This window comes from Amblyomma mixtum, chromosome 6 (assembly GCF_055824585.1).
Source record: "Amblyomma mixtum isolate Tamu chromosome 6, ASM5582458v1, whole genome shotgun sequence".
NCBI lineage: Eukaryota > Metazoa > Arthropoda > Arachnida > Ixodida > Ixodidae > Amblyomma > Amblyomma mixtum.
Genome location: NC_143017.1, coordinates 138297788 through 138529409, shown reverse-complemented (window position 1 = coordinate 138529409; position 231622 = coordinate 138297788). Strand labels below are relative to the sequence as shown.

Here is a 231622-nt window from a genome sequence, read left to right as displayed (position 1 = left end):
ACAATGACATGATTCTTTTAACCAAGGGAAAAGAAGGTTCCTCAGTGTTCGAGGTGCAGCGCGCCCGGCTCACAACCCAAGGGCTAGGGGTTCTAGTGCTGGTTCGACCATTTTTCTTTTTAGCGCATTTGATTTTATTTCTTCAGGGGCACTACATGATGGCGGTGAAATGTCGTCACGACGCTGTATAGACACCTGAGGAATTGTGTAGTGACGTCATATACTGTGCGATCGGTTATTTTGGTTTGGTTTATTGGGGTTTAACGTCCCGAAGCAACTCAGGCTACGAGGGACGCCGTATTGAAGGGCTCCGGAAATTTCGACCACCTGGGGTTCTTTAACGTGCACTGACATCGCACAGCACACGGGCCTCTAGAATTTCGCCTTCATCGAAATTCGGCCGCCGCGGCCGGGATCGAACCCGCGTCTTTAGGGTCAGCAGCCGAGCGCCGTAACCACTGAGCCACCGCGGCGGGGCTATACTCTGCGATCGATGAGGTTGTGATGTTATGACGCTCTCGACCAGTCGAGATTTTCGTCACAGGTCATTGGGGTTAGCTTCGAACGTCCACTCTATGCGTTAAGTACAGCCGTTCCACAACCGTAGTTTTGTAGAGCACCGCAGCGGCAAAATTTTGTGTATGAATCCTACTTTCTTGCCTGCATGTCTTTCATCTATGATCATAACGCACTGCCACCCACAATCCCTCGCGAGAAATGACTCATGAACGGCAACGAAGACGACACATGCCCATTTAGGACTTGTTGACATTTATTACGAAACTTATGAAACAGCAAAAAAAAAAGGCGTTTGTTAACATTTATTCTCACGCTCGTGTGTTCGTCGTAACAAGTGGCAATACAGAAGGCACACGGACGAAAACTTGCGTGACTGTCCGCTCAAGGTGGTGAGGTCACGTGACAGCCGGTGCGCACAACAGGGCAAGGAAACGGCGGACTTCTCGTCTGTATGCGTGTAGGCAGTGCACGCGCATTTCCGGCATATCGGAGCTGTCTACCCGAAAAAGTAACGAATGCGTAAATCTGCGATAAGTGTAGTAACTCTACGCATACAAGCTGATCAGTATAAAATGAACGGAACAGCGGAACAGAGTTCGACCTCAAGGCTAGATGTCAGCTATATAGCTCTTCCTGTTGTCCGGTCGACGCGAATGCCTTTGACGTCAAAAACGACTCTAAGAGCTCTGTACAAATACGCAATCACACGCACTATAGACTCTCTGCACATTTTTTTTTCTTTCAACACTCTCTTAAAATAAGAACAAAGGAACATGGTGTTAGAGAAGAAGGCACTTCTTTCTCGGCTAGGCTGAAATTTTCCGAGCTGCGTGTCTTGAGCTGCCTGGCAATCCTCGAGGCGGTGCCTAGCGCGACTCGACTAGTTCCCTCTCCTCCTTGTGCACGGCACTGCTGGGTCCGTTGTCGGGTTTCAGCTCCTTGCGGACCATGTAGCCCCGGAAGGCCGCCTGGATTTTGGTCGCCGCCGCTTCAGTGTCCGACGGGTCGCTGATGCTGCCAACCGCCGCCACTTGCTCCGCGTGGGTCGCGTTGCCCGTGGGTGCATCGCCTGCACCAGTCACAAGGGACAGAGAGAAGTCAGGTCATGCACGCAAAGTGACAACTCTACTAGCTGTACCAGGAGTCTTAAAGGTCCGAGTAAGAAGCGCGAGGCTTTCGCCTGCGCCCGCTTTGTTTTGGAAGCGTCTTGATTTATTTTCCGTCGGTATCGCAGCCCTTAATCGCTCATCACAGTTTAACACTGGCAGCTTGCTCACCGTGACTAGTATAGGACAGCGCCCAGAGAAAATCTGTACGGATATCGAACAATGTAGACAAAATAGTCATGTGCACCTGCACTATCCCCAGCTATGAGTCTACGTTTGAGTTTTGCTACTCGTCCAAGGTGGCACAGACGTTGTAAGAAGTTTGCGGCCCTCTTTCCTTGGCCTTAACATACCCCCCCCCCCCCCCCGCCAAAAAAAAAAAGAAAAGAAAGGATATAGCAACTGGCCCATAGAGACAAAAGTGACAATGTGGCACGCGTGTCGAGATAAGTTTGAGACACCGCAGCTATGTGACTTAGAAGGGTCAGGGTTCGGGCTAGCGCTTGTGTTGTGTCCCTTCAATTTTGTGCGCTATGTGAAAGATTGGTTTATGGTTTATTGGGGTTTAACGTCCCGAAGCGACTGAGGCTATGAGAGACGCCGCAGTGAAGGTCTCCGGAAATTTCGACCACCTGGGGTTCTTTAACGTGCACTGACATCGCACAGCACACGGGCCTCTAGAATTTCTCCTCAAAAGAAATTCAACCGCCGCGGCCGGGATCGCACCCGCGTCTTTCGGGTCAGCAGCCGAGCGCCGTAACCACTGAGCCACCGCGGCGGGCGCTATGTGAAAGAAGTCAGCCTCATTGAAACGTATGAAAGCAGAGATCATCTTTCTTTTTTTACCGTAGCGCTGATCAGAGGACGCAAGTAATTGCATACCGCGCTTTAGATGAGAAATAATTTCGGAGAAAGTAGAAGAAAGGAACAATAAGCAGCCGACGGGACCTCTGACGACATCTGCATGCCACATACAGTTAGTGCTCTACCGGTGTACAAGCTACTCTGTGCGACCACAGACTGATCGTACTACTTGTTGCCTTATTGCACGTCTCGGCTCGCCCTGATCACAGCTTCAAAAAATCGACCCATCCTGCTGGACTAAGCACGACAGTGATTCGTTCGTGTCGTGAAGGAGCGGTAACCTTCCAACAACAATGCGGTCATCTTGGTAAGTTGTCAGTATGACAAGCATATCTCTAACTTTCTTACCAGCCCGACTTTGTTTTTACCCACTCGTTGAAGTATAAAATTAAATAAACTACGAACTAGAGAACAGCGAAGAATGACAAGTAATGTCACCACCCGCAGTTTTCAGTTAAAGTACGCTACGCGGCGACTTCAGGAATTTTCTTTTCTTTTTCATAGACCGACAACGAGGAATTACGCGCCTGAATATTAGGGTAACTTTTGTATCGCTACAAGTTCAACTTTATCGCTGAAGATGAAAAGGAAAACTAAACGCAGAAAATGAAACGAACAAATCCGCGACATCCGACGTCATAGCCAACGTCGCAAGCCTGAACCGCAGTGACAGGAAACAAAAAAAAAAGACTCCAAATTCTTCATCAGTGACTGCGTACGTATGTCTCTGTCGTATAAATGTCACCGGAGGCACGAAAGGCCCAGCTATCGTATTTTGTTAAGAACAAAGCTATGATGAAGCATGATGCTCGAGTCCTAGTGCCGCAGTTTCGGTACGGCTACCAAAGCCTACGCACCGAACGCTACGTAACAAGCAGGCCGTCGCGCGTTATAGAGGAGAGCGGCACGCTATGCGTTCACGACCCATGCAGCGAAGCTATCGATGGCTATCGCACATAAGGCAGCGCAGCTGGGAGCCTCCAACAAGAAGTGGGCTGTGGAACTCATGCGTGAAGCGATGCTCGCACGCACAGTGGTAGTCGACAAGGGCGCCGAGCACGAGACTGTTATCGTCGCTTTGACACTCACGCTGGGGCCGCCGCGGTGGCTCAGCGGTTATGGTACTCGGCTGCTAACCCGAAAGACGCGGGTTCAATCCCGGTCACGGCGGCTGGAATTTCTTTGGAGGAGAAATTCTAGAGGCCCGTGTACTGTGCGATGTCAGTGCACGTTAAAGAACCCCAGGTGGTCGAAATTTCCGGAGCCCTCCACTACGGCGTCTCTCATAGCCTTAGTCGCTTTGGGACGTTAAACCCCATAAACCAAACCAAACCAAACACTCACGCTGGCGTTTCATTCCACCAACGATAGTACAACTAAGGCGCGAAGCACGTATTGTGCCTGCCCACACGAGCGGGCGCAATTAAGACTGGCTATGTCCTGGTCCCCTAGTTTCGTTACTTTTTAATTTGTCCAAGAAATAAATGCGGCTGTTTAAGCTTACGGCAAAGTGAATCACGAAATCCGGAAAGATGCCGTATCTACAGTCCCAGGACTAACGTTCGCGAACACCGCTGACTGCCAGGCAGCTGGTATCGATTCCACGCACTAAATAAAGCAAAGGCCAGTCGACAGGCTGGCTCTGAGCGCACATGGAGCACGACTGATGAAGCAATGACAAGGGATACGGGGTGATCAAAGTTCGAAGCACAGAAGGCAAAAAGTAAGACCAAGTACGGATACAACTTTTCAAGAAAGTGGGAGGAACGATAGGCGGCAAAAGTTCTGAGACCCCTGTAGTGTCGATACTACGTGGAGGAGGACCAGGCGGCTCGCGAGTAACTGCATATGGCAGGAAAACGGACGAGAAAGTAATGTAATGTTGAAACATAAATAATGGAACAAATATTGACTGGTGAGAGAAAATGCTAAATACCTATTGTAATAAAACTGATGAAGTTAAGGTGGAGTATTTCTTAATAGCTCCAACTGAATGGCTTTAGCCATAGCTTTAGAGGCTGTAGGCCTGAGTGCCACAGGACAAAATGCTGCCGGCAGGGTGTAGATAGGCCTTACAGTCCTCAGTAGATGAGGCAACAATAGAGATGGGAGTATAAGGGCAGACACGGTACATCGGACACGACTGCCTTTCGAGCACTGGATTGTGAATACGAAAATTGTCACTGTACAGCCGAACGCGCGGCATTTAAGACTCTAGGATGCGAACAAATAATTCTTCTGCGTTGCCAAAGATCACCAAATCGGCGCCGCAGGGCTCAACAACGATGCGGTAGTTTTCGTACTAATAGCGTATAAAGCACTGATGCTGACAGCTGCAAACGATAAAAGTTAAAAATTATAGGATTACACCTAAGTCTGCTTAAGAGTGGAAATGCGATAGCATTTCCCTGGTCATTATTTTTGTTTTCATTATTTCTATTTTTGTTTTTGTTTCATACTGTTTTTGTTTATTTTTTACATTTTGCTTTTTTTTTTCCTGCGGACGCCATTCATGAGCTAGGAATGGACTGTTTAGCCAGTTTAGCCATTGTATGGATTGTTATGTGGCTAGTGTTGGATTGACTATCGATCTGTCTTGTCGGACCACTGATGAACCAAGAAATGCTTTCGCATTAAAAGCAGCAGGCGCACGCGTATGGCACCCTTACCATCTTGATGCGTTCGGACGTGCAGGTTCTTCCTGGTGAGGTAACCCCGCACGCCAGCCTGGATTTTGACAACAGCTGATTCAATGTCCTCCGGTTTCGGACTCGGGCTTAACCTGTCGCCGTGCTTCTCTTGCTGGGTGTGGGCTTGAAGCAGGGACGCCTCCTTAGATTCTTCACACTGCTTGTCGGGAAACTCAGGGGAGCCGTCGCCCGGAGCCTCGCCAGTCGCCTTCGGCTTGGAAGTGTGCAAGAGCATGCCTGCCTGGTCGTGCAGAACGTGCATGCCGTGCTTCAGGGACTCGGTCGTCTCCGACGCCGCCGCTGACACCTGTTCCGAGACAACATGGGCTTTGCTCTTGGTGGCGTCGTAGATCTCCGCCGACTTGGCCGCCACCGTAGTGGCCGCACCGGAGACGGCGGATGAGACGTCACTGAACAGCTGGTGGGCCTTCTCCTGGCAAAGCGCAAACTCCTGCTGCGCTTTCTCCTTGAGCTTCTCGATTCTGTCCTTTTCACTGTGAACGGCGTCATCCTCGGAGTGCTTCAGCGACTCTGAAGCTCCGACGACAGAAGATATCACTCGTTCCACGAGCAGCTCGGCTTCGGACTTGGCCGAATCCAAGGCCTCTTGGGAGTTCGCCTTCGGCGACTCAGCAGTTTCGTGGGACGCCTCCTGGATTGTAACCGTTTTACTGGCCACAGGGCGTTCCCCACCAAGCGTCGCTTTGTCGTCAAGGGGGCTGTGGACGCTTTCTTTAGGCGCGTGAACGTCAAGCGGCTTCGTGTCTTCCGTTTTCTCTTCGGGTTGTTGTGGTTCGTCCGAAAGGAAGGATTTCACCTGGTGACCTAGAGATTCGAATTGAGCCATTCCCGCGGCCAGAACATTCGACGCCATTTCCTTCATGGGGCTCGGGGTCCTGGCTGGTTCTTCTTGCTTCTCATGCGCGAACAGAGATTCAATTTTCTCCTTGCCTTCATGGACGACCTCGCCGAGGAACTCGGGAACGGCTTTCACGGCGCTGGCAGCGCTCTCAAATGCGCTCTTTGGTACTTCGTGAGCGACGTCTGCCGCCTGCTGGGACTGTTCTTTCAAGGACTCGGCGCCGGATTTTCCCGCATCGGCAGTTTCGTGCACTGCCTCTTTGGCAGATTCAGATGCTTCGAGAACTGCAGGCTTGGCCTGCTGAAAGGCGAGCCCCACCTTCTCTGCCTCAGCCTCTAGCGTCTGCTTAGCCTTCTCTGTTGCTGAAGCAACATGAGCGACGCCAGAAGCGACGGTCTGTTCGGCTGCCTTCTTCGCAGCCTCCGCCTTTGCAGCCGTCGCTGCTGCGGCATCTTTCCCAGCACTGATTGTAGATTCCTTAAGCTCCTCGACCTTTGACTTAGCTGCCGAGGCGGCCTCTTGAGACTTTTGAGCAAGTACGTCAGCCTGAGCTTTTCCGTACTGCACAGCTTCATCGCCCTTCCTTTCCACGTAACCAGCGGCCGCGGCTGCTGACTGCTGAGCTTGTTGGGCGAGTGACGCTGCCTGTTCCTTGCCCGTATCCACCGCTTTTAAGGCAGCCTCTTTCAGCTCTCCCGCTTTTTGCACCGCTGCATCCGCTGCTTTGTTTGCTTGGTCTCCGACTGCTACAGCAGTTGATTTAACGGACTCGGCAGCCACTTGCGTCTTCTGCTTCACGTCTTCGACGCCTGCCTTTCCAACGTTTACGAGCTCCTGAGTTTTTTGTTTTCCTGCATCCACGGCCTCCGACGCCCTACCCTTCCCAGCTTCGACCGCTTCTTCGGATGCTTTCTTCAGAGCCTCAGCTTGGGCCGCGCCAGCAGCTATCCATTCCTGGGAACTTTGCTTGATGGCATCTGCCGTGGTAAGCACCGCGGGAGGAGTTTTCACACTGACCGTAGCTGCAGCACTCTTGGACGGCTCGGGTGGTCCCTCCGTAGACGTTTGTTTCTTGAATTCGAAATGGAAGATTCCGCTGCTTTTCTTTCCATCTCCTGGGGACTTGGGAACTGCCTCTTCCTTGACCTTCTGCTTGTCGTGCTGCTCCTCCGGCTTCGTAAAGCCCAATTTTGCGAAGAATCCTTCCTTCTTGGCTTCTGGCGTCTTGGCCGGTTCAGCCTGCTCCGTACGCTTGTCGTCCACAGAAGCCGCGGATTTCGTCGGACTCGACGGTGGCTTGGTGTGCTCGGTTTTGGAAGGTCTCTCGAAGAAGGCTTCTTTGGCGGCTTCGACATTCTTCTTCACGGACTCCAGTACGCCGAGGACGTCTTCCTTAGCTGTGCCAATGACGGAAGGCTTCTTCGACAGCGAGTGGCCAGACTGCTTGGCTGCATCGCCGGTCGGAGTCGTGGGCTCGGCTTGAGCCTTCGTTGGGGAGCCGGGCTCTTTAGGCTTGACGTCTTCGACAGCGCCTTTACCTTGAACCCCTGGGTCGGCGGCACCAGTGACAGGTGCGTCGGGCTTGGCCTGCTGCTTGGTTGCCACTGGATCCTGTGTGGCAGCCTGCGAGGAAAGAAACGGGGACAGCATTTGAGTTCGCGCTTGCATGAAAGCGCCTAATATCGTAACGTACAGGTGTGGTCATGAAGAGATTTTTTCATGGACCAATACCCAGGGCTCCTGGACATTTGCAGCACTACCACTCACCCCATGACAAAAGATATATACATGCAAAATGTTAAGCTTGTGAATGTAAATGTTCAACTGTTTTCTCCGAAGAACGGAGTATATGTTCTATTCTGTGTTTCTGTTTCGGTTCGTGCTCAGTGGCTTGTCTTCATAGTTGTCCATGTGCATGTATACTTTTATACTGGCTATTTGCTGTCCACGTTACCCGAACCTATAAATTCCCGTGTCTCCTCAACAAGCGCTCTCTTTCGTCGCTGCCAAACCTTCTCTCGGCTCTCTTCACTCGGCCACCCCGGCTATACACCACAATTTCTTTGCCAATCGCGGTCGATACCTCTCAGCTTCATTTCGCTCTCACGTATAGATAATGATAACATGTGTCCGGGCGCTATCTGCACGACTACGCACGAGTCACGCCATGAGTAAAGGAAGCACGAATCCGTGATAACAGTTTCGCTCGCGTGACGGGTTTTGGAAATTCAGATGCTTGTCATACATAAAAGGCACACAGTGTGGTACAGAAACGCTCCAACGTCAGCGTATTGAAGTCAAAAGCTCGCGTGTCCCAACACGGATTTTAAGACCGTGTTCCGTTAATGCTTCTGAGCTCACTTGTACAACCGAGGGCCCACAGCTCAGAAGGCGCGCGTACAATAATTGTAAGAAAAAATGTGATAAAGATAGATTCACTGTAAAACAGTTTAGTTAGCGGCTGATCATGATGAGCTTTATAAAGATAAACAACGACAGGTAATGGCTCAACAGTCGTTCAGTCTTTATCCTTGCTCTTTGCTCCTGTCCAAAGTGCACAGGCAACTGAGCGCGGGACTAAAGCTGCCACTTGAAACGGTCAGCCTACTTTTTACAAAGGCTGTACGGGTCTAATTTTTCTTATTCGGCTTTTGTTGCTCCGACAGTCTGTGACAAGATATCAGCTCGATCTTCCCTTGTATGAATACGAGTATTTATACGCTGCTTTTTTACATTCCGCATTCCAAGCTACTTCATATAGGGCCACCAAGATCGCCAACGTTACGTGTACCAGTGTAGCATGTTGAAAAAAAAAAAAATCTGAATTGACAACGTTTCATTGCACATCGACATCTGCCTGCATCCTACACACATAAAACCATTTCCAGCCTCACTTGCGGCAATGAATATCAGAATGCTTTTTCTTTTCTTATACACTGGCGATAAAAACGATTAGTCACCGAGCACCGGAGTATCGTCTCTCGCAGAAAAAAGTTGCGCGCGCAGCTGCGAATTTTTTCTTTACGGATTGCGCGATCACACAGCTATAAATTCGAGCTCTCACCGCAGGCGCTGGAGCTTCGGGCCGGGGTTGCGATTCCGGGGAAGCTCCGTCGGCGTCGGCGGGGACATTCGGCGAACCTGCGGAGGCAATCACGAAGGGCACGTCGTGAACGACGCGTAACACGCAAACAGTTGAGAGAGAGAGAGAGCTGAGAGTAAGCGAACTCACAGAACAAATCAAGAAACCAAAATATCGCCTGCTTCTTTCAAGAAAGTGCGTACGGCGCAAGTGCAAAGGCGCACACAGTCTCGTGCAGCCGGTTCATCGTTGCGATGGCGATATCGAATACGTTGATTGCAAATGATGTCACGATTACAATTGACCATTTACAATTCCCAATACCAATTTCCATTTACGTAACCATTTACAGTTACCGTATCCCGAATTGAAAGCAATACACTGGGGCTCCTTCGGGACAGCAATTAAGCAACAAAATTACGCGTTTACCTACGTTTCTCTACACTTGACACAATTACTAACTTAGAGCTTTTAAACAAACAGAAAAAGCAAATCTGTACGGGAAAACACGACGTGGTACACAAAAGAAAAGTGAACAGGACCATGCATGTAAACCAGGGATAAACACAAAAGCATGCCAACTTGAGATTAAGTCCCCCTGAATGACGTCACTGCCCACCAAAAGCCCAGAAGATCTGGACAAATGCATCTAGTCTGCGTGGCTCCCACCACGTACCGCATGGCGCTGAACATCGAAAATTCCCCGAAGAGTTTTGAACGTTTGTACACCTGCATTCATTTATGGCCGTCAGAACTAGTCGGCGCGAGCGCAGTAGGCTTTATTTAAGTCAGATGCCGCAGCACGTAGGAAGAACAGGCCATCGGCATTGTCAACACCTTCGCGCACCATCTCAACGCACTGTTTAGTTCTACTGCCGGCCGACAGATGGCGGTATAGTTTGTGAAGTCTACGAAGGCTGGGCATGAACATGGGTACCAAGACTGCCGGAACCGAGAAGGAGGGAATAACGCTTGCCACAACTCCAGCTCAGTCCCGCTTGGACAGCGATATACTGCTGGAGCCCAGAGTGAAGAAGTGAGAGCCATATGACTCCATCACACCCTGTCCCCCGTAAAACATCTCTACACCGTGCACGCCTAGCACAGCCCGGCCCTGGCATGCGTCACTGCAGAACATCAGTTTTTAAAATCCAACGATTTGTCCTTCAAATAAAAAAACAATGTGCAGTCTACTTCCGACCATTGATTGCAGTGGCGGTTACTGTTGTTCTTTTGATCATATACACCTTGCAACTTTTAAAAAATTGTCTCATGAATGCACGCGAGTAAAGCGCTCTCATCAGGCAACCTCTGTTAACATGCTGGCATGCCGTTTTCAGAAGCACGTAGTAAACTTATACACCTTATTATACGTCTACGCTAATACAGGACAGGGTTAATTGGAGATACATGGGAGTGGCCTTTGCCCCGCATTGGGTGTAGTCAGGTTGATGATGATGATGGTGACGATGATGATGATGACAGCGCTGATACGATCCCGCTATGCTGAAACTTTCTCTGCCCTGGAATTTCTTAAAATTTCAACACCCACTGGGCGATCAGAATTAGCGAGATTTAGAAAAGCCGGCCAGTGGAACGGCCAATACGCTAACGCGTTGCCGTTGCTACCGTTGCCGCCCTTGCCGTACGGTCGTAGTTGCCGTAGTTAGCGTATTAGCTATATGATCGTGCTAAGATATCCATTTGTAAAGCTGCATAGCGTTACCGTATACCGCTATACGTATATCGGTACACAGTTGCGCTATGCAGTAGCTCTATACGGACACGCTATGCTAAAACTCTCCGTTAGCTGCTCCCTGTTGAAGCAGACTGGCACAGCTTGTCGGTCCTGAAAACTCAGCGCTGCTGGCGATTCGATTCCCCCTCGGAGTAATACGGCAGCGCACGGCTGTATTATCGGTGACAGGCTATTTACGAGTAAAACTGCACGAAATAGGCTGGAAGATATATATTTAGTCGAATCCGTCTATGATAGGCGTTTCGTGGTTCTAAAGTAAGCACGGCGAGCGCTTTTCTGGGAAACGCGCCGGCTGCGCTCGATATGTGTACGCGTGCGACGCGCCGTTCATGCAGGAAACAGCACGTGCACGATAGCGTAGCGTGCGACGACTGGAACGCTCCCCTGTGCGCTCTTGTGCTCCCGTTTTGTCACAAATAATGTGGGGTTCCAGCCGCGCTATCTTTATCATCTGGAGGCGCCCGTAGCTTTTATGGGCCTGCAGGTTCACATGCCCCCCAGAAGGTTATGGTGAGAGATTGCAAGAGAGTCTGTTGTCTTCCGTCATATACAGCTACATCACCTGATTAGAAACGTACAGAAAGTAATCCCAAATTGAACGCTCTAACGGGACCTCTGACTAAGAATACAAACAGCAGTTTGCTTATCAGTTTTTTATCTGCCCCCTAGAAGGTAAAACAGTTACAGCAGTTGTTTCAGAAAGAGGAAACGCGTGTCCCACATTGCACTTCATTTTCAACAGCCTAGCACACTCCAGGTATAGGCCAGAGTTAGTCCCAGGAATAGCGTACTCTCTGCACGAGTCGCAAGTACTCCCCCAAAGTGACCCGCAGAAAATAAGAACAAATTTTCCGGTCTATTTCGTCGTCTAAATTAGCTGTAAGCATCAAACGGGCTGCAGGAGAGGCCTATAGGACATTATAGGATGGTGGTAGCCGTACTCGGGTCTTTAATAGCCTCTGCCATCGGCAAAGTTTTCTTCATCAGGTAAAGGCACAGCGCGAATGAGACAGGCCGAGCTAAACAGATATAGTGCTGACTCATATCACCCGCGCTGTGCCTTTTCCTGATGAACATGTACTGATTATCTCAAGAAAATACCTTTTTGCAAAGTTTCCTTCGCTCGAAAGCGCGCTTGCCGCTTTTGATGTGTAGCCCCTCAAGTGACCAGCGCCGGTAACGTGCCAAAAGTGGCGCCAACGCGCGCTACGCAAACGGCTGGGACCTTCGCCTCGGCTGGCCGGACGCCGCCGATCCGTCAACCCCGACTGCGGCGCCTGCTGGTGCCAGCGTCTCTACTTCGGTACGCGGTTGATGCTGGTCACGCGGGTCGGTACAGGCACGATGTGTACAGGCGCTTGAAGCGCCGCCGCGTCCAGCAGCTTCGCTTTTTCGTACTGGGCAGTACACTCAACGTCTCTCGCTGTGTTATAAGCACTCCGATGACAGAACCTTTGGGTGCGGGATTACATCCCGCCGCGGCGGCCGCATTTCGACGGAAGCGAAATGCAAAAGACGCCAGTGCGTTTGAAACTATATTGTAGTTATCAGTCACAAGAATACGTGACTGGAATTTTTTTTTTAGAGATCAAGGTCACAAGAGACCGCAGAAGCTCTGGTACGTTATACAAGTGGAGAGGGTAGAAACACCAACCAACTTCGTTTACCGTAGGATGAGTGCGCAGGTTGCTCTACTCCCAGCCGAAATGGGGTGAACCCGGCGTCTAAATTTTCTCGAAATTATGACGGAGTAAACAGTTGCTGAAGACAGTAAAGCAGGCGGTTTACTCCAGCCGTGCGCCCTCTAATCTTCAGAGTAAGCCTGCATACGGCGAGCACTTCTGACAGTTTATAGCTCTCACTTCTCGCCAACTCAACTTCATGCTCTTGCATTCTTCCTCTTTCTGTCCTCCTATTTTCTCTTCTAGCCTATGTGTGCGGTTACCTGCAAATCCCTCTTTTACTACACCACACCCTGTAAACCCTTTCTCTCGTTTTGTTCCTTCTGTTTGCCGTCAGTTCTCATCTTCTCTGTTACCAGTATCTCAAGAACAAGTCGCGGAACAAGGAAGATACCACTGCAGAGCACGACATCTGTTGACGTAACCTATCCCTGACTTTCCTGACTCGGTTACTTCTACTTTCTTAAGTTGCAACACGAAATGTAACTCCTGTCCACTTGCTTCCGTTGCCATTAACGCTTTCTTGGTTTGGTTGCACACCTTGAGCCTATTGGTAACAGATTTTATGCATACAAGTAGGTGTGCCTAGAAAGTATATGCCTGGTTGTATGCATGTAAATAGTATGGTGTATACTTGAGTACACACTTAGCAGGTGCACACCTTGAGCCTATTGGTAACAGATTTTATGCATACAAGTAGGTGTGCCTAGAACACAGCGCTGTTGTGTCCCCTTCTTGTTCTGTGCCGTCTTTGCGCTGTAATAATGAATGGAAGTGCCTAGAAAGTATATGTCTGGTTGTATGCATGTAAATAGTATGGTGTATACTTGCGTACACACTTAGCAGGTGCACACCTTGAGCCTATTGGTAACAGATTTTATGCATACAAGTAGGTATGCCTAGAAAGTATATGCCTGGTTGTATGCATGTAAATAGTATGGTGTATACGTGCGTACACACTTAGCAGGTGCACACCTTGAGCCTACTGGTAACAGATTTTATGCATACAAGTAGGCTTGCCTAGAAAGTATATGCCTGGTTGTATGCATGCAAATAGTCTGCTGACCCGAAAGAAGCGAGTTCGATCCAGGCCGCGGCGGTTGAATTTCTTTGGAGGAGAAATTCTAGAGGCCCGAGTACTGTGCGATGTCAGCGCACGTTAAAGAACCCCTGGTGGTCGAAATTTCCGGGGACCTCCACTACGGCGTCTCTCATAGCCTGAGTCGCTTTGGGACGTTAAACCCCGTAAACCAAAACAAACCAAACCACACCATGCAAATAGTATGGTGTACACCTGTGTACACACCTAGCCGGGGCACACATTACTATGTGCTAGGTACTGTGTACACTTGTTAGGTGTACGTGTACGCCCAACACACCACAGCCGAACTATCATCTCTGTTATCGGTGTTTGTGCGATCCCTCAAAGCCCGCCTGCCCCACAAAACACATTGTGTGCTTTTTTCACGCGTTCTAATTTTCTGTGCGCTTCATGCATACACAGGATAATCACAAAATGACGCGGTAGCTGTATTTGTATCCCGCAGTACATGTACTATCGGGGACAGAATTTGTCTCCATGATGCAGAAAAACCGATCTAGGCGCTTAGGTAGCGCGTGGGTCCGGCTGTCATTTCCGCAGGTTTTGCAAATGGATCAAACGCCTAATAACGGAGCTATTGGCTTTTGATTCCGGTCATGCGTCCTGGATATTTTTGTCCACGATAGTAAGTTAGCGTCATATTCAAGCGTCATCTCTTCGCGACAGATGTGCTACTGCATTTGAAGCCCCCTGCGGTTACGTGAGAAGAAACTTCCCCGAATTACTCAACGAGTTTCCTCTTTCTCCCCTGATCCAGGAGGAGGAGGAGGAAGAAGAGGAAAGGCAGGGAGGTTAACCCTGATCTAGCAATTGTGAAAGCTGCTCTAAAATTACACTTGAGTATAAAAAAAAATGGCCTGGCTTAGCTTATGGTTAAGCCTAGGATGCGAAGCATACCGCCGGCGGAGGCTGCGCGTCCGCAAGCGAGCGCACGAGTTGAGCCCCAGCTTTCACAGCTGTTTAGGGTGCCTCGATGCCCTACAGCTGTTGTGACGTCAGCGCCCCTAGCGGAAGGAGCGGGAGTTATGCCGCCGGCGGAGGCTGCGCGTCCGCAAGCGTGCGCACGAGTTGAGCCCCAGCTTTCACAGCTGTTGTGACGTCATATCACGTGGTGCGCCGATGTAGGTCAAGTGGTAGCTACGCGGCCGCGCGCGGCGCAGCAAGGAAGAGCTCGGTTGTGTGGCCAGTATGCTTCGCATAAAAGGCTGTCAAGCACAGCGGTTCTGGACTGCACCGTGACGACCACACGACATGGCCAGGAAGCTCGCTGACAGACCTGAAATTAGGATTCAATGCTCCTTTGATGCGGCAAGCGTAACAGTTATAGCTCTGTATCAATCAGGAGAACTCAGAAAAGCACATCACATCACAAAGAAAATCATATACAGCACACCTCTTTTAACACAAGGACAGTGCTGCCTGTTCACTGAAACGGAGATAGAACGTGTCTTGCGTTGGGTGTACGTGTTAGCATGGATTACAGATCAAATGACTTCAGGAGAAAGAAATAGAATCGGACGGAACATTAAATGGGGCGAATGCAGATAATCGACGTTCTGTTGGAGTGTAACACAGTGGGCACAATAAGGGAAGGGAAACCCAAACGGGAGCGGCAAGTAGCCAGGTGGTGTAAAGAGATAAGGAAAAATTTGCTTGGATGGTGTTAGGTATATGAATGGCGCTGTACAGAGCTCATGTTTACAGCGCTATCAAAGCAGAACAGTTTCACAGCACCCGCCACTTCCCCAGTTCTATCGTGCCGTGGCCCAGTTCTGAACGCGCTGACACGGAACCACCTCACTCACCAGTAACATCATGGTTAGGTGGGGCTAACAGAATGACTATATACAGGGTGTTTCAATTAAGATTTTACATAATTTTTAAAAATAGCCGTTTTGAATCAGAACAGCGCTTTTTTCGGCGTAGCATTGTCAGCGATGTATAGTACATCAGAATACAGCCAAGATGTGCCAACTAGCAGGTTGGATAACTAATATTGGATAATTAACTTTTTAAATATTAATGATGCGCTCCTTAACTACTTAGAGGCGCGTAGCCCACCTTAAGTAATATCCATATCAGTTTATAGAATTTCGAAAACGCGTTTACCGTCGACGCTGTGGCCCAACGAATCTGGCTGCATCGCGCCGAAAATAGATGCGCTTTCGAGGAACTTGCAGGCAAAGCAACCTCTCCAGTGCACACAACTCGTCGAAATTTAATAGCCAAAATATGTTGGTCTACAGCGCCGAAAATAACCGCGTTTTCGAAAATGTAAAAACTGATATGTGTATTAAATTATTTACGGTGTGCTACACTCCTCTCAATAATTAAGGAGCCTAATAGTAATAGTTAAAAAGTTGACTATTCGGTATTAGTTAACCACCTGCTAGTTAGCACATTTTAGCTGTATTCTGATGGACTACACTGCTAATAATGTTATGTCCAAAAAAGCGTTCTAACTCAAAAAACGTATTTTAAAAAATTGTGCAAAATCTTAGGTGAAACACCCTGTATATATCGACGGAGTTCGGAGCATTCTTGATGGTTCCCTGATAACTGTTTTTTTTTTTTTCACAACTTTTTCGGAAGTCCGTTTCGCAGTGGTCTATTACCTACATGATGATGACTACCCTACAGCTGTGCACCATTTTCTGGCACAATAGCAACTATGACAACAAACTGCAGGAATGTGATATTATATTACCGGCTACGGCGAGCGGCACGGCCAGCGCGGTAATAAAAACTGCGGCCAAAATGCGCGATGGCGCGCTGCCAGCGCAAGCAAATACGCCGCGCTCTATCTGCAGGAGCACTCGAAGCAACAATCGCTGACGCTAGCGTGCATGCCTGCATGGAGCGACGGCCCCCCCGCGTATAAACGGTTTCAACAAACAGTTTCACTCCGTGCGACGGTGAAAGAAGATTTCACAAGCTTTCCCTCTAGAAGAAATCTAGTAACACGTCCATCAAAAATAGGAATCAGCGTCTTTTCTTTTTTTTAACCCTTCATTAGGGGAGCGAGACAGCAAGAAATAATAACCGGGAACAAAAGTAGCCAGGCCTCAGCAGCGGCGAAAGATCTAAATTTGCTCGCCAGGAGCGCGTGGAATGGACAGGAGTGTCCGGTGCAAGCGCATATGAGCGCGGACTGCGTACTTGGGTGCATGTGTTGCGAGGATGACAGGGTTGTAACTGGAGGCATATGGGAGGGGCCATTGACCTTCAGTGGAAGTAGTTCGTCTGATGATGATGGTGGTGGTGGTGATGATGATGATGAGAGAGTATTCTTTTGGCGGCTCCAAATGGCTGCCGGCTTTTAAGCGCGGTTGTCACTCTTGTAGCACTTTTTGGGACAATTGAAAACTTTTCTTCCGCTAATCACGTTCATTCATGTAAGTGCACTCGTCTCGTGTGGCAGGAGCCACAGGAGAAGGCAGAAAGTGCTGCCACACATTATCATGTCATCATGATGACATCATGATCATCATGTGAATCGTGATGATGCTTCCTGCGCTCACACCAACTATTTCTGACGGCCATAAAAAATGGATGGGATGTACCAAAGATTCGAAATTCCCGCGGCGACTTTGAGTGTACAGCGCCACGCTGTATGTGGCGGCAGCCGTGAAAACTAGAAGGGCCTGTCCACATTTACTGGATTTGACACATTCAGTAAAGTCGAGAGGAAGAAGCGAAGGGAATGAAAGTATGACGATCGTTTTTCATTATTCTAAATTGAAGAGAGTACGCTACAGCAAAAGTAACTACGCAACTTTTACGGCTGCTGGTTTGAATAAAATTTCCAGAAGTGTAGGCGGTGGCGCGCTTTATATATGCTGTTGAGTCGAAGGATAAAGATGCAATGGACTCAAGTGGCAGCCTGCTATTAAATGCAAGACGATTCTTTTTAATTCTGACAAATTTTCATCTAAAAACCGTGAGAAATACGTCAACGAGTTATTGTACAAGGCGGACGTTATGTACTCTCGCATAGGAAAGAAACGCCAAAAACACGGCGCCTACGCGATACACTGTTCGCATTTCTTTTCATCGCACTTTTACCTGGCCGGTAAGAAGACGTTAGTCATCCTAGAATGCATCACGGACGATTCTAGCGTATTTTACTACCACTGAAGTAAAAGCGTGTTGAAAAGAAATGCGAACAACGGAGTCGCTAGACTCCGCTCTGTTGGCGTTTTTTTCCCATCGCCCCTGCACAAGACAGAGCTCAATACTACAAAACAATTAAAATAAATAAGAATGGGAAGGAGCACATTTGTCCGGTTCTTAGACCACGCATGACAGTTTACCAATATCTCTCATGAGAAAAGTTAATAACAGCCATGTCTTACCGCCACTGTCCTATCGGGCTGAAGCATGGAGATAACGAAAAAGGTTTAACTTAAATTGAGGACAACGCAGCGAGATATGAAGAGGAATATGAGAGATGTAACGTTAAGAGACAAGAAGAGTGCAGAGTGGGTGAGGGAACAAACGCGGGTTAATGACATCTTAGTTGAAATCAAAAGGAAGAAATTGGCTTGGGCAGTGCACATAACGGGAAGGCAAGATGGTCGTTCAGGGTAACTAACTGGATAACAAGAGAAGGTAAGCGTAGCAGGGGCTGTAAAAAATTTGGATGAAATTAAGAAGTTTGCGGGGATACGGTGGCCACAGCTGGCCACCTTATCTCCAGCACAGGACAGGGTTAATCGGATATATAGGATAGGGCTCTGTGCTGCAGTGGGCGCAGTTAGGCTGATGATGATGAACTAATAAATGTTTTATTGTTGGTTCTAGAATCCAGGATATATTGCGAAACTTAAGGCCCTCAACATCGAAAGCGAGCCCGGTTTATAAATTTGCATAATCGGCATTGTGGTACGAAATATCGAGCTAGAGATGCGTTTTTGAAAGCTCGTCGAGTTGGCTTTCCCACGTTGCACGTTTATAAAATGGCGTCGCTGCGCGCGGTATCGTCGCCGAAATCACGTCTACTTCTACTTCACTACATACACAACCTGCGTTTGTAGCTGCTGCATTAGAAATAAGAGCGACGCTGTCTTATAGCAACGCGGGAAAGCCAACTCAACGAGCTTTCAAACCATATTTTTGTCACTTATCACACTTCGAACCGCAATGCCTATTCTGCAAATTTAAAAATTAGGACCGCCTTCGATGATGACGGCCTACGATTTCGCAATATAGTCTTACGCCCTAAAATAAAAATAAAAAGCGGATTAATGAGTTCAAGTAGATTTTAATTGAGCTCTACCACGAAATATATCCGCACTGCTGCACAGTCCACCTGAACAAACCGCACTTTTATAGATGCCTAATGAATGTAAAAAAAGAAAGCGTTATAAAAGACACGCAAGTGAGCTGCGCTGATAAGTTTCTGGCGCCAGCGCGGAACGCGCTGTGAAGGCGAAAGCATTATCGTGTCATCCTGAGCGTACGACCTCGACGCAGGCTACGCACTGAGAAATGAAACGGAGACGCGCCTCCGAACACTGATTCCACAAACGATGAATCCACGAGGGTTCGAGTGAAACACTCGGACACTCTTTTCGAATACCTGTCGCGAGCTAGCCTCCAACGTGACGAAGAAACTTATGCTATATGGAACGAGAAATCGTATGCCACCGTCCGCAACGGTGTACCACGAATGGTTGCGTCACAATTTTAATACGAAAATTGTTTTTCGAGGGAAGGAAATGTTGAGGTGTCTACACCTCGGTGTACACCTCAACAGCAAGATGTAGATGTCGTGAGTTCGAATCCTTGTCGCAAGCTAGCCTCAAAATTGACTAGCACATGGAAGCTATATACAAATACGATGGCACCACCAAGAACGCTGTACGACAAGCGGTTGCTCACAATTTTGGTACGAATATAGTTAAGAAGTTTGCGGGGATACGATGGCCGCAGCTGGCGACGGGCAGGGTTAACTGAAGGGACATGGGAGAGGCCTTTGCCCTGCAGTGGGCGTGGTCAGGCCGCTGCTGATGATGACGATAGCCGGGAAAACTGGTGCCCCCTTGAGGTCGGCCAATGGGGGATATACTATAACACGAACGGAATGTATATGATTGCCTGAAATTGCGGCGTTCGGATTACTTACTGCGTGCGTCCTACTGCCGCTAAAAAAATATGCACACGCATCCAAGTGCATCTGCTGCACGGCAAACGACGGCACAGCCGACCATTGCATGCCGGCTGGATCTTAGGGCAGCATATTAGGGGTGGACAGTATGGCTCAAACGTAGAGAAACGTAGACAGCCGCAGTCAAGCTGTCAGATTTGAAATTTTTCTAAGCTATTTTTGAAAAGACGGAAACGAAGGACAGCTGCATAGTGTGAGCTGTGTCAAATGCCAACACGTTTCGTAACAAGTGTGGCATATGCACCTGTGCACAGCGCACTAGGGTTATTTAAGCCGAAGGTCTTGCTCGGATACGGGTCCGGCTTTCTTCAACTATAAATGATGTATAAAAAAATAATGAACTGGTTTTAACTTTACCTTTTAAATCTATAAAGAAAGGTGTGTTCCGCACACACACACACACACACGCGCACACACGCACACACGCACACACGCACACACACGCGCACGCACACGCACACACACACACACACACACACACACACACACACACACACACACAAGCAATTTTAGTACCCGTGCTTCCAACGAAAACATCTCAGGTTCCGAAATCGGAATTTTCGCTACTTCATTTTTATAACTGGGCGATACGAAAATCTATGCCCTGCAAAACGTCCAACATTTTCTCTGCTCCGAGCACCGTCATTCGATACGCAAGATCTTCCCAGAGTTCACGTAACACACACGCAAAAAAAAAATCACAAAGAAAATAATTTAAAGCATCAATACAGACAACTTTAAACGCAGCAATAGTGACGCGCTATATATAGTGCGCCATTATTGCAGAGTTTAAAGGAGATGGCTATGGCCATCTCTTGATTGCTACGCCAGAAAAAAAAAAAACTGCATCATAGTTTGAAAGCATTCGGATATTGATTTCCGCTGCAAGTACACCAAGTTTTGAAAATGAAGAGTCGGTGTTTGTTTTCTTCCTAATTCAGCGCCTCATGGCCGCTTTCCATAACGAACTTGATTTCAAAACGCTGCTTCCCTCAGTTTACCAGGTACTTGCTTTTGTTTTTTACTGTAAAGAAATTTCGACCCTACAGCAGTGTTTGATAATGTCAGTGTTTCTGCGTTAGAAATGTGGAACGCAGAACAAAAAAAAAAAAAAAAAGTCGCGCTATAATTAAATGTTCCTTTGAAGTCTCGCGGACATTAAAGGTCACGTTGACAAAAAAGAAAGCGAGAAAAAAAAAGGACGCGGACACGTAGTGGTGACAGCATGTTTCGACACCACAGTAACATATCAATACTTGATACCAAGTGCACAAAGACACGAGTCGCCAAGTACATGTGCAGTACACCTCCAGGTTGCCCGGGACACCACATCCGATAGTGTTTGACAGGATGCAATATCGTTGGCTTCAGCCTAGCACATACGCTTCGAAACGGTACATATGTACGCAAAGACCACCTCCTTGTTGCAAATGTATAGGTAATTGCTTGAACGTAGTAGGTTTTCGTGATAAAAACCCCGTTTGAAATGTTTAATTAGCAGCAGAAATTAACTGTTAATAAAAGAAAACAATCAGTACCGAAACCATGCAGTGCTCCAACCCTATGCATGCACCGCATTTAATTGCAACAGTATGTAGCGGGGAGGTATATATATACTCTGTTTCATGCATAGCAGGCAACGCAGTGGAGGCAGCGAAAGTAGTGCGCCCACGAAACCATATTACTCCACCACGTATCAATCGTTTCTCTCGAAGCCTCGGTAAATGTTTGGACGAAAACAAAGAGCGGTGTAAAACGAAAAGCTAGCATTGAGATTGGCGATAGAAGCTATGAGGCGCTCAGTTTTCAGCGCTCAGGCTCTCTGGCTTTAAGTATGCCCGAGTTTGGACTACATTTTAGGCGCGGATGAAGTCAGAGCGATTCGCCCTACCAGCCGCATATCATAGCGCCACATGTCATTACTCTCGAAGTTTCGATGAGTCGCAAAACGAAAATGTGCTAAGAGGTAAAATGAAGTGCAGGAGGTTCCCAGTTGTGGTACTTGATATTTGTCGAAACGGAATATGCCTGTGTTATAGCTGCGTTCACTGTGGTTGTGTGGCGAACTACTTTTCGGACGCGGTCTTAGCTTGCGCGAATAGGGGCGTTAGCTTAGGCGGCGTTGCCTGCTATTTATGAAACGAATTATAGATCTCAAAAACGCCAACCTTATACCTCTCTCCCAAGGTGAGGGAGGCAAAGCAATAGATGTAACGCGTTACGGCGCACCTGCTACACATTCCCGTGCCGTCGGCGTGGCTCAACACTATCATATGAAGACCGTCCTGTAAAACGTCAACTCCCATGTACGTTTACCGCCAGCTATGCAGTGCCAGCATTTAACGTTTGGCTGCCGGTATATAGTACATCTCTTCCGTAATTCCAGAAGAGTAAATGTTCACATAGCTTTATTACTGTATACGACAGCGTAAACATTATTGTGGCTCAGTGCTGACCATACTCGGTCGACGAAGGCCGAGCATAAGCTCGCTCATAGTATAAAGTCTTTGTCAAAAATATACAGCCCAAGGCGCTCGCTTCCAAGCCATGTAGCGGTGCTCTTAGACACATTTGACAGTCCTAAGCTTGGATGGGTTGAGGACTTACGTTGCTCCCGCCTTCGTGAGATTAGGGTCCCCGATTATGCAAGAGGAGCCGCGCTGCAGGCTCAGAGGCCGACCCCTTGGGCTGTATAATTTTGGCAAAGACTGTACGTGTTCATCGTGCCATGTGTTCGAGCTTACCGGCTGAAACGCAACTCCCAAGACGAGCCTGCATAGGCGCCGAAACCGGCAGCAAACGCCTCAAAAGGCATGTTTCCTGCCCTGGTGAGTCGCCCAGCGCTAAGTATAACCTACGAACCATATGGCTGCCAAAAAAAAAAAAATGTATAGAGAGCACTAAACCATTATTGCCCATCAGCGAGCAATAAACAAAATGAGGGAAAAAATTCCGGACGCGAGAGCACACAAAATGACAGAAGCCGAAAACGAAGCGCCAAACCTCGCTCGTCGCGCACAAACAGACGAAGAGAAAAACACCGCCACGCGCAAGAACTATCACCTAGCGGGATCAACCCGGTCAGAGCAGCCAGCAACTCACCGCCGCCCTCCCGGGTCAGATAGGAGCCAGAGTGGAAAGCCGAAGCGCAGCATCCCATGACACCCGCTACCGCGGCAATCAGCAGATGCCGGGCGCTTGGCTACGCCGTCACAAGTCCAGATACGCTCCTCACTCCACGACCACAGCGCACGCACACACAAGTACACGAGAATCAAAGAAGAGCCGGGACTTCCGAACGGTGCAAGACAGACAAGGACAAACAAGAGACGCAAGAACTAGCCCGGCGACGACGTCGGCACCACGTCGAAAACGTCAAGACACCCGGGCACGGAGCACGAGACAAATAAAAAAAAAATAGAGAGGGAACAATAAAACAAGCGAAAACAGCCCGCGGTCGGCAGCACGAGGTTTCAAGTCCTTTGGGCAACGGAACTGGAAGGGCGCAGAAGACTACTTGGGCGACGAGGAGTCGTAGAGGCTATCAGCTCGGGAGGGGTCTGGGGGGAGGGCAGAGGAGGGGCAACCGGAGAGGGCGACGAAACGACGTGAGCACGCTAGAGAGCTCGAGCGAAGAAAGAGAGAGACAGAAAGAAAGAAAAAGTCGAGCGCACACGCGCAACGTCACCCGCGGAGTCAATGTCAAGAGGCTCGCGAACGTCAAGAGGCGGCGGACAGCATTAATAAAGCCGAGGCCCCAATTTCAACTTGGACGCGCACGTGCCCCCGCCGCTGAAGCGGCAGCAGCGGAGGGCGGAGGCCCGAAAACAGTCTTTTCGGGGCCGCTCGCCTCCGGCGGCGCCATATTGGCCTTCCGCCGAGGCTAAGCGAACTCGAAGAACTCAAAGTCAGCAGAGCAGCGGCTGAGGCTGGCCGGGCCACAGCCTCGACGGGAGGTTCGCGCGCCACAAAACGCCGAGGGAAAGGACACTGGAAGGAGGAGGAGAGAATGGTGGCTGGCCGGGGGAAAAGGCGAGCAATAAACACTCACGAGGCAGACTAAAGTAATTAAAATAAAAGCAGAATCGAGCAAACGGAGGAGGGGGAGGAGCAGGAGAAGACTAAAAATAGGGCGCCCAGCGGGCCGCCAGGCTTCTCGGCGCATGGTCCCCAAACGCAGCACAGCCCCGCGGCCTCCTGGACAAGCTCAAAGCGGGGCGGCGGTCGGGACGGCTCGGAGTCGGCACAGCGTTCCGCCGACGTCGTTCGAAGACGAACAAACTGTGCGGATCCCGCCCGTTCTCCAGTGTGTACACTAGACCGGGGCCCGGCTTGCGCCGCACCATCCCGCCGGCGTCGTAGCACGGGCCAGCCGATGCATGAGCGCATCCCCTCCCGTCCGCCCCTCGTACGCTCTGCTGCTGCAGATACGCGGCAAGCGGGACAGCTCGATGACACGAGACGTCTCAAGGCACACGGCTGGTCTTTAGCTGACTGAAGAGGGGGTACCGAGGTCCTTATCGTGTTTTCCGCCTCGTGTACACACCCGTGTCTCTCGTCCCACGTCCCCGCTTGTGGTCTCGATGACTGCTCACCAGCAGCTTGAGTTCATGGCTTGTGGACCACATGGAGGCGTATTCCATCTTCCGTTCGGTTACTTCGGTAATGCAACGCGGTAGCTGTCGCCTACACGATATGACGAAAAGCCCTAGGATATGCTTTGCGCTGCTGCATATGCACCGCATTTTGTTCCGTTTTCTTCACGAGTCGTCTGCCGGTCTATAGTACTGACTGCCGGCAGGATATAAATAGGAGTGTGCTTAAAACTAAACATTTCGACAGAACTGTCTGTCTGGTTGGGTCTGATAACTTAAAGTAAACTGCGACGCATCTCAGACCGTGCCGCAGTTTATTGCAAGATAGGACTATGTACGCTTCTGATGAACTGGTCATCAGGCCCGAAACAAAGTCCTCGCACTAATCTGACTGCACAGACAAGACTCACCTAAAGGTCAAGGAACTTAGCAGGTTACGGATCGATATGTCCTCGGGACGTCACAGGACAGGACGTTGTCGAGCACGGCTGATGCCACTAGCTCCTCATTGCCTCCTTCGCTGCACTGAGATATCCATTGACCTAGAACGTGCACCTAACGCAGAGCTTGCGACGGAGTGTGTAGGCATTAAGAGTGTGAAGTCGATTTATATTTCGTGAAACCTCCCTGCCACAGCCATTCGCAGGACGAGGCATTGCTAACGCCAACGGGGCTTTCGCCACTAACACCGCACTTCCGTGCATCACGTCGCGTGTCAGAACGGGCTCGCTCTTCTAACCGCACCCGTTCGGTCACTGCTGCACGTAATTATAAAACTGTGACGGCGCGGGCGCGCGGCCTAATGATCGCACGACGCCGTCGCCGACAAACAAATCCGCTCGGAGCACACATCTGCAGCACGGAAGAGGAACCATCGGAGGAGATGACGCTCCGGCGGCTCCGTCACGCTCGGCGTGACCGACGGGACTCGGGCCAATTAGGGAGCCTGCGGTCGCGGCCAGCGGACCCGTTGGCACGCGCCCGCTCGAAGAGAGTGAATCGCATCGCGGAAGGGTTGGCCATTATGCCGGCTGCGATGCCGTATGTGACTCACGTGCACCGTATACCCCGCCAGAAGGAACAAAGCGAACCCCCTGTGTGAAGGAGTTCCACGGGCACTGCGCCAGCAAAAGGAGAATTACGTGGAAGTGATGAGCGACAGGATACGAACGACGAAACCTCTCCCCCAGTTATTGTGTAACCTTTAGGTGGCCGAAGCGTTTGAGACAGAGAAAAACAAGAAGAAATCTCTTCGCAGAGTCACCTTCGATTTCTTGGTCGGCACTTTCATACGCCGGCGGGTAGCTAAACGAGCTACAGTCAGGCGCTAACCTGTTTTCCTACGAAGACGAACAAACGTGAACCACAAAGCGGAGGAAGTCGAGGAAATTCGATGCGGATTGTGCAACTATGACAGTTAAACCGATGCATGTTCCTAAGACCGTCTATGCGCGTTGTGTAGAGTTGTGCAAAGCGGTAGCCGCACTTCTTTTTCCAGAACAGAGACGGACGTCCGAATGTGACTACAGCGTTCACATTTATTTCCTGAAACACTTGAAAGGAAAATAAGAAAGACTTCCGACCGTGCTTGGTAGATGTAAACTCTCCTTAAGTGGTTTTATCTCATTTTATGTCATCATCTGAATACCTGCGCTGCTCCATAAATACTGCAATATGTCCTCTGTCAAACGTTGATGGCAATCTAATGTTGTATCAAGACGTTCACAAGTGCACAACTCCTGCTGTATGACACGATGCGTTGCATACACGTCGTCAATCCTTTGCAATTACTTTCTTTTTTGCTTGCACTCCAGTCGCCTGGGACGTCCATGAAATCTGATATGTGACTCAGCGAGTCAAACTCTACAACGAGCAGAGATCTCGCAATACACTTGACCAAAACCAAGCCGAAAGGGGATTTCTCCGTCTGTCCGGAATGCGTTTACGTTCTAAACCGTCAGCACTCTCTTTCGCTGCAACTTCTACAGCTTGGATTCGATTTTCACGCAACAATTTCCTTCATCATCAAAAACAAATGAAAGTAGTCGCGTATTTAACAATGTGATTACAGGCATCACAGCACGCGTATAGCGCACGTCGTCAAATGGCAGCCATCATGCATTTAGCATCCTTCTGTCAAAAAATTCGAGTGAGCCGAAAATGAAAGATTGAACAAACGCAGTCACCCCATCGATCTGCCCTGATGTACAACAGCCACTGGGTCGGCGGGAGATTAAAAACAGAGTCCTTTAAACTATTCCTTCGGGCACACCCGATATATCCCGCCGCTAATTGCGAAATATCACTTTGGAACCTGACAGGTTGTTCCACAGAAACGGCCATTCTGCTCGTGCAAAAGGAACGAATGACGTTGCAGGCCTTCACATATACATGCCGCGTTGCTTAATTTCTCAGTCCAGCAACATATAAATAAAGCTCTTTTGCCGACTCACTACATCCTCAGCCTCACGAGAAAACGCGCAACAAGGAGACGCACAACAGCAGAGTTTTACAGCGTTAAGCGAAGAACAAACAAGAGTGGTATACTGCTTCGAAAAATAACACCTTTACGAAAGGAGTAAAATTCCACACCCATGCCGCACGAGCGCCTCATTGGATCCAGAGAGTTCTGTCCTTATAGGTTAACGCTTTGTGGCGCCTTCTGTCGGCCTTTTCTGCGATGCGCTCAAGGACGCGCGGATGCTGTCTCTCGCAGCAAGCGCGAGAGGCCGCAACCTCTCTCTCCCAATATGAGCGTTTCGAAGCTTGTGGCACGGCATCAAAAAAAAAAAAAGAAAGAAAAGGAAAATTGGCATCCTTCCAAAAACACGTCCCATACTTTGCTACGCAAAAAAAAAAAAATGATAACAAAGGGTCCACAAGTACGGAGAGATTGACCGTAACGAACTCGCGTGCTGTCATCACAAAACTAAATTGGTTTTTGGGAAAGGAAATGCCGCAGCATCTGTCTCGCATATCTCGGTGGACACCTGAACCGCGCCGCAAGGGAAGGGATAAAGGAGGAAGTAAAAGAAGAAGGGAAGGAAGAGGTGCCGCAGTGGAGGTCTCCGGAATAATTTCGACCACCTGGGGATCTTTAACGTGCACTGACATCGCACAGCACACGGGCGCCTTTTGCGTTTCGCGTCCATCGAAACGCGGCCGCCGCGGTCGGGTTCGAACCTGGGTACTCCGGCTCAGTCGACGAGCGCCTTAGCTACTGAGCCACCGCGGCGGGTATCACGGAACCCGCACCGACGTCTTCCGTGTCACTGATGCACTAAGAACCTAAACGTTTCAGTTCATGTTACCGTTCTACGGCTAAAATATCCAGCACCCAGGGGGGTAATTCAACAGCGCTGTTTCAGGGCGGTTTCATTCCACTTTGCATTTCTTGAACTTTATTTGCTGGAATAAAGGGGTCAGGGGACTACAGAGAGACCACAGGCTGCGTAGGATCACGTACGCCACTAATCTGCGTTTATTACTTCAGCGCAAAGAGCTTTTGAGCGAGTTGGTTGCATAACAGCGATACACGAAGTATCGCACAACATGATGAAGGTTCAGAGCAGGTTTGGGGTACAGCCCATTTTTCTGGCTCCCGTGGGCTTGTGAAACTATGCCTTCGTATCTACGGCAAGGAGACCAAAAGAAATGGATATCGGAAAACGCATACCAGGTCAAATATAGTGTGAATTAGGAATGCTATACAAAATACCACTGTCGAAATGTGCACTTAGTCGCTCATCGCATGTACGAGGTCTGTTAGAAAAGTATCCGACCTTTGGCCGAAGAAAAAAAGCTGGCATAACTGGAGCGTTGGAAACCTAATAACCTTCAAAGTAGTCTCCTTGGGGCTCCATATACATCTCCCATCGGTGCTGCCATTGTTGGAAGTATTCCGAAAAGGCCCTTTTCGGAATGGAATTTAGCTCTGCCGTCGTTGCAGCCACAATGTCCTTTCTTTTCTGAAATGGCGCTCCTTTCAATGGCCTCTTCATTTTAGGAAACAGCCAGAAGTCGTAGGGGGACATATCAGGAGAGTAAGGAGCCTGTTGAACTACAGGAGTCTGGTTTTTCGCCAGAAAAGTCTGAATCAAATGCGAGGAATGTGCAGGAGCAATGCCGCGAGGGATGCGCCAATTTCTTGTTGACCTCAATTCCGGTCCCTTGCGCCGCACAGCACCACGTAGGCGATGGAGGACATCCCTGTAGTACTGTTTAGTCATTCTTTGACCCTGTGGGGTGCGTACTCCTGGTGTGCCACACAGAGGGAGTCAAAAAAGCAGTCAGCATCACTTTGACATTGCTGCGCACTTGGCGGGCCTTCTTTGGTCTTGGTGACGTGGAATGCGTCCTCTGTGACGACTGGGATTTGGTTTCCGGGTCGTACCCGTACACCCAAGACTCGTCACTAGTGATTACGGCGTCGGTGAAGTCAGGGTAACTGTTTGTGGAATCCAGCATCTCCTGTGAGACTTCAACACGAAGCTGCTTTTTCTCCACCGTCAGCAGCTTCGGCTCGAATTTCGCTGCCACTCTCTCCATGGCCAAATCTTCGGTGATAATGGAATGTGCAGAAAAATTGCTGATGTCCACCTCTCCCGCAATTTCTCGGATAGTCACACAACAGTCCCGCATCACCACAGCGTTCACTTCGGCAATTACCTGGTCATTTCGGCATGTTGATGGCCGACCGGAGCGTGGCTCTCTCTCCACGGATGTGCGGCTGTCTTTAAACCAGTTGCACCACTGCTTAATCTGTGTGCTGCTCATAGCATCATCACCGAAAGCCGTCTGAACATTTCGAATGGTTTCCACTTGGCTATCGCCAAGTTTCTGGCAAAATTTGAGGTAGTAGCGCTGCTCCTCTCGCTCCGCCATTTTCCTTGCAACAAAAAACCGACGAGAGCACTGCGCACTGCCTCACTCAAACGCTGCTTCCCAGCGACTGACGCTATCGGCAGGCGGGAAAAAATTCGTGCATGCGCACGAGGGTTCAAGGTCGGCTGCTGCAAGCGCGCTTGCTTCACATCCGTCAGGTGTTCGCAAAAAAAAAAAAATAATAAAGTCGGATACTTTTCTAACAGACCTCGTATTGCAAGAAGTGTGCACCGCATTTCGACAGAGCGAAAATTCTAGCCCAAAAACTAAAATGAACTGCTGGAAGCCAATCATGTAAGGAAAAGCGACAATGACTGCATAAGCGATGCCTCACTTGCCTGGTAGAGATGGAATACGACCTCTTCTCTGCCAGAAGATGTTTTCTAAACGGCGTATCCCTTACTTTACCACGGGCGCCTTTTGTGTTTCGCCTCCATCGAAACACGGCCGCCGCGGTCGGGTTCAAACCCCGGTACTCCAGCTCGGTAGACGAGCGCCTTAACCACTGGGCCACCGCGGCGGATATCACGGAACCCGCACAGGTGGCGTAGAGCTGAGAGGGGAACGACGAGGAGGAGTACGCGGTAAAGCGCCGCCGCGCAAAGTAGTTTCTAAACGGCGTATCCCTTACCAAAATTTCTTTATACAGTCTGTAGACTGCCCATGGACTTCTGTCTACAAAGTCTATAGACTCTCTGTAGACAAATCCCAAAGGGTAGTTTATAGACAATATAAATCCTACAGACAGTCTACGACAGCCTATAGATTTATGGCCATACACTTTCAGTAGACTTTTGTCTGTAGAGAGTCTATACACCGTGAATAGAAACAACGTGAATAGAAATAGAAATATCTATAGGAAGGAAATAGAGTCTATAAGAAGTCGATGCTGTTTATAGACAACTTTTATAAGGGATGTCGGCTATAGGATTGCGTTTGGCACGTAGCTTTCTGAAGTTGGTTTTGTGTACTCCGTGTGCATGCACGACGCAGCACATATTCAGCGTGCCCTTGTTGTGAGTGCAGCGCTTCTACGTGCGTGTCTTCCTAATGTGAATACAATTCCACTGTAGTTGTCCCAAGAATGCGTCCATTACATCATGGAATCATGATGTGGTGCTCATGCTACGGGCATCACGAGTTCTATACTAATCCGTACGTTCTCATAATTGCGACTTTTCAGGCCACAGTTGTGCGCGGCCGATCTGGAAAACTTCACCTACGATGGTGACATGCGTAAAAGGTAAGTCACGCTTTTAAGCGCAGCTCGACTGAACTCTTTTAATGCGTTAGCATCAGAACCTCAGTGCTGGAAAAATCTGTCCGTCCGTCCGCGTGAAGCCTCGGTTTGCAGGTGAAACGGTGGAGAGAGAAATCCCAGGGGGACAGGGAAGAAGTACTTGAAGCTGGGCTTGTTGGTGCATATTCGTGAAAGACATGAGAGCGCAAAACGGGGACACGGACGAGGAAGGGAGCAGCGCTCGTCCTGTTCCCTTCCTCGTCCGTGTCCCCGTTTTGCGCTCTCATGTCTTTCAGGGACAGGGAAAGTAGGAGAGCGAAGTCAGAGAGGTTGGGAAGCGACGGGTGGCTGGTGGCAAAGTGGATAGAGGGAAATACCGCTCTCCGCTTTCAGGGAAATGAGGGAAAGAGATGCAGAGTGGGTGCGAGACGACAGGTGGCGGAGAGTGGAGACGGCGCGGAGTTGGAGGAGTAGGCGGTAAAGCGACGCCGCGCAAAGTAGTTCTCGGCGATTGCGGAAAAGCTCGAGGTCCCTGCTTCTGAAAGAGCGCAAGCGGCTCCACTACGGTGGCTAACTTCCACCGCAGCAGCTAGAATGTAGCTTTCGTAGGAGCCAAGAGGTGGCGGCACTGACGTTCCCCACGTGACTAATACCCCTGCCACACGGCAAATTTAATGTCATTCCCATCGAATGACGTTCGCTCAAAATGACATTATTTTGCGGCCACACAAGAAAATATAATGTCATTCGATGAAAACGACATTAGGTATCGAATGAGTTTACAAAACTCATTACCCAGCGATCTCCGAGCTAATGTGTTATCTCCAAACAAAGCCTTCGAATGCATTCATTACTGCCGTTAATAAAAGAGAGAAACGTTTCTTCGGCACACAGTTCAGGAGGTTTGACTTGCTGTCATCTAGATGGCGCCACAATATGTTATGCTTCTCGCGCGCTACGCTATATAGTCACTATATAGGCGCTATATAGGCGCGCTACGCTATATAGCAGCGATTATACAGCAGTTTTTTGCATGCCTCACGTAACCTGAACGCTCCTTGTACTTCACAGCTCTTTTGAAACCGAAACTACACGAGAAAAAAAATAAATAATGAATTATTCAGCTGTCGTAGTCGATTTCCGCGCCATGTCTCATGCGTACCATTGTCCAGAGCATCACTTCGAGGAAAAAATATGCATCCGAAAGTTTCGTGTCTCTATCTACTATTAGTGGACCGGATCAGCATAATCCCATACAGTAATTAAATGGAAGGAACTGGAACGTGCTAGCAGGCGATGACGCATGGATACCATGCAAGGACAATGTAACCGGCTCCAACCGGAGTTTTGGCAGAAAAATAGCAAGAACATTAGACATTATACACACTATAGCAGGCAACCTAACTGCTGTTGCATTTTGTTCTCTAAAAAACCGGGAACCAGGCCAGGGGACAACTTGTACCCATTGTATCACCGGTGGGTACCCGGCGGTCATTAACAACCATCTCATTCCTAGCTGAAAACGAAAATTTCGCCCAAAACAGTGTGTCGTACTACAAATTTTTCGGATTTCTTTTTTTTTTTTTGGAATATACTGAACAGAAAAAAAAATTCCGGGCATTTACCCTCCGGTAAAGCGAATTTCAGCGACAGCTGGGGCAGTGCAAAACGCCGATCCTAGTGTTCACTAACTCCGGGTAGGGGTCTGCTAATGGTGAATTCCAATCGCAGGTCAGGAGCGGTCTGATAAAGAACGCCCGAATCCGGCGAAGAGAACAAGCCTCGAATATGCGTTTAGAACACTCGTGCCGCGGCCTCTGCAAGTATGTGGAACTCGAAACCCGCAATCCCGACCTGCCATTACAGAATAAAAAAGCTGATCCGGAAGTGCTCCGAATCTGCGATGGGAATTCAACATAAGAGTGTTAGAGTAGCCGGTGTAGTAACTAGTCTTGGGATGTAGAGGTGGGGAGCGGGGTTTGGGGGTAGGGGCAGGGGGAGTCACGCACGATTAGTTATCCATTCACACATATCCACCCGTATATGACAGGCGACGATGGGTGGACGAGGCAGAGAGGGGACTCGTGACGTCCAGACTGTCGTCATTGTGTTCGGACCAATCGGTAATTGGAAGTCTGGCCAATCATCGTGGCGCATTATCATGTCGTCATGCGTGGCGTTACTTCATTCTGTCCAATAACTGTGACGCGTTGCACCTGGTGCTTTAAGACAACGGCACCGCTAAAGGGGAAACGCGGCTTTAACAGATGTCGCTGTAAAACCTAAAAACTTGTTCTCAATACATTTTGTGATTATGCAGCTCTTTGCTGTGCTGAGAAGCCTCTTTCTATAGGAGTAAAGTGTGGCTCCTGGTGCCTTGGATATGTGAGGAAAAGACAGGGAATTTGCTCAGTGGGGAAGACATCAGCTTAGCTAGAAAAACCCTGTGGAGGCCCAGCCCTTTAGCTATTGCAGTGTAATTTGTTCACTCACTTCAGCAGCTACGCAAGGCTTTTTTTTATATTCCTCAAATTCGACCTCTGGTTAATGCGTAAGCAGCGTGCAGGAGCGCGACAGAATAGCTTCATTTCTTCCAATTATCTTAATGTGTCCACCAGATGCAGTCAACAAGCTCGCGAAACCCGCCTTATACATGCATAAGCCAATGTCAGTTGAGCCACATAAAAGAGACATCTTCACGCAACTCGTGGCAGTGTCCCCAACAAAAATTTAAAAAATGCATAAGTACTAAAACCATCTCAAGCTTTTTCTTTCAGTCTTTGTTTTTGTTGATGCAATCCTGCACTCACAACAAAGTTTCTTACAGCGTCCTTCGTCAAAGTTACACTTAAAGGAAATCTCTTCGTACACGTGACATGCGCTAGTGAGGGGTATCAGCCGTCGAGCTTCACGTCACGCCGAACTTTTCGGCCAGCCGAGGCATTCTGGAAGGCACGAGTTATCTAAACCGGCGGTCCCTCGACCACCGTCTTTTCTCGGAAAGTTCACTGTATTATGCTTGTTTCCTACTCATTCCCGCACCATCTTGCGGCAGAAAGAAACTCGAAGCCTACGCGAAATGATAAAAAAGAAGCCCGAATTTGGCTTATCCTCCCAAGTTTTGATGCGTGAGATGGGTTGGAGCGGGAAGGTCGGGGGGAGTGTGCAGAAATGGTGCACGACCGTAAAGAGAAGCAACAGTCAGCAGCGCTCTAAGGGGCAGCACGCGTTAAGACCCTGCGCTAGCTGGCTCGCTCGTTCGCTGTTACGGCGTGGGCGAGACCGCCGGCAAATAAATACTAAAGCAGAAACGAAGACGAAATAAAGGAAAAGAAAAAAAAAATCTCGCCACACGAACGAGGTCGCGCACGCGGTGACGCAACGGATCGACCCTCCAGACTTGAGTCAGACGTCTGGAATCTCAGGGCCGAGGGCGGTCTGGTCGAGTTACCGCTTGGTGCCAGGCCGGCTGCGACTGACAATGGCCCGCGGCGGTTCTCCACCGCGGAAAGCGAAGAAACGCAGGCGCTCGACTCGAACGAACGGCTATGCAGAGGTGTAGCGAACGAGGTCTTGAAGAAGAACGAAGGAAAGCCTAATGCTGCAGGGTTGCGGCACACTATTCTTTCAGCGCGAAAGCAATCGCCAATGGCTGTCCATTGTTGCGCGTTCGCAACCTCCGGGGCGACGAGGAATTGTTCTTTCGCGAAGCAGGGTCACTTCCACTTCAGCAGACCACAGAGTCAATATCGAGCTTTACCGCTCTGAACTATACTGCGAGAAACAAAAAACAAACAAACAAACAAAAACCTGCTGGCCTTTCGCCGCCGTAGCAAGCAACATTGACCAAAGGTGTCGTAGCGCTGATTCGGATGGATAGCCGTAGTCAAAATAAACCGATGTATTTGCGGAAGCGAGGCACGGGAAGAACCGAGAGATTCGAGCGAAAACAACTTTCGGCATTTGGTATTTGCCTTTTGCTGTGTGCGAAAGCAGAACTAGAGAAGTCGTGAATTGGTTCATCATGAATATATACGCGATTTCGCTGGTAAAACGCGGACGTGAACGCGTCTAGATTGCAAAGGCTGCGCAGCGCAAGCATACGAATTTACGTATTTCGGAACAACCCCAATTATTCACTGCCGCGGGAAACAACATGCATCCGCCAAGCTTCAAAGACAGAATGACGTGAAGCGAATCCGACGATGTTTTCCGCGCTACACCTTGACTTCGCTCCCAGGTCAATATTTGTTCCCGTATACTTTGCTTCACGGCCGGGTTTCTTTGGAGCACAGCCCACGGGGCTGACGAAAGCCCTGCAATGCTATGGAACCCATAGCCAGCACAGCCAATCAGAGGTCGAACCTAGAGGAGCCCTTGGACGTCCGCCTCCCTTCGTCCCTCTCCAAATGGGGCTAGCGCAGCGGAGCCATGCCCGACTGCCGGACGCTGGGTGCGCATGCGCAGTGGCGCCACCTGGTCGGCCCTAGCCACAGCGCGTGCGCAGGGGGCGGCCGGCAACCGGTACACGCCTGCGCTCGTACGTCACCGCTACGCTAAATATATTAATTCCAACCCCTCGGTGTTCTTTAATCAGACTAACGCCGTCGAGAACAAGGGCGTTTTCGCACTGCAAGTGGTGATGACTCGATACAAAAGTGAGGAAGGCGGCCGCGGTCAGAGGAAAAACACGTACGTGAATTCAGCCGTTGTGCCGCAGGCGCCCCTTCTAGCCTCACCGATGCTGCACAATTTTTATTAAGACAGAATATGTACATTCTATGCCAAAGACAACCAGACAAAGGCGTTTGTTTCGTAGCCCTGTAGCGTAGCATACTATATGCCACCCCAAAGCTCTAATCTGTGTATAATGCAAGGAGAACCCTCGTCCTCGCCGATCGAGACCTTTCGGTTTTTGGGTCGCCGTCAGGGCTGCACTGTATACGGCTGAGAAGAAAATGCCGTCACCTGCTTCCTTTTGGCAACGGCGGTACACTTGCCGTGCCGCAGCAGGTCAGTACGACGAGCATAAACTAACACTGAGCGTAAACGCCACGTTTTGCTTTCACGCAATGAGGAATAAACGACAAAAAGCGCCGACGTTCTACCGACTCATCAGGGATGCCACGCACGAGAGTGAAAAATGGAGAAAACCAAGTCCGGCAGGTCTCAGCCCTTAAGATGACTGGGGCGCCCCAGTCATTCGTCAAGGGGCTGAAACCGAAGGCCGGCGCGGGACTCGTGACATTACTGCAGGGCCAAGCTGCGTGCCAAGGCCCAGACATTTCTCTTCTCGGCGGCGACGGCACTGCGCTGCTGCTCTTCGGCGAGGACTGCTAAGTTTAGCCGGCGCGCGGCTCGTGGCACCGGCGGCGGCAGAGGCATGCATGCACCGGACGCGCTCGCTGCAACCGGGCCGCGGGGAAGCGCGTCCGATCGGAAGTGCCGGTGCGACACCACCGGAGACCTCGAGGCCAATTTGTCAGCTCCGCGACATCCGCAGCTGTGTAGTACCGGCGGCGACGGGACGGGCGAAGACGTCCTGCTCCGCTGAGCGAGTCGCGTGTCCGCTGTGGAAACGTTGGCGCGGCTGCTTCGAAGTTTGTATACTCAACCTCGGGCCAGAGTAATGTAAAGAATCTACTCCGATTCTACTCCATGCCACCCTTCGTCAATGGCCGAGGCGCCGCCAAGCCCACGGAGTCAAAAGGATCAGCACACCGTGTCGCAAGGTAAAGAGGGCGCGACGAATGGTGACAACAGAACTGAATAAAAAGGACAGCTTTATGACAGCGATCATTGGCCAAGACAATGTCACCATTCTAAGATATCACTTTAGCCCATGGCGGCGCGGCAATCAACGTTTAAATGGCCTCTGAGCAGGCTTGGGCGTTTCAAATAAACAAAGCCATTGAGAACGTCTCTGCAAAAACTGAAAATTCAAACAAAGCCCGCTCGCCCCCTCTCCTTAAAAGGGAAAAATTTATTTGCACTCTGGATCTTACAGAAGGAAATGTGTTGATGATGATGGTTGTAGGATGCTTTACACCTCGACGATTCGATAGTGCTCGATTACGTTGCTCGAAGACACTTCCGGAAAGGTTGGTTTGGTTTATTGGGGTTTAACGTCCCAAAGGTTAACTCTTTATTAACAAATAGTAAAAACAGAAATATAGAAACAAGCAAGATGAAAACCTACGTTTGACTGACTCGTAGAGCGACCTTGCAAAACAAGCCCTCGGTTCCGCCAAAACGGCTTGCATTAAACCGTATGTCCCCGTCCTCGGTGGGGACAGTGACATAGCAGTGTTGCGACCCGGGTAGCATGGCCGGAGACCGGTGATGGGACGAGGAGGATGGGAGACTGGGTTCGGAGGAAGGTAACGAAAAACTTTATACACTTATTTACATTATTTACATAGAGCTGGACTGAGAATGGCTCTCAGTGGAAGAGCACGTCTTCGTCAACCGTAGTCGACTGGAGCTAGCAGGCTTCTCTCGGCCACACTCACGGCCGAGTTAAATATCGTTCGGATTCCCCAGATCCCTGGCTGGGGAATAATGTTCGACGAGCACTGTTCAATCGGATGGACCGAAGGGGATGTTCGTGTTACCACCCACGGCACGGCAGGTGCGGGCTGTTCCCCTCTCTCGCAGCTGGGTCGATGGAAAGGGGGAGATGCTGACTCATCCAGCCCGGCTGGAAAGGAATCTCCCGAAGTCTTCCAGCAGGTGAATGAACTTGCTTCCCCGCCGATTGTCCAGAACGCGAGTCGGGGACACAGAAGTCTTCAATTAACCGCCAGCGTGACCGGCGCCGCCACGTCGCCTCCGCATCCACGGTGGTTACTCGGACAATAGCTCCTGGGCATCGCCTGCCTTCGTCGCCGCTGCCAGTCACCTGCACTCCGCTTCCGCTGGGGTTGCTGCTGACATTCCTGCTGCTGACAATGGCCCTTGCCTTCTCTGCTACACTAATCCGCTGAGGCTCGTAGGGGTGGCATTCCAAGCACCCACTTCACCATCGCCGTCGCGAGGTTGTCGGCCTCGTCGATTGTTCACGGTAGCTGCTTGATCGGGCCCACGTGGTCAGAAGTACGGTCACAACAGTAGGTAAGATTTGTGGGGATTGAGCTTCTTGGGCTACCCGAGTGTGCGCCCGCTTCCGCCGTTTCGTTCGTTAGAGAGACCCCCCGTGGGGTGTCCGCGAGCGGAATGCGGCAGCCGTGCTGCTTGTCCTCCCTTGCAAGGGAAGCTCTTCCGAGAACCGCAGTAAATCACCCTCCCTTCCGTTCTTCCCGCTTCGACCTCGCGTCCCCATTGGGTCACTCCGAGTGACAGTTGGCGGCGTTGTTTCGGCGAGAGGTCCCGAGCGGGAAATGAGCGGGGAGATCGCCACCGACTCGGGCAGCAGAAAGGTGCGTAGAGTTTGGCTCCCGGGTGCCCCGGCCTTTGCCGGGGGTCCAAGAACGCGGGTGCTTTGACGTGCGCGCCTAGTATGTATGCTTGAGTCCAGGCCCGAACCTCCGGAGTCGTGTAGCCCGCCTGTGCGGCGCCGACGCGCTCCGGATTCGGGAGGGCCTGATCTGGCTGGTTCTCCGTCATCGCCGGCCATTGCCGGTGACGACGCGCGATGAGCCATCGATGTGCGAAATGCGTCGTCAAGATGTGCTCCGCGTATACCCCCATCCTTCCTAGTGTTGCGCTGCGCGTGACTTAACCCTTTGGTTGGCCGCGCGGCATGCGATCGCCCTTAGCTGTGCCGTCACACGCGTATGTAGTCTTTGCTTTGCGCGCGCGGCTTCGCGGGCCCGCTTTCGGGTGCTGCGGCGGGGCTATGGGTTGCACCGAGGTCTGGGGATTAGTGCAGTGTTATGTAATGCAGCTTTCTGTGTAATAAACACTTGTGCTTTCGAATAACTGCGCCTTCCTTCCTTCGGAGCGAGAGCGCAGGCGCGCACCAAACACTGGCAGTGCCCTGAGCTTGCTTCGGCCCGAACCCGCGATATGTGGGCGAAGTGCTACCTAATTAGCACACCGTCACACTCGGGTGATGACGATCCCACAGATTAGGTAAAACACAGCCAATCAAGGATTGGGGGAAGAAAATAAGTAATCTAGACCAATACTACAAGTATATGCTCTCTCCACCAGCGGTCATTTTTCATGTCTGCAGCTAGAGGGGGTTCTGTCTTGTTAACCGCGCTTTAGGCCGTCAAAGAGCACCGCCCGCGACACCCACCACGGTTTGAGCAGCGGACCCGCAGACACTGGACAAAAGCGACGCGTCGCGATTTATGATGACTCTTCGCCGCCCGCGGGCCCCTACCTCGCCGTATGGACGTGCACAATGGGATGCGGCACGACGGCCGCGCTCCATGACACTGAGTTGACCCTTCCCGTATTCTCGGAATCCTCTGCTCTCCGGCTCCCCCCACATCCCGCTCGGTAGCGACTGACTCACCCCCTTCCTCTTCTGTCATGCCAAGGGCAGGGGAAAAAAACTCAACGGGCATTTTTTTTTTTTTCGCGAACACAGGCATCCAAGCATTTCATTACTCCATCGTTCTGATTCATGGGCGAATGGCGGACGCCGTCTCGTCTGCTCGCTGCGTCAAATCACGAAACTGAAATCGAATAGCATATGCCATCTTCGAAGAACACTTGGAAAGCTGACAGCACCTACCCCCGGTTCCAGGCAAAGACCGTATCGCACATCGACGTCGCAGCAACGCGGTGGGCACGTATTACGCAGTCACTCGAACGCCACAGTCGTGAGCCCAACATACCGCTTTCTATCATTAACGTAACGCTTCACGACGAGTATTTAAGAAATAAGGTACGCAGCAAAGGTATAGACCAAGGAACTCAACATGCGGCGTGGCAAGCTGATTGAGACTGCTCTGGAAGAGCCCAACTCGTTTCCCCTATTTAACTCGCTTTGATGATCTGAACTACTAACCAGTTCATCAACGTCCGCTCATACCTGCCAGCGTCAGCGGTTACCTTTTTGCGAGAACAACCTATGAACTCTGGAAGCGCCAAAAAAAAAAAAAAGAGTACAATGGAAGAAACAAAAAAAAAACTATGGGGGCACTTTGGCAGCCTAGAGTTCGCGAGGCGAAAGCCTTTGTCGCGCTACTTCGACTGCCAGTGACTGCCTATGTTTGTTACGGCTGCACCGCTTGGGAGCCATCCTCCTCCACTAGCTGCCGCACACCGACTGCCGACGGAGCAGCGCTCGACGATGATGATGATGATGATATTGTAGCATTGCCCTTTGTAGCGGGCGGGCACAGAATTTGTGTCCTAGCCGAAGAAAAAAAAAGAAAGAAAATAACGAAGAGAAAAAAAAAGGAACGAAGCACACGCAACCAGAAGTCACAACGTATGTGCACCGCGACTACGTCTGTGTCGGTTCAGTTCGCGGAATAGTACAACGCCGCGTCATCTGCCACCATCGTTGTAGCCGGGCCTTCGTGGTGGACACGGCTTTCGTTGGTGTGCGCCTATTAGCACCGCGCTCTCCCTCCTGTTCCCCTTCGCCTGCTTCAAATCCCAGCGCCGCGCCGACAGCTCCACCTGTCGACGAAGGTGACGTCCGCTTTTGGCAGCTGCGCTCGTCGATGAGTCACCCCAGGCGCTGGATGTAACGCCGGACGGACGGACGGGAGAATGAGCCATTAAAGGCTTTCGCCTTAAAAAAAAAATCTGGTTGACGAGCGGCCCTCTTCAATGGAACTACTGGTTTAATATTGCTTTGATTTGTTTTGCTGGCTTTCTCTCCTCGTTTTATATGGAATCCCCTTCCTCCTCTTTCATTTCCGGCTTTTGACCCGTGAGAGGGCGTTTCCTCAATGGTGTCCGAGAGAAGCGATGAGCTTACACGAGACCCCAAGCCTGTATGGAGAGACATCCCTGCAGCTAGCAACCGGATCGCTACATTTTCTTCTTTCCCGCGTCTTTATCGGATCTATAAATTGTGCGCCCTCTATATAAGCCCGTTGGCAAGGTGCAAACGCGGGCCCCGTGCTGCAGCCGAGCGGTTGACGTCAAGCCGGGTGTCGACACCGCGGTTTCGAGAAGGCGCGGCAGCGTCCGCGGCTGGCACCATCGACGTGGCAGACGCCGACTGCATGGCGGAGGAGCGCCGTGTGGGAGCTGTCACGCCGGGACGGGAGGGAGATCCGTCCGCGCAAGCTGCGGGCAGGCTGCAGGAGCTCGTCTCGTGCCAGCCACGCTGCCCCCCCCCCCCCCCCCCTACTGCTCCGGCATATCTAATTAGACGCCGACAGCCTCAGCTGCGGACAGGTGGATTCTACGAAGACGCGCTTCGCTATATACTGGTTTGCACGACTTTGGCGCCGTTTCTAAAGCGATAAATAAAAGAGCAGCTGGCTGACGGTAAGATGCTGGCTTCGCCAGTGCGACAGCCTGAATGCGAAATTAATTTCGCCCTCGAGTGAATGGAACAAGGGGAACACTGGTATATCATGTCACGAAGATCACAGACAGGCGAGCCCGTATACGATTACACGTATCCGCTCTTTCAGGCGCGGTTACCTTGGCGGTTTTGTTTCGGAGCCGCTTACTCTATCCTCGATAAGACATGTTGCAAGAGAGATGACCCCTGTTTTTTGCCGAAAAAGAGAAAAATAAATATTCCAAATAACAGAAAAGCATTTGTGAAAGACAGATATCCGGTCCTTGGAAGGCTTTGTATAGCTTCAACCAACTTGGCAATACAGGGTGCTTCACCTAAGGCTTTCCACAATATTTAAAAATAGGCTTTTTGAGTTAGAAAAGCGTTTTTTCTGGCATGGCATTGTCAGCGGTGTAGTTCATTGGAATATAGCTAAGAAGCGCTAACTAGTACGCTGGTTAACTAATATTGAATAGTTAACTTTTTAACTATTACGTTAGGCTCCTTAACTATTTAGAGGCGTGCAGCCCGCCGCAAGTAATATCCACATCAGTTTTTAGAATTTATAAAACGCTGCTACAATCGGCACTGTGGCCCAACAAGTTTTGGCCACATCGCGCCAAAATACATGAGCTTTCGAGAAGCTTGCCGGCAAAGCAACCTCTCCAGTGCATGTAACTTGCCGAGAAAGAATTTGTTGGGCCACAACGCCGAAGGTAACTGCGATTTCTAAATTCTAAAAACTGATACGGATATTACCCCTCCATAATAATTAAGGAATTGAGTAATTAAGGAGCCTAACGGTAATAGTTAAAAAGTTAATTATTCAATATTAGTTAACCAGATCTTGGCTATATACAATAAACTACACCGCTGACAATGCTATGCGGAGAAAAGCGCTTTTCTAGCTCAAAAAGCCTATTTTTAAAAAGTGTGCAAAGACTTGGGTGAAACACCCTGCATATAGTTCTGGGATTAATTAACTGACAGAAAGTTTCTGCTCGGTTTTTTTCAAGGGATTAAGCAAATATGGTTACACTTTTCACGAAAATAATTGAGCGTTCCGAAGACGAAGTATACGGAGCTTATAAGCCTTTCTTCGACAAAAATTAAGATTTCTTTATTCTGGTCTCCAGGTTTTTTTCTATAAGTTAGTATGATTGAGCACAAGAAACATGTTGATGCTGTTTTGTTGCTGCAGTCGTTCTTGCTAACGAGATGGGCGGCCGCGTGAGCGATAAGTACGTGGCGAGGAATTTGGTGGAAAGTTCTTATTACCGCCACAAGAATCGCGCCCCGAGGAGGGAGATTAGTGTTACTCAAACAATGCATTAAGACGTTCTAGCCTGCCCACGAATGTATACGCTACCCTGCGTTTTGAGCGACAGAACTGTGAATGTCCGCAACGCAGTGTAATATACCTTTTGCGACAGAAAACTTTTTTATTGTCACAAACGACAGAAAAGTTTGTTGTGACTAAAAAAAGCAATATGCCATCCCAACAAAAAATTGTGTTGTACAACAACGTACAAGAGATATTTCTGTTGCGACGACACAATTCTTTGTCGTACGACAGAAAAATCATTATTTTGATAGGGATACATTAAATCGGTTTTCACTATAGATGGAGGCGAGATGCCCGAATATATGCTCTGTTGCGGATATAAACGAGAAAGGCGTCCCCTATAATGACAGCCACGTCTCAAAGAAAGCTTCGGAGAAACATGAAACCATTGCGCGAGCACTCGGTGCCGCTGCTCGAGTCACGATTTCTTTTCCCCGGGAAACCGTTTTTAGCAGCGTCGGCCGTTCCGTGCATTCTATTTTTTTTTTTACGGAAATACTTCGATATAGCCGCAGATTTAAACGAAAGAGGAAAAAAAAAAAGCCGTCATGCAACTATGAACACGCGTACGCGTGCTGCTGGCTTGAAGCCAGACAGGACTCTCCCGCAAATGACCTTATAGAAGCGGAAGACGCACGCGACTCACGAACAGTGTTCGCCTTACCGGCGCTTGATAAGGGCGTGCGAAATGGCGACGATAAAAGTATTAGATCAAGCTCGCCGCTTCCGCAGTCGCTGGCGCCGCCCTTGTGAAGATCGGGAAAGCACTAAAATCTGTCATGCGTTCACGTGCCAGTTGGGCAAATTCAGGGGGTGGTGAGCTTCTGTTGCAGGCAGGGTTCTGAATTCGCAATCCTCCGAATGAGTTCTGCTATTAAACAATGAAACACGAAAGGTCGTGAAACACAAATGGAAAAAAAAAAAAGTTTTACTATTGGAGGTTGGACAGTGGTATGGTTGTTTCTCACTTTCTGGTATCACACATCGAGGGTGAAAACTAACCACGACATTGTTTTATGAACAAATAATATCCTTAGCTTCTAGTGGTTTGGTTTGTTTGCCCGTTTTGCACTTAATTTCCCCCGGGTAGCCAGAAGGTAGGCTGGGCATGCGTGTCTGGAACTTCGTAATTTTTTACAGATATTTTTCTCGGTAAAATACATTGCCGCCGCGGTGCTCGGTGGTTACGGCGCTCGGCTGCTGTTCCGAAAGACGCGGGTTCGATCCCGGCCGCGGCTGTCGAATTTCGATGGAGGCGACATTCTAAAGGTCCGTGTACTGTGCGATGTAAGTGCACGTTTCGGGTTTTACCCAAAAACGAAGGACCCTATACGCATACACTCCCCTCTAAACAGGGTGATAGTGTAGAAAGGTTATTAATCAAAGCTTTCCAAAAAATAATGGGGATGTGCATATAATATATATGGCAGGCACAGTAAAGGGGTTTAGCTGCAGAGTACTGCAGTTGAAAAACATTTACTGTAAGAACAGTGAGAACATTTCTGGGACCCAGTGTTTGAAATAAATTTGTTATGATTCAAACATTATAACAGTTTTGAGGACTACATTAAAACAATGTTTATTCCTATGTACACGTATCGATGCTGACGCTTTCTTCTACGCTATAAACAGAGGCCCAAACCCGAACCTTGACGTTAAAAACATGATGGTTGCATGAGGGACATTCTCTGGAGTGTGTAGTAGGCGAGTATACTCCCAAATTCACCCTGCTGGCCGAATAGCATTGCCTAGGGGGGCAGAACGTTACGGACATATATGGGCCAGGGTTGTGAGCTCACTCCCCGAGTACAGGTATGTCATCTGCAGTTATGCCGTACACAGTGGGCCATGTAGGGCAATGGGGCACAATAAGGTACGGATTTAGTCGGCACTTCTTCGTTCAAGACAGAGAATGACAGTTATTTTTCTGCCGGAGATGGCCCGCGCGAATTGTCTGCAGGCGAGCTACCACGGAATCGACGTCGGCTCAAAAAGGGTGCACGCTGATAAGCAAATAATCAAGAACACGCATATCTCGCCGTTCTCGGCGTGCGAAGAGCAAACATCCGAGATGTTCACACGCGGTGGTGGCGCACGTGAACGCGAAGAGAGAGCGGACAAGGCGTGACAGATGTACTACTACTCGGCGCAGTTGGACGCGAGGAAGGGCATCGGCGTGATTATCAGCGGCGGGGCTCGGCACGCGGCATTGAACCCGACGAGTCGTCTCTCGCTTGGCCGCGCTCGTACACCGAGGAAGATGGCGCCCGCCACTTGGTTCCACGCGGGCGGCGCCGAAATGGGCCCTTGTTTACGCGCGCCACGGGTCGTGCCTCTTACACGGATCGCTGCATCCCGCTGTATACGAGCGATAGAAGCGGCATTTTTGCCGGCGGGAGGCCTACACGAACGCGCCGGATACAACTCAAAAACAAAGCGGCTTTTCCCCGTCAAAGGACCCCCCCCCCCCCCCTTCCAGCCAATGGCGTCGGTCGATTCTCATGAGCCTGTTATCGCGACAATGCAGGGAGTGGCAGATGAAAGGGGATAGACCCCCTCCCTGCACTGTGTCACGCCAGCAGGTTCGTGAGAATCGGCCGACGCCATTGGCTGGAAGGGGGGGTCCTTTGACGGGTAAAAGCCGCTGCGTTCTTGAGTTGTATCCGACTATAGCATGTTTGCGGGAGAAAGCGAAACCAACGTGATCATCATCATCACCGTCTTAGTACGGTTTAACCCACTGCCTAATCTCCAATCATCCCAAGCCACGTTCACCGTTACGTCTCCTGACCGCACCTCCCCTCCCCACTTGTCTAACTGCAGCCAAGTTTCACTTCCTTGGTTCTACTCTCTTTGCCAGAACGGGCAGTCTATTACGTTTTTCTATATTGCATGTCCCGCGCAAATTCGTTTTCTTCTATTGATTTCCGGTGAGATAACAGTAACCTGTATCTGTTCCCTAGCCCACTGTTCTCTTCCTGTCTACCCCTATCGTTTTGCTTTCGATTGGTGGCTTTCCTGTCAAACTAATTTCTAGCGCGTTTTTGTTAGCCCCAAGTTTCGGCACCACCGGTGAGCACTGGCGAGGTACACGGGTTTTAACTAGACAAAAAAATGCTCTTAGGGAAACGCAGTTAGGGCGGCTGTGGATGACGTGGAGTGACGACGTTACAGTTTGCTGGGTTATACAAGGAAGCCACGGTTGGTGCAGAACAGAGGTAAATTAAGGTCAGTGGGAGACGCCTTACCACCCCTGCTTTTAATGCTGATGATGATGATCGTCGGAAGTTTAACAGAAAGCCAACGTATTACTTATTTACAACGATAAGTTAGTCGGAATCATCCAGATTGACTGCGTGGTCACAGGCACGGTAAGAGCTCGGTTCATGATGCAGCTTTCTGAAGCACTGGCTCGGTATTGTTATCGGAAATGTTCGCTTTTCGTGCGCATCAAACTGAAGGATAGTCTGGCCGGCACCCGGGTATACAGACTGTATATATTCAAGAAGTGAAATCTGTTGGCACGCGGTGCCGCCCATCTGCTGCAGGCACTCGAAACAAAAAGGATGGTTTGGTTTGGTTTATGGGGTTTAACGTCCCAAAGTGACTCAGGCTATGAGAGACGCCGTAGTGAAGGGCTCCGGAAATTTCGACCACTTGGGGTTCTTTAACGTGCACTGACATCGCACTGTACACGGGCCTCGAATTTCTCCTCCAAAAAAAATTCAACCGCCGCGGCCGGGATCGAACCCGCGTCTTTCGGGCTAGCAGCCGAGCCCCATAACCACTGAGCCACCGCGGCGGCAGCGAAACAAAGAGGAGTTACAAGGGAGTCAACTGACCTCCAGTGCATTCCCTTTTATAAAAAGGGGTGCGCTGGAGGACAACTTACTCCCTTTTTTACTCCAATATACGTGTAATCGTGCAGAGTGTGTACTGGTCGAATTCTCCACTTGTGAACAAGCGCCACTCTAACAAAATCAGATTATCCTGAAAAATAAAATGGCACTCGATCATCTTAACAAATGTAGTATGCTATCCTCTTCTATAGCGGGATTATGGATTAGAAAGTATGGAGGCGGTGACAGGTTTTTCGGGCGCTTATAAGTATGGCTCACTGACGTAACCGGTGAGCGTAGGGCATGGGTATCATGCAGGATCGTTAATCAAATACGCAAAAAAAGGACAGTGAAATGAAACAGCCGACCAATCATTTTAGGTTGGCGATTGTAAAATTCAAATTGATCATCTGATCAACAGACGTGACCGCGACCTCCTCAGTGTGCAAATTAAGAAAATAAGCGACTACCTAATATTAAGGACCTGAGAGAATGAAAAGGTGGACTGCTGACACTGAGATACATTGTGTGACATCTGCAAGTTACTATAAGCTTTCGTTTCCCTCAGCGGCTAGGAAGCTGGCATAGACGTTCGGCGTTATGCATTCACGAATGAGCTGGAATACGAGACGAAAACCCTGACACCCTGCCCAAATCTATGTGCTCGAGCAAAGCACCTAGACAGAATTCAAGATGGCGCTGGCTCGAGACGGATGACCGTCCCAACGTTCATCTACGCGCACCTGCGACTCTGGTGCCTGTTGCCGGCAGCTTAGAGGTCATCGGCCCAAGCGTGAAAATCCGCACGTGGGGAAAGCGATGGTGCCTCTCATGTGCACCCGCTCGCCGAGAAACCGGAGAGTTTAGACCCCCCCCCACCCCCCTCTCTCAAGGTAAAGTACAACTGCTACAAGAGTCAGTTAAAAAAAAAAAGCAAGAGGGGTGGGGGACGAAAGAAAGCAATCAACTACTGCGGGCAAGGGTGAGGACCGGCCGACTGCCAGCGGTGGTGTACAGTAGAGCTGTGCACGGGCTCGGGCCGGCCCGAAAGCCCGTACCCGGCCCGGCCCGCGGGCCGGGCTCGGGCCTTGCGGAAGTCTATTCACCCGGGCCCGGGCCGGGCCATGGTATATTTGTCTCGGACGGGCCGGCCGGGCTTCGCGATCGCGATTGCTCCTGCGTGGCTCCAGCCTCCCTACTGTGGTAAGGTTCGGAACTAATCTCCACATGAGTGGTCTCACGAGCCCAAATGACACTGCACAAAGGAAGGTGAGGTGTGTCGAACCGAAGGCACTCGCAAAAGTACCCTCCGCCACGCGTTGACGGGGGCCGGGTGGGAGGGGTGGGGGGGTCATTATCACATGTACGGGACAACAGGATTCTCGCTCGTGCGGCAACAACGACGTGTTGTGACCATTATCTTCTTGCTCGCCATGGTTACCTGCGTAGGCGCATAGTTTAGTTGCCGTCACGTGAATGCACGGAGGTCGCGCGGCTCGATTCGTCACGGAGGACAGCGAAATCGGGCATCAATCATGTCGCTGGCGACTCATTGGGGTCGCCCCCTCCGTGACCATTCGAGGGCCTCCGAGAGTCACCAGAGTGAAATTATCTCTTTCTGTTTCATCGTCACTTCAATTTCAGTTTTGCAGGTCGGGCCGGGCCCGGGCCGGGCCTTAACTAACTCGGGCCGGGCCCGGGCGGGCTTAGGTTTCTTCAGTGTCGGGCCGGGCCGGGCCTCCGTCAGTAGTGTAGGGCTCGGGCCGGGCGCGGGCTGAAATTTTCGGCCCGTGCACAGCTCTAGTGTACAGTGCAGCTGACCCTCTGGTTTCTACCGGAATAGAGTGCTGGAAAACTTTCTTCAGAAAACTGTGACAGGCCGAGATACTGGCGCATGCTACCGAGAAACCACTAATACCCATTATCGATAATGCAGCACAATCGTCTACCAAGAGGAAGGAAAATCCGTAGACCTGTCACAGCTGGCCTCCAGTGTCTTGGGGAAGGCTGGGTAATCAGCCATAGCTACGCAACGGAAGCCAAGATTTCCTCTTCTTATCTCGAGAAGACTGCAGTAAATGCGAAGATTGCGCACTACTCTTATTCATTTCTCTTGCCTCAATTCGTCGTCCTCCCTTCTAGGCCGCTCCAACCGTACAAATGCGGCCCCAAATAGATTTGAGCCGCAACAGCATTAATTATGTTCCGCGTCACCTCTGCGCGGTCATGTTTTAAAAGTTTATCGTTGCTTTTTTTTTTGCTTGCAGAGGGCGCAAACTTTGCTTAATCTCTAATGGGACGCCATAAAAAGCCGGGTTACAACTCCAGCATGACATGCAATGCGCAGAACCGACAAGCTGTACTTCGTGTATCATAGCAGATAGCACGAGATAAATGTGTTCGTGGACGGCCGAAAGTCGTATGGAGTGTAGTGGAGGAAATTAGCAAAAAGAACAATATTGCCAAGGAAGACGCAAAAGCAAAGAAAAAACTGGAGGTCAGCAGAAGAGGTTTCTGCCCAGCAATGAACTCAACTCGCATGATGATGATGATGATGATGATGATGATGATGGTAATGAAACCATATTTGACAAACGGTTTGATTAAACCAGACAGAGCCATGTTCATGCGTCACAGTCCGTACCAGGTCACTAACACGACTACGAAACCTTCTTATCAATTTGCGGATACACTTATCTCGCTCTGACCTCCAATTTGTGTGTGTAGTGAACCGATCTGCAGACAGACACCGAGTCCCGGCCAAGGAAGCAGTCTTGCAAGCTCACGAAGGCCAATTTTAGACAACCGCTCTTTAAAACGACGGTGAGCGCCGAAAAAAATAAGAAGGAAGGAAGGCATACCAGGTAAAGGGGCCCTAGTATGGCACGTTGGTCGCCAAAGCTCTCGCATGCGCTCCGTATACACGCCGTCCATTCACGAACCATTAGCGGGCGAGCAGCAAGAGTCGCTGCAGCATTCCCGGAGAGCGACGACCCATGTGAACAGAGACGCGTCTGCCACGTGACGTCTGCCCTCCTTGCGCTCGGCGGGAGGGCGGCCGGCTTTTAACAATAGCGCGGCGCCAATGAAAGGCAACGAGCTCGCAAAGCTGCTACAAAACCATAGCGACGTCGACGAAAGCAAGAAAAAAAATCAAGGAAGGGGGGGGGGGGGGGGGGGATGAATGAACTGTAGCGAGGGTCATGCAGGCTTGCCAAGGTGGTACACCGCACTTCTGACCTCCCGGTTTCGATCAGAGGTCGCGGAGACCGCACAACCTGCTTCGGGAACAAAAGACAAAGAAACCGCTGCGCGTCTTGGTACCACCCGTGGTTAAGTTGATCGAGAGTGCAGCCCAACCGTTCGGTGCTTTGGTCTGGTTTCATACTGAGCAAATAACTGGGTGCCGTTGCTAAGAATAGCATCTATCACGACTACGTGTAACAACCGATTGAAGTTAAGCGCTGCCGCGAAGCGAGCAAGAACACGAAATAAAAACCTCAGAGAGAAACAAGACAGCCTAAGAAGACCGTGAAAAGAATCCGGGGCACAAATCGTGGACGAGAACAGTCGGGTCATTATCGAGCACACAATACCTCGCAGTGTATTCTAGTGACGGGTTATAGATCAATCGGTGGGCCGGCTACGAATGCACTCACCAGGAGTAGGGAAACCGGTCAAGATGTTACGGAAGTCGACATATCTTAAGTCTGCTTTCTCAAGACTTTGTAACAACCTGGTTTCTAGTTTAAGCACCGCGTGCAAGGACGAACTAGTACTTGGACCTGCTAGAATTTAACGGAGTTCGTGACATCAAAGGTAAAGCGTGGAGAAAAAGTGCGAGTTTCCACCCATGTTTATGAAAACTTGGTGACCCGCAAGTTTGAGGGTCAGAAATTTCGCGTAAAACTTTTGATGACGGTATGGAAATGGAGTCTGCGGAGATGACAAAGGGAATGACGATGCACGATAAGTAGGACTGCAGTCTTGCTGTAAAGGTTCAACGATGCTCTTATCCGAATACAGCGAGTGAACTGCACAGGCTTGCGAACACGACTTTCATCAAGATGAACCAACAGTGGAGCACGGAAGACCAAAATCCGAGGACTGACAGGCCCAGAACAGAAGAGGGTAGACTGTGCACAGATCGAGAGTTAAGACCATGAAATCCTGCCCGCAATTCCATGCAGGTGACATTGAATAACCGGGGCTAAAATGAAGGCTGAAAAAAAAAAAAAAAAACAAGCACATTTTTCAGCTAAGCCTTCCAGATTCGCACGTGGCGTCACCTTTCGCAAGGGCGGACCTAGCAGCACATAGGCTAATAAAACCAAGCTTGTGTAGCATCAAAGTTATCGAAAAACAATAAAACCTCTTCACTGTCGCATCGCCAGCACACGCCACGCAGCTGAAGCGCACATGGTACTTCTTAACCAACACACAGAGCCACAGATGTTCCCACAGGTTACGTCACAGCGACAGAGCTAGTCGAGCAAGGCAAATGCGCAGTTGGATGGCGATCAAGAGAGGCACGCGTCTCCGCGCATCCTAGAAAAGCCGCTAGTCATGCATACATACTAGGCGAAAAGGCGTCGTCGGGGAGCGCACGCCCGACCGCCTTTCACGCGAGCTCCGACAACGCTTCGGCGAAAAAAGCCAGAAAAAAAAAAAAGAGCGTGCGGGGTGCCTTTGCGCGTAGGCAGCAGCGGCACGTCCGCTGTCGTCCCGCGCCTACAAAAATACCTCGCAAAGCAAACGCGATGCCAGATGTGAGAGCATGGCCGGGCCCAAAAGGCCGCCACCGCTGTGCCTACGGCGGCGGCGGTGAGACGGCGCCGAAGCATTTTCGGATTCCCCGTTTTCATGCGTAGTGACAACGCTGGAAACAGATGCGTACGGTGCTGCAAACGGCGTTTATGACCGTAGGCGTCCGTGTCGAGGATCCGTGCGGTGACATCCGTAGCTGCCGCTACACGAACCGCTATCGGCGTGACATTCCCGGCAGACGACGTGCGTTGGCGAGTGTGTCACATCGTCGCAACAAGTGATCGAAAGATCGCGATGAGCGCGCTCACCTGGCTCGTTGGTCCGGTATCCTCGGCCGAACACCTTGGAGACAACTCCGCCCATGGTTGCGACTCGAAGCGCGCACCGAGCTTATTATGCGGGGCCTCCGGGGCTGGCGCGTTTGAACGGCGGCGGCGGCGTCGTCCTCACAGGCGGCGCTGGGCTCAGCGCGGCGGCAGGAGAGGCACTGCTGGCGGCGGCGCGGCAGCAGACACCATCAGCGGCTGCTGCGGCGGCGGCGCGCCAGGCCGAACCGGTGCCGGTGGGAGTCGCCTCACTCCATTCTCCATCGCGTCTCCTCAGCCGTGGAGAACGCCAACGCCCCCTGGCAAACAAAAACATGGCGCCCGCGTGTTCCAAAAATGTTGACCGCGGCCACACCGAACGTCGTTCTCCTCATCCTAAATGCGATGCAGACAACTCGCCTGACAACTGCCTGGGATGATTTTGTTTGGTGGGGTTTTCTTGCTGGTCGGAGCAACCTTCTGGGTTATGAGGCAGGTCCTAGTGGAATACTCCGAATTTATTTCGACCATATGGGACTTCTAAAGAAATCCAGACTGGCTGAAATTAGTCCGGCGCGGAAATGTCAGCGTAAGGGCTCTTTATTAAAATGACGCTTACCTGCTCCCCCGCATATGAAGGGACCTCCGAACTTAATCGTTCTCTGGAAATATTTTGGTCCACATTCAATTACTGATTCTCATGCAAAAAAAAAAAAGAGAAGAAAACAAACCAAGCACCGAAAAACCCATCAGTCGTGTTACCTTGGGCACTTTAATCGAGCCACATACGTGCCAGTATGCACACAGTTCACGAATGTAATTGAACACTTTTCTGAACTCACAGCTTAACCAAATTTTGCGCTTAGCCTCCCCACAGCGGCAGTCCATTCAACACAAATTTGCATCATACTGAGCATTTGTTTGACTCCTTGACGGCCTATTCCACAGGCTGCATTTTCTTCCTTACAAGGCATCTACCACGTGACCGCTTATGTTTTTTTTTTTTTTTATGGCATAAATTCCCTTCGCGAGACATTACTGAACTCGCGAGAGTAGAGTACTGATGCCACCGCACATCTATTTTATTTTCTAATTGGCTTTTGCTTTTAATCACCTCTCAAACTTTTTTGCCGCTGTTCCTTAATTTGAATTGGCTTAAATGGATGATAGCTACTGAGAGAAACATTCCTTCATTTATTTTCGTTTCTCTTTAGGTTTTTGCCTTATAAGAGGGGCACCGAAATCGCTGTCAAATTCTCCCATTTCGGCTTTGTTACGGAAGAAAAAGAAAGGCTGCACCACTAAAAAAAGTGTGAAAATGAAAAACCTATATAAACTTGCTTTATTTTTCTATCGTCTCTTATTTGCCTCAGACGAAGTATCGAGAACTAACAGCAGCAGCCGGTTATATCAACAAGACGCCAATGCAGCGGAACTGCGGGCTCTCAGTTTGACAGGTGCGAAGCGTTCAAACATAAAACCTCGAAAGGGCGGACGGACATTAAAGGTGCACTGAAGAGGAATCTGAACTTGTCTTTTTGCCGCGGGAACTCAATCTACACGTTCCTAGCATTCTTAGAAACTGCGACTTATTGCCCTGTATGGCCGATTTCCCAAATTAAATCGAATTAACGGCCGGCTCCCGCCCTTTTTTTTGAATTCTGCCTCCTACGGTGGGCGGAGTCGACCAACGCGTGGAGTGCCTTTCACCCAGTCCCGTGGCGGCTAGCCGCTCTGCCATCGGCGGAGTAATACGTAGTAGTCCGTAGCAGCAAATAGTCCGCGCGTATTTTTATTTCTGCGGGGTTATTTTGCGGCTATATTATCTGCGAATGAAACTATTTATTCACGGAAACCTAAAAAACAAAATAAAGCGAAAGCAAAGCCTCCACGGAGCTGGCTGAAAGGAACTTCACGCGTTGGTCGACTCCGCCCATCGTACGAGGCAGAATTCAAAAAAAAGGGCGGGAGCCGGACGTTAATTCGATTTAATTAGGGAAATCGGCCATACAGGGCAATAAGTTGCAGTTTCTAAGAATGCTAGGAACGTGTAGATCGAGTTCCCGCGGCAAAAAGACAAGTTCAGAATCCTCTTCAGTGCACCTTTAACTGGAGGTGCCGCTTGCCTTTCTACCTCCCCGCAAAAGGCGTTCGACTCAGATAGGAAATGCGAAAATAAAATAAAACTTCTCTCCCACTCCGTAAGCAGCGCTTTCTCTTCCTGGATGCGGGGGTCGAGGGGATTGCGCAATCATTCGCACAGCTGCCGGCTCGGCGCAGCGAAGAGCGTGGGAGACGCGTGTAATGCATTATTGATGAGGCATGCCGCCTGCAGCCTGCGGACACATGCACTATGATTCATTGGAAAGGAAGCGAATGAAATAAAAACCTTGCTCTGTACCGGTTGGTCTACCGCCGTTGGCGAAAAACGCTTCTTATTATCCTTTTCAAGCAATAAAACTACAGATCGGGCTACTGAACGAGAAAAGGCCGGGAAGCAAGCTTGTTAGCTGCGCATGCCGAATAAGTGTTGGTCAACGATATCCCAGCTTGTGCCATCTGTACTTCTTGCAAGCGTAGAAGAGAAAGCCTTGCGTTGAGCACTTCGGTTCATAGTGCACGCACGCATAGCATTTTTTTTATTCTAAAGCGACAAAAAAAAAAGATCTATAAAAGAGCAGACACGTTGCATTTGATCTGTTCACTCACTCTCGCCTGCAATTTTTCCCAGAAAAAAAAATGAAATGGCGGGGGAACTGGGGAATTAAACATGTGAAAAATCAACCGAACCGCTTAAGCAATTCTAAAATCATGAAACCTTATTTACTTAATTTATTCGCAAAAACTACTTCCTTGCTATGAAACGTGTAATACGACAGCGTATTCGCTGGCTCCAACCCCGTGGAGCGCTTGGCTTTCTTCCGTTCGGCTGGATGACCAGTTGGCCCTGGCGAGACATGTACAGGGTCATCATCGTCAGCGCCCGGCTGATGCTCTGTAAATGAAGTTGTTCTCTCTCTCTCTCTCTCTTTCAATTTTTCGAAAGGTGCCTGAAAACAAGGACCACGCAAAGACACATTAGGAGACGTTTGGAACCTTCGCAAAACGGCCGGTTTTTTGCAACAAATGGGGAGAGAAAGGGCATAGGAAAGGAGCCGCATAGAAAACACATACAAAAAGCAAACAAAGTACGTATGAGGGCGAAAGCACCTGAGAAAAAACAAAACTCCCACACCAACACGCACACAAGGGCACAATCAGGCTTTGCCGCAGCAAGCGGTCGCGCTGCAGTGAAAACCAAAAACCTCTTTTGGCCAGATTGAATTAGTCAAACCCTGCATATTTCCAGCTCAAAAATGATCTCGAAATAATTCGGTGTATCTACAATTTGATATAAAAAGTTACGATAGATAAGTTTATCTCTAATCTAGAAACATGAATGCACTGCACCCGCGCTTGTAACACGGTTCATGCCACGACGTGCCGTCCGTCTTTGTAACAAATGTGGATAGAAAGCACGTCGGAAATGATATCGCATAGAAAACACATAAAAAGCAAACAAAGCAGGTGCGAGGCTGAAAAAACCAAAGAATAATAATAAACTCCCGAGGGCACAATCTGGCTTTGCCTCACTAAGCGGTAGTGCTGCAGTGAAAACCCCTTCTGGACGCCACTCGGCAAGATCGACTAATCAATCTCTCGGGGCCAGCGTGAGCTTTGGGACGAAGCGAGACACACAGAACACGGAAAAAAGTTCACACTGGCTCCAACAGATTGAATCTCGCCAACTAGCCCGGAAGAATGTTATTTGGTTTATTCAAATAGCGCAGTGGGCTATGGAAAGAAAGACGGTGGGGGTGACGCTGAGAGATTGGGAGAGAACTGTGTGGATCAGTTAGCTCGAGTTAATGATTTCCTAGCAAAAATCAAAGGATGTAAAAAAAAAATGACTTAAGCGGTACACACAACGCGCCGAACAGGTAACAACCCTAATTATGAAGCCGTATGGGTTCGTAAACATGTATACCGGTATTTCAAGGAGCCATACAGTAGCGAAGTGTTCTTTCAGGTCCTTATAGGTATCGTCGGGTAAGCATACAAGTAAGTACCGGTTCATATCGACGCCTTCCTGCGCTAGACGTACACGTAAGGACGGCGAGAGTAAGGCGGGGAGGTGAGATTAAGGGTCAAGTTTTAGTAGGCTTCTTACGTCACGCAGTTTCGCTACCTCAATTAAGGTGCCGTCCATGTTTTCATGACCTAAGGAACTGTCAAGGAATGCATAGAATTTTAGAAGCGTTCTTGGACGCTCCTTGGGTAAAGAGGCCTTCAAAGCGATGAGAAGCCGCTTATGCGCGAGTAATGCAGTCAGTAAAGATGTACTACAACGACCTTTGTCCTGATAAAACAAATGAAGCAAATATTTAAAATTTTGCATTCATCAATTTGGAGCTCCGCGCCTACGTGCTGTCTTTTTTTGTTGCCGAAGCAACACTACGCTATGTGTAAGCGATTTCGCGGAGCTCCGGAGAGCCCCAACTGCGCACGCGCGAGGAGCGAGTGATGTCAGAGCAGCGCGGAGCCGCCGCCGACTCCTCCGCTGCGCGGGTAAGGCCTGATTACTCAGAGGTGGCAAAGCAGACATTTGGGCTAGTTGGTGTGAATTCATGGTGGAAAAAACAGCGCAAACTAAGACAGAAAACAACCTTTCCGCACACTGCCGGGTTTGCAAATGCGCACCCCTTTTCCCGAAAACTAACGTGCTTTTTTTCCACCAAGATAAGGTGACCCGGGAGCCGATAGAAGCGTTCTTTATCCGAAAAAAAAAACGGCAAACGGTGTGTGAGTGATCCTTCAGTGATCCTTGTCAGATTTGGAATTTAGGTACTTAAATAACCGGGTGCACACGCGCGATGCTCCTGTTTAGATCATCTTGCACGCATTGCACGTAATCTGTTATGACGTACGCAGTCGTGGGTGGTTTTTGTATATATTCTGTTCTGTTCTTTCTAATAAAATCTTAGTTGCGAGTCAGCGCTTGTAGTGTCTCCCCTCTTTTCTGTGTTTTCTGTCTTAGTTTGCGCTGTTTTTTCCACCATGTACTCAGAGGTGCCGTCGCCGCTGCGCCAGCAGTGCATTCTCCAGGAGGAGTGACGTCACATGGCGCACAGCTGTGGCGCTGGGGCCACTGCCGACTCCTCCGGTACGCGGATGACTCAGAGGTGCCGCCACCGCTGCGATTGCCTGCGCCGTTGCTTCCGCAATTCTACTCGGGATGGCCATTGGCCACACCACAGCCATTTTTTTTCATATACGTGCATGCATCGACATTCTAGAAAGCTTGGAAGAAAAAACAAACATGGTTGGGTGCATTTTCAATATCGCCCCATTCACATGCTTTCTATCAGTGCTAACCTGTCCGCTCTCTGTCCATCATATGTTGAAAGTTGCCTTCATTATTTTTCTTTTTTGCGAAAGAGGCAAAAGCCCTACCAGGCAAGCTCGTCCGCAAGCACCGAATCTTTCGCTGAAAATATGGAAACGGTTGCAGCGTCACTCACTCAGAAGACGGCAGGTAGAAGCGTATCACCGCAGGAGACGGGTACGCGCTCACATCACACAAACTCAGTAGCACGGAACAAATCTGGCGAAGTTGTCAGACCGCGGATACAACGTCTAGCGTGGACAAAGCGGCCATTTGAAACACGGTATTGCCGCATCTTCAGAAGTGATGCGTGAAGAGTGTGTGGTTTTGCAGTGAAACATGCGTTCAGAGAAGAAGCAAGGTCAGGATGCGCGCAGGTACAGCTTTGTGCCTACCTTAAAGGCGCACTGAGGAGAACGCTATCATTTTTTTTTGTTAGTAAAATCTGATAGTTCGGCATTTCGTGGCTTTTTTGCCGCTTGTTCTGCGGCGAAAGGTATTGCTAAGAGATTTGGATTGGAAGTTGCAAAACTTTCTCCCGCCGCTCTAATTCAAACTCGGAACTCTGATGACGAAATAGGAGAAAAATGACATAAACTGGCGGAAACGCGGAATCCGTGATTGCTGGTTGCGAGTTCTGCGCTGCATACTAGCAGCAGCCAAAATCAAAACTACCGCCGACCCTCTATTAGCCGTCGTCTCTTCGTTTACGTTTGCACAAAAGTTGCGATGGATCCCGTTCCCGACTTCGACAACGACGTACTGGCAAATAACTGTGGCCTGCACTTCAGCGACCTCAACCGCTGGCAGCGTGCGATGCTTTTGAGGGCTGAGGCGGCGGGTCTGGCAACATAGTCCGAGCGCCAAGGAGCATGGGTAGCGTCGCTGTCACATCCGAGCCACGTCAAGGCTGAAGTGTAGAGATCGGAACGTGGAATTCTGTAATAATCGACCTCGTAGGGCTGGTTATGCAGCCCAGTGTCTTGGTGCGTTGACGAAGCGAACACGCCGAGCGGTGCGTTTGCTAACGTGGAGGCGCGCGGAACATTAGATACCCACGGCTGTTTTCCTCGTCGAAGGTGCAGTGCTTTTGCACGAACTTCGTCTGTGGAGGATTTAAAGAGGCACTCGGAGGTCCTCTGCTGGTCCGCTACGAGGCAGGCACCGTAGTAGAAAGCTCCGGGCAATTTTCGACCACATCCATGGGTTCTTCAACACCACAGAGCCCACGGGCCTCTAGCATTTCGCCTCCATCGAAATGTGACCGACGCGGGCGGGATCGAACTCGCGTCTTTCGGGTCAGCAGTCGAACACCATAACTGTTAAGCCACCGCTGCGACTGTATTAAAAAAAAGAGCGACGTTTAGAAGCACGCAGTGAGGCATATTATACCGCCGTGGAGAAGCATCGCTGATATTTCTTGCTCTTGTTACGGTGCCATTAAATTTTTCCGTGGCGAAGGAAAACTCGCGCCTACTGAAAAACGAAGCCCATAGCAGTGCTAATAGGAAAAATGTACGGATAATATACGCGGCCTGTCTATAGAGGCGCTGAAGAAGAAAGCAGAAACGAACATGTCTCAGCTTGGACATACTGGTGCGATATGATTTCAAAATTATCGCGCAACCCAAGACACAGAAAGAAAGCAGAACACGAACTTCCGACACACCCAAACTGTCTATTAGTCATATATATTTCTAGTAGATCGGGCGCCGTTGTACGTTGAGTTGCAGCACTCGTGTATCATTCACGTCATCTCCTTGTCACTGTTTTGAATTGCACAAAGTTGCGTAATTTGTGAACACGACAACACGGTTCCTTTCTCGTGATGGCTTTTTATGATGCACTGCTGTCCATATTCAGCACCTTGGTGCTCGAAAACGTTTTTCATTGCGAAGGAGATGAAAAGATAGACTTCAGGAGTTCTTAAAACGACGGGATCTCAGAAAGTTGTTTTAATAAAGCTTCCACTTTTCTCGTTGCAAGTGCTGTAGACAGAAGCGAAAAACGGGACCGGGCTCAAGCCCGCGCATGCATGGCGAGAGACACTCGGGATGGCTCAACGCGCTTAACTCGTGTCTAGACCTGTTTGGAAAAGCATTTTGATATCGTTTTAACGAGTGCATTTCGCGCCGCTCCAGACAGTCACGCATCTAGGATCAAACAAAAAATTGGCAATGGCTTAGCTCTGTTATGCCAGGATATACGTAGCGTGAGGCATTGGTACATATTGGTTAAGCTTGTTATTATTAGCTTGCTTTCCCGCCTGTTAAACCTTGAAATTCTAGTACGTGCAACGATGATTAAATAAAAGACGAGATAATGTGCAGCATCAATTGTGAAGCGTTCATTTATTTCTTATGGTTTCTCTTCTTGTTCCCCTCGTTGGTGAAGCCATAGGCCGTGGGCGTCGCTGAAGACATAGGCCGTCGGCGTTCGTTGCCTTCAGTGGCGTTGGCGTTTTTAAGCGAAAAGCTTCACTAGGCTAGTCAACACCGCGCTTCGTGTGAGCCGAAGCCCAGATTAGCCACTTTTGCGCATGCGCGAAACCGAGTGACGTCACGCACGGCGCAGGCGACCGCAGCCGTCGCTGCCGACTCGTCACTAAAAAAAAGAAACTGCGTCGAGGCTGGAAATTGAACCAGGGCCTCCGGCATCTGAAGCGGAGACGCTACCACTCCGCCATGAAGGCTCAAGTTTTGAGCATGAATAAAGGCGCATCTAGTGAGTGCATGGGTTTCATAAATAAAATAAAAGCAATGAAAGAGTAAAAATAATGGAAAACTAAAAATAATAAAAGTAAGTAAAGGAAGATTAACAAAAACAAATAAAATGAAATATGAAAAATAAAAATAAGGAAACGAAAATGAAAATTAATTGAAAAAATAATAATAAATAATGAATAATAAAATAAAAAACAACATAAGAAAAGAAACAAAAATATGGGGAAAAATAAGATGAAAAAAAAACAGTGCGCCTGGAAACGCTTTCGCCTTGCAGCACTTTACAGAGCCAAAGATTCCCCTGAATTTTAACCGCGCTGATTACCGTCTCCTCCTCCGCACAGGCGGTGAGTGGACGGCCGAACGCCTCCACCGTTATCGTGGTGCTCCCAGTGCATTGTGCGCGAACTGCGACAGCCATGACGTCAACCCAAGCATAACTGCAACTTTTCGCTTGTATATACAGGCTTAACCAGAACTAAGCCACTGCCTAATTTTTCCTCCATGGAAAACGGCCCAGTAGCTGTTGTAGCGACTGAGAGAAGGATGAAAAGGAAAGTGCACGGGCCTGCCGACTGGCTCCAGCCGAGCCACCACCGCTGCCACGTGCAGATAGAGGAGAGTTAAAAGAGTGAAAGAAGATACGCGCGTCGCAACAACCGCCATTCAGCCTGAGGACATCATCATCAACCGCGTCCGCCTAAGCAAAGATGCGTTGTTGTGTTGTTGTTGCGACTGAGAGAAGGATGCCGCCGCGGTGGCTCAGTGGCTATGGTGCTCGGCTGCTGACCTGAAAGACGCGGGTTCGATCCCGGCCGCGGCGGCTGGAATTTCTTTGGAGGAGACATTCTAGAGGCCAGTGTACTGTGCGATGTCAGTGCACGTTAAAGAACCCCAGGTGGTCGAAATTTCCAGAGCCCTCCACTACGGCGTCTCTCATAGCCTTAGTCGCTTTGGGACGTTAAACCCCATAAACCAAACCAAACCAACCTGAGAGAAGGATGAAAAGGAAATTGCACAGGCCTGCCAACTGGCTCGAGCCGAGCCACCACTGCTGCCACGTGCAGATAGAAGAGAGTTAAAAGATAAGAGGAAAGAGTGAAAGAAAAGAAAAGACGCGCGTCGCAGCAACTGGCTGAAAAAAAGATAAGCGGCCGTAGCCGCGCTTACGCTACCCGCCTGGCAGCAGAAGCTGCGCGACTATACCGTTGCTAGTCTTCCAGCTGCAACGCTGCCCCTCCCCGGACGCCTGCGTGCGGACCCGGAGGGGCACGGGTCTTCTTCTGGCGGAAATAAAGTTTCTTCACTCACTCACTCGCCACCTACAGCCCAAGTAAAGACGCTGTTGTTGTTGTTGTGACTGAGAGAAGGATGAAAAGGAAATTGCACGGGGCTGCCTACTGGCTGGAGCCAAGCCACCACCGCTGCCACTTGCAGATAGAGGAGAGTTAAGAGATCAGAGGAAAGAGAAAAAGGAAAGAAAAGACGCGCGTCGCAGCAACAACTGCGTCCGCCGGAGCGGACGCTGCTGAAAAAACATAAGCGGCCGAAGCCGCGCTCGCCGAAGCGAGGACAGATCTCCTCGCGCATGCGCAGTAGGCCGCAGCGGCGAGCGCGCGCGCGGCGAGGAACGCCAGCCCTTGCTTCTCGCGCATGCGAAGTATGGTTGAGCAAGAGAGCACGCGAAACGCCGAGACTGTGGCCACTGTAGCTCACGCTACAAAAATGGTGCGGTTCAACTACTGCTGAACCTGGTTAGAGAGCGGAAGCTATGACGTATCGGGAAACTACAAGCGGCTTGGCGTCTGTAACGTTTAGTGAGTTCCGGAAACTGGATAAGCAGCGCACCCACCCTGCCATCCTGGCAGGTGGCAGTTAATGGTTGATCGCAAAAGTTTGCTCCTCCAATGAACGCTGCGGCCTCAGTGCCGCGTGTCTGCCACAACGTTGTCCGCGCTAACGCATGCAGCCCACATCTCTCCATCTCCCCACGTATACAGCCTTCGCCAAAAGTAACCTGCTGGCTACAGGGTTTGCTTCCAATTTGTATATTAGAGTCATCACGGCTTCCCTAAAGATCAAAAAGTTCTTTGAAGGTGAGGACAGGGGTTCTCCTTACCATACAGAGATTTAGAGCTTGAGGGCTGGCATAATAGTTTCAATATACGACTGAGAAGCAAGCCGCCTATAGTCGGATACAACTTAAAGGGGTAGAGACACCACATTGTTGTGTTGTACCTCTGGGTTGTAAATAATGCGTAGCAATTCAGTGAGCATGGAACACCATCTTAGAAGCATGAACTCGCATTATATAATTAATAATCGTATTATTTGTACCCAGCAGTTTCGGTTTCGGTTCGTAGTTGCCAGGTTTTGCCAGGCTTTTACATGACGTCAAAAACCAGACAATGCGCTGTCACGTGGGTCCGGAAAGCCGTGACGTCGTTGTAGGCATTTCGTCTGCTTGACACTATAGTGCCTAGAATATACTGGCACGCACGTGGTGCGCGTAAACACGGAGAGCCGGGCGGAGGGCAAGTCGCAATGCCGAACAGCACCGAGTCGGAAAAATGAGTTTTATTTCGGCGAAGACACCGATTAAGAGGAATCGCGGGATGACACAGACGAGGAATTACACTAAGCCGACGGGACACCGATGCTGACGCGACAGCGACGCCGACGGTCGCGTCGGCCAACCTGGTCGTTCCCCGACTAGCCAGTCACACTGCACCGACGACGACGACGATGCCCCAACGACCAAGCGTCGTCCTAGTGTGACAACGCCGCCAACCAAAGATGCCGACGAGACCCGTCGGCAGACGTGTCTTGGGCAGATCGGTGGCCGAGCGAGAACATTCGCCGACCAAAAGCAAGTAGCGAGCTCAGAGCGCGAAGTGCAATCATTATTTAGACAAACAATGCACGCGCAGCAACATTCATCAAGCCATATGGCCACTTGGCCGACGCGCCGCACCGATCGTCGCTTGCGAACTGCCGCCCCACTGCAAGCAGGGACACGGAGCGGTGAGCATCGCTGCGCCGCTCTACCCAAGCTCCGCCCATAACCGGTGTCGCACTTCGCCGCCGTGCAGCAGTGCCTGAGCGCTGCTTGGGATGGTGTACAAATCTCATAAGAAAAGACAAGATCGCCTTGTTATCAGAAAGACTGCTTGAGCAGCGACAAAGCATGCCGGCTTATGTTTCGAGCTTTCGGCAACGGCATCGCTCGCGGGCGCTTCGGGAAACGAGCTGTGCTGCTGCCTGGTTGCCGTGGTCGTCGCTAGGCCTATAGCCTCTTTCGCATTGAAACCGCAGCGGCCGGCGCTTCGGAAGTCGCCTGCGCTATCATAAAAGGACTACTCTACACATCGCTTTAATGTCAACAGCATCATCTCACAATAACATAATAGTATGGTAAATCTCCGCGACGCCTTCAGCAGCGAAGCGAGCGCAACCGGGCCAGCGGCAGCTGCGAGGCGGTTGTAGTAAGAAGTTTGCTCGTATCACAGTCGTTACCTTTGCCAGCAGCTCAGTATTGGTCAGCGATCCTCAAAAATGGCACATATTTCACATTTCTTATCCCAGGGTTTATTATTTACGTCAAGAACACACTTTAGCTCGTTTTTATGACGCCGGCAGACGGGATCCAGGCTGGCCGGCCGGCCGGCATGGTCGGCGTACTTCACGTTCGCACAAGAAAATACATAACATCCATGATACCAAAGAATGCTTCCTAGATTAGGGCACCGGCAATATGCCTGTGCAAAAGTGGATCTTTCGGCAACGACATCGCCTGCGGCAACGCCGGGCGTAAAGCACCGTCGCACTCGCGAGCGTGCAGAAAAAAAAGAGACTCGTGAGCACTCGTAACCAAGGTTGCTAGGCTGCGAAACCACAAAACTTGGTCCCGTACGTCAGAAAACTGTGCAATGACGTAGGCAATACTTGCTTGTGTTTTCTTCTCTGTTCCTACGTCACATTGATGCACTAGCGATGGCTCAGACTTCAAGAGTGAGCATTTTCACAAACTTTAAAATTAAATTAAAATATGTTCTAGACCTCCCTTAAACTTAATACTTCGCTTTTATGGTCCTCACATACAAAGGAAACGTATGGCAGTCTTTTGTACAACCTTGGAATTTGATGTCTCTACCCCTTTAAGAACGAAGCGGCTTTTCCCCGCCAAAGAACCCCCTTCCATCCAATGGCATCGGCCGATTCTCATGACCCTGCTAGGTGACAATGCAGGGAGCGGTGCCACAATGGAGAGACGGGTCCATCCCCGACTATGGACAGAGGGGACTATCCCCTTTCATCTGCCACTCCCTGCATTGTCACGCTACCAGGGTCATGAGAATCGGCCGACCCCATTGGATGGAAGGGGGTTCTTTGACGGGGAAAAGCCGCTTCGTTCTTAAGTTGTATCCGACTATAGGCGGCTTGCTTTTAAGGCGAAAGCCTTTAATGCCTCATACTGTCGTTAGCAGACGCGTCGGCAGCCGTGTCACTAGACGCGTCGTCAGGAGTGTCGACAAACGCGTCGGCAGATTCGTCCGCCTTTCGGCGTCACTGCTTAAAAGGCTCAAGGTTCCAGCATGAATAAAGGCTCATCTACTGAATGCATGGGCTTCATACATAAAATAAAAGAAGTAAAGTCAAGAAAAGGAAAATAAAATGAAAATATGAAAATAAACAAAAATAAAAACAAAATAAAAATAAGATGTGAAAATAAAAATAAAAAATAATAAATTTAAGAAAAGGAACCAAAATAAATAAAAACAAAATATGAAAAATAAAAAGTAAATAAAAACAAACAGTGGCCAGGAAATGCTTTCGCCTTGCAGCACTTTAGAGAGCCAAAGTGCCCCCTTAATTTTTGGCAAAGACTGTACCTATTAGCGCGATTCAGGCGTCCACTGAACCGGGACCCGGGGAGCCAGTTATGCGCGCTTGCTTTCCTTGAAATCATGAGTGTGTAAAACGTTGTAAACGCCAACGTCAATCAACACAATGAACGCCGACGGCCTACGGCCTATGGCCGTCGGCGTTCATTGTGTTGGCCGTCGGCGTCGCAGAAACGCAGCGCTGGACGTCGGCGTCGGCCAGCGCTGCCTTTCTGCCACAGCGTTTCTGCCACAAAATACGCAGTGCGTCCCTGGCGATAATAAATAGCGCATGCGCAAGTGGCTGTTTTGAGGAACTCAAAGCGGTGGCAATCGTTTTGCGTGTCTTGTGTTGCCGCCATTGGCTGCGGGTGGGATGCAGTTTTTGCGCCGTATTAGTAGTATTGCTTTGCTGACCAAGACCAGACTTAGTGCCTGTCGACAGTGGGTTGCCGTCGTCTTCATTATTACCGGGCGACGACTCGGGGTTCGTTACGCCGGGGGAATGCTTCGAAAATTTTCTCCCAGCCAGGCCTTCGGCGTCCAAGGTAGGAGCGGGGCTGCAGCCTTGCGGCGGGGGCGACTTGTGTCCATGAAACCGCTCGTAAAGTTGGCAGTAGTAGGAGTAAACATTCGCACACATTTTTAACAGCACAATTGGCTAACAGCTTGTAATTAATAACACGTGCCGTGGAGAGGTTTCATTGACCGTCGTCATCGGGTTTTTGGTTCCGTGACGGAAGCGAGACGGGCTAGCGTTCGCGGCTTGTATGCTCATTTAGGCCTAGCGAACATCACGCAGGTCAGCTTTTGAGCCAGCGAGGGAACGACGTATACAGGCTCCGCTTTGCTCGCTGTCTCAGGAGGTTTAGCTGAGTGAGCCTGCTGCCGTTTGCGTCACGGAACAATAACCTGTTCCGAATGCCACTACGGCCCGGCCACTATGTCGTGTCAAGGAACGCCCGGGTGTTCAGTGCTCTTGAGCGACATGTGGTTCGTGGACGCGTACACGGCACTCGGAAATTCTCGCCAGCCTCATCCAGCAACCCCGAAGAACGGACGCTGCCTGCGGTCTGCGGCACGTCATGTTTCCGCTGCAGCCAAGGTTGGCGGTCAGCTTTCGTTCCCTCTCTATATATAGCTCAGTAACTTTCGGTACCTTTCGCTGCTCCCCGGCTTCTGCGAAGAACCGCCGCGCTCGTCGTAGCTCGTACCGTGTTCCGCTCCGGTGCTGCGGTGAGTACAAATCCACGCTTCCTCATCACTACATTAATTTTTCTTTTTTCTTGAATATGCTTACTCCAGCTTTCTGCCGCGCCAGCCAAAGATTCTCATGTCAGGAAGGACAGCGGCGTTCGAGCTGATATCTGGGCATCTGTGACAGCTGTTCGTCGTGCAATACTATACTGTCGTGCACTTCGCCTCTGTCCTGCGCTGGCACTCCCGCTTGCCACCTCAAGAGCTGTGCCTACCGGTACTGGATGCTGGTGAAATGTTGCGTCAACGTGAGTGTACCATTTCCATGTTTGCGTGTTAGTTGTGCAGCATTTCTCGCATCTGCAGACTTGCGGATATCGTCTCTGAAGACTGCCAAGGAGATTGTCTTTAGGCCAGGCCTTCAGCATCCAGAGCTAGAGGGGCGAAGGCGACACGTATCCAGACTGAACACGGCTGTAAGTAAACGTTCACTCACGTTTCTGCGCAGCAGCATTGGCTACTGGCGTGTATAATTGATAACACACACCGTGACGTCTTTTCATGGAGCATCGACAGGGTTTTCATTAAGTAACCGAAGCGCAGTGGGCTAGGATTTGCGATGCGCTATAGATTTGCTAACCTAACGTGAGGCAGTTCAGCTGTAGATGATGAGCCAGTGAGGGAACGACCATTTATTCCGCATTTCTCGCACTTTCAAGGAGTTCAGTGAGCCCGATGTCATTTGCGTCACGGAACAATAACCAGTTCCGAACGCCAAGGGCCCTCCACGACAAGGAACGCCCGGGCGCACAAGTGCTCTTGTGGGGCAGTGTGGTTCATTCCGTACGCGGCACTCTGAAATTCTCGCCAGCCTCGTCCACCAACTACGACGAACCGACACTGCCTGCGGACTGCGGCATGGCGTGTTTCCGTTGCATACTAGTTTGTTACACCTCCTATTTCACCTTTGCAGACCTGCACACTTTGGCTCTCCCTTACGCCACCTGCGTGTGCTCCTTCGCGCGTACGACCGGCCCATGGTGCCCTTGGTGTGGCTTCTTCCGAGATGACGCCTGGCCCCTGCCTGACAGCCTCGCGTAGTTCAAGACGCTCGGCTACCCTGCGTCCTGCCACAAGCGCTGTGCCTACCGGGTGCAGGGTGCTGGCTGTACGTTGCCTCTATGTGAATGCACCATTTTCGTGCTGGCGACTTTTTGTTACACCTCCTATTTCACCTTTGCAGACCTGAACACTTTGGCTCTCCCTTACGCCACCTGCGTGTGTTCCTTCGTGTGTACGACCGGCCCACGGTGCCCTTGGTGTGGCTTCTTCTGAGATGACACCTGGCCCCTGCCTGATACCCTCGCGTAGTTCAAGACGCTCGGCTACTTTGCCGCCGCGGTGGCTCAGTGGCTATGGTGCTCGGCTGCTGGCCCGAAAGACGCGGGTTCGATCCCGGCCGCGGCGGCTGAATTTCTTTGGAGGAGAAATTCGAGGCCCGTGTACTGTGCGATGTCAGTGCACGTTAAAGAACCCCAGGTGGTCGAAATTTCCGGTGCCCTCCACTACGGCGTCTCTCATAGCCTTAGTCGCTTTGGGACGTTAAACCCCATAAACCAACCAACCAGACGCTCGGCTACCCTGCGTCCTGCCACAAGCGCTGTGCCTACCGGGTGCAGGGTGCTGGCCGTACGTTGCCTGTATGTGAATGCACCATTTCCGTGCTGGCGACTTTTTGTTACACCTCCTATTTCACCTTTGCAGACCTGCACACTTTGGCGCTCCCTTACGCCACCTGCATGTGCTCCTTCGTGTGTACGGCCGGCCCAGGGTGCCCTTGGTGTGGCTTCTTCCGAGATGACTCCTGGCCCCTGCCTGACAGCCTCGCGTAGTTCAAGACGCTCGGCTACCCTGCGTCCTGCCAATGTGCCTACCGGGTGCTGGCCTACGTTGCCTGTATGTGCGTGGCTCGACGCGACAGCAAGAATCGTGTAACTTATTCCCGATCCTCCGTACATCCCGACGAGCCTTGTGCTAACGTGGAAGCATGTGGTTTAGCTGCACCATTAGTGTAATGTGGGCGCCTGCTGTGGTCATCGGACTGTCACCATGAACAACATGCGGCGGGGCAGTACTATAGCAGACGGTCTGCAGCGGAATTCAGCTCATCGCCGAAAGTCTATGTTCGACCTGTCAGCATCTTCAGGCTGGGTCTCAAAAACATTCCATCCGTTGTTCCACGAGTTCACCCTTGTTTTATTGTGCTTATTAAACGTACCCTATAGCAGCTGTGTTTTTGCCAGTTTCCTGTTGTCACTTCTGTGCCCACTGGCACCAGCCGGTTTGAGCATTTTGTGGTTGCCGTAACTATCGCGCTTCTTATCGATTCATACTGACCACTGCAGCAGCTAGCAAAGCGCCTTCCTGTTTTGTCGTAAATCTGCTTACAGACGTGACGCCGAGCCTGCCTTGTAGACTCATGTTCTCGTCACATTTACGTTGTCACCTCCCAGCTAACTTTTCTACGGGAGTCACGCATTTCTATGCAGAAGACTTCCTAGCCAACCCCCTCTATTGCACCCGCCAACGTCATGCTTATCCTCCGCAACGCACATGTCCCGGTTTTAAGGCGGAAGCCTTTAATGCCTCGTCGTTGTAAGCAGGAGTTGTCGACAGAAAATGTCACGCTTTTCAATTGGTCGAAATGCTCGTGACGTCACAGTGCGCGAATTTCAAATGGGGCCAATTGTACTTTGGCTAGTAACCATGCAACCAATCAAAGGGATCGTACAGTGATACTCCAAGTAAGTGGGACTGAGTTTAGTTAATTGCTTAATTAATCAAGTAGCCTAATTAAGATAGAGGAGAACGAAGAGGTCAGAAGAAAGAGGAAAAGAAAAGAAGGACGCGCGTCGCAGCGACAACAGCGTCCGCGGAAGGAGACGCTGCTGAAAAAACAGATAAGTACGAAGCCGCGTTCGCTCCACCACCACGCACTTCCCCACTCAGTTCGACGTTGCTCGTTTCATATACGTTGTGTCGAACATCCTAGACAGTTCCAACATTTGACAGGTGAATGACAGAACAAGATGGATAGAAATACAATAACATAAATATGAAATAGCCTAATTAACCTTTCTAGTTAGACCGCATAAATCAATAAAACCGAGAACGAAATTGGTCGAGTTGGGGAATCGAACCAGGGTCTCCGGAGTGCGATACGAGCACGCTAGCCACTCCGTAATGCCAGCTGAATGGTTTTGGAATGAACAAAGGCGCGTCTAGCTAATACGGCGTCTTCGTTCACTCCCATCTTCCCTCTTTCCCTTACGGCGAGGTGCAGGTGTCCACCCAGATATGCGAGAGAGATACATTTCCTTTCCTCAAAAAATAAATTTACCGTCCAGCAAGGCGTACAGCCGAATTGGCGATGGCGTTCTGTGGACTCCCTGGCAGCGTTGCAAGACGCTGTCGCGTTCCACTCTTACAGGCGAAGCTTAACATGTTAACCACACATCAGTAACACACGCAGACAGCCAATGGACGCGTCATTCGCTGGCAGCACTTGAATCATCATTCACAACCACATTCGTGGCAGAATGCTGTACTCAGGCTTTCGCCTTGCACCACTTTAGTCGCCAAAGTGACTCCTAATTTTTGATTGCATCAGGGGTACCATCAATTTTGCTTTTTCTGCCCTCTTCATATCTCTCAACAACACCCTTAACTTATTTTCATGGATCACTGGCATGCATAGTTAAATTTCAAGCATTTTTTTTTCACCCTCCAGGTTTCAGCTCCGTGCATACATCTAACTGGAATTAACCTGGGGTATACGGATATATTGCAACCTATTGCAAAACTCGGTAGCGGCGAAAGCATGAAGTGCACTCGCCTGTTGTGATCAGAGTGACCACCGCTCTCTGCCATACTACCAATACAGATAATCGCGCACTCTCCGATAACGCTGCTAAAACATCGCAGACGGGCCAAATATAGGATCGAACTGACAAAGCAGTCGCGATCGCTCCACAGCGATTCGATCGAGTCTCGCGTTGCAAAGTGAAGCGCCGCGTGCCGGCGCCGATTAACAAAACAAACACAAACATAGCAATTGCTTCGCGGCAATGTGCCCTTTTTTTTCCCCAAAAAGTCCTTATGGCTATCAGTAAGTCCCTTTCAAATGATCTACAGATCAAGGTATTTTTTTCTCATGCAGGCTCCGGAAATTTCGATTACCTGGGGTTCTTTAACGTGCGGTGTCAGTGCACGTTAAAGAACCCCAGGTGGTCGAAATTTCCAGAGCCCTTCACTACGGCGCCCCTCATAGCCTGAGTTGCTTCGGGACGTTAAACCCCATTAAACCAAACCAAGCATTCTCTATGTCGCTTCATGTGGTATGACGGCCTGTATATGTTGAAGGGGGGGAAAAGGGGGGGGGGGGTAGTAGAAGGGCATGCGGTTGGGGGCTGGTGAAGATTGGTTTATTGCGGTTTAACGTCCCAAAGCAACTCAGGCTATGAGAGACACCATAGTGAAGGGCTCCGGAAATTTCGACCATCTGAGGTTCTTTAACGTGCACTGACATCGCACAGTACAGGCGCCTCTAGAATTTCGCCTCCATCGAAATTCGACCGCTGCGGCCGGGATCGAACCCGCGTCTTTCGGGCCTGCATGCCGAGTGCCATAACCACTTAGCCACCGCGGCGAGGCGAAGAGTACACCTGTTGCACTGCACTGAAGAGAGTAGCTCCTTGACGATTGGGGGGGGGGGGGGGGGGGTTCGTGTTACCAGAAGTGCATTGGTGTACGGGTGACCTGCATGGGAGGAGTCAGTGGAGGCATTCGTGTGTTTGGCGTCCGGAAGTGGCTGCTACTGCGAATCCTGGTTACTGGAGGACAGAAATACGTTTTCTGCTGCGGCTTGTAGCTGCATGCAGGACAGCACTCTTTTCTAGCACCCTTCTTCCTTCTTTGCTCCCCTATTCCTTCTCTTACGCAGAGTAGCATGTCAGCTAATATTCACGCTGGCTAAAATCTCCCTTTTTCATTAAAGAGCTCTCACTGTCTCACGCAGAGGGCAGGGGGATGAACGTTGTCACGGGATAAAGCGGGTCATGTGACTGCTGTCTCGGCAGGGAGCGTACCAGTGAATAGCGGTTCAAGAAGTTACCTTTGGGCTCTTCGTCTCTTTGAGGCGCTTAGGACAGGAGTGATCCGTCGCCGGGTGTTCTCCAGCTGAATCAGGGCAATGGCCTTCACAGCCATGGCGAACGCCGGAGGATGGGGAAAAGGGAGATGGGCGTCGCTGCTAGGTCACACGAGAGGTGGATTTTCGAGGTTGGAGCATTGTGAGCACTGCAGGCTCCTTGGACGAGACTGGCACAATCGGAATACGGAACAGCCGACAGCATTTTGAGGAAGGGTGGTGGGCCCTTCGATGGTCTGGCAGTTAAAGCCGTATAGGGTTCGGTATATAGAACATGGCGAGGATGAGATCTTCAGTGAGATCGGGAAACGCGTGTAGCATCGTTCGCATCTTTATGGTGTTCAGCGTCGTGAGTTTTAAATGGATGCAGTTTTGAACAGCCAGTAGCTTGGAAGCCATCGATCACGGTATGCGTCCACTGCCACTTTTTTTTCTTCTTTTGACGGGGTCGAGACTTCATGTAGGTGTCTTGACTTTCTGATCAATACTCTGCTAATTGGACACTTTGACCGAGATTGTGCAGGGGCACACGGCTAGAAGAATTGTGCTTTTCATGATTTTCAGGATTTTGGTTTGTGGCGCAAATGCATGCTAGTGTGCGGGTCGTCTTATGGTTGGTTGGTTTATGGGGTTTGACGTCAAAAAGCGACTCAGGATATATGAGAGACGCCGTAGTGAAGGTCTCCGGGAATTTCGACCACCTGGGGTTCTTTAACGTGCACTGACATCGCACAGTACACGGCCCTCTAGAATTTCCCCTCCAAAGAAATTCAACCGCCGCGGCCGGGATCGAACCCGCGTCTTTCGGGTGAGCAGCCGAGTTCCATAACCTCTAAGCCACCGCGACGGCCGGTTTGGTCGTCGGCATTGCTCGTGACGAGCCAAGGCGATGGCTGAAGATGAGCGGCTGGGCGTAGGTCGCATCTTGAGCACAGGAGCTGAGCCCCGTGCAGTCATGGAGAGTACGCCAGGCGAGGCCTAAAAAGGGCTCACCGTTTGAGAGGCACTGCGTAGACGCGAAGATGAGCAGGTTCCGAGGTCGAGCACTGGGTAAAATCACCGCTGGCGTGGGGAGCACGGTGTGGAGCACTTACGACGACACCAAGCACTATCAATATTGGCACACCACTGAAAATGATAATCCGAGATGATAGTGCCCCCTGCGCCCACCACGTGAACACAAGCGCGGCACCGCTCTTTCCTTCGTAGGTCACATATGCCACGATTTTCAGCGTGGAAAGAGTGTTTTTCAATCCTTGTGTTATCAAGCATTCTCGTTGAAAAGGTGGTGCATGCCGTTCATCACTGACATGACCACTGCTGTCCGGATTGCGCTGCGCATGCGCAGAACCTCACTGGTAAGGCTGACGCTTGCCAACGAGACAATGTTGCGCAGTCGAGCTCCTGTCATGCTGATCTTTACATTCATCGTAGCGAATAAACCTCGTTCGATCTGCGCGGCAATGTTTGTTTTTCTTTTTATTGTATCATGCGGAGAATCTTTTTTTTTTTTTTGCAAACATACAGCCTCTCTTTAGAGTTAGCTTCAGCAAAAACAGTAGTGCCGTTTGAGCGGAAATCTTACTAAACCATCGTTTACATGTCTTAATGCTATACCTAACGTAGATACGTAAATAACATAATACAACATTTTGGGCGCGTTGGTTACCTACATACATTATTACAGCGCAAAGACGGCACAGAACAAGAAGGGGACATAACTGCGCTGTTGTGTCCCCTTCTTGTTCTGTGCCGTCTTTGCGCTGTAATAATGAACGTAAATAAAGTATACGTAGATTGCACGGTTATGCAATATTAGCGGCCAAACATTCAATCTGTCTGCTGATATCTTGCGTAGAAATTATATATGATGCGTCATTTCCTGAAGGCATGCGCACACTCCTCCAGCTTGGTCAGCCTGCAGAAGGCCCATAGCCGTGCTACTTCTTTCAGCACTATTTGAGCCCGTTAGGCTAGAATAAATTGCAAACGTCTGACTGAAGAGGCACAAAAGTAAATTATAAATTGTGGAGTTACAACTTCCCGAAACGACAACTGGGCTGTGAGGGATGTCGTAGTAAAGGTATCGACATTAATTTAGACAAAGTGGGGTTCTTCAACACACGCTGACATTGTACAGTCGGGGACAAAAGTCTCCGGACCACGTGTTCCTCAAACGAAGCCGATAGCTCTGCTATTAGTCGGCGGCTGGAGACCACACTTGTGGAGGTAAAAGTTAAATTTTTGTTCTGTCATCTCCACAAGTGCAGTCTCCAGCTGCTGTCTGATAGTAGAGCTATAAGATTCGTTTGAGGAACACGTGATCCGGAGACTTTTGTCCCTGATTGTACGTCACAGAGCGCGAATTTCAAACAGGGCCAATTGTACTTTGGCTAGTAACATGCAACCAATTAAAAGGATGGTATAATGATGCTGCAAGTAAAATAAATAAAACCGAGTAGGAATGAACGAAGGCGCGTCTAGAGAATACGGTGTATTCGTTCCCTCCCATCTTCCTCCCTTCCCTGACGGAAAAATTAAAAAGAAAACAACAAAAAAAGAAAAAAAAAGAAAAGGAAATAAAAGAAGTTTTAAAAAAGAAAAAGAAATCAATGCAAACCAGTGCGCAAGGAGAGGCTTTCGCCTTGCAGCACTTTAGAGAGCCAAAGTGCCCCCTGAATTTTTCTGGAGACCTCCACTTGTCGTCCCTCGTAGCCTATGAGTCGCTCCGGGATGCCCCACAATTTATATTTTACTTGTGTGCTTCGGCGCCTCTTCAGTGTGACATTTGCCAAATTTATTCGGAGCTAAAGGACGTAAATAGGCTGTCCCAAAAGTACAGCGCCGACAAGCATCTTTAGGAAGAACACATGCAGCGGATGTGTTCCGCAGGAGTTTCAGTGCGCACAGGCGCTTCGCCGCCGCTTGCATTCTCTTCTGCTTGCAAAAGCTCGTTCATTGGACATCTCATATCAGCAAAATACTGACGCACATTTTGTAGCGATAATGGCCTGGCAGTTGCTGAAAAAGGCAAAAATATGAGTGGCAGATTATGCAATGGGCACATCATTTCAAGGCGTAGTTTGGACAGGGTGTTCCACATCGGACACCGAAGGTGCGGCGAACGAGAATGTTTTGAAGTCAGGTTTGCGCCGTTCGCTCAGAAACGGGAGTTTTCTAATTACCTTCAATATTATGCCGACTGGCCGTCTTTGAAAGTTCAGGGTAAGCCTTTCTAAATGCAGGAACACTCCAGGCCTGAGGGTGGCTCGTTTTGGAGAGCGTTTCACACCGCTCCAAGAACACGGTAACGGCAGCAGCGTGTTTACATTCGCCTGCCTTGCAACTGCAGCTCGCGGCTACAAGCTGTCTGCTGGAAGATAGCTACATAAAAAAAAAATTGAGTGAGAGTGCAGCGCTGACAGACATTGGATAGAAATATTTATCAGCGTTAATTTGATCGTTTTCGGTGGCGCAGTGATCCTAGTCTGTGCAATGCACCGGGCTGCTACTTCGCTCCCGTCGCACGACACCACCTCTTTCACAGTGTGTACATGGCCTGCTTCAAAAAGCTTCGTTCCTTTCCTGACGTTCGCTCCTCGAAAGAATTTTTCAGCCTCATGAATGAATAGGTCGAAATCCCGCCTCTACGAACAGCGGCAGCCGCTAGCAGACGCCATCCCTTCATAGTCGCGGGGCGAGCCTTCTGGCCGCGCGGGGGAGCTGAACGCAGCCTCGACGGTGGCGGTGCCTGGCGGGTGCAGGGTGCCTATACCGTGTGCACCGCAATCAAAGAGATCGCAGTACAAAAAGTTCTGATAAAGCAGCGCAACTTGGGTCGGGGCAGTTGTTTTGTTAACTGTATTTTTTTAATCTCCCGTGCCACGATCTCATTGCGGCTGAATCGAAGGCGGAAAATGCAAACAATTGATACGGGCGCGCGGTCCATCGCATGCCAAAGCAAGAGCGCTGGGAAACAACACTCTCAGGATATTCTAGGCTGCACCGTAGCCCGCAATCAAATCGATCGCAGTACAAAACTTTCGATAAAGGAGTGCACAGCTGCTCGGGTCAGTTATCGGAGTAACTAATTTGTTAATCTCCTATGTCATGATCTCATTTTGAGCGAATCCAAGGCAGAAAACGCACGCGCGGTCTACAGCGCGCCAAAGGGAGAGCGTTGGGAGCGTCTGCCAGCTTCCCCCCGCTTAGGTGCCGCCACCGTCGGCACCCGGGAGGAGCCGAGAGAAGGAGCACCGGCATAATAGGGAGGATATGTCGTTACTTTTATTTCATTGAGGGGCTTTACCACCCACTAGACCTTTGGTAGCATATACAGTAACTCTACCACCCACACATGTAGGCTTTTTATGCGAAGCATACTACTTTAGCTACCACTTCAGCCCTTCACCGTGGTTATGCGCCTCCAAATCACGTGATACATGACGTTACACCACGTGACACGATGACGTCACGACAGTAGAAAAACGGGGGCCCACCTCGCGCCGTTGCTATGGTTGTGCGCCTCCAAATCACCTGATACATGACGTCACACCACGTGACACGATGACGTCACGACAGTGGAGAAACGGGGGCCCACCTCGCGCCGTCGCTGTGGTTGTGCGCCTCCAAATTACGCGACACGATGATGCTTCGCATTCTCCAGGCTTAACAAAGTTAAGCCTCAGCCCTTTTTCTTTATTGCATGAAAATAGCCAAACCCGATCGCGCGCCTCGTGTTAAGGCCTGTTCACACTTGCCCAAAAATCCGGCGAGCGAAGCGGATTAGGCCGCTTTTGACGCCGACCGGTGCGGAAAGCGGTGTGGTGAGGTCGATCGGTCCAGACCATGGAGGAGAAAAAAAACGATTTCCGCCGCGCGGCTACACACATGGCGGCGCCCTTCGAAGCCGGACCCCTAACTTCGAACTGAATTCTCGTTGTAGCTGCCTTTTTCAGTGCATTCACTGGCCATAAATGGGGCACCGGTCTTTCGTTTCGTCTCACTTCGCCTAGAAAACGTATAAGTGATAAATATGCTGTATTTTTTTTTTGTTTAGAGTGACGATGCTGCCACTTCTAGGCTTAATAGGAGAGTCGGTTTGTTTACAGTAATGGTTCCCGTCCTGACAACCAGATAGCGCCACTATAGGATGAGTTTATTTTTGCACCCCTGCTAGCATATACGCTGAACTAAAAGTGGGAATGCGCCTGCGTTCAGCGTACATAAGCATGCATACGGTTATAGTACGTAGATAGCATAATTTTATGCTATTTTCTTACTGTATCTGTGTACGCCTTGGGCGGCGACATGGTGTGCAAAAGCGAGAAACAGCAGCGGCGCGGCGGTTCCGCCTCGCCCGGGCGTCAACAGATGAGAAAAAGGTCCTAGTTTTTGCGGCGAGCGGATCCGCTTCGCTCACCGGATTTTTGGACAAGTGTGAACGCGCCCTTAAACTGCCACACACTGTCCCAATGTGAATTGCATGTCATCGTCATCAACTTCCACCTGTGCGTCAGTCACAAAACGATGTGACGCGGTGTCCACCTGCAAACACCTGCAAAATAGCTGTGCCCACAGCTAAAAAAAAATGGTATCTCCGAGGTCTGTGGAAAGGTGAAATGAAACCACAGAGTGTGAAAGGAAACAGACAAATCTCGATTATTCCGATTCGATGGGATCGAGCTTGAATGTTTGGATTATGCGGAATTCAACTTAAAGGAAACCTAGATGGCAACAAGCCCAAAGCATAAGTTCTGATAAGTTTGGAAGTTCGGATTCAGCTAATTCGAATTAACGAGATTCCATTGAACAGCCTGCTGAAAAGAAAGCTGTGGATGCACCGGTGCGGGCGGCTGGCGTGGCACCGGTCCACTATTTGAAGTGTCACTTTTTCGCGCAGTGTATTGGCAAACGTAATTCAATACACTTTAATGCACTGTAATGTAACAAACACAAGGGGCCGATAACTGATGGTCAAAGAGTGCTCTCTGTGGAGAAGGAAAAAGTACACATCCCAATGCTATGAATACTGATGTTGCCAGGTTCCCTCACGCTTGTTGTATGGGGTGCTATATTCAAGATCCGATCAGTACCTTACTCTCGTTTTTCTGCACTTAGCTCGCTCCTCCTAACTTGCAGCAATATATGTTTTGCTGCGTTCCCATTATATCCACACTTCTCCAATAGCATCTGCACTAGCGGTGGACTAACTGCACTCATCGGTACTATCTATCTGCACTCTCCCGAGTAGCGTTGGCCAAGCCAAGTGCGGTCTGAGGGGAGGATGAAGACGAGGTTATAACATTTCACTTCTGTTTTAGTGTCTGTTGTTAAAGAGTGCAGTAATCTTCAAGTGAAGGTAGGCAAGCGATATCACAGCAAATACTTAGCTTCAGGTCTGAATTCTCTAAGTCTTGTACGGCACATATGAAGAAAAAAGAAAAAAAAAAACTGACAGCTTGTTGAGAATTACTGCACCATGCTGTGGATACCACTGGTAGAGCCAGACTCATGCAGAGTGGTCAAGGCTGAGCCAATGTTGATGATTCATGTTCTCAGGGCCTGAGATGTATGCACCCACACTCTCAGTGCAATTGTATGACACCAGCCATGTTGGGTTTCACAAAGCATGGCATGTTTATTTACAGTGAAAATACATAACGCTGAGGGAACATCACAACAGCTGCAAGGAACAAAGGCACTTTAATACCGACTGCGCTGGTTTGTGTCTTTCAACACAAGGCAAGATTTGCAGGTTAAAGGGCAACTCCAGTAGTTCATTCAGAGTGACATATTTAAATAAACTTTTTTCTGTCGGTATCATTCATTTCCACCAAGTATGGCAGTGTGTGGCACTTTATTCCCGTACAAATAATCAGAATTTGGAGTTTTTGTGACTGCAGTTAAAAGGTGATTTCTATGGGCAACATAGCATTTGTCGCATAATAAACATTACATGCACATTGATACTTGCTCCCGACTTTGTGAACAAAAATTTTTAGGCTGGTATTATTTGGTCACTTAGAACAATCCATGATCAGGGTAGCAGTCTGTAGATCCATTTCAGTCATTCACTGGTCCTGCAGCATTTTTCCAATGATGTTTTTCTGCACCCATTTTGTGCCTTGTACACATGTGAATATAAGAAGTGCACATCAAGTTTCAAAACTCTAGATATCCAACAAGTAAAATCAGCAACACACTCCCATGAGCTTGTCAAAGAACATAAATGAGTCCTTATATGTACAAAGGTAGAGGGGGGAAAAACAGTAATAAATGCACTAGCCAGGCTAGTGCTGTAATGGCGTACATCTGACAAGGATTTGAACATTACCAAGGAACCTAACAGCAGCAGAAGGAAGACCATCACAATGTTACAACAGCGCTAGAGTACAAAGCATAAGCATGCGCTTTGACTCTGTGTACTGAATTTCAGTGAGTACCACAACACCCAGCAGGCTACACTGGGAACACAAGACGCTTGAAGGTGAAGCCTTCTCCTGAGCATACTGTCAGTGCTGCCTTGGTGCTGCCCAAATTATGACCAGTAGTACCTAGGTGACTCAACATGATTACAAACCATTCAAAAGAAACAAAAATGGATGAACACAGTGTAGATTGCAATCTGAGTGAGGACAACATCCTTAATATAGCAAGAAGGACAGAGGATAACTCTGCTGTGCTTAGCCAGAACTTCCTGGTGTGTGCAAAGCTTCGGAGGCATAAAAAGTTTTCCATGAAATAGGGCAGTCATATTATGTATTAAGACTGTATGGGCTTTAGCAGGTTAGATCCTAAAGTGCTTGTAATTGAAGTTTAAGTAGTCTGCAATCCTATCATATATTTTCTACAAAAGTTCCAAGGGGCTGATAAATTATATGAAGGCAGCACGAAACAAAATGGTAAAGCACACTTTTATAATGGCAAGAGCTTCTGTATCTCAGAAGCCTTCGTGGCAACACTGACATCTCTACACAAAGAATATAATGCGACTCTCAGCAGGCAAGACTGGTAGCTCAAGGGAGTCCATTTAGAACCTTGTGCATTGACAAGAATGTGCACTTTGAGATCTTTCTGCTACAGTCTTGCCATAATTATCTGCAATAAATCTTTTCTTTACCTTTAACACATGAGAAGAAACTATGTGCAAATGCCCACAGAGGGTTCCAGAGCACGAAAGGCACGAAAAACTCAATTTCTTGGATGTCTATGTATACAGCCACAAAACGAAAGGGGAGTTCTGAATTCCTTGTGCAATATCTGCACACTGCACCCTTTAATGCCAGGCTGTGCCTCCAAGCAGAGGCAAAATGTACCTTTCTGTGCCTTTTGCATTCCAAAAACTTCTACGGGCATCTGTACATGCAAGGTTCTGCCGGAGCCATCAGCGCTCTCAAGTTTATTCAAAAGCTAGACCTAAGTGGCTGAAAAGGTCAGTAGAGTTAGTGCCGAAATTGGTAAAAAGAAAATACACCGCTGGATAAAACCAATCTGTAGTGGTTGGCAATTTTACTGTTTGCACCACCTGTTTTATCAACTGGGGAGCCTCTCTGCATAGAGAATGAATTACTTATGAGTATGACAACAAATGAAAGCCCATCCTGTACAATGCACCTCTACGATTTTGTTACTTGCAAAATGAATGTGCAGTCTAACATTATGTCACACCATGAAAAGCACGAGTATTAAAACGCAATGTTCAAGGCCAGTTAGCTTAATAATGATGATAAATCAAATAAACAAACCACAAGCTTTAACTACAGCTGCTTAGCAAACAAGGAAATGAACATGGTGAACACTAGTGTTCCAACTTCGGACAAAAGGTGAGCAGCAACTAATTAAAAGCTTAATGATAGCTCTAGCAATCCCTCAAATGGTGATTTTTTGAGCAAGCAAAACAAGGTAGCGGCCTTGACGAATATTTTTCTTCACAGCAAAAAAAATTAAAAACCTTCTGTTTCATCAATTCATGACCAAATAAACTGTAGAATGATGATGATCGCTGGAAGCAACGTGATGTCTCGTAAATTATGCCTTTGAGTGATTGCCTTGAACTTATTAAAAATCTCACAAGTCGAACTGCTCACAAGTTTTACACTCATGCCAATGGTGCATACATTGAGAGCCTTTCAGCCTTCAGCATTGGCCTTTGAATAGCAAAGAACACTGTGCACAAGCTGGCAAAAATGTAGAGCAATCAACGTTTGGCCCCCAAAAAAATGTGCACAAAAAGCACTGTCGCATATCTCCATTAACACGACGCCCTAAATGTAATCATAAAAAAAAAAGTTGCTCAGAAAGGAAAACAGAAGTAGCTGGAAAGCACAAATAACACACTCTTTGAGCGCAAACGCAAGGAGCACTGAAGGCGCAGGGAGGATTAACACCACTTTATTGCAGACAAGCCTGGCCTTGTATGCCTCCTGTGCTCCCGCCCTCAAAGAACACTTGAAACAGCACATGTAACACTCTAAATAAATGCAAATATAAAACACGACACTCACAATCAGGAAACTAGGAGAACAAAAGTCACTGGAAGGCACAAATAACATGCACTTTGAGTACAAACACAAGGAATACCAAAGGCACAGCAAGAATTAACACCAGGTTATTGCAGACAAGCTGGTCCTAGTGAGTCCTCTGTGCTCCTGTACTTGTGTGCCCAAAGCGCTTTTGAAGCGGGCACATACAGCACTCTAAATGCATTACAACACAAAGTGACTCCGAGTCAAGAAACTTAATAAAACAAAAGTTACCAAAGGAACAAATAACATCCGCTTTGAGCAAAAACACAAGCAGTGCAGAAGGCGCGGGGAGAATTCAAGCCAGTGTATTGCAGACAAGCTGTGCTTTGTGCGCCTCCTGTGCTCCTGCGCTCAAAAAACAGTTGCAACGGTGGAAAGACGGCACATCGTTCAAACTCAACAACTGCAAATCTAGTATTGGGAGTGGGTTGAGCACGCCACACACTACTGATTCCATTTGGGGGGATGGGGGGCTTTTGTGTCCTGTGCTGCTCTCTAAACTGCTCAGGCTTAATCATCCAAACTGGCTCCCCCTAAATCAAAATAAACCTAACTAGCCCAGCACATGGCAGAAACAGTGTGGAGACGAGACAAGAAAGAGATGAGACACACAGGGCACTTCGTCATGAACTGCTATCATAGCCCAAAACTTTGCAAGTCACACATCGCTGATAGCTCTTGCACTTGAGTCTCCTTGACGGCTGGTGACACACACATGGAAATGTTGAAGCACGAAGAACATCTTTCGCACTGCTTTCCAGATGTGCTGAGAGCATGAATGTCTCTTGACTGCCCTTTAGACACAGTTGGCTCTAGTCCTTGGCTCTTGAAGCAGTCTTGCTGCTGGACAGCAGTTTTTGCCACACAGCCACACACACACACGCACACACGCACACACAGACCGGGTAGTTTTCCAGGCACATCAAGTCCAGAGTCAGTCAGAGCATCAGCCACCACACTCCACTGATTCTGCATGCTTCCTGTGTCAGCACATGCTCAGCCGCAACGAGGCTGTCCTTTGCGCAGCGCAGACTCTCACACAATTATCTCCCTCACAATGCGTCGGTTCCTGGAGTTTGGAGTGGAGTAACCAGATTCGAGGCTTTCGTCGAAGGACAGGGAGATCTGTGGGTTTTTGTCTTCATCGCCCATGGTGGCGTAGGGGTCTGGAAGGCCGCTGACATCGTAGTATGGAGAGTCTGCAAAACAAAACCAAAAAACAGGTGATAATCTAGAAAAGGTGGTTGCAAATCTTGGTGCACAGCAATCAGCGCAAACTTTCCAGGGTATATTCAGTTTATCGTTTAAGCAGTGGCCTTTTTTAGAAACGGCTGACTAAAGGCAACACATATGCTTAATCTGCTGATTTCAGTGGTTCATTAGTGAAGAACGCTCCTTGCAGCAGAAAGTCATTTATAATTGCCCGTTCTTACAAAGCAAGAAATTTATGAGGATTTGTAAACTCACGCAGGTGTTCCCTGTTCTTGAGGTTCATGACATCCTCATTGAGGCCCTGGTAATCATCGGGGTAGTAGTACCCGGACGGCAGGCGAGCATCATAGGGCTGATATGAAGTCTCTGGTGGGGTGGACATCTCTCCTTGGCCTCCTTTTACCCAGAGGTCACCAGCACCATCGCTGCCACTGCCACTGTGCACCCCGTCCAACATGTCTGCAGACCCATAAAGCATGCCTGCAATAGAAAGAACGCTTCTGAGCATGATGGATGACTCTTCGAGAGCGACTTGTCTCAATTTGAAGCTGCCTGAGTTCCCTTTCCTTCTCATTCGGATCTCCAATGTACCCAGTGGCGAATAAAATACTACAGTTGGGTACAACTCAAGAACAAAGCACCAGACGCCCCTCAAGAGAGGCCCTTCAGCCAATGTCATGGACCGATTTTCATGACACTGTAAATAATACAATTAAGCCATGGTTATTCCCCTTTCATCTCCCACACCCCAGGATGTCACACTAGCAGATACAAGAGGATTATTCAAGACGTCATGAGAAGAGGTCAGTGCCATTGACTAGCGGGCCTCCTTTGAGGGACATCTGCTGCTCCTTTCTTGAGTTGTATCCTACTACAACAGCTAACACAAGTGGGTGTTAGCATGGGTGTTAACAGGGTGTTAGCAACACAAAAGGAAGCATTGTGTTGATAAGTCCTTGCAGGCAACACTTTCCTCACTGCCTCACCACCTCCAAGGCCTAGTTACATCTCAGCAAACACTGCTTTCCTCACACACAATAAAAATGCCTGGCTATGCCTATGGTGGAAATGTGATGCTCTCTTTCTTAAAACAGGTGAAATACAAGCTTTACTTTAGCACAGTATCAGCACAACAGAAACTGATGCGTGTGTAGTGCTTACGCTTCCAACCACAAGACACATAGTCAAGTCAGCATGCTTTGTGTCCTGTAACATCCCAGCATGCCTGACTTCCACAACTAGTAGGAACCAATAATATTCGGTATCAGACCAAATAAATAACAATGCTTTAGACTCGCACTTTTTTTTGGCACACAAAACGGCACTGCCATTGGAAAAGGCTAAGGTGATAATTAACTGATAAAGTGAGCGGTGCAACCGTTACCTAGGGAGATGGCAAAGAGATGAAGACTCGCATACTATACAAGGCATTTCATATGATAAAAGAAGTGTTCACAAAATACAGTGCAATAAGGTAGATAGATATAAAATCGAAAATGTGGAAATCAGAAACATTTCACTTTTTGTAAGAACAATGATGTGGGCGATCTGAATCACCCCGAGTGCTGAGAGAAAATGTCCATTACTTTGCATGCAAATGTGAGAATGCACTTTATGGCCAATTAAAGGACATATGAAAGGAAGCCTTCAGCAAATTTGCTCTCTCACCATTGGACGCCATCTGGCTTCCTGCATGCCCATTAGCCATGTGAGGGGAGCTGCCAATGCTGCCAGCATAGATGGTGTGCTTGCTCATGTCATCAACATTTGTGTCCAGTCCCTTGCTCACTTCTTCATGGTAATAAGGGCCGCTAATAACCTTTGGCCTGGCACTGCAACACACAAAAGCAACAACTTGTAAGAACGGCTTTCGATCAGAGAAGGATTCAACATAGCAGGCTGCAACCTTTCCAGAAAGACGCCAGGTGACTTGGCTAATAACTTCAACTGCGGTTTTGCTTGGGGCACTTTTTTAGTGACACGAAGTACCTACTCTTACGTCTTAGAGAATAAGCCAAGAACCCAATAGCTCAATCTGGGTCATGGCAGTTATGCATGAGGAAGGGCTCAGCAAGATGTCTTTAACTAGAATGGCACGTCCACAGCCCATATTGCATGCATTTGCAACAGCTAAGTTGCATAAAGTAGCCTCCTCAACCACACTGCATCACGCAAACCAAAAATCTGAGAAGTACAGATTAAAAAAAAAAAAAACAAGCGAATAATGCTGGGCATGTTACAAGTGCAGTAAAAGCCTTATGTGTCCAGTGGCACGAACATCAAAGAATTTATAGAAAACGGTATTGATGGTCAAATGCACGGACTATGTCAATATCACAATTCGGAGATTCTTTCTCCAACAATCCGGTGCCATGGGTAATACCGGAAGGTATCCACACCACATCACTGGGTCTGTGAGTGCCCCAGAAGGCTATGAAAAGTGATGTCTAGCAGAAAGGAGTACACGAACACTTCCTGAAAATATTTTTAAAATTTAGCTATACAAAAGCGCATATAAAGTGCCAAAGTCAACTTACTTTTGAACTTCAGACTCGTAATCCTTCTTGTTAACTGCAATGCAACAAAAATAACCACACAAATTAATCATGCTATATGCATTAAACAAAAAGCAATGTCACCAGAAGCAAAAAGAAAAGCAATCACATATGACACATGACATGAATGCTTCTCATAATCAAGAGAGCCTCACAGCCGGCTTACTGCTCATGCCATGTGTTCTAGCCAAAAATAACCAAACTAAAACCATGACAATGGCACTCTTTCATGAGTAGTATTACTAACAATTCCACCCTAATAAAATGAAATTCCGTGAATACTAGCTGTAAAACATTGCATCTTTGCTGATAAACATGACGACTGGAAGCCTTCCTCGCTGATACCTACCGCTTCTTGGTTTCAATTAAAACATAGGAGGCAGGTGGAGTGCCACATTGTTATTTGCGACAGAGAGTTTATATGAGCACCATTCACCAGCAGTGCAATTGCTTGCTTCCCAGATAGCAGAAAGTAATCACCCATTTAGCTCCATGGCACGGCTGCTAAAATGGAATTGAGGATAAATAGAACTGTCAAAATGTGTGGCCCATTTTAGTGTCTCACCTTTACTGGCTTTCCTCTTCCAGCAGCAGCAGACAAACACGACCACAAGGAGGAAGAACACTCCAGCAGCCGCAGCAACAATGATGACAACATTCACAGTCTGGATGGTTACAGGTGCGCCGACCGGGTGCAAACTGCCTTCTGTGGTCATGGAAAACTCTGAAAAAGGCAAAAACAGAAGAAAAAATAGTAATTAAAAATTAGGCACTTATGTTTGAACAAAAAAAGCCCAGTTATAGGATAATGGTGAGACTTTTTGGTTTGAACCGAAAAAAAAAAAAAAGTATGTCAACCCAAATTTTCGAAATTTGTTTTTTAACCATAAAATGTCAGTATTTTTAACAAACAAGCCACAGCTAGCTTGTTATTGAGTAGGAGTTACACTCAGTCAAGGGATAAATTTAACACAGTGGAAGCCAGGAGCGTGATGATATGGTGCATCGTTGGATTAAGTAGCTGAGTTCTGGGATTAAGTAACTGAGTTCTGAGTTCTGGGTTGGATTAAGTAGCTGCTACCTTACATGCCTCTGCTGACTGGGAAGCCTCATGTCATCACCAAACGTTATCTGCTCGCTTGCTGTTCACTGTCATCACCTGCTCAGAGCAGTCACTAGGTTGAAAAGGATTCTCCACTGAATATAAGGACACTCAAATGCTTACATAAGCATAGAGAAAAAAGTGCCATGTTCTGGCTACCGTGACATTTGGGTGGCAGTTACATCACTGGCGTCGACTTGCGCAGGCCATATGATGCCCCCTCCCTTTCGGTCAACCCTTTCGGCAACAATCCGGCACTAACAAGGTAACCCACATTTTTTTAATCCGACTTCCACTTGCGTTTATTTCTTGTTCCATCACTTACTTTCGTTACTTTTTATTGGCGATAGCGTTTACTTATGCAATAACAGCTATAAGTACTTTACCAGTAATTAATGACAATTTTTCCTTGTTACCAGTAAATCGAAAGCTCAGGCAGAAAAAATAGCCAAGATAAACTCTGCTACTTCTGACCACGCATGAATGCTGCATTATATCAGCGCAAAAAAAAAAGTAATTCATGGGTAGGAAATAATAATCATTGAAAAAAAAAAAAAATCTGAATATTGCATTTTGAAATAAACAGCGAAAAAAGTCAAATTTTCAAAACATAAAAACAGAAAAGTCCAACCCCTGGGAAATGAAAAGTTCATCAACAGCAAAGAACAGAAAACATTTTGGCTCAAATATTTAAGAACACAAAATGGGCCGCTTGAAGTACGAATTGAAAAGAAGAAAAGAAGCCAAATGTGTGGTAATGATACCTGTAAAGCTAGAAAAGCTAATCACTGCATTACTCCTGGTTTGAGACTGAAATAATACTGCACCTCTTTTTATTACCCAGTTTTATAACCAACTGAACAAAGTATCTCCATGAAAGCTGCTCGCAAGCATTGGTGAATCTTTACTACAGTTACCTGAAAGTGGAAAGTAAATTCTTAATTTCAGCTTTCAACTACCCATCGAGTGAGAAATCACCCTGCAAAATTGGCCCAAGGCAAACCTCTGTCTCTTCTTTATCCACCAACAGTTGCAGTCTGTAGCAGGTTTCTTTAGTGCCTCTTGTGGTACACACGCACTGCCCCCGCTCACCGTCAAAGGGTTCAGCCAGAAGCTCATCTCCGCACCACGAAGCGTTGCTCTGCAGGCAGAGCAGCACACGGATGTCCACAAGAGGAGCAGCGTTGGCAACCTCCAAAGAAATCTGGGGACGGTCCACCTCCTCCTCAGCCAGAGGGAGCCACTGCTCCTGGCCACGGGCACGACCTTCAACCTTTGCCAAGAGCCGTTCAGTGCTCGGCTCAACCGTGAAGTAGACCCGGCCCGTCTCATGGTCGTACTGGGCAGATAGAGGCCGTGGCATGTCTGAAAAAATACAGAGAGGCAGAGAGGCCCCACGTTGTTAAGACGTCAAATGCAGAACAAGACCCAGCAAAATACTGGGGCAAAGTATGTGGTACGTAACAAGCTCTAAAACAGCACTACTAATGCCATGCATGCTTTGTATCATTAAAAAAGAAAAGCTAATCCAACTGGATGCTGTTTTTAGTACCTGATCTTGAATAAACTAGCCTGGCAAAGAATTTAAGGGGCACTGAGGAGAAATTGAAGTTGGCTTGTATTGACAGAATACCAGCTCCTGATTACAAAAACGCCATTCATACTGACAACAAAGGTCTTGTAACGTAGAAACGAGCAAGAACCAAAATACAGGTAACGCCGCCACAGGCCAAACTCGCAAGTACAAGCGTGATGACGTCATAGGAAAAAACAGTGCTGCTAGAACCAATGGTTCTAGCAACACTAAGAGACAAGAAGCCACGAATCACTGAGGCGCAGCCGATGCCACGAACCCCGCCGCGCGCTCGATCCAGGTGGCCGTGCCAATGCATGCGCAAATCTCCTTGACGTCGCTAAATGGCGCCACGTACCCGGCAGCTACGCGCGCGCCTGCAGCGTCGGGACCAATCAGCGCGCGCTCATCGGCGGTAGGCGTGCTCCCGGTATTCCGCTAACGGTTACAAGGTACACGGTATGCTAGAGGCATCTACTTGCGAGAACTTCGTTGACGACTTCGAGAACGGGATCCATCGTAACGCTGGAAAAACGCCGGTGCAAATGTAAACGAAGCGACGGTAGAGACGGCCACAATGGCCGAGAAATGCCTTCAACGCGCGGCCGGCGGTAGCTTTCTTTTCGGCTGCTGCTAGGCCGCACTGCTGGCCGCCAGAAATCACGGAGTCTGCGTTACGTCATGCGCACGTCATGTTTCGCGTCACTTAGTCCTGTGTCTTCATAAGATTTGTTTGTTTGTTTGTTTATGGGGTTTAACGTCCCAAAGCGACTGAGGCTATGAGAGACGCCGTAGTGAAGGGCTCCGGAAATTTCGACCACCTGGGGTTCTTTAACATGCACTGACATCGCACAGTACACGGGCCTCTAGAATTTCTCCTCCAAAGAAATTCTAGCCGCCGCGGCCGGGATCGAACCCGCGTCTTTCAGGTCAGCAGCCGAGCACCCTATCCACTGAGCCACCGCGGCGGCTTCTTCATAAGAGAATCCCAAGTTTGAATCAGAGTGGCGGGAAAAACTTTTTCAACTTCGAATCCAAGTTTCTTGGAAATAAATGCATCTTTCGCTGCCGGCCAAGTGGCAACAAAGCCATGAAATGCCGAACTATTGGGTTTTGCTTTAAAAAAAATATTAATACAGCTCTCCTCACTGTCCCTTTAAAGCAAGTCAATGCAGCAGAAGACAGCCTAAAGAAAACTGAGCTGAGACCATGTTTTTAGGAACACTGTTCAGAGCTAAATAATGCAAACGTGACAGCATGCGTGACTGATACAATTGGCTGGAATACCAAGCAGTAATCCAAGGAAATAGTTTTGCGATAATGAAGTTTTATGCTCTAAAAAAAGACCAGTATAGACCAGTAACAATACCAATAACAATATTTTTGTTTCTTTACAGTGATCACTACCTGTAAGTTACGAGTAATCTCTAGCTCAGCCTTGTTATGGTTTGGAGGAAGCGTTTGGTAAATATTTGGTGTGGCCTGGCAAATTTTTGCAGCGATGGTCACCATCATTTACCTGCCCTGTGTGCACTGTCACTGCGTAATAGCACAATAGTATGATAATACTAGCTAATACTACATGTGACATTGGTAACATAGCAGACACTGAGGCTGTCTGAAGTGAAAGCATACAAGTACACCTCGCGGCTTCTCGAGCACCTACTGAAGTTAAGCGCCTTTGTGCTTAGCATGTACTATCTCCACTGGCAAGTTCCGGACAGTGTCGCTAAAGCTGTAATATATGATAAGGTATGAAGGTTGCCTTGATTGCATATTGGCCACTCAGACCTTGAGTTAGTCAACCAATAAAATATTCAAACATTTCTTCCCTCCCCAGTTCTCAAGAGGCAAACCTATACGATCTATGGACCAATATGCAAGTAAATATGGTAGTTTTCTCATTGCCTGCATTTCCAACTTCATAGTTTTAAAGCATAAAAGGATGGTACATGGTGGTACCTTACAAATTTCAAAAGGCACCTACCTTTTAGGTTGACCTTTGTTTGGACCGAGATCTCTTCCGAGTATGAGCTGAACCCTCTTGCATTGACAGCCACAACTTTCATGACGTACTCTGACTTTGGCTCCAATCCTTCAAGAAAAAAAAAAAATGAAACTTGCCTGCTCACAAAACAATGCACGTGAAGCAAGTCTAACAATAAAAAGAAAGCACAAAGTAGTGATCCAAGTAGCACAGTTGTGAGAAATAATTAAGTGAGTGAAGCTCAACCAGAGTTTTCTACACACATAAACGCAGCAGAGCGATTGTAGCAAATGTAGTAAAGCAGCACCAAAGCTTTTGGACAAATGATTCCATGATAATACAGTTTTGTTTAAGCTAATAAATGTTTTAAGGAATTTTCAATATGCAACTCTCGGCTTTGTGGAAACGGCCACCGAGGCATACAGTTAATCCCAGGCAAAGCATTTTTTTTTTCCACTGCACTTATGTTTAAAATTAAGCTTTTCACAGTAGCATAAACATGGACTCGTTCCCACAATATGCAATAAAAGGAAAGAAAAAAACCCTTACCAGTTATTGTGCATGGATTATGGGATCGGCAAGACTCATTCTTTGTCTGCCCATTGGCAACGTTGGAGTAAGTAACAACGAATTCTGTGTTGCTGAAGCCGCCATTGAATCCTTCTGTCCACTGTAATGTCACTTTGTCAGAGTCACTGCTCACAGCCATGAGACGGCTTGGTTGGTCAGGTGCACCTGCAATGGGCAAACCACAAGGATACTGTTATAACCACTGCTGTCTATACAAGCAAGATGATAAGAACAGCGCCACAACTAATGTGGACACTGATGAAAAAAATTACGAAATTTATAGAGGCAACTGCATTAAATAAAGGTCCTGTTCAGGCATCACAATCTTTGGGGTATACTAGGTCAGAGATATGTATACATAAGTATAAAGGTGTAACTTTTTAGAAATAAGCATTAATGGAACAAATGATGCACATACAAAACACAGATATTCACACGCTATGACATAAAAGCATTCAGTTTAGCAACAAATGCGTAGTGATAGTTACAAAATCCAGTGACGGTTTATTGCAGTGGTTGATGGGAAGAAGAAGCTGTACGTTAGTGTGCAAAAAAAAAAAAAGACCAAATCTTAAAAAGGCTGATATGAAGTGCATTTCAATAAAACACAACACATCTTAGGTTTTAAGCAAGAGAAACTACACTCTCTAAACTGGAAACACATTTTCCAAGAAAGGGAAGTTAAAAGATACTTTTCATCAAAGACACCTTAAGATTTGGACTATTGATTTCCCAGTTCTGTTGAAAACAGTTACAGCAACAAACATGAGCTTAGGTATGCAGTCATATATTATAGCTAGAATAGTACTTTTAGAAATTTTGCTCACTGCTTTGTAATCATTCACGCTGAAAGCATAGCTTGCCTGCTTACTGCACACACACAAAAAAAGAGAAGAAACGAATGCCCAAAGGACTATATAGCTTACAGGAAAGCATATCATTAATGTACAATTCCACTCTGGCCAAGCACAAACCTCTTCTTTTCCAGCAGCATCATACCCATGATGACATTGCAAGAAAGGTGGTTTGGTGCACTCACTCTTCTTGACAAGCTTGAGAATGGTTCTCTGGACATCCCCAACTTGGTTCCAGGCACGGCATGTGTAGTCACCATAGTCGCTCTCCTTGAGTTCTGCCACCGAGAGAGCCCCCGTGTAAAGGTCGTCACCGTCATCAGTCACGTTGGTGGCATAGTTGGCATAACGCTCCAGGATGCGTCCCTTGTAAACCCACTCGAACGTAGGCTCGGGATAGGCCTGCATCTGGCATCGCAGCACGGCCGTGTCTCCGGGGTCAAAGGCCACTCGGTTGTAGGTATGCCTGACTTGAGGAGGATCTGCAAGCAACGAATTCCATGAGCAGGTTGTGAAGGGTCAGCACTTACAGCAAGAACTAGTATTATAACTAAATTTAAGCTTAAGACTGAACCCATTCCAATATTTACCCTGTACTATATGCCCAAATGAGTTGGTCAGCTTTTCATCCCGGAGATAAAACCACAGCTGGTAAACGCATCTTTTTTTTTCTTGAAACCGCGGACACAATGTTAGTGATTTCTGCACTTATTGTATGGTGTTACTGTGCCACAATAAGAGCATATTGTCCAGTAATCAAAGATAGTCAATATAGTGCCAAGTGGTAGTGATAAATGACTAGCCTAGCGTCAGGATGAACATTAGTGAAGGGGACAACTTACGTTCAATCCTAAGCATCATTTCAGACTTGGCAGCACCACCGAAGCCATTGTCAAACAGGCAGGCATATTTTCCTCGGTCGTCAGGAGTGAGGGGTCGCTGGAAGGTCAGCGTACTTTGCACTGAGAACACCTCATTGTCTTCAAGATTCTCAACAGTCTTGATCTCAAAGCCCGAGCCAGTGCTCATCTGCAGCTCCTTGTCTCGATGAGTCCAGTGCACCTGCGGCTTGGGCTTTCCGCGCGCCCGGCAGCTCACCGACTGGCTCTGGTCACCGGCTTTACGGATGATCTGGGGCCTCAGGGGAACCACTATTGTGGCCGCTTCTGCAAGTTGAGAAGGAATATCAATTACTGCACTGTTCCATGAGGTGCGCTGAAAAGAAATTAAATTGCGAATACGAATAATAACTGATCACCCACACTGTTCTCAAATTACACTTCCACAAGAACTAGCAAGTTTCAGTGGTATTATATTTTCCTCTGCAGAATGACCAGGAGGCATTAATAACTCTAGGCATGCTTGCACAATGTCTGCCCTAGCCAGACGGTGAAAAGTGAAAGGAAGCAATGCATGATAGTGGCTGTCAGGTAAATAAGCAAAACAGCAATCTGTACGCAAGAAATACGTCACACTTACCATTGACTGCCAAGTAGACTGACGCAATCGATCCTTTTCCCAGGGCATTGTGTGGCTGGCAGAAGTATCGTCCTTCATGGCTGCTGTGCACTTGGAGGAAGCTGTGGTTGGCCCTGTGACCCAGGTCATTGTGTTCCTGGCCCTCACGCCACCAGCGGTACTCGGGACGAGGCCACCCAGGTGGGCGAGCGCCACATGTCAGCACAAAAGGACGGCCAGCCACTGCCGTGGGGCCCTGAGGGGTGATCTCTGCTTCCCCTGGTTTGTCTGCAAATATGAGGTAACGCAATGAACAGAGCGCCCAGGTTTGTTCCCCACATGAAAAAACATGCAATCATTTCACCCAGAACTCTGACGATGGCTTGCTATCTGTCCTCCCAAAGGGCTCTATAATTGACAAGCACATTATTAGACTCTTGCATGCCAATCCAATGCAGTGGACTACTAGGCACACTGTAGTGAAGGGTTCCAAATTGAATTTGACCACTTGGAGTTTTTTGTCACATGCTAAAACTTAGTGAACGGACATTCTTGAAATCTGCCATCATCAAAATATGGCCACTGTGGCCAGGTTCGAATTTCTAGTTTATTAGACTAACACCAAAATATAAAGTGACCCCTTTCCATGTTGTTAGCTAGTTATACCAGCACTTCGCAAATATCAGCATCCAACACTGTTCGACAACAAACATAACAAGGGTACCTGAAACACCCCTGAAAGACTGAGAATTGTAATGATATGTGCACCTTAGAAAAAGATGCATGGCTTAAGCAAACACTTTCTGCTAGTAAGCTTCATCGTGCTGCAAAAATTAATGTTGCTCTGCCACTCCCCCTTTAAGTTGTGGTCACACTAGTCCACATGCTGTTTACATGAGTAAGACTCAAAAGACTAAAAAAAAAGCACTTAAAATGATGTTATGACAACCACATGCCTTTTCACTGTAGTTTGCTTCTGAGACAAAATGCTTTTCTGTAGATTTTTCATACATTTTTAGGCATTTAAGATAAGCAGATGTTTTGAACAAATTGCAACACCAATGTTTGGCTCCTTTAACATGAGAAGCACACATATAACCTTGTATTTTCTGCCTCTTAGATGCAGCCGCGTATGAATTACAAAACCTAACAGAATGCAACACGCAACACTTACGCCGCACGTGCAACACAACAGAGTCGTTCCCAACAACCTCGGTGTGGATGGCAGTGGCAGAAGGTCGCATGATGACTGTGGCCTGACAAACATAGCTTCCGGCATCCTCAGCAGTGACGCGATCAAGGCGCAGCGTGTCTCCTTGAAGTGCAAACTGGGGGTCACCTTCCTTAGTCCACAATATGGAATGTGGCTCAGGGTTAGAAGCAACATTGCATTTGATGGCGATATTTTCTCCTTGAGAGGACTCCTGCTCTGGTAGCACGTTCACACGAGGCCCATCTGGAGGAATAAAAAGAGAGCGGATTGCATTACTTCATGCAGTCATGAAGTACAACATAAGAACAGTTCATTTACATCCAGACAACTTAAAATTGTGCACTCTAAGCTACAGAACCATTAAGTAATCGTGACACATTCCAGCTCCTCAGCATGGAAGTTTATGGCATGAAATCTTTGCACCCATGAAAATCAACACTAAGCATTAGGTTATACACACTGAATTAAAGCTAAATAAGTGTGTCTTAGCTCTACACGCTCTCCATGGTAAGAATGCCACTAAAAGAGCTAAGGAGCCTTTTTTTTTTTCACTTCACGACAAACAAAAGGTACAAGCACTTACAGAGCACACTAAGACGCAGGTCAGCTTGAGTGGGCTGCATAACTCCATTGTCAGCGACACAGGCGTAGTTTCCGCTGTCTTCAGGTGTCACAGATGGGATGGTGTGGTTGTACGTGTTGGACAACAGCTGGCCTCGCTTCACCCACCGGACAGAACGCACAGGAGGATTGGCCAGCACAGAGCATGTCAGCGTGGCATCGGACCCAACCATCACGTTCAGAGGGTTGTAGGGCCCGACAGTCACCTTGGGTGCATCTGCGTGTTATAAAACGGTTGGAAAAGGTTTAGGTTTACTGGTGAAGAGTCGTAAAGCGTTGAGGGTTAAATGCCTACATGTTCCCCCTCTTTTGATCGACCCATGTCCATACTCTAGGACCTGCATAAGCGCACTAGGTGTTGTTTAAACAAGGTTCAAAAATTCTCGGCTCCTGTTTCCATAAGTGTTAGTTCTCAATATTGTCAATTTGAGTTGGGCAAACTGTGCAGGGTTTTACATTATCATCTACAATAATTGTAAGGGATCGGTAGCGTTCGCGGGGGTCATTGGAACGCGGCTGGGGGCACTCAAAACGGAGCGTCTCCTTTCTTGGAACGCGGCCGCTCGTGAACGCGCCGGGAAGTACGGGTGTCCACCCGCCCCGCGGATTCGCGCACGTTCTGGCACGAATGTGTATTTGTGTTTGTTTTTATTTTGTGGTGGAGAGAACGTTCTACTCCGCACATGCTGGCACGACCGTGCGTTTGTTTTTCTGGAAAGGGTGTTACCCTACGGTAGTTGGAGGGCTGACCATGCTCTCGATTAGCCAATGATATGAAGAATGTAGAATGATTGGGTGCTACGGAATGTGGGCCGGGCCTTTAGGGCTTTAAGACTGGGCCCCGGAGCCGGAAGCGGGGTTCTGCGCTAAGGTGAGATGCTACGCATCTTCGGCTACGCCGAGTAGGGGCCTTCCCTAGTATTAGCCAGATCCACCTTTTTGATGTTTTGTCTTTTTGCCGTTGTATCTAACTTGTATATTCTGTAAATATTTGTATATAAATCTTCAGTGATTCCCTTTTTTATCCCTGCGTCTCAACTCATCGTGAGACCGTCTCTGACGGGGAACCCCTGGTGTGAAGAAATAAGCTTCAGTCTTCGAGTTAAACCAACCGTCTCTGGCGGGGCACCTCTGGTGCAAAGAAGAAGAAGAAGAACCTGAAATTTACTATAATGATGTTGTGAAGGCAGCTATGCATGGCATCACAAAGGAGATTATGGAATGCTAGGCAGCGGTAGTGGCTTTAGGTCGTCCACACAAGAACAGACTTATCCAGTGACTCTAGTGAGGTGGCGAGGTGGGCGCAGGCCTGCTATGTTGGGACCATGTCTAGACCAGCCAGGGCATGTGCACTGGTGGCGCGAAAATCTTTAATACCCTGTGCTTTGATATGGAACAATGTTTGTTTATGGCAACGAATGTGGTCAGCATGCATGCATTGCTGAAGTGGGGTAGCCTAAGAGTTGCACGGATAACAGCACACAATTTTTTGTTTCTCTTTTTTCAAGATGCATGAATAAACACTTTAAAACATTGAAGGAATTCGCCCCCAAGCAACTTCATCTACCCCACTGCTATCGCATTTTCTAAAAATCGCCATCATAGTGACCTCATTCACAGATGCATGAAAAATGAACTTGGTATTCCATAAAGGGGTGCATCATTTTTATCTCAAAGAAATGGCCTGGGCTGCCACATTTACTGGAGGAAAAAGAGATGTTGATATGCTTTACCACACCACAGTGGTATCAGATAACGCCAAACAGTGCATCTTGTCCTCTTGCCTAATACAGTCCATAACAGTTTCTCAGCCAGGGTCTTCTTAAATTCAACAGTCCACTCTCTGGACACAACTCTAAGCTGTACATTTTACCTTTATGCAGCTCTTAGACCAATTGCTTACACGACCCATAAAGGACAGTGGCAGTCAGCAAACTCGCTACACATTTATACTCCCCTTTGTAGGCTGCTTCACCACATCATAACATCATGCAAGGGAAAGGCAACCTCATCAAAGAAAGCACACGTAACACAAAACAATGAGACATATTGATCTCTGCACAGCCCAAAATCAAGCCCCAACGTTTAGGTGGCACAGTACTTCACACAATCCTACAGAGTGCTAGAATAATACACTCCAGAGTATGATACACTCCAGAGATCTGCCAATCACCAATATGGACTTTACATAGCTTTCAGGGGTATGTGAACCATGACTCATAAGAAAGAAAACACATACACGATAAAGTATTACTCCGAGCGCAGGTCGCTCGTAAATGAAGCTATAACGCACTCGCAGAGCCCCGCTTGCGAGTTCTAGACAAGTGTTTAAAGGGCTGTACGCGGCACATCGCTAGCAAGACAGTCAGCAGCCCAGCTGTGACACAGCCGCGCCAATAGGAGGTTGCGCACTCACAGTGGACACGTATGGTGGTGCGCGTCTCGTACGCGCTTCCCGGCGTCATGGCGCGATTGGTGACACGGCAGCGGAACTCGGCGCCGTCGTCCTCGCGTCCGGGCGTCAGCGTGAGCACGGCCGCCGTGGGTCGGTCCCGGCCACCACCGCGAGTCAGCGCCGAGGGCAGCCGCTCGTCGCCACGGAACCACTCGATGTCCGGGTCCGGGCTCCCTCCTTCGCTGGCGCACGTGAGCGCCAGGGGTTCGCCCTCGCGCGCCGTCGGGCTGGTGGGCGTGATGCGCGGCTCCCCGGGCGGGATGAGCACGGTCACCTCGTAGACGACGCTGTGCACGACAGCGCCGCTGCCCTGCTCCTTCAGTGTGCAGTCGAAAACGCCGTTGTCCTTGTCGTACTCGGCGCGTGCGATGAGCAGCTCGTAGCGGCCCTCTGCCGGCTGGTAGTCGACGCTGTAGTGTGGGTCCAGCGTGCCGCCACTGATGGCCGCGAAGTCCCTGGTTTGCCGTGCGTTGGTGTGGGCCCAGTAGTAGTGCAGGTTGCGGCTCACCAACGCCGGGTTGAAGTGGCAGCTGAGCCGCAAGCTCTCGCCTTCGACCACATCGCGTCTCTCGGGCTCCAAGGGTTCGCTCCGGCTCGACCGCACCGCCAGCAGCACGGCCAGGACTGCGAACGAGAAAAGGGGACAGTGCGGTTAGGGATCGACTTTCCGTTACCAGAGTCTCCGCGAGGTACTGCAAGACGGAACACGCACGGCTTCCAACAAAAGGGCTAAGCTCTGTTAAACTGCGCTTCACCCTTACATTAGTCTTAGAGGTTTCATGTTTTAGAGGCGTTCCCACAGCCGGGGAACATGCGCTTGAGTGCTGCCAACTCAGGTTGTTTCATTGGTTGGTTTGGTTTATTGGGGTTTAACGTCCCAAAGCAACTAAGGCTATGAGGAACGCCGTAGTGAAGGGCTCCGGAAATTTCGACCACCTGGGGTTCTTTAGCGTGCACTGACATCGCACAGTACACGGGCCTCTAGAATTTCGCCTCCATCGAAATTCAGCCGCCGCAGCCGGGATCGAACCCGCGGCTTTCGGGTTAGCAGCCGAGCGCCGTAACCACTGAGCCACCACGGCGGGGTAGGTTGTTTCATTCGCTTGTGGCCTTATCAGCCATCTGACACATCAGGCACCACAAAACGGCGTTTTGTGTTCAGAAACACTTCAGCCGCGCGCAAGGAGGGATCCACAACATGATCTCATGGCACTTTACATATTCAAATGCACCTTACGAAGGGGCATAAATGGGCGCACTGGCGGGCATAATTACGCCCTTAACTGCTATAGCGTCAGCTAAATTGCAGCGTGGCCATTAAAAGAAAAAAAAAAAGACCTCTGACTGCTGTAGCAGTTGCAGTCCCCGCTGGGTGGTCCTGCTCTCAAGGGTCACTGACGCCACGTGCGGTAATAGCGCGCCAGCGAGACAGGGCTGCTTTCGCAAGAGGCGCCTCGTCGACGCCGGGGCCAATGCCGCACCGACTTCGACATCTCGACACGTACAGGGCCCTTTCGATCAGGGGACGCGTCAAAACGCGATTCCCGGTAGTCGCTACATCGAGGCATGCAGGTGACGGCGCGCCGAGCTAATTTGGCGGGAACGGTGGATACGAGTAAAGCCGCGCGCCGCGACGAGGAATGCACCTGCCAGTGCCGACGTTCAACACCCTCGAGCTGAGCATTTAATTTCGCCTCAGGGGTATATGTGTGATGGAGGAGGGATGAGGGAGCAGCAGGGGTACGGGGGTTCGCGGCCAAGCTAGGAGCACGGCATTGTTTCAAGTAAGGCGGTGCGCCGCGGAGGGTGGGGTAGCCAACAGAGCGTGCTCGCCACCGGCGTGACACACAAAAACAAACAAACAAATAAAAAATAGGCAGCGGGGACGGGGCAACAACACGCTTCATCAAGGTCGCTCCTGGTGGATGGTGAGTCGAAAGCAGCCTGAGCGCTCGTGAGGTGGGGAAAAAGTAATCACAGGGATCCGCCCGTTCCACCACCGGAGGGAAGCGCGCTTCAGGGGCCGCGACGACGGCGGTGCTTCGGTTGTCTACCGGTGCCCCCCCCCCAGCTGCCGCCGCCCGGGAACAGCGGGGAGGGAGGAAGAAGGGGGCATGTACGCCTGCTGCAGCCCCCTCTCCCTCCCACCCCCTGTTCGCCAAGCTTTCGGTGGCGCAGGTTGCCTAATGACAAGCGCTCCGAGAAGGAGCGCGCGAGATTGAAGCCTCTGCGGCGGCGTCGGCGGGCGCACACATCGTGTGGTGGTGGGAGGGGGGGAGGGCAGAATCCATTTGGGGGCGAGGGGGGAAATGCAAGGGCAAGGACGGCCCGTCGTTAGAGCGAAGGCCCGAGAGCTGCCATCGTCCCGAATGAGACGTCTCTATCAATAAGCGCGCGTGGCCTTCCAACATCTGCCCCGGAGACGCCCGCCCCTCCCGACAAGCACCACAGGCGAGTGCCAATTTTGGGGGCACGCAGTGGCTCTTTTTGCCCCCCTTCTCCGTGTTTTCGATTGTCTTTTGTATTTCTCGTACTAGTCTCCCTCTTTTCTTTTTCCCTTTTTTGAAGGGCGAACAGGCAAGAGCCTCCTGAGAACAAGGCGCCGTGCCCGTTTCTTTGGCGCCCACTCCCCACCTGGCTCATTTCTGCTCTAGTCTCTAAATGATAAGTACTGCAATTGCTGCAGGGAGCGCACAGTTCGAATGTGAATGAACAATTATACGCAGCCTCGGGCCGAAGTGCCTCCAAGGCCGAAGAAAACAGCGCTCACCAGAGTTGCACACTACGCAAAGAGCGTTCTGCAAACAAACTAATAGCTTTTCTCCCGAAACTGTTCCAACGTTGTCAGGAGGTTAGTGAAATACTAGCCTTCGTAGTAAGGGGGTGCATCACCGTTTTGCACTAAGAGAGTATTCGCAGTTGAAACTCTTCCCGAAAGACAAACAGGCGGATTTTATTTTGGTTGTTGCAAACCGCATCGCGTACGCTGTTCTTCGGCGTAAGGTTTTACGAAACAGGAGTAGCTGCGGTGTCCGCAACATGGAGGAGCACACGCAGTGGTATATCTGGCAAGCTTATGCGTTCTCCGAGAAACATTCTCGTTAGGCGTCTTGATCAAGGGTGCACACCGACATCTAAGCGTCTTGTGACACGACTCAAGGACCCAATCGAGCCTAGGAGACAAAAATGCGCGCTGGAGCCAACATTGACTACTAACGCTTTGCAAAAAAATGTAATTAGAGCTGAAAACCGAACCTGCGAAGGGTGTGCAACTATATGAGCAAAAATGTGCGGCACACATTAGATTTCGAGGAGAAGATCAACCCAGCTCATTCTGAGCGAACGCACAACGCTTCATTTGATAATGAAATTCCCCTGAATCACTTTTTTTTTCAAAGCAACCCTACAGCCGGATGAAGCGCGAGTAAAATGCTCCCTTCTGCGAAAGCAGGAGAGGGGAAAAGATATTTCAACATAGTTGCCTCTAATCTCCGTTCCTCACCAAGCATTTTGACAAACAGAACAGCAGCATGAACACAGTGAGATATTCAGGTTCCGCGGCGCAGGAAGTCAGAGCCAGAGCTATCTACATTCCTGAGCGGAAGGCACGAATGGGGGTCTATTCTAGAGCTGAACATGCGCCCGGCCGAGACCCTACACTTGACGCTGAAAGGGCATTAGCCCGCCCGGCCCAGTCCTATGCTCTGAGTTAAGGCCCGGTACAGGCCCAGCCCGACCTCCTAAGAGCGCAGTTAAAGCGGCGACGACACAAAAACATAATTTGGGAAAAATAATTTTACTTAGACCACTTCAATGTAGACCTCTCACATTCCAAACATATTTTTTTAATGTCTAGACTTCAATATCTAATATCTTTTTAACATCTAGACTTTAATATCTCTTACTGATGAATTCAAGGCTGTGCCTCTTGTGTTGTCACTGTGGATAAGTAAGCAAAGATGCGACAGCGTAGCGCTTACTTCTGCCAGTGCCGAGGTGGCGCTGTCTTTACATCGTCGACGCGGGTGTGCGCAGCAACCGAACCTTCGCCGGAAGGAAACGAGCATAGAAGGCGACGCAGCATCCCTTTAATGCCATTCATGTGGAGGGGCTCCCGCTTGCATCCGTTCTGATGATGGACACTTTCTGCGGGAGGCCCCGACAATGGGCCCTTTTCCACTAACGTCCTGCGCATGCGCCAAGCCTCCTCGTCCGCCATTTTTGATCCACGAACCACGTTTCCTATCAACAGCGCGACGAATTGCGGGACAATAATTAGGTGCAGTGCTAGCATCTTTTAGGCCCCCGCAGAAGCACGCGTGGTCCCCACACCCACCGGCCCCAAGAAAGAAGAGGCGGTCAGGCTCGACAGCCTCTTTTAGTCACGGATTAAAGAGATCAAGCGCAGCGCGGAAGGTGGGTCCACGGACGACTCATGCGCCTATCTCCTCTGTCTGGGTGAAGCCAGCGCTGCTCCTAACTACTGGTCGCCAAATAAGCCCACCTCACCACTGCAAGGAATTTTCGCAGAAATGATGCGAGGGAACTTTGACAACCCGACGTACTTCGCCAAGCGGCCGCTAAAGGGGTGCGCTCCGGGCGGGGAGGCGGACAATAGGTGTGGTGCTTGTCTCCGGTGCGCTGCGGAGCGTCTTCCCGAGAACGTCCCCATCTTTTCCTTAGCTGGATGCAGGTAGCGGCGAGCGGGTGAAGTTAATCCGTTCCCGACGCGCTACGGCAAGAGAACGGCCTTTCTTGCGCTGGCAGTGACGAAGTGTCCTTCCTGTAAACCTCGGTCAACGACCAGCCTTCAAGCAATTCCACTGTTCACTGGAAAAGCTCCCCTAAACGTCGCCGCTTGGCTGACCTGCGTCGCAAAGGCGACCCCGCGCACGCCCTTCCAAACGCTTTCCTTTTCTTACACTGCTTACTGCATGGCGACGACAAACGGCGGCTTTTCCCCTTGCTTTGGTACTTGGTAGAATCGAAAAAGCGTTTCGAGCCCCCACTAGTCTATTGTTTGCTTTTTTGTTAGCGTTTGTACTTTCCTCCCGCCCTTGTACTTTCTTTACTTGATGGTTCCAGGCACGAAAAACTTTTTGCTGCGCATCCCAGGCGCCCCACGCACCATAGCTATTTTCACAGTTTCGCATAAGGTGCGTGTGCTGGGGATCGGGGAGCTTGGTCGGTACGGTCGTGGCAAATATGCCCGGGCCCGACCCGACACAGACTCAAGCGTAATTCGGGTTAATTGAGACTCGGACCCACATTCGAGTTTCCAGTGCGCACGAACAATAGTCAGTGAAATCGGGGTTCGCGCCACCAATCTAGGTTCCCGTTATAGTTGTATGTTCCAGCAAAAGCAGGGTCTACTCCATACCAGCCTGAAACAGAACGCAGACTGGGGCCGATAGGCGGAAGCCTCACTCACACCACTAAGCAGTTTACCACTGCTAGCAACAGCTCCACATTGCTTCTAGAGCGGAAAACAAATGCAGCGCCTTTCCCCCTCTCCAAACGTGATTCGCCGGCTTCACAGCAATGCAGCTTGCCCAAGTAACGGCGGAAGAGCCAAATTTAAATGCGGCACATGCAGACGCATATCGTTCGTTTTGTGAAGTTGATGTTGGCGTGGCTCCCATGACACTACTCACAGCAGCCATGTGATGGCTATCGACGCCATTTGTTCATCAGCGTGCAACGCGGGGAAGCGAACCTGGCAAATTTTTCAAAAAAAAAGGGTTCGATATAGTACTCGGTTTTAAAGATATGCCCACGCGAGTTGCCGGGCGCGGCCAACAGACGGCGCCACAGGGACCTTATTCCTCGCAGGATTCTCTACAGTCCGTGCAGTCAGCCTGAGCCGACCGCAGTGCATCGGCAGCAACAGAGTTCCTTCTCTCGATCGCCGCGCAAGGCCTCCTAGAGTGTGCTGCTGTGTCCCCATTGCGTATGCAGAGCACGAAGCCTGTTGCTTGCTTGCTTGCTTGCTTGCTTGCTCGCGCGCGCGCGCGCTGCGGTGACGCGCCGCAGGAGGAGGAGGAGGAGGGAGAACCGGAAAATGGAGCCCGGGGAAGGAACCCGTCGGACAGGTGCCCCGGCGAGGTCGGCCGCACGCCTCGGGGCTGACGGCGGCCTGCCCTCACCGCCGCCGAGACGCGGCTTGCCCCCCGAGCAGCTAGCTCCTACCGGGCTCACCACGTGGAGCTGCTGCTGCTACTCAGCACAGACACAAACTTCGTCATGTTTCTTTTCCGCCGTCGCCTTCTTCCTCACCTCCGGCGCTGTGTTTTTAAACTCCCTCGCTTGCTACGCGCACGACCACTACCACCACCGCTGCAACCTCCTCTCGCTCGCATCTTTTGCATAGCACTTCAGCCCGTTTCAGCGGCCACCCCTCACCTAAGGACGATGCACGGCGATTTGCACTGCGGAGGGAGAGGCCCGCCGCGTTACTATTCATCTTAGTCTTGGCCAATTACGACGCGCGCGCACCGATCTCGTTACGTTAGCGCTATGTTAATGCGGAGATCGTTTCAGCATGCAGGCACGTCTTTATGCGCTCTTTCCGGGGGCCGCTGCTCGACGGAAGCCGCCACCTATTGGTGTTCATTTATTTCCTTGCAGCTATAACTACGGTGCGCGTGCGAGAGCCGATTTACGTAAGGTGTGCTGCTACGTTAATGTCCAGGTCGTTCCGGCATGCAGACACGCGTCGGCTTTTTTTTTTTTCCTTTCATTTTTTTTATACTCTTTTTCTGTTCGTAAAGCAAAGTGCCGGCGACAAGCAGCAGGAGTGGACGTCTTGGCAGTTGCGTGCTTCTGCGCTGATTATAGTGTACACACCACGGGTTTCTCGCGCGAAGCCGCCACGTTCACTCTAAACACGAATACGCCTATATGGGAGTAAAAAGTGAGTAAACTGTCCTCTTGTGCACTTCCGTTTATAAAAGGGGGTGCGCTGGAGGATACCTTACTCTCTATTTACTCCGTTCTGTGTAGAGTGTTGTTGACGACTCCTGACGCAGTGCACGCTCAGTTTCTCCAGCGCAACGCGGCAGAAGTCTCCAGATAATCGGTGCACCGCTGTCGCCATCGGAGTCATTACAATCATTATCATTAACAGTCGCAGCAAGCCACCCCAATTCAGCTAAGCGTAAAACAAAATGTTTCTACCGGTTCTTTCCATCTGCTATTGTTCGATGCCTCAATGTCTTCTCCTCCTGGTTCGTCCAGCTAAGCGTAAAACAAAATGTTTCTACCGGTTCTTTCCATCTGCTATTGTTCGATGCCTCAATGTCTTCTCCTCCTGGTTCGTCATAGCGCCAAATGCTACCAAAGTACAGTGCTGAGAACTTGTAATTAGGCTTTTACGCCCACTCGTTAGAAGCAGCAGAACAAAGACGCAGTGTTCACGTGACCGGACCTCACCTTCACGTGCTCGACGGTCACTGTCGAGCCTACGTACGCAACACTACCGATTACATTTTCTGTTGCCTGCATATGAGTTGCCATAAATCCAAAACTTTTACTGCCGTTTACGTCAGTGGTACATGTCGCGCAGCGTATATTAACTGTAGCCGAAACACTCCAGCCAGAAGTTACGGTATACTTTCACAGCATCCTCGCCTTCTACTGCACTTTCGTCCAGCGACATCATGACGGCTTCCGTTGGGCAGCGTGCTAATGAATTATAAACTCAATGATAAAGTGCGGAGAACCCTCTGACCGGAAGCTATCGCGTGACGCGCCACACATGCTGGCTTCTCCAAACGCCTGAAGCGCGCTGACACGACGCAGCCGTCGCCCAGCGGCGTAGAGCTGACATCACCGCCGGGCTGACTTTCTGCTTAGACACTCTTCTCGATATCCAAACGGCAAGCCCTGTCAACGCGGTTTACACTAGTGAGTCACGACTGAAGTCACGCGCCAGATTACGCGTAAAAAAAAACGCTCTCCGATTTCCGCGGGCATCTTCGGTTGCACACGAAGCTGCAAACAGGGACGTGACTATGGCGCTGGTATACAGTAGTTAGAGAGTACAGGAGGCGTAGCTGCCGCCAGGCGAACCCGATTTCAAAGGAACTCTAAACCACCGCGACGCTGCATTTCGCCTGGCAGGAAACGGGATCGCAGCAGGGAACGAATGCAAATCGCGGCACGAGAAAGAAGGAAGGAAATCGAAAGAAAAAAAAGGAAAGAAGATAAACCGAAGAGTGAAACAGACAGTCAGGCGCTCTGTCCTTGAAGCGCCGGAAGCGTATCCAAACTCGTGGGCGCGCAAGGCATTTTTCTCGGCGGCTGCTATGTGGCTACGCGGAGCCTCGAACAGGCGTGCCAAGATCGCCATATGGCGGAGGCGCGCGCAGGAATGCCTCTTACATCGCAAGCCAAGAGCTGAATCAAACACGCGTAGTACGTGCGGCGTTTACTGAAGCGACATAAGCCTGCGGGTCGGCTTGTTTTAATTGCACCCCCCAATTCATACACATGGCCATAGGCATTTCTTCCTTGGCCAACAACTGTTGCGGATAGAAGGACGTAGTGAATTTGTGTCCCCCCCTCCATTTCTACCCGCCAACAAACACTTCAATGACTGGAACTTTGCCGCAACCTCCCATCCTCTTAGACGCTGTCGTCACGAAGCCATTGAGCTTCACGGAAATGTTTTCAGTGTACATCGCATGGTTTTGTCGACTTTGGCTTACTCAAGAGAGAATACCATCTCCTTCTTAAGGTTACCTCTCCCCCCCCCCACTCCCCCCCCCCCTCCCCCCCTCGATATCCTGTACACTTCTCTCTCTCTCTCATAGCCTCAGTCGCTTTGGGACGTTAAACCCCACAAACCAAACCAAACCACTTCTACATTAGGGAAAGTACACACATATCCTCAGTTCTGTCAACTCGTTTGTCCTTGTCTTTCGCGCTGTTTCTACAGATATGACCTAGCAATAACTTGCTCAACTTTCCGTTTTACTCCAGTTCTTATCCCAAGTCTTTCGCAGCGATTGGAATGTATCCAACGTAGAAGTTGTCAGCTCGATCTCGCTCTTGTATGAGCGAGCAAAATACGCGCGCCTTCCTGTGCTTCAAGAAACGCGGCAGGCCGACGGAAGATATATGTTACGCACACGATACGAATATTGGAAGAAAAAGAAAAAAGGAAGAAACAACGACGGTCCTCGCTTTCTTCCCAACACTCGGTCACTGTCAAACCCGGGCAAAAGCTGCAAGAATTCAGGGCCGCTACGTCCCCCGATTCCTCACTATATTGCCCAAGCCTCGCAGGTGCAATAAAGACGGAACAGAATGTCCGAAAGCACGCACGCGGACGGGAGGGGGGGGGGGGGGGGGACCAAATTGATGCCTTTTCGACGAGCCAAGAAGTTGTCGGCCGGGGTCGCAACTCGCCAGCCCCATCCAGAAAATCCCGCTGCTCTGAAGCCGGCGCGAGAGAAATCCCAAAGCTTGGGCGAAGAAACGCAGTGTGCACAGTGCGTCGCCGTACCCTCTCACACCTCCTCATCCTTCGCTCTGGCCTCCTTCGGCCCGACCGAGCGTTCTTGCAGGACGGCGCAGCGACCGATTCGCAGCCGTCCTTGGTTCGTTGGGCCGCGCCAAACGCCGCCAGCGGCTTGCCGAAGCTCGCAACCGCCTGCTTGGGACGCGGCATAAATATACCGCTGACACCGACGAAGCGCAGCTCTTTATATCCAGCGCGCGAGGCAGAGGAATAGGAAACACAGAGCCCGACCGGTGTATATCGAGGGCAGTCTTCTTCATCCTTTATGCGCCGGCTGTGTGCCCACCGAGGGCTGCAGGCTATCACAGCTCGTGCGATGCCGGTCCCGCCTTCGCGCCTCAGGCAACCGCGAGTGAAGGAGGTTTCGCTGGGACGCGTACAGGCGCTGCTGCATGTGGTACATACGTGTACGCGGGCGGTTTGAGGAACGGGGCGAAGCCGCAAATGGGGTCGGGGGAAAGCTGTAGAGCCGTCAGTGTTCATTGTCGACGACGTGAGTACCGCGTACCGTATCGGGGAGGCTCCGTTAGTAGATGACAACAACCGCGAAGAGACAAGGAGGAAGGGGGTGGATTAGAAGCAAGGGCACGACATCTAGCTGTTTGTTCTGTTCGGTGGATCAGAATCACATCACTGTATTCAGAAACAATGCACTAGATTCATGATGCATTCAAAGTCGCGCGGCCGACTGTGATTCTCGACCAAGAAGGAACTCGTCATTTAGCGATGCAACACTGGCATGCGCTGCTTGGGAGTCTCGCATCTCGCTTATAGGGTCTCGTTTGGAACGAGAATTGGCGGGATTGACGCTGTCCACAGATGGGAATAGAACGTACACCGCGTCACTTCTGAGGCTCCGATGACGGTCTGGCAGCTTAACGACTCCAGTTGCTCACTTTGATAGGACTGGAAAATGCAGCAGCGACTGAATGCCCCAAAACTGTCGCTTCTTGACCAAAGAAACTAGTTTTAAACTGACACCTTTTGGCCAAAATGATTCATGCGGATTCTGCGACTGAACATATGACTGTGCCCTCAGAAGGTTCGCATCCGTTGTTAACGTGGCATCGGTTACTGACTCGTCGGCGCTTTATAGATGCCGCCAAAACATGAATCAGTCTAACGAACGCGTGAACTGCCTCGCGAATCCGCGGCCCAAGGTTGTCAGACGTTGTAGCAAGTACTTTCGTATGGCCGATAATCAACCCGTAAATAAAGGAAAATGCAGGTGAAAAGCCACACGTGCAAGCGATTTAGTAAGTGCTGTAACTTCCTACAATAAGGTTTTATTCCCTGTTGCGATTTGTTAAAAAAAAAGAAAGAAAACAGTCGCCTCGTCAATAGACGTATGCAAACACAGAGGCTAATTAATGACGAAAAAGGTCAGCTTTCTCCCTGTTTACTTTCAAACGCGAAGAGAAGCGACACCCACGCGTATACATACGTAAGCTCCTTGCAAACCCGCTATTCATCGAACCGCGGGCGTTTCGCCGACGTACGGGCTTTTCGACAGGCATGCGTAATGCGGCCTTGGCCGATGTCCCGCACCGCATAAGACGAGGCGCTTTGTGCGTACCAAGAGCGCGGACCGCGCAGCGACCATGGGCATGCCAAAGCGCCTCGATGCCGACGAACGAAAAGGGGCGACGCATACAAAAGCAGCGGGAGGGAAAGAGTCGTAACGGTGCTTGCGGCAAACCACAGTTGCAGCCTAATACCGAAGTGCCCGCGACAATGGTGGTGCAACGCCCATCCACCGGGGCGAGGAGGGCCACTCAAACGGCGAACAGCACTGAGCGGCCGAGACCAAAAAGAACGGCCCCAAATCGCGGCTAGCCACACACACACGCGCGCGCGCGCGCACACACACACACACATTCTGTACTCCGCGTTAACTTCTCATCCGTGCCCCGTTGTTGCGATATAAAAGGAAGCGACGGACGTAGCAAGCATGCTTGCTCTGTCGATCGCTTGAGCGGTCTCTGTAATCGCGAGCCTATTTGAGGCCGACGCGGGTAAAACGGCAGTTTTTCTTTCTTTTCTCTCTCGTAGCTTTTTTCAGCGCGGATCTCGGAAGAAAAGCTGGTCACGCGTCCGCGTAGCCAACGCAGGAGGGGTGGGAGGCAGCTCTGACCAGCTCGGATGAAACGAGTCAAAAGCAACTCGACAAAAGAGCCCGGACAGCAGCCCACGCCAATGGAGTTCCGGACTGAGAGCTGCAACCGCCGCTACAACCTCCTAAACTATTTCATTAAAATATTTTCACCACCACCGCGTGGCTGAGTCATTTTTGCTTTTTTTTTTTGGCGCGTAATTGCTCGCTATAGGTCTGTTCGAACAAAGCTGAGACAACTGCGACGAAGAGAACCACGCGAACACGAAGTTTAGTGCTTGGTTTAGGTTTATGGGGTTTAACGTCCCAAAGCGACTAAGGCTATAGAAGTTTAGTGCATTAACTCGCTATCCCTAGATGCGGCTGACCGCATGTGGTACGCAGAAAAGAATCTCGACGTCGGGAGGAAAAAAAATGACGGTCGATTTCCGTATAGTTTGGCCAAATGCGAATTAGGTGCGCTAGCAGTTCGGTTTTCACTTCGATTCCAGAGTTCGGATCCATTGTTCACGGATGGAAGTTGTTCTGATAGCGATAGTGGATTAATGGCCATATGTGCAGAACTGGTCATTCTCTACTTCCCACTTATACATCCTTGGGAGTCCCCTGGCGCAGTGGTGCAGCGGTTAAGGGATATGCCACTGCCCCGCGATGGCAGGTGATGACGTCGGTGGGGCTCGGCTTCAGACATCGTGTTTTGAAAAGATGAAAAACCAACTAGCCACCACTGCAGCATTGCTTATCGTGTTTTTGTGAGAATGCGGGTGCCAGCGCTACTGCACAATGCGCACGCGCTCAGCTCTGTTTGACAAATTGCCCACACCACGACCCATGGGACCGGTCGACCCCTACGCTAGGCCAGCTATCGAGCCGTCCAAAGTCCGACAGCAAGACATCGTCGTTAATGAGACGCCCAAAAAGTGGCCCCCCACATAATCTCTAGAAAAGAAAACATGTAAAAAGAACGGCGCGCCCCTGACCCTGTATTTCGCCGATATTCGAACCATCCAAGGAGATATACGTGAGCTCGTCGAGACGGGCGCGTTGTAAAGGTTTCGCGCGGGATTACATACACTCTTGCATTACATCAAACACATAAAACTATGAAATAAATAAATGGAGCAGCCGCAGCAGCAGCGTGGCGCTTCAATTAAAAACCGGGCTACAGAAACGAGCGACGGTCGTTAAGGGGCTCACAGGGTGGTGGACAGACCGGCGAGAGAGGGCGCAACTGGGCCTGCCCCTGCCGACTCGGTCCACGCCCAGCCAAACTGCTCCCGGGCGATCCGCAGACGCGGTGGCACGGCGACCTCGCCGGCAATCGACCGCACAGGGAGGCCAGGCGAAAGAGGAAGGCTGGCTGCCCACACCTCCTCCTTACCTCTCTCTCTCCACCGTCGCGTTAATTTCTTGCCTCCTCTCTTCGTCATCAAAGAATCCCGCGTGAGCACAGCTAGTCCCCGCCTGCGTTCAGTTGAGCAGACACCCCTTTATCAAGATAAGACTCGCGTCTCTCTGGCCGGCAACGCCAAACCGTTAGAACGAGTTACTTTAGGGGTGCCGCTAATGATCGAGAATTCGACTCAGTCTACTAACTGGCTGCCGCTGGACACCGACTTCGGTTCAGACTTGCACCGAAAACAGCCCGAAAACAGCCAAACTTTCTTACACAGCTGACACTGCGTGCACCCGCAGTCAAAAGTTTGCGAACGTAATACTCGCGAAAAAAAAAATTAATTTCATTGCCGTCTGTGCATGCAGCTTGGATTACTATTTGGATTATATATATCTGCGAGGCGTGTACCAACTGCACAGTGCGTCATTAGGTCTTGTGGGTTTCTACGTGGACACAGGCCACCACCCACCGCGGGTTCGAGCTTCGCGCGAGCCAAGGGCCCCGATCAGCCGTCACCACACACACACTGGGACACCGCTGCAGCGCACTCAACCTCCGCTGGGAGGAGAGCGATTCGCCGCAAAGAAATAGGCCTCCAAGTTCACAAAGGAGACGTTTATTCACATCGTCCTCCAGCTGATACACACACACTCAATAGTCACCCCGTCCCGGGGGCGCGCGAGGAGCAAGGCTCCGCTGCGCGCACGAAGCGACTCGAGTAATGCGCACCGCTAGCACGCCGCTGCAGGAGAATGTCCCCGCGGCAGTGCTGTGATCTCTCTCGTGTCGACCGTTGGGCCGGTTGCGAGAGAGAGTGGGCATTCAACGCAAGGTACGCCTGTCAGAGGTCGCTGGACCCCGCTGGACAGGCTCGAGCCGCTGCAGGTCAGAGGACACGTGCGGGCGAGCTCGAGTAAGCACTGGTCCGAACGGCAAAGGCCGGCACGGACAAACAGTAACGTACGCACCTTACGCTGTCTCGGAGGGATCTCTCTCTGGGCCCCGCTCGGACGGTCGCGCAGCGCGCGGCCGCCCAAAGCGGGTCCCAAATTCCCGCCAAAAGGCGCCAATGGCAAAGGCCCTTGGGGAGCCGGGGCGGAGCTGTGGCTAAATGACAGTGATTAGTCACCCAGCCGCCTCTCCACCGCCTGAGGCGGGAGCAAGGGAAAGAGGAGAAACGACGCGGTAGGCCGGCACAGCCGCGCAAAGGCGACGGCGGAAAGCCAGATTCCCACATCCCCCTCTCCTTAAATGCCCTCCTACCCATCGGCAGAACACACGGCGAAAAATAAAGAAATCAATACACAAAAAAAATAAGCTACACTTCAGTTCCAAAATAAAGAAATGAATACAAAAAAAACTAGATACACTTCAGTTTCAAAATAAAGAAATGAATACACACACAAAAAAAAAACTAGCCACACTTCAGTTTCAGCCAGAACAACGTAAAAAAAACAACGCACAGACAAAGAAAAAACAAGGCAAACAACACTTGCATACGCTTCAGTAAATCAAAACAGCTTGCAGATTATATACACGGCACACAAGAAGATGTGAATAAAACTGTACAACTATGTTACAGGTGGATGCCAGCCTCAAAGTTCGGTGGCGCGGCCCAGTGGGCCTGTCGGCGACTCACCGCTCGCAGACTTCAAGTTGAACAGGTTGGGAGGGCCGACGACTGATGGCGGTCTTCTTTCCGTTGATGTAGGGTGCGTTGATGACGACGGGGCCGCGGCAGAGCACTGACCTCGCGCCCTTGGACACGACATCACGTTCGGGCACAAGACAGTTAGTGCACCCCTTTCACGCCGGCTGAAACGGGCGAGGACGTTCGGCGGCGTCCAGATGTGTAACCTTGTCCACCGCGAGGGGTCCTTCTCATCCTCGCGCTCACGCAGAAGGACACAACGGCACAACTCACAGGCGTCGCCTTGGCTCATGGTTATGCGCGCACACAGTCACAGCCACAACCACGAATACACCGGCAAGTGCGCGGACGCTGGTCGGCGACAACGATCCCCTCATCAGAAGCGTCCAGAGGCGCCGCGGCGAGGGTCAAAGGGTGCACTTTCCGCCCCCCCATCGCCCCAAACGCCCCGCCAACTTCCCCTCCATACGGGCCGCACAAAACTCGCACCGCGACACACGGCTCCTTAACGAGCCAACCACCCACAGTCGGGCCGGAAATGAGAAAAGGCGCGCTGTACAAACGACACCTAATCCAATCTATTCCTTCTAGAAGATAAGAGCAAGCACGAGCGGGCTGAAGTTTGCCTATGCACATGTCGGGTAAAAAAAACTGAAGGCTAACGCAAACGCATGCTGCCTATGTACATCTCGGTACGTTAGAACGAAAACAGACGTACAAGCAGGAAACGAAAGTGGCTAGAAACTGACTCAAGCAAACCAATAAATAAACTGATAAACACACAAGGCTGGAACTGAGCATGCTGCCAAAACAACAAAAAAAAAACACACCGTGCTTCGCCTGGGTAGGGCCCGACGAGAAAGCTCGCCAGCTAGCTGAGGCTGCGTGCCTTCGGTTGCGGAAAAGTCCGCCGTCCGGCATCAATCACACAGGTGACCGTCGCCTCAGATTGTACCGGTGCTCCGTACGCTTGCGTTCCGCAGCACCAGTTGTGCCTTTACACTTGCCTTTGATACCAATGGGTACCGGCGCAAGCTCATCAGACCGTGACGCGTAGGCCTTCAGGTCAATGAACCCCTGCTTGCTCCTGGGGAAAGGCCCCATCAAATCGCAGGTGGCCATCTGCCACGGACGCTCACTGTCAATCGGTTGCATCATTCCAGGCGGCTTGCCGCCCCGTGACTTCACCGCTTGACAGACATGGCAGGAACGGCAATAGCGGATAATGTCACGCTTCATGCCGGGCCACGTCACCGATTGACTCAGTTTTGCAAAAACTTTGGAGTCACTCAGATGACCGGCCAGTGGTTCGTCATGAGAGAATCGCAAAAGTGCGCCTCTTAGACTTTTGGGGATAACCACCTAGAACGGGTCGATGGACTCGTCATAGGTGGCTATGTACTTCAGCACGAGCCCGTCATGGTCCAGCAAATATGACTCCCCGGGGTTCGCCGCGACACACGCTGGCTTCTGCCCCCCTGCGCCCGCTACAGTACAAGTAGCGTCACGGCGCTCCGTCTCCCTGAGACCGTCGCTCATTACGCGACAAAAGGGGTCATTTTGCTGGGCTTTCAGTAGCTCTTACGGCTGAAAACGATTCCAGTCATCCCAGAGGGGAGCATGGTCTCGTCCCCACTCAGGTTTGCAGCCAAAATTTCCGTTCGCGTCGGCAACTCCGAGGCGCTCACGAAGAGCTTCGCCTCTCGTCCGCTTTGCGAAGCGCTGCTCGCCTGGTTAGCGGAATGGGTTAACCCGTTTGCGGGTTCCCCCTCCTTGCCGCCCGGCGGCTCGTCCGCTGTTTCGCCCCCCTCCGCCTACAGGCGTCAAGGCGCCGCTGGCGAGTGGGGCACGGGATAGCGCGTCAGCTACCACGTTTGTGCTCCCCTTTCGACACTGCACGGAAAAGTCGTAATGCTGTATCAGGAGAGCTCAGCGCGCCAGCCGACCCGCAGGCTCGCGGAGCCGCATCAGCCAACTGAGCGCACTGCGCCCCTGCCTCAGTGGAGGCTTGGGCGGGCTGCACGAACGAGGGAGGCAAGGCTCCTAGTTCGATGAGCGGCGTGGTTTCCACAGGGAACCGGGCCAGCGCCTCGCCGTTCCCAGAGCAGAATTGACTGCTCGCGGGGCACGGCTGCTGCTGTTCGAAACTGCCGGTTGCGGCAGCGTGACACGAACTGCTTTCGAACTGGGCGGAAAGCGTGCACAGCTGAGGCATGTGACCAGCGGATGCACCGCAGGGTGCTTCCGATACAGCTCCAATGGGAGCCACGTGGTCAACATTTTGGGTTGTGTCACCGTAAACCCCAATGGGGGCCGCGGCCAACCACGGTGTCTAGCTATTCGAAGGAACAGCAGCCAGCGGATCAAACGACGCTACAACTCCGTAGGGAGCCGACATGTAGCTGCCGAGTGCCGCGCTGGGGTGGTAGACACGGTGCGCAAGCGTGATCGTCAAGGCGACCTGCTCGGCTAATGTGCCATCAAAGGCGTAAGCGCCAATGACTTAGCACGTTGGGCGCCAGTTGTGGGTTTCTACGTGGACACAGGCCACCACCCACCGCGGGTTCGAGCTTCGCGCGAGCCAAGGGCCCCGATCAGCCGTCACCACACACACACTGGGACACCGCTGCAGCGCACTCAACCTCCGCTGGGAGGAGAGCGATTCGCCGCAAAGAAATAGGCCTCCAAGTTCACAAAGGAGACGTTTATTCACATCGTCCTCCAGCTGATACACACACACTCAATAGTCACCCCGTCCCGGGGGCGCGCGAGGAGCAAGGCTCCGCTGCGCGCACGAAGCGACTCGAGTAATGCGCACCGCTAGCACGCCGCTGCAGGAGAATGTCCCCGCGGCAGTGCTGTGATCTCTCTCGTGTCGACCGTTGGGCCGGTTGCGAGAGAGAGTGGGCATTCAACGCAAGGTACGCCTGTCAGAGGTCGCTGGACCCCGCTGGACAGGCTCGAGCCGCTGCAGGTCAGAGGACACGTGCGGGCGAGCTCGAGTAAGCACTGGTCCGAACGGCAAAGGCCGGCACGGACAAACAGTAACGTACGCACCTTACGCTGTCTCGGAGGGATCTCTCTCTGGGCCCCGCTCGGACGGTCGCGCAGCGCGCGGCCGCCCAAAGCGGGTCCCAAATTCCCGCCAAAAGGCGCCAATGGCAAAGGCCCTTGGGGAGCCGGGGCGGAGCTGTGGCTAAATGACAGTGATTAGTCACCCAGCCGCCTCTCCACCGCCTGAGGCGGGAGCAAGGGAAAGAGGAGAAACGACGCGGTAGGCCGGCACAGCCGCGCAAAGGCGACGGCGGAAAGCCAGATTCCCACAGTCTGAAGCAATTAATCCGCATAGTATATAAGTGAATGCGCAACAACTTAGACAGGACACAGAAAGAAACACATACAACAGTTCACGAGCGCATCGTGCGCTCGTGAACTGTTGTATGTGTTTCTTTCTGTGTCCTGTGTAAGTTGTTGCGCATTCACTTATATACTATGCAGAACCAACTAGCCCGACAACACGCTCTTCTGAATTAATCCGCACTCCAGGCAAAGAAACGGAAAAAAGTTATTCGGCAAAGCCGCTCAGTAATGTTCTTGTCGCGCTTCTATAGCGCTCTCGGCGTGTTTCGGACACGAAGCTCCCCAAGAGTACAGTCGAGTTGCTGTCAATGGTCTCGTGAGCCCCCGGCGCCGAAAACGCAGCACGAGCTTCGCCGCAGGGCACGGAGGCTCTCCGGTACGTTTTTGACAATCGCCGTGCAGGCTAAATTTCGCTCTGTGTTCCGCCACTTCAAGCCCGAGCGAACACCAGCTTCTTTCGTGCCCACCTCTCGGAAAGCACGCCAGGACGGCGCCGGACATGACTGGAACCTTAATCGGATCCACACCACGTACGCACACGACCCACAACCGCGAGCTCGGAAGGGAGGGAGGGGGTCAACGGGGGCGAACGGCAGGCGTGCGAAGGAGGGGACGTGCATGCAGCCGCCATCATCGGCCGCCAAATGATCTGCGCGCCAGTCGTTCGCCCTGAGCGCGCGCTCGTGCACACAAAGGCACAGTGACACACGCGTCCGTCCGTGATCCGCAGGCCCCGGGCGCTGGAAGCACGACCGTCGTTGTGCCTCGCAATGGCTTCTTACGTCTAGCAACACTCGAGTCTGGGGGGCGTGGGAGGTCAGCCCGTATGTGTGTATATGGGAGAAGATATGTGCGGACGCAATAGTTCCGAGGGCGACCGCAATGGAGTCCTGTTCCCGTGCTCTTGAAAACAGCCGGTGTTTTTGTTACCCGCGGCGCGATGTTGACGGAACTGAGGCGTTCAGGGTCAGTTGTGAATGGAATGTGTGCGAGTGTGAGGGGGAGGGGGGGTACCTGCGAACCGCCAACCGGAAGGGGGAGCACAGTGTTGGGCAGAGGTATTTCAGGAGTATGGCATTAAAACGGAAAAAAAAGAAGGAGGTGCGAAGAAAGGCAGCATTCATACGAGTTTATATGTCGAACGGTGGTGACGACTAAAACTGCGAGTTAAAGAGACATACGAGCGGTGTGAAATAAATTACAAGGAAATAACACCATGAAAACTTGGGAAGTAAACTAGCCAGATAATTCAAACGGTAGCAAAAAAGACATCGAAGCGAACTTGAGAAGAAGCATGCATGCGACTGTTCAACACCGTGCAAGGCCACTGCTACAATTTCGAAGCGCAGTGATGCGGTGTCAAGTATAGCCTGCTTCGCAAACGCATAATACGCTTACTTCGAATCTACCCGTTGGTAGAGTTACCGATGAACGGGAACCTAAACAAGTCCCGCGTAGTCATCTCAGCGTTTAGCGCTGCCTTCACGTACATACTACTTGTGCTCCAGCATAATGAGATAGAACAGTTTCAGGTGAATGGTCACTGTGGCTACCCTTACACAAAAACCTGCCTAAGCCTGCATTATTTGATTCCAGATTTTTTTCCTTTTCACAATATAAAATACCCAAGAGACCTAGCCGCTGTATGCTGAGTTCCAAATGTGCATCACTTTCTGCGCGCACTGTTTTACCCTCCCCACTAGTGGTCGAAATTTTTAACATGTGGGCTAGCAACTACCCCCGCATTATGATGATGGTGATGCTCAGTATTATCATCGTGACTTATGCGCAGAGGGCAGAGGCGAATGCTGCTAGACACTCCATCATAAAGCGAGCCCACAGCCGACGGTCGGACTTCGCCAGTGCCTCCGAATAATCGTTTGGCCTCAGACCAACTAAAAGAAGGCGCTTCGCTTGTTCCAGAGACAAAAACCAGAGCTTCATCGGAAACTGAGAGCCGCAGACTCCCCCTCTCCGCTCCTCCTCCTCCGTCCCCTGCAGGCGCGACCCTGGAAGCCGCAGACACCCTGCATGCCCGCTGCTAATATGAGCAGCTTGCTTAGGCCTGCAGATGCACCATACAGCGCTTCCGGCAACGAGTCAGTTACTACAACGCAGACGCTGTGGGTCCACCGTCAGATGGGGCCGGCTCAAGTGGCGTGTTCCGCAAGCCTACGGAAGATCCCCCGCGGGACGAGAGGGGGAAAGAAGCGTCTCTTCCGAACGGCGGTGGCGACCCGGTGCCCCGGCAGCCCATTGGGTCAGCAGAGCCAGCAGCCTCTCTCCGCATATGCCCGCGCGCGCACCCATGCAGGCGCGCACACATTTATGGGGCCGACCTCTCCGCGGCGAAGTGACTTGGTCGAAGGGCGCGAGCCGACGGAACGAGCCGGCCGCCCATATACACCTGCCGATATTTTTGACAGCTGCTGCACTCCCCTCCGTGCCGAGACGCGAGGCCAGCCTTATGACACGGCCGCCCCCTTTTTCCCGCGCAAGAAACTCGCGCTTTGTTTCGCGTTGCAACGACGCACGCGAGACTCGATGAGAAAACCTTGATGTCGGGACGAGGACTTCCCAGCCGCGCTAAGCGTGCACCGGTGGGCAGTCGGTAGTCGGTCGATTTTCGGAAGACGAAACAAAAATTGCGTGCTTTTTTTACTTGGTTTGTAGGAGGACTGCGCCACTCTGTGCGAACCCCGTGGCGTAAGCAAGAACAACAACAACAACAAAAAAAACACAGAAAGCGGCAGCGACAACGCATCATGCTTTCACGCTAGTCTACACTTAGTTTGGCAGCTCAGTCGTCTACTTTTACTGTCATGCTGAGATAAACACACGCAAGCGTGCGAATGCATCAGCTTATGTGCCAAGGAGGCAAAGCAAAAGCAGCAACACAAAACTAAATGCAGGGTAAAACGGCGCGCAGTACAGCTACAGAGAATACGAACTCGCCGGCGGTGCCCTGTCTCATCGCGACGACACAAAACGATCTCAAAGCGTTCGTAAAAGGATGTCCGAGAACAAGGGAAGGGGGGGGGGGGGGGGGCTGAAAACGAAAACGCAGCTCAGCAATCGACCGAAGGGCTTCGCACACACACACCTAACGTTCCCACAACTCATACGAACACTTTCAAACGTATACACTACACAGACAGAACACGGGGCCCACGAGACACACCATCAGGAGAACGACGAACCGAACAAAATGCGGACTGTATAGCCGGGCCGCCGAGACAATAGGTCGCCAAAAGAAGGGGGCGCGGGCTGCGTCGGCAACGGCGACGTCTTAGCGAGCGGTAATGGCTCTCGGCGGCCAATGCGGGGACAGGGGACTACAGCCGCACGACAAAAGAGCGTTCAGCGGGCGAGCTTATAATTGCGCCGTCATTCGCTACGCTTGGCCGACCGGACCTGCGCGCAGGTGGCGGCGGGAGCAGCGGCAAGGACGGTCCTCTCCGCTCTCGGGTCGTGTGCGCGACAGACAAAACGGCGGACACTGGGCCCCTCTCCCGGTCGGAGGACGAACCTTCGCCCTGGTCGTGGGAAACAAAGAAACTGTGGCAGGCTAAGCAAGGAGGAGCATCTGCGTCGCGAGCAGCGTGGCTCCAGAAATGCTGAATCGACGCTATATAAAGTGCAGCTGGAATAATTGGGGCAGATATTACGCTGTGACTAAAAAAAAGAAACTAAACAAGGGCCTCCAAAGCTTGCGTGCCCCTAATCCTTGCTTTCAGGGTATGCGGGTCAGCCCTCTTATATAACACTCACGCCATCTGTCCGCAGAGTCTCAGCGGTGACTAAGGCCCAGTTGGGGGTCGCGTACATACGCGCCTTATAGAACATGACCTTCAAGATGGGTCCTACTTGGAAGCCACTCAACAATTATGTTAATGAGCAATCACGATTCCGACTAAACCACGAGGGCTGTGAACCACATGTATACGATCTGCGTGTATACTATCCTTAAGCGCCGCTTCGCGCCTGCACTCGCGCGATATCTTTCTGCGACAAGGCTGCATGAGATTTGGCGAGCCTTTGTGTGTGTGTGTACCTAAGTAAAGGTGGTGCGAGGAGATGTTGCTGCTCTGGGAGTATCGTTAGCTAACCGTTACTGCTTTTCGTGAGCGGGAACTCCTACTAACACAAGGCATTTCTCAGATACCAGTGTAGCTGATGGAGAGCAAACAAACGGCATTCGCATAAGTTCTCGGACCATGTATTTTCCAATAAACTTCAGTTGTTAGTCCAGTCGTTGTGGTGTGTACACTCTTCTTGTCCGTCGTCTTGTGTGACTGGTTTTTTCTCCGTTTGCATAAGTTCTCTTGCAGAGGTCATTCGTCTCCAGCGGCTGTCCGGGTCGGTTATGTACGACTGAGACATGAGCTCAATCATCGAGGCCGTCGCAATAATAAAAGCAAAATAAAACGTTATTACTTGCCACGGACATTGTGAGAGACCCCATGTCCAGGGTTCTTGTCCTACAGTCTTAGTCACAGTGCAATTGGATAGCCGTTCTAAATCTCTGACAAAAACGAGCTGCTGAGCTAGAGTTGTGGCTAGAGCCAGCCGCATAGGCTGGAAGGCAGGGAGAGACTTCCTATTTCTAGTTTCGTCAATAACTTTTTTTTTTTTTTTCACTTGGGGCAATACTATAAAATACGGAGGAGGAGGGTAGCTCATTGCGAGATTTATCTCTTCATGGTTGCCTCTGCGGGAAGCCACACATTGCGTGGCATCTGAGTTGCGTGAAACTTCAGCGTTACGTGGTGGTGGCAGTAGACTGGAGGGCTTGTTAATACGGCAAAATAGCCGCTCAACGCCTTACTGAGGCTAAATGACCGTCCAGACTTGTTTTCGTCAGGCGCGCACGGACGACGTCCGGCAAGTGGTGACGTCGCCCGCCGCAGTCGTCATCCAGGGCACGGACAAACAGAGAGCCGGTGCGATATCGGACGCCCTTTCTTCTCCGCCGTCAAAAGCGAGCGCGACACTCCCGAGAGGCTGCGGCGCCGCCCTCCCCTGCGCGCTCCGGCCATTGTCGAAAGCGAGGCGGCAGCAGTGGCTTTTCAGGCGACGCCGGGCGGAATAAAGAAGCCCAAACGTCGCGTTAAAAGGGAAGTCGTCGCCTCAATCCACCCTTCTTCTGGCGCCCCCGCTATCGCCACTTCCTATTCCCCAGCCCTTTTAGCATTTTCTTTGCTTTTATCTCTGCAGCCATTCTTTCTTTCTTTTTTTGTTCGTTTGTCCGGACCTTTTAGAACTTTCACGAGACCCGGCTCGCAACGGCGCCACAATAGCCCCCAACAGAGAGGGGGATCCGGGCCACCCAAAAGGCAGGCTCGCCCAAAGATAAAGTGAATTTGAAAAGGGGGAAAGCGTGTGGGGGACTGACTAAAAAGGAAACAAAAACAAACAATAGACCTCCTTTCGCTGGAGACAGAAGGCAGTTTAGACAGGGCCGTAGGATCGGTCATGCCCGGAGCGGTGGGGAGAAGACGGCAGTATTAAGTCGGGTACGCACCTCCCATCCTCTCGTTCTCCCTCCGTGCCTCAGGTAAACGTAAAGCCAGCGAAAGCATTCACCACAAAACAAACAGAGTAATCGAGTAAAAAGAATGCAAACTCGCTGGTTTCCGCCAGGAAGCGCGCAGCAGCAGCCCTCGGGTAAATAACCACGACGCAACGCCCTTTTTAAAGCATTCCCTCTCTCTCTTTCTCTCTTATTCTTTGTACTACGTGGCCCCGGGCATATAGCAGCGGCACAATGACGTGACCCGTGCACTCTCCCTTTCGGATGCCTCCGTGGCACCGTCGGGACGCATGCACGGCGTCAAGACACGCATTTGTGCCGGCCATCTTCACGAGTCCGCCTCTGCCGCCACGTCTTCCTCCGTGGAGAGAGGGAGAGGTGTAGAAAACGTGTGCAAACAAAGCGAGGGACAGAGAGTGTGAGAGAGAAAGGCAGGGTAGTCGGTTCTCTTGCACCGCTGGAAAACACGACGTCTGTACAGCGGCTAGCAGGGAGGCTACGGAAGCATGCATTACACGTAACGGGTTCCAGTACTCAACTCTACAAGATTCTGGGAGACAAGAAAAGAATCGCACGGCTGCGCATGCATTCTCTGGGCAGCGGGCACGCCGCTCGGAACGCGAAAGGGAATCTTTTTTCTTTGTTGTTGTTTTCGCAGAGCGCTCAGCGCTTTCTCACACATTACGTGTAATCGCTCTTTTTCTGGCGGACATCACGGAGCAAGCAAAGGAAACAAGACAGACTAGCTTGGGAGGGGCGAAATTCCGCCGTTTTTTGCGTGCTTCACACACACACTCTCTCTCTCACTCTTGATTGGTCAAATTCCCGTTTCATGCGCTCTAAGAGGAGGTGGTGAGAGGCATAGAGATACCCATTAGGCAGTATTGCACACGAGTGAGACAGCGAGAAAAAAAAAAGCAAAGCGCGAAGCGATTCGCGAGCTATTTGTAGGCACCATTTTATATATAGAAAATAGTTAGATAGCTCGAACTTTCACCTCTTCTGCAGATTAGGAAAGATAAGAGAACAAGTGGAAGAGAGAGGCGAGCTTGCGCTGCTCGCCAACGACGCGGGGTAGCCCGACCGCTTCGTGGAACGCGCGGGAGGCGCGCGCGAAATGCAACTAGACACATACTAAACAGCTGCACGCTTTCCGCTCCCAGGCAACATCACCTAGACTAATTTAGGCGGCGCTGTTCCCAGGACGCGGAGAACGTCCCCGCCCCCGCTACACGCCAGCGCGCCTCCACCCGCGGATGCTCGGTCATCGCGGAATGCCGATTCCCGGTCGCGACCACCAATCGAGGCTAATCCACAGCGGCCCCCCGCTCCTTGCGCTGGTGTTCCTTGCCGCCGCAGCTCTTGCGAAGAGACGGCCGGGAACAACCCGGACATGTGGGACCGGAAGCAATGCTCACGCGTTCTTTCTTTCTTTCTTTCTTTCTTTCTTTCTTTCTTTCTTTCTTTCTTTCTTTCTTTCTTTCTTCTTTCTTTCTTTCTTTCTTTCTTAATTAATTTCTTTTCTTTCCTTCCTTCTTTCTTTCTTTCTTTCTTCTGCCCTGTTGTGAAGTCTCTGCAGGGGCATGACCGGACGGTTCCCTGCGTACCGTTACGTAACCGCCCTCATCCGTTTTGTGAAGCGCGACGTATAGCAGATCCTGTTGCTGCACGCCACAAGCGCTGTGCCTAAGTCTGCCCCCTATACCTGCCTTTGTTGCGCGCTGTATACACGCAAACGGGTGCTTTGGTTTAAAGCGGGTGTTTGTGAATTATTTTCTTTCCCTTTGCACGCCTATTCCGGTTCCGCAAGTTCCTTGATCTTCCGTGACGCAACGTGCCAAGGTACCGCATGCAATGGCTGCCACACATGCATCGGATCTATGCCCTGCTGGACTTTTCGATTCGCCAGACAAGCTTGATGGAGTCTTGATAAGATTAAGTTTTAGAGGCCCGTGTACTGTGCGATGTCAGTGCACGTTAAAGAACCCCAGGTGGTCGAAATTTCCGGAGCCCTCTACTACGGCGTCTCTCATAGCCTTAGTCGCTTTGGGACGTTAAACCCCATAAACCAAACCAAACCAAACCAAGATTAAGTTTTAGTCTGCGATGTCATCGGCGAACAGTTCAAGACTCAGCGTTCAGTTGCCACAGTGTCGGTTTCCCGGGACAAGGTATCATTCCCCCGCTCAAACAACGATTTCAAACCAAATCCACTCACGCAACAACATAACCAATTGGGAAAGGTAAATGTCAAAAGAACAAGACGAAGAAATCGGATCCGTCAGTCGGCGAGAATAGCAGACAGACACGCACGCGACAGCAGAGACAGACCTAACTGGCTCTGTCCATTCGCACCACAGCCCGTTGCATGCACGAAACGCTATTTCTGCTCGACTGCGCGCGCTAACTCTCGGCCTCTATACTGAGAGCAGTGTGTGTGTGTGTGTGTGTGTATATATATATATATATATATATATATATATATATATATATATATATATATATATATATATATATATATATATATATATTATACTGTCGTCGCAGGCACTACTACGCCGCCACCAACAGCCGCACAACGACTTCGCTCGTTTCCGCCGGAGACTGGCCATTTCGGCGTCACGGTCACGCCACAGAATTTTTCTTGTTTTACTTTTTTTTTCGATGTCAGAGGCGAATACTCCTTCGACCGAGAGCTGTAGCTTCGCGGTCGCCGCAAAAAAATAGGAAAAGAAAAAAAGACGCCGAGCGTGACGGCCCTGCGCGAAGAGTGTATGGCACGGAACTGTTTCGGTCACGGCTCGACTGTGCATACGCTGACAACATAACTACGGGCCACGACGTCCAATCTGGCAGAGGAAGACCCGCAATAAACCCGATCCGAGTATACATAGATACACGCGGCTCGTGGTGGACGGACGGGGAGGTATAGACTGGGCCAGAGATGTGCTCGAGGATTAAGTGTGGGTTTCCGTATCGGAGCAGAATGGACATATCTGGGGGTTTGGACTAAAGACGCCGCGGTAAAATGCCAAAATCAAAGAGGAACGAAAAGAAATCTCATCGCTCCCCAAGTTTCATTCATAAGAAAGAATCACGCCAGGACGGTTAGTGGGTCACGGGCTTCCGTCTTACGGTCGCGCCGTGCGCAGCGGATGGCAATTTCACCATCAAGACGGGGCTCCACGAAGTCGAGACGGGACGAACGGGTTTTCAAATTGCACAATACCTGCGCCACCCAGGGACGGTATAGGATGCGCGCGTTCGGTAAGCAAGCATACACAGGCGACTCCACATCGACAGCAGTAGGTGGACACACATCCTGACCGCGGGAGGTGATTAAAGGTGACATATGCGAGACGTATGTAGGATGTCGCGGTTCATTTCTGCCAATCGATTAATCTGTGAAGTGTCTATAGGCGCGGATGCGCACAAGCACGCAGTTCTTCACAATTCTATTTCAAATGTTATCAGCCACACAACAACAGTACGCCTCAGAGAACTCTCTCCAGCTTACTCGTTTAAAGACATTTCTTTACTTTATCAATCTGGCCATAGTCTTTATCCCCGCCCGTGTAAAGGTCTCTCAAAGGCGGAGGAGCGGCTTCTGCTTCGCCTATATACAAATACTTTGCTGTGCCCGGCAGCTCTAAAACACTTTGACCCTTCTTTCTCTGGCAGCTGTCCGCACTGTGCGGAGAAGTCTTCGGACATCTACCACATGGTGTGGGCCTGCCCCTCCAACCTTGCTATCCCCCCTCACCCCAACCCAACCCGGGAGGACTGGGAGGCGACCCTGCTCGGCTGCTCTGACCTGCAGGCCCAACGGGCCCTGGTCGCGCGAGCCCGGGCAGCGGCCGACGCCACTGGGGTCCCGAACTAGGGACCTCCACCTAGTACTTGTGAGGGCTGGCCCCCTTTGGGTCAGCTCATACCTCACCTCCCGAAGTTTATCTGTAAATAAATGTTTTCCACCACCATCAGAGAACTGGCGAAGGTGGACTTCTATACTATGCAAAGCCGCGAAACTGCACCCCCCCCCCCCCCAAAAAAAAAAAAAAAGTTTTAATGAAGTGCCTCAGATGGAGGGGGATATGTAGACCGGTATGGATAGCTGGACAGAGGGATTAAGTTTAGGGATTCCGAGTCCACTTCTGAGATCAGATTGTGAGCAGGCTGCGATTGTAGCAAAACCTGTGATGTCGCCGGTGCGTATCACACCCTTCGTTCTTTTTCCCTTTCCTTGGTTAAGCGAACCAAAACCAGAGAGTTGTTAATCTCTCTGCCTTTTCCTCGGTTTATATTACCTTCTTGTCCTCCATGCTTTCCTTCGCCATCGCAGCGTGCGCCGATCGATAGCGTCGGCATCGACTGCCACGGTTCACTGTTCTCGAGCATGCGCCCGAAGGCTAGTGCGTTGTCCGTGAACGAGACCCACCTGCATCTACCGAAGCGATCAAGCGTGCAGCATCGGCCACGGCGCGCAGTTCAAACCGAAGTCAGCGAAGAGGCGCGAAGAGAAAGTTGCAATGAATACAGCACAGAGGGGACGCCAGACGAACAAGAACCACCTACACAGGAAACGCTGAGGCAAACCCGTGATGGGTCTTCGTCTGCGGTGCTGTTTGCTCGCTACTCCGTTTCAATCACGTCTTGTACCAACAAGCCCAATCAGCTATACCTGCCAGAAAAGGCGTTCGAGAGGCTTAGATGTGCGGGCGATAGGAGTACACGAAGTCTCTGCTTTTTTGTTCGTTTCGCTACAACCAGATGGCACAACCGACGAGTTACGCTCTCCCTTCCCACCGCTTCCTTCCAGCTCCACCCCTTTACCAGGGACACGCAGGCTTCCTTGAGCTGCGTGTACATAAAGGCTCAACACAGTTCATCGACAGCGTAGAATGGTAAGCATGTTAACAAGTGGAGACGGAAAGCCTTCGCAACTACAGCGTGAATAACACGATACGCGTCAGTAGACGCGCTTACAACAAGTGCAATAGTTTCCGTAATAAAAAGCCGAAGATACGAGCCAAGTAAATAGTAGGCGCCAGGTGTTCAAAACGTTTCGCAGTCACGTATGGTGCGTTTTCTCATTCGCATGAATGCAGCACGATCACTGAAGTAAAGAAAAAAGAATACGAAACACAAAGCTGAATCCCTCAGCCCCTCCTCTCCTTCAGGCCTTCTCCACGAGCGCCATTTAAAAATAAGGAGTTATTTATTCCACGCCAGTGAAATGCGATTGAAAAATGGCATTCGGTAACGCGTTCACGACAGGAAGCACGCCAGAAAGAACGCGGCACATGATAAACAAAAACGCAGGGTTCAGCGCCCGGATACACGGAGCTCAAGGTTCAAAAAAAGAAAAAAAAAAAACGAAGACAGACAGAGCTCCTCCTTCTTCGCCACACGAGCTTCAAGCACCCCAAGAGCGAGGCTAAGATGCCAGGGGGTAAAGCTAAAGTCTCAACTTTTTTTCCGCTTTTTTTTGTTCAACGTCCGCATCAAAATAAACGCACAAATAATGCGCGCTCGCGTTTCCAACGGAAACAAGACGCTCTCTCTCTCTCTACTCCCCCTCTCCGATGAATGCATTAAACAGTGCTGTGCACAAAAAAAAAAAAGAAGAGGAGGAGGAGGGTAAGGGCAAGAGAGGAGTGGAAAGGAAGAAGATAGGAAACCCAGACAGGGGTAGCGTGCACGAACAGTAGCGGGCGCGCCAGGTGCCAGCAAAGGGGAGGTGCATATAAAAGCTTAAAGCAGCGAACGCGTTTTCTTGACTACATTTATGCTTTTTGTTCTTCTTTTCCAATCCCTGCGTTCCCGCTGCCGGCACACGCAAGTTGCGCAAGCCACGCAGGCAGAGGAGGAAGATGCAAAAGAAGCAGGGAACGACAGCGGGGGGCGCTCGGAGCGGATGTGCTCCTGCCTCCTCTCCCTTCCGGCCATGGGCCGATCCAAGCCACACGCGGCGACACGGTGGTTCCCAGGCGTGGCGTCGTCTGCACCTCTCTCCCCATGGCGCGGCGTACGGGCACAAACAGCAGCAGCAACAAGAAAAAGCGAAGGAAAACAGCGTAGACAGTCTTCCACGAGCCCGCCGTTCTTCGGCAGCCGCGCGGAGCTGGAGACTTACTGGCCCAGTGAGCACGAGCCGACGTCGGTTGGCTCGGCTTGGCTGGCCGACGAGCACGGCGACGTCGAAAGTGAACGCGCCGCGCGCCGCTGAACTTGGCCGGTGTGTGCCCTGGCCGACGCTTCAGAGCAGCGGAACACAACAGCCTGCCAGTCTACTGCACCCCCCCCCCCCCCTCCTTTCCTTCCCCAGCCTCTCAGCTTTTTCTTCTCCTTCAACACCACCGAGCGAGTCTTTTGCGGAGTCAGCGAAGCGGTCACGATGAGCCTCAAAATTGCGCGAAGAGATGGAAATGAAAAAGGGGGCGAAAGCTGCAGACGAGCCGTGAATAAAAAGAGGTTTGGAAAGCCAAAAAGAAAGTAGAAAAAAAAAGAAAGGAACGACAAGGGGAAGTAGAAGAAGAGTCCGTCTCGAAGAGAAAGTGTAATTGTTGCCGCGAAGGAAGCGCGACTGACGTTGATTGCCGACGAGCGGTTTCGAAAGGAAACGAGTAGGAGACGCGAGGCTGCCCACACGCGCTCCCCCTCGTTTTCTATTTAGCGGTGGGCAGCGAGGCGCCAAGCTCGGACACTGCTCGGAGGTCAAAGACACCGGCTTCCACGGTGAGGGCGGTGTTGTATGTACACACGGAACGGACGCGTGGCTGAATCCGTACCGAGAGACGACGGAGCACGACAGAGCGGCAGCGGCCGCTTCCTTCTATTCACGGCTGACAATGCGCCACTCAAGAGACGACAGAACGCGACGGTTAAGTGACGGCCTGGGCTTGTCACACGCGCTGACAACACGGATGCTTTATCTGTTGACGCACTCGACGGAAGAAAAACAAAAGATAAAAGAAACGAAAAGACCTTTCGGACGGAACGCGCGAAAAGTGCTGCTTACACGTCTGAATGAACGTTTCTCTCAGCAATTTTTACTCCGCCGCCTGCTGAATGGAAAGGAAGGAAGCGTATGTACATGCAAAGGTGCTGGCAACGATTGTTCTTCCTTAATTAGAGAGTGACGCGGCTCCTATTGCGGAGCTCGCCAAGGGAACACTGCTCGTGCCAACCGCGCAGCCGTGCAGATTACGGAGATAAAAGATGTACGCGCGTTTAAAGGACAAATGAGTAGGAGGGGGGGGGGGGGGGGACACTTCTATTAGTGGCTTAGTTTACTACAGCCCTATCGCCTTACCGCTACAGTCGCAACGGTGAATTGCCCCACCGAGACGGGCAGGCCGCAGAACAATGACCGCATTCGCGGGTTAAAAGCTCTCGCCAGTTTTATAGCCACAGCGTCCTAAACAAAGCAACGAGGAAGCCTGCCGGCCTCCACTGCCACTGCCTTCACCTGCTTTCTTTTACTTAATTTTCTTTTATCTCCCCACCCTCTCGCAAGTACGTATTCGGGCTATCGACGGCGCGGCCACAAGAAGCCGCGACGCTAACGATCGAAGTTCTGTTGAACTAGTCCTTTTTCTCCAAAGTCGTCGTCCTCCTACCCGGGGGATTCGCAGGCAGTAACCGTTGATTTCGCGGCGACCGAAACTGGAGAGGAAGAATAGAAATACAAAAAAAAAAAATGCGGAGAAAGAAAGCAGGAACGGGCGCGACCAACAAATCGAATGGGCCTGGCCCATCGGTCGGCCGAGAAACGCGTGCGCACAGTAGCCACCGAGGCCTGCTGGTGCTGCCGCGCGTGATGCAAAAGAGGAAAAGAGAGAAAGAAAAGGCGAATGAGTTAAAGAAAGAAAGCTGAAGAAGAAAGAAAAAGAGCGCGTGCGGGCACGCGCAAAGAGCGGAGCGGCAACGGCGGCGATCAACCCCATTGCCTAGAGACCCAGTTTGCAAACGCCGCGGCGGACTGGCTTTGACTGCGCTTGCGGAGAAAGCGTCAGGGCGGGACACGTCGCGACGGCGCGCGCTTGTGCTGCGCAGAGGCCGGTCCTGCTTCCAGCATGGGCCGGACCGCTCGTTCTCCTTCATTCGGCATCCTTATAAATACACGGCCATAACAGCGCCGACGACAAAGAGACGAAAGCCGAACTGGAACGGCGATTCCTCTCATCTCGCGCATGCGCGCACGCGTCTTTGTCGGCGGCGTGAACGGTGCATTGGCAGCAACTAGCTGCCGCTTTCGACAGCCGCTGACAGGACAGACACTGCCCTGAACGCTTCGAATAGGTGTGTTCGCACCGAAACTGGGTTGACCTAAACGCAGCGAGGTGTGGACGAGGTTGTTACAGGCAGACTCCGCCTTTAGGAGCCTGACAGATGAACAGCAAGCAACCACGTGACACGCACTGTCAAAGGAATAAGCTGGAATGAAGAAATAACGCAAAAAAAGGGGAGAATGAGAGTGAAGAGGTAAACTCGAAAGTGAAGCTCACGAAAATGCCTTCTTAGCAGGGTTGGACAGTAAGCGTTAAGCGGCATCGCCTGAACAGTGCTGAAAGAACATATTTGGGCGTTTTCGGCCATGTGTGGACTCCAAGGCAAGCCGCACCCATTATCGTCGATAAATGTGATATGACGCACGAACGATATTCTACGGCGTGCATTCATCCCACTCGGATGGTACTCTGAATTCAATAACGCCAGCTTCTCTTTTCCGAAAGGATGACTCGTCGCTCCAATCAGAAGGTGACTCATTCCGCCGAATCGGTCTCAAAGAAACAAGAAAACACATGGCTCCGACTCAAAGCTAAACAAGACGTGGTTACGACGTAGAGAGATGGCAATTCGTAGCCGCGCTCAGCTCCTTGTCTCCTCTAACCAGCGCACAACGAGCTCAAGTGGCATATAATGGGGCTAACGCCGCAATGATAATCCTGTACATTGAGCCGAACAAAAAGGAGCGCACGCGTTCACAATGCAGGGCGAATTGACGCGGGAGGAGAAGGAAGCCCTGTTTATGCGGCCCCGTGACAAGCAAGCAGGAGATCGGGCGACATCCTGCTCTGGGGCGCAAAATCAGGCCGACCACCATCGCAACAGCTCCCAGCCGAGGGGCGCCGTTGTGCAAGAAACAAACGGCAGCTTCAGTCGGCCGCCAATTGCACCTCCCCTCGACGGCGCTGCATGCCGCGTGCCTGGGTCCGTCCGCGTCTCTAGAGGGAGCGAGTTGGCGGAATCGCAATGAGCCGTGACTGGAGCAGGAGCCCGCGCAAAATCGCCGCCGACAGCTCAAGGCTCGCGTCGCCCTCGAGCCGGCCACGCGGCAGTTCTCTCTCCGCAAGAGCGAAGGACTGCATACTGCTGCGCGAGCGTCGAAGTCGTTTCTCCCGCGGGCGGGCCAAAAAGCGAGCGGGTCGAGGCGACAGAGTGGTTGACCCGGTGGCTCGCGCGTGTGCGACGGACGGCGACCTTGCACGCCCTGTTTCGAACACCACTGCTACGCACCTCTAATGAGCAGAGGCTGTCGCGGCATAGACCGCGCCCCGCCAAACGGCGCCTCCCAAGAAGGGAACCAGGTGGCTCAGCCCCTACCTGAGGGGGTTTAGTTCCACGGTACTACCGTTCATTCCATTTTAAATCCCCCGCGAGTATATTTTAGCCCGCAGCAAGGAACTTTTTCCTCCGTTCGTGGCGTGTTCTCTGCTCTTGTCTTTACGATTTACCCAGAGCAGTTTGAAAAAGAGCGCGAAAACGAATGCCAAGCACATATCAGGCTCACAACACACTCAGGAGTCGTACGCTTCACATCGGCCAGTGTAATGAAACGATTCATTTCCCTTTACTTTAATTCATTTTTATCCGCCGCGCCGAGTGGCGGGTCTCGCCGACAGCGTGCAAAAAAAGCGTAGCGGAGCTTGAGGCAGTGGCGAAAGTGGAAAACGACACTCGCAGGGGCTGCGGCCAATGATAGGTGCTTCGGAATGCCAGCCGACAAGCGATTGCATCGAGGAAGCGAGCTACCAGTAATTTAAAACGCAAATAGGGGAAGACTCAAAGGCAGCTTCCGGGCGACCGCGATGGGCGGAACGATTAAACGGCAGTCATTTCTCGGGGCGCACCACCCGTGCAAGCGCATATGAATTCCAGACCACTCGATCGCAAGTAGCCTCACGCTCTCTCTTTCTATACGCGCGGTGGCAGGCGAACAAACTTCTCCACTCTTCCGTCTCATGAAAGTTCATCGCGCACGTAACGGCGGCCGACCTAACTTTAGCCGAAGCCCGAATCGGCGAGGCGCGATCGCGAGGAAAGGCCCAACCCTTCGAGTGTGTGCTTGATAATGCGCAAAGCGCAGTAGTACACGCGGTATGCGCTCTATTTCCGGTTCGCTATACCGGTAGCTTTAATGACCGCGCTTCGCAGTGACCGGAAGAACGGGGAGGGGGGCAAGGCTGCAGAAGCAGCAGCAGCAGTTGTTGCTACGGCCGATGCAACAGGGCCCTGCGAAGATAGCTGGGACACAGCCTTTATTGAGAAAGCGCAGCGGCGAAGCCTCTCCCTCTTCCCTCCTCGTCCGCATATAATGGTTTGCTGCACAACTAATAGCAGCAGCAGCAGCTCGCTCTCTGAAGTCGGCCCGATGGCTACTGACCCTTTTCGAAACTATACTCGCGCAGCGTGCAAGGCAACGCACAGAAAAGAACAAGAGGAGAAGCTGCCTGCCGCAGCTGCCTCTCCAGCCTTCGCCGGGTAGGCGTATAATTACGTCGTGGCTTAAGCGATCGGGCCGTGGAGTAATTGGCCTCGCTCCCTGATTGGCGCGCGAAAGCGCCAAAATGTTAAAGAGGCCCCACTCGCGAAGGCGCAGCGGCAGCCGTCTATTCTTCTCTTTTATTTTTGCAACGTTCTTTCTGCTCTGCTCCTGCCCGGTTGCACAGGCACTACCTGAGCGCATATGTGTATGTGCAGAAACAGAGAACAGTGGGATTTACACGGCATCGGAGACACTGTACGGGCAGCGCAAGTCAATGGGAGTCTTTGAGACGCCTCGCAGAATGGCGCGGTCCATTATTGCGTAGCCGTAGTGCTGCACACACAGGCCGAAGAGAAGAAAGTGCGGGACGAGCACGTGAGCTCTACACGTAAGCAGTACTCACGAGTAGGCGTTCGCGGTGCGGAACGTACACTCAGCCTACCAGTTTCTCGAACGATCTGTGGATTATCGCTAAAGCACGACAGAAGTTTCCGATCGCGGTAACATCTTAATTTAAAACAACCGTTACAGCGCATCATTAAAGCCCCCATCACAATGCCCGACACAAATTTTAACTATAGAATTCTGCTGCCGTAGTGGCCAAGCACACACCCGTTCGGTTTCTGAGCCATCACGGCCGCATTTGCCTCCCCCGGTCCACAACCGCCTTCCCCCAATTCGCCGTCAGAGAGGTCACACTGTGACTGAGAAGTAATGAGACAGTGCATCTGAGGCAGTGGGAAGCGCGCGATAAACAACGCCAGATGGAATAAAGTATGCTGTATTATAGCTCACGTTATACTACTGCTATAGAAGCCAATACGGTTGCTGTGGAGAAAACCGAAACTGCACACACGTTCGCCACCGGAAGGCCAGAGGACATGGCTTCGCCCTAAAAGGACAGGAAACGGCGCCTGCAGCCTACGCGAAACGTTAACCCGCAGGAGATGTCGGAGATGGTACGGGGCCCTAGCCATCACCTCCTCGTCAGGGGGCCTCGGGGGAGCGATGGGCTATATCTGCGGGTCGTCTCCCCCACGACGCCAGCGCTTCGGACAGCGAGCATCGACTTGTACGAAGCCAGCGGCGAAGGTGGACGCCACATCGGGGGAGAGCACACGGCTCGATCCATCCGCACGCGCTGTCGCTGCCATCTTGAGGAGAGGAGGGCGTGACGGCCGATCCCACTTTGTCCGCAGCGGTACGCGGGTCGTATCCTCTCCTCCTCCTCGGTCCTGGTGCGGTGACAAGCTCGGGCAATTTTTCTTCGCCGCCATCCGTCACACGCCGGGCGGCTCCTTGTTTCCCTGGCCGCGGTTGGGGGCCACGAGCAGCGCCCGCCTTCTCTGTTACGCACGACGCTGCGTCGCTGGCCTCCAAGGGCTCTTGGGCGGTGACGCCTCGTGCAGAAGGGCTGCGACTGTCGTGCGCGGCCCGCGGTGTCATGGGCACTGTCTGAGGCGGCAGTTCTTCATTCCGTCGCCCAGACTCCGAAGGTTTGCACCGTCTTCGAAGTACATAGAACTGTCGCCACTAAGAGACGTGTGTGAGATGCCCTAAAGCGCTGTCATTCCTCGCGAACAGCAAGCAGCAAACAGGTAGTATAGTTGAACCTCGCTGTAACGAAGTTGAAGGGCCCCCGACGATTACTTCGTTATAACCCGTGCTGACAGAGCTGCCAAAGGGGATCGTCATTCCTTCGTTATATCCATTATTTCGTTATAAACTGTTTCGTTATAAGAGGTGCGATTGTAAATGCATGCGGAAACAGCGTAGGAACGGTTAAAGCGGAGCAGTGACTATTTTAATTTAATTTTGATATAAACACCGCCCAAAGCTCCACGTAACAGAGCAAGCTGTCCCAATAATGGGATGAACACTGAGCGAACTAAGTATGCCGCGTGTACCAGAATATGCAAATTATAGCTCCCAACGATCGCATGAGCTAAACCGCATCGGTCCGATTCAACGAAAGCCTGCTGCAGTCCAAAACCCACGACTGTGGCTGCCGTTGAACTGCAGTGGCTCAGTCTATCGAGAAGACAGAACTGCATACGCTTGAAGCTGAGAACCGACAGAAAAAAAAAAAAAAAATTAAGCGATACTCGCAAATACACTTATATTCCAGCAGAACACCACCCAGGCATTGCCCTTAATTCGACCTCTTTGTCAAGGTCACAGCCTGCTTCTGTCCCCGCCTTCCCGGAGCAGAGAGAGGTTGAGAGATTGAACGACCTCTGGCCAGCCCGCATACAGAGAGGGCCTTTTCTCCGCGCCAGCCGTTTGCTGTGGCTGAATGTCAACAACGCGAGCGCCACTGCAAGGACCCATGGGAGTCGTTGGCAAACACCGTACTCCGCGCAATCCTTTCAAGGCTTATTTGCACCCAGACTGAACCTCGTTAAGGGAGGGGTAAACAGACAGAAAATAATACATATATAACAGAGCCCAGACTCCATGCCGCAGCCAGACAAGGCGCACAACGGAGCTCTTTCTATACGCACACAAACGCACGAACGTTCCGAGCACCTGAATGCAGACGCAGCGCAAACAGACTGTCGCCGTGGATTGCGCCAGAGGCCCGACTCCATCGCCAAAGGGAACCCGTCATCATGAAGCAGCAGCAATGACCCCCCCCCCCCCCCTGTCCTGCCAAGCTACGGCTGCCGCCGCCAGCGTTCGCCCTAGACGTGGAACAATGACACCATCCACTTCGTAGCCGCAGAGTGTCCCATGCGGCGACCACAATGAGCTCTAGCCCCCCGCCGTGGTCAGTCCCACAGACACGACGGGCTCCACCGCCAAGGCTTCCGATAGCGGCATGCACAGCCGCAGGAAGGTGTGTATCGGGGGAGAAACGGCCGAGCCCCCCTTCTTTGTCACGTCTTACTCAACACCACCGCAAGTGCGTTTGCGGAATAGGGTGCGCAGAAAGGCGCGCGCTACAGGAACGAATATGTTCTGCTGCGGGCGCCGTCCGTGCACCCCGCGCAACGAGGCCAGTTCCAAGGGAAAGCTAGGGGGAATTGCTCGCGGCTGTGGAGCATCAGAGTCGGCTTGAAGATTACAGAGGGGACACACTGTCCTCCTGGGACACCCGGCGCCCGATCCACGTGAGAACAGGGCTACGTACGCGTCGGCAACGCAGCCGGGCGTTTCGGTACACTGACTGTGGGCCGAGCTGCAGCTGTGTGCTACACCGCTGCACACGTATGTTTCCGCGTGCCACTCATGCGCGTCGCGCCCAAATTTCTCACCAAGCGGGCGAATTCGACGTGAACGCCGCGAGGAGAGCATACGCGCCACAAGTTTGTCAACGCGGAGTCCCCGCGGAAATGACAGGACGCGACGGCAATTACGAGTACGTGACAGCGGGAGCAGCGAGCTACTATATGATCTATCCAAGTTCAAGGAAAAGGTTTCAACTTATTCTACAGCGTACATTCAACAAGCCATAGCAGGAGCAAAGCTTTCGAAGTGGCATACGCCGCCTCAGTAGACGCCGCACATACGCGTGCAGCGTCATCGAGGCCGGCCGGATGTCGTGGGAAACAACGGCGAAGACCAATTTCCAGTTCGAGCCTGTGGCAACGCGCACGCATATCCTTCCTTCGGTAAATAAGGGGGAAGCGGAAACAAGACGAGGCAAGAGCCGCCACAGCGTGTTCAGCGACAAGAAGGATATGGACGGCAAAATAGCGTCGGCAGAGAGAGAGAAAAAAAAGAGAAAGCAACCAAAAGTGCAAGACTTCGAGCGGGCCCTTTCGGGCGCTTCGTTTCCCGACCGCGTGACGCATGAGAGTTCGCCTCCGGCGACGCCTCAAGCCAGGAAGCCGATCACCGCACGCCTATTAACTCCCTCTTTGTATTATCCAAACGCACCGCACGTTCGCACGTATAGGATGAAGGAACTGCCGTCCGCGACTTCTCAGAGACTGGTCGCCGCTAATTGCCGCCCATGCAATGATTCCTCGAACGGCGTTCGTCCCCCGAAAGGCGTAACAACGGGTTTGCGTAGACGCGGCTGCCCTCCGTTTCGGCTCCACTGCTATACACACACGTAACGCGGTCGTTTATTTGCCTTAACCACTCGTCACGGCCATCATCATCTGTGCGCACATTGCCAGGTAGTTAAGAGACGAGACCCCGCTAACAAGAGAGCTAATTGCGAGCAATGCCGTCCCGTAACAGTCCCGTCTCTGCACATGCGGATAAAGCCCGGGATCACGCGTTTGCGATCGGCCGCAGTACGGCGCTCGACCGCAATCCGATTTGGGCGTGAGTGCGAGCGCCAGAAGGCAACGTGGGAAAACGGAGCACACACGCACGCTCTTCGGTGAGACTCCGTATGTAAGCCTGTGTGTGTGTGTGTCAAAGCCCCAGCAGTCCCGCCTCACACTGAGCGGGAAACGTAACTCGGCCACTTGATGTCCCACCACTAGGTGGTGCTGGTCTGTAGCGTGCATCACAACCAGCTCGATCAGCTTCGCGTGCCGCTTTTCCTTCTGGCGCCGACAAACAAATCACCCCCGCCGACCCACTTCGATCTATATTCTCAGCCCCCGAGGCAATGCGTGCTGCGCGCACAGCCCAAGGGTATGTACGCGGCTGCGTCAAAGGCGCGTATTATATGCGAAGGAAAAGACAAGACATCAATCAGAGGCGACCACGAATTATTAACTGAGTCGGAACGAGGCTGCTCGGACAAGAACACGAAACCCCAGCGGGCCATATATGGGCTGTGCAAGGTGCTTCACTGGCTATAACCATTATGACAACATGATATAAAGAAATTGGACATTATACCACAGTCAGTGAGCAACCACCAGTAAGTTGACGATCCGTACATATACACAAGCTTGAGCTATCGGCGACGGCTGTTAAAACTATACTGCTCTTTGCAGCGTCATCTGTAAAATCTCCGCTAGTAACGTTATGTTACGGTAGAGCCACAAAGAAGGTGCCCATTTCATTCGTTTACTTTTTTTTACGTGCAAATCGGACAAACAGGACTGGCTGCGCACATATTGACCGATTAGGTTATGAGCGCCCAGATAATGACGGTTATCCGTACAAAACTGACGTACACTTCTACAACAACAAGCTGACATGCAGCTTCCTGACGAGCTCTTAAGCGCGCCATTAAGGTTTCAATCACTGTCATCGTTTACGAGACGGAAATGCGTGCACCCACGACAAACAGTACCTGCGCCCTGCGCCCCCGCGCCCGACTCACGATCGAGCCAAGCTCACTAATCAAAGGGGAACAGAGCGAGTGCTTAACCAGCCTCGTTCAAAGCGGCTTTCATTCGATACAGCGGCAGGCTATCTGCTCGTATACGGCGCCGTGTTGCGCAACGCGTCGAAACTGATCCTCGACGTCTAAGAGACGTCCGCACAAAGACGCAAACGTTCTTGCAAAACGCGCACGCACGCGCAAGCGAGGCAGGTATTAATGGACGGGGCTAAGTAGTCCCGGCGTCGCCGGCAGAGACGCCCATACGGGACAAGTCTGCATGCATACACTCAAGGACACGCTTATACCGCGTCCTGCGGTTGGCTGTTAACTGCGCTGTGCAATGCAATATGCGCGGGCAAAGCCGGCAAGCAGGACGTTCTGCAGCGCGCTTTCTTTTTTGTCTTTTTTTTTTTTCTTTTTTCAAAGCCCGTCCCGCCGTCGGGAAGCGTGCTATGCAACAGCCGCTCTCGAAGACCCGCGCGCGCGCTTCCCTCGAGACCGGTCGTGGTTATGTACGCAATCCGGCGTGGGCGTTGATGCGACAGTCGCAAAAATTACCGCCGCCCTTCTTTCTTTCTACCATCCATTGCTTTCTTTTCTTCCTTTTTTTTTTGCCGCACAGCTACGAGGATTGCTATTAAAAATCTGCCTCCGTTCCAACTTACTTTTTTTTTATCAAGTGGTGTGATTGAGAGGTGACTGTCGGATGAAACTCTGGAATATCTTCATTCTGAGCAGCATGCCACTTTTTGATGCAGTTCCCACCAGCGACGGCGCACTTCCAGTAGACCGGAGCACTAGTCTGCACATCCTCGGAACACCACTTAAAAGCGGTGCAAAACCGCCGAGTACTTTACCAGCGAAGACGGTCCTAGCTCGATGCAAACGAAACGCAACGTATACTTTCAAGTTTCGTTTTTGCTGGCCCTGTAGCTACTAACCTCCGTTTGTGCACCAAACCACTACAGGTTACACGGCTGCTACCCGTACCGGTTCACTAGCACCTAAACCACACAGCATCATATTCTTTTTTCAAGGGGTACTGCCCGCACGCTCAATTTAACCAGCCCCCCCCCCCCCCCCCCCCCCCCCCCCTCTCCGAAGAACTTTACGACCACGGATACCCGTGATTACGCGCTCAAGGTGGCCAACCCTCGTCCCGCCACGCGACCAGTCGTCTAACCTGTTACATCACAACTCGCGGATCCGGTTGAACGGCGTTATCGCGGCGACGCGAAAAAGAAACAGAAACGACAGGGACGCAGAATCACCGCGCAAGCCGCAAGTGAAGTAAGACGCGTGCTGGGACAGAGTTACGCCCGCCGCCGCCGGAACCTACACCCCGTCCTGCAGGCTAGTGCACTCACGCAACACAGTGTGTATCAGTTCCAGCGCATAACTCCGTCCGAGCGGAACATAAAGTTAAGGCTTTGCTTCGCGCCCGAACGGTCGGTCGGAGAGCAGAAACCGAGAGAAGCCGAAACGTCCGTCGCCGTCCGATTTCCGCGTCGCCCGCCTTATCAACCCGTTTTTCAGGGGAGGGGGAATCTCGAAAGAAGCCGACGCAGAAAGCAGCGAGGGAGGAGCGGAGACAGACACCGCGATGGCGCGCTGCTTCCCAAATAAATGCGAGCTCTAGAATGAGCGAGCGAGTGTTCTGACCTCGGCCGAAGAGCCTCCGCGATACCGAAACGGCCACGGCGGTCCCTCCTCCTCGTGCAAGGAGCAACTTCTCCCGCTATTTAAAATTCGAATCAGAGCGCCGCGCACAAATAGGCGGGCTCCTTCGCCCTCCTCCTCCATCTCGATCTTGCGCGCTTGCTGCTGCTGTTATTGTTGCTGTGGTTGCCGCTCTCTTCTCGCGCTGGTTTCGGTGTTCCGTCGACAGGTGAAGAAGCGGCAGAGTGCAACAACAAGCGAACGACGCGCACAAACAAAGCAAGGAAACAGGGCAGAGCCTCCTTCCCCCTCCTCCGGCGACGGGGCATCTATCAGCCTGCCGCCGCGGCTGTCGAGAAGGCAGCGGGGGGGACTCGAAGGGATGGGGGCGTAGCCCGCAGGGGCAGCGCGCGGACCACACTGGGCTCACGGAGCGGACGCACGACGTTACCGGTGAACTGTCTGGGGCGCTCTTGCGCGAAGTAGTCAAAGCGACCAGAAGTTCAAGCGGCGGGTTGTTAGGTCTCGATTAGTGACAACACGCAACACATATTTTATAGCATCTACTTTTTGTCGTCCAGCTCGGGCGGTTTTCACACCACCCTGAGGTGAACCGTGGGGGCAGCCGGCCAGATTTTTTGGGATCTGGTTGCTTTAGCCGTCAGACACAACACAAAGCTGAAGGTCAGCTCTGCACGCATGCATTCGGTAATTCACCATGAATGCCTGCACTGGAGAGTAACACCCACCCGATATCCGGCAACGACTGCAACAAGAAACGGACGTGACTGGATAGGGCAACGCATGCTCGGCAAGTGAATCCCAAGCAGACCGCCATAATCCGTATCCTTGTTACGGCCAATATCGGCCCCAAGCTTCAGCGAGCGTTTCGAAAACATGATCACACAGCATCGAAAAAAACCGACGCAGCTCGCCAGCGCGCGATAACGGCGGGCGCCCGCGCCGAACATGTAGGGCTAACTCGCCTCCCCACCCCTCAAGCGGGGGTCCCGGAGTTTCTTGAACCGAAGTGGCCGCAAACAGGTTTCCGTAGCGCCGGAGGACGACCGGTACCCTCGCCGCCACCGTCCCGCCTAGAGCTCCAAGTGGGGAAGGAAACACGGGCTGGTCGCGGCGGCTAGAGGCGGTGACGACGGCCGCTCCACCAGGGGCCGCTACGCGTCAAAAGGCTACGCATTGGGTCTGAACCTGTACAACATCTATGGCGCTTAGTTGTGACGGCACAGGGGCTAGTACTGCACAGGTAGCCCTGCATAGGCACACCGCATCTTTGTCGTCCCTGCGCCACTTATGAATTAGCGGTACCTTTGCATGGCCCGTGCACCACCTATGTTGGCGTTACCGCTGGATGGGTACCGTTGAATGAGCACTGGACATGGGTACCATCGCATAGCTGCCACCTCTGCGTCACTCCGGAACTACCCTTATAAGGACGCATATACTACGCGGTCTAATTGCCGTTCAGCGACTAACGTCGTGGGGGAGCACAGACACGCACACTACCCGAGCACAGCTTGTACGGTCCCAGGCGTTCGAAAGAGAGTAATTTCCAATTCACAGAGCAACTAAAGGCCAAACAGGTACGATCGCTCCTTACGCGGGCCAAGGTTGGCCCGAGACGGGCTGGTGGACGTACAGGGTCTCCGTTACCCCGTCACAGGCACGCATCTCCACCACCCCCGCTCGAAACACAAAATTACTTTAGAAAAAAATTCCTAGCTACGTGCCTGCCCTGTCACCATCGGACAGCAAGAATACTATACGAGAAAGCTATCACACATCGGCGCGAGGACTGCACGCAGAATATTTACGGACAAGCAAGACAGCACATTTAATGACGAAAATCCCTCCAAAACAGTTGCCCTGGTTGTCTCACTATAGGGAAAGCTCAATTCAGCACCTTTATCTGTATTCGGTTGGAATTTCCAACGTCGAATTTACGGTTTGGTATTTAGTGCTCTCATTGTACAAACCTTCTATCTCTTGTTTCAAGTACACTAAACTGTTTTATCTGACAGCGGCGGGAATTCCCCGCACCAAGGACCGGACGTTCCTGTTCCAAGCCGGACCCCTTTGGGACCACGACGCAATGCAGGCACGTATACCACCGCAGAAGAGGAAACCACCGAGGTTACTCTAGCATTTCCCATCTTCTACCTCGCCAGAGGAGGCAAGGTGAGCGCGCCATTAAGCAATGCGAGGCACGACTGCGGACGGGAAAGATCGCGCACAGCACAAGATGGCGCCGACGATTCCGATACCGCGCATCCCCGCCATCCAGTCCACCCATGCGGTGCTGGCTGCAATGCAAGTTGTGTGGGTGGCCGTGAAGAGTGCTCTCCTAAATCAAAGGGTTCCTCGATGACTTCGAAGCCTAAATCGAATGGCTCACAGATGCATATCACGGGGTGGTCGCTGCTAAAGGCAAGTGAAATAGCTTGAAATGACCTTGGGCCTGCAGATGGCGCTTTATTGGGCAACAAAAAATGCACTTACAAAAATTCAGTACGAATGAAAGATGAGAAAGTAAACACATCTGCTTCCTTCTTCTACATTTTTTTTTTCTCTTCTCGCAGTTTCAGTCGATCTACATGGTTCATGAATGATCACAAACTGATGGAAGATAATGAGGTGCTGACAGGTCACGATCGCACGTAGCGCGTCATTACTAGATGATACAGTGCATGGAAGAGGAGGTGTAATTGGTGAATGATCGGCCGAACATGCACGCCCTAGTATAGGTCCCAACATCCAGTCGGTTTTCGCCGTCTTTCGTAACATACCCTACCCCTCAGAAAAAGAGAAAGAGAGAGAGAACATCTTCGACGAAGGATGTTGCGCAACACGGGTTCATGAGGCCAGCGACAGGGAGACAGAAAATAAAAATAAACAAAATGACGGAACAGAAATCGCAACAAGAGCAGAGAGCGAATCCTGATAGCCGGCCCGGACCTTTCATTCATCGCCCTGTGCGGGCCGATTTAAGCGAGAAAGTAAAAACGGAAGCAGAAGCGAGCGCTGCACAGGCCGCGATTTCCCAAAGCAGCTCTCCCGCGCTTCATAACACCTACCCGCGGATGATGCGCAGTTATCGAGAGTCCGCGGCCACCAACTGCGAGTTCGCCCGGGGGGCAGGGCGCGGAAGAGCCACCATTTTCGTTTCGCCGGGTTCCGAGAGCGCATCAACGGCATCTCCCGTCATCAGTGGTAGCAAAAAATATATATACAAAAAAGAAAAGCAACTCCACGCAGGTCGTCCTGCGCAATCGCTCGATGTTGAGCGCGCCGTCGGATGAGGCAAACGCGAGCACGGCGCGATTAGGGTCATCTGGAGAGGTGGAGCTGCCCAAGTCGAGCCGCAAATCTCTGGGTCCCTGCTTTCTACTGTACGTTTGCATATGGGGCGCGAGCTTTATGTCATGCTCGATCATAGTACTTCGTTCTCGTTGTAAGGCCAGAGCGCGAGTTTTACTGCAGTCACTGGCGCGAATCGGAAAAGGGAAAAAAGAGTAATGATAAACTGTTGGCGAGTCATCCTAACTATCACCCCAGCGCTCCGAGCAGCTGTCACCGCGTGACAACATACTCCCGACATAAAATACAGCGCAGCGACATCTCTCGTTGAGCAGTCATTAAATGAGCCACAAGTGAGCAGTTGTTTAAAGGCGTCCGCTGTCGTCTGAGGACAACGGCTCGCATATATTTACAGGCGACTAAATGAGGACACATACAAGCGCTTAAGTACTTATGCTCGCGCCCGGTTTCGTTCGCAGGCATGATTTCCAGTCATCAATAGCAAAATACTGCAGCCCCTAGAGGTCAGTGTGTGTCATGAGCTATGACGTGCTCAATGCGAGCGGTGGAAAAACTTCAAAAGAATGATTTTGCTACACATCGGAATAATGGACCATTACCTTCAATATTTCGATAACAGTACCTTACAATATTGTAAAATTCAAAATTTGCCTCTAAGAATGTTGGGCACCCCTCCAGCCTGGCCCGCTACGCTGAACAGCTTGAGCTGTTCACAGGTTGAGGTTGTTGCAAGCTACTGCTGAGGTTAGCCTTGCAGATCCTGCCGACAACTGCTCCACCGCAGCGACACCTAATTGTTCACAGGCTCGTGAGGCCAGAAGGGAGGACACGCAACATTCTTTTCGCCCAAACTGCACAGAACGAGGAGGACTGTGTTTTGAGCGCTAGATCCCACCGGCACATGACGGATAAAAAATAGTACTACATGCACGTAAACTGGAAGAGTAAGTATAATATATATTAAAAAAAAAAAGAAAGCTTTTGACCTCCCGCTATTCCCTGCTTTCTTTTTTTTTTTTCGATGATCGAGGCGAGGTGTGCAGGCGAGAAAAGTCGTGCGTCGTTCGGCCCAGTTGTCCGGTCTCCCCCGCCGCCGTCCCCTGCACTGCCTCGCAGATATTATTTGCTCTTCCATTGTGCGGCCGCGCTGTCCGCGGGCGCGTCGTTTCCCGGAACCGCATCTTCCTTTGTGCGCTCGTGCCGGCCGCGTTCTTCTTCTTGTTTCGCTCTCTTTGTTGCGCATGCGCGGCTCTTTCGGCGCGCGTGATTGGACGAGCAGTGAGCCGCGAGCGTCACGCACTGGCGGAACGGAACGGACCTGCCTCGATCGTGTCAATATTGCGGAGTCCCGCCGCCGACGCGCTGAGCGCACCGCCACGACTGCCGGCGAGGCCAATGCGATTGGTGTCGCGTCTGCGGCGCCGTGCACTGGCTAAAGGGGCATTAGAAGCTAGAGAGGGGCGAAAAAGAAAGACAGCAACAAAAAAAAAGTAGGCTAGCGGGGCTGTACTACGGTGGCAAATCGCGAGGGGAAAAATGCGCGATATCGCAGCGCCATGTCAAGCCGTCTAGTGGTTTTAACGTCCGAGTTGTGTATCCGCTGACGCCATCACTGTCGCCACGATTGGGAACAGTAAGCGCTGGCGAGTGCGTATGCCTAATCCGCTAGCCACAACTTCCAACACCAAGGTATCCGTCACATAACGCCCGCGTCTACTCCTCGACTTAGACCGTCCCTTCCCAAAACACTCGCTTCGTAATTATTTAGTAACTATACTCTCAAAAGATTTAAGACAGGCTAAATCATTTTAAATGTCAGTCGGCCGTCTTCCGAGAAAATCAGATTCAACTCAACGATGCCCACAGAAGGCGAAACGCCAGTACCGCTCAAAAAGAGAAACGAGCGTCATTTTTTTTTTTTTTCGGATTTAGCCTGTCCGCAACGCGCTGTAACGGAATCTGCATTCCAGCCGGAACCTTGTCCCACATCGTCCGCGAGTTGCAGGGCCACCATTTTCGGAAAGCACCAAACATCGTCGAGAATGCAGACGCAGCTGGGGGGAGGGGGCATAAGATGTGCTTGCAGCAGAAAAAGAAAGAAAGCCACTTTGTAAAAGTCCCGCCGAGGGAGATTAAGGTTACATATGTATATAGAGAAAATAATGAAGACGACTAAAAGCTGCTGGGGGAGAAAAAAAAAGTAAACAGGCAATGACCGGGTCTAAGCGCAAGCAGAAACAGACCGCCCAGGCATTCTTCTCGAAGTATCGAAAGCAAAACAAGGAAACCACAGCTACGTGTTAGGAGAGATGGAACAGAGAAGCAAAACGCTTCGGCCATCAAAGTGTATGCGGCCGCAAAAACGTTGCAACGGGCGGCGTCACGGAATTTCAGTAGCCGAGCTCGGGATGACCCCGTTGCGCAGCGACCATCTCACCACATACCTACAGCCGACAGCGTACGCTAAAAGAAAAACAGGAAAAGAGCGCGGAGCAAAAAGCGCGCGAGGCAAAAAGCGTGCAAAGCAAAAAACGCGCGAAGCAAAAAACGCGCGCGCTCCACAGCGACTGGCCGCGCGTGCGCCGCCCACATTTCACGCCGCGCGTGATCGTGATTGCCAATTCCACCGCGCTACGCACCGACAATGCAGTTTCGCCGCAGTAGGACGGCAAACAGTAAACTCTGGTCTTCTGTGCGCTCTCCTTGTCCTGTCCTCCTCCACTTCCACCATGCGCGCAAACGTTGTTATTTCACCCCGGATTCGTGAAACCGGCACGCCCGATCCTCACGTGTGGAATATGTATACGGGGGACATCCGCGCACCGTAACGGAGGATTTGGCTGTGGAGGGGGATCCAGTCCCCGACCCCGTTCTGTTCCTCGGTCGCTCGCTGACGTCGTCGCCGCTTTCTTTTCGGTCGGATGAACCGACGCGGAGGGCTTTCGAGCAGAACGAACGGCTCCGATGGCGACGACTCATAACGGTGTATGTACGGGCAGGTTGCGACTAGTTTGTTATTTGTTTCTACACTGAGCGTCTCGCAAATGGCGTACACAGCGGTGGTCCGCGCATGTTTTTGTTTGTTTTTTGTTTGTTTATTTTCCCTTCAAGATACACAGAGACAGAGCGGTCATTAGTCGTGTGTGTGTCCGGGGGGCGGAGCGAGGCCGGCTGCGAGCACACGCAGTGGGTAATGACTTCATCCTTGATGCAGTATATATACATTACGCGCTATTAGGAAGTCAGAATAATATGCCCTTTCCCACGTGCCAACGTCGGGGCCATCAGACCACAGTTACGGGTGGATAGGGTTGGTACTGCCAAGCGCATGCGAGGGGACAGCGTTGCAATGGCCAACGATGGGGCTTCTACGATCTGCAACGAGGAAACCTGGCACACTATGATACGGAGTTGTGGCTGATGACGGAAACAGTATACAAGGAGACTCCGGAGAATGGACGCACAGTGCGCAGTTCCAAAAGCGAGGCTTTCAGCCGATCTTCAGTTTCTTAAAGGTACTTTTTTTTTTGTAATAATAAGTAAATGGCCCACACGTTTGACCTAAGCCGCGCAACGGGGGATATCACCGCCAAAGGGGGGAAGGGAGCCGGGGAGACTTTAAACGGAAGTACAAAAGGAAACGAGAAAAAAGGAAACTCTTCCGGCCAGCGCGACTCCCGGTGGTTCGAGGAGACGGCTACACCGAGCACGTCGAGCGGTGTGAGGTCACGCGGGGCATGGCGGAAGTTGACACTCTTTGCAAGCCAGAGAGGTGAGCTAAACGCACTCACGTCTGCAAAAGGGCTTGCGGAGTAAAATGATGCGAACGATCGGATTAAAAAAAAAAGGCCGAAACAGCTCTTTTAAAAGCACACGGAAGCGAATGGGGCGAGATTAGAAAGGAAGGCAAAACAGAGAAAAAAGTTCCGGGGGGGGGGGGGGGGGGGGGGGGGCACTTGCTCGTGAGTCAGAAAAGGAGCAAAAACTTATAACTTAACTGTATTTCGTATCAGGACTCATATTTATTTGCAACTGTGAAGGTGCAAACTTCCAAACTTATGCGTCGGCATACCGATGACGCAGAAATGGAATCGGTACAGCTGAGCGCCTGCGCGCTCAGAAGGTCGAAAGCAAAAACTACGGCACAGTTAAGCCTTTCTAGGCCCCCGCCCCCGCTGTCTTCCTAGCATATACTGTATACGTCAGTAAGGTTCTCAGTTCAACTGTTTCCGTCGTCGTTGGCGTTTCCGTATGAAGCCGATATCCTAGCTGATATTAAAGCGACGATTAGCGCGAACAGTTGTTGACCTTAATCGATAGGTTACCGCGTTCTAATCACTAAGGGGCCACTCGTTCAGAAAATGGAGCTTTTGCAAGATAGAGAAGTGCACAGAACGAAACATAGGTGTCGCCACCACCATAGGTGTCGTATCTCGGAGGCTACGCTACACCGCCATTGACTTCAAAACGGTGGCAACCTCTACTTTTCTGTAAGGACGTCACGTGTATGAATCGACTGGCGGGAACATTTTAAAATCCCAATTTCTTGGCAATAATTTCTATTTGCGCTGCCCGACGAACGTCAACATAACCAGAAAGAACCCGAGAGTCAATTTTTACTGTGAACGTCAATTTTACGGAGTTGTCCTCAGTGTGCCAGATGTGGTCAGGGCTACGACATGTAACGCGAAAAAAAAAAAAAATCCGATGGTCCATGCGGTCGATTCTCGGAGAGAATTAATGTAGCAGCGAGAAGCAGTGGGTCGAGTGGGCGGATAAGACTAATAAATGCGCGAGGATACAGGACGACCGCAGCTAGCACCGGACAGGGTTAATTGGAAATCGGAGGGAGAGGCCTCCTCTGGCATGATCATGTTGATAGCGATGACGTGCTACCGCAGCAGCAGCAGTATACGTTCTCGACTGGCCACACACAGTGTCCCGGCAGCGATACATCATAAGCTGATGGCAGAATCACAGATGCTATAGCGAAACCATCCGTCCATGTTTCACTGCGCACGCACCAAACACGACGCGGAGTTCGGACGCTAAAACTAAGAAGGCAAGGCGCAGAAGCTATAAGGTACGCTTGCGGCCGCCGTCGCTGCTCCGACGGCTATAGCAAAACGCCTCTCTGCGAATACACGGAGGCCGAAGCTATAGAGCCAGGGCAGGCCGCACCGACGTGACTCGAGCCGTTTCATAAATATGCATCGGCCGGCGCGGCAGAACGCCCAGACCAGAAGAACGGGTGGAGGAGTCGCGTCCGCGCCAAGAGGGAAAGGGGGATGAAGCGGAGGAAAGAAAAACAAAAACAGAAAACAAAGCGCCAAACAGAGGCGGCAGCCGCGGCGCCGACGCACGGAAGTCAATGCGCGTAATGGCCGATGGTGACTGGCCGCGCGCTGCACGCGCTTGCGTAACGCGCCACTACACCGGCGAAGGCTTCTCTCTCTCTCCTCCCTTTGCTCACTCGCCTCCTCTCTCTCTTCCATTCCACCCCTCATTGGCCGCTTCTACGCGCCAGCCACGGAATAACACACGTAGCGATTTCCGAACCCCTTATGCATACACGCTTCGCCGTCGTCGCCGCTGTTGCTGTTTTCGTCAGTTGGCCGAGGCTACTGCTTTTTGTTTTTTTTTTCACAGTGTTACAGAACGTCACGTAGGATAAATAAAAAGAAGAAAAGAGAAAACAACAGGACAGAGTAAAGAAACGTGCGGAGAAAGAGCATTATAAGTACGGGGAGTTTAGATAAAGACGGTTTGCGAGAGTCGGTTTTACCGGCGATCGGAAAGAGCAGCACAGAAGCGAATCCGCATCACGCGAAGAAGAGATGGCCGTCGGCCGAGCGGGTGTATTTGCTGCGGCATTATTAAACCAGCCGGATGGGCTGCAGGCCAGACCGGGGAGAAAGAGGCGAGGTTTGAATAACCAGTTGCCGATTCAGACGGGACAACAGGCCAGAGCATGCGCCGCGTGGGATGCAGCTCAGACAGTGGGGAATGCAGATGGAGGCAGGAGGGTGAGGGGGGGGGGGATGTGTATATAAAGCGCAGCGCGCTTCGATCGACAATGGCGTCATTCAGGGATCCAGTTCCAACAGATCGATTCCAGCCCCAGCGGGACGATTACAGGGCCGGCTGTGTATCAGCGGGGAGTGAATCGGGCGAAAAAACGATGCGCGCAGGAAGCGAGAGCCAACTGCGCGTGAAGAGGCGCTGTCCGTCCATGGCTGCTACGCAAAGCGTTCGAAAGCCGTATATACCTACGCGTAACGACGGACATGGGGAGACGACCGCCTTTCTTTCGGCGAGGAAGCCGCTGGCCAGAAAAGGAGCTTGTGGCACGCCCCGCTCGTTGTCTGACGGAGGAACCACAAAGGCTCATCTTCAGGGTCATCGCCTTCGAGTTTATGCAAAACGCCCCGAACGATCCCGGGCGGGAAACGAGACGGCGATGAAGTCACGTCGTTCATTCTGCGCTGCCTTTTCGCGGTCGCCATTATACAGCGCTTGCCTGCGCAGTTACTTTGTGCAAACATTTGAAGCGGTTTTCGAAAATGACGACGTCATGGTGCCAACCAACTAAACGCTTGTTTAATATTTCAATATTTCAATATTTCAATTGTTCAATATTTCACAGCCTCTCTTGCTACATTGTCGCATGTTCCTCTGAGGCTGCCCGCACATAGAAACCACCCTTATCCAGTAGCGCATTGCTGCAATGACTGCTCGAAACCCCTAGCTTGCCAAGAAGCTCTCGCCAAGACGCCAAGGTTGCCGTGGTTTCAGAATATCAGACTACGTGCTTCATTAAATTCGCTTTGCCTCTTTCCTTCCTCACTGTACACCAAACACCGGCAACGAATTCTGTCTCATTCTTCTTTTTCTTGAGGCAAATTCTAATTTTAGCCAAGGTCCCACGTTTCGTTTCGTATACCTCGATTCACAGAATACGGTCGTGTTCCGTTTTGGACCGCAAGCAGTTGTCTGGCGTCGTTCAGTCGACGCTTTCACGCGCATGCAAAAAAAAAAAAAAAAAAAAAAAGCTCCGAAACAAAAGTGAGAAACCGCGAGTCACTACCGCTGGCGTCCTTGATTTCACTATTAAGACACCGCACACCCTGTAGCGCGTAACGGCTTGGCCAGTGTTCTCCGGGTGGCCGCGTACATGGCGGTGGTCGGCCGTGACCCGTGCAAGTGCGTACGCTAGAAGGATCCTCGAGTGGATTGGAGCGAGCGAAAAAGAAAGGAAGAAAGAAAGAAGGGACCACGGCGTCTATCCAGGGCCGGCTCCGCATCTAGCAGCCAGCGTGTCTCGTCCCTTCTTCCGGGCGCTCCCGATCGGCCCCGAGGCGTGTCGGTCTCAACGCCGCGGGCACAATGGGGGCCGACACGGGACGACGCCTCCCCCCCCCCCCCCCCCCCCCCCACTCCCCCTCAACACCGCGTGCCGCGACCTGCTCGCTAATAGGACGCCTAATTAATTCCGAAGATGTCGCCGCGTAACCAGCTCTCCCCACTCCCGAGCGTCCGTTCGGCCGCCAACCCCCTCATCTCACGGCAGCGCCGCGCTAGTGCTGGCCGCCGGTTCCAGAGAGCCGGACCGACCGTGACGGCCAAAAAGACAAAAAACAAAAACAAAATAGACCTCTAGAAGATTGACCCTCAAGGCGACTGGCGTGCAGCAAACGCTCGTCCTCGACACTTTGCCCGGCTCCTTCAATCTTCTACACGGCGCACCGCCGAAGATGAACACGTCCCCGAACACGCATGGTGGCCGCGCGTCGCTATCAATCACGCGCCTGGCCGCCAAATGATGTTGTGTAGAACATGGCCTCTACTATGTGGTCTTATGTAGCATGCGCACGTTCGACGCTTTCCGTTCCTTCTCCCTCAACACGTCTCTTTCCTCTCTTTTTTTCTTATTCAGTCGTTTCTGCTTGGAGAGCGGATCATCCTTCACGATGGGTTCACCGTCGTTTACGGATTTGATTCAGACTCAACAAACGGTCTCGTTAGTTATAGCACTGCACCGAACAGCGCAAGGGTTAGGTTCCAAAACTCGCAGCTGGTCGATGTCACTATAAACCACAGCACTCCATCACGATGCTCCTTCGCGGGCTCATATATAGTATACATATAGCCGTACAGGTCGCGGGCCAAGTAGGAATGGATACACGTACGATATGCACTTGGCGATACGCTTCACTGCACTGTAGCTATCGATAAAGCGGCCGTGAGAGACAATGATGAAGAATCCAAAACGAGTACGAAGGAAATTGCAAGCCGCTACTAATCTTTCGCTGAGTGTGTGCTACTCCGATACATAAGTCCCATGACTTAGCCAGACCTCGTCGACGAAGGAAAACTTGAGCCGGAACAAACAGCGACACATATTACTGCGCTAGGAACAGGTTTCGCCGACCGAAACAAGTGTTCGTTAATACATGTGCCTTTCTGCGCGTCTTGAGAGCGCCATTCAGTCTCGCGTGCGGAGGTCGTTGACGCCCTTACAATGACGAGGGTGTCGGAGCGCAGTGTTCGCGGAAGTCACTTTAGTTCTCAGACGTGGCGCCGAATATTCGAAGAACCAACGAATCAGCGAGTGCTCATCAAAACAGGCAAGCGGCACATACGCTTCTTGTTACGGGCGGCCATGTCTGTACAAGCATTCAAAACCACATAGCGCCGACTATAGAGTAAAAAAAAAAAATTAATACAAAGAATTTATATTGTTTGACTACAGTTCAGCGCTTTGGTATGTTTAGATCGTTTATCGAGCACAACGCGAATAGTCGCCTGTGAGGACTTTTAGGAGTGAAAGCCGCCGTAATTCTATGTGTTCCGCCATTGCTGCTAATGTTACAGACGAGTGGTGCAGGGGGGGGGGGGGGGGGGGGGGAATCCTACAAGCTCTTTTCGACAAAAATACGCGCTACGCACACGCTCCTCTTCGCGTTCCCTTCATCATCAGAGACACACTGTAAAGCCAATGGTCAGATTTTAAAGTCGCGTAGCTATTCAGCTGACGGAGCTCGACGTCCCCTCGGCCTCTGTGACCACAGCGGATATAAGTCACCCACGCACACACACTTCCCACTCGAACACCACTCTTTGTTTCGGAAACCACTCTCTTCCGCCCACGGCTGCAAGCCAGTGAGGCTGTCCGAAGTGGCGCAGTCACGACGAGCTGGGACGTTGACCGCACTCGAGTTGGCGGCTGGCTGTGCCACACACACAAAAAAAGAAATACCAAAGGGAGGAGATGAGAGAGGCGTACTGCCGTCGCGCCCCCTTCGCCGCATCATTGGACGCGGAGGATGGCGCCAACGGAGGCAGCAACCTCAGCCGCCACCATTGTGACACAAGGGGGGGGGGGGGGGGGGGGGGGGGGGGGGCCGCGCGCCACTGATTCGGAGACAATCGAACCTTCCCCTCTCCTTCCTACTCCTCGTGGTGCGGCGGCTCATCAACGCCGACTCTCCCATCGCTGGCGTCGGCGGAGCGCCGAGATTGCACTCTCTCGATGCGACGGCGACCCAGAGAGAAGTGGCGGGGGTTCGCGCTACCACTACAACACGCGGAAGTGCCCGAAAGAAAGTGGCTGTCGCGCCTCCCTCTTCTGTTTCTCTCTCCATCTACTCGATGTGATGGTTGATCCGCGCCGGATGCGCCAGACAACGGTCCCTTCTGTATGGAGCAGTTATATAACGCCGCGAGGGTCACAGCATCAGAGGGTCACCGCGGAAGGGTATAACGACCCGTCACACGCACACATTGCTTGGCGCCTTGGTCCGCGACAGGAAGGGACGGCCGACGACGGCGCGACGAAGTGTGTACATGTCGCGAGGGGTCCCCATTAGCGTGAGAGCGCTCCGTCTGAACCGTGCGACTGTCGGCACGCTAACCAGCAACGGCGAAGACAAGTGCGCCTACACGCACGCAGAAATTACTTCTAGTTGCAACCATGTTAGGCGAGAGAACCGACGAGTACGCCTACGTATGCTCCGTGGACCAGCCTTCCCAGGTCGTCTTCGGCGAAGTGTCCGCGGTTCACACGCAATCAGTCCTGCGGCTGGTCACTATGTCCGGCTACCTGCATCCGCCGCGCGTTGTGTAACAACGCACAACTTGCGCAAGATAAGCAGGGTGTCCGCAGGAGACATACAAATGAATGGGGATCCGGGCCACGGCGCTGTTACCGTTGTCTCTTCCAAAGAGAGCCATGCCTGCCCATTAGTGACGACAAGCGGTGCTCTACTGCGTGGCATCCACAAGCAACGGCAGGTAACAACACCTGCGCCCTCTCTCTCAATACAAGCCTCTGGAGCAATGCGGCGTCAGGCACCAGTGCGGACGAAGAAGCGCAAGCCACGGGACACGCGGCGCCGCGACAGCGCCATTCACACCAGTTAGCCGCTTGTGTCGCGTGCTAAGACAGCGTAAGCGGGCCTCCTGTACAATGCGAAGACACCGAGCGAAGAGACCGCGGCCAAGACAAAAGGCTTCGGCGGGCAAAGGCAAGCTCGCTAAGACCCACAACGCACGCGGCATAACTATACGGCGACACAGTTTCGCAACGGTCAGCTAGGCGTAGTGGTCGAGTAGTAAGTAGTACGACGGCGAATTCGTAATCAGTCGGGCATCCTCCGCATCCCCGTGCGTGCTTACGGCTTGGAAGGGGTGACCACGCGATGGCGATAGCAGTGGGCCGGCCGAAGAAAGGAAGGCGGCAGATAAATAAACAAGAAGCAAGCAGTACGAACGGTGCCAGGATGGAACAAAAAAGGGCGCCCCCGCGGTGGTGTGAGTGCGTAGGCGTGCCGCCGACGCCATGTCGGTCAGACTGGTCACGTTCGGTGCAGTAGGAAGAGGACAGCATAGGGGGAGAAGAGAATGAAGCCCCAGCTCTTCTCGTGACGGACGCCGTGGAACAAAGCGCATCCGGTGTGTATGTGTGTAACAGACGCACACCGCACCACTCACTGTCCCGCTTACTTCCTCGCCAGCCCCACCCCCCTCTTTCCAACTGGTCCCGCTATAGCGTAACGCAGAACGAACCTCCTCGCGGGGCTGGCGTTGTTGATGATCGCGACAACTCAGGCGAGACCGACCGACCGGCGGCGCTGGCTGCTGCATGAGGCGAGGCCATCAGCAAGACGCCGAGCGAGGTGGCGCGGCGCTTAAGGCTATAGTTCTCTGCGAGATACAACTTTTGCATGTCGTTGCATACTTTTCCTATACTCCCAGCCCTAGGAACAGTCGGCTGAAAAATGATCATCCGGACAAATATGAAAGGACGCGGCGGATAACGAATGGACACGAGCATAAGCTGCAGTGCGACGTTCCAAAACTACGCTCCTTCTTCGACGTTGCGTAATTGGTCTCTGCTCGCAATGAAAGGCAGCGCAAACGAGGCGGCGTGCCCCGTATACAAAACCGGAGGATCATTAAGGGAACGGAAGAGAGCACGAGGCGGGTCGTCGTTTGCACACCTCTTCGGGAAGCGATCACACTATCTGCGATCGCTTCGGCAGCCAATCAATACGCTCTTCGCCACTCCGTCAGCCAGCGGTTCAAATATGTTTTCCCTCGCAGGGCTGCAAGCTGTCAGCATCCCCCCCCCCCCCCCGCGCTGTGCGAAAGGAGTAGCCGGCGCCACAATGAGGCGCCAACATCTCGTTTTATGCGCATGTAAAAAAAAAAATAGCATCGACCTCGGCTGAACTCTAAACACGAATACGCCTGTATGGGAATAAAAAGGGAGTAAGCTGTCCTCTAGCGCACTCTCTTTTAAGAAAGGGAGTGAGTTTTTAAGGCGAAAGCCTTTAATGGCTCATACTGTCGTCCGTTAACAAAGCGTGTCACACGCGTTTAACTCGGAAACTAAATAAAGATAGAAGAAAACCAATGGTTACTTCAGATAGAGGAGGAAAAAATGAACCAAGAAGCCAGGTTTGATGACTGTAGATTAATTAGTTAATTAAAGGCAAAATGTCGGAATTGCGTCGAAATAGCGCGGACGTCGATATAGCCACGGGAACGGTGTGACGTCACATCCACCGGAAGTGGTCACAGCATAGTGTCCTCGGCTTTCGCCTCTCAACACTTTAGTTGCCAAGGTGTCCATGCAATTTTTTTACTCCTTTCCGTTGATAGCATACCCTTCGCTACTTTCTAACATGCACGCCTTCCCTGCCTGCCCGGCGTGCCACGTTCGTTGCGCGAAAAGCTCGTCCCTTTTCACTCCGTCACCAAGCGTGTACGCGGGGATGTCACGCCAGCTCCGTCGTTCACGGCACCGTAAACCACGGCAAAAAATTACTTCGCCGCACTTTTACTCTCACCTCCATCCCGCGTCGCCGCGCCATGCAAGGCCCGCACACCCGCTCTTTCGTGCAGGTGGAAGTCACACACGAAAACGAAAGAAATTAAATACATTTTTTTTTTTTTTCAGGAAAAGTACACAGAAGTGAAGAAATCTTTGTGTATACTCCGCGAGAAACACACGCACGCGCGCCTGCCCGAAAGCTGCGTCCTTTTGTTCCGAGCGGAAGGAGTCACTTTCGGGCGCGAGCCTCACGTGAAGGTCGCATTTGCGACAGCGGAAAGCCGGCGACCCGCCTTCCACGAAGCCACGAAGCGCGCGGTCGCCGCGGGAAACACGGTAATCGTGCACGCTTAGCGAACTTCCCCGCCCCCTCACACCTTCTCCGTTTCATAACGCAAATAGCGAGCGCTTGGCCGTGCGCCTCACAGGCAGCCTTTGCAAGAGATATTTGCCAACGATGTTTCACGATGTGTGCTATGCGAGCGAAAGTTTCAAAACTGAAGAAATTCTAAAACAAAAAATGAATTAAAAACATGCAAGAGACGATATTGGGTCGTACATCAAACACGATGTGCGCATCTCGCTCCCTCTCCCTTTGTGTTGGTTGTAGCGACGAAACAACCCAGGAACGCCAACGCACACCGATGTCTGGCCAAGCACTGTTGCCTCCCTTACTATGACTTTGTATCGTTGGATTCGTGCGAAGATAAAAACCAGGCAAGATTGTCCTCTGCAAGCTATAGGATTTTCCCAAACTACAGATAGCATGCCCCGTTTTTAGAGAACGTTTATAAATAACAACGCGAGTACCGCAGCTTCGACTGATCTTGACCTTTCGCATAGAGAAAAGCGTAAGCGAGTGTGAGAACCGTTGGTCGGTAGAAACGCAAGCAGAAAATAAACAAAAGAGGAATTTACAAAGAGAAGCGATTGCCTCAGAAGTCTATTCCCAGCGAGTCCCACTTATCCAGCGATGGTATATGTACTACTTACTATACACGCGCTGTGAGGCCTCTGACCACACGCACGGGCACCGCGATGACCCGGCGAGATAGGAACGCCGCTGCTTTTCGGTCGGCTGGGCGCATCCAGGTGGCGTTGGCGCATCGCGGTCACCCCTGGCGAGGAGCGGCGTTACGTCGGCGGCGCCACCTTTCGGCGCGAGTGAGCATTATGCAGATACATCGGGAAAGCCTCCCACGCAGGTCACGGCTTCGCCGCGCTAGACAATGAAGGCGCCGCGAGGCGAGATTCAGCACGCGTGGCAGAGATGGGAAAAAAGAGAAGAGGAGAAAGAAATGAGATCCGTCCGAGACAAAGCGGCTCCTTAGCGGCTCCGTGCTTAATGACTTCCTGCACATCCCCAATTGACAAGGGCTGTAATTAAGAACACGCTTATCACGCCGCTACACGGAGCCTATTTCTGCGGTGCACGTGTGCTCGCTGGCCTATTGACCGTCTTGATGTCTGATAGTAACAAGGCAGGTGGTGTCATCGCCGGCGTTTACGCCTGTACAACGGAATCATTTATTTTCTTTTTTCCGTTATAACAACAATGAAGCTTTACTCCGAAGAAGCCTTGGGCGCTACGAGGCACGGTATAACGAAGGGCACCTGATTAACGTAGACCACCTGGGGTTTTTAGTATGCACCAAAACGTCAGTGGACATGTTTCAATTTCGCCTCCATTGAAATTCATCCACCGCGGCCGGGAATCGGGTCCACGACCTCGAGCTCAGCAGCCGATCGCCACAGCCAGTGAGTCACCGCGGCGTGTGTGAACATCATTTTAATAGAAAAATCTAGTGTCATCGCGGAATCACGCAAACAAAAACCAGAGGCACTTTCCTGAATAAATGCACCGCGCAAACCAACCGTCACTATACGCTTGCCATCGCTGCGGAGAACGACAGATACCACAACTTCGCTAACATCGACCTGCTAGACCACAAACGTCTGCCAGACAGTTGTGTTTCAAGAGTCAGCCTTTACACATGCGCCTAGACTTTAACAAGGAATGATGAATTGAGGTCCCTAACCCTGTGCACAGGTTACGAAGGTTCAGCCCTCATAAAGTATAACTATTTCTTTTTTCCTTTTTAGTCGTAAGATTTCGGCGCGGACAAGCTAGCGCACTCACGTATACGCTTAGAAGCACTCAGCGACGCGGTCCGCGAGGCCGTTTCTATATGCAGCGAACTGGTTCTGTTTTCCAACCAGGCCGACTGTGGGGCCATCAACGGCAACGTCTGCTCGTATACAACGGCGTCGGTAACCGGCAAAGCGCGCATGCATTACGAGCTGTGTCCACATGAAGCGTGTAAAGTTTAAAGGCGAAGAAAGAGCCGAGGCAGCCGAGCCAACAATGGAGACACGCACGGAGCTCAGATCTTGATGCCCCACGAGAAAGAAGCAAGAAGGAAAATCCCTGCGGCTGGGAGAGCACCTCACGACCCCCCTCACATCGCACGCCTTGCCACGCGATAGCCTAAAGGCTGGCCCACGGGAAGGCAGCCAACCCAACGAACCCAGGCATCACGAAGGCGCGCGGTGGAGCCCAAAACGAGCTCTTCGCACGCAAACACTCGGCGGCGGCGCGCGGACGTTCATCTCGCGCATGCATCCGCCCGTGGCATCCATCCTCTCAGCACGCGACATCTTCTTCCTCACAACAACGAGGCCTCAATCGAATTACGCAACAAAAACAAGCCAGCTGTAAGGGGCCGAGATCACGCCCCTCGATAAGTGCAAGCCAAGCCGCCAGGGGCCCGAAGAGGCTTTCCCAAAAAGAATACAGGACAGAAGAAAGCGCCGGCTCTCTTGACCTCGGCCCCGGAGTCAGCGGAGTTCAGTCGCCGCGTCGCTGCCCTTTTCGCGCGCCTTTGTTTCTGGGTCTCATCCATCGCAAAGCTCGACCTGAGAAACTACGACGCAGTGGAGCAACAACGACTAAACACAAAACAACGTACACAAATATAGAAAACGAGCTGCGTGAGACAAGTTGTGTGCGCACATCACGTGGAGGGCCAGCAGTAAGGAACCATTCATGCACTTCGGAAAAAGGAACACGCAATTACCATATACCCGCAAACGTCACGTGGCAACGATAGTGAACGCGGAGAGAGCGTTTCCTTTGACTCCAAAACGCGAACCGAGCGAGCGGCCTGAGAAAATGGAGGTCCCGCTCTCTCCCGAGTTCTTTCTGCTCGCACGGGAGATGAAGAAATCACCGGAACGGACAGACGGGCGAGCAAGCGAGCATGCAAGCGACGCATGCCGCACGGGTTATCGAAGTTAGTCACGCCACATTCTGCCGGACACGGAGAAACACGCACTATAAGCTCGACGCATCACAAAGGGGAGGACCGCGGAGCGCCGACGTCGAAACGGGGAATGGAATTAAGTCATGAGATCAACAATTAGTGCCGATAGCATCTGCAGACTCGACGTTAGTACAGCTGTGAGGAAAACGCTTTGCGTCGTTTTATATACATACTTTCTTCTCACTCAGAAAGAAAGCGTCATCTTAAGAAGCGTCTTCTCTGCGAAGACGCTTGGAATACGCTTTCTTTTCGTTTTCTTCCACGAGATCCGAGTCCTGAGAATCCCTCAGAAAGAAAGCCAAGCGAAAGTCCCAAATCGGACCACGCATGCAAATGTCGACCTCTCCACCTTTTCCTCTCATTAAAATTCCTTTCTCTCTCACACCGCACAAAGAGACGAAAGGAAACTCCCATCACTCTAAACAGAAAGGAGTAAAAAGGGAGTAAGTTGTCCTCCAGCCCACTCCCTTTTACAAAAGTTAGCAAAAATTTACAGAGGTGTTTAGAGTGTACGCCGGGACGGACGAGTCGCCTTCCCACGCAAAGGACTCGGAGCGAGCCATCGGCGGCGTCGGTCATTCGTTCCTGAGGCGTCACAAACAAATGAAAGAAAATGGGGGAGGGGGGGGGGGGGTGTTTAGAAGATGTAAGAAGAAAAGAATGCCCCCCAGAGAAGCCATTGCCTTTTTCTGTCTTCTGCTAACGAAGAACGGCACGAGGTGAGGCGCGACACGACCGCGCTAACGTTTAAACGTACACTGCGCGGGCGCGAAACGCCAGAATGACGGTTCCCCTTCTTCTTCTTCGTCTCCTTCCTGCCTTTGTTTCCGCGCCACGTCGACCCGGCGAGGAGGAGGAGGAGGGGGGTCAGAAGACAAAGGTCTCGGCTGTGTCAGCGGCGGCGGGACAATCACCCCTCGCCTTGCCTTCCGCGGCCACTGCAGCAGCGACCGTGTTCTCGGGCAATTAGCAACGGCTCGGGCTGCCGGTTGTCGAATTACGAAGCCCGAAGCGACGAAGGCGACCATGGGAACTCGCGGCGCCGGGACAACACGCGGCCTGGTATACACACACACATATAGAACTGCGCACGCAGTAATCGGGGCGCTGCATGCGTCTAATTTGTTACTTGCCTGTGTCGCGCTGCGCGCTTTATACGGACCCCCCCCCCCCCCCCCCCCTCACTCGAAAGCGGGACAGCTTCGCGTAATTGCCGCCGGCGCATGCGCAGACTCTGATTACAGCTTTTCGCTGGCGGTTCAGCGCGGGTGAGCTGAGCTCGGCCCTGTTTCTCATTAAACGACGGCTGTATACCATGCCCCGCCCTGCCTTCTCCTCCGGCAGCCAGTGATCTATCGGAAAACGATATCCTTGGGAAATGAAACGCGTAATCGTGTGACGTATACCGCACGCCTGTACCAATAAGCCTATTGACATTCCTTCTCAGTCCTTGTACAAGACAGCATCCTTGTTGGTAAGATCAAGTAGAGAGGAACTGCGTAGTCTAGAGGTTGTGCGGCCCATTTAAACAGCCCGGAAAGTTTTCCGCAAGCTTGCCACGTCCTGCCCTCAGCGCCAAGTCGTTTTACCGGTAAACCTCGTCACGGAGGAATGCAGAGTCCGTTACATCTCATGAGGGAGTTAACTTCCAGTCGTCACAGCGTTGTTATACATCCTGAACGCAAGCGCAAGCAAGAGCTTGTCCCCGCGTTCCTTTGTGCTGTCCGCTATTGCGCACAGTATAGCATTTCATTGAATGCTCCAAGCACGTGCGGCTGACTCCCACCTTCTTGCGACGACGCATTGCTTCCTAGTCACGTTCTCGCTTTAATAAGCTCGCACCGTTTGCGAGGGACAGTAATCCAGTTTGCTCGCCAGCCCCACCAGTGTACGTACAGGCTGCGGTTTGTGCGGAGTACACCATGCTTCCTTCCTGGTCGCGCTACTTCCTCGGTCCGCGCCCGCCGCGAGTTCCGCGCGACGGGTGGGAAAAAGTTGCGCGTTTTCCAGCTCGTTAATTAGCGGCTGCCCGGCGCGCAATTACGCCCTCGACGACGATCCTCAGGGGCTTTTCTCTACCGCCGCGCCCCGCGCCTTTTGTTCGGGCGGCTTATAGTCACTTACCGACACCCCCCTACCCTCGAGTCACACTTGTAAAGCATGAACCTCTCGCAATCTCCGGCAGGACACGGCTGCCCTCTTTCTTATGGCTTCTGCGCTGCCACCGTGCGCGCCCTGCCCAGAGGCGAAGTGTCAGAGACCAGTCGAAACGCGGCCCACAAGGTAAGCCGCAATGTGCTCCGTTATGAGGTCACTCCAACGACCCGATATCGGGTTGCCCAACGCATCATGATCACGAGTCGCTTTCCGGGCGAGAGGCGCCGTTAGTTTGGAATCCAAAAGCACGTTGCCGTGTGTGGGGCCCGACAGACATCGACCACGCATGTGGTCGGCGGAAGTGCCGACAGAACCGGAAGTGCATTTCCTGGTACAGTTATCTAGAAGCGAACACATAAACGCGTGTCGGATTCAGGCAACTATATGTGAACGCAGCTCACTTGCTGTCACGATTGGGCCTTTTGCTTCTACGAATCGGATCACACCCCTCAAACCACACACAGAACATCCGTCCCGAGTTTCTTTTTCACTGCGACCTCATGCGCGATGCTATGCGCCCGCCAAAAAAATGCCCCATAAAGGAAGCCAACATAGGTGGCCGACGAGCTCTCGCCACTTCCGCTGAACTACACCTCACAGCAAGCTGGTCACCCACCTAGAGAGACTAGTGAGTTTGAAGTGAAGAAAAGCCGCTGCTTCTGTCTACACCGGTGGGCCTGCGTTGGGACCAAGTCCCGCCCGGAGGACGCTGCCAGGGGTCCCTACGGGTGGTCCGGCGAGAGCGCCGACGGCGCATGCGCAGAAGCTTGCGCCCGAGCACGAGCGATCGCTCGGGGGCTCGACGCCGAACCAGCAACCAACCTACCGCTGAGCCGCGCGCGCTGCCTAATCGCGTCGCCCTCCGAACGTGCGCACGCGCGCGCCGCCAGAGCCTCCGCGGCACTTTCGGCAACGGCGGGCCAGGACCCTCATTAAAGCGCCATCTCAAGCCTCCTCCTCTCCCGGCCAGGGGAAAACCGCGCCACACACAAGCACACGATGCCCGCCGCCCAGAGAGGAGGATGGCCGAACGGGAAGGGAGGGCGCGCCGGAGAAGCATCATAGTAATCACGGCGTTCCACAGACATCGCGGCAGCTCACCACCGCCGTCCGTCGCTGGGCCCCGGACCAGGCTCGCCCTCCTTCTACAAACATCAACGCCAAAAAATACTAGGAACGAGAAGGGGAAGCGGCGGAAGAGAGAGAGAGCAAGAAACAAGAGGCAACCAAAGATGCCTAAGCAATTTTCTCTTCCGTCTCTCTCTCTTTCTCTCTTTTTTTTACTCGCCAAGCGTCCTCTATACTTTTCTTTCTGCTTCCCGCTGCTTTCGCCTCTTCCCGGCAGAGGGGTGGGTTGGGCTCCGGCCAGCCAGCGATCGGCAGATGAGAATTTAGCCGCCAAGTACGAGAGAAACGAGGCGACGCTCGGAAACGAGAAAGAAAGAGAGAGAGAGAACAGATGAAAGAGGAGAGAAACAAAAGAGGGCAATCTGGAAGCGCGATCTCGGGCTGCCCCCATCCCACCTGAGGCACGCTTGCCGAGAGGGGGAAAGAGAAGACGCCCCGCAGCAATGGGATATTAAAAGACACAAAACGATTGCGGAGAAGAAGAGGCAGGTCGAAGGAGAGGAAGACAATGGTAGAACGAGAACAAAATCCACAAATGAAGAGGCCAGCGGAGGACAGAAGCGAAGCGGGCGAGGAAGGCAGGCCTTTATACGAAACGACCGATGAAGCCGTCCGATCGAAGCAATGAAGGCCCGCTGTATACATGCGAGGAGGACACACCGCCGCGCGTTTTTCAGAACCTTGACCACGGCACCCCACGTCTTTTCGCCCACCCTGCCTCCTTTCCGGTCCTCCGCTCGCCGCCACCTCTCCCCGTTCGCTTGCCTTTTTCAGAGCGAAAGCGCTTTGTCTCAGAACGTCCTCCTCATCCCTCCTACAGCTCCAATCTCAGCACAGGAAGAAATCGAGAGAGGGAGAGAGAAAGAGAGAGAGAGAGAAAAGCTAAGCCGTAGCCCCCGCTCTCGTCCTTGCGATTCGCATCCGACGCTCGAAAACACGCTGCGTTTATAAAATGCGTGATGCGCAAACCCGCCGTGGCTGCCAAGACGGCTAGAGGCAGCTCCCCGAGCGAGACAGCCGCGCCTAAGCGCTGGCCAGCCGTAGAGAACGTTAAAGGCAACGAAGCAACAACAACGAAACATCGTGACAAGCGTTGATGGCGATGCAAAAAGTAATACCGAGACAAGCAGCACAGAGGCATCACGCTAAGAAGGGACCGACGGTTCGCATTATATGCGGCACACTGGCTTTCAGTCTAGGGGATGTTGGCTGCCCGCGCGCGGCCCATGCCGCCCGGTGCTTGCGGCAAGCGTGCGCGGGAGCCGCATGTCTGCTCCTGATAAGGTCGGGAAGCACTTTCGTCAATGCATTATGATGCTCGCGGTACGCGATAGCATCTATTATCCCTTCAGAGCAAAAAGAAAAACGTGCCTCCTGCACGTTAGAAGGCGCAGAAACAGCAGTAGGCGCAAGAGTGCCGCAGGAGAGGTATGACTAGGTCGGTGATTTTTGTCATTAGGGTGTTTGCGCGAGTCCTGCATAGCGTCGCATCAAAGTGTCACGTAAGCTCGTGCTGAACACGCCTTTGAGCTTTCTCAAGCGATACAGTTGTTGCGTTTCTGCTGTTCGTAGCTTGAGAGCGCCTGGCAAAATGCACCCCAACCCATCCTTAATACTCTGGTAACTTCTGTCTCAAAGGCTTGGATTTGCGTGTTGCATGTAACGGACAGTAAGCAAGCAGCGCATAATTTTTTAAGGTCTTTGACGCCATATCCTTCTCCCAACCAGTACAATACTTAGGCCTTTCTAACAAGCGCTCCATGAGCGTGGCAGTTTACCTCACTGAGGAGCTGTCTGCACCTGGAGCAAGCACTTTGGACGCAATAGTCAATGCTGCTATCCATTGTGACGTAGTGCGGAACGTGACATGTAACCAGTGTGCTTCATGCGGACTACATCACGTACGAATGAGGCTGAGGCAGCCCGCCCTCGCCCAGACGAAAGGAAATGAACAACACTCACAGACATAGCTACACTAAACGAAGCCGCACAAGAACCGCGCCATCGACCTCTGACCAGCACAACGTAATCTTACTACAAGCAGCGTAACCACTGAGGCCGCCGGCACATGCACAGGATTAAACGAGCGCCGCGAAAGCGGCTTTCCTACTTTCCTTTTCGGGCCCGCTTGGCTACGTGCCTAGTATTTAATCCCGAAGCGCATGCGTGCGCCAGACGGTGGGAGTATGCGGGCATCGTCGTTAGGCTTTCCCAGCTAGCCGCCATGCTTCTTGCCTTCCTCGATGACAATTCGCCTCAGGCCGCTCAATGTCCCTCCCGGCCACGGCCGGCACCACCTGGATGTGCATTCTAGGTGGCGTTGCCGCGACTGGATGCATTAAAACGTCATCGCTAATTGAAGCCCGGCGCGTACAGCTAGCGCCCCCTTACGACCGGAGCGTGACGACAAATGCGCTGGCCAGCCGCTCGCAGTGCGTAGTCCTTCGCGCATACAACAGGCCCCAGGCGGCAGCACCGGTCATTGGGAAGTCGACGTGCTCGCCCCCACAGACAGGTCGGCAGTAACGCACGCACTGGGACGTGGGAGAGGAGAGAGTTGACTCGCGGTCGTGGTCATCGATATCACGAGCGCGCACGTATTCGGTCGTCACGCAGTCCTCGTTCGGCGCCGACAAAGGCGAGCGGTGGTTGTGCGTGCGCGATGGGGGCCAGCCGAGTTCGTTTGCCGCAGCGCTTGTCGCGACGATGAGGCCGGACAGCTAGCTCCTCGTGCCGACGCCGGCGTGAGAACGGTGCGGCCCCGCACCGGTTAATGGGAACGCCGCTTAATGCAGATTGTCTGTTAGCGTGCCCGGCAAGGCAACTGACGATATAGTTCGAACTCGGATAGAACCGATAATATGTTCGAACTGTGCGGAGTTCGAATTATGGGTAACTTTTTAGCACACATGACGTTGACGGCATCAAAGAGGCAGTTCGAATAATCCGGATGTTCGAATTAAGCTAGTTAGAATTAATGCGAGTCCACTAAACTACTGTCAACACACAAGTGTCCGTACTGCTGAGCGCATGTTTTAGAGCAATGGCTCAAGCTTTTCACCGCGACTTCAGGCTAAAGTTTACAAGGATGTGACGAAGCTAGAGCGACGCCAGGCATTGCGCGAACAAGATTTTTACAAGTCTAAAAGAAAGTTCACGCTGCGCTGCAGTGTAATGAAAAGGCGCAGACGGACTCCACTGTATTCTGCATGAATCCATGAATTAGTGGGCTCTGCCGGGGAAGGGGCGTACCAGGAACAAAGGCGCCATTCACATACACTCCGAGCCAGAAAGGTCTGAATGTGGAACACCACCGAGTCGTTAGGGAGTAACTGCCCAACCAATCACCACTACTCACCCAGGGAATAACTGTAAAGGCATCAGCAGCGCCGCTAGTCTCTGCCTGGACTAACCGTGCGTAGTTGGGATTAAACGCTGCAGTTAGTCCCATATCTACCCGGCTTTAGCTTGAGTTTACTCTACGTTCATGCATGTATGGCTTCGTTCTATACTCCGGCTCCGCGCCTGCCAAGTACAAATACCTTGACTCTTCAGACTATCGACTATTTCGTCCTGCGCTCCGAAAGCAGTCGCGGCGACCTATGTTTTTCGAACAATTTTTCCGAACATTTTTTTTTTCTTCACGTGGCGAAAACGCAGCAGTGCGAACGGACGGCCATCTTGCGACGCAAATGACGCTGGGAGGAGGACGGTTTACCTTGAGCTGCAAGGGAACACACCTCTCAGGAGTTGGGAGCCTTGACAGGGCTTACCTGCAAACAGAGAGGAGAGAAAGGAAAAAAAAAAGAGTCAGCGCAAAACAACGCCACCGACGCAAAGATATACGCGCGTGTACACGTAGCGTGCAATTACAGCCCACGACTTACAAACACTCCGCCGCCAGACACGTGTGTCGGGATATAACAACGCTGAACCCGCAATTAGAGACTTCCAATCTTCGCGCGTGTGTCAAAGCCACGAGAACAGCAGCCGTGTACCACCACGAGAGTCAAGCGTCTCGCTATAAGGCTGAAAAGAATGGTGTGTGTTTGAGGAAGCGAAGCCTGTTCGTGTACCATTTGCAAGAGGCCTGTCACTTTCAAAAGGTGGTTGCCATGTGAACGCTTCGCCGAAGTGCAACAACAAAGGAGGAACGGGAGACACCAATGAACTGCATTACTGCAAACAAACAGTGCCCTCTGTCAGTTTGAACCAAAGTAAGTGCTACTTAAACGGACACTGAGGACAAATGAAAGTTAGTCTGAATCGACAGGGTATCGCGCTCTAATCCTACCGAAAACGGAGCTTCGATAAGCTTCGACAAGCACAGCGTAGCTGCTTGAAATCGAGGCGAGCTCCAAAAGCAAGACTTCTCACTGCTCCCTGCCCAGTCTGGACTCCACACACACGCAAAGTTGTGCATAGCAAAGGAGGAGACTTCTCACGCGTGGCTTCTGCCCATTTTACACCCATTCAGCGCGGGCATGGGAGCGTAGCGGCGGTCAGTGATTCCTCGCGCTGCAGTGGCCGACCGCGTGAAGCCACCAACACCCGCCTGTCCGTGCTCGAAGCGCAGAGAACGCGTGAAATATAACATCATTCCGCTTACGCGGCGAAAGCGTAAATGCGCCACCGCTCCACGACTGCGCGCCCAGCGAGCTGCATGCGCGAAACGAAGTGAACTGACCGAAGCGTTGAAAGAGAGCCCGCGCATTGCGTGCCCGAAAACTTTTCCTCAACGGAGAGAGAGAGAGAGAAACTCGATGGGTTTCTCGAACTCGTCAAACGTTCCACTCGTACTACACACGCTAACGGTAGCGCGCAGCTGGTATGTGTGTCGCTGAAGATGCGCGCGCGTTCTTCTTAGCCCTCGAGCGTACACAGCGGGAGCGGCAGCACTGGCGTGCGTGCTGACCGCGTTCCGCAAGCGGAACGGCGAAGAGCGCGTCTGTGTCCATGCGCGAGACGGATCGTCATCAGCGAGATTGGCACCGCCAGCTCTTCTGCGCCTCGAGAACGCGAGAAGAAGGCCGCCGAGACTGTCGATGCGAAAAGACGCGACGGCCGAGCTCGCGTCGCACGAAAGCTTCGTCCCACATTGTACATGCGGGCTTTGGACCGAACTCGCACGAACACGAGGATGTGTACCACTGCACTGTATACACAAGTTGCACGAGTAACACGGCACAGCATCGAGCATTGATTGACCTGCAGGAAGCCGGACTCGGTCGTACACTCTAAAAATGAATACGCAAGAGTAAAAAGTTAGTTAGTTATATGGGGTTTTATGGCGCATAAGCAAGAGTAAAAAGGGAGTACGTTGACCTCTAGCGCACACTACTCCCCTTTTCACTCCATTCTGTTTAGAGTGAACGCCAGTTTTTAATGCACTGTTGCAGTGCTAACACGACCGCTCCGCTTACGACGCGGTATAGAAAGTAATGAATAAAACGTTCCCTTGCCTGTTCAGAATGGAATCTCTCTTCCCCCCCCCAAACGTCACCTGTATGTGGGCAAATCAGCGCGCTAATGGTTGTTCCTCCTCGTGCAACGAACCACCGCGACGCAGGGTTATTAAAACGTTAGCACAGTAGCTGCACTGTAATCGTGTACGTACTGCGTGACGCATGTGACCTGACTTATCCCACCGAACGGGCTCTCCAACGTCTGAACATCAACACGGAAATCCTTTCCTGTCCCTCGACGCATTCGACCACGATTTCTGCTTTTTACAACACTCGACTCTACCTACAGAATTCCACGCCGTATACCAGTATAGTATATATCGGCGTGACGCACTCAGTCCGCAACAATCGGAGCGGAAACCGTCCCGCCCTTCGTGCCAGGTAAGTGTATGCGCATTCGATAAGCACTGCCCGTTTTTCTTGTCCTTCCTCGGAAACCGCCCTTGTACTCGTTAACGGTCCTACCAGAAGCCGTTTAATCACTGACATTTCCTGGTATACCCTTTATCCGTGTCCTTAATCGAGCGCCCCTCCTATATCGCCCAAGCCTTTCGGCACGCTCAACGCCACCCGTTTCTTAACAAGGCGTCGCTCGTGCGCCAGCTATATAGCTCCATACGTGCCCCGGCGCGGGGCCGCGGCAAACCAAGAAACAGCAGCGTCCCAATCCGGTCGGGTTCGAGGCGATTCGATTTAGCCAGAACCGGAAATATCGCGGGGCACGTTAGGGGTTTGCCGCCGTTGTCGCACTGTCTCTGGTCTTATACAGTACGCGCTCTCTCATTCCAAGCGATGCGCTCTCTCTCTCTTGCCTCAAGTGCTCGCAAATCTCGCGCACAGCAGCAGTAGGAGCGCACTTCTTTCTCCTCTGAGCCCGCTCCTTCTTTTATTCATGATCTCCGCGCTCGCTTGGCTTGGTTTTAAAGCTTCGTCCACTTGGCGCCGGACGCGCTTCGCATTCTAATCGAGCCGCGCTTACTTTTCATTATTCTTTTTTTATTTGCCGAGGACGCACGCAAGCTCTACGCTCCGCAGAGCGGGGCACTCCTCCGCCTGCGCAAGTGGCCTTTTCTTTTTTGTGTTATTTTATTCCTTACTCTCCGCCCGTCTCTCCATCCTTCCTTCTGCCTCTCCGCGGTTGGCGGAGGAGAGACCCGGCAGAGCCGGTTGCCCGATTTCAGGATTAGCGGTTTCTGAACGGGCTGCGCTCCCGGAGGTCACGGCCCGAACGCCGTTGCCTCAGCCGCCGAGCACCCGACGCTCATCGGCTCGGCCGGTCGTGCTTTTTTTTTCCGTCGTCGATTTACTGTCATAAAAGCAATCCCAAGAAAGGAAGCTAGATGCTTACGGATAGTGACATCGAAAGAGAGTTGAGCAGCGCGAGCAAATTGGCTTGCAAGCTTCCCTTTAGGGAAACTAAACGGAGCTGCTTAAAACACAGCAAACTGTGTTCAAGAGCTGAGTATTGCTTATGGGCTTCCTTGATATTTTCGCAAGCTAAAAAGGAACAGCCTCGTTCGAAGGCAGCAGCATTGACGTCATATATACACACGAACAAACACGTCCTCTGTTGGAAATCGTATGATGCAGTCGTGGCTGAAAGACCGTACAGTGCAGATTGTTGTTCTCGAGAAGTCCCGGCTGTTACTGCTGACGATATTCTAGACAGGCAGGCTTATTGGTATTGTTCAAACATTTACAAAGCATTACTCGCGTTTTCATAATATGTCCGGCATTACCGGGCTATGCACTCACAGCGACGAGTATACGCAGCTCAAGATCTTTGAAAAATAAACACGTAGCACACATGCAAGCCAGACAAGGAGAGAGAGCTGACTTTTCCCGTGCCTTCAAACTCTTGTTTTTCCACATTTTCGCGGCACGCATCGTCACCTCAGACTTCACTAAAAATGAGCCGCCACGGTGGCTCAATGGTTATGGCACTCGGCTTCGATTCGATGGCAGCTGCATTTCGACGGAGGCGAAATGCTTGAGGGCCGTGTACTGTACGATGTCAGTGCACGTTAAAAGGGCCCCAGGTCGTCGCAATTATCCGGAGCCCTTCACTACGGCGTCGCTCCTAGCCTGAGTCGCTTTGGAACGTTAAACCCCATAAACCATAAACCAAACCTTCCCTTAAAATGTGCTACCTTATGGACGAGAGCTGCGTACTGGCTTTCCTCATCCTTGAAGCCACCAAACCGCCCATCCCAGCTAATAGAGCTTCGAGCTTAGCATCTACAAGCGCCCGCTTCTTATTTCTGCCCCAGCACACCACTGCTGAACTCGCTGTCCCAGATCCAATAACGCCCTTTTATCGAGAGAAGGAGCCTCCCTAACTGACTGAAGCCAGGGGCCTCGCCTATCGCCACCTGCCGAAGAGCGAGTAACGAACACTCGAAGAGCCCTATGGGAGGCCACGTTCGTGTGTATCCAGGTTGCCTAATGCGAATGCCCGCACGTAACATAGGCTCCCAATCCACACCCTCCGGCCTCTTCATCGCGCGGCCCAGACGGCGTTCCCCCTGAAACGGGTCCGTCCGCTCGGCGATCGGCCCGTTCCTAGCTTTCGGGAGGGGAGCGGGCGCGGGCTCGGCTGCTGCAGGGTCGAAGCGCGGCCTTGTGATCGGATCTCCGCCCCCGGCCCGCTTTCTTTCTTTTCCTTCTTTCTTTCCTGGGCATTCTTCTCCCCTCCGATGATCTCCCCTGCGTTTCTCCTTCGCTCGTCTGCGCGCTCGTGATGGGTGCAGACGCTCATCGTTTTTTGGGTTGGGCCTGTCTTACTTCTGGCCCCGCTTCTCGTTCTTCCACCTCTCTCCCCTCTTTTCCTTCGGTGTGGGATGCGATTATATACACGGCGCGTCTCATGCCGCGTGCGCACGAAATGTAGATTCCGCGCGGAGTCGTGGCGGGCGCCACGGGCCAAGGGGGCAAGCACACTGCGCGCGTCATGCGCAATTACGGAATAGAGGGTCTCTGCCAGGATACGTGCGCGCTCAACTGGGTGAGAGCGGTACTCGTGGTGGGCGCAGCATCTACAGGCGCGATGAGACGTATACCAGAGCGGGACGCGTCTGCAAACAAGATCGGCGAGATCGGCGGCAGCGGGAACGGCCTTGAAAGCAGTTTGCTGTGAGAGGCTGTAATTGCGGATAAAGGAAGGCGCTGACAGGGAGAAAGCTGCCGTCTGTGCAACTCCGGGTTATCGGCGTGAAGTTTTTGCTCGGGTCTCAGGAAGAAAAAAAAAACCTGAAATTTTGAACAATAGAGCCACGTTTGGTGACGAAAGCAATGCTTCTTTTATGTTCTGCTATGCTAAGCAGCAACGTCAGAGCTGGGCGGCAGAAATATGTAGAGAAAGAGACACTTGAAGGCAGCACTCCAGCCTCATGGAGAACAATGCAAAGTTGGCTGGCGAATTACTTTTCGAACGATAGGGAAACCTGGATGATTACCGAGTTCGGTGGTCTGGAATAGCACAGGGAAGTTCGATGGGCATATGAAAGCCCAAGAGTTCGTTGTACGCACACCCAAACATGCTGAGAAGACCAGCTTTGAAGGATCGTGTGAAACGCAAAAGCAAGTTTACTGCAACGAACAGACCGCTAACAAGTACATGGTAATGACCCCAGAAAGGAGAAAGAAAGAAAAAAAGAGCACAGACACCCGAGTAAGAGCCGCATCAAGCGTGAGAGATAAGCAATCTCGCACTGGTATAAAGACGTTAGCTTCCGTCAACGACTTGCTTCTGCCCAACCAAACAGATCTCAAGAACACCACCGATGCGTTTCCCACATGAACATCCCTACTCTCTCTTTGGCTCGCACGCCCCAGCAATCCTACCAAGCATCCAGCTCTACAGCTGACGGGGCAGTCGCACAAGGACTCCTCCGCCACATCTAAAATATACACGGCTGTAAACATTCCGAGTTTATGCGAATACCAGTCCGCCGTGCACGGCGCGAAGGTACACGAAGGCCAGACACTGCAAGCTCTAGCGCGATTACCACGCAGAATACGCGACATCGTTTTTTTCTTTCTTGTTCGCAACTGCGCTCATCCCCGGCAACACGCGTATTTACGAAACAGAAGCAGCGAGAAAGAGACTCTAAAGAAAAAGAAAAAAGCAGGCCCTCGTGTGGTGCAAGAGGGACACATTGCAAAAAACCCACGCGACAAGCCCTCTGTATGTATTCCTACGCGCCACTGCAACCCAGCTCTGTATGCGTGGATGTCTCGGCGGCTTCGTCGCGACGACAGCAATCGCGTACGCGTCGTTCTAGGCCTCGTCGCTACCGCGACCGACGCGGACACGTTGACAAAGTGCAGGGGGCGCTGGCGTAGCAGAGAGACCGGGACAGGGAGGCAGGGGGGAAGCGAGGTGGAAAGAGGTGTCATGTATGCACGCGCTATGTAACACGCCACAAGCGTTTTCGTTACGCGAGTTGATGTCTTTTTTTTTCCTTCCCTTTCTTTTTTTCCGGGCTAGGTGCGGCGACGCTGTTTAAATTACGAGCTCCCGAAAGAGCGCGGCAGGTTCACGCTCTCCGGGCAAAGTGCATGCACGCAGCACAGGCTCCGGGGAGTGAGACATCTGCTGTGGCGGAAGGTATTACACGGTGTATATGCATGGGGCCGCGTCTCGCCATATGCGTATGTGTATTTATATGTACGGGGACGCTGTTCGTGGGACGTGGTTGACAGGAAGGGGGTGCCTGGTCTCTATGGATGAGGAGGTGTGGGAGACAGTGGGCTAGGTTGACGAGGTCGCTGCAGGTTGACATGGCGGCGTCGCACTCATAACCAACCCTCCCGAACGACTCTTGCCCGACAGCGCCATCTCGGGGCGGCAAACTGCTCTCGGAGGGTATCCGCGTACAGCACATAGCCACGATCGCTGCCGCTCCTCTCTGCAGGCCTGTCATCGGCAGGAAGCCCTTGAAAAAGCACCATCATTTTCTCAGCGCCTTCTCCTCAGAATGTTTACGTAACTTTTTTCTTCCCCCGTTCGATCAGTGTAAGCGGTTTCGGAGACGCTGACATGCCCTCTCCTAGCTGTAGAAGCAAAAACATCCCGTGTATCATTCTCTCGGCATTCCTGAGTAAGCGCGGCGAAGCAAAAGCGCGGTATGTTTTCACAGCCCTCAGTGCCACCGACGACCCCGGGTGGACGACCGCCGTGCAACCATTGAGCAGATGGGCAATGCCCATCAATGATGGCGAGGCGCTAAGAGGGGCGCTGTTGCCGAGCGCAAGTGCAGCACTGGCACAAGCCAAACAGAACCTCGTCGTAAAGATAACGTCTATATCGAAGGAACACATATAACGAAGGATACACAACTTCATTTGAAGCGTAGAGTAACGTAATTCGCTACAGATGTAAACGAAACGGCGTTGCGGCATCTAGGCTTCGCTGAGGACGCAAGAAAAGTTCTAATGCACAGATGGCAGTTATCATTACAATTATCATCATCATTTACTTCGCCTTTAGGACCCCTGATGGGGCATTATATAAAAGAGGCTACAGCGTCTCAACTAAGGCTGTTATAAATGGACTCCGTTATTACAGCCATGGTTACCTGACGTCTACCAGCCGCTCAGCTACAAAAGAAGCTGGGTACCGGAACCATCCGAGAGCCCTGACCGCGGAGAAGCGAGAATATTGACACATACTGACGTAATTCTTGGAATGAGGGCGACGCTATCCGTCACAAGCGCCGCCGACATTTTTCGCGCTTAAGCACACACACCCTTCACGCCACCGTCGAAGCATCCGCTGATTTATACATTCGGAAGCGGTGCTTCGATAAGAGCGCATTAGCGAAGACGACCCGTCAAAGGTCGCGTGCGCCGACTCCGCCGGTGCAGAAACGATTCCCGGAATCCTCTCCCCACCTTGAGGATTTCGGGACACCAACGCATACATACACATGCGGCCACGAGAAGACACGCGAGTGGCGCACGGTGACATAACACCATTGGTAGGGGGGGGGGGGGGGGGGGGGGGATGCATGTATGCAAAGGATATTCGCGGCTCGGAAATGCGCGCATATAATCCGACCAAGAAAACAGCTTCTGGGCGCGGTTCCCGGCAAAAGGACGCTGCGCGAGCGGTGCAACGCCCCGTGGGCATGACGATGATGGCGCGGCTGGGCGCGCCTCTCCACTGTGCCCCTCTCGAGGAACGCGGGAGCGGCGGAAAGGAACCCGGAATCGCCACGGGCCGAAGGTGGCATTCCGCTCGCCGCCCATGTTTCCGCCAGCCCGCTGCAGTTCTCGCGGCAACAGAAATGCGCCCTCCCGAGGCCCTCGGTCTCCCCCTTCTTCCTGTAGATTCATGTGCGCGGTCTGCTTTTGTTTTCGCCTTACTTCGGCACTTCCCTGTGAACGCTGAACTGCGCACGAGAAGTCTCGCCCAGATCCTGCTTATGTTTGTCCTGGCTGATATCCTGCCACTGTCTGAGATGCTGCCTGAGATCTTGTCAGTGCGCAATTTACTTTATTTTTTATTTAGATTTCCATTAGTCCCCAAGCACATTTTACTAACCGAGGAGGTATTAGCATTGTAATGGGAGAGTGTTAGGCAAGGTATGGTAGCGCTGAATACTGACTTGGTTTCAATTATAGTGTTTTTGCTTGTTTCCAGCCTCCTGAAGCGACATCTCAGCTGGTAATACAAAACTTTGGAGCAATGCTAAAATCTTGAAGGGTGTTTAAGGACTGCATACTTACGATCGACTATTCGCGATCAGTTAATTAGAGAGGGAGCGGATCAGATATTTTGCTCAGTTCATTTTGCGCTTACCTCCACCATAGCTCGAGAAGTGACCATCCTTGAGCACAGCTCTCTGCCGGTAACAACACAAACTGTCTACATACGGAACGTCAAAGCGATTACTGCCATGCCAGGAAGCCCTAATCGTATCTCAGCAAACCCACGTGGTTTTATCTATAAAACTACATCTCTTTGCTACTATGTAGCATATGGAAGACGCATGTACGACGTGCAACCCCGGCAACCCACTCGTCAACACGTTTTCCATCTTACTCTCTCGGCCAGGCAGGGCACGGAAAGTTCTTTGGGGCCATTTTTTTTTTTTTTTTCAAATCCGATCCCCACCTTCCTAGCAGTGAGCATAGGTCCCTAAGCACAGGGAGCCGGGAAACTCCCTCAGCTTAAGCGGGTCGGGATTACATAACACGAACCACGTGCCTTGAACAAAAAAAAGGAGGGGGAGGACACCACCTAAACAATGACGAAAGAAAGGAAAAAAAAACTAAACCAAAATCGCCACGCCATAAGAAAGAAAAAGGAATATAAAGGGAGGACGAGAGAACAAGAACATTTAAAAAATTGAAGCGAAACGGACCAACAGATCACTGCGCAAAGGGGCCTGTGGGGAAGCCCCACAAAGGGTGCGCCGATCACAGGCCGGGTCCTCAAGACAGGAAAAAGAAAGCTGCTTCTTTCTCCCACACCGGCTCTATTCCTTCAAACGGCGACACAAAGCGATCCGCCAGGTAGCACGTATCTTCCGGGCCCACGGAGATGAAAGAAGGGGGGCGCCGGCAGTAAAACACGCAGCTTCGTTCTGCGTTTTCCTTTTCTCTTCTTTTTCTCCCTCTCCAAGTAAGCTCGAGGCTCCCTCTCCACCTTGGAACCGGGGCACAAACCAGCAGTGAAAAAGAAAGCAAAGAACAGCCCCGTGCGCATGCCAGTTACAAAAGGAAGAAAAAAAGAGGAGGGGGCGGGGGGGGGGATGCGAAGGGTAGTGAAGTCTTAGATAACGGATCGGCTCAGACATCGCAAGAAGGGACAGGAAAGAGGCCCACAGCGATAAGGCCGGCAGCAGTCACGGAACATATGCACGAGCACGCTCGGCAGGGGTTTGGCTGCGGGGTTGTAACCCGCATAAAGGATCCAGGGGAAGCCCAGGCTGCGCCCACGAAGGGAGACCGGTTCAGGTCGGGAGGGGGTGTTGCCGAGCACAAAGGAGACGACGACGCGGCCTTGAGCTTCACCTTCGTTCCCCCCGGTGAGTGCAACCACTTTCCTCCGCTCCTTTCTGCTGGTCCCCCTCCCCGACACATCCATTCCATCTAAGGTCGGCTTCCACATCGGTCGCGGCGCTGAGTTCGAAAGCCCCGAGGACATATGGAAGGGCGCAGCTCCCAGCTGGCGACAGTGAGTCTGCCCGTGGTCAATGCCCCATATACTGCCATCCCGTTTAGCAAATCGCCACTTCGCGTGCGGTCCTCGGTATGGCTGGTATGGCTATACGTCACGCTGCTCAGCTGGCTTCAAGCGACACGCCAAGAGTAGAAACTGAGCTGCGAACCGGCTTCTGTCGTCACGGCTGGAGCCGCTCTGGCGCAGGTTACGACAAACAGCGTCTCCGGGGGAAATCAAGGAGTCACTGTAACTCCTCCTCTACTAACAGTACGCGGCGCAGCAGCCAAGACAAACGAAGGAATGTCAACGCCTTTGCTTTGTCCCAGAGAAACCGTACCATTGGAAATCACGAAACGGCAATCTTGACCCCTCGCTCGTGGACGAGGAATAATACACAAAGTTGGCTACTAGTCTTCTCCATCCTTCTTTGGCTGGCTTTCTTTCAGAGCTTTGCGCGCACAAAAAAACTACGCAACCAAATGCGACCCACATAGTGTGATCAACGGTAATGGGGCCTCACTAACCCGATTGGCAAAAAAAGAAATCAGAAAAAATGCATGTTTTATTACCGTAATGTGATGTAGCTAAAGCCATCGGCCAATAAGAGGGTTCTCAACTGTGCAGGAAAAGCAACATAATCTAGTCATCAACATGGCATCAACATAACATCAACATAATGGCGTCAAGCTCCTTGTCACCATTGCCGGAAGAACCAACGTTGCGAGAGGGGTCGTGTGATATGAGCAAGTGTTTTTCACCTTCTTTGCACTGGACGGTGTGTGACACTCCAAACCACAGACGGAATGGAACAGCCTCACTAAATTCGCAATTTGCCTCCCTGGCTGCTGCAACCGAGCGGTACTTTGCTTGCGAAAAAAAAAGTTAAAAAGGAGTAAATGGGGAAAAGGACGACAGTCATCAAAAATAATAACTCTCCTCGACAAGTGTCATTTCTCGCCCCCGTTTCGCCGCACCACAATACGGCAGCTGCACTCTCTCTATTTCCGTGAGAACCTCCGTCGGGTTCTCTGACAGCGACTTTCCAGTGTTGCACGGCTCTTTCAGGGCCCTCGGGACAAGATTATACTGCCTGACCTGTGAGCGGCCCAAGGAAGAAACAGAAATAACCAAAGGTGCAGGGCATTAACTGCCGTCACTTCCCATTCCCCCGACAAGCCTTCTCCGCCGACCAGCCAAGCCATCCCGAGAGGGGAAAGTGGTCGCAAACGCGCACAGGAGGTCGCGCGCGTCAGCGAAGTGTGGGAACGTCGTAACGTATATTTAAGGCAACCACTTCCAAGTGTGTCTCTCTCTTGACGCCTCAGTTGTGGAGCACCACTTCCCCGAACCTCTTCCCTTCTCCTCCTCCTCTGGAGCCTCGCTTCTTCTTTCTCATCAAGACTCCACCTGCTCAAGCCAGAGGCCGAAGCCGGCAGGACGACGTCAAGTCGCGTTCCAATTGGTGCCTCGCGGACAAGCCAAGCGTGAAAGAGCTTGCCCTTCTTGCACCTTCTCGTTGTTATTATCCTCGTTGGTCCTCTTCGCACGCTCGCTCGCCCAGAAGAGGCAGCAACAGCGGGCCTATACACGGGGGCAGCAACGACGAAGACGACGTTTCGGATCTGGACCGCGGTGCTGGCAATGACGCTTTTATTTCGGGGAGGGCCGGAGCCAGCGGCGGCGGCGCGCACGGATTCCGCGCCGACTGAAACAAAGGAGCCGAATGCCCGCTGGACGCATTGTTTGCTATCGCCCCGCCATGCCAGCGAGGAGCGGGGAGACAATGCGCCTTCCTCGATTGCTCGGCAAACACGGGTGAAAGCGGCTCGCGGGTGATGATAAAAACAAACAAAGGAAGAGTGAAGGTGTAGTGGGAAGAGGGCTGATGGCTCGGCGAACGAACTCCTCCTCAGCAGCACCTTTTCGAGCACGCACGATGGAAAGGCGAAAGGTGCCGATGTCCGATTCTGTCCAAGACGGCGTGAACGACTCCAAACTGGGACACGCGTGCGTCCGACGCGGGACAGTGCGCGATTAAAGACAGGCGCGCGAAATCGGGGCGTACGGGATTTGCGCGGCCTTGAGAATTGAGGTGGTTGCGAAATTGGGTGCTAGAAGCGTGCGGTGACGTCAGCGCGTTTGCGCTCTCTCTGTCTGTCTCTCTGCCAGTGACAACGCGTGATTAAATACAGGCCAGCGCCACCAATTAACCGAGCGCTGACACAGGAACAGTGCGCACGAAGAAATTAGGGACAGCCAGCCAAATGTAGCGGCAGTTAGTTGTCGTAGGCACTGCAGGAAGTGAGCGGGGAGAAAGGGGGGGGGGGGGGGGGCAGAAAGAAAAAGAAACAGAAAAGAACCCACGTAAATAAAACTCGCAAAAGAATCAAAACCTTGTCGAGGGAAACACCATCGGCGGTCGTAAAAGAGATGAGCAGTTCTTTCGCGACCACGACCACCCCGGAGAAAAAAGTCAGGTCGGCATCCATTGAGCGAATTTCAAAAGAACGCCGAAACTAAGACACTTCGCCGAAGAGAAGAATACGACAGGAAGTAGAAAAAATACAATAAAAAGGTCGCACAATTGCATAGCACGGTCATAAGGGCAGAGCAATTGGAAAACGCGACACACAAACGCGCGCATGCACTTTGCGACCGCTTCTATGGCTTCTTTGTGGTCACCGCCAGCGCCGCAATAAGACGACGGACATATTCACGCACGCGGCGACCGGCGGGCGGTTCTTTTCCGTTTGTTTTCGGCCAGGTAAGTAGGCATGCGCACCTATACTATTGGCTCGCCGGGTTCGCCAGGTGGATTAGTAACGGCCGTCTCCCCATCAGTAACGATAAAACCGCGGACGCGCCGCTGGAAAAGTGCGCGGAGGCGTCGGAAAGAGGGCCATAAACCCGCTTTAAGCCGCCTGGATGGAGAGTAATAACGCCTATAGCTTCGGCACTAGATTCCCGGGATCTCGCAAAAACAAAAAAAAAAAAAACACGTTTGACCCTTGTAGGCCCCGGAATAAAATGATCAGCTTATCGCGCCCACACGGGACAACCGGCGGCACCGCAGTTTTTCAAGCTCTTCTCTGTATATTTCTTCTTCCGTTTGCGCCCAGTTTTCTTGTTTCTCTTGTTTGCCTCTTCCTTCCTCTTTCTATCCCTCAAAAAGTTAACGCCGAAAAGCACTCCGAGATGCATGCCCGCGATTGAAAGAGGCGGTACCTCCACCATTTTTTTTAACATTTCAATAAACAAGAAAATGGGGGGGGGGGGGGGGCGAGTCAGAGAGGGTGGAAACGAGTCCCGCCTCTCAAGTTGTGACGACGGAAGAGCGCGGAAGATACGACCCAGGTACCACAGGTCGCAAGAAAAACGGCACAGGGCTTTCGAGACCGGCGCCACAGCTCTAGCGTCGTAAAGAAGACGAGAGAGCCAAAGAAGCAACCCGCCCACGACCCTTCCTTTTTTGCCCCTACTAAGGGCCGACGTGTGTTCACGCGCGGGCGCGCTTTCAGCGCTCGAGTGCAGCAGAGGAGAGAGACGACGCCTTGGGCAAACCCCTGCTGCTCCTCGCGAGTGCTACATTCGCTCTCTGGCGTCTTATTTATCGCTGCCCAGCAGCTCTCGCGCACGAATGCGTCCGTGGGCCGGCTCGTGGTCGCGTGTTTGCCGACAGTGTTTCCGAAGTGCTCTTGAGAGGGAGGCCACACCGGGTGCTAGCTAGCTCTGCCTGGCGAACGTTGCGAGCAACTTTTAAGCCAGAAAAAAAAAAAACGAAAGTCAAGAACTAAAGGAGAAGGGAACGCGAACAGTGTTTGGGAACAATACAATGAGGCTCAAGTATGGCATGTCGGTCCTCTGGTCTCTATACTCTCCCTCTTTTCAAGAGAGACGATTAGTCATGACAAAATGGTCGGCGTCGAGCACCAATGAACGCTGGAGAGACAAAAAATAAAACGCGTCGCGATCAAATCAGAGCGCGGAAAGGGAGAGAGAGGTCACAGCCGACAAGGTTTGCAAAGAAGAGCGCTGCGCGACGGCTCCGCCGCCTTCCCCTTGGCAGCGCAGACAGAACCAAGTGAGGCAAAAGGCGGGCGAAAGGAAAGACACTGGGCGAGGTTGTTGTGGAGGAGCAACGAATGCCGTGCTGCGGAAGGGAGGATAAGAGGCAGGTGCGTTTCTGCTTGGGAGCAGGGCAGCGGCTTCACGTCCCTCTACGTCGCCGAGATACGCGGGTTATGAAAAGGCCGGCACCGAGAAGCAATAGCAATAAAAGACGATGCTCTTCAATAAGTGTTGCTCCTTCATGCGGACACGGGACACCTCGAAAGACGTTTCTTCGTTTTTAGAAAATGACGGGCAGATACAAGGCGCAATTTGAAAGCAGGTTATACGCAGGTAGAGGAGTGCAGGCGGCGGGAACCGAGCATAAAAGCGCATTTAGAGAGGCTTTCTTTCAGAGAGGGCGCGAGTTGCGAAAAGCAGGTCGCGCGTATCGAAGAGGGGCCGACGCCAGCAGCTAGCCGTAGCTTCTCCGGGAAAATCCGATTGCCGAGACGGATGGAGCGTCTACGCGGTCACGAAGCGTTGTTTCGTTCCTTCTTCTAGTCTCCCTCCCACCTTCCTCTCCACCCCTCGGTTTCTTTAAAGCTTTCCCGCCAATGGTTTCTTTCTCCGGTCGCAATGCGCGCTGCTCATCGAAGTCTTGCGAAAAGAAGCGAGGGCGTCGGCCGATCGACGAAGCTCAAGCGGAGAGAGGATTACGGCGCAGTCATCGTCCCGCCGTCGGTGCTGGGGATTACACGCCGGATTCACCACGCGTGCGCCGTCCGACGCGCGCGCAAGCGTCGCCGCCACGCGAGCCTTTAAATGCGCGCCATGCGGAACGAACCGAGCGCACAGCGTCTTCTCTCTCACTCTCTAATCCCACTCTCTCCCTCACATCCAACTCGGGGCCCGTGCCAACACTACCCGGTCGGTGGTTGTATACGGGCCAGGCCCGTGCCCCGGCCAACCGCGGTCGCTGCAGTAAAGCGAAAGGCAACACCGTGCTTGATGCAAGTGGTGTAGTGGAGGCGGCCCTCTGAGAACATGGAAAGACCACAGCTGAGCTCGGCGGAGATGTTTTCGGACCGCACCTTGGCGCGGTCCGCGCTTTTGTTGCGATGCCCGGCTTCCCGCCGGAGGTGAGAGAACAAAGCGCGAACAGGTCGGGCCAGCGAGCATAAGTCGACAGGCGTGTCCGCCATCTCCGGAGAATGAGAGGCACGCTGAAGATTATACGCAGAAAGGAATGAGAGGCTCGGGGAAAAGAAAAAAGATGCCGGTTCTTTGCGGCGCCACGCCCCGCGCGCAGACGCGGAGAGAGAGCAACAGGTTCGCTGCGGACGCGAGGGTATTCCGTCACCCGAGGAGAGGAGAAGATCCCGGAGCACGCGCTCCCAAATGACACTCACGCATGCGCCGGCTCAAAACGGCAGGCGCCGAGAACACACTCACAAACACGCGCTGAGGCAAGCTGTCGTATGAGGACGGATAGAGGGAACACTGCGCGACCACGGGACAAAACAAAGAGCGTGCCAGTGAACGCCTAAAAGTCGTATCACGTTGGAAAGTACACTGCCAACTGGCTTGCGAGTGCACTTTTCTTTATTCGTTTCTTGCGATATGCTTTCAAAGGAAACTGGCCTCCGTCGCGAAAATCGTAGCGGGATTCAGACCAGTCGCGTGAAATGCGCATCCAGAAGAGTGGAAGTGATGAGGAGCTGTTCAACAGGAGGAGGGGCAGTTGCGCGAGCAGTAGGCGCAGCGAACGTGCAAGTACCACATCCGAGAAAGAAGCATGCTACGGTAGTCGGCACCGAGGCAGCTACAATCAATGCCGCATGGATGACGATGCCGCTCGGCTACGGACGCAGTGGCGCGGATGAGATCCTAGCCGCGGCACAAGACTGCATCACGAAGCGAAGAGCGGCAATGGCCTCCGGCGCGCCCACGTGCAAATCGCGTTAGTCACGCCTCGCCATGCTATACTCTTCCTCCTCTAACTTCGCATGCACGAGTTAGCGGGCAACGCAGCAGAGACCGCGAGTGACCGCTGAGTTCTTCCCCGAACACGAATCTCCAGCCGCACCCAAGTATACGGCGACGACCGCCGGCGCGCGTGAACAAGCATCACGTGTTTCCAACTGGAAGAAAATCCGATGGGAGGTTTGTGAGAGCCAGAGCTGGTGCGACGAGTGTGCGCACCACGGCGTCAACATGATACATGCGTCCGCCTTGTTGTTATTCGACGTAATCCCTGCCTCCCTTTGCCCGCCGAATGTACTGCCTGCCCGCTTGCCCCGTGCGCTTGCAACGTTGAAACTAATCCCCTCTGGACGACCGCGCGCGCGGCCCATGACAGCACCGGACAGGCATTTGCAGTGGAACGGGAGCGGCTCTGAATGCTTGGCGCGCGCATGAGCGAGCGCCGCTTGAAAGCCCGCCAATGCGCGCGCCTTCGCGTGCCTCCGCTCAGGCGTGGTTGCCGGAATGTTTTTGAAGACGTGGTCCGACATTTCTGTACGAAGGGATCACGAGGGAAGGGCGGCACAATGACGTTATTTAAGGCAGCCTTTGAAAACACCCGAATGATGGATGGACGGGGCTTCTCGATTTGCCACGGATTACGAAGCTGCGGTGCACGCAACGTCGGGAGACGACCGAGTCTCGAACCGCGTGTCTCGCTTTCTTTTCGTGCTCAGTTTCGGTTTAAAAGTATAAATAAACGAATTTCAAGAAATACGAATGTAATAAGATATGATCTTTATAAATAAAACTGCAAACAAACAAAAACTGAAGGGCACATTTAAGATCTGCGTTAAGGGCATGCCGTGATAGCGTATTGGGTTAATTCCCAAATATGCAGAAGGTCCTTCTCTACTTCACATTCATACATCCCTGGTAGTCCTCATACCCCTCCTGGCGCAGCGGTGAAGTGCGCCACTGCACTGCGATGGCAGGTGCTCCCAGCGGTGGGCCTTGTGCGGCCTAGTTTGCTCTTCCCGAGCAACAAATCCCTAATTTAACTGCCACCTTCCAGGGTGGGCAGTTTGCTCACTATTCGATGTGCAGGTTGTCGTAACGCCGCAAGGTCCCGTCGCGTTTAAACTTGGGAGTGCGGGAAAAATAACTCGAGAAAGAAACAAAAAAAAAATCGCTTGAGAACGCTCCTTACAGCTCCAAACAAATGCTGAGGGGCGACGACAAACAATAACGTTCGCACTTCCATCTCCGCGCGGCCGGCGCACAGCGGGGCGACGAGAGAAGAGCGTTTCCTCTTCTTCCGCCGTGCCTGGATGCCCGGTCTGGCAGTTTTCGTTTTCCTCGTGTCCGCCCTTGGAAGACGAGGCCCGCCTCAGGAAAGAAAGCGCCCGTCTCTCTGCACTACCATCAGCGCGACCCCGCGACAGCTGCAAGGTCGACGGTGGCCAAACACAAACACCGCCGCGACAGAGGCGACAGGTGGTGGCGCGCCGCCCGCCCTGCCCCTCCCGACGACCCCCACGGGGCAGCAGGCGCTGCCAGTAGACGACACGCTGATGCTGCTGGGCTGCGCTTTTTTGCGGTATACTGTAAGTCTGGCCGCACTGGAGCGGCGGTGCGCGTTTTCTACCACGCGTCTTCCCGTGGGTTTTGACTCTTGAGAGCGGCCACTGAGGTGGAGTTTGAACGACCTAAGAACGGATACGAGAATGAACTTAAAACTCAATGAAGCTCCTTCATTTTTATTGTTTTCAATAAAAGCCTTCTGCATTTTCCTGAACAGCAGCACTCTACCTGTACGCACCCGCTATTAAGAAGTACCCATTCTCACGTTAAAACCTTTCATCATACCGCTCAACGCGTTATTACGTTTTTTACTGTTTCTCAAAGTAAACCTACGGCAAAGTGACCGAGGAACAAAAACTTGTTGAACGATTCGGATGTTAACGGAAAAATAATCGCAGGAAACCCTTCGAGGTAGGAGGCCTGATCGAAACCGCTGAACGGCAGCTCCGTTCCAGCAGATGCCTCCGCCTCGGGGCTTCCTTCCAAGGGAGCGACAGACGGCAGCAGGCTACAAGTCTCCCAGAAAGAGCGCGGGGAGCCTTCGAAGACCACCTGGCGTCTGCGAGCAGAGCGGCCAGCAAAGAAAACACTTACCGAGGGCGACTCCAGGTTCGCTTATCGGTACGACTCGCACACGCTTTCCTTCGCCAGGTGAAGAAGTTGCATAAGCATAGCAGCACTAACTATGAACTCCTCCTCTGTGAAACTGCAGCCGATTGCGGCTGATATCACTGACAGGCCACGAACGCAGCAATACACGGGGAGAAGATCGCGTAATTAAAAAAAAAGCAGCATGGCTTCCTTCTGCATAACATAAAGACCTGCCCCGTCCCCATGCCACCGCCGGCCTATGGACAATACCGCGAAGATGTGCTATTTGCTTCGGGTTGATACGGTAAGAAACCAAGGTCTACTTCTTTGTCCCTTATTTTTTAATGCCCTGAAATTCTGGACAACCAAGCGCATTTTTCAATGTGATACAGTTTATGAATAAATTTTTTTCATGTATCTTAAGGTTTCAGCATAGCAATCAATATATCCGCAGATCTCCGCCCGGCAGGCTTGCATTTATTTTTGCTATCGTCAAAAACGTTCCCATTGGTTTTATATGGCAGTCTTAACTACTCGATGCTAACGATGCACAAACTTAAAAGAAAGATTTTGAAACTGATCGGAAGAATGCACCATTACCTCCATTCAATACTTCCGTAACAGTAGCTTAAAAATATTTCGCAGTTGCCTCACAATTAAAATTGATGTCCAGGAATCCTGGACATGATTGCGCTGGTTGCTTACAATATGGACAGTAGTCGCATCACACCGTTTATGCACCAATCAACAATTTCTATTAGAATTCGAATCATAAACGGTGGCGGCATTGCAAAATTCAAAAACTTTGCACTGCACTCCACTAAGAAAATGAAACACGACCTCTGTATACATTAAACGGCGTCTCTCTCTCACGCACGCACTTTGCTCATCGGTGATTCGCAACATCAACAAAGAACTTGACTTGCGTCGAAGGGCTGCTGACTCGCCTCACCCGACGACCGGCGCCAGAGCTCATGGTTGTTATGCATCCGCGACCCAAGAAGAAAACTTCACATCTTCTAGCCTTCATCCTGCCGAATACAGAGGAGTCCACATTCCTTCTCCTTCAAGGCCTTCTTCGAGAAGATGGGCTCGAGAGGCGACGCACACAATAAGGAATGCCAACCCGTTCGGCGCGATAGGAGCGACCGCATCTTTACTATACGAGGGCCCATGTGCTTCACGCACTCACAGCTTCAGTCCCTATGGAACACTCAAAAGAGTGACTCCGCCCGGCCCAGACCCCTCCTTGACGCGTGATTGCGATCTGTACCGGCGCGTCTCGCCGCCGTGTTCCGAGTGGAGATCCTCATTGAGATATCAACGCGGCCTGCTTCAAAATGCAGCTGGCGACTGCATTCGGCACTTCGCCCCTCCAGACACTGGCAACCCTTTTCGCGCATCGCCCCTCCGGCGTAATTTATTGCCATCGGGGGCTTTATCGCGCGTCCAGGTAAGAACTACGAAGCTCATTCACTCAAACGCCGTTCCGCAAGAACTTAACGAAGACAAGAAGCACAGCTCCAAACGAAATACAAGAAGAAAAAAAGCACGGGCGACACGAGCCCGATAAAGAGACTTCAGTGAACCCCGCAGCGTTCGATTTCCATTTCCGCGACTGGAGAGACACCTGCCGGGCGCACGAGTTGTCCCCCTCAGTGCGACCACCGCGGCGGCAGAAGAAGGACGTAACAGCACCGACAGACGGGAGGGAAGGGGGGGGGGGGGGGGGGGGGGGCTACAAAATAATCTAGACGCAAAAGCGGAGACGGCGCGATCCGGAAGCACCACCAATGAGAAATAAAGGCCGGCAGAAGCCGCACCTGATGGCTGACGATGCAGCGACGCAGCCCAGAGAACAATGGCAGCAGTGCATGTCGCCCGCAGAACAAAGGACTGATGGCCACCTTTACACGACGACCACGACGCCGGAGGAGAGGGAAAGGGGTGGGAGAGGGGATAAGGATCCCGGTGGCGCCTGCGGTGGCAGCGACGGCCAGGTATGAATCGAGAAGACTGGAAAGAGCGACGCTCCCCGGCGGACGCGACGGGCGAACACAGCGCAAATAGACGGGCTCGGGCGACGCGACGAAACTTTGGAACACGAAATCCTCGACGTCTGCTGCGGTCACGCTGCGCTGGACGACGTGCCCTCCTCCTCCTCGTCATCCCCTCACTCCGTAGAGGGCCATTGTTTCCGTCCTGGGACGCCGGGCAAGGCGAGATGGGGCAGCAGAGAGGCACAGGTGGAAAGGGCAGGACCAACATCAGGGGGCGCTGGAATTCATTCAGCGGCGCCAGTGAGAGGGTCCCCGAGTTGTAGTGGGCACGCCTGGACCACGATGTCCTGGACTTTTGCTCCCGTCTGATGTCAGGCGGAACAGTGGGTACATCATGGGCCTGGCCTTGGAAATGACTGTATAATATAGCGATGCTAAAATCTTAATCTATTACGTCCCCACTTTCTGTAGAGATAAACAGAGAAAACTCGAGAAAGCAGTGGAGAGAACACACACGGTACGAACGTTCGGCTCTCCGTCTGGAATAATCTCAAAGTGTCGCGATACAAGGCCGCGCATCGCAACGTGCCGCCTGCCCAAACCGCCGACGCTGTGCACGACCAGACCTATGCTTTAAGGCTGTTGCATAGCGGGCACGTCGTCGCGACCACAGTCGGAATTTCGAAGGGAAGCGACAGCCTGCGAATCCTCTGCGAAACACACTCGACAGTGCCACTACAGGCCTGCGTTACTCGCACTAAAGAACGAACACCCGGCTGCTGCTCCCAGCATCCTCGTGCGCTCTTCAGGGGGAGCTCCACACTCAGCCGCTGATTTGAGCTGGCAATAAAGCCGAGCCCCGCAAACGCTGAGCCAAGTTTGGGCGGCGGCGGCGAAGAGAAAGCGACGCCCGTGGCAGCGGTAATAACCGCGGCCTCGGCGCGACGACGTCGACGCGAGGGCGCTACCCTTCCTCCTCTCCCCCGGAGGTCTACCTGGGCAGACAAAGGGGAGTACTGCAGCCACCGAGCGCCTGCACGGGCGTGACGACGTCGCGGGCACCGTGGGCGGAATAGACGTGCAGGCGTGGGCCTCTCCTCGCCGGGACGGGGTGAAGACACGCAGCGGCGACCGTGGCATTAGGTCGGACGCGCCTGCGCGTCTCAGGGCGACAGCGCTACGCTGCCGACGCCCTCGAAGAGCTCGGGAGAACCCGCCCGTGTTGGGAGCTCACTCGCCGTTCACGCCGACTTGGCGCGCCTTTTGAGAATCAGCGGAAAAGTAAAACAAAAAGCGAAAAGTTTATATACACGTTCCAGCGACGCGTGCTGAAATATGCCATTTTTTCAGGGGGAAAACTTTTGTGCTTCTCATTATGCGTTTATGTTTTGCGAGGCGCGAGAAACAGCGCAAGTAATTACGCTGAATTTTGAAAATTATACGCACGTTTAAGCTCACTCTATTTCGTGTACTTCGCTAATATGGTAAAGAAGGGATGCGCATGACAGCACTGCTGCCATGCGCGTTACTAGTTAGCTACAGCAACGAGGGAAGCGCATAGCGTATACTCTGCCAGAGATGGTCAGCATACTACGCCAACAATGGAACGTCATATTAAAAAATGCAATGAAAGAAAGAAAACGAGATGCTGGAAAGGCTGGAGCACATAAACCTGAGCTGCAGAGTATACAGTATAGGCAAGCCGTGTTGTAGTTACGCACTGAAAACGCCCAGCTTACTGTTGACGCTCGAAACTATCTTGCAACTGCAATGACTCGGAATGTAAACGCGCACAGAGACGCGTGTGCATGCGTCCCGACATGGCGGCAGCTCGCCGGCAAAACCGGCATCGTGGCCTCCATTTGACACGGCGAGATATGTCAGCCACCGCACGCTCGAATGCGCCGCACAGGGGTTGTATTGCGAACTACCAAACAAACAAACGTATACGTATACGACACAAAAGCGGGACGCGCATCACCTTTTCCAGCGTTTTCTCTTTGAGAGGCTGATGTCACCGTGCACAAAGCTTCGCGCCAACGGAAGAAGGGTCAGGCGGCTCGTGGATGCGCGTGACCTCAATGCAAGCTGGCGGGCGGCGAGGGCATTCACGAAGCGGCTTGATATCAAGCCCTCTCCCTCTTCTTGACCCTTCGGTGCCCCTGCGAAGGCGAGTCTGCCCGCCACTGGCGGCCCTCATCGCGTTGGGCGCGCATAACCCGACGCGTGAAGGCTATACGGGAAGAGGTGTCTCATTAGGCATTCCACCGACAGCGACACCGCGCTCGACGACGAAGCGAGATCCGTCCGAACGCATTACAGGGTTATGAACCGCCCAGTGACACCTTACAGACTGTCGCTGAACGATTAGGATATCCGCGCGCGCGCACGAAATGATGGCAATGATGGCAAATGATGTCGAAATGATGGCGAAATGATGGAAACATCAGTCCGGACTACCTGAAACCAATGGAAAGAAATGGGTTTGAGCAGGACACGCAATGAGAAGAAGGGACAACAGACCACTTGTAAGGTGACAGAGTAGGTTCCAAGTGAAGGCGAGAGTTGTACAGTAAAAGGACGGGAACAAGACGGGAAAAATATATCGTGACAGCGTGGTAGTGCCCGATGGATCCCAAGCACCGTAACAAACTTAAGAGAAAAAAAAGGGGGGTGGGAGGTGGGGAAGAGAACTCCTTCGTGCATTGCACTTGTGTACCGGCCACCAAACAGCAACGCGAGTGAAGACGTGAAAGCGCTTCGATTCGTTGCGCAGGAGCCTCCCAGCGTAAAATAACCACCAAAATAAAGAAAGCAAAGAGTCCGTACGGTCGATGTCTCGCAACGCAACCGTCCCGACGAGACCGAAGGCAAAACCGAAAGGGGGGCGCTGTGCCCGTCGCGTCTCTCCTCCGAGCTCGACCTGCCGCTACAACAGCTGCCACCGGCTCTCAGAAGGAGGCCAGCACGACAGAGACGTCAGCCCAATCAAGGCGGCACCGACGGCGAAGTGGCCACCGCACGTCACGACTCGGTTGGGACAGCTGCGCAAAGAAGATTCGCCCCAGACAGCGGGCGGGAGAACTGCACTGCGTGATTGCGCACTGCGCCTCTCACCGCAGACAGACACTGTGCTACGCGGAAGGCAGAAGAAGACAGCTGGACGCACGAAAAACTGTTTGCGGGCCTTACGGAGGACTCATCTCTCATTACTGCCCTCAGACCGGGCGCTTTCGTGGCAGCAGCCTGCGGCTCTGCTGATGAAGTCAGCAGTTCGCTTGTTGCAGACAAAAAGAGGCAGAAAAAAAGCTGGAACATCTGGAAACCTTTTTCGGGGCAAAGATGAAGGAAGTGGGGTCTGGCCTTTTCCAACTGTTTCCAATTCGGAGCTCCACCGGAACCACCTTTCCAAGCCCGTGCGCCACGCGCCCGGCAGTCATCTGTCGTCGCCACCCCCGCCTTTCCCTCTCTCCTGGCTCGGAGGATCCTATCTCACGGCGGAGCCGAACGCTACACGCATCCGCGATAGAAAACGCGCGCACGAAGCACACAAGACCTGGATGAGCCCGCGTCTCCTCGAGAAAGAAAACAGAAGTGTAGCAACCAGACCGAAGAAGAGAGGGGAGGGGGGGGGGGGGAGTAAGCACTACTTCTTCGGTTGTTTGCTTGTTTCCCCACTTGTTACTCCCTCCCTCTCTCGCTCCCCAGCAGCAGGCTCTAAAACCTATACTACCGCGTCCACCACAGCAGCAACTAACACCGGGCATCGCACGGCTCGCGACCCCAACGAAGATAAGCGCGCGGAGAGGAGAAAATTGAGTGCGCCCAAACACCTAACAAGGAGCGAGCACGCACGGGGCCCCAGCTCCCGAGCCGGCGGCAGATGGTCCCTCGCGAACCAGCCGCATCTCCGAAAGAGAGGGGCGAGGGCGCCATTCCTTCCGAGGGCCACGGCCGAGACAGAGAAATCCGAGCAAAGCACCGAGTCTGTGCAGCTATCCCCTCCTTCTACACCTCCCGCCGCTTCCTTAGCACCGCCCCGCTCCTTCCTATGCGCAGGTCTTCCTTCTTCTGTCGCTCCTGGCCGACATTTTAAAAGGAGGTGGCGAAGGAAGAAAGCCTCCAAGAAAGTAAGAAGAGCGCGCGCAGCTGGCTCCTCAATACAGCGTCCCCGAAGGAGCGAGAAGATAGGGAGGCGGCAGAGACTGGAGGGGTTTCCCGGCGGGGGCCCACCAACTGTTGCTTGGATGGACGACGCGGAGCCTGGCTCCCCCGCGCTAGACACAAGACGGCATTGTGCGTGGAGCAGCCTAGCGCAGCCCTGTTCCTACCCTCGCTCCAGAGGGAGGGGGGACAGGGCAGAGCTTTTCCCGACGATTACTTGCTGGACGCGCGTGGAGGTCGAGACTGGGCCACGCAGCACGCGCCAGCATCGCACGGGAGACGGACAACAGCCGGTGGTGTGGCACAGGGGGGGGATCGGCCACAGCCACCCCCGCGCCGCCCGACGCGCGTGCCAGGTGGTGTCCCGAGGCTCTTCTCAAAGGGACAGCCGCGCCCTTGCCGAATGGCGAGCCCCGAGCCGGAAGCGCGCATAGTGGTGGCCCCGTGCCACTGCTGCCGAAGGCTTTTCACCTTTAAAGGTAAAGCCGTCTCGGAGCGGAAGAATTGCCGGCGAGGAACTTTGAACAGTGAATACGCTATGGGTATGGCGTGCAGGTCGGCACTTCAGCAGCATATTTTCTACCTTTAGATTTCAGTGCAAAACGCATTTAAGGCCTTACCTACCAGATATTCGCGGACCCGATTCTGCGTCCGCGCTGCAGAGCTCAGCTCGATAAGAATAAAGATAAGCACAATGCATATATACAATGGCAGCGCAGGTTACATATGTTATCCAGGTCACGCTGGAAAATGAGGAGGAAACAGCAGATGAAGGACAAGAAAACAGCTTCGATAAAAAAACAGGGCTTCTGTATCAGCAATCAGCGCGAATGCACTCCAGCAGCAGTTGAATCCGGCATCTCGCGGGTGTATCGACAGTCTTTTTGCTTACTAAGAGGTCGACGCTGCGACCGCCTGTCGTTGAGGAGCTCACTCTGATTTAACTCCTCACGCATGCGACACCTCATGTCCCCACAAAGCAGTGTGTCTAAAATCTGGAACGACGGAGGTTTCAGCAGCAATCAAGATCGATGCAAACGGCACAAATGCGGGCGCCCGCGTCCTCCCCGCTTCTCTTCCGGGGAGCGCTCGGCCGGCCGGAGAACAAAGCAAGGTCATTCTCATCCTTTCCTCCGACGATATCATCGCGGGGGTCGCGGTTGTGCTGCAAAAACAAAAAGGATTTTTCAACTGCCTGGGAGGCCATGTCGTTCCCGGCTTAATAACCTCGGTAGAGAACAAAAAAAAAAAATGGAGGGGGAAGTAGACACAATGGGAAACACATGTAAAATTCTCTCGAGCAGGGGCTCTATCTGCTGTCGAGTGCAGAACTGCGCACCGCTCTACCTAAGCCGGGGAGACACTAAGTAAATCAATGCCGAATTCCGATGGCCCGGCATATTATCTCTGCACTACGACCAACCCACGCAAATGAGTCGTCGGAGACGGCTACGAAGAACTCCATATTTGTATTTATTCCTGACATTTCTTTTCTTTTTTTTTGCTCAAGGAATAGCGCAAAATATCAGAGCGCCGAAAAGAACAAACCGCTAGCGTTAAGTTTCACGCAACCAGCGCAACCCCAACCAAGCGTGAGCTGCGGGCACGAAGCGACACGTGGCTCTCGTTCTCGGGCTAATGACGCTGTCGAGAAGCATTCCGGACCTCACTACGCCGCTAACTCTACCCCCACCCCTCCCCTTGTACGCTTCGCGGGCGACGCACAACGGGCCTCCTTGTCCGACTGCGGGGCCACCCTGAGGTTCACCTTTCAAAGCAGGCAGCCGCCGCCACGAAGCAAACCCTCAACCCTCCTTCCATCCCCGAACCGAGCCAAGCCGAAGTCGAAGCTCCAGGACCATAGCTAGACGGTCCAGAACGGGAAGGCGAAGTTGAGCTCCGTCTGCCCTTGATATATCTTCTCTGCCACGAAGCTGGCGCGTCGAGAACGACAGCTGGAGGAGATATCGCATGCGCGCGTCCGTTCCCGCAGCTTCGTGCTTTTGCTGCTGCCACGAGACCGCTCTGAAGGGAGACGGCGCGACAGCAGTGGCCAGTAACGCGGGGCTTAACGATAAGTGTAAGAGATGGACGGGCACAACGACCTCAGAGGGGCAGAGGAGAGATAAGAGATGCGCGAGATGGTGCACTGTGTGATCATGGTGAGTCTTTAAGACAATAAGGAGGGTTTTGAACAAGGGCTATATGCGAGAACGATGGTGACCAGAGCGAGGTTCGTATACACGTCAAGAGCCAGGAGACCCTGACAGCTTCTCGACCTGACATGCGAAGCTAATGCGAAGAAAGAAAAAGAAAAGGGGGGTGTTTTCACTGTGAGCGCTCGCACTCACAAATATGCCGCACTTCATAGCTGACTTGTCGAAACTGCGAACTGCAAGACGCCAGACATCAGCACGAGACGTCGGCCCTTCCTAAGAACGGGGCTCCCTCCTTACCATAAACAACAACCGCTCGTGCGACTGCCTAAACCGCCCTCATATTTCATCTCTGTTTGCACTGGGTGAAAACAACGCGAATGCCTGGGAGGGAGGAAGAGTGCAAACATACCGCAGACATACAAGAACTGAGCTTCCGTTTCCAGGGCGCAACATCCCGCGTCCTCGCACCCGAGCAACACTCTCGAACCGCAACCGCATCGCCGAGAAAAGAATAACAGGAAAGCAAGGCGACGACAGCAGCAGTCGGCCGAAACAGGGACACCAAGTGGCACTACGCTGTGCCAGGAGACATTCCCCCCAAACAATTTGCCAGGCGCTGCTGCTGCTGTTGCTGCCCTGCTCCCCATTCGAAACCGGCAATCAGTCGCGAACGCCCGGCCAGACAGCCACAGCGCGAAGTCAGGATACGAGACACACAAGGAGCGGCTGGATCCGCCGAAGAGAAACGACAATCCTCGGGCGCCGAGATTGAGCCCCGTTGCTCGCGCGTGAGGACACGTCGTAAGTACGGCTGCTCGCCGGGACAGCTGTAGCTGGCCGGGAGGCGGAAGAACGAACGCCGGCGTCGGCAGACGCTGAACAGAATCCCTTGGAGCGTGCTGTTTGTGTTGCCGCTACAAGCGGGAGGCGCGCCGTCCCTCTCACGGGATGCTGCGCCGGGGCCTTATCCAAACAGCGCGGCTCAAAACCGCTCAACGTGACGCGAAGCAGAGCACTTTCGTGGAGAAGCCAGCCAGCCAGGCTCAGCTTATATACACACGCACGCACGTTGCTTGCCGCTCCTTTCTTTATGCACGCTAGTGGAGGACGGCGCCTGCAGCAAGAAAGGGGGGGGGGGGTGCAACTTCACAGCGGTTGTCCGCCGCCGCCGTGTGTGTGTGTGTGTGTGTGCGTGTATGCGTACCGCTAAGTCCACGTACGTGGCCGCCACCTTGCCGGTCGACTTTGTCCTCTGCGGACACAGCGTGGTTCCCACAGAACAAGTGCAGCCATCGCCGCCGAATGGCCGCGCCTTTTGTTTCCGGTGCGCCACCTGACCGCATTTCAGGGGCGCTCGAGAGAGAAGCGCGACAGAGGGTATACTTCCCCGCTGCGCCTTTATCGCGCCAAGTCGGGCGCTCCCCGAGTTCAGTTGAGCGCGAAACACGGTGACCAGTCTTTACGATGAATGGCGCGACGTTAAATGGAACAACAGTGCTGAGAAATCAAACGAACTAGGCCGAGAAGAAGGACGAGGCGACGAGTGAGACAAGCTCCGAAGTGCGCGGATTAGTCAAGCCAAGCTACTTGGAGCGCCGAGAGAGACCACCATCAGCCGGCGACCTCTAAACTTGCGGCGAGTCTTTCAGTTCGAGCAGGAAGAAAGAAGCGCTTTCGCGGGCCATACAGAACAAAAGAAAAAAGAAGACTCGTCTGTATGTCGCCACACGCGAACGGGGGGCGTGTCCCACCGTATGTAGCGCCGGTGGCCTCCGATGGCGGTACTCTATCGATCCGGAGGAGGTTCCTCCTCCGTGTGCCGAGGTCGCCTGCGCTCCTGCTCCTCCGGCCATTGGTGATGAAGAGACTCCGGTTAGCCGCAGGACGGGACACGCCCCCTTAGCCTGGGTCGTCCATACACAGACCCCCGGTGGTCCCTCGCGGAGCACGCGGGAACAACAATGGCTCCTCAGCGTCGCTGGACGAACGAGCCTCGGTCGCGATTCTTCGGCACGAATATACTTCGGCGGAGTCGAAGACAGCACGCTGGCGAGGGCGACAGGCCTGTTGTAAAGCTGCTGCCAGCTCCTCTTGCACGGCTCCGCCATATTGGTGGGGAGCGACTATTGTGCGAACTTCGACGCACGTGTTAAGGACAAATGTTGACACGAGGAGGCAACAGCTTGAGAAACCCGAACGTGAGACGGACGAACGAGCCTCGGTCGCGATTCTTCGGACGAATATACTTCGGCGGAGTCGAAGACAGCACGCTGGCGAGGGCGACAGGCCTGTTGTAAAGCTGCTGCCAGCTCCTCTTGCACGGCTCCGCCATATTGGTGGGGAGCGACTATTGTGCGAACTTCGACGCACGTGTTACGGACAAATGTTGACACGAGGAGGCAACAGCTTGAGAAACCCGAACGTGAGACGGACGAACGAGCCTCGGTCGCGATTCTTCGGACGAATATACTTCGGCGGAGTCGAAGACAGCACGCTGGCGAGGGCGACAGGCCTGTTGTAAAGCTGCTGCCAGCTCCTCTTGCACGGCTCCGCCATATTGGTGGGGAGCGACTATTGTGCGAACTTCGACGCACGTGTTACGGACAAATGTTGACACGAGGAGGCAACAGCTTGAGAAACCCGAACGTGAGACGGACGAACGAGCCTCGGTCGCGATTCTTCGGACGAATATACTTCGGCGGAGTCGAAGACAGCACGCTGGCGAGGGCGACAGGCCTGTTGTAAAGCTGCTGCCAGCTCCTCTTGCACGGCTCCGCCATATTGGTGGGGAGCGACTATTGTGCGAACTTCGACGCACGTGTTACGGACAAATGTTGACACGAGGAGGCAACAGCTTGAGAAACCCGAACGTGAGAAACCCCATAGCAAAGCAGACAAGGTGCAATGACTAACGATTTCAAATTGAGTGCGTACTAATCGAGGAGTCCATGAACTGTCCTCGTATAGCGTGACAAGCAGCCCAAGCCCGTCGCTGTTCGGGCATTTCAGGGATCGCAACACAGCCGCCATCAAGCGGGACGAAAGGCCGCCGCAGGTCGTGAACTTTGTGCGGCCGCTGCGTCGCTGCGAAACCCGCATCAAGCAACGATGCTTACGAAGAAACCATTCGCGCGTAGTCTGCGAGAGCTTCGTTACGTGTAATCGAAACGCACGACCGACTCCCGAACCCGTCACCCCCCAACCGGCGCCGCCACGGAGTGCTGCATGTGCGGTGCGCGTCGAATTTTCGGACCAGCCTCGCTCTCTCTTTCGGAAACCACGCCGGAGGCGAACCACCTTGACCACATGCGCTTCATGCATACGCATAGCACACGTGTGGCCCTTTACCACACGGCCCGTACGTTCTATACGCGATGCAAACCAGGGGTCTCCGCGTACCCCGCGTGTGCCCCAAGGTTCTCTCCGAGACGCAAAGAGGGTGGAAAACGATTCGGTCTACGCTACACGGAGAGACCCTCATGCGCGCGCGCGGTATATCTGCACGCAGCGCTCACGTAGTGGGTACGTACACACTTCCACGTGAGCGCGGTCAAGCATTAGCATACGTAATACGCGGAACCACCGACGATATAGGTCGCTGGGCGCCAAGCGGCCCAGACGTGGACCGCTTAACCGCTTTGCGGCGCCCTTGAGAGCACGCAGAGAGAAACCGCGGCAGCCGCCAACGGCGCGCCCACGCCCCACTCGCCCATTGGTGGGCACTGCCGCAACGCACGTCGCCGACCTCTCTGGGCGAAAACCTGGCTACACATACACCCGGCTCCAAGCTGTCCGCTCCGAGGGCCAGCGGGACCCCGAGGGGCGCTATCGCGCTAGGTGAGGAGGGAAATGAAGGGAGAGAGATTGTGGGAGGCGGACAGCGCAGCAAGTCCGAGGGCCGTCGCACACATAACGCGGGCCACGCGCCCCTGTACACAGTGCCTGCGGTGACAAGTGCATAAACACCGGCCAACGCGTCGGGCTCCGCGGCGCCGATGCCTATCGGGCCGTGAAAAAAACTCGAACGTGGGCGAGGCTAGACGCTGTGTACATGCATGCAGTCCAAGAGTTTGTTGTGGTCCGTTATACGCGTTTCCCACAACGATTGCGGCGGCTTTCGCTCGAGGGTCTGTCTCTGGAGACCGCGGCGGTGCCCGGACGAACGCGCGGTAGCTCGCGGGTGTTGGGAGCGAGTGAGCGAGCAGCCCGCGATGGCTGCAGCTCTCCGGCGTTTATCACAAAATATGTAACCCAGATATTCGCTTCACTCTCTCTGTTTCTTGCGGTGTGTTTCGCTGTTGGGCAACAACACAGAAGGCGAACGCAACGTGCGAAATGCCAACACGAGTGCAGCTCTAGTGTGCTGTCGTGAAACGGAAAGCATGGACAGATTGAAGGGAGCAGCGCAGTTTGCGGCGAATTCAGTGAGCGAAACGTTTCTGTCCCAAAGCTGCAGTGGGACTCCTTGTAAGTGTTGGCAAGCTAAGGTCTCCTAAATTAATGGGAATCACAATTAGGGTACATACATATATGCTTTCTTTTTTTTCTATCTCTGCACGCATCCATACGAGACATGGCTGCGTACCAAAGCCGCAAAAAGTCATGAAAGGGTGAATGAGATTTGTAGTGGTAATAGATGCCGAGGCGGAGCTACAGGGAAGCTTGAAAACACAGTTTCCAATTGACAGCTGCGAGCTAAAGTTGCACACCAAATCACGGGTGGATTTGACCATGATCACTGACCAACAAGCCCGAACAGCCACTTTAGTTCATCGGATTTAGGGGCTGGGAGTTGGGGGGGGGGGGGGGGGGGGGGGGGGGGCCTTCTCTTCCCAAGCGAGACATTTTCATTTTCCGAGGAAAGAAGTCGAGAGATATGAGGTTCAAATGGGACCGCCCCCCGAAAGACTGACCCAAAAAATTCTCTCCTGCACCAAACACTCGACCACTTTGACACTTCTCAGACTGTAAGCGCGCATACTTCCCACCTTGTCTTTTCCCCGCCGTTCTACAGAGACTGCTTGTGCAGTGCCCTAGGAGTGATTACAATTAACTACCTTGGTATGTTTCATGCCCTCAATCTCCTCCTACGCCTCATCTTCCTCCTCTCCATCGGCCGATGTTCCAACTACCTACTACTATTGATTGACCATAGACTACCTGTCGAGCCCTTGGAGTCCGTTCTACGCATCACTGCTGATAGAAATCACTGCGTATACACCAGCTTCTGTCAAAGCTGCCCGTAGCATACGAATAGGATCGCGTACGCACTATCACAACAGCGCCGAGGGCAGCGCGATCGCGTCTCCAAACCGACGTCGGAGAAGCTATATACGGACTCAAAAATACCACTCAACTCGGAAGAAGAAGAACCCGTTTCTCCCATCAAAAACCTCGGTTCTGGAAGAGAGCGCGCTTCGCTGCCCCCGCGTCGTTTGAACAGTGCAGACTCTAAAAAAAACAAAACAAAGAAACCAAAGGAAGAAGAGCCGGGCCGGTCGGGAGCAAACAAAGCGTGCCCACGGCAGTCCACATTCGCGGGAGAAATGGCGCCGGCGTGCGCCGCGCATTACAAAGAAAGCGAAACGCCGCCTTGGCTTGACTTGGCTGGGCGCACTGCGCAAGGAGGAAGAGAACAGGGCCAGAGTAAACATGCGCCGGGGCTGTAGACTGCGCCGCCGAGGAGAGCACCTGGGGTAACCGAAACGTCTCGCTCCGGCTGGCAGCTCGCCGTGAATAATGAGGCTATGTCCACCGACGACGGCACACTCCAAAGGATAATCAAAATGGACGACGGACAGCACGGGTTGCGTGTGTCTGTGTGTGCAGTTCACATCAAAACGCGTAGCCGTTCCATTTCACTGCGCAGCTTGTCTCGTATGTCCTTAACACTGAGTGGCCATGCGAAGTGCGCGGAAGAAAGTGCGTGGAGTGAAATGATTGAATAGTTCCCTGAACCCGCGCTGTAACGATCACCCAGAAGCTGCCTGTATGCGAGCAGGAGAAATGAAAACTTGCAACGAGCAGTGCATCCAATGGACAACAGGAAAAAAAAAGAAAAAATTTGCCACCACAACTACATTGCACGGGAGTCTTGTTCAGCGTACACTCGCCAACACGTAATGCCAAGGAGCCATGATGCGCCTGGAAAAGCAGCAAGCTCCCCCCGTTGCATCCCTGCTCGTTTGAACGCGCCTCCGAACTATGCGATCAGAACAGAAAGTTTTTGCGGCTCTAAGATAACCACCTGCGTGTTTACCTACCCAGACGTGCCCTGAGGCTGTTCAGGGAGGGGTGCTGCAGAACAGCCTGCGGATAAGCCGGTCTGCAAGGTTTGATAAAAACTGGCGCGAGCAAATCGCCTTCGCATCTTTGCGCCCCCAGGCACGCTCGTCAGGCCTAACAATCTATAAACTGCGCAGCCGCAAGAGCTCCGCGCCGCCAGGTGAAGGCAAACGAAACGCATCGCTGAGCCTCCGTCTGGGGTCGCGATTTAATCTCCTCCGCTCACACCTTGCTGCTCACACGTGCAACGCGCACGCGCTAGGAGGCCATCAGCGGAGAAAACCGCAGAACCAAACCGCCGAATCACCGAGGCCGGTCGCCGCCAGGGAGGTTTGTGTGCACGACAAACACTTCCAAGAGCGCTTGATGAGAGTGGAGGAGGGGGAGGGGGGGGGATTGCGGACTGCGCTTCGATCGGGCGCAGGCTGTGGTTTCGCACGTGGGTCACGAATGGGGCAGAGGATTTCGTTGCTCGGGAGCAAACGTGGGAGGAAGAAGCGCCGGTGAGGCGGACGGCAAACTCAGATGGCCGCGAGAATACACGCACAAAACCTGCAGATCCACTGGGTTCCTCTTCCTATATTTTTTTCTCTGAATTTCTGACAAATAGGCAGCGAGCATGAACCTGCCAAGAAGGAACGGGGGAGGGGGGTAAGCGCTTAAGCAAGCAAGCAAGCACCAACCAGAAATCGGCGAAAACGCCGGACCGAAGGGAAAAAATAGTCGCCCGCCAAGCAAGAGTGCGCCCCCCCTCCCCCTATCCAAACAAGCGCGGGCTCGACGAGCGACGCGATCCAGGCCGCGCCGCTGGCGCCGCCTTGCGCCGAACGGCGATGCTTCTTTAGGTGCAGTTGTGTACGCTTGTTTCCCGTCCGGTCTATTTTAGCGGGTTTTTTTTCTTTCCCGAAAGGTGTCACCTGGGTCGCAGATGTACCACGAGATATCGTAAGTGAGCAACCAGGGGCATTCCAGTCGTCCCTTATTTGCTGCGCCTGCGCTTTTGCCAGTCGTAAACGTGCCCCCTGGCGGGAGGCACACACCGCCAGGTGTCGAGCAAACACACGTGCAGCAAAACGACGATTCCGCAAAAGGTATTTTACTTTTTTTTCCTTCGCCATTCTTATTTTTGTTCCAGCTCGCAGAGAAATGTAAAGCGTTAGAGCACGTGGTATGCGCTGCCGGCTGAAAGTACGGAGATGGAACCAATGAATTTCTCCTGTATCACGCGAAAAGAAAGATGGAGATATATAAATAAGCGCCACAGATCTCGCTCCGTGACCGCATCGCTCATATTCCACTGATTACGAGTCACTTACTGCTAATTTCCAGCCGCTATTCAACCGATTTACTGAAGATTAAATACACCGCTTTAACTCGCGTATAATAGAAATCAGGATACCGTAAACTACCGTGCACATGACCGCATGCGGTGTTTCTCGCAACACCAGCTCGTCCACGAAGGTTTCGAAGGGCAGCGTCGTGTCTGAAAAGCGAGTACATAGTCGGGTACAACTCCAGAACGAAGCGGCAAATGCCCCTCTAAGGACCCCCTTCCAGCCAATGGCGTCGGCCGATTCTCATGACGTGTGGTTAATCCACTTGGACCTGCTAGCCTGACATCCCAGGGGTGGCAGCTGAAAGGGTATTAACCATGGCTTATTCGGATTAACTACGACGTCATGAATATCGGTCGTAGCTATTGGCTGGAAGGCATTCTTTGAGAGCCATCTTCCGCTTCGTTCTCGAGTTGTAGCCGACTAGTCCTCGGAGTTTACAGGGAGGGGAGAACACCGGGAAATCTGAAACAAGTCGGTCATACAAAAAAAAAAAATATATAAGGGGAGCCCCCACAGTGAAACACCTCACCGCTACCACAGCTCGCAATAAGAACGCGCGACGGCCCGCATTCATGCTTGCAGCAGCGAATGCCGCTGCGCTGCTGCAACACCGCCCAGCAGCGACCTTCTTCCGGCACGGTCGTCGCCCGACCGGTCTTCTTCTTTGGCTGCCGCAGTTGCCACGCCGCTTCTTGCGGCTTTGCTGTCGGGGGGGAGCGCTCCAATTCGACGCACCGCCGCCGCGCTGCTCGGGCCTCCGATGATCGCGCGGAGCGGCCAGTGACCGCCGCCGCTAGGAGGAACAGCGTCCCCCCTCCACTATCGAACAGGCCCCGTCGCGCGACCGATGAAAACCAGTTCCAGGGGCGGCGGCTGCTCCTGCAGCCACGGGCAAGCGAGGAGCCGCCCCGCTCTTCGCCCCCCCCCCCCCCCCCCCCCCCTCCCTTCGTCGCCGGGCTGCGGGAAGAGAGAGATGATGCACGCGGCCGACTCCACTGCTTCTTCTGCTTCTTGGTGCGCCGCAACATCCAATGTACGCGCTCATGCCTCAACGTCTGCTCCCGGCCTCCCCTCTCCCCCCACTTCATTTCCTTCGCTGTAATAGTCGGTGAATCCGTGCTACCGAAGACCAGGCTCCGTCCAGAACGGAAGAGGTAGGCAGGCGGAGGAGGAGGGGGCCCGGGCCTTTGCCGCGTATTTATATGCACGCGAGAACGTGACGCGTGCTGGCGCGAGCGGCGCGGCGAAGAACAAGAAGAGAACGCGGCGGCGCGATTTGGATAACGCGCGTGCGAGGCGCGACAGGAAGGGAAGCGATAAGCGGCGAGACGGGAGCCGCGACCTGAGGCCGCTGGGTGACCGCGGAAAGGGCGCCACCCAGCTACTCGTAGCGAGGCGGGAAGAATAGAGAGCCACCTAATCGCTACTGAGCGATGATTAAGTCCTGGCTCATTGAGCTTTTTTTTTTTTTTGTTATCACTACTGCTTACGAGTGAAACGCACCAGAAATGTCCACCGGCTTGCTTGAGACAACAGTCTTGCACGAGGCGGCGGTTTCCAAGTGCGGCTCGAGACAAAGACAGCATGAACGAGGGCAAAACAAAGACTCGAGAACGAGACGCCGCATACATGCGTGAGAACCGCGTCCAAGGTTTAGTGGTGCTGCAGCCTTCCAGGGGAAAGCGCTTTCACACAGGGTGCGCAAGCTGAGCGGACCGCGAAGGACGTCTAAAGAGGGCGCTAAAGGCCAGAAAAGTGGGGAATACGCTGCGAAGTGATACAAGCGTGAGAGTAGCCAAGCAAAGAAGAAATAACGCACGATTTACTATGAAGACAAGCGGGTTGTGAACGTTCACTCCTAAAGGAAACAGCGCACTAGCACCAACGAGAGTAGAACGGACGAGACATACATGTGCTGGTGCACAGTTTCGCCTAGATATGTAAAACCAGCTTGCCCATCAGTTTGTATTGTTGGTTCACTTTCCTAGATGAACACTCTTAATGCGGACAAATATTTGAAAGCTTGCCAAACGTGCTTTCACTTCACTTTATTGTGAAACAGTTGCTGCTTCTTTGCTTGCCTCATAACTAACTTCCATTTTTTCTTAAAGTCGATTTCACTGCACAGCAACAACTCAGTCGCACTCACCAAGAACACCTATAGGCTTTGCTTTTTCTAAGCGAACGCAAAACACCAGCCCCTTCCACAGGACAGGTGAACGTCTGTGTATGTCCTAAACAAAGTTGAACTATATGTATATACAGTGCAAGCGAAGCTTCCCTTCGTTCTGCCATTTTCTCCTCCCGGAATCTTGATCTCTCTTTTGGGTTGCATCCCACCTCTCCAGACAAACACAACACGTGCCACGCGTACGGCTCACGAGACCATTCAGTCAGGCGTCACCTTGACTTACGACCACCCACAAGGTCCACGAAGAAGAGAAGTAAAGATGTGGCCGGCGTGCAGAGAAGCCAAAGACGGACGACTGCTCAGCTCATAAACACACACAGTTCGGTTTGGCGGCCTCCGTTATTAAGATCAAAAGGAGCGCGCGCCTGGGCCCCACCAACACGCGAGCACCGATCCTGATCTATTGAACGCGATGTCCCCCGCGGCGCCTAGACGTCGCGGCTCGGAGGCTGAGGCAAGACACCGACGTCGGGACCGCGACGAATCGCATCATCCACGGACGCACGCCGCCGGCCGCCACTAAGCGCGGGCAACCTGACACCTTCGTCGAAGCAAGGGTTACGGAGCCTCTCAATCCGCCTGCTAATCCTGGGTACCCGGAGGCGGCATAGGCTAAGAAGGGATTAACTGCCCTTCCAGAGAGACCTCTCCATCGCTTGCTCACTCCACCCACGCAATAACGATCCAGCTTTGGAAGGCCGGCCGTCGCGACTTGCTCCCCCTGTCCGGCTCCTACGCCTTTATCTTCTTTTTCTACCTTGCAGTGCAGTTTTGCGCCTAAAAAGGATGCCGCCGCCCGGTGTCGTAAAAAACGCGATTTCTGGGCATTTTTGCGTCCGTCCCTAATCCGCAGGCTCGCGTCGCACCTGCAAGTGAAACGACGCCGCGGCGCTAAGTCCGTCGTCGTTTCAAGGATTTGCCAGCAAAATTGGGGTCGGCGAAATCCGTAAGGGCAGCCGTAAACTTTGGAGAGACGCCGAATTCCGAGCGTTTTTTTTTACAAGGAGGCGAGGCGGCTCGGCCGGGGCCGACCGCAATAATATGCACCGTTTACTCTTCTTGACCCAAATGCAAGTGTGCGGCACTATACCTGTTGCATCTTAAAGCGAGGGAGCTAGAGAATTTCGAGAACTCAGAACGAGAAGCGCGAAACTGCGCCGGTAAGGAGAACAAAGCTGACATGAAAATCAGGAGGCTCTCCGAAGAGGCCGAGAAAAAAAAAGGAAAAAGAAAACGCAAACGACATAACGGGCGCCTACCACCGCACCAACTCGTTTGATCGCGAGATTATAGTGCGCAATACGAAAGCAGACGACAGAACAACGTGACGTTCAACCTCGAAGTTACTAGGAGCGAAGGGCGGCGGCAGATTCGTTTTCCTCTAGCGTTTTGTCTTTCGGATAAATTTTGTATTCCTTGAGATCAGGCTGCGAGATCACACTGACACCCGCTCGTCCTGCAGTAGTCAGCAAGACAGCTCCTCGAGTCCGTACCAGTACAAAACGAAGCTGGAACAGACCTCCCGCTACACACCCTGCTCGTTAGGGCGCATCTTTCAGCTTCTCGAGGACGGAAATCTCCTTTCTTTAGAAGAACACATCCCTATCCACAAAACGACACGCTTAAGTACAACTTATCTACAACTGGATAAACCTACAACGCCTATGCATGGCTTCTGAATCACCGCACAGCGGAGGCCACGGCGAGCAAGTTACGAAGACGCAAATCTCGATGTTTGTCGCTGCTTGACACTTGACCCTGCCCTGACGGCCAGCTGTAAAGCAGCGTCAGATTAGAGTGTCACCGGTAGATTGGAATACTGCATTACCGCACGTGAGCGGGGACACGCGGCGACCCTGAAGGCGACAGAGTCGTGGTTGCCTTTCCAGAAACACGCGGTCCGTCGACCGCCGCGGTTTCCCGCAAAGTTGACGGCCGCGCATCGGTTACGGGCTTTCCGCGGATTTCGCGCCGAGACCAACGGGAAGAAAATCTCCTTAGGCAGCGGAGACACAACGTCCGCCATCATTCAAGACTCACAGCGGCGCCGTCACTAACTAATCCCTTCTTCCTTTCACAGATGAAGAAGAAGGCACGCGCGTATATTGTGTATAAAGCTTTTTCTGAGATCTCCGAAGGCATGTGAGGCTGTCACGCCGGTACCCACGGAAGGGGCGGTTCTTTTTTTTCTCTCTCGTCTCATAATCTGCCTCTTCATCTTCGAAGCATTCACTGAGTCACACACACAAAAGCCTCAGGAATGACCACCGCAGTTACCGCAGCCCGCGGAAACTTTTCTGACGAAAGGGACGGCAAGGAGGTTGTGCAGCGCATGCCAATGGGCTAAAGCCTTTTCCCCCACTGCCGTCTTTAGCTCCGATGACCAAGTGCCCGCGCTGCCGCACCTGCCGTCCTTGAAGTCGCATTTAGTCGAGAACACACGCCGCGCTCTCGTACACTCAGAAACGCCAGGTGCGACGCGATTTGCCGTTTTTTTTTTCTCCCCCTTTTAAAGGGGAGGTATAATACCGAGAAACCCGGCCGTCTTGTTTTCCAGCCGTTTCTCGTAACGCGTATTAAGTGCCTAATGATTCGCGAGAAACGATCCGATTCGTTTCAGCTGCAGGCATATAGCACACCGAACCAAATACACGCGATCACGTCGTTTCTTCGTTTTATCCCCGAGAAAGGCCTGCCGCAGAAACGAAGAAAGAAGGTGCCAGAACTGCCCATTCTCTTTCGGGGCGTGCTCGATTCTCCGGGCAGCCATTTGAACGCAATTACCTACTCTACGTTTAAACTGAAGTGCGCCGTCACAGTTCCCGTTATTCACCGCGCGAAATGAGAGTTGGCGGGGTTCGCACATTAACCCGCCGCACACGGACTCCTTAAGGACCTTTAATTTTAAAAGTTTGGGGGCCGCTGATCGTCGAAGAGCGATACGGCCGCGTTCACTGCCTCAGTCAGAACCGTTCGGCCGGGGGAAGCAGTACTGACCTTGCCCTCAATGCCCGCACGCGCTCCGCGCTGCCGTTCTCCGTTGCGAGCCATTGTCGCGCCGCGCCTTTTGTCTACGGCGAGCACGGCGCGGTATGCGCGGCCTCAGCGGAGAGCAGTTGTGCGCGCGCTTCGAACCATCATCGCAGCTAGCACTCTCGCGCGGAATGAGTGTCGACTGCGACGTTCCGCAAGTGGAACGTTGAAGCCGCGCGACCGACAAGGCGGAAGAACGCCGTGAGAGGCGACTCGAGCGGGAATCGTTTGAGTTCAATTTCTACTCGCGTTGTCGCCTAACAAGCTTAGCACGCGGAACACTCACAGAGGCATCGTAATGGGCAACATATTTGCTACACGAGGTCATTTTTGGTTTCCTTCTCCTTGCCCTGTAACCGGCACGGGTTGGTTGTACCTAACAGTTATGATAACAGCAATAATAATAAACTTATGGCATTATACAATATAGTTTGGTTTGGTTTATGGCGGTTTAACGTCCCAAAGCGACTAAGGCTATGAGAAACGCCGTAGTGGAGGGCTCCGGAAATTTCGACCACCTGGGGTTCTTTAACGTGCACTGACATCGTACAGTACACGGGCCTCTAGAATTTCTGCTCCAAAGAAATTCTAGCCGCCGCGGCCGGGATCGAACCCGCGTCTTTTGGGTCAGCAGCCGAGCACCATAACCACTGAGCCACCGCGGCGGCTTATACAATATACATCAGCCAGGTCGCATAAGCGCACTCTTTGCCGATTCATGTTTTGTTGCGAGCCTAGTAATAGGGAAAATAAAAAGGGAGAACGAGGTTATGGAACTGTGGAATGGACGCACGAACGATCCCATTGACTTTTTAGAGAACGTTCGCCCTCGCGGTAAGCAGGTAGTGCGCTGGTGCTGCGCGGCAGTCGCAACGAGCGGGTAAGGAGACCGGACTTGGAGAAAAAAACGCACGTCGTCACGGCCGACAGGAAAAAGCGCAAGCTATAGACAGGATAAACTGAAAAAAAAAGAAGCTGAATAAAAACAAAACAAACCCCTCCTAAATCACTGAATCTAGTTTTATGCTCCGTTCATTTTCCTTTCCGGCCTTCAGCGAGATCGATATTCCCAGGCAAGATGCCAGCGCGCACCTCCAAACGCGCCGAACAGCTGTTGAGCACCCAAGGCGGAAAAGCAAGCTTAGTATATATTTTTCGAAACGTCCCGTGCCAGCAACCGACGATTCCAACGGGATTCTGTTGGTCACAGTTCAAGCTGACCAAGAGGGCAAGGCTAGCCACCTTAGCGAGCCTGTACCTGGCGCACGAGCCGCTGGTAAGTTGCTGTCGCTGTTTCTGAGGGCACGCACTCACAGGCCACGACAGATGAGGTAGGCACACTCATCCACGCGTCGCAGCGTCTTCGCTGTGCTACGCACAAACCTTTCCAAGAAATGCTCTCAGCGCGTTGCCGCCACAGAGAAAATGGGCTGTTTGACGCTCTCCTACCTGCAAACATACGAAGCGGGTGGTGAAAGCGCAACCGTTTCGCGTATACGTTTGCAACGGTCAGCGTCAGCGCTTGTTGTGAATCTGCTGTGCAAACAAAAAAGCTCCTTTTCGCGGCGGTGATATCTCGTTAAGTCTAGTAAAGTGCTAGTCTGCCCCTCACATGTGATTCAAGGAGGCAGTATTCTCAACTACGCGGCGTTCCGGACCCACCGGCTGCGGCGATGACTGCACGGCTCAACGGCGATGCCTCACTCAGCACTGTGACGACAACGGTTGAAGGAGGACCAATAGGACTCTTTCACATTTAACGCGAACGGGCGAACGAGAGATAAAAGAAGTGAGAAGGAAGGTATGTAGAATCGGACGGAAGGCGAGGGAAAATTGTAGCACCGCTACACTGGGTGCCAAAGAACAAAGTAGAGATGGGAAAGAGCCGAGGAGGAGGGTTATGCTTCCAGGAGAAGGTATCTGGGCGGCGGCGGCGTCGCAGGAATCCCGTCTGGCTTCGGGGAGGAATCGATTGCTGCTTGCGATGGCCTGACCTCGGCAAAAAGGTGCCAGCCACCGAGCGAAGCAGCGGCGGCAGGCAGCAGGTCGATGCGGCGCCCCGGGCGGAATAGCCGAGAAACAGCAACCCCTCTCCGACACCCCGAAGGCGGCCGGCCGGCCACGTGCGAACAGTGCAGGCGTCGAGTGCCGTAACACGGCAGCAGCTTGCAGCCGTGAGCGCCTCGACGCGCTGTTGTGACGGGACACCATGTTCCTTCGTTACCCGAAGCTGCGATACTAGCCTACAGGACACTCACAGGCACTGGTTCGGCTGGGGTTTTAGCCAAATTACAGGAGTGAAGACTTCTTTGGTTTGGCCATGTGAAGAGAGATGGACATCGAAGGGAAGAGGGCCCAGGGACGACCAAAGAGGAGGAGAGAACTAATGGAGATGTCAGTGGATACAGCTCACGACATAAAGAAGTGGGGAGCACTTATTAGAAACAGCGACTTCTTGAAGAAGTTGCTCTGCAAATACAACAGTAAATACGAAAAGTACAGGAGAAAGTCCCCGTGGAGTGCTCCAAGCGCACGCAGTAGACACGGGCCGCCCTCAGATCGTATTCACCAAGATGTCAGAGGGAGGCGGGCGGTTATGCGTGCATCGCGACTAGAAAATCCTTCGTCACCATGAAGGTAATGTAACAGTTTGCCGTTCCTCCTTGCCGCATGGACGAGGCACGAGCCATCCGGTAATTTTCCAGCACTGTTCTCGACGATGTGATCACGTCTCTAGCTACGGCAACCACACGCGTTCCGTCGTCCTTGCCTCACAACAACACTGACTAACGCAGGTGTGCTGTTGTGAGGAAATAACCGTGGAACTTGAACTGGAAGAAGGGAATCCGCGTTTACAAAAGCCGCAGCGCATAGTTGCTTCACGGTGAAGCAAACGCAGCGCAAACACGTTATGAATTTCAACTTTCTGTTTCTCTGCAGCCAAAGCAAGGCGGGAAGGGGAAGGAGACGGACCTTTGTGCAACCCCATGCAGTGGGGAGTGGGTTTTTCATTGTTCGGGCTAGATGGCTAGATGCGCGGAAGGGTGTGGGGAGAAGTTGGAGAGACGGTGCGGGGCCGCTATGGCTAGCTAGTGCTGAGGTAGCTCACTGCCCACGGCACGGGGTCAAAGTCCCATTCCCCTCATTTTCCTCCCAGTCTCTACTGCACTGCCACATAAAGCTGTCGTACCAAAACTCCGTTTATTGCAAGGAGTAGCAAGGGCGCCTCGACTATCCGCAGCTCGTGCGGTGAATCGAAGAGCGCACAGCGATACGGTCGAGCCTTCCAGTTGCAGGGCTCGATGCAAAACCTCAGAGCACAGAAAAAGCGTCCATAAGCGCCTAAGGCAGGCATCCGTCCACTCGGGCCCCTTTCCTCGACGCTTTATCCAATCAGCGTTCCTCCGGAACCCGTCCACTGGCTATCGTGAATCAGTGAAACCTGTTCCAGCGCCCAAGCAGACTCATCACCAACACGAGGGAAGAAGTTCAAAAGAACGAAATCAGCTTGCTGCCATAACCACACATTTCGATGTCACTACGCGAGCTTTTCGTTTCTTTTTTTTCTTTCTTTCTTTATTGGCTGTCCGAAAGATGCTTTCACTCTTTGCGCGCAGGCAGGAAACACGGAGAGATGGACGAGCCGGCGAAGGTCGCCTATCAGGCGACGGGCCCACGCGCCCCAAGCGGCCACCACAAGCGCCGCTATCTCGACAGGAGATTGCTGCTCGAGGCACTCGGCGCGTGGGCTTTGCAGGACTGGACCTCAGCAAGCAGGACTAGCAGAGATGGCAGGAAAAACAGCGACGAAGACGCAAGAAGGGGGGGGGGGGGGGGGGGGGACAGTGCACAGCCTACGTGACCCCGACGCGGAGCCAGGTGTGCCCCCTCCCGATAAGGGACAGGTGGCGCCGGGCAAACATGGAGGATGAGGAGGAGGAGGAGGCATGTGCCTTGCTCGTGGCAGAAGCCCTGTCTTCTTGCCGCGCTAGCTCCGTAGTGCACATGGCTTCTCCTGATACGCGGCATCAGGAAACCGCATAAAGTGAACTTTCATAGCTGATGAGTTCTTGGCGCGAGCTGCTCGCTATACACGAGGTCGTACTGTTTTAGGACAGCGACCGGCAAGTTACAGATATAATGTACATTTGAAAACACGGCCGTCTGCACAGACTGAGATGACAAATGGACTATGTTGTGTAGAACGGTCGTTCAGAATGTCTAAGCTGAGAAACTTCGTGATTCCATTTAGCATACAACTGGTTCTTCGTATGTAGTACAAGACCAGTAATAAATTCCGAAAGAAGCTTAGGCACTGAATACGAGATTGAGTCAATGAATGGCATGCCCTTTGCCAATGCACTTGTAAAGAACAACAAGAAACTTTCAGGGCACTGATTTTTTTCATCTTACGTTTCTCGATGTAACAAGACATGCGTAATAAGGTCGGCCCGTGTTCCAGCACAGTCTATAGGACAATAAACTGGTGTCCATAACAGGCATGTCCTCCCATTGTATAGCAGTATAGAGAGGCTACAAGGTGGTGCATAACTGTCATGTCAGCCTCGTCCATTGTTAAACCGCGAGCGCGAATGTTGGCAGCGATTCAAGAAGCTGAGTGGACTTGCTATGTGACTCATTTCCGAGCCCGAGGGCATCGTGACGCGCGCCAGGGAGTCGACGAACGCCGCGTGGCTTGCCGGTATGTTTGAGTCGCTAGTGTTGCGTGACTGCGACGCTCAAGCGCGGCTACGCCAAAAACTAGTTGACGATTACCGGTGCTCACCTCTGTTCCTGCGAGAGCGCTCAAACGGCACTCTCCATTCGAACGTTAAATATCCGCAGTTTCAGCAATGGTGATTCTTCAATAAGGCAGCTCGTATAAAGGCCACGTGGTATTGCATGACTCAAAGAAAAGAAACAGGACGGATAAGCACTTGTCTTGCCGCTTCCTCTTCACTGTGCAGTGTTGCTCTTTTCTTTGTACTGACAACACATGCCCCGCGCAGCCATTCTACCTGCGCATACCTGTCCCAGAGAGCCCTCTCTGCACGAGCAAGACACTTCCGCGAATCCCAAAGCGGGTACTCGAAGGCAAAGAGGACCACCAAAACATGGGCCGTCTGCAGTGAGCCACAGAAAGAATGCGAATATTTGCGAATGAAAAAAAAAAAAATCTTTCCCTCTTGTCACGCCAGGAAACGGAATGAAAGGAGCCCTAGAGGTAAAGGGATCGGCGTCGGCAGCGACATCTAGCCCCGGCTCCCCGAGAATGCGCGTCCGCCACAGGGTTGGGGAACAGAGGGGAGCAACGGCCTGCAACCAGGGAGGTGGTAAAGCACAATCACCATCTCGGAAAGGGGGCCAGCAGTGCTTCCCTACTGGGTCCCCCCATTGTCGCTTTTCGAGGGACGCGGGTCTTTGGTTATTCTTGGAGGGGGCAGCACCGAGCAGGAGAAGAGCAGGCGACGGAGTTATCTGCTCCCTCCGAACTGGCTGCAGGTAAGCTCCGCAGACAACCGAAACTACTCTCTGAAGAGAAACAACAACAAAAAAGGAGGAGTGCCGCAGAAGCACAAAAAACGAGCACCTCCCCTTAACGAGGGGTGAGGCGCCAGGACGGTCCAAAAGGAAAGCCGCCCGCAGAGGGCTTATGAAAGAAAGGCTGGGGGCGTCCCTTTTCCTAGCCCCGCATGCTTGTGCATTAGGGCTAGCGAGAACGAGGGCTCTGCTAGAGAACGGGGAGGTGGGCCAGGAGGAAGCCGTGCTTCCCTACTGGGCAGCCGGTCCCCCCGCCCCCCCCCCCCCCCCCCCCCCCCCCTTACTTTTGTCGTTTTCCAATCACAGACGAAATCACGTGGCGGTTTTCCATATTCCCTGATGCGTAGTGAGACGATACATCGACAGCGTGCGCTGTAGACCGCGCGATGTCGTATGGTACATAACATGGTGCGTGACAAGCGTTTGTTTGCAACCTCGAATGCATTCAAAGTGTTCAAAACAATTGACCTTGAAATTCAGCAAATATGGAGACATTTAGTATAGACCTTCCGCTTACCAAGCTATGCCATTGGGCACGCGCTGGTTGGTCTTGACGCGGCAGGCGTTCGCGCATGCGTAGGTTGCCTCCATGCGTGCCACATGGAATAGATGGATGGATGTTAGGAGCGCACTTTTTGAAATGAGGTGGTGGCAGGTGCCTCCATGCTCGGCATTTCTTTATTTATATTCGCCATTTCTCTTTACATGCAAACACTACTGTATTTTACATTGGATCAATTAGTAACCCCGAACTTGTATCCTTATTTCACTACCCAGTTTTTGAGCCACCAGTCTTCTAAACGCTTTTTGCTAACGCCTACCGCAGATTCATTCGCCCATCACTTTTGTTGTCATTAACCCAAGGGCCACAATGTAATATGTTCAGTGCATCTACGGATTAACTACACACTGCACAAGTTCCTCATCTTGATCAAATTTACACCTGGCTGGCTGCTGGCGCCATCTAGCGCCCTCAGGGCGATCTGCGCATGCGTAGGGACGGTAGCTCTATGCTAAACGTTTCTAATACAACGCAGCGCGATCACTGAGAAGAAGAGCAGTGGTGTCATCCTTTCGCATTAAGCAACCGCGTTGCTTTCTTGCGAAAACGTTGTGATAATTTAAAAACGCCGCAGTACTGAGGACAAGACGTGTCAGCCAAAAACTTCTGTTTCTTTCGAGCAAGTGGCCTCAAGGTCTAGGGTGTTAGCCTCGAAACGTTGTGAACCTATATGACGGAGTCTCATGAGGACGGTCGACAGCGTGTTCGCGTATGCTGCCCGGCGACTGTTTATCACACGGGATCTGAAGAAGCACGAACGTGTGAAACAGATAGGCTGCCCCTGATATTTTGGGCTGAACAGCACCCGCGCGCTGGAGACAACTGGAGTGGACACTTGATAATGAGAGATTTAAACACACAAAGTCGCCTGCTTGGTACAACCACTGCCGACAAGTTATCTCCTATATTCATGGGTACACCCGGCCTGAAAGGTTTATGGGGCACATAACAGTATAGAGAACGGTGAACTTCGCCCAAGCTATCGAATGTAACCTGGAATTAAAATGTGCAACTTGCGCGTTGGTGCGAAAACATAGCACGCTGCCTGTCATCTTTGGGCTGTGCGCCAAGGCTGCACGGAAGTCGATCGACTTTTTCTAGTGGCGTGGACCCTCAAACTTCTGACGCCGGGCGTAAGCTTCAGCACCATCATACGGTAAACACGGTAACTACGGTAAGTGCAACCGTACGGCAAATGTTACTAGACAAGCCCGGCAACGGTAGCAACAGCAAGGCGTTACCGCATTTGCCGTACGGCTGTGCTAAAACTCTCTATTATCAAGGACGCTGCCGGAGAAGCCAATACTTTTTGTACGGCATAGCCGATGCTTACGCCGGGCTGTTGCAACGGTTTCCAGCCTGACGTTTCCCTTAGCGTCAACGTGTTCAGTAAAACCTTGTAGAGTAATTTCCGTGACCGTACTGTCCGTGAGTCACAAGCTCTGTATATCCCGAACCCATAATGAGCGCGACTTTGACAAGCAGTTTGTGAGAGTGTGACGCCTGATTCCTCGGCTATCCCTCGACGCAGAGAACGGTAAGAACCGGGTGTTATATCCGTGTGTTCTTTGCGCTGTTCCATTTAAATAAAGCGATGAATTACCAACTGGCCCAGTCAGTCACTCCTGCAGACGGACACTAACACACACTCAAGTACAACCTGCAGGATACCGAAAATCGTCCCTCGCGCCAAGCCTACGCGGATAGAAAGCCCTCTAGGAAGAACAACAGAACTTCATTTTATACGAGTGGCCTGTGCGATTGAGGGCGCTGAAACTTTATGTGGGGCGTTATCGACTGCACAGACCCTCTATTTGCAGTACAGTACCCGGGTTCTAGTAATGGGTGGAAGACATTGCGAAACTATACATTAAACAAGGTGGCGCTTGCCACCGCCACGCTACAAAAGGGAAACTTCTATTTATCTATCCACGCATACGCACGTGACACGAGAAGGTTATATAAAACTTGTTAGTATATAACGTATAGTGCATAAATAACATCTAATAAATAAGAGTACATTGTAGAAAAAGGTTGGTCAGATGGTTCTTGATAATCACAAAGTGAACATGGCCCCGCCAACGATGAACGCTTTGCCCAGACGAAGCCCAGTCCTCTTGTCGAAACGTTGGCAAGCACTTTGAGATTGTCCCTCCCTTGTTCACTGTGTGATTAATAGTAAATAAGTTTGCGAAGATAGGTAGCCGCAGTTGGCAAAGGACACGGGTTAATTGTAGGCTTATTGGAGAAGCCTTTTGGTGTAGTGGGAATAGGCTGGTGATAACGATGGCATAACTTCCCTGATTCTGCCAGCCTCCATCGTGTTTTTTTTTTTTTTTTTTACGCAATTCTTCCGCTCACGGCAATAATCGTCTTTCGGCTGCTAAGTTGACACTCCTCGGACCGCTCTTCGCTTTGGACCTCTGCCTGCCACGTTCGCCAACGATTCAACAAAAATACGACTTAAAATTTTGTTTCCGTTTGCGCCGACGAACCATCTTTCCAGAGGCACAACAAAGGGGGACTCGAGAAAGCCAGCGCTCGTAAAAGGCAATTTGCCAGACCGTGCGGCTATCCCGGAAACCAATAAGGCAAGACACCAGCTACACGACTAAGGACGGAGACACTCAAGGACTCTGCCGTTGAGGTATTTTGTGTTCGGCAGACGAGGGAAGCGCGCGCGCCAGGCAGAACGCCTCCGCTAGAATCGCGTCCGCAAACTTTGCCGCGCCCAAGACATCAGGCTGGAAGATACGGGAGATGCATGGAACAAGTAGTTTGATGCAAAAACGCTTAACTAGAGAACGTATGGCTTAGTCATAACAACACCAAAAGAGCGCATTTCCTTTTGAAACTTAAGCCACTACCATTGTAGTGGCTTCGTTCATAACACTTCGTTCATAACACAACGCGCAAAACAATTTCCACATTCTTCCATATCGCTGCAGTCGGAGTACTGAAACACGAGAATATATCAGAAATCTATCCGTAACCGACGAAGGGCCACTCTGGAACACCTTCAAGCCATAGCTGGCCATGGTCCTGGAGCCACCGTAAACGCGAGACTACCGCTTTCGCTGGGAACCTGTCAGGCGTGCTGTTCACGATGCTGTGAGCGCCTGCACAATTATTTTCAATGCTCGGTGCGAACAGACAAATAAAAGCAAGCAAGACACACGGCAAGACCGTTAAAGGTCCAGGGGCGCGAACGAACGACCAATCGCTACAGAGATCGTGCTCGAGTGCGCAGCACGCCAAGCGGAACATTGCCGGCGCCTCTTTTAAAGGCGTTCGCAACGGCCACTTCATAACGAAGCCACTTTCAGATAATATGCGAAACATGCAAGTCCCTTCGACGGTTACAACGTGCGCAAGCGTCGGTCATTTTCGTCCCAAAGCGGACCGCAAAGACTTAAAAGCACGTTCTTAACGAATCTTCGCTAACGTGTGCGACCACCCGAGCAGGGCTCCGGGCAGGTACTGCGTGTGCGGGTTGAACATGAGGCAAAACGTAAACTTTACGCGCTAAGCTTGTGCGTTGTTACATGTAGTTCAGATGTTCCGTTTACTACTACCGTCGATGTGCATACTCCCTCAAAGAGCTCGACACTAGGCCTCACCTGTGAAGAGGCGCCACCGGGAGCAAAGTCCGCTGTCTTTCGATTGAAGCATGGTGGTGCTGTACTTGTGAGCGAACGCACTGGGCAAGACACGCACCGACGCACACAAATGCAATCCTCAGGCAGTGTCACCGCACGCGTATTCCTCGAGGGCTGTCACAGTGCGCGCGCGCGCGGGTAGTCACGACGCGTAGGCAGCCATCGTCGTTGCAACCACCGTGAACCGCCAACACACCGTCGGCCTGGGCGAGCCGACCGACTGGTTCTTCGCCCGCCTGTTCCTCGCACCGGCCTAGCGCGGAGGAAAACGACGCGCCCGCCGCCACTCGTTGCTCTCCGGAACTAACTACGAGCCGGCTCAAGAAGACGGCTGCCCCTTCGCCCCGTCCAGCAAGGCGCGGCGTCAAAGAGTGCGCATGCAATGATTAAAAACTGGAAATCCAGAGCGTCAATAAGGATTACAAGGTTCCAGATTGTTTTTTTGCCATTAAAGGTAAGTTTTTTTTCTTTCACTTTCGATGTAGCGCTGATTGCAAGGATCAAAGCCATGCAGAGTGGAAGCGGGCTATTTAAGCAGAGTCGTGTAAGTCTTAAAATACACCTAGCTGGAGTAAGCGTACTGCGACGTAAAGAAGCTGTTTTGCAATTTTACTGAAGGGTAAATGTTTACTCTAACTCAGCACGTGCAACACCGATAATTTAAAAGGTACTGCACTAACCAAGCCGGAACGTGATAGACTATCGTTGTGTGCTGTGCCGAGGCGCTGAGAGATGACCGAAAAGTGAGAATTTCTTTCCCAGGCACACACTGCTGAGTAATTTTGCCATAGTGAAACTGACACAGCCCTAATGCAGGTCGTCCCTTGGGGGTGCATGTTAGAAATTCGTCATTTTGCGATTGGACGACAAACTGATTGGCAATTGGTCGCCAAAGTAAGCCGCGGACACGCAAGGCTGCACGTGAGACATTCGTCATTTTGTGATTGGCGATGACGACAGATTGCGGATTGGCCGCCATATTAAGGTACAGTCACGCAAGGCCGATTTTAGTCCGCAGACCGTCGGCAAACGCCGTTTCTGTGTTGTCCTCGTCACACTAAAACGACACGACGATTCCCTGCCCGCACACACAATAGTAATCGCCGTCTTCACTTCGCCTCGCTCGCCGCGCCGGCTCGCATGGCAGTTGATTTCAGTACTAGCTGTTTGCTTCTTTTTGCGGCTTGTTTAGCAAACAGCTAGTGTAGGCGGTTGGAAGGAGGGAAAGTAGGTCCTATTTGAACCATGCATTTCATGGACTTTTTCGTGGAAAAAAAAGAAAACAGTGCAGCATGGTTTCGCTATGTAAAATTTCTCGCTTAAAAGGAGGGGGGGGGGGGGGGGGGGGCGCCGATGACGACGACTGCAGCCTATAGCGCTACTGTTGTTTACATAGCTGCTTAGAAAGAGCCATACATGACTTGCACTGACGTCAGCAAAAGGAACCCTTCTAAACACACGTCCGCTACGTTTATGAACCAGTGATGTGCCGCGGCAGTGGTCGCCTTCGTGGTGGTGCCAGATGGTGTTGTTTTCCGCGTGTGCGTACGGGTTGTAGTGTCAGCATGGCTACGTGCGCTGTTGTGGGCTGCTCCAGTCGCAGCGATGCCAAAGGGAAGAAGAAAAAGCCAATCAGAGCGAATTTTTGTTCTGTGCTGAAATTGATATGTTGTTGTTGAAAAGTGTTTTAGGCCAAACTCAGTATGAGCCACGTGGCAGGAGTCGCTATTTCATGATTGGACGGGTCGAAGCTTCACTGGCTGCCCTGTTTATGGGCCATTTCTGGCCCTCGAGGCCTGTGTTGAGGAGGATGGCCCTCCACTGATTAGGGGTTGGGGAAGGGATGGGGAATATGGCTTTGCTTTTATGTTAGGCCCATTGCCCGTGGTAGAAATCCGCATTTACTCCACAGAGCTGACATTCTGGCCTGTGGAGTTCCAGGTACCAGGTGTGTAATGATTTTGGGGTGTGAAAAGTGTTGGTTTGTATCCTTCTTAATGTCATTTCCTTGTCCTTCACAAATTCTTTCGAGGGATTGGAAATTCTGATCGCTCTAGCCTTTAGTTCTGTAGGAATTCAGCAAAAGTGTAGAGTGACACATCACAGTTATGGTCATACTGCGACGCTGGTGAACATATTATGAGCTCTCTTTCAAAATTTGTAACCTTGAGAATTCGAGCGGCCCGTTCACCGAACCGGTCCTTGATGTGGTGGAAAACCACTGCGACCGGACCAAGACCGTGAGCGCGAAGTGCCGCAGCTTGTGGTTGACACGCACAAAGCCCTCAGGATACCCGCCCATGAGCCTCGGAAAACCGGTAGCGCCATATTGAGACAGCTGGAGGCACTGCGGAGCGTAAAGGAATGGCGGTGAAAAATAAAAATCAATAACCAGTCATGCGTAATAATTATAGACTGTTTGCTCGCTTTCTCGTTGCATACTTCTTAGTTTTTTTTAGAATTTCATCATTGTGGCTCGGGTCAGTGAGATATGACAGGCAAGGGCAAAATATAACAGACTTGGGCAAGCGGTATACATGATCCATGGTATGATGGGTAGCGCAAACCAAACCGAAGGACAGAACAGATACACACACCACACTCGCTAACTTTTGACTGAAACATTCCCAGACGACCAAGACGAACGCGACATGGTAGAATTAACCGGTGCATGCGTCAGAAAAAAAAAAAAAAAAAATCCGTGAAAGAGAACAACTAGGAAATAAAAAGTTGAATCACCTGTTTTCGAAAATTAGGAAGGTCGTCTTTCTTTTGGACAGAGAAGGCGTGCCAACACATTTATCTTGCAAAGCAGCGATCTGCGCGCAGCTTTTATTACTTTACGAGTTATTAGTCCTTTTCCGCCACTGAGAGTCAACGCTCTTTCTGTGCAAGTATTTAAACACCTTAGCTGCCCACCTGCTAATGCTCAGTTTTCTCAGGCGTTATTCATATAATATTTTACTAATATTATAATATTTAATTTAATTAGAATATTATCATTTTATAATATTTTACTCTGAGCTTCGCGTGATTCGAACGATGTCCAGCCCATATCCCCCTGTACTGCCTCGTTTGTGGTTTTGCCGTGGGCGTCAAGTGCTAATCCAACAGCTCTCTGATTTCTATTTAGTCTCGACTGAACTTCCGCCTTTAGGCACAAAACTGCATTCCCGAAAGTAAGCCCTGACACCATTATTCCTTTCCACATACCTCTTAGTACTTTTCTTTTATAGCGATGTTTATTGCCTCAGGGCATAAAAGGGTGTGTAATGATGGATGACGAGGATGCTTAAAGAATTGAAAAGCTTCTCTGATCTAATGAGTACTTCACACCTGATGTACCTCCATAATGCTCCATTCTTCATTATCACGGCGCCTCCGCCCTTTCGCCGTATACATGCTTTCCCATGTGTATCTGTCCTTAGTTTATCCATACCTCGAGTTATTTGTATTTTGCCAGCCTGGGTACCGTATACCAAAAAAGAAAAAAAAAAAAGAAAGACCGATTTTTTATTTAAATTTTATTTGTACAACAATTTTTGTGCGCTTTGTTGTTGAAGAATAAATGGCGAACGATATAGACGTTGTACCATCACTCATGCTTTGAATATTAACGGTTACGTGAGCAATATTCATTGCGATACCAGAGGAGAACTGGTCGTCGGCTGAGATATCCCACCACGACGTGTCCAGGAAGGTTCAATCACCTGCCCGGGCATTTCATGAGCGGAGTAAGCGGCCGTCATTACTCAGTTCGGGAAAAGGGCTTTGTTCCTTCCGACAAGGTGGCTGGTCGGCTCTCCTTGTGAAGCCAACAAAAGGGAGGACCCCTCGCTGGCGTCGCTGTGTCCCGTGGTGGGGTAGACATGAACGAGTGGCTCCTTGCCGCCCCGACGAGGTTGCTGGCCACGGCAACGGCAAGTGAACGGCACCGTCGTCACCGCCGTCGCCGAACCGGCGCCAAGGCAAGGCAACGGTGGGGGTACGGCAGGACCACGATACCTCGACAGTCACAACGAATTGTACTCGCATAACTACCAACCTGTAGAACGCAGAATTGTGTGTAATAATACGGTGAACGAGCAAAGTAGAGAACTACCTTTAGCATCACAGACAAAGCTTTCCAGTTCTACACCGAAAATCACATCTCGCCCCATGACAGCCCGAAAACAAACAATCGGGAAGATGTGCAAGTGCTTTTAGGGGGGGGGGGGGGGGGGGGGGTCGCCTAGGACTGCCACTTTCCCCTCATTGCCAGCTGCATCGTCTTCTGTCGGTTGTCCAAGTGCACTTGCGGCAGGACCCACTCCGCTGGCAGGGCTGTAGCAATCTACATGTCACAACAACAATATGTTCTATTGATTCTTCTTCTTGCCCGCAAAACGTACACATGACGTCCGCACTGTCTTCGCCGGAAATCCATACTTGCTCATCGGAAATCCATAAAGTAGGGTATTCCCAAGATAATTGTCGATGAACCGTTCCTGTGCAATGTCTATTTTGTGCGTATACAGTAGAGGCCGAGAGCTGGCTTGACCACCGCTGCGCTGGTTTTCCACAGCTCTCTCTCCGTCGTTGCCACGCGCTCACGCAGATTCCCTTTATACCAGTAGGTGCCCTTAGTGTACGTGAGGCAATGGTACACAGTACTTGATCCCCAACTTTCGTACCCTGCTTTTCCAGCGCCTACACACACCAGAGAACAGCAAGCACCACTGCACCCTATGGACCCAGCGTTCCTCCCCGGGTGTCCACTAGTGCATCTCGAAACTGGCCTCTGCTGCTTCTTGTGTCTGGAAGGAGGACCACCCGACGTTTCCCTGCACCCCCACGTTCGGGATCACACGACGGGCACCCAAAGCCTGCCTTCCCACCTCTCTTTCGCTCTAGAAATTCTCGCATCACTGACGAAACACGCAGCACCATGTCAATCGCGACACCATCACCACCTTCCATATGATGCACGGAACTTCCTTCCTATTAAATGACCGCAGCGCATTGGCTCTGAGGGCACCCTGGTTCATGGAGGCCAATCTCACAATCTGCCAGGTATGCCGTCTGTGTCGGGGTCTATTCCGAGGTATCTGTAGATTGACGACCATGGGATTTCACGCCCTTGCAGCAGTAGTATACGGTTCTACGCCGGTCCTCACGTGAGACCAGCACAACACCCCAACCTTCTGGGCACTGAATCGTAGGCCTAACTGATCTGGATGTGCGGTTCACACATCCAGAAGCTTCTGGAAGCATGTCTTCGGGCCCGGCCACAAGTACGATGTCGTCGGCACATAACAACAGGCCTGGGAGGACCTGTTGCAGCACCCGCCCACTGCCCACGTACGTCAGGTCGAAACCCTCGCCACACCTCTTCAGTTCGCCCTCCACATCGCTTAGTAGCAGCATGAACAACAGCGGAGAGAAAGGGCATCCATGTCGTAGGCCACACTGCACCTTGATCGGATGAGAGCGGAGGCCCTGCCACTCCACAACTACGTTAGTGTCCGTTTAGGGAACGCAGAGCCAAGCGACTACATCTTCGGACAGTCCCTTGGGGCGTAGCCTATTCCACAGGGTTCCATGTTCTACGTAGCCATGGGCCTCCTCCACGTCCAGGAAGGCCACCCACAACTCTCAGTCCTAAACAAATAAATAAAAACAGCTTTGTATGTCTTTCCTTTTCTGTCGTCTTTGTCCATTTGAGCGCTTTCACTGTCAAGATGGAAAACCAACTCGCCCACTCAATTCCATTATTCCATTATTCAAACAAAAACAGATTGTCTTCCAACCGCGGTCAATGGCTAAAACCTTGCTGCAGCTCGCCCACCACCTTTCCCTAGTCCACTCATGCCTGGGTCCGTTTGTGTAGGGACCTGAGCGAACAACCTGTACAGAACTGGGTACACTGTGATCGGTCTGAATATCACACAGCTGCCGCGCTCGCCGGAGCATTTGAACAGGAACAGGATTCTTCCAAGTCTCCAATCAAGGGGTATTTCGCCTTGCTCCAGGTATGAGTCGCCCTCATTTTAATGTCAATGTACACGGCCCAGCTTATTTAGGAGCGATGCCGGGGCATCACCATTGCCGGGTGCTGTACCGACCGAAAGCCGACTGATAACATCCGAACCCAGAAGCCCGATCTGTCCCAGCCACTCTCGTGAATCCGCTTTCGGTCCGATTTGTCCCAGCCACTCTTGTGAATCCGTTTTCGGTCCGATTCCTGCCTCCGACTCCTCTTCAGGCTGCCACTGCTGCCCTCATTCTGACCTGCTCAGTCACCAGTTCTAAGCTGTTCTCTGACGAGAGCAGTTGAAGCTGTCGGGGGCCACGTGACTGTTGTTTCGGTGGTGCACGCGTCCGTACAGCTTTCTAAGATGCTGCCAGAATGTACGATGTGCGTTCCGTCCGCTTTTCTTTTTCTCATCCAGGAACCTTCTATCCGATCTTCTGCTGCAATAAACAGGCAGCTTTCCCCTTCTTCTCTAATACACCTCCAATAGCTGCAAAATAACTCGTTCGGGCTGCTCCGTTCTCTGTACTTCACCATATCCCACCAACTTGGAAGCGTGTCTGCCCCACTTCTCCTATGTTGCTTATTGGACCATTACCTGCACCCGTTCTACCAAAGCGTCATACTCTTCTACTGGTGTAGCTCCCAAACCATCTGCTAGGTGCTCTGTCTCAGCCAGACAAGAAATGCCGTCCATCCTCAAATGGCCGCAATGGCCGGGCGTTTCCACCAGATCCTAGCCGTATTCTGTTGTAGTCGCTTCCAACGTTATGGTTCCCTTCCTCGTCAACAGCCATTCTCGACAGGCGTGCGTACAGACCCGGCGGCATCAGCACGAAGCCTATTGAGAAGCTCCGATCCATAGACGCCCAGGTAATCTGCCTTTCACACTCTGACTGCAGATCCCCTGAAACTAAGTCAAATTCTTCGGCGGCACTGGTCAGCTCTCGTCCTTTCGCATGCGTAGCTCCGTCCAGCTCCTTCAGGAGGCCATTGAACTCTCCCACGATCAGCACTTGGTGGTCTTGTTGGAAAGTGCCAATGTCGTGTCTTAGTGACATATAGGTCTTCATTCTTCTCTTTAGCCGTATTTCCGGTCCACATACACAACATATGCCCGCCGCTGTCATCTTTACCGATAGCACCCCGATGATCCAGGATATGCCCTCGGCCTTCTCTTGTCCCAGCATAGTTCAGGATGCCCTGGCTGCAAGGGATCGGTAGTGCGTGCGGGGTCATTAGTACCGGCAATTCTTTCTCAGCACCCCGCCGCTGCAGTCTTCCCTGGACCTCCCCCCCCCCCCCCTCCCCCCGGCGGGAGGGAAGGCGACGAGCGCTCAAAACGAAGTGTCACCTTTCTTGGAATGATGCGGCCGCGCGCGAAGGCGAATAGCCGGAGACAGCGCGGCTAGCCGAGGACAGCGAAGGCTTGGGAAAGCTAAGTCGCCAGGGGACGCGGGTCCGAGCTCGCAGTGGCTTACAGCGGTAGCTGCCCGTTTAAGACTGATAATCCCTAATTTCGGGACGTTTAAGGTCGAGGGTCACCGGGGAAACCGATGGCACGTGCTGGCACGACTGTGTGTTTGCATTTGTTTTTGCTTTTATTTTGTGAGGGAAAGAACGTTTTACCTTACGGAAGCTTGAGGGCTGGCCATGCTCTTGATGAACCAGTCATGTTAAGAGTGTAACATGATTGAATGCCACCAAATGTGTCCTGGGCCTTTAGGTCTTTCAAACCGGGCCCCGGAGTCGAAAAACTGAGTATAGCCCCCCCCCCCCCCCCTCCTCTATTGTTAGCCAGTTCCACCCTTTGTTGTTTCATCTTTCTGCTGCTTAATATGTCTCCAGTGCCTAAACCTGTATGTGATGTAAATATTTGTATATAAATCTTCAAGTACTCCCTTTATCCCTGCACCTTAACTCATCGCAAGACCGTCATTGGCGGGGCACCCCTGGTGCAAGGAAGGAGGAGAACCTGAACTATACTCTGGCGTTTCTTCCTTATCTCGGATACGGGTCTCCACTACGCCGAATAACTAAACGGTCCCCTTGCATTGCCTGGAATAGCCCTTCACATTTACTGTGGGCCCTACCTCCTTGTAGGTTCAGAAAGGGGATGCTGACCCAGGCACGCAGCCAGACATTTTCGGGAGGGGCCCAAAATTTTTTTGTACCGGGAGGAGGGGGGGGGGGGGGGGGGGGGTGCTGAGCTCCGGATCAGTTCTAAGGGGAGCCATGTCCATGGCTGCTGCTAGACGATGCAAGGGCACTACCCCTAAATAAACACGCAGCTGACGACCCAACCTTTGCCCAAGCACTTCAGCAGTATTTTCGTCGTACGGTCTGTTATGCGTATTTCACAATACTGCCCAGTTTGTCGACAAATTCCACCCTTTGCAGTTGAGCTTTCTGGAAAAATTGAGGTTATATGGTCTCTTGGAGCATCTCACAGAAGCACAAGGTTAAATACTGCATGACTGAAAAAGTTCCACTCACTTGCACCTGTTAGAAGGCGTAAACGTGCGTCGGTAACCTTTATCGCCAACCCGGCCAACAGAAGCAGCTTGTTCTTCATCGGGTACGCGTATTCAGCGTCCGTGAAGTGGTCGGAGCAAAGGCGATAGGCGTTGTTTAGCAGACACCCCACATGCCCCGCCAAGTCCCTCCGATTGGCGCATTTGAGCCACTTACCACACCTGTGACAATAAAACGATTTGAATAAAGAAAAAGTTGGTGAGTTCCTCTTAATGTTTGCAAAACCACGCGACAAGGGATTGCGGTGTGTTTGAAAATAATGATTCCGCGATGCGTACAGTTGACTTTTCCACTACTCTTAGTTCGCCGCCACCCTCTTATGGCCCAACATTAGAGAGTTATAGCATAGCGCGATCACGATCCGCTACAGTGATCCGCTATATACCGCGCGCCGCCAGGCGGGCCTGCAGCCTGCTGACAGCATGCTAAAAGCCCTTGGTGCCTGCCGGCTACTGCCGGCACCTGGCAGTTGTCGTCTGCTCCGACAGGGGGCGTAAGGCGTCAATGGGTGACCACATTACGTAGGTACATACCTCATTGCGCCAGGAAAGGCTTTCGCCTTGCAGCCCTTTAGAGAGCCAAAGTGCCCCCTGAATTTTTTTGCTTTCTTTTTTCTTCTGCAGATATGAATTTAATGCTTACGACGGGTTGCATTCACGCGCCGGCAGCTCTACAACGTTCGTCAGTTCGCAACAAGCCCCGATGACAAGCTCATATTTCTGAGTCACGTATTGTGCTTGGCCAACAGCCGCAGAAATTATCGCGTCAAGCATGAGCATCGCTATCGCCGCCGTCGAGTTTGACTGTTGCTTTTGTGGCCGAAAGGGCATAGTTTTGAAATTTATCTGTCTTTTCTCTGTATGCTGATCGTCACCGTCGCGTGACTATGCTTTCAAAACAAAATCACCCCTATACTGCCGGGCATCGCGCCCCGCCATCGACGTCACACGCGCTAACATGAAAGCTACAATACTACTGCCGAAAGCAATTTCGATTGTATCTAATAATGCTCCCAACTACCAAATCGAAATGATTACTTGGTATTAGAGTCTGGCGTTTAAAGATTAGAAAAAAATCTTTACGTCTAACATCTCCTGTCGCAAATAACGCCATAAAGTGGCACGCACCATAAGGGCACAAATACCATAAACAGAGCATAATAGCAAAAACGCAGGGAAGCTCGAAATGTGCACTAACGTTGCAGACCGCGCGCGATATCCAGCAGGACTTCAGGATTCCTCGAAAAATATATTTACTTTGCGCATATAACTGTCAGTGCATGCACAAATATACTATTGAACACTTAGTCTTCTTCACCAAGTTTGGTGAAGTTATGTTCAGGAAAGGTGTTTGGTGAAGTTAGCGTCCACCAAAACTCACATAACTAAGCGCAAGTGACCGCGGCTTACCTGGTTGCGACTGCGAGAAGGATGAAAAGGAAAGTGCACGGGCCTGCCGACTGGCTCAAGTCGAGCCACCACCGCTGCCACGTGCAGATAGAGAGGAGTTAAAAGATAAGAGGAAAGCGAAAAGACGCGCGTAGCAAACAACCGCGTCCGCCGGAGCGGACGCTGGCTGAAAAAACAGAAGCGGCCGTAGCCGCGGTCCTGGCTTACGTTTCATCAATTGGGAATCGGAAGAACTTGACACAGCTTTTAGCACCACATTGCAACTCAAGACACGTGATAGTCTCTGTACCATTGTACGCTGGAAACGTGATGATAGTCGAAAATTTTACCCAAGCATTACGCCTTGCATGGCGAAGCTCGGATGCGCTCAAGAATTAGCGCCGCTTACGTGCATGCTCTCACGCATCGCCGCTCGCCGCAATCGCGAATGCGTGAGTATGCAAACCTGGTTTAGCACTTCAAAATGCAAAAAAAAAAAAAATGTGGCGGTGGAGAAGGACAACCAAATGAAAAAGTGAAAACGTAATAACTATAAAACCCGCCGCGGTGGCCTCAGTTGCAGCCTTCGGGCTACGGCCGCTTATCTGTTTTTTCAGCCAGCGTCCGTTTCGGCGGACGCAGGTTGTTGCGACGCGCGTCTTTTTTTTTTTGTCTTCCCTCTGAACTCTCTGGGACACTGATATCAACTGATATCTTTCAACTGATATCCGAACCGGGTTCAAATGCCATTTCATTTTCTATGCACGCTGCCTGAGCACAAAAAGAGTACACCAGGTTCGAAGGTGGTCACGTGACCTCAACCGTTCGTGACTATAGTAGGATACAACTTAAAAAAAAAAAACAGGAGTTCGATCCCGGTCGCGGCGGCTAGAATTTCTTTGGAGGAGAAATTCTAGAGGCCCGTGTACTGTGCGATGTCAGTGCACGTTGAAGAACCCCAGGTGGTCGAAATTTCCGGATCCCTCCACTACGGCGTCTCTAGCCTTAGTCGCTTTGGGACGTTAAACCCCATAAACCAAACCAAACCAAAAAACAGCAGTTGCTAACACTGAGCCACAGTCCGCGGCGTTCTGTATTACTCCGCTGGCCAATCGGAACAGTAAACGAAATCAGCTTTTTAATGTTTGACTATATCAAACAATCCACGCATCAAAATTCTAGAGCTCATAATTTTTTCTTGTGATAAGCTTCTTGTTTAGGTAACGAGAATCGTTTAAGCAGTGGACTACTTTTTCGTCGTAGAGGAATTCTGTGCGTGGAGGCTGAATGTGGGCGGAGCTTCACTGCAGACTTAAGTTGTATCCGACTATAGGTCATGTGAATTCGTCATGCTGAAAGCCGAACAGAGCTTTAAGACCTGTGGTTTGACATTCGTCATGCCTGGGTAGCAAAGGATTTCCCTACACGTGACCGTGTCAGACCGTGACGTCAAGGAGATACACAGCGTCGCTGACTGTTGTGTAGGCAAAAGGCACTGTAAACAAAAGTAAACCCAAAAGGGAGTATAAATGGTGGCGGCCACCCTTTTTACTCCATTTGTGAAAAGATTTACTCCATGAGTGTGGAGTAAAAAGGTGGGCTGTCCTCCATTTTACTCCTATGAGGGAATAATGGAGTAAAAATTAGGATTTACCTGCATTTACTCCAGTCTAGAAAGGGAGTTAATTGTGCCAAATACTCCACCAGTGCCGAAATTGAGTAAAAAACACCATTTTGTGCGCACCGCCACCTAGCGTCTCATCTGCTTCTGGAGTTCTGGTCAGTCGTTTGATAATGGCGGTGAGTGAAGACCGCGTGGTTACCATCGTCACTGGATCTCTGCTCCCTTCTGCTCCTTCACGGGCACCTGCCGCGGTACAAGATATCGGCTTGTCGCCGTTTTCCGCTACAGGCTGCAGAATTGAATTGCTCCTTTGAAGCCTCCAGTGCTCTAACCATACCTGACTTTCCTTTGTTAGTGTCGCCACCCGGTTACAGCCCCCACTTAGGCCTAATTCTCACAGGATTTTTTTCAGTGTGGTTCTCGCAGTGTGTTGCAGCAGATTATGTGTTGCGTGAACATGGAACTGTGGTAGAACATAGTGTCAACGCTGAGCTGTTGTCTGAGCTGATGTGGCTACATTTTTCCTAAGAAAGCAAACACGGTCATTCCAAACTACCATCAGGGTTTTCAACTTTTCTGCTCTGGTTTTTAGTCAAATATAGCGTGGTGCATGACCGTGAAAATTACCCAGCGACTCCTTTTCAGTTTTCAACTATTGAATATAATGTTACGTCCCTTTATTTACTAACATGGCCAACCAAACGAGCTCGTACAGCAAAAGGAGACGACACGCAGACGACTCCCGCCGCGTACGCCGCCGCTGGACTTGCAGACAGCTTGCAGTTTCCCAAGTTAGGTTCTGGGTGGCCCGCAGAGCTTGCCCGTTTCCGCCGATGTCACTGCTGTAAGAATGAGCCTGAATAAGAATAAATAAACATGACGCCATTTCTTGGCTCCATTTCTGCGGGCAGTAAAAAATTTACTCCCTTATACTCCAAAATAACTTCCTTATATAAGCAAACAAGGGAAGGGGATGAGGGGCTCGTTATAAATATGACAGAAGCCAACAGCCACAGAAACCAAGGGGCACAGGGGATTTTTTTTTAACTTTATTTTTTATTTTGTGGTGTTGATCAATTTAGAATATTACTGAATAAGTTATCGCTTAATGGTAATTGATTAGAAAAGCAGAAGAAAAAACAACCACATGCCGCCGGTGGGAGTAATTCGGAGGTCGTGGGTTCGGATCCCACCGGCGGCATGTGGTTGTTTTTTCTTCTGCTTTTCTAATCAATTACCATTAAGCGATAACTTATTCAGTAATATTCTAAATTGATCAACACCACAAAAAAAAGTAAAAAAAAAATCCCCTGTGCCCCTTGGTTTCTGTGGCTGTTGGCTTCTGTCTTATTTATAACGAGCCCCTCATCCCCTTCCCTTGTTTGCTTAATTGCTTAGCGAGGGCCTCGGTTCTGGCAGCCTTGACGCCATAGGAAGCTTAAGAGGGTTCTCACGCAGCTTCCACCCTCTTCGTTCGATGACGTTCTACGTCACACCTGCGGTAACTCAGGACGTTCCACGTCCGCCGCTTATGAACGTGGGTGGCGCTGATGAACACTCTCAAGGTTAGGTTACTTTTAAACATAAATACCCCCGAAAGCAGAAGATTTGACAGCTGTCGCCGTAGCTCAGAGGTAGAGCACCGAACGCGTAATTCGGAGGTCGTGAGTTCGGATCCCACCGGCGGCATGTGGTTGTTTTTTCTTCTGCTTTTCTAATCAATTACCATTAAGCGATAACTTATTCAGTAATATTCTAAATTGATCAACACCACAAAATAAAAAAATAAAGTTAAAAAAAATCACCTGTGCCCCTTGGTTTCTGTGGCTGTTGGCTTCTGTCTTCCTTATATAAGGGAGTAAATAAAAAACGCCATACATATCGAGTAAAAAAACATCCTTTTGGGTGTGCGTTACAGGATAAGTCATTTACTCCCTTTTGGGTGTTTTTTTTTGCTAACAGTGTACCTGAATAGTCTATTTAATCAAGCAGAATAAAACATTTAAGTTCGCTGCGCACTCGACAAAGTTCCAAAAAACATACAAATCGCATTTGCATGCCCTATTCAAAGTAGCTCTAGAAAACAGGGAGCACATCACAAGGCTCGTCATGTGAAAAAAAGCTGCTTCACGTCATGCATTCCGTCGTATACCACTCCTTGCACTTAGCAATCGAGTATGCTCTATCGGTCCAGAAGTTGAGACTACGGACTAGTTTCCCTGTATACCTCCTGTTTTATCGTTTTCGTTTAATAAGTTAACGCAGGGGTTCTCAAACTTTTTTGCTTGGAGGAACCCCAAAAGCCTTCAATAAGTTCCAGGAACCCCCCCCCCCCCCCCCCCCCCCCCGTTTTCACTTACCAGCAATGTTGTCGAGTGCATTTTTGCAAAGAGAGAGTTGCAAATGTTAAATGTTTATTACACAGATTAATACAAATACTAATGTGATGGGTGGTACTGCTTCCCTTTTAAGAGCAAGTCAAAGCGTGGCTCAGTAGCACTCAGAGCCAGTCTCATATCAGCTGCCGGGTCAGGGCCGGTGAGGGTTCTCGCGGAACACAAGAAGACAGCCCGCGGAACCCCTGTGTTCCGCGGAACACAGTTTGAGAACCCCTGAGTTAACGTATAGTCGCCCGCCGTAGCCGCGCTGTTGCTGCCAACTATGAGCGGAGAAGAAAGCCGATGCAGCGCTCCGCCAGGCAATTCCGTCTAGCGAACAGGTTGAAAAAGTGCTGTACGACTCTCCGGCCATCGATAAAATAATTGTAGGGCAGATTACACTCTCTTGTAAGACTGATGACACAGCGATGCTGTTTGAGTTTGGTTTGACTAAGTTAACCGTGATAACACTCGTCATTTCTATCTGTTGTCGTCTATAGTACCCCCCCCCCCCCCCCCCCAATGCAAAATGCAAATGCAAAACAAGCCCATGTGCTGAGCGAAAGTCAACGCACAAGCGGTCAAATTAATCCGGAGCCCTCAACTACGGCGTCTGCCATATCTCATGAGAGACGATGTCGTTCTCATTTTCGTTACTCTCTCTGCGACAGTACTGACTGGTCCCGACTTTTGCACGCACGTTAGCATGTTAATGGGGCTCATCTCATCGTCCTCATCACAACTCCATTCAGCACTGCTGGTTGTGTCGTCCTCCAGGTTGACAACAATAGCCGGTCCTCGGTCAACAACATCGTCGATGATGGGGCCCAGTTTCCTCATCACATCTTCCTCATTAATAACATGCTGCACATAATTCTTCCATTTCTCAGCAGTCACATGCGTGATGCCCTGCCAAACCAGAGGCTCCGCGTCTTGTTTCGACCGGCCACGAAACCCTTGACGTCGCTCCAAACAAGCTCTATCGGGTTCAGTTGGCAGTGGTAGGGTGGCAGGCGCACATTGAGATGGCCAGCTGCTACAGCGATGCAGTCCACACGGTATCGCTCCCCACCATTGTTGACCAGCTGCATGAGCTCGGCCTTCATCATGCCACTGCTCCCAGCGACAACTTCTCCGGACAGCCAAGCCCTTTTGAGGCTACTCATCCGCGGCACTTTACCCTTCTTGACAGAATGATATGGCGCGTTGCCCATCACTATAAGGCCTGATTCTCACAGCCGGTCTCCTCTCCGGCGCGGCGGCGACGGAGCCGGGAACCGCGGCCGAAACGGAACGGATTTGTGCTCTAACTTCTAATCGAAAGAGGCGCCGGACACCGGCAAACCAGTTTGGGCGGGCGCTCGCTGCTCCCACGTGACTCTACGTCGGTGCCTTTTTTTTTCTTCCGCGCGAAAAAAAAAAAAAGATAAAACGCTGCTCGGCGGTGTCCGAAGGACATGCCGAAGTAGCGGTGAAAGTCGTCTGTCGTCTGCTTGAGTTTTGGTTTGCTTTGCTCTTGTCGGAGAAAAAAAAAAAACGATGCGATCTCGCAAGCGGTGGAAAAAGTTTGAAGTTAGTTTATTAACTCTACGCAACTCCCCTGTTTTTGCAGCGAAACACCACGCGTACAGCACCAAAACAAATATATATGAGTCTAGCAAGCTACTTTTAAAGCCGCTGCAGAAATGAGTGCTGCAGCCACAGTATTCAGGCCAATATGCACGAAATTGAACATATGTAGGGTGGTAATGAACTCTGTTATAAATGGCTTGAGAGATTGGTCTTTATACAACCATACCAGAATTAGGCTAGCAAAACAATTTAAACGGCTAATAAAAACAATGAGGCCTCAAGAGCTAGCAACGGGTAAATGGAATTTAGTTTTTTCTCCTCTTTTCGTTATCTCCGCAGTGACCTCTCTCGCCCCTTTCTCCTTTCTTCACCTGGATGGTTCCCCTTTGCATCAGCAATCCCCTTCACTTTGCTTTAAACCTGGCAACAGTCTTTTCGTCCCCCACTTCGTTACCCTCCCGAAAAAAACAAATCATTTATCGTATATCCCACGCCTAGTGCAAACACAATGCTCATTCGGAGACCCGTTTTGGCTCGAACACCTCGTATATTGCCATATGAAATAAAACTGTCATCCGCTCTCTGTTCCTCGACAGCGGGCGCTTTTCGGGGGGCAAGACGCGTGCATCTCCCGACGGAGAGTACAAAAAAGAGCAGGCTTTGTTTTTTCTCCCTGCCCGCGCATCGCCGCCGCCGCCGACGACGCTAGTAGCGTAGTAGAACATTTGTATTGGTCAGATTTCATTTCCGCTCTGTTCGTCTTGCTCGGCTTCAAAAAAAGAGCACGCTTCAGCGCCGAACCGGCCATTGCCTGCCGCTTGCCTGTTTGCATCCGAAATTGCATGACACAATGTTTTCTCTAGTGAATGAGTACCAAACGTGCCTTCGCCGCTTCTGTTCATTGGAAAATAATTGCCTTTAGGAGGCGCTTGTCAGCGAACCGCAGCCGTCATAACTCAAGGCACATAGCACGATAACAGAGCACGATAACATAAGCTGTGGCAATTACTGTGCATCTGGGTCGTCTAGGAGCCAATACGGATTTACTTACCATTTTTTGAGTTTTTGACACGCATTCTGCATTGAATATCTTGAGCTGCCTGTTAGCCCGATGCTTCGTCCAACCCCAGCAAACCACTAATCTCCCATAGATGTTCAGATTAAGTATGAACGTCTATGTACCGAGGCAAAATCTCTCAGACGTCTTATTTACCAACATTTTTTTTCGTGGAAAAGCTGGAAACGTACCCACTACATTATATCTGCCTAAAGCTAGACACCTCGTAGATATTATTTGTCACGTACTGGGGATGTAAGTGAGATATAATTTAAGAATTCCATATTTTTCAATCGTTAGATATTTCGTGTTGCCTTACTGCATTTATAGTTGGAAATTGCTGTTGACTACAAATTGGAGGCATGACAGCGCTGCCCGTGTTTTTGTGTGTTTTCGTGCTCGCTTCACGGCAACATTACCCTACCTAAAAAGAAGAAAAATACGGGAAGTAGTAAAGACAAATCTGAATGCACACCCATCAGGGTTCTGGCTCAACTGTACGCAGTTGGTATAAAACGCCAGGCACTTTGGTCAGGATTCGCATTGTTATTTCATTACTATTCTTACATTCAATTTATACCTTGTGCTACAGCCAATGCAAGCTATCTCAACCACTGAAAAGTTAGGACACACACTTTTTTGTTAATCAGCAGCCAGGACTATAATAACCATTTTTTCTGATTAAGCATGTTTTATTCAACTTATCCAACTATTTAAAGTACAAAAATTGGTTCAGTTCAATTTTTGGGAGTTAGTTTTTCTCAAAAATGTGTTAAATTTGCTAATCGCGCTAGAAATGATAACTATTGGAATGCTGAACTGAGGAAAGCTTTGTTTGGCATTTGTGTAGCTGAATGTGTGACCTCATATTTTTGGGGAATAAACTTCTCGAGTCCAACTTTTTACCATCACCAGCCTATGTCCACTGCTGGCCAAAAATTTCTCCAGTTAACCCTATCCTGTGCCAACGGCGGCCACCTTATCCCAGCAAACTTCCGAACCTCATCTGGCCACCTGGCCTGATCCGCTCTGCTGTGCTTGCATTCTCTCTGAATCCAGCCCGTTACCCTAATGATAATTAGTTGTCTTGGCTTCATGTTACATGCGCTGCCCATATTTCGACTATGATGTTTTTAACTTAGGTTAATAACATCGTAGTTGAAATAACAAAGCCGGCATGGGTAAAGGAAAAAAAAACGCAATTGGAAGCCAACATGGTACCCCTGGAAACTGGGAAACATCGTTTCCCACTTGCTGGAAACTGGGAAACATCGAAAAACTGGGTTGGGAACATCGTTCCCCAGTCGAGAGCCAAATGGGAGGAACTGGGGACCACCTGGGAAGTAAGTTGTTACATTTGTGGGTCAAGCGGGAAGCAAAAATTCCCAATTAAGGGCCACCTGGGCAGAACTAGTCGTGGGTAAAAACCAAGTGGGAAGTTTTTTTACGGCTTGGAGGGACAATGAGAAGGAAATAAATGCAGCTGTGGCTCAGCAGTCATTGGGCGCAAAAATGAACGTACTGTGAAATTAGATTGAAGCTGGCTTATCGGCGAATATCAATCCGATAGCACTGTGTGCACTGCCTGCGAAAATGCCGATAGGCGCTCTACTGGCGAATAACGCCACCTCCCTCAAAACTCTGCATAGCGAGTTCAGCATGGGTCGCTGTGAGGATGTGTGAGATTGCAGGTTGTATTTTACACAAACACTAAAGGTATAATCAATAAACGAGGCGGCTTTTATAGGAAAGGAAACCAATTTCAGTATGGGCGTGAAAAGAGGAAAGGGACAAGAGAGCAACGCAACAACACACGAAAAAAAAACAGAGGAGAACAGAACAAAATCCTCGCGAAAAATACAGGAAAAAGAAAGTCAAAAAGGAAAGGCACACTACCTGTCTCTCATACGAGCATCGAGCGGGTAGGACTTGCTGGGTGTCGGGCAGTCAGGCAGTCTCTGGGCGCTCCACTGTCGATGCAGTGTTGCCGGCGTTTCCCCGTTGGCCTTCAGCGATACCGCAGCGTCAGCGTCTGTGGGCTCTCAGCACGGTTCCCAGGTCTGGTATCCCGGAAAGGCCACGTAGGCGCCAGAGGCGGCCTGTGTGGAGCAGCTGACGGATGGACGGAGAAGAGTGGCGCCTGGGCCTGGTGGTTGAGGCTCTCGACGACGAATGTCCGGGTCTGGTGGCCCGGACGTCTGCGGCTGAGGCCCAAGCCCGGAACTCGGGGAGCCAGCAGAACTCGTCCACGTCCGTCGCCCACCGCGCTCTTCTCTTCTCTCCCACGTAATCCTCTTCCACCTGGTTGGTTGGTTGGCCTCAAGTAGAATGGCACATACCCACTACGGGGTAGTGGCCAAGACACAGGCGGTGAACTGTTGGAATGATTAGGAGTTTTAGAGGAAAAGGAGTATTAATAGGGTATAGGCTGACAGATTCCCGGCGTACCCCTCCGAACGCGCTCCTCGTGCTTTTTCGTCTTCTCCTCACAAACGCCGCTGGGTGGCGCTATCTCCTTACAGTCGCACTGCAGCGAACATATCGTGTGCCCGCGTTAGTAGCAATGCTATTTTTTCTTCTTTTTATTAAGCCCGCTCTCTTTCTATCTCCAGCCCGTTGTGACATAGGCGTTTCGGGCAGGGTAGTAGTAATAGTACAAGACCTTTATTCGGCCATAATTTAAAGGCCGAGCATGTCGACCGCCTGGGCGACCAGAAGTCGCTGTTCTTCCTCCCCTTCAGCGCCAAGCCAGTCGAGCCAGGTGGTGATGGATAAAGAAGGTGGGGGGTAGGAACCCGACTATCCCCCGCAGTGGGTATGCGCCATTTTCTAGTGGACAACAACAACAACAACTGCTGAGCAGCCGGGCAATAGAAGAGGCAATGGGACAGGTCCGCATAGATACAGGGGCAGTTGGGACAGGAAGGGTATGATCGATAGCGATAGAGAAAGAGGCGAAACGGGGGTGATAACTGC

At 51.7% G+C, this 231622-nt stretch overlaps 3 protein-coding genes across 10 annotated transcripts; 1 reads left to right on the top strand and 2 right to left on the bottom strand.

Annotated features, from left to right (window-relative positions):
* Nucleotides 1-750: 750 nt before the first annotated feature.
* On the bottom strand, nucleotides 751-51490 carry LOC149340562 (uncharacterized). Of its 2 annotated transcripts, none has more exons than XM_089549378.1 (4): nucleotides 51237-51490; nucleotides 9106-9182; nucleotides 5159-7664; nucleotides 751-1588 (listed from the first exon to the last, which is right to left on the bottom strand). In XM_089549378.1, the coding sequence occupies exons 1-4, from the start codon at nucleotides 51289-51291 to the stop codon at nucleotides 1386-1388; spliced, it is 2841 nt and encodes a 946-aa protein (XP_089405504.1). In that variant the 5' UTR covers nucleotides 51292-51490; the 3' UTR covers nucleotides 751-1385. The 2 variants fall into 2 exon arrangements, with proteins under 2 accessions (XP_089405504.1, XP_089405503.1); XM_089549377.1 differs by lacking the exon at nucleotides 51237-51490 and adding an exon at nucleotides 22938-23267.
* A 13042-nt stretch (nucleotides 51491-64532) lies between these two features.
* Nucleotides 64533-67748, top strand: LOC149340561 (uncharacterized). Of its 7 annotated transcripts, none has more exons than XR_016283624.1 (5): nucleotides 64533-64812; nucleotides 65570-65769; nucleotides 65828-65937; nucleotides 66435-67161; nucleotides 67226-67748. XR_016283624.1 is itself a non-coding variant. In XM_089549376.1 (3 exons), the coding sequence occupies exons 1-3, from the start codon at nucleotides 65757-65759 to the stop codon at nucleotides 67454-67456; spliced, it is 354 nt and encodes a 117-aa protein (XP_089405502.1). In that variant the 5' UTR covers nucleotides 64538-65756; the 3' UTR covers nucleotides 67457-67748. The 7 variants fall into 7 exon arrangements, 1 of the variants encoding a protein (XP_089405502.1); XR_016283622.1 differs by having other exon boundaries at nucleotides 64535-65492; XR_016283620.1 differs by having other exon boundaries at nucleotides 64536-65500.
* A 9537-nt stretch (nucleotides 67749-77285) lies between these two features.
* LOC149340560 (cell adhesion molecule Dscam2-like) lies at nucleotides 77286-212323 on the bottom strand. The gene is made up of 15 exons (XM_089549369.1): nucleotides 212041-212323; nucleotides 95759-96421; nucleotides 93305-93559; nucleotides 92683-92964; nucleotides 91530-91796; nucleotides 90893-91216; nucleotides 90236-90532; nucleotides 89176-89361; nucleotides 88627-88734; nucleotides 86159-86431; nucleotides 84530-84688; nucleotides 83947-83980; nucleotides 83078-83241; nucleotides 81665-81889; nucleotides 77286-81396 (listed from the first exon to the last, which is right to left on the bottom strand). The coding sequence occupies exons 1-15, from the start codon at nucleotides 212090-212092 to the stop codon at nucleotides 81233-81235; spliced, it is 3453 nt and encodes a 1150-aa protein (XP_089405495.1). The 5' UTR covers nucleotides 212093-212323; the 3' UTR covers nucleotides 77286-81232.
* Between the last annotated feature and the right edge of the window lie 19299 nt (nucleotides 212324-231622).

Bases quoted from the DNA above. Each gene is read 5' to 3' on its own strand.
- LOC149340561 (XM_089549376.1), top strand. The intron at 65,938-67,225 runs GTAAGTAAACGT...TCACCTTTGCAG, and splicing joins TATCCAGACTGAACACGGCT to ACCTGCACACTTTGGCGCTC.
- LOC149340562 (XM_089549377.1), bottom strand. From the start codon at position 22,995: ATGGGATGCTGCGCTTCGGCTTTCCACTCTGGCTCCTATCTGACCCGG. The intron at 9,183-22,937 runs GTGAGTTGCTGG...TTGCCTCCGCAG, and splicing joins TCTGACCCGGGAGGGCGGCG to GTTCGCCGAATGTCCCCGCC. The intron at 1,589-5,158 runs GTAAGGGTGCCA...TGACTGGTGCAG, and splicing joins CGTCCGAACGCATCAAGATG to GCGATGCACCCACGGGCAAC.
- LOC149340560 (XM_089549369.1), bottom strand. From the start codon at position 212,092: ATGCTTCAATCGAAAGACAGCGGACTTTGCTCCCGGTGGCGCCTCTTC. The intron at 89,362-90,235 runs GTGAGTGCACCA...TGCCCATTGCAG, and splicing joins TCTCAAGCTTGTCAAGAAGA to GTGCACCTGACCAACCAAGC. The intron at 83,981-84,529 runs GTGAGACACTAA...GTTGCATTGCAG, and splicing joins GAAGAGGAAAGCCAGTAAAG to TTAACAAGAAGGATTACGAG.